Here is a 288,358-nt window from a genome sequence, read left to right on the forward strand (position 1 = left end):
GGTCTACCACGTGGGAAGCAGGGACCCAAGACTTGAGCCACCACCACCGTTATCAGGAAGCTGCGATCTGAAGTGGAGCCTGCACTGAAACCCAGGTACTTTAATACAGGATGAGGGGCATCCCAAGTGACATATTAACGGCTGCACCAACGGCTGCACCACAGCTTCCCTTATTTATTTTTAAAAATTTATTTGAAAGACAGAGATCTTTCATCTGCTGATTCACTTCCCAAAACACTGCAACAGCTAGGCTGGGCCATATCCAAGCCAGGAGCCCAGAACAAACTCTGTGTCTTCCACATTGGTGGCTGAGACTCCAGCACTTTCAGATGTTATCACCAGCCCAGGGTGTGCATTCCTAAGAAGCGGGACCCCAAGCACTCTGATCTACGAAGCAGGCTTCCCAATGGGTGCCTCAACCACTGCACCAAGACTGCCCTAGGCTGCACTTCCTACCGCTCTTTCTGTATTCTTTCCCCCCACAGCAATTACCACTGTCCAATGTCCTACCATAAATTTGTTTATTGGCTCCTCCACCTCTCCCTTTAAGCACCGCAACTACTTGGCACAGGTATTTTTGTCTTCCGTTCTTGTATCCTCAGCCTAACAAGCGTCATGCGCTGAGGAAACACTTGAGGAAGAAGTCGATTCATCTGTGCTCTGAAAATAAACGAAAACTGAGTAATCAGGCGACCTATCCAAGATCACAGAAGGCGACAATTTGCAACGCTGAGCTTCCAGTCCAAGTCTGCATCCCACACAGGACATAGATTTTCTTTTCATTCCTTCCCTGGGGCTGCATTCGGTGGCACAGGTGGCATCCAGGATACACAAGCAGTCAGTGTGTTTGGCTTCTGTCTCCAACATTCTTGAAATGGGATTCCACGTGGGATTCGACCACTGATAATACTGCGTGGCACTGGCGGAGTTATTCAACTTCTGGGTTTACTTTGCTCCAATGTAAAATCGGCGTTTGGACCCATTTCTCTCAAATCCTTTAACTCGAACACTTCTAGCTTTCGGGCAGTTCTCCCACTCCGTGCCGCTCCCTTGGGCGACACCCAAGGGGCAGTGCTGTCCTCAAGCATTTACAAGCCGGAACCCGGAAGCAAGCAGGGAAATACAGGCTTCTCCACGGCGTCCGAACGCTCCGGGTCAGAGCCCCAGCGTTAACCTGGAGGCAGCCCGGCCCCCCAGCGTCTTCGGCGCAGCTTCTCCACACAGCCTCTAGGAACCCGTTCGCCCACCACCGCCCCAGGGCACTAACTAGTCTCCTCCCCTCCAGGGCCCAAAGCCCCGGAAGTGACGCCGCGGACGTGCGTGACGTGCGTGCGCTCCCGGCGCCGGGGCGGGGCGTGAGAGGGAGGGCGGGTGTGAGGGCGGGGAGTGGACTGGCCGAGTCAGGACCCACTTGAGCTACGCGGGGAGAGCGGCGGTCCCGACGCCGGTGGAGCCGCCGACGAGGTGGGGATCAGAGGGACGGGGTACGAGGGTGGCGCCGTTCGGAGCTCCGGGAGTGGGCAGAGACGTCGTCCCGCGCGGGACGAGGGCTGCTGGGTCATTCGTCCGTGCCGTCCGGCCGGCGGGAGCCGGTTCGCGTCGGTGTCTCCGGCCGCGCTTCGTCCCACACCCGGGCCCCGGGCAGCGCGGCCCTGCTGGGCGCTAGGCCGTCGCGGTCTCTTCATCTTCTTAGTGCTCGCCCTCCCCTGTTTCAGGCAGTGGTTGCCAAGTTCTGCACGGCCCGGCCGAACTCGGACGGACCGACTGCCTCCTGCCACCAGTGCACCCTCCCGGGGGTGGCTCGCTCCTCATCCCGCGGAGTCCGAAGGGACACCTGTGGTGGTGGCCGGTCGGGTGGTGCCCGGACTCCTGCAGAACGCGTCTGGGTCCGGAGGCTCGGACCCAGAGCTAAGCCCGGCCAAGACGGGGGCGCCGGGACAGAACCGCCCGGGTGCTGGGCGGGGTGCTGTCTTGTCGCGGCCCCGGGATTTCAAGTCTGTGGTCCTGACTTCATCCCGCGCGCGAGGGCGGAGTGGTGGGGCCGGGTCGGAAGTCCCTGCTTTCGGACCGTCTGGGTGGAGAGCTCGCTGCCCATCGCGGAAGTTCGGCGGGGAGACAGGGAAGGACTGAGCCGTCGGGAGACCGGGTCATCGGCAGCTGGCGGTGTCTCAGCGCGGCTGACCAGTTCCTGCGGTTGGAAATGTGGCCGAGGGGCGCGGTGGGCTCGGCTCACCTTGGAGATGCCATGGGAAATTTTGCCAGGACGAGTTTGCAGCATCACCTGGTTTTTGGCTGAAAAGATTTTTTGGGAGAGCTTATAAGAATAGTTGCGCTTTTCCCTTTGTAAAACTAAAATTGTTTAACACACACACACACACCACAAAAACTTAAAATGGTTGTACCAAGAAAGCTTGCGGGAGGTGCCAGAAGATTTGATTATGTTGTTAATCCAATTAATGATAAGTCAGACTTAAGAGCTGCTGGTTCTTAGGCGGAGGATTAACACGTGTTCTGGGTTTGAATTTTTACTTCCCATCCAAGCAGGTCCATTTCTCTCCAGAAGTTAGCCAATGTAGGAGAGGGATGCATGGTGAAGATAATTTTAATACAGCGTGGCAAGGGTGTGTGCTAAGTGCTGAGCAGCTGCGGCCATGGCCACGCAGTTGGGTGTGGAGGGCGGAGGAAGGGAATACTTTTCTGAAGTGTCCTAGAGCTTGAGTAACATTCAGACTAACTAGGTGGGATGGGAATTTTGGAAGTAGGTGAGAATATGGGGGAGGGAGGAACTAAAGAAGCGGCCACTAACTACAAGGAGGTGCTTGTGGGATTGTTATGTGGTTAAAATGGAATTTTACCTAACTCTTCCACACTGGTCTGCCCTGTGGCTGATGAGTCGGATATGGTGCTTGGTTATGTCTTGTATTTCAATCTTTTCTGCTCATTAAATGTTCGAATTGAATTATGTGTTCATTTACTGTTGGTTTCTTTGTGTAAGGAAGGGTTTTTGATCAGCTAAGTTGTAGATGTCTGTAAACAAGAATTCTGCCTTTGTCTCTTTGCGTTTGCCATCTAAATTGGGCATTCACAAGTAGTTGGCTTGATGAGGATAATTCATTGAATTCTGGTGTTTATTGAGAAAACATTTTGGTCAGTACTCTCCCATTGTAATGTCTACATATGGAACTAAGATCTTGTTTCTTTTACTGGTGTCAGTTTTTGGCTGGAGTCAGGATTTCACACTTGATTGCATGAGTTTAATTTCTGGCACGTGTGTTTCTATTGGCTGTGAAGTAAATCCTTTTAGTAGAGTTGATCTGCCCCTAAAATATAGGAGATACCTATGTAACCTAACACCTGGAACTCAGACTAGACATGGTGCCAACTGACCATCGCCAGTTATACCATGCACACTAAAAACATAGTTTCACAGTTAAGGCCCAACGTTTTCTTTCCTTTACTTTTTTTTTTTTTTTTAAGTTTATTTATTTGAAAAGCTCAGTTACAGGAAGAGGAGGAGAGAGAGAGAGAGACAGAGACAGACAGACAGGCCTTCCATCTACTGATTCATTCCCCAAATGGCCCAATAACCGGGGCTGGGTCAGGCTGAAGCCAGGAGCCAGGAGCTTCATCCAGGTCTCCCATGTGGGTGTAGGGGCCCAAGGACTTGGGCCATTTTCAGCTGCTTTCCCAGGCACATTAAGCGGAGAGCTGCATTGGGAGTAGGGCAGCCGCAACCATATGGGGTGCTGGTGCTGCAAATCATGGCTTAAAGTGCTGTGCCACAGCACTGGCCCCAAGGCACAACATTTCCAAAGTTTTTGTAAATGCTTACCTCTATCATAAATCACGGTAGAAATGTTGTGTATGTTATTTTGTACAGCTGAATTGCCTCAGGTAATCTATACTATTGATAAACATGGGAAACAACAGCTGACTTCTCTTTATCCCACTAAATATTACTTATTTGTTAGATGTTTAGATAAAGCTTTTTTTTTTTTTTTTGACAGAATGGACAGTGAGAGAGAGACAGAGAGAAAGGTCTTCCTTTGCCGTTGGTTCACCCTCCAATGGCCGACGCACCGTGCTGATCTGAAGCCAGGAGCCAGGTGCTTCTCCTGGTCTCCCTTGGGGTGCAGGACCCAAGCACTTGGGCCATCCTCCACTGCACTCCCTGGCCACAGCAGAGAGCTGGCCTGGAAGAGGGGCAATTGGAACAGAATCCGGCGCCCCGACCGGGACTAGAACCCGGTGTGCTGGCGCCGCAGGCGGAGGATTAGCCTAGTGAGCCGTGGTGCTGGCTAGATAAAGCTTCTAAAATGCTTTAATAAAAGGTAGTACTTTCATGGTGCTGTTTTCAAGTTCCCTGTAAAATTTCTGTTTTTGATGAAGTTGCTGTCAGTGGAGTAGGACGTATAATTTTTATTGTAAGGTGGAAAGCTTTTATTTGTTTTTGGTAGCAAAGCTCACTTGTTTGTGGTCAGTAGGAGGGCCAAAAACCTTGATTGTGATCAATTAATTAAATGTAGTTAAAATTAAGGTTCAGATCAGAATGATAAGTGTGTGTTCATGAGTGGGTGAACTATTCCAAAGTGAGGTTCTTAAGCTTTTTATTTTCCCAACCACAGCAAGAAGATTGCTGAAATTCTGGCAGCAGGAATGTAGCAAGAACCTTTGCTGCTCTAAATTCTGTGCTGTGTCAACTTAAGGAGAGGGAGTGATTGGCAACATTCTCTGTGTTAGGCCTAAGACAATTCAAATTGTACAAAAATTTTTTTAAAAAGGTTTTATTTATTTGAGAGACAGTTACAGACAGTGACAGGGAGAGAAAGAGAGAAAGGTCTTCCATCCACTGGTTCACCCCCCAAATGGCTGCACCACCAGAGCTGTGCCAATCCAAAGATCTGAAGTCAGGAGCCAGGAGCTTCTTCCAGGTCTCCCACGTGGGTGCAGGGGCCCAAGGATGGGCCATCTTCTACTGCTTTCCCAGGCCATAGCAGAGAGCTGGATTGGAAGAGGAGCAGCTGGGACTAGAACTGGTGCCCATATGGGATGCTGGCACTGCAGGCAGAGGATTAACCTACTGTGCCACAGCACTGGCTCCCACAAAAATCTTTTTTTTTTTTTTAAAGATTTATTTATTTGAAAGTCAGAGTTACACAGAAAGAAGGAGAGAGAGAGAGGTCTTCTATCCACTGGTTTACTCCCCAGATAGCCCCAACGGCCTGAGCCGCGCTGATCTGAAGCCAGGAGTCAGGAGCTTCCTCGGGGTCTCCCATGTGGGTACAGGGGCCCAAGGACTTAGGCCATCTTCCACTACTTTCCCAGGCCACAGCAAAAAGCTGGATCAGAAGTGGAGCAGCTGGGACTCGAACTGGCGCCCACATGGGATGCTGGCACTTCAGGCAGCAGCTTTACCCGCCATGCCACTGCCCCAGCCCCGGCACAAAAATCTTATGAACTACTTTTGAAGTTGGCCTGTTCAGTTTCCACTCAAAATAAGTACTACATTGTAATTGCATTTTACAATGATTTGGTCTCTAATTTAAAATTAAAATCGGCTTTTGGGGTATTTTCACATAGGAGTATGTTTATAATTTTCTTTGTGATCTAAAGTTAAAACTGTATAATGAAAATGTTTTATTTTTGTGGTTCCTCTGCTAATTTTAGATGTAATATTTGTTAAAGCACTTTTTTCTTTCCTTTAGAAACCACTTTGGAGCATGTAAAAGAAAATAACTTTAGAAATTCACTCATAAAAATGTTTTATTAATGGAAGAAAATGTCTTCATACTGTGCTATACTTTTTGAAGGTGAATAGTATCATTTACTTGTCGCACATCTTGTTCCAGAAAGGATTTGTAATGATTTTTAAAGATACAATACATACATACAGAAATAAGTGATTAATCAACTCTGAACTGAGGTAGAAGGTTACTGTATTCAGAGTATTGTTGGGCTGAAGTATTAGAGGGCCACAGATTTGGCTTTGCTTGTTAGTAGCAAATATTGCCAGTATTAGAATTTAGTAGAAATGCAATCAGTTACTTGGGTGAGTGACCATAATAAGATCACTGATATCAGTTTCTCCTTTGGATCCCCCAAACCTGCTTGTATTAAAAAAAAACTCCTCAATTCCATCCTTAAGTAAATAACTCTTAGGTTTCAAAGTGCTGTTGTGTTTTGCTTTATGTTTTAGTAGAACTCCTCCTTGCCTCTTTGTGTAGATTGTTGATATAAAATAAAAATATAATTCAGTAAAAAGCAGTTCTGGTTCCAGCAAAATAATGTGATCTAGGTACTTAGATCTCCAGACTCATTTAAGGATCTGTTTTAGATGATCTAGCCAAGTAGGTGGACTTTTCAGGCCATCTTCCCTAAGTATTTTCCTTCTCAGTGGAGCTTCTGTAATGTATTTGTGGTGGGATTTGAGTTTGTGTTTCCTCTTTCTTGAGCACATCTATTTTATGTTGTTGGTTAATCACAGAGCTTTGTGTTTTAATAGAACTGTGTTACACATCGTGGGGGGTATGACAATCATATTTGAATGAAAGCCACTCACCTCCACACAGACATGGGCTAAGGAAACATCAAACCATAGACCTAAGATTCATTTGGAAGTAGGTTTTCAGATGTGAGCTCCAGCATGGAGAGCATTGGCTTGAAATCTTCAGGTGTATGATTTATTTTTCAGATAGGAACAGATCCAGTCATCTTAGGTGAAGGGTGTAGTAAGTTGTTAATTCTGTATTTCCCTCAAATTGAAGAAGTTACCTTTTCAAGTTCAAATTTATAGAGTGCTAGCATGGGCAAGGCCCTATGCTAATAGACCATCCATATTCATCCTTACTCAGTAAACAGTGAGTGAAACTCCTTGCCTAAATATAGTTGCGTAATGTTTTATTTCCTTAATTGCATTTCCATATAGCTTTTGACATTGTTTATTAAGCATGTTCCTGAAAAATGAGTTGGGCTAGTGACCAAAATTTTGAATAAGATATTTTAAGAAGAACACAAATAAAAAGTGTAAACACAGAGGCAGTTGTTTAGCCTAGCAGTTAAGATGCTGACATCCCATATTTTAGTATCTGGGTTCCAGTCAAGTTCAGGATCCTGATTCCAACTTCTTGCTAATGCAGACCCTGAGAGAGGGCAGTCGATGTTACAAATACTTGGGTTCTGGCTGTCCCTGTGGGAGACTTGGATTGATTTCTGGGCTCCCAGCTTTTGCCTTGCCTAACCTCTGCCCTTATGAGCATTTGGGGCATTTGAAGAGTCATCCAGGGGGTAGGGTCTGTCTGTCTCTTACTCTCTGCCTCTCACATAACAAAAGAAAACAAGTGTAAAAACTGTAGGCTACTGAAATAGAATATCTAAAAATTCATCATAATCCATATCTAAAGATAATATGCGTGGCTCCTACTTAGCAAATTAGATATATAATTTTATTATTTATATTTATTGGCCATTGCAGTTGAGGTTTCAAGTGGATAAGCATATTGCTTTTATTTGCCTAGTGTTTTTTTTTTTAAAGATTTTATTTTTTTATTTGAGAGATAGTTACAGACAGTGAGAGGGAGAGACAGAGAAAGGTTTTCTGTCCGTTGAATTACTCTCCAGATGGCTGCAATGGTCGGAGCTGTGCCGATACGAAGCCAGGAGCCAGGTGCTTCCTCTTGGTCTCCCATGTGGGTGGGTGCAGGGGCCCAAGGACTTGGGCCATCCTCACCTGCTTTCCGGGCCACAGCAGAGAGCTAGATGGGAAAAAGAGCAGCTGGAACTAGAACCAGCACCCATATGGGATGCCAGCACCGCAGGTGGAGGATTAATCCACTGTGCCGTGGCACAGGCCCCTGCCTAGTGTTTCAAATGTTGTATAGTCATGAATGGGGCACATAGACCTTTTTTTTTTTTTTTAATATTTGTTTATTTATTTGAAAGAGTTACACAGAGAGAGAAGGAGAGGCAAAGAGAGGTCTTCCATCTGCTGGTTCACTCCCCAGTTGGCTGCAACGGTTAGAGCCTGGAGCTTCCTCCTGGTCTCCTATGTGGGTGCAGGGGCCCAAGGACTTGGGCCATCTTCTACTGCTTTCCCAGGCCATAGCACAGACCTGGATTGGAAGTGGAGCAGCCAGGACTCGAACTGGTGCCCATATGGTATGGCGGCACTGCTACTTGCTATGCCACAATGCTGGCCCTGGCACATAGATCTTACTAACATTTATTAGAAATAATCAGATGGAAAATGCTTTCATACCCATGTGCTAACTGTTGAAACCTCTATGAAACCTTGCCCTGATGTTACCTGCTCCAGCAAATAGAATGTCTATGACAATGACAATTGAGATTTAGTATTTAAGCCTTTTAAATGTCAGCTGTAGTAGACATCACTTTCTCCCCAAAGCCTACTTTTGTTCTTGGATGTATTGGGGAACAAATTGCAGTTTTTTGTTAAAAGAGCATTTGTAGAGTGTGAGCTATAGAAAAATTTTGCCTTTTCAGTACTTCAGTCTAGTAACTGAACAGATTTAAAATATAATTCTCAAACATTATTTTCTGTATGAGTGTATATACATTATATGGTGGTTGAGAAATAAGTTGAGATTCTTTGGAAGTTGAGATTCTTAGATTCTGACAGAAAAATTATTCGATAGGTTGTATTACAGGTCCAACCAGTTCCAGCCCCAAACATAACCAATAACGGATATAACAATAATTCTACCATTTTAGGTCAGTGGACCATAGATTTTTTTCTTTTAATTTTTATTTTATTTAAGTGACAGAGTTGCTATCCAATAGCTTACTCCTCAAATGCCTATAATAGTCTGTCCAGGCTGAAGCTGCATTGGGAACTCAATCCAGGTCTTCTACATGTGCAGCAGGGAGCCATCACCTGCTGACTCCCAGGGTTCACATTAGCAGGAGGCTGGAATAAGAAGCAGAGCTGAGGGGCTGATATTGTGGCATAGTGGATAAAACTGCTGCTTGTGATGCTGGCATCACATATAGTTGCCAGTTTATGTCCCAGGTACTGCACATCTGATCCAGCTCCCTGCTAATGGCCTGGAAAAAGCAGTAGAAGATAGCCCAAGTTCTTGGATCCCTGTCACCCATGTGGGAGACCTGGATGAAGCTCCTGTCTTTGGCCTGGCTCAGCCCTGGCCTCTGTGGCCACTTGGGGGAGTGAATCAGTGAGCAGAAGACCTCTCTCTCCCTCCTTTTCTCTCTGTAAATTTGACTTTCAAATAAATAAATAAATAAAAATTTTTTAAAGCAGAGCTTGGAATTAAACCCAGACACTCCAATATGGGATCCAGCATCCCAACCAGTGTCTTAACCATTAGGCTAACCACCTGCTTTGGAATAGATTTCAGTTTCTTCTGTAAATGGTTTAGCTGTATTTGGAGAAGATTCTCAGTACTAGAAAATATTTAAAAAATTTTTAAAAATAATTTTTAAAAATTTATTTGAAAGAGCTACAGAGAGGAGGCTGGCGCTGCAGCATAGCGGGTAAAGCTGCTGCCTGCAGTGCTGGCATCCCATATGGGTGCCAGTTCGAGTCCCAGCTGCTCCTCTTGCAATCCAGCTCTCTGCTATGGCCTGGGAAAGCAGTGGAAGATGGCCCAAGTCCTTGGGCCCCTGCACCCACATGGGAGACCTGGAGGAAGCTCCAGGCTCCAGCCATTGCGGTCAGTTGGGGAGTGAACCAGCGGAATGGAAGACCTTTCTCTCTCCTCCTCTCTCTGTAACTCTTTCAAATAAATAAATCTTAAAACAAAACAAAAAACAAGCTACAGAGAGAGAATCTCTTCCATCTGTTGGTTCACTCTGCAAATGGCTGCAACCGCGAGGGCTGGGCCAGGCTGAATCCAGGAGCCAGGAGCTTCTTCCAGGTTTTCCACATTGGTGGCAGGGGCCCAATCACTTGGGCCATCCTCCACTGCTTTTCCTAGGCCATTAGCAGGGAGCTGGATTCAAAATGGAACAACTGGGACTTGAAATGGCCCCATATGGGATGCCGGCTTCACAGGCAGTGTCTTTACCTGGTGTGCCACAACACCGGCCCTGAAAATATTTTTAAAAGATTTTATTTCCTTCTTTCTGTGAGTTTAATAACAAGGAATTAGGTTTAATGATCAGGAATTTTAGTAGCTTTCAAAACTTCACAGTCTAGCACCACAGACTATCTTCTGATCATTATGTTTCTTTTGTCCAAAACATGTTTGCCCTTTATTTTGTGTTTTGAAAAAAAAATTGAGTTTCCAAGCATTTCAGAACTTATAAAATATGTGTCTGTGTGTGAATTTTACAGTATTTTAAAGAAGTCTAATGCTTAAGCTCTAAGTTATTTGATACTTGTAGATTTGTTCTTCTCTGAGTTAGCATGAGTTCTGTAATCACAATTGGTTACAGCCAGTGTTTAAGGCTTTTGATAAAAGATTTTTCTTAGCTGTCAGTGATGAAGGGCTAATTTCCAACCACCTGGCTCACATTTTAATTTTTCTGTCTTTCTGATGGATTACCACTACTACCCTTCAAAATTCTAGTAGTGCTTTTTGTCTTAAAGTCTACTTTTTTTTTTAAAAAAAAAAGATTTATTTATTTGAAAGGCAAAGTTACAGAGAAATAGAGATTGTCCATCCACTGGTTCATTCTCTAAATGGCTGCAATGACCAGAGCTGGGCTGGGTTGAAGCCAGGAGCTTCATCTGGGTCTCTGAAGTGGGTAGTGGGGCCCAAGCACTTGGGTCAGCTTCTGCTGCTTTCCCACATCTGACCCAGCACATTAGCAGAGAGCTGGGACAGAAGTGGAGCAGCTAGGACTCGAACCAGCACCAATATGGTGCTGGCATTGCAGACATGGGTTAACCTGCTGTACCACAGCGCTGGCCTCATAGTCTACTTTTTATGACTTCAGTATAGCTCTTACTAGCTTTCTCTTTGTATATGTTGCATGCTTTATATCTTTTCTACCTTATAATTTAAAACTGTATTTGTCCTGAACAGAATTATGGAGTTGGATTTACCTTTTAGTTTGACAATTGAAGTCTTTAAAAAAAAAAAGATTTATTTATTTGAAAGGAAGAGTTACAGAGAGAGAGGGAGAGACAGAGATCTTCCATCCACTGGGTCACTCCCCAAATGGCCGCGATGGCTGGGGCTGAACCAAGCTGAAGCCAAGAGCCAGGAGCTTCATCTGGGTCTCCCACATGGGTGCTAATGCCGTCCCAGGTGCATTAGCAGGGAGTTAGATCAGAAGTGGAGCAGCTGGGACTCGAACCTGTGACCATACGTGATGCTGGTGTGGCAGGCAGTGGCCTAATCTGCTGTGCCACAACACTGGCCCCGATTTAAGTCTTTATAGTAGAATATTTAATTCACTTGTATTTATTGTTGCTATGTTTTCTTTTTCTATTTTTTTTTTTGTTAAGATTTATTTATTTGAAAGGCAGAGAAGGAGGGAGGGAGGGAGAGGTCTTCCATCCACTGGTTTACTCCCTAGATGGCCACAATGGCCGGAGCTGCGCCAATCTGAAGCCAGGAGCATCTTCCTGGTCTCTCATGTGGGTGCAGGGACCCAAGGCCTTGGGACATCTTGTACTGGTTTCCCAGGCTGTAGCAGAGAACTGGATTGGAAGTAGAGCCGCCGGGGCTCAAACTGGCACCTATATGTGATGCCAGCGCTGCAGGTGGCAGCTTTATCTGCTGCACCACAGCAGTGGCCCTACTGTTTCATTAAGAATGATTTAGATTTATTTATTTGAAAAGCAGAGAGACAGAGGTCTTCTTTCTGTCCTCTGGTTTACTCCTCAAATGGCCACAATAGCCAGATCTGGGCCATGCTGAAACCAGGGGCCAGGAACTCCAACCTGGTCTGTCATGTGGTGACAAGGGCCTAAGTACTTGGGCCATCTTCTGCTGCTTTCCCAGGCACATTAGCAAGAAGCTGGATTGGAAGTGGAGCAGCCTGGATCAAACTGGCATTCGGATATGCCAGTATTGAGTTAACTTGATGTGCACAAGCCCCTTCCATATAGAATAAATAATAATAATAGTATACATTTATCAAATTCAACATAATGTTTGGTACGTGTATACATTGTGGAATAATTAAGTCAAGCTAGTTAACATACTCATTAGCTCACATTTTTTTTTTCTTTTTAAAGATTAATTTATTTGAAAGCGTTACACAGAGAGAAGGAGTGGCAGAGAGGGAGAGGGAGAGGGAGAGGAAGGGAGAGAGGGAGGGAGGGAGGGAGGGAGGGAGAGGTCTTCCATCCACTGGTTCACTCCCCAGTTGGCTGCAATGGCTGGAGCTATGCCGATCTGAAGCCAGGAGCTGGAAGCATCGTCCAGGGGCCTAAGGGCTTGGGCCATCTTCTACTGCTTTCCCAGGCCATAGCAGAGAGCTGGATCAGAAGTGGAGCAGCCGGCTCTTGAACCGGCACCCATATGGGGTGCCGGCACTGCAGGTGCCGGCTTTACCCGCTACGCCACAGCGCAGGCCTCTAGCTCACATATTTTGTTTGTGTATTTTTAAGCCCTATAAGAAATTGTTTTGAGGGCAGGCATTTGGCCTTAAGAGTTAAGATGCTGAGTTCAGATGCTTACATCCCATGACTGAGTGCCTGGGTTTGAGTCTCAGCTTCACTCTTGATTCCAGCTTCCAGTTAATTTGCACTCTGTGAGGCAACAGGTGATAGTTTAGGTAGTTGAGTATCTTTGGGAGACCTGGATTGAGTTCCTGGCTCTTGACTATCCCCTATTTCCATAGCCCTGCTGTTATAGGCATTTGGGAACTGAACCAGCTGATAGAATCTCTTACTCTGCCTCCATCTCCTGCCCCATGTGTGTGTCTCTCTCTGCCTCTTAAATAAAAAGTTGAAAAAATTATTTTATATAATCACTATCCATATATGCATAGGTATATGCTGGCATCACAGGTGGCAGCTTTACTTGCTATGCCACAATACTGGCCCCAATAATTTACCTTTTTAAGAGTTCCCAGTGGTATTTTTTCCAATGCAAACATTTTTATTTTGAAAGGCAAAGACAGGGAAAGACAGAAAAAGAGCTGCTGGTTACTCCCCAAATGCTCACAATGGCCAGGGCTGGGCCTGGGTCAAGTGAGGAGCCAGGAATACAATCCAGTTATCCCACATGAATGGCAGGAAATCAATTGCTTCCACTCAGGGTCTGTATTAGGAGGAAGCTGGAGTCAGAAGCCAGAACTGGGAATTAAACACAGGTACTCTGATGGGGGATGCGGGTATCTTAACCACCAGGCTGAACACCAGCCCAGTACTCTCATTTTTTTGTTCAACTGAAAGTGTCTCTATTTTGCCTTCATCTTTTTAAAGAAAAAATTTAGGTATTTGAAAGGCAAAGTAACTTGGAGAGAGATAAGGAGATCTTCCATCTGCTGATTCATTTTCCAGTGACTACAGTAGCCCAGAATGGGCCAGGCTGAAGCCAGGAGCTTCATCTGGGTTTCATATGTGAGTGGCAGGGGCCCAGGATCTTGGACCATCTTGTACTGCCTTCCCAGGCACGTTGGCAGGGAGTTGGATCAGAAGACAAACAGGCCGGCGCCGCGGCTCACTAGGCTAATCCTCTGCCTTACGGCGCCGGCACACCGGGTTCTAGTCCCGGTCGGGGCGCTGGATTCTTTCCCGGTTGCCCCTCTTCCAGGCCAGCTCTCTGCTGTGGCCTGAGAAGGCAGTGGAGGATGGCCCAAGTACTTGGGCCCTGCACCGCATGGGAGACCAGGATAAGTACCTGACTCCTGCCATTGGATCAGCACGGTATGGCGGCCGCAGCACACCGGCCGCGGTGGCCATTGGAGGGTGAACCAACGGCAAAAGGAAGACCTTTCTCTCTGTCTCTCTCTCTCACTGTCCACTCTGCCTGTCAAAAACAAACAAACAAACAAAAAAAAAAACAAAAAAACCAACAACAGCTGGGACTTTAATTGGTACCCATATGGGATGCTGGTTTTTGAACTAGCAGCTTAACATGCTGCGCCACCATGCTGGCCCCCAGTTTAATTCTCAGTTGAAATATTTACTCTTTTTATATTTTTCTTATTTTTGAATCATCATTATTTATAAGTCTTAACATCAATGCCTAGATCATCTAAGCGTCTGTTTCTATTGTCCGCTTTTTTTTTTTTTTTTTTTTTGATTTTTAGTTATGTGAATGCTAGGTTTCATGAATAAAATAAGGTTCTGGTGATGCTATTCTTTTTCAGAGAGGAAACTGACCTTTTGCTAGGCAGAGAGAATGGATACTGATCCCATAATGCTGTTAGGGACAGAATTGACAGTTGAGAGTGCTTTGCAAGTTTCCTAAGGCTTTTTTTCCTCTGGTTTGGCCTTACCACTAGCAAATACTCATGCACAGCTTCTGACTGATCTTTTGGTGAGTTCACAGGAATCCCTGCACCCAGGGGATTTTAGACTGTAATCTTTGTCACCTGAGGATGGTTGAGATGGTTGAAAATTTCACTTTTGACTTTCAGAGACTTTCCATTTTGTTTTGAAGCCCTCTGTGTATAGTTGCTGAATTTGTTAAGCATTTTTGGGAGAAAACTAGCCTTTTGTCAGGTCCTGGCCTTTGACTTGTCTTTCAGTGGAATCTTGGGCTTATAAAGGTCTCATGATTCTTCTGCCTCAGCAAAATTTGGATTCTGAGCCTTTTGCCCTAGAATCAGCAAATGTACTTGGGAAAAAGCTGCTGCAGAATGTTACCTCATTTCTCTACAGTTTCTTTTTTCCAGAATATAAACTCCTCTAATTTTAGGTGCTTGGGCAGCTTTCTGATGCCTTCAGACTTTTACTTCTAAAATGTGTCTCGTTTCCCTACTTCGCAGTAGGAATGTTGGTCTGCCACTGGCTACTCTTTATCAGATTCAGAAAAGGGAGTCAGTCTCCCACTTGAAATGAGGTCATGAGAAGTCATAATTGTAGTGTTTTCTTTTTAACAGTGGTTCTCAGAGGTGGTTCCCAGCCGCATTACCTAAGGACTTGTTAAATTCAAATTCTCAGACTCTACCCAAGACATAATGAATCTGAAACTCTGAGGTGGGACTCAGTACTGTTTTAATAAGTCCTCCGGTGGCATTGATGCATTCCAGTGCTCTGTAAGTTAGTTGCTTTGCTGTTTAATTCTTCTTCCCTACCGTCCCTGGACTCTGGAGAGTGTATAAGGGACAGAAGTGAAAGAGCAGTGTGTGTCTTTGAAGGCACTTCAAAGATTCAGAGGATTAATTTTCTGAACAGGTCGTTTTATACATTTAGAAAGTGGAGTACCCACTCTGTTCCTGACACTGTGCTTTAGTGCCTAGGAACATGGGATGGCATGTAGTGAGTAACTGTGATAGTTAAATGTTATAATAGCTGTATTTATAGAATGTTGTGGGAACCAGAGAGAATTAGTTTGTCAATGGGGGAATGTGGAGTTAGTGGAGTAACTAACTAGCAGCTCTTTTTCTGTCTAATGTTATTTGAAGGTGGACAAGCGTTGTGCTCCTGTGTGCTCATAAACAAAGTGGCCGTTTATTAGTTTATTATCTAAGGGAGTTCACTTTTAAGGATCAAAGGATGTGCTCTTATGCCAGGACAAGAGGCATAAACTAGGACTGTTACTGTGCTATTTGTAAAAAATAAGCAATATTGTGAACCCGCAGTTCTAAGTCAACTTGTGGAAAATTTGCTTCTTTTTATTATTTATAGAGTTTACAATTCTTTTTGGGTGGTACATTTTCCTGAGGTGCTGTAACAATCACAAACTGGGTGGCTTAAAACAACTGAAATTTGTTCTTAATTCTAGAGGCTGAGTCCTCAAATTTAGGGCTCAGCAGGGCCATGCTTCCTGTGAAGGCTCTGTAGGAGATGGCTGCTGGCAATTCTTGGAATTTCTTGGCTTGCAGCAGTATCACTCCCATCTCTGCCTTGATGGGCGCAGAGCCTTCTTCCCTCCGTGTGTCTCCTGTCCTTATTTGAGAGGCAGAGTTATAGACAGAGAAAGGGAATGTAGAGAGAAAGGTCTTTCATCTGCTGGTTCACTCCCCAAATGGCTGCAAGTTGATCCTAAGCAAGGAGTCAGGAGCTTCTTTTGGGTCTCCCACGTAGGACCATCTTCTGCTTTTCCAAGACCATAAGCAGAGAGCTGGACATGAACCATATGGGATGCTGGCGCTGCAAGCAGAGGGTTAGTCTACTACACCACAGTGCTGGCTGTCATCCTGACCTTCTGATAAGGACACCAGTTACTAGATTTAGGTCCCACTCTAACTCATCATAACTGCACCTGCAAAGACCATTTCTAAGTAAGCTCTCCTTCACAGGTATTAGGACTTCAGCCCATCTTTTCGGAGAGACACAATTCAACTCCTAACAGATGGGATAGTTTTCCCACCCTTTGAAAGTTTCTGCATTTTAGTTAGCTTAAGTTTTCATCTGTAACATTTAAGGAATATTAATTTTGTTGAAACTGCTGGTTCATAGAGTGATTTATCTCATTTTGGGGATATATTTAATATACAGAAAAGGGAAAAAGACCTTTAATTGTAGAAACCATGTTATATATTACAATTTATTGCTATTTTAGGTGGAATTAAAAGAAATAATTTTTCGTCAGTTACTTACAGAATACAGTGGCCATTTAGGGAATTGGCTGCCTCCTTGGAAGAGAGCGCAGAGAATGGTAGAAAGTAGACATTGGCCTGGGGAATGGCATGCTCAGATTAGAGTCATAGTTTTGGTTAACAGAAGAGGGTATGATTTAGGACAATAGGACATTGTTGTCTAGAACTCATTTCTTAAGAATGCTGCTTGCCTGGCTGTGCTCATTCCAGCAACAATAAACTGCATTATATTCCCGGGGTTGATTATCATTAGGAGTTATTTGGGCAGGCTGGTGTTTACTTTGTTGTTCTAATATTGAAACTTTGACATTGATTCTCTGTGACATTCACATTGCTGTTAAAAGAAATGTATTTAATGATATGAAAGTTGGAGAAATTTGCATATAGATTTGATGTGCTGTATTTGGCTAAAATTATGGTATCTTTATACATGTAAAGTGAAGATGAAAAGACATATAAAAAGAGCACTGATAAATCACAAGAAATAATATTAATGATGGAGAAATGAGCAAAGAATATAAGACATTAATTTCTTTTATTTTTTTAAAGATTTATTTATTTATTTGAAAGTCAGAGTTACACAGAGAAGGAAAGGCAGAGAGAGAGAGGTCTTCCATCTGCTGTTTCACTCCCCAGTTGGCTGGAGCTGAGCCAATCTGAAGCCAGGAGCCTCTTACAGGTCTCCTATGTGGGTGTAGGGGCCTGAGGACTTGGGCCATCTTCTACTGCTTTCCCAGGCCATAGCAGAGAGCTGGATTGGAAGTGGAGCAGCTGGGACTCGAACCAGTGCCTATATGGGATGCCAGCACTGCAGGTGGTGGCTTTATCCACTAAGCCACAGTGCTGGCCCCAAGACATTTCTTTTCTTTTTCTTTTTTTTTTTCTTTTTCTTTTTCTTTTTCTTTTTCTTTCCTTTTCCTTTTCCTTTTCCTTTTTCTTTTTCTTTTCTTTTCGAGGCAGAGTTAGAGACAGAAAGGTAGGTCTTCCTTTTCCATTGGTTCACCCCGCAAAGGGCCGCCACGGCTGGCACACACTGCGCTGATCAGAAGCCAGAAACCAGGTGCTTCCTCCTGGTCTCCCATGCGGGTACAGGGCCCAAGCACTTGGGCCATCCTCCACTGCCCTCCCGGGCCACAGCAGAGAGCTGGACTGAAGAGGAGCAACCGGGACAGAATCCGGCGCCCCGACCAGGACTAGAACCCGGGGTGCCGGCGCCGCAGGCGGAGGATTAGCCAAGTGAGCTGAAGCACCAGCCGAGACATTAATTTCTTTAAAGAAAACATTATCCCCAATAATACTAATAGATTATTAATGTCATTAGGAAAATACATGTTAAAACAAATGATTTATTGTTGGCCAGATTGACAGAAATTGAAGTTCATTAATGCTGTTTATGAGGTTGTGGGAAAGTAGATATATTGTTTATAATTATAATAAAATATCTTGTGCTGTTTACTTAAATTTTTTTTTCATTTTATTTGCCTTCCTAATTTGGTTATAGGAGGGACTTTTTTCTTATTCTTTCTCTCTCTTTTTTTTTTTTTTTTTGTAGATTTAAATGTCTCATTTATTTGAAAGGTGGGGAGAGGAAGATATATCTGCTGATTTGATTTCCAAATGCAAAAGCCAAGGCCAAATGCAGGCATTGGAAACATAATCTAGGTCTTCCACATGGATGACAAGAATCCAGTTACTTGAACCATCACCACTGCTGCACATGGGGCATTTTAAAAACTAGATAGACTGTTCCAGTTTTTGTGTTCCTCTTTGGTTTCCTTCCTGATTTTTCCATCTGTTCATAAGCTTAGATAACTTTCACATCTTTACAAGTTTCATAAATAGTTAATTGTAGTTCTTTTTCCTGTTTATCTTTTAAAAACTTTAACTCTTTGGGGTGGTGTTATGGCTTAGTGGGTACAGCCCATAGGAGTCCTGGGTGCTCCACTTATGATCCATTTCCCTGCTAATGGCCTGGGAAAAGCAGTGGAAGATGACCCAAGTGTTGGTGCTCCTGCCAACCAAGTGGGAAACCTGGAAGAAGCTCCTGACTTCTGGCTTTTGCCTGACCATCTGATGAGCAAACCAGTGGATGGGATATCTCTCTCTCTGTCTCTCCCTCTCTGTCTCTAATTCTGACTTTCAAATAAATCAATAAATCTTAAAAAAAAAAAAACCTTTTAATAGCCCTGTAATTAATTTTAGGATTTTTGGGGTATTGGCTTGCTGACCAAATAGTTTAAAACTTTATTGAGAAACTTCCCATCTTCTTTTTCTAATATTAAATTAGGTTATGTACTATGGTATATTAATGATTCATTTTTGGGGAGTCTATCCTATAATGATAATTGAAAATTTAACTTAGAAAATGGAAATTCTAGCCTGTTATTGCTGGTGAAAAATGAAGTCATTTTGTCCAGTTCTAAAAAGTTTTGATGGATTTTTATTGTCATTTTTATTAAACTTACATTTTTCTTTAGAACACTTGCTATTTAATCTTTAATATTTTCATACTGTTGCATGGTATGTCTTACCTCTCATTCAAGCCTTATTTATATCTATTTTTATGTAGATACATAAATATTTCCTAAATATTTTTACATATGCATACTGTTGTGGATGAGATTTCTTTTTATATTTTCTAATTTGTTATTCAACTGTTATAAGTTTCATATATTTTATGTATGTATATTTACCAAGCCTTTTTTTTTTTTAACTCCTGTAACTGGCAAAAAAAAAACAAATTTAAGGAGAGAAAAACCACCTGCTAATTTTGTGTCATAACTAAGGTCAAGGGATAGTTTTTCATTTTGTTAGAATGTTTCCTATAAATCCTAGGAGAGTTTCTTAGAGAATGTCCTATGAAGATATGACCTTGAACCCAAAAATAGGAGGCAGGACCCTCAAGAGAGATAATGAGGAGTACTCAGATTTACAACTTGGTTTTTTTGGTTTTTCTGAGATGAGTCTGGTTTGCATGCAGGGCCCTAAGGAAGAACAAAAATAGCTATATGGGCTTTGTACTTCTGTGGCTTTGGTTAGGGTACCTGAGCAATATTAAATACATTCCACAAAACTCCTCCATCATTTAAGAGAGCAGTCCAGACTTGGTTACATTTCCAACACTCCAAGTAAGAGGCTGTAATCCAGTTTTGCTAGATGTACACACCTCTGGTTCAGTGAGTTGTGACTAAAGTGTGGAACCAGTCATCTCATGACTAGCTACAGTCAACCCATGGCTGCTGGCAGCATATCTTTGTGGATTAGGAGAACTGTTTCTTGATAAAAGGGAGTTTGTTGGCATATGTGCTAGGCAGAGCCCCCCAGATGCATCCATTTTAGTAACACAGACCTATACTATAGTATTGATAGCACAAAATTGATAAAAGGAAAAAATGCTTATTTATTTTTTCCCTTTGCTTAAAGAAACAAAGGGGAACCACAGGATGATAATGGTGAGAAAAAATAGCTCAGACTCTAAAATAGGTTGATGGAACCAAGTACTTAATGTACTAAATATAGGCTTAGTGATGCCTCTGCCACTTGGTACCATTTTGATCAAGTAAGTCATAACTTCTCAGTCTCTGTTTCTTCAACTGTAATATAATAGAATAAAATGGGTGCTTTTTAATGTTTCTTCAGCTTAATGTTATCAGACTCCCACTTTTCTGACTTCCTAATCTTATTTTTCCTGTTTTTCTTAAATAAACATCTTTTCTTTTTTTAAAAGATTTATTCATTTATTTGAAAGTCAGAGTTTCGTCTTCCAGTTCACTCCCCAGATGCTGCAATGGCTGGGCCTAGCCAGGCTGAAGCCAGGAGCCAGGAGCTGCTTCTGGTCTCCTGCATGGGTTCAGGGGCCCAAACACTTGGGCCATCTTCTGCTTTTCTCAGGCCATTAGCAGGGAACTGGATTGGAAGTGGATAAACCAGGACTCAAACTGGTGTCCATATAGGATACTGGCTTTGCAGGTGGTGGCTTTACCTTCTACGCTACAGTGCCTGCCCTTCTCTTAAATTTTTTTTTAATTATTTATTTGAAAGAGTTAGAGAAGGAGAGAGATAGAGATCTATTTGGTTCACTCCCCAAAGAGAGAGCGTGATCTATTTGGTTCACTCCCCCAGTGGCTGCAACAGCCAGGGCTGGGCCAACCCATAGCCAGGAGCTTCATCTGGGTCTCCCATGTGCCTACAGGAGCTCAAAGACTTGGGCCATCTTCTTCTCTTTCCCAGGCACATTAGCAGGGAGCTGGATCAGAAGTGGAGCATCTAGGACTGAAGCTGGTACCCATATGGGATGTGGACGTTGCATGCAGTAGCTTAACCCACTGCACCGGAATGTCAGCCCCTTAGTTTTCTTTGTACCCTAACCTCATTAACTGTTTATTATGTGCCCAGTATGTTAGAAACATCCTGTCCCTCCCTACCCAAATGGCATTCCAATATATGGATGCATCTCAGTTTCTTTATTAATGTATCTAGTGAAGGACATTTTGGTTGTTTCTTGTTTGGTGATCATGAATAATGCTGCTATAAACATTTGTACAGAGAATTTTGAGTAAACATCAGTTTTTATTTCCCTAGAGGAAACACCCAGAAGTGTGCTTCTTGGGTCATATGAAAAATACATGTTTAGTGACTGGCATTGTGGCTCAGTAGGCTAATCCTTTGCCTGTGGCACTGGCATCCCATATGGGTGCTGGTTCTAGTCCCAGTTGCTCCTTTTCCAATCCAGCTCCCTGCTGTGGTCTGGAAGATGGCCTAGATGCTTGGGCCCCTGCACCTACATGGGAGACTTCGGATTTGGGGAGTGAACCAGTGGATGGAAGACCTTTCTCTGTCTCTCCCTCTCACTGTCTGTAACTCTCTCTCTCAAATAAATAAATAAAATCTTTTTTTAAAAGTACATTTAATTTCCTAAGAAGCTGTTATGTTTCTGTAGCAACTATATACTATTTTGCATTGCACTAAAATTGAGATTTCTAGCTGTTCTGCATCCTTGCCACCACTTAGCATCATCATCTTTTTGTTTTTCAGCCATTTTAATGGGTGTGAGTGATATTTTGTGGTGGTTTTTATTTGTGTTTCTTTAATGACTAATGATTTTAAACAAGTTTTCATGTGCTTATTTGTCACACATATTGCCAAGAACCGTGAAAGAGCTGAGTTTTTGTGTTTTTTTGTTTGTTTGTTTTTTTTTTAGATTTTATTTATTTATTTGAAAGGCAGAATTACAGAGAGAGAGACAGAGAGGAAGATCTTCATCTGCTGGTTCACTCCCCAAATGGCTGCAATGGCTGGAGCTGGGCCAATCTGAAGCCAGGAGACAGGAGCTTTTGGTACTTGGGCTATTCACTGCTGCATTTCCAGGCACATCAGCAGGGACATGGATCAGAAATGGAGCAACTGGGATTTAAACTGGCAACTATATGGGATGTCAGTGCTGTAGGCGGCCTTACCTGCTGTGCCACAGCACTGGTCCCAGGATCTGAGTTTTTACACAACTTAGAAGCAGGAAGTTTTCTTGCCAGTTTCTTGGATGATGGCAGAAGACGGATTCCTAAATTGGAGACAAAAGCTTTACTCTGCAACATCATAGGGACAGTGTCACAGCTAAGGAATTCAAACTTCAGGAACCTAAATCTCATAATGGATGCCAGACAAAGCTGCCAGACCTTTGATGTGGAGGGAGACATTATATTTATTGCACTAGATATCAAACTGTTCCCTTCTCTGGAAGGGGATGCCATCTTCATCATATAGGGATGTTTGATATGCAAGCATCCTTGAAGAAACAATTGGTAGTGATGATTTCTCTTACAGAAATGTGAGACACCAGTGTGTGTGTGTGTGTGTATTTAAAGATTTTATTTATTTGAGAGGCGGAGCCACAGACAGATACTGGTGAGACAGAGAGAGAGGTCTTCCATTGGCTGGTTCAGTCCCCAAATGGCTACAGTCGCAGGAACTAGGCTGATCAGAACCTGGAAACCAGGAGCTTCCTCCTGGTCTCCCATGAAGGTGTAGGGGTCCAAGCACTTGGGCCATCTGCCACTGCTTTCCCAGGCCATAAGCAGTGAGCTGGATCAGAAGAAGAGCAGCCAGGACTTGAACTGGCATATAGATGCCGGCACCACAGGTAGAGGCTTAGCCTACTACGCCATAGTGCCATCTGCTCCTCCCCTCCCCCCTTTAAAATATGTATTTGAAAGGCAGAGGGAAAGACAGAGAGGGACATTTTCTATCCATTGGTTTACTCTTCCAAATACCTGCAACAACCAGGGCTGGGCCGGTCTGAAGCCAAGAGCTGAGAACTCCATCTAGATCTCCCATATGGGTGGCAGCAACCCAGATACTTGGGCCATCATCTGCTGCCTCCTAGGCACATTAGCAGAAAGGTGAAGCAGAAGCAGGACTCAATCCCAGGCATTCTGATATAGGATGTGGGTGTCCCAAGCTGCACTCTATCACCCACCCTCAATATGTATATCTGCTTTGGTAAAGTGTCTATTCAAGTCTTTTGCCCATTGTTTTTAGAAAACTTGTATTTAATAAATATAAATTTCAAAAGTACAATTTTTGGATTATAGTGGCTTCCCCCCCATAACCACCCTCCCACCCACAAACCATCCCATCTTTGACTCCCTCTCCCAGCCCATTCTTCATTAAGATTTATTTTTAATTATACACAGAAGATCAACTAAGTACATACTAAGTAAAGATTTCAACAGTTGCACCCACACAGACACACAAAGTATAAAGTACTGTTTGAAGACTATTTTTACCCTTAATTCTCATAGAACAGACGTCCTACATGGGGAGTAAGTGCACAGTGACTCCCGTTGTTGATTTAATAATTGACACTCTTATTTATGACATTAGTAATCACCTGAGGCTCTTGTCATGCACTGCCAAGGCTATGCAAGCCTCTTGAGTTCACAAACTCTGACCTTATTTGGACAAGGCCCTAATCAAAGTGGAAGTTCTCTCCACCCTTCAGAGAAAGGTACCTCCTTCTTTGATGGCCCATTCTTTCCACTGGGATCTCACAGAAATCTTTCATTTAGGTCATTTTTTACCACAATATCTTGGCTTTCCATGCCTTAAATGCTTTCATGAGCTTTTTAGCCGGATCTGAATGCCTTAAATTTTGCCCATTTTTTAATTGAGTTGTTGTTTTTTTTTTTAAACCATTAAATCTTTAGTACCGAAAAGCATCAGATCCATGCATGCACAGCCTAAGGTTAAGCCCAGAAATTGCTTTCTTGATTTCTCCTTAATTTTATGTTCCCCAGAGGTCAACTTTTCTTTCTGTAATCAAAAAACAGATTTAATTACCCAACTCTGCCATGAATGCGCATTTGGGGCCAAGCTGTGGGAACGTAGACAGAACAATAGTGCTTTCCTCTGAATTTAGCTCCTGAAGTCTCTTTCCAGCCATGGCTACAGATGCATTGCACATACTGCTAGGCCTCTGAGAAAAAGACAGTAAAATGGAAGGATCTTTGTATTCTGAATATTAGGAGTTCCCTTTATCAGGCCTTCAGCCAGAACCAGGACAGCTGTTTCTGTGTCCCTGTGCCCATTTATGGGTTGGCCTGGTGGTGATAGAGGGTTTGATGATACTTAAAATTCTTCTTCCACCCAGGCCACTACCACCAAAGATGGCAGGCCTGAAGGTGGTGGTTGTGTACTGTAAGGACATCAACATTTCTAGCAATTTCTACAGAAATAAACTGAAGTACTTGGCCTTCCTGTACAAGCAGATGAACACCAAGCACCATCATGACCACTTCCAGCCCTCAGCTGCATTTTTTGACTATGTCAGGTTTGTTGCCCCACAAGAAAGACGAAGCACAGCCGGGCTGCTGGGGACTGCTTCAAGGCGTTGGATGGGATCCTGCTACCCTCTGACAAGGAAAAGTAGTTGTTGGTTCCTGGGGTGCTCAAGGTTGTGCATCTGAAGCCTATGAGAAAGTTTGCCTGGAGCCAGTGCTATGACATAGTAGGTTAAGCCTCCACTGGCACCCCATATGGGCGCTTGTCCCTATCCTGGCTGCTCCTCTTCTGATCCAGCCCTCTGCTTATGGCCTGGGAAAGTAGTGGAGGATGGCCCGAGTGCTTGGACCCCTGTACCCACATGGGAGACCCCGAGGAAGCCCCTGGCTCAGATCGGCCCAGCTGCGGCCATTTGGGAAGTGAACCAGTGAATAGAAGACCTCTCTCAGCTGTGTCTCTCCCTCTCTTTGTAACTCTGCCTCTCAAGTAAATTAATAATATCTTTAATAAAAATTGCCTACTTGAGATGCCTGGCTCATGAGGTTGGCTGGAAGTATCAGGCAGTGACAGCCACGCTGGGGGAAAAGAGGAAGGAGAAGGTCAAGGTCCGTTACCGGAAGAAAAAGCAGTTCATGAGGCCACAGAAATAGGCTGAAAAGAATGTGGAGAGGGCCGGCGCCGTGGCTCAATAGGCTAATCCTCCACCTTGCGGCGCCGGCACACCGGGTTCTAGTCCCGGTTGGGGCGCCGGATTCTGTCCCGGTTGCCCCTCTTCCAGGCCAGCTCTCTGCTATGGCCAGGGAGTGCAGTGGAGGATGGCCCAGGTGCTTGGGCCCTGCACCCCATGGGAGACCAGGAAAAGCACCTGGCTCCTGGCTCCTGCCATCGGATCAGCGCGGTGCGCCGGCTGCAGCGGCGGCCATTGGAGGGTGAACCAACGGCAAAGGAAGACCTTTCTCTCTCTGTCTCTCTCTCTCACTGTCCACTCTGCCTGTCAAAAAAAAAAAAAAAAAAAAAAAAGAATGTGGAGAAGAACATTAACAAGTTCACAGAGGTCCTCAAAAACCATGGACTCATGGTCTGAGCCCGATAAAGACTGTATTTCTCTAAAAGAAAAAAAAGTATTCTCCAATTCTCCCTTTTGCTTTTGAGAATTCTCAAAAGTAGTGGTTGATGCATGTTGTCCGTTTATAGCTGGATGAAGTCTATCTAAGTGCAGCTGCTGATGTCTCTGCTCAGTTTTTTCCCTTTGTTTTATTTTGTGCTCTGCTCAGTTTTTTCCCTTTGTTTTATTTTGTGCTCTGCTCAGTTTTTTCCCTTTGTTTTATTTTGTGCCCGGCTTCCTTCTAGGGGTCACCCTTGAATCTGCATACCTTCCTGCTGGGAGATTGAGGCTGTGCTCAAACCTCTCTAGCTAGTTAGGCTCCACTCTCATTAGCTGAGACTGCACAGAGGTGACTTGAGAGAGCTGTGCCAAAACAAAGACCTTGGGTCCTGAAGTGTGAATGCATTCCTTGGACCACACATGGATCCATCAGCAGAGAGTGAAAGTTTGTCCGTCTTTATAGCTGCTTTTGTAGCAGAGGAGTTATTGTCCTCACTTTATCGAGCTGGAAAACAAAATGCTGTATGAAATCCTGACTTAAAATAGTGATCTTACTGTGATTTCCCCTTTTTAGGAGCTTTCAGTGCTGCTTCAAACCCAGACTCTATAGTTTGAAGTTTTAAAAAGCTATAGTAATAACTTCACACTTATTTATACCACATCATTCAAGTTCTACATTTGCTTTCCTGTCTCTGAGCTTTTGTAAAAGATGTTCTTCCTGTCCTGAATGTTTTCTCTGTTATTTTTCCAAGATGCTTTATGGTTGATTTAACTCCATGTTGTTTTTAAAGAAGTATTATGAGAGGCAGGGAGGAAAGAGAGAAATAGAGAGTTGGAATTGGCACTCTTTGGTTCACAGTGCAAATGCTCATGAGAGGGCTGGGCTAAATCCGAAGCCAAGAAATAGGAATGTAATTCAGGTATCCCACATGAAGTGGCAAGAATTCAATTACATGAGCCCATCACTGCTGCCTCTCAGGGTCTGCAGTAATGGAAAACTGGAGTCAGGAGCCAGAGCTGGACATGGAATCCAAGTACTCTGATGTTGGATACACACATCTTAATTCCTAGGCCAAACTCCTACCCTCAAGGGGCATTTAATTAACGGTCTACCACCTCTTCCAAGTGGTCTTTCCATGCTCTCCAAATTAGAATCACATTTTCTCCTCCCCCACAGTTTAGCACTTCTCTTTTTCTGCATTTTTCAGTCTTCCTGTGCTTCTGGTTATGAGCTTCCTGAAGGCAAGGACATGCTGTATAAGTTGCATCACCAGTGACGTCTAGTTCAATTCTGTGCACACGATTGGCTCTTAGTGAAATGTTTGAGTTGAATTAATGGTGGGGATCTGCATGATGTGGGCTTAATTTTGTTCTTACCTATGAGTTTCTTGAGTGTACGCTGTAGAGTGCCACTTTTTTTCTGTGTTTATTTGGCAGTTTATGTGAAGAAGAATGGGTACTGCGGCTGGTGCTGTGGCATAGTAGGCTTAGCCTCTGCCTGCAGCTCTGGCATCCCATATGGGTGCCAGTTTGTGTCCCAGCTCCTCCTCTTCCCATCCAGCTCTCTGCTAATGGCCTGAGAAAGCAGTAGCAGATGGCCCAAGTGCTTGGATTCCTGTGCCTTAATGGGAAACCTGGAGGGGGCTCCTGGCTCCTGGCTTTGGATCGACCTGGCTCTGGCTGTTGTGGCCATTTGGGAAGTGAATGAGTGGACGGAGACCTTTCTCTCTGTCTCTTCTTCTCTCTGTTTATAACTCTACCTCTCAAATAAAATCATTAAAAAAAATAGAATGGGTACCATGTGATTTCAATTTGAATGGAAATTGGTAGCTATTTACCACATGACCATTTGTTATGAATAAGCAAATTTAAATATGATATAGTAGACAAGAAAGGTTATTTTGGAATTTGTTAAGATATTATTTCTAATTTTAAGTCTAATGCATGTAGCCCCAGATAAGTACCTGACATCGTCAAGCCTTGTTTACTTGTTAGATATGAATTCCTTTGTTTTGATGAGTAGATTTTATATTTTGTAAATACTTGACACAAGCTGGTTTTCTATAATTGTCTATCTGTGTATGTCAAAATCAATTTTATCTATTTCTGTGTATCAGCAGAGGGAAAGAGCACCCCCTTTTAAAGGAAACACCTGTCACATGGTAGCAGCAAGAATAAAATATATTGATCAAGAAAATCAGCTTAACATTAGTAAGAGCCAATTGATTGCCACAGAGGAAGACTAATTTGTCACATTTACCTGAAATGTAGAGTTAGCTTTGCAGAAAATCCAAATATTTCTCTGATGGTCTAATAAGGACAGTTACAGATAAAAATTTCTAATTTCATAGTCAACTCTCAAGACACATATTTGGTTTTTCCTTATCCAAACAACTTTCTAACTCTATAACCTTGCAGAAGCCCTTAAATTGATATCAAATCTTAAAGGGAAGATTATTCACTGTCTAGATGGAGGCTGAGTACAAATCAGCACACTCTCCATCTGCAGCCCTGAGCACATAGCGAGTTCAGTGAATCTATCACTGTACTTCTAATGTAAGCAGGAGGAACACAAACACAGAAGCAGTTTGAAGAGATGGGTCTTAGAGTGAGCTTTGAAGAGAATCATCTTTAAAAAAGCAGAAGGAAAAAATTCTAATTCTAAGCCTAAGCATGTACGTGATTGGTTTGTTTGGCTTTAAGATGCAATGACTTCGAACAGCCGTTGTCTTGACTGTTGAGGAACAGTTTTTTTTTTTTTTTTAATACTATTTGTTGAACTCTTTATTTAGTATAGGTTAGTCATATGTGTATAATGTTAACTGAAAATAGATCTTAGTAAAACGTAAGAATGAGAGTAGGAGAGGGAGGAAGAGGGGTGGGAGTGTGGGTGAGAGGGTGGGTATGGTAGGAAGAATCACTATGTTCTTAAAGTTGTACTTATGAAATGCAGGAAAATTTGTATACCTTAAATAAAAGGTTTCTGAGGGGTGGGGGAAAGGAAGATTATGGTATGATTGAAATTTGTGTTCAGGAATGTGAGTTTGGGCAGGAAGGATGGAGACAATGAAATATAAAAATTTTGGAATTTTTTTAAAGATTTATTTATTTTATTTGAAAGTCAGTTATACAGAGAGAAAGAGAGGCAGAAAGAGAGAAAGAGGTCTTCCATCGACTGGTTCACTCCTCAATTGGCTGCAATGGCTGGAGCTGCGCCAATCTGAAGCCAGGAGCCCAGGAGCTTCTTCCGGGTCTTCCACGTGGGTGCAGGGGCCCAAGGACTTGGGCCATCTTCTACTGCTTTCCCAGGCCATAGCAGAGAGCTGGATCAGGAGCGGAGCAGCCAGGACTCGAACCAGCGCCCATATGGGATGCCGGCACTGCAGGCGGCTTTAACTGATATGCCACAGTGCCAGCCTCAAATTTTGCAATCTTAACCTAGCTTTGAATCTCTTTTCTGATATTTGTTTTTAGTAAAGTTTACATACTTTTGGAAATTCCTCTGAACTTGTTTTCTCATCTAATAAAGTGGGGAATAACACCTACCTTGTTTCTGTGAGAATTAAAGTAGCTGTCACAATATTGGGCCTGTAATGAGTGGTTGCAGAATGTAGGCTTCATTAATTTGCCTTAAATTGCTGAGAGCCTTGAATGCCTTGCCAAGCAGTTAATATTCTGTTCTGAAGCTTTAATTATACTCATTTTCATAGTAAATGTTGAATTATTTTAGTGGATGCAGTGTGTTCACTTTCATATCATTGAAATGTTGTCTTTTTGTACAAACTATACTAAGAATACTGTGAAGATTGTAACAAGATTGTACTTTGTTCCTCAGAATAAAAAGGTAGACATACTTTTGGGAGCAGCCAAGAAGGACATTAGTCATTTCTTTTAAAACAAAAATAATTGAAATGTTTTGTTTTTGTTGTAAAAAACCACACAATTAAAAGTTTACTTTTTATCCATATTTCAGTGTATAGTATAGTAGTTTTAATATGGTGCAACTGAGCTCTATAACTTTTTTATCTAGCAAAACTGAAACTCAGTACCTACTGAACAATGAATCCCCTCTGCCTCTCACCCCAGTCCCTGGTACCCATCATTCTACTACTTTAGATTTCGTAAAAGTGGGATCACGAAATACTTTTTTTTTTTTAACAGCTTCTTAAATTTATTTTATTTAAAAGGCAGAGAAATACTAATTCACTCTGAAAAGACAGCAACAGTCAAAGCTGGGCCAGGCCAAAGCCAGGAGCTGAGAACTCAGTTTGGGTCTCCCATGAGGTGACAAGAACCCAAGTTCTTAAACTATCACCTGCCTCCCAAGGTACCCACTGGCAGTGGAAACAGAGCTGGGACTGAAACCCCAACACTTGCATAAGGGATGTTGTGGGGAGCAGCCCGGACTGGACTGAGTTACTGGAATTAAGACTTATTCTATGCATCTGCTCTCCCACAATATGGCGCTGGGAGAGAAGTAAACAGCTTCCGCACAGCTGCCTCCAGTTCAACCAATAAACTGTAGGACTTGCTCCTGATTGGAGAGCAGCGTACTCGGCGTGTGGGCAGCTGAGTTGGGATTGGCGGAGGAGGACTATAAAGGAGGAGAGAGACGGCATGCACCAGGGTAACATCTAAGGGGAACATCTAGCTGAAGGAACACCTGTGCAGCCCCCGAGAAGAGCCGGCCGGCGGTGTGCCGCTCCCCTGCGGAAGTGGGGAATGTGGCCAGGGGGAACTGCCCTTCCACGGAGGTGGAAGGGATAGTAGCCAACCCGGGAAGAACCAGCAGCAAACCCGGGGAGGGCCGAGCAGACAGAAAGAACAGCGCAGGGTCTTGTGTCGTTCCTCCACGAAGAGGGGGAGCGACATAATGGTGCCGTGACTCGGATATGAAGCCTAGGCAGGGTTTAGTGTCGTTCCTCCACGAAGAGGGGGAGCGACATAATGGTGCCGTGACTCGGATAGGAAACCTAGGACGGATATGAAACTTAGGAGGGAAGAAACGGGAAGAACTGGGAAAATACCGGAGAGAGAGACTAGGAAATAGCCTAGGGAAAAGCCGGACGAAAAAGGTGCTGGAAGAAGCTATTGAAAGCCTAGGCATAGACTCGGATACGGACTACGGGGGGAAGCTGGGAGAAATCTCTAAGGTCGAAAGCGAAAGTGAAAGCTAGAACAAACAGGCTCCGATGCGGACTGTGGGGAGAGGCCAGGAGAAATGATGGAGGAATATTGTTGGAAGAAAACTTAGGGAAACATACCGGGTAGAGAAAAGTGTTAGGGAAATTGAAGCCGTGGGGGGCAGGCCGAGGCTGAAACGAAAGCCACTTTGGGATTCTCAAGTTAGCCCGGGAATAGGGGGCGAAAAGTTGAAACCAGAAGCTGAAACGTAAGCCTGGTTGGGATCCGTCTGATTAGCCCGGGGAGCAAAGGACGGGAAGCCAAACCGTGGGGCGGAGACGTAAGCTGGGTTGAATTCGCCAGGCTAGCCCGGGGAACTTAGATTGAATGCTAGTGGCGGACACGTAAGCTACGCTGTGTGACTCGTGGAGGCTGCCGCGCGCAGACAGAGCGTGTGGGGCTCAAGTACATAGGGAATGCGGGGCTGGCGCGAGGCCGTGGTTCAGACGCGAAAGGGTTAAGTGCGAGACCGCGGAGTGTGCGCGCAAAGCCGAGCCGCGCAGATGAGAGAGGCGCGGGCTGAAGCGGCGCAGAGCCGGGAACCCGCCGGCAGGGCGAGGCGCCGGAAAGCCGCAGGGATAAGAGAAACAGAAGTTTAGAAGTAAAATGAGAGAAATAGGAATGTTGGCAGACAGAAGTAAAATGGGAGAGATAGGAATGCCCGGAGATAGAGAAATAGAGAAAGAGAAAGGCCTCCCCACAACACAGCAATGTGAGAGCTTGGATTCGGTCTGCCTGATTAAGTGAGGCGATGAGCACCTGCGGCGGCTAGCAGCTTATGCGCCGCAGGTCACCGAAGACAGGCACGAATTAACATCAGTAAGGCTTCCCCACAATACAACAATTAGGAGGCTTGGATTCGGTCTGCCTGATTAAGGCGGTAAGCACCAGCAAGCAGCTCGACCAGAGTATGAGCTGCAGGTCACCGAAGATAGGCACGAATCAACACTAATAAGTCTCCCCCACAATACGGCAATGAGAAAGCTTGGATTCGGTCTGCCTGATTAAGGCGGTAAGCGCCAGCAGGCGGCTCGACCAAAGTATGAGCCGCAGGTCACCGAACACAGGCACGCATCAGCGCCTAAAAACCTCCTCACAACATGGCGAAGAGAGGACCCGGATTCGGTTTGCCTGATTGATAGGACTTGTAAGAACCTGTGGCAACTCTAGCAAGTAGAGCAGAGTGTGTGCCGCGGGACACCGAAGACAGGCGCGTATCAACGCCAAAAAATAAAAAGAAAGGGTATCTGTGGGGAGCAGCCCGGACTGGACTGAGTTACTGGAATTAAGACTTATTCTATGCATCTGCTCTCCCACAATATGGCGCTGGGAGAGAAGTAAACAGCTTCCGCACAGCTGCCTCCAGTTCAACCAATAAACTGTAGGACTTGCTCCTGATTGGAGAGCAGCGTACTCGGCGTGTGGGCAGCCGAGTTGGGATTGGCGGAGGAGGACTATAAAGGAGGAGAGAGACGGCATGCACCAGGGTAACATCTAAGGGGAACATCTAGCTGAAGGAACACCTGTGCAGCCCCCGAGAAGAGCCGGCCGGCGGTGTGCCGCTCCCCTGCAGAAGTGGGGAATGTGGCCAGGGGGAACTGCCCTTCCACGGAGGTGGAAGGGGTAGTAGCCAACCCGGGAAGAACCAGCAGCAAACCCGGGGAGGGCCGAGCAGACAGAAAGAACAGCGCAGGGTCTTGTGTTGCTCCTCCACGAAGAGGGGGAGCGACAGGATGTGAGCATCCCAACCTGTTACTTAATTGAGAAGCTGGACATCTGCCACAGTGTTCATCTTTTTGTGACTTGATTTGCTTTACTCAAAAATTGATCTTTTCACTTTTGTTAGCCCTTTGTATGTCTTTGGGGAATTGTCTATTCCAGTTCTTTGTCCGTTTTTTAATCTGATATTTTGGTTTTTGTTGTGGCAGTATAGTTGTAGAAGTTTCTTATGTGTTATAAATATTAAGTCCTAATAAGATATCTGGTTTGCAAATATTCCCTTTCATTCCCTGGGTTGCATTTCACTCTGTTGGTTATCTCTTTTGCTGTGCAGGAGTTTTTAGTTTGATGTGGTTCCTTTGTTTTCTTTTGTTGCCTATGCTTTTGATTTCATATTCAAATTCAATGCCCAGAAGCTTTTCCCTTATGTTTTCTTCTAGGAGGTTTTTGTTGTTTGTTTTTGGTCTTATGTTTAGATTTTTAATCTGGTATTATTTTTTTGTAAGACGTTCTATGTTTTTTGAGCAGTGATTAAGAAGTCTTTATTAAAGAGAGTCTGTCAGGAATTTGCTATGTTTAACCCTTTTACCCCCTCCTTTCTTCCCTCTTGTCCTCCCTTCTCTTCTTCCTTCCTTTCCTCCCTTGTTCTTTCCTTCATTGCTTCCTTCCTTCCCTTATAACTGAAGATAATGGACTCACTCTTTTGTTGTTGTTAATAATTGTGATGTTTTGTTAGTAGAATTATGGTGAATTCATTGTCAACAACAATTTGTTTTCTCCTTGGTTAGCAAGAAGATGAGCCTTAAGTCTGAACGCCGAGGAATTCATGTGGATCAGTCGGAGCTCTTATGCAAGAAAGGATGTGGTTACTATGGCAACCCTGCTTGGCAGGGCTTCTGCTCCAAGTGCTGGAGAGAGGAGTACCATAAAGCCAGGCAGAAGCAGATTCAGGAGGACTGGGAACTGGCAGAGCGGTAAAGGGACTTTAATTTGGGGTGGATTAACTGGATATGTACTCTGTCGTTATCCAAATACATGTTTCTCCTATCTTTTTGAGCTATTAAGTCAACTTAGAAGAGATTTTTTTTTCCTGTTCTCAGTCAGCATTTAAGGAACAGCTTTTAATGATTGCTTCATTTTGTATTTTTCCTAACTTCTGATAATGTCTTGTTTTGGATGCGTTAGTCTTAGTTCTGTCATTCAGACTGTAAACTCCCTGGAATAGAAGAATGGAGATTTGCATACCCTGTGTTGAAGATTAAGTGAGATTATACATACAAGGGGAGTCTTCAAAAAGTAATGGAAAATGCATGCAAGAAACTATAGATGGATTTCAAAGTTTTTTGCACCAGAATAAATTTTTTATTCAATTTTTCCACAAACTTTTTGAAGTGCCTTTGTGTGGTATACTCAGCACAGGGTTTAGCATACAATTGTCATCAATCATTTCACTCACTCTGAGGGTTATCATTCAGTTATAGATATTGCAGATGCAGCTGATTCAAAGAGTTTTTGCTTTCATTTACATCTCCCTACTCCCAGCATTTTCCTGCTAATTCTCCCCTTGTGTCCTTAGTGGCCTCACTGATTATCCAACTAACTGAAAAATTGATTAATTTGAAAGTCAGAGTTACAGAGAGGCAGAGACAAAGAGAGACGTCTTCCATCCGCTGGTTCACTTTCCAAATGACCACAACAGCTGAGGCTGGGCCAAGGTAAAGCTAGGAGCCTGTAACTCCATCTGGGTCTCCCGTGTAGGTGAAAGGTTCCACTGCTTTCCCAGGCACATTAACAGGGAGCTGGAGTGGAACTGGAGTGACCAGGATCTGAACTGGCACCAGTACGGGATGCCAGCTTTGCAAGTTGTGACTTGGAGTCATTTTTAACTTCCCCTTCACCTAGCTTATTATCTACAGCTACTTGAGTAAATTCTACTTATTTCAGCTCAGAAAAGCTTGTTGAGTTTTATCTTCTTATTTTCCAGGTCTGTATTTTCTCCCCACTTAACCTTTGTAATATACTCTTAATTATTGTCTATATCTCTAGTCTTTCTACTCCTCAAGTTATTCACAGAGCTACCTGCATTATCTCTAAAGCACAGATCTAAGTTATTCACAAAGCTACCTGCATTATCTCTAAAGCACAGATCTAGCAATGATACCTTCTTGAGTTTATAATCTTTGTCCCCTGCCACATGAAGAAATCCAGGATAACAGTGGGCTTAGCAATCAAGGTTCCTTACCATCTGATACTTTCTTGTATGTCCAGCGCTGGAGTTCATCACATTGTCAACGCTATGGCTACACTGTACCTGTTCTGAAACAAACCACTTGCTTTCACATTTGTAGTTTATCTTCCTGGCATGTTCTTTCACTTTGTAGAGTCCTGTTCACCTTTTTTTTTTTTTTTTTAAAGATTTATTTATTTACTTGAAAGGCAGAGTTACAGAGAGGCAAAGGCAGAAAGAGATCTTCCATCCGCTGGTTCACTCCAACAGCTGGAGCTGTGCCAATCTGAAGCCAGGAGCCAGGAGCTTCTTCCTGGTCTATCACACAAGTGCAGGGGCCCAAGGACTTAAGCCATCTTCTACTGCTTTCCCAGGCCATAGAAGAGAGCTGGATCAGAAGTGGAGCAGCCAGGACTCAAACCAGCACCCATATGGGATGCCGGCACTTCAGGTGGTGGCTTTACCTGCTATGCCACAGCACCGGCCCCCCATTCACCTTTTAAGACCCAGTCCACATTTCATCATTGTAGAGCTTTCCTGTATTCTCATACCACCTGATTTCTGCTCTCTACTAGGGGAACATTCCCTTTCTATAATAATTATTGGCTTATCTGTTCTCCATTCCAGCCTTGTATAGGTAAAAGGACTAGGCTTTTCTTCCATGTAACCCATGTGTGACTGCTGCATGAGCATGATCCATTGGACAGTGATGATCTCTCTCTCTTTTTTTTTTTTTTTGACAGGCAGAGTTAGAGAGAAAGGTCTTCCTTCCTTTGGTTCACCCCCCAAATGGCTGCCACGGCCAGCACATTGCGCCGATCCAAAGCCAGGAGCCAGGTACTTCCTCCTGGTCTCCCATATGGATGCAGGGCCCAAGCACTTGGGCCATCTTCCACTGCCCTCCCGGGCCACAGCAGAGAGCTGGACTGGAAGAGGAGCAGCCGGGACAGAACTGGCGCCCCAACCGGGACTAGAACCCGGGGTGCTGGCTCTGCAGGTGGAGGATTAGCCTAGTGAACCATGGCGACAGCCATGGGCAGTGATGATCTCTTGTCAGAGACCTCAGACCTATTTGATAGCTTTAGCCTCTAGTTCTAAAAAGTTTCCGATTCTCTTCAATTCACTGAATAATAACCTACTGCAGGGAACACTTAGAGAATATCTAGATCATTCTTAATTGTCTCTTGAATTACAGACTTCAACGGGAGGAGGAAGAGGCCTTTGCCAGCAGTCAGAGCAGCCAAGGGGCCCAATCTCTCACATTTTCCAAGTTTGAAGAAAAGAAAACCAATGAGAAGACCCGAAAAGTTACCACAGTGAAGAAATTCTTCAGTGCTTCTTCCAGGGTTGGATCAAAGAAGGGTAATTTTCTGATACTCATTTTTTTTCCCTTTTGACTAGATCTGGGAAGCTTTTTAATTTTTGTAAGCTTTTAGAGAACAGCCTAGTTTAAGACTGAAATTGAGTTTGAAGGTCAGTGTAGGAAACCAGTACTTTCTTTGGTTGGAGGGCATTGTGTCTTAGAGAAGCTGTTGTTTGTTCTATAGGAGGAATAAAATGAAATAGCAGGATACAGTTGCTTATAACATGAATTCCTCTCCAGATGTCTGTCTCTCTATGCCTTTATATTATTTGGACCTGCTTTGTTCTTTTTATGCCTCTCACTGTCTAGCTGATCAGAAATGGCTGATTCTGGGGTGAAAATCTGGGAGAGAAATTTTGTGAGAGCTTACTTGAGAGGTTGTGTCTTGAGGAAATATACAGAGAACATATAAGAAAAAGTTCACTTAGGACTCTTAGCACAGATGAAAGTAAGCCATAGTATTTTCTAGTGCATGGATTTGTATGTAGATGATTTTATTTATCCTACAGTTTTTTTTGTGTGTGTGTGTGGTTTTTTTTTTTTTTTTTTTTTTTTTTGACAGGCAGAGTGGACAGTGAGAGAGAGAGACAGAGAGAAAGGTCTTCCTTTACTGTTGATTCACCCTCCAGTGGCCGCCGCGGCTGGCACACCACGCTGACCCGAAGGCAGGAGCCGGGTACTTATCCTGGTCTCCCATGGGGTGCAGGGCCCAAGCACTTGGGCCATCCTCCACTGCACTCCCTGGCCACAGCAGAGAGCTGGCCTGGAAGAGGGGCAACCGGGACAGAATCCGGCACCCCGACCGGGACTAGAACCCGGTGTGCCGGTGCCGCAAGGCAGAGGATTAGCCTATTGAGCCACGGCGCCGGCCTATCCTACAGTTTTAAAAAATGTATTTAAGAGACAGAGAGCAAGCTCCTATCTACTGGTTCATGCCTCAAATGTGCATAAAAGCCAGGGTGAGGCCAGGCTGAAGGTGGGAACCAGGAACTTAATCCAGGCCTCCCACTTGGTTGACAGTTATTTAGCCATCACCTGCTGCCCCTGCCCTCTGCCTCTCCCCAAACTCCCCCCCCCCCCCACACCATGGTCTACATCAGCAGGAAACTAGATTTGGGAACAGAAGGTGGGAAATGAGCCTGGACATGCTGACATGAGATAGAGGCATCTTAACTGCTAGGGTAAATGCCTGCCCTAGCCTACTTCTTAAAAATACTATGTAACCGGCAGGAGGATTATCATTGAAGTCACACTTATTCTGCCATTGAGCAAATGAACTAGTTGCAGTGACCTTGCATGAATAGTAAGAAAGAAGTTCTGTTATTAGGGCTCAGTTTCTTTCTTTTGATATTCAGTGAGGTAAATTTGAAACATTAGTGAGACTGGGACCCAATATTGATGCTGTCAGAAGAGCTTTTCTCTTGGAACTCTCTCTAGGTCCACAGTCCCCACCCCAGAGTAATTTTCTTTGCCTAAAGGCAACAAAATAAATAATAATGTCACCTCTTAATATCCTTGCTGATCTACCAGATATGGTGACTACTGTTTTCTGTATTACAAAGAAAGATTGCTTATGACTAAAACCACAATACTTCTGTTTAAGAAATGTACACTTTTAATAATCTTTATGTTCAAATTATTGATTTGGAGTTGTTTCTTTATTGGCAATTAGTTGTAGCAATTTTCTCTTTATTGCATAAGAAGGGAATAATCAGTACCTGCAGAGATTAAATAAGAATATATTTGGCTCATAATTTATTAGGAGGTTGTATAATAAGGTGGTTAAAAGCATAGGCTTTGGAGTCTGGGTTTGAGTGCCAGCTTTGCCATTCACTAGCTGTGTGACCTTGGGAAAGCTAATCTGAGCCCTGTGTACTTGGAGGAACGATAATACCTACTGCAATGAGGCTGTGAAGAGGATTAAATGAGTTGATGCAAGTACGTAAAGTGATTAGCACAGTGCCTGACAAACAAAGTAAGAGAAGTAAGTGTTAGCTCCAGTGTTAGATATTTTAAAGGCAGATTGCTTTTCTGATAGAATAATTTCTGCTGGTCAGAAGCTGAGGGGCATTCATCAAAGCCGTTTATTGCTGCTTCGCTTAAATTCTGTTTCCTGCTTTGTGAAAGGCTTGTTAACCTTACATAGAGAATTTGTGATAGTGAAATAGTATGTATTTATGACAACAGATGAAATAGTAAATAATTATAAAGCTATCTGTTCTAACAACCTTGTTTTACAAATGACTATATGCAGTCCATGAAGGTTAACTAGCTTACTGAAGGTTATGTAATGAGTTGGAGCGTTGGGACTCAGGTCTTCTAATCCTGGTTCAACCTTTTCTCCTTATATACCATTACCTCAAATATGTATAGCTGATTGATTAATATAAATATATGTTGGATAAGGCTTCTCTTATTTAAGTACATGATAGTCGTGCACATTCTCTCACTGTCCTTGCTGGCATAAAAAAAATCTCTGTACAATGTGGGTCATATCCTGGAAAGATTCATAATCCGATGCAGATCCTGAATTTGAAAAAAAAGATTATTTATTTGAAAGGCAGAATGGCAGAGGAAGACAGAGAGATCTTCCATCTGCTAGTTCACTCCCCAAATGGCCACAATAACCAAGATTGGGCCAGGCCAAAACTGAGAGCCTAGAGCTCTATCCCATTCTTGCACATGGGTGGCAGGGGCCCAAGTATGTAGACCATTTTTTGCCATTTTGCCAGGCACATTAGCAGAGAGCTGATCAGTAGTAGAACAGCCAGAATTCAAACCGGCACCCTAATATGGGATGTAGGGGTAGTAAGCAGTGTCTTAATTCACTGTTCCACAACATTGGCCCCAGAGCCTGTGTTTTAAAAATGAATGATCACAATTGATTTTTATTTTAAAAAACATGTATACAGAATAGTTTTTTACCTTTTTTCTTTTGGATAATAGTTATGTATTTCAGATTTTTTTCCATTTAGTTGTTTTGTTTTTGTAGAAAGTTTCTGATGGGAAAGTCCTTAAAGTTTGTTTGTTTTTAAAGATTTCTTTGCAAAGCAGAGTTACCAGGGCGGGAGGGGAGGGAGAGATAGAGAGAGAGATCTTCCATCCTTTGGTTCACTCCCTAAATGGCTGCAACAACTGGATCTGGGTTGATCTGAAGCCAGGAATCAAGATCTTCTTCTGAGTCTCCCATGTGGGTGCAGGGGCCCAAGGACTTGGGCCATCTTCTGCTGTTTTCTCAGGTGCATTAGTGGGGAGCTGGATGGGAAGGGGAGCAGCTGGGACTCAAACAAGCACCCATATGGGATGCTGGCATGGCAGGCAGTGGCTTTTACCTGCTATGCCACAGCACTGCCCCAGACCTTAAACTATTTATAAAAATGCATGCTAGGGAAGAGGATGCTATTGGATCTTTGTTTCACTGATTTTTTTATATAACTTTGCTAGGTAAACTCTGCTTTTCAGACTGATTATTTGGTCATTGTATGTGGATAAGGTTAACCTATACTAAATATACGTCTAATTTATTGAGTCTAGACTAGAAATTAGACTTTTTGTATTTTTTATTCCTTATTTAACTTCCTTAATACATGATGCCCTTGCTCTTGATATTTTACATCTGTTTATTATTGGTAGCACACATGTGCACACACACACAAAGAGCTTTTAAATCAGAGCAGCTTGGAAGTACGTAAGACATAACCTTCTAAGGGATTTGAATAATATCTTAGTTAGGCATCAGAGAGGGTAAATGAGAGTTTGCTTTCAGTTCTCTTAGTCTCTAAAGGAAGTAGGCTGTAGCTTATAAAGTAAATCCTGGAGGGTTGGCCAGGTTGAGACACTTGTCTGTATGTTCCACATGCCCTTTTCTTTTAGAGTTCATATGAATGTGCCTGAGTAGAATTTTGTTTACCTTTTTTATGGGTTGAAAAAAGTGTCCTAGGAGCAACATATTTTCTTTTTTTAGAATTCAGTTATCAATCTCTTCTCCTAGGCCATAAACCCTACATTTATTCCTCACTAAAATGAATGAGGGCTTTTTGAGAGAAATGACCAATTTTGAGGTTGCAGCAGGAAAGGAAAGTCCCTTCAAAATTTTAGGGACATGTCAAAAGACCCAGTAGCCAGCTTGAAGGGTCTCCTATTGCCTGCTGGCCAAATCGGAGACATGTCTAAATAAGGACAATAAATGGAGTGTAAGTAATGGAATAAAATCATAATCCCTCGTCCATTCAACTAATGTAATAGGTAATGAAGGGGCCAGTGCTGTGATGTAGCAGGTAAAGCTGCCGCCTGCAGTGCCCGGTTTGAGTTCCAGCTGCTCCACTTCCGATCTAGCTCACTGTTGTGGTCTGGCAAAGCAGTAGAAGATGGCTCAGTCCTTGCACTCCTGCACCTGTGTGGGAAAGCTCCCGGCTCCTGGCTTTGGATCGGTGCAGCTCCAGCCGTTCAGCCATCTGAGAAGTGAACTATCGGATGGAAGACCTCTCTACCTCTGCTTCTCTGTAACTGACTTTCAAATAAATAAATAAATCTTTAAAAAAATAGGTAGTGAAGAGAGATAACAGTCAATATAATAAGAGTTGATTCAGGCATTTCAGCAATGGGTACTGAATCTGGGAACAGAGAAGGGAGTTTCCTGAAGAATAAGTTCTTAACATGATTTCAGGTTAACTCCCAGAAATCATTAAAAGTGGAGAAATGGTGCCGGCGTAGTGGGTTAAGTCACCGCCTGCAGCGCTGGCATCCCACGTGGGCACCGATTCAAGTCCTAGCTGCCTGACTTCTGATCCAGCTCCCTGTTAATGAGCCTGGGAAAGCAGCACAAGATCACCCAAGTGCCTGGACCCCTGCACCCACATGTGAGACCTGGAAGAAGCTCCTGGCTTCAGCCTGGCCCAGCCCTGGTCTTCGTGGCTATTTGGGGAATGAACCAGCAAATGGAAGACCTCTGTCTGTCTGTCTCTCTGTAACTGTCAAATAAATCTTAAAAAAAAGAAATTGAAAATGTAAAATGGTTGTGGGGGGCAATGGATAGACATGTGCCTATAGATACAATACTTTGAAAAAAACACCATATCACTTAGGAAGTGTTTAAGGTGAGAATTTATAACCTAAATCCAATCATTAGGAAATGAATGGGTAAACTAAAATTGAGGGTCATTCAATCATTTATTGTCCTGTATTCATCAAAAATATCATGTTATGAAAAAGAAGGATTGGGAAAGGTTTCCAGTTTAAGGCAGTCTAAAGTTATCTACCCTTGCATGTCTACTGCAGTGTACGGCCCTGAATTGAATCCTGTATCAGAAAAAAACATACACAGCTTTTTGGGAACAATGGAAAAAGTTGTAAAAGGGATTTTAAATTAAGTAAAAGTATTGTATCAATGTAAATTTTCTGAATTTCATAACTACACTGTATTATATAGAGGGACATCTTGTTATTAGGAAATACTAACATTAAAAGGTAAAGAATATGCTATATATAAACTACCCTGAAAAAGTTTAGGAAAATAATACATTTAGTAAAATGTATAAGTTTTGTGAATTTGAATTCAAGATATAAAGAAACTCTTTGTAGCAATCTTGCAGCTTTTTTGTAAATTTGCAGTTACTTCAAAATTATAACTATAATCCTCCTGTATTCAATGTTTTCCCAAGACCAGATGTTAATTAAGTGGAAGCATGGTATTTTTTTTTATTTTTTTTTATTTTTGACAGGCAGAGTGGACAGTGAGAGAGAGAGAGACAGAGAGAAAGGTCTTCCTTTGCCGTTGGTTCACCCTCCAATGGCCGCCGCGGCCGGTGCACCGCACTGATCCGAAGGCAGGAACCAGGTGCTTCTCCTGGTCTCCCATGGGGTGCAGGGCCCAAACACTTGGGCCACCCTCCACTGCACTCCCTGGCCACAGCAGAGAGCTGGCCTGGAAGAGGGGCAACCGGGACAGAATCTGGCGCCCCGACCGGGACTAGAACCCGGTGTGCCGGCGCAGCTAGGCGGAGGATTAGCCTAGTGAGCCGCGGCGCCGGCCTGTAGCTATACTTTTAAAATTTAAAGAAATTGACACACTGTCCACAGTGGTTGGGTCATCTTACATTTCCACCAGCAGCTTATGAGAGTTCCAGTTGGTCCATACCTTCACCGACCATCAGTATGGTTATTTTATTTTTATGTGCTGGCCGGAAGCATGGTATTAATTGTATCATTTGAAGAATTATTAATGAATTGCTGCATTAATCCTGAGGCCCTCTGATGCTGAGATGAAACAGATGTAGCTAATAGTCTCCCAAGCTGATTTTGGACACATTTTAATTTGTGCCTGTTAGAATTGCTTCTGCAGTAAAATGCCTGCTTTCATTTTCTTTTTCACTTTGAACAGTTTGTCTACTAGGTTTATCTTGTAAAATAACCTTTTAAGGCATCCAATAGAATATATTTGGAACATGATCAGTTCTGTCCTTTGCCTAGGAGTCTGAGAAATTTTTCCTGACACCAAATATGTTGTGGGGAGCAACCCGGACTAGACTGAGTTACTGGAATTAAGACTTATTCTATGCATCTGCTCTCCCACAATATGGCGCTGGGAGAGAAGAAAGAGGCTTCTACACAGCTGCCTCCAGTTCAGCCAATAAACTGTAGGACTTGCTCCTGATTGGAGGAGAGCGGCGTGCTCGGCGTGTGGGCAGCCGAGTTGGGATTGGTGGAGGAGGACTATAAAGGAGGAGAGAGACGGCATGCACCAGGAACATCTAAGGGGAACATCTAGCTGAAGGAACACCTGTGCAGCCCCCGAGAGAGCCGGCCGGCGGTGTGCCGCTCCCCTGCGGAAGTGGGGAATGTGGCAGGGGGAACTGCCCTTCCACGGAGGTGGAAGGGACAGCAGCCAACCCGGGAAGAACCAGCAGCAAACCCGGGGAGGGCCGAGCAGACGAAAGAACAGCGCAGGGTCCTGTGTCGTTCCTCCACGAAGACGGGGAGCGACAATATGTGATATCTTTTATTATTCTCTGACATCAACTGGATGTCCAACAATTCAGGCCTGTTCTGACACTTAGCTACCTGGAGTTAGCATAGACCCCAAAGGTTAACGGGTCAGTCTCACAAGACTGCCCTCTTTTCCAGCACCATCAGTAGCCTGAGGGAGGGCACAGGTACTTCTCACCCACCAGCTGTTAACCAGGGATTCCCATAACTCCCCTCTTCAAATGCAATGATTTGTTACAGTGACTCACAGAACTTAGGAAAATACTAATATTTACCAGTTTATTACAAAGGATACAACTCAGGAACAGCCAAATGAGGAAATGCATTGGGCAAGGATTGAGAGGAGACCTGCTGCAGAGCTTCCGTAGCTTCTCTGGGCAAGCCACTTTCCAACACTTCCTTGTGGTTTAGGGGTTTTTATGGATGTTCAGTTAGACACTGTTGATTAATTCATTGGCCATTGGTGATGAAAAATCTTTAGCTTCTCTCATGTGGGGTGTGAGTGGAAGTTCCAACTCTGATCATGTAGTTGGTTCCTCTGGTAACCAACCCCATGAGCCCCCTTATTAGCAGAAACTTAGATATAATTGAAAGGGACTTAATAGGAAAAACAAAAGGTGCTCCTATCACTCAGAATTACAAGGGAATTCTGAGGGCAAAGACCAAATACTTATTTGTTATACTACAGATTACCATTTAGTCCATATTAGATGGTCATGTTCTACATAATGGTGCTTCTGTCAACAATACCCAGTGATGGCACAATAACATCGTATCACCTAGTGATGGTGTGGCCTTCTTAGTTGTAAGCACATTCTGTGATGTTGACTGATGAAGTTTTCGGACATATTTCTCAGAAAGGATCCTTGGTGTTACATCCTTATGACAGTTTTAACAGTGTCCTTCATTCAGAAGAACTGAAAATCAGAAGTACAGTTTAGCTGATTTGAGAAATGTGTGAGGGTTTTAGTAAATTTTTAGAGATTGAGATATAAAATGTATTTTTACTGGATTAGAAATAGTCTTTACTATGTGATCGTGTTCTTTTTAGGGACTGTTCATGCTCTTTTGACTCTTTCACAACCATTCTTTGAATAAACATATTAGTGAGGGTTTTGCTTTCACAAGTTTACTTTGTATGTTAAATATTTAATGAATTATTATGTAATCTACCTTTTAGACAGCCTCTCCTAGTAGGTGCAGATGTAACGCTAAGAGGACATTGTGCTGTGGTCATGAAAAACTTGGGCTTGGGAATCAAACAGATCTCTAATAAAGTCCTAGCTCTTCCTCTTACCGTGGTGTGACTTTGGCATATAAATGACTAAAGATTTTTAACTTCAGTTTGTGCACATGTAAAATGATATCACCTGTCTAGTCACATCGTTAAAGATTAACACGAATGTGTAATACCTTTAGCATAGTGTTTGACATACAGAAAACTCTCATTGAATGGCAGCTATAAATATTATCATTATAATTAAAGTGTGTGTTCTGATGAGAAGACATTTTAAACTGAGTGTTTAGATTGGGAATTGGAAAGTCTGATAATCCTGGTCAACTGGCTATACTTGAAATAGAGGCTTTGTTTCTGTGTTAAAAACAGGAGTTGATTTTTAACTTGAAGAGCAAGCAGTTGCCATTTGGGCCCTAGGCAGAACTGTAACTGTAAGGTTGGTGAAGTTGTTTTTCATCTCTCTGCTCACTTCTTTCATCTTATGCACTGAACACCTGTTACTGTTCAAAACTACCTCACCTCCTTCTAAGGACCAAACACCTGAACTGTGTCTTTCACTTTCTACTTTTTAATCCAAGCTTCTGTTCTCTTTGCAAGAGCTGAATTTTAGTTTGGTTGAAGAGAAGAAAACCAAGTGCTAATTTTTAGTAGTTTATGCTAGTTTATAAGTAGCTAATAAAGTTAATTTTCATTTATATTTCAAGAGTTTAAAAAATGATAAGCATCTGTCTTTGGAAACATATTTCTGGGAGGGAAGTGTGCACAAGGAAACAACAGAGGCATGGTTACAGTTTCCCTGCTTTTGACCGACTTTCTAACCTCCGACCTCATGTAGAGGTCTCGGGGTTGTCCTCTCTATTCTTTGAACTCAGTTTTGGGCAGCTGTTTCTCTAATCTTAGGTAGTCTTCTCACACGCTTGGGCAGGACTCAAGGGAAGCACTCTGCAGATACCTGAAGCCTTTTCTGTTTAGCCCCTGCCTCTCTAGTATTTGGCCTTGTGAATTCTAGCCAGCACGGTGGTCTCCCTGACTCTAAACACTGCCTTCTCAGTTCAGCAAGTCTGTGGGACTATGCCCTACCCTGGGGTACAATCAGCAGTACCCAGCAGTACCAGGAGAGCTGGGGCAGGACTTCTGTACTTCTTTCCCTTCCTGCAAGGGTTAATCTGTCTCCCTTCTAATGTCTGAAAACCATTATTTCATGGATGTTATCTGACTTTATGCTTGTGAAGGTGGTAAGGTAAACCTGCTCCCTGGATTCCATTATGACTAGAAGTGGAATTATCAGATTACGTGAAGGATTGAATTCCAAGTATTAAAGAGTTTTCTCTAAGCATATAGAAGTTAACACAATTTGGCCAGTGCTGCAGCTCACTTGGCTAATCCTCTGCCTGCGGCACCAGCACCCCAGGTTCTAGTCCTGGTTGGGGCACTGGTTCTGTCCCAGTTGCTCCTCTTCCAGTCCAGCTCTCTGCTGTGGCCCAGGAGGGCAGTAGAGGATGGCCCAAGTGCTTGGGCCCTGCACCCGCATGGGAGACCAGGAGGAAGCACCTGGCTCCCAGCTTCGGATTGGTGCAGCGCCAGCCGTGGCAGCCATTTGGGGGATAAACCAATGGTAGGAAGACCTTTCTCTCTGTCTTTCTCTCTCACTATCTAGCTCTGCCTGTCAAAAAAAAAAAAGTTAACACAATTTTTGGTTTTCTTTTTTATGGAAAAAATGTTTCAGGAAGAAAATGCCTGGTTTTGAGTTAGACTGTACCTGATTTATGTATTTTAAAAAAGAAAAAGGTAATATATTTAGATGACTCAAAAATAAAACTTTGTAGTCCAGTTTCCTTTCCACTATGTGTCTGTATCCCTTGCCCATCTAGTCCCTAAATACCACCACTCCACTTCCCTCACACTTATAGAGCTTTTGTTGTTTCTTGTGTATCCTTCTCTGTTTTTGTTCATTTACAAGCTCATATATTCTTATCCCAGTTTACTGTTTTATATAAGAGTGCACAGCATATACCCTGTTTTTTTTTAAGTGATTTTTTCTATATTAGTGTACAAAAAGCATCCTTTCTTCAAAACCTGTGTAATATTTTAATTTATGGGTTATACCATAATTTATTTAGTCCCTGGGTGCTGACCAATTATTTCCCATCTATTGGTATTACAAGGAGTGTGAGAATGAGTAGCTTCATACATGCTTCATTTTGTACTTGTGCAGTTATATCAGTTGAAAATTTATGATAGATGCGTGTTTAATTTCAGTGAATATTGCCAAATTGCTCTTCATTATGTTGTATCATTTTACATTCCCCTTGCATAGTACATAGTACAAGACTGCCTGTTTCTCCATATCCTCAACAGCATCAAACTTTATTTTTGTGTTATGTTTTAAATATTTGTGTGTTATTTGTGTTAATTTTTTAAATAGCATCTCATAGTTGTTTGTACATTTGTCACCATGAGTGAAGTTGAATATCTTCCCTATGTTAAGTTCCATCTGTATTTCTTCTCTGTTTGCTGTTAGTATTCTGTGTTTGTTTCTCTATTGGACCTTTGGATTGTTTTTTTTCTCTATTTATAGGAATCCTTAGAATGGCTCTTAGTGATATCACATGCAAATATGTTTTTTCAAGTTTATTGTCTGACTTAAAATTTTTATTATTTTTTTAAAATTTATTTATTTGAAATGGAAAGTGACAGAGGGAGAGACAGAGATCTTCCATCTGCTAATTCACCCCCAAATAGCCATAGCTCCTGGGGCTGGCCAAGGCCAGGAGCAAGGAACTCCACCTAGGTCTCTCATGTGGGTGGCAGGGGCCCAAGTATTGGACCATAATCTGCTGCCTTCCCAGGTGTATTAGCAAGAAACTAGGTCAGAGACAGAGCAGCTGGGACTCAAACTGGCACTCCAGTATAGGATGCCAACATTGCAAGTGATGGCTTAACTTGTGGAGATACAACACTGGCCCCTATTTTTGGCTTATTTGAAAGACACAGAGAGAGTCCATCTACTGGTTCACTCCCCAAATGTCCTCAACAGCCAGGACTGTGTAGGCCAAAACCAGGCTTCGAGAACTCCATCCAAGTTGCCCCCAGGGTCAGACTTTCTAAAGCACTTACTCTTTGGTACTGCACCTTTGTCTCCATTCTCCAAAGGTCCTATTTTCCTTTCAGTTATATTTGAAGAAGGGAAAGAGTTGTGTGCCAGGTGATCAGATGGTGGGTTTTTTGCTGTGTGCCCTGTCATGTTCATTATACTATTGGATGCATTCTTTGACTTTGAGCAGTGTGACTTATAAATTAAATGTTGAGTGAATAATTTTGTGCTTCTGCATGCACAAATTAGTTGTTTGTTTTTGGCAAATAAAATGGAACTTAAAGGTTGTCTAACATTTTGTATGTCACCTAACATTTTTGTAATTCCGTTACTTGTTGACTAGTTATATAAACTCAAACAATCTTCCAGAAGGTTGTATAAGATAGTGGTGCCATTTCTGTATTAATGACTAAATGTATAGATCTCAGCATGATATATTTTGACTAAGAAGATACTAACAGAGCAACTTGTATTTCAAGGAATATCTTTTAGATTGTATGTATAGTTTTGTCTATACATCCTACTTATAAAACAGATTTAGCTTACTCTAAGGAAGGTTATCCAAACATTTGAACATAAAATGATTTAAGTTCAAGTTTAACTTTGATTAATGTAATTTAAATAACCTTAAGTTAGGTACTTAAAGTAATTCCATACATGGATCTTCTATATAATAAAACTTACTATGTTTAATTTTCCCAGCAGAAATTCAGGAAGCAAAAGCTCCCAGTCCTTCCATAAACCGGCAAACCAGCATTGAAACGGATAGAGTGTCTAAGGAGTTCATAGAATTTCTCAAGACCTTCCACAAGACAGGCCAAGAAATCTATAAACAGACCAAGCTGTTTTTGGAAGGAATGCATTACAAAAGGGTAGGTTGAGAATAACCACTTAGAAGCATAGAGTTTTGCTTTTAGGAAAGGTTTTAGAGATGATATAGTAAACCTTGTCATTGTATACTGGAGAAAATCAATACCCAAAGATGTTAAGTTACTTACCTAAGGAAAGCATCTGAATTAAGTTAAAACCTGACTCTCAGGCTAGTGCTTTTCCACTGTGATTCAGTGGTGTTAGGATCCTCCTTGTATGGAAATTCTGACACTGAAGCTACTTGAATCATGTGTTTTAGTAATAGACCTTCCTCTCTTGTACCTTGTCAGTAGTGTAAACTGCCACAGGAGACCTTTAAGTAACAGTTTGTTAGACCAGTAGCAAAAATATTGGGTTTTTGTGTTGTTTGGTTTTTGTGTTTTGATTTTTAGGTTTCTTCTATCTGTTCCGTTAGAGAAGTGAAAGTTAGAATTTAGGCATTGAAAGGTACCTTAGCAACTGTGTGATTCCAGTCTTCTTACTTTATAGATGAGGAAGTAGAGAGCCAAAGAGGATAAGTGACTTGTCCAAGGCTACACAGTGAGAATTTGCCAGTGTCAGAACCAGAACTAGTGACTTCCATGCTCTTGCCTGTAACCTAGTGTTTTGGTTCTAATCCATAATTTCAGTTGCAATAATGAATAAGAATGCCTGTACAGGGTATTGTTTTGTAAGTAGGGACTAATTCTGTTGTCACATTCTACAGCCACTGAACTCAGAATTAGCTCTAATATTCCCTTCGTAAAGTGAGGAAGTCTGAAACTATACCATGTTTAACTGATTAGCCATAGTCTAACTGGTCAGACATCAGCAGGCAAATAAGGATCAGACTTTTCTTAAAATATTTTTTATGTATCAAATTCAGTTCATAAAGGAGAAAAAGGAATAACCCAGCCTTCTTTTCCTCCAGGTATCTGTGCACAAATTATGATATTTAGACATAAAGCAAGCAAGTTATCATTGATTTTTTGAGTTAAAAGCAATGATTTTCTAGTCATTGTATTTTAAGGACCTATTTAACATGAAAAATCATTCTAATGTGTTTGACACTGATCCATTGACATCGCCAGAAATTGATAATCCTTCCTACTACACCCCACAGTATTCTTCCCCAAATTGCTGAGGTCTAGAACAATAAACCACTCTTGCCCACGTCATTTCCTGCATCATTCTTTTCTGCTTCAATCTTAGATTTAGCTTACTCTAAGGAAAGTTGTCTTTTCCTTTATTAAAAAGGTTTATTTATTTCTTTATTTGAAAGGCAAAATTATGGGATGAGAGAATCTTCCATCCCCTGGTTCACTCCCTAAATGGCCATGACAGCCAAGACAGGGCCACGCCAAAGCCAAGAGTCTAAATATCTGTCTGGGTCTCCCACATGGATGCATCTTCCACTGCTTTCCTAGGAAAGCAGGAAGGTGGATTGGAAGTGGAGCAGCAGGAGCGCAAACCAGAGCCCATATGAGATGCCAACATTGTAGGCGGCAACTTAACCTGCTGCACCACAACGCTGACCCCACCTGCCCCCAGTGTGCCCTGTTTTTAAAGTGAATAACCCTCTCCTTCATCAAGATACAGGTACTTTAATGTTTTGGCAATTACAGTAAAGCTTTCTACTCACTTAATTTTTTGGATTTCTCAGTTGAGTTTTCAAAATGATGAACTCTTTTCCCTTACTAAGGAAGCAGTTATGCACAACATAAGACCTTTTGCTGGTTTCATAGTTCTTTTCCCTGCCATTCTGTAGCAGTATGGTATTTAATATATTATATAGACTTCAATCCGCCTCCCTGCTTTGTGTCAATGCTCATGAAGAAACTATCTTTCTATACCTGAATTAGGAAGAAATAATATTACAGTTTAAGCTGTGGTGAGATCCTCACTTACCTTCTGTTCCTGGAATAAGTAGAAAGACAACTGCCTTCAATACCTTTTTTTTGACAGGCAGAGTGGATGGTGAGAGAGAGAGACAGAGAGAAAGGTCTTCCTTTTGCCATTGGTTCATCCTCCAATGGACGCCACGGCTAGCGTGCTGCGGCCAGCATATCGCTCTGATCTGAAGCCAGGAGCCAGGTGCTTCTCCTGGTCTCCCATGCGGGTGCAGGGCCCAAGCACTTGGGCCATCCTCCACTGCCTTCCCGGGCCACAGCAGAGAGCTGGCCTGGAAGAGGGGCAACCGGGAAAGAATCTGGCACCCCAATTGGGACTAGAACCCGGTGTGCCGGTGCCACAGGAGGAGGATTAGCCTATTGAGCCGCGGCGCTGGCCATGAAATCATTTTAAGGTATTGGAAGGTGGCCAGCGCCGCGGCTCAATAGGCTAATCCTCCGCCTAGTGGCACGGGCACACCGGGTTCTAGTCCCGGTCGGGGCGCCGGATTCTGTCCCGGTTGCCCCTCTTCCAGGCCAGCTCTCTGCTGTGGCCAGGGAGTGCAGTGGAGGATGGCCCAAGTGCTTGGGCCCTGCACCCGCATGGGAGACCAGGAGAAGCACCTGGCTCCTGCCTTCGGATCAGTGCAGTGTGCCGGCTGCAGCACACCGACCGCGGCGGCCATTGGAGGGTGAACCAACGGCAAAGGAAGACCTTTCTCTCTCTCTCTCTCTCTCTCTCTCTCTCTCTCACTGTCCACTCTGCTTGTCCAAAAAAAAAAAAAAAAAAAAAAAAAAAAAGACTTCATCTTCATTATTCTAAACCATGTGGTTATACAAAGAGTAGAGACCACCAGAATAACAGAAGCATGCACCCAAAACAAAGAAAATTTAATCAACCAAATGGACTTTTAAAAAAACTTGTATTTGAAAAGAAGAGAGACACGAATCCCATCCTGTTGGTTTATTCCTCACGTGTCTTCAATGCCTAGGGCTGAGCCAGGCCCATGTCAGGAGCCAGGAACTCAATCAGAATCTTCCACTTTGTGGCACATACCTGAGTACTAGAACCATTACTTGCTGCCTCTCAGATTGTGCATTAGCAGGAAATTAGAATCTGGAAACTGAGCCTGGATTTGAACCCAGGCACCCTGAAATGGAATGCAGGCATCCCACCCTGCATCTTAACCACTAGGCTAAGCACTTGCCCCCAAGTAGACTTTTTGTTTTATGGCGAGAAAATAAGGGGGAAGAAAGTGACCTGGGACCCAGTTTTAAAATCAGAGTAGCAAAAGTGAGAAGTCAAGCATTAAGACAATGGGAAAGCATCTCAGCTGGGGGAATAAGAAACAAAGGTAGATAAATGAACCTGTAACTATGCTGAAAGTGGTGAATGAATAAAAACCATGCCAGAGAAGAATACAGTGATATGTGAGAGGAAGCTTCAGACATTGATGGGCAGCCACGGTAGCTCAGTGTGTGACAGGTTAGAAGAGCAGGTAAAAGAGACTATGGAAATACACATGCAAGCTTTGACAGGGACTGAGAGTTTGCGTCAGTGGACCAAAACTTGGTGGAGAGACAAATTTATATGGCATCCAGGGCTTCTACAAGGACTTGTTTGAGGTTGCAGGCATTTGGGAGAAGGCAGTGCATTTTTTGTTTTAAGAAACATTTATTTATTTGAAAGGGAGAGTCACAGAGAGGGAGGGAGAAACAGAGAGAAAGAGAGATCTTCATCTGCTGCTTCATTTCCCAGATGGCTGCAATAGCCAGCAATGGGCCAGGTGAAGCTAGCAGGTAGGAGATTCATCTGGGTCTACTGTATGGGTGCAGGGGCCCAATCACTTGGATTGTGTTCTGCTGCTTTCCCAGGCCATTTGCAGGAAAATGGATCAGAAGTGGAGCAGCCCATACTCAAACTGGCATCCATCTGGGATGCTGGCGTCACTGGAGGCAGCTTAACCTGCCGCACTACAGCAGAAGCCTCAATACATTGCATTTTAAAAGAAGAAATTACTCAATACCCTCTTCCTGAAGAACCTCGATGAAGCTCTCATGATAAGTACCATCCAGACTGAAGCACAACTGGCCCTAGCTGAACCCTGTCAGTGCCAACTTGAGCATTTAGGAGCATGTTGCTTGGAGGGAAGGAGTCAGTCACAGTGGTTCCAGTTAACCAAATGGGGTGCAAGCTATGTGGGTGCCCCTGAGACCTACCATAGTGTGTGTGTTGGAGGGACTGGGAAAGGAAGCTCAGCTGCCTTGTACAGAATTTTTTTTTAATTACTTATTGTAACTTATGAAAGTCTGGTTCATCTTTTTTCATCTGTGAGTAATTTGACCTTTCCCCAAACTTTGTTGGGAAGCTTAAGTAATCAGTGACTAAATCTTAAGCTGGTTGCACAATTGCATTAATGAACTCTTATTTGGGTCACTGAGTTTTAGTACCACATGTTTAATAGTTCCATATAGGTAGGGGACCTCTAATAGTATCAGGAATGATGCTGTATCTGCTCAGACTCCCATGAGTGACATCAGAGTATTTTAAATGAATGAAATGTCATAGGGAATTTTTACTGTTTGAATACCTGTATGCTGTGCAACTCATTGTACCTCGTTGGAAATTACTAGAATACTTGGCCTGCTACAAGTTTCATTCAGCAAAGGAAAGACATTTATCTTGGTGAAAAAAAATCTGTGGCCTAGATGAAGAATGTCTGTGGGTTCATTTATAATTAGTCACTATCAGGCTGCTAAAAGTGATCATTATCTGGCATTTCCCTGGAGATATGAAGTGAACATATATAACTTACCAGTTCTCACCAACTATGCCGGTAATTGAATTTGGCAAAATGAATGACTGTCGGCTCACTAGGCTAATCCTCCGCCTGCGGCGCTAGCACACCAGGTTCTAGTCCCGGTTGGGGTGCCGGATTCTGTCCCAGTTGCCCCTCTTCCAGGCCAGCTCTCTGCTGTGGCCTAGGAGTGCAGTGGAGGATGGCCCAAGTGCTTGGGCCCTGCACCTGCATGGGAGACCAGGAGAAGCTCCTGGCTCCTGGCTGCGGATCAGTGCGGTGTGCCAGCTGAACGTGCTGGCCACAGCGGCCATTGTGGGGTGAACCAACAGTAAAGGAAGACCTTTCTTTCTGTCTCTCTCACTGTCCACTCTGCCTATCAAAAAAAAAAAAAAAATTGTCACCTTCTTTTATTCAACTAAGTATATAAATGTTTAAATTTATATTCAGCACTTTTTTGACAGGCAGAGTGGACAGTGAGAGAGAGAGAGAGACAGAGAGAAAGGTCTTCCTTTTGCCTTTGGTTCACCCTCCAATGGCCTGCGCGCTGTGGCCGCCACACCGCGCTGATCTGATGGCAGGAGCCAGGTACTTATCCTGGTCTCCCATGCGGGTGCAGGGCCTAAGCACTTGGGCCATCCTCCACTGCACTCCCTGGCCACAGCAGAGAGCTGGCCTGGAAGAGGGGCAACCGGGACAGAATCTGGCGCCCCGACCAGGACTAGAACCCGGGGTGCCGGTGCCGCAAGATGGAGGATTAGCTTAGTGAGCCGCAGCGCCGGCCTCACCACTTTTTTAATGGTGTCAAGAAACATTCTCTGGACTTATTAAAGTATGTGAACATGCATGGTCTACTTAATGTTTAGCTTTTAAATTTTAAGAGGAATAAAGCCCTAATGGGTTACCTTCCTTAAAAATTAGCAAAAGCAGCAGAAATTAGCAATACAAAAGATTTGGACACCAAAGCTAAAACCCAAATAGATTAAGTAGCTAACCAAAAGAAACTAAATGAGCCTGGTAAATGTATCATGGAAATCCAAATTTCAATGAAGAATATTCCAGATAAAATACACACAAATCATATTTAAGGAAATCATCAATGTTTTTCGAAACTGGAGGTGGAAAATAACTTGCTAAACAGCTTAAGCCGTCAATTTGGTTTATTTTTTTAAAGATTTATGTATTTATTTATTTGAAAGTCAGAGTTACACAGAAGGAGGAGAAGAGGCAGAGAGAGGTCTTCCATCTGCTGGTTCACTCCCCAATTGGCCACAACAGCTCAAGCTGCACTAATCCAAAGCCAGGATCCAAGAGCTTCTTGCAAGTCTCCCACACGGGTGTAGGGGCCCAAGGACTTGGGCCATCTTCTACTGGTTTCCCAGGCCATAGCAGAGTTGGATTGGAAGTGGAGCAGCCAGGACTTGAATCGGTACCCATATGGAATGCTGGCACTGCAGGCGGCAGCTTTATCCCCCACGCCATAGCACTGGCCCTCAACCATCAGTTTTAATATTCAAAGGAAGACATCTATTTGTCAATGTTTTAAAATAGAAAGAAAAAGTTTTAGGAAGAAAATAATAAAAAGGCTGTGCTTTGCTCAGACATGGAAAAGATGATCCCAGACAATGGTTTGAGAGTACTTGAGGAAAAGCATAGAGCTTTCTTTCTTGGAAAACTATGAAAAACCTTTTAGAATTTATATAGCCAACACAACTAACTGACACAAACCTATTATCACTTCCTTCCTTTGTGAAGAGTTGAAATTTTTCTTACTTGCAAGCTAGCAAGTTAGCCTGCCATGATTTCATAGATACTGGCAGAAGACATGAGGCTCTTGGGTCATGGACAAATGCAGATTTATTACAGCAATAGCAGTAGCCAAAGTGTCAACATTTGTACTAATTTCCCAAGTATTAATTCCTTTAAGGCAAAACAAGATCAGGGAAATGCATGCAGTAAATTTTATTAGAGGAGAGGAACACTAAACTTAGGGATCCTGAATCTTTTTTAGTGGGCAGTGAGTCAGTCTGACCTTTGCCCCTGAAGGAAACATACTACACAGTAAACAGTCTTCCCTTTTTTCTTAGAGAGGCACTATTCTTCCATAGCAATTGCTATACAGGTGTCTTTGAAAAGATAAAGCAAAACAAAAGCAATCATTGCCTCTACTCATAAGATGTATAAAGCTTTGTGGAAAATTGTCTCCTGACATGTTCATGATATTGCAAAGGGAACAGTATTAATGAGTAACTTCATTTATTCCTTCTTCCATTCAACTAGATTGAACACGAACTGTATGCCTGGGTGTTACAGGCATGAGGATATGGTTGTGAATCATTGCTTCTTGGAGCTAACATTTCAGTGGCAGGAATAGACAATAAATAGATCTTTAACATAGTGGTGAATCCTATCAGAATTTAAAACAAGAGGGCAGCATGATAGGGGAGCTATTTCACATTATAAAATAAACACTACTGGAGTGTAAACTGCGATAGAAACAAAAAAGGAATTCTCCAAACCAGTAACCTAATATTGCGGTTATTGTGTAGAGTTGAGGGAAGGGGTGATGCAGTCATTGTAACCACCAAAACAGGCCACTCAAGGGTTTGAGAGGTGGTCGCTGTGTTTCTAATTAGAAGTGAGTACTAGTGGTCCTAAGAATGGATATAGTTTAAACTGAGTGTTAAAATTTGGTGCAAATGGGGTCCAGTGCTGTGGTGTAGCAGGTAAAGTCACCACCTGCAGTGCCAGCATCCCATATGGGTGCCGGTTCGAGATCCAGCTGCTCCACTTCGGATCCAGCTCTCTGCTATGGCCTAGGAAAGCAGTAGAAGATGACCCAAGTCCTTGGGCCCCTGCACCCATGTAGAAGACCTGGAAGAAGCTCCTGGCTCCTAGCTTCAGATTGGCTCAGCTCTGGCCGTCACAGCCGTCTGGGGAGTGGACAAGTGAATGGATGATCTCTCTCTGCCTCAGTCTCTGTAACTCTGTCTTTCAAATAAATAAATCTTTTTTAAAAATTTGGTGCTAATGAAAGGTAACCATGTGTAAACTACCTAGTTAGATTAAATGAATAGTCTTTGGTAGAGAGTACATAAACTAAAAGAATAACAAATTATAGTATCATAAATCACAGTTAAAAATGTTAAGTCCCAGCATTTTGGACTTAACCACTGGGTTAAGCCAATACTTGCAGTGCTGGCATCCCATATGGGCACTGGTTCAAGTCTCTGCCATTCTACTTCTGATCCAACTCCCTGCTAATGTGCTTGGGAAAGCAGCAGGGGACGGGCCAAGTACTTGGGCCCCTGCACCCACAAGGGAGACCTGGAAGAATCGCCTGGCTTTTGACTGGCACAGCGCTGTCCACCACAGCCATTTGGGGAGTGAACCAGCTGATAGAAGATCCCTCTGTCTCTCTTTGCAACTCTGCCTTTCAAATAAATAATAAATCTATTTTTAAAAAAGTTCTCATGCACTCTCTAAAAAGTGTTTAAGTCCCTCATTAAAAATGAAATTATACTTGCAGATTTAATAGTGAAATTTCATAAATTCAATAATTTTTCTATTTAATTTAATCCATTCTGCTTATTGAAAGGATTTGAGGAGACCTACAAATGATTTAAAATAGATGGCTAACACTTTTTTTATTATTTAACAATTTGTTTGTTTATTCATTTGAGAGGCAACATTACAGGGGCATAGGGATAGACAGGACTCTTCCATTCACTGGTTCACTCCCCAAGCGGCCCCAACGACTGGAGCTGGGCCACTCCAAAAAAAGGAGCCCGGAGCTTCTTCCAGGTCTCCTACGTGGGTGCAACCATTTTCTGCTGCTTTCTCAGAAGCATTGACAGGAAGCCGGATCAGTGGTACAGCAGCTGAAACTTGACTGGTACCCATATGAGATGCTGGCACTGTAGGCTGTTCTTTACCCACTAGGCCACAGCACCAGCCTCTAACATATTTTTTTTTTCAAATAGAATTTGAAAGTATATAAAGTACATTATATGTTAAGGATTTAATCTGATATAGAAAATTTGAAGTTCATTCAAAGATTGAAAGACAGGATTATACCTTAGATCTAGCTAAAAAACATAAAAAGATAAATACTTTTCAGGTTAGCACAAACACTTAAAATAATTTAAATTATAATGTACATTGTTTCAGGAAAAACATGGAAGCAAATATATAATTTTCGTGTGAGGAGGTAGAAACAAGAATTTGTGGAGACTTATAAGTACAGCAGACTTCAAGATATATTCTAAAATGAAAATCATCACAACTAGATGAGACTTTGGGAAAAATAAAATGTAGAATGTGAAATAGATATCCCCAAATAAATTCAATTTCTTAGAGACAAATTATGTGATAACTGGGTAAACGAGAGGATCCAGGGTTGCTCTGTCCTAATGGCTGCTGAAAAAGAGAGATAAGCTTGTGTGCACACTATCATAGTGTTGCATTTCTTACTGTTCACCCAACATTCCAGCCAATTTAAAGGGCTCAACATGAAAAATTTAGAAGTAGGTCAGTGTATTCAAGTGATGAAAGAACCTAAAATTGAAATATTAATGGTATTAACTTTTAAAAAGATCTGTGCAAAGAAAAAACTTAAGTGGAAGGCAACAGTGACACATTGTAAGAGTTTAGGTTTTTGAAATATGGAAGATTTACTAAGGGTGGGAGGGATGTAAGTTTTTTAGATTAGAGGTCATTTTTAATTCCAGATGGCACAGCGTCAGCCCTCTACATCCATGAATGCCACATTCTTGAATTCAACCAATCACAAATTGAAAATATTTGAAGGGAGGGGGATTGCAATTGTATTGACCGTGTACAAACTTTTTTCCTTTTTATTTTTAAAAAATATGGTTATACTACTTAAATAACATTCATATTAGAAGTAACCTGTAGATGATTTAGAGTTTGTGGAAGGATCTGCATTGGTCACATGCAAATACATTTCATGTGAGGGACTTGAACATCTGTGCCTTTGGAATCCATGGTGGGGCAGTGTTGGGGGTCCTGCAGTTACTGAGGGATGGCTAAAACAGTAACTGAGACAGGAGTAAGGGTGAGCTGTCAAGGCGATCACAGTACTGTAAGTGCTTGGTTATTTTGACTTCCCAGAGGGTGTAAGATGGGAACTGAGCCTCCAGGGATATTCTATGGGGACTTTCCTGACAGTTGTTGCAGGGTTAGAGAGGAATAAAAAGTGAGAAAAATCAAAGGTTGAGAGAGTAACTGAATTGATGGGGAAGACATCATACAGGGAGATAGGCATGGCTGAGTGACTGTCCTGCCGCTGAGTACTCTACCATCTTTCCAGAATTAAGCCAGCACATCAGCCGGCTGACAGTCAGCCCTTGGTGTGTGAGATCACTGGCCTGTGTAGATGAAGGCTGTGAGAAACAGCTGTCGAATTTGTCTTCGGTCTTGGGCATGCCCCTCTGTAGCAACATTTTTATGAGAACCCCTCGGAGAAAATTTTTGCTGTGGTATCAGATTTTCACCTGAAATATTCATTTACTTTTATCCTCTGAACACTGAATTATGTAACTGTTTGCATCCTACTGACAGTTACTAGAAAGATTAGTTAGATGACAACTTATAGACTCTTTTAAAAAAAAAAGATTTATTTTATTTACTTGAAAGAGTTACACAGAGAAGGAGAGGCAGAGAGAGAGAGAGAGAGAGCAGTCTTCCATCTGCTGGTTCACTCCCAAGTTGGCCACAATGGCCGGAGCTGTGTCAATTTTTTTTTAAAGCCAGGGACCAGGAGCTTCCTCCAGGTCTTCCATGCGGGTGCAGGGGCCCAAAGACTTGAGCCATCTTCTACTGCTTTCCCAGGTCATAGCAGAGAGCTTGATCATAAGTGGAGCAGCCAGGACATGAACAGGTGCCCATATGGGGTGCTGGCACTATAGGTGGCAGCTTTACTCGCTACACCACAGCGCCAGCCCCATGGACTAACTCTTGACTTACCACATCTTCAAGAATACATTTTTATTTCGTCATTCCTGGCTCTACATTTTTTTTCTGTGTTTTGTTTTTCTTTTTAAATATTTACATCTCTATGTGAGAAGTATAGAGGCAGAAAATCCTGTTCGCTGGTACGATCCCCAAATTCCTGCAAGAGCTGGGGCTAGGCCAAGCTGAATCCAGGAGCCAGGAACTCAATTCAGGTTTCCCACATGGGTGGCAAGGACCCAGGTACTTGAGCATCACCTGCTGTCTCCCATGGTACACATTAGCAGGAAGCTGGAATCTGGAGTGGATCTGAGCTTGTCACTCAAACACAGGCACTCTGATATGGGATGCAGGCATTCCAAACAGCACCTGAGCTGCAAGACCAAACACCTGCCCCTGTTTTACTTTTTCTTTTCTTTTTCATTTTTATTTATTTGTTTTTACTTTATTTGAAAAGCAAAGAGATACAGAGAGAGATCTTCTATCTGCTGATTCACTCCCAAAATGTCTAAAACAGCCAGAGCTGGATCGGCTGAAGCCAGGAGCCTGGAATTCCTTCCCGATACCCTAAGTGTGTGGCAAGAATCTAGGTACTTGAGCCATCATCTGCTGCCTCCCAGGATGCACATTATCAGGAAGCTGGATCAGAAGTAAAAGTTACCAGGACTCCAATTAGGCACTCAGTACAGGATGCAAGCATCCCAAGTGGCGCTTAATGCTCTGCCAAATGCCTTCCCTTCTTTTTATTTGTTATTGTTTTTGTTTTCTAGTTTATTTTGCTGACTTATATTATCTTTTGTATGGACTTTAAACATTCTTTGGGGAAAATATGTGGAGTGCTTACATTATACCTATACAGTTAGTAAATAAAAGTTATAAAGTCCAGTGTTTAGAGGCCATGGAGTAAAAGGATGCATACATGGCTAATGACAGCATACACTGGAGTTCCTGAGGATTGACTGTAGCAATAGATACTCAGGGCTGTAAAGTTGTTCATACTTATTAAGCTGTTATTGCCACTTTTGGAAATATATCACAGAAATAAAAAACCCAAAAGAAAATAGTCGTTACAAAATTATTTGTAAGTGCAATACATAATAGTGAAAAAAGGGAGGCAGCTCAGATGCATAGCAGTGGAAGGTCGTTAGATAAGTTGGTTAACCTAGCAGAATATTAAAAAAAAAATTAACAAATAAGGTGACTGTAAATACACATAAAATATAAGTTACCACAAACAAGCATTATAGCCATGTAAGATATCTACAGTGAAAAGAATGAAAACGCCATGATATGTTATAAACAATACTGGACAGATGACTAAAAAAAAGAACTGTATAAAAAACAGGAGACGTTGCTGGCAAGCTCCAAACATGGAGGAAGGGTGATGTGGCGGGAATGTTCCTTGCCTGATGGGATCCACTGGTGCTTTGGGGTTGTGTTGAAATATTGCACTGTGCTGAATAAAGAGTGTTGCACAAGTATGGCATGTTAATCAAAAAGTTTTGAAAACATATTAGTGGATAGGTCTTTCTTCCCTGTAGATTTAATGTAATTTGTAATTTGTAACTCTTAGGATTAGCACTAGTACAAGAATTGGGTTTTGGAAACTTTAAAATTTAAAGCTGTAGTCATGAACTTTCTTCAGCTCTTACGTAGCTTCTTTGTACCTTTATTTCAGGATTTAAGCATTGAGGAACAGTCAGAGTGTACTCAGGATTTTTACCAGAATGTGGCTGAGAGAATGCAGACGCGTGGAAAAGGTAATGCTTTGTCAGCCAGCCAGTGAGAGAATGCTGGGAATTGCACGTAGCCCGGCCACCTAGTGTCTTAGCAGTTTTCCACTTCTCTGAGGGCCTGGTTGGTTTGCTTGCTCCCTCCTGCAAACTGTTCCCATGACTTTCTGATACCTGGTCAGTATACTTAGCAGTGCCTTTGAGTGCTGCCATGTGTATTCTGAGATAAGCAGAACAGTGGGATAATTTTTCGAGTACTGTTTTAGGACTCCACTGGGGTAAAGGTGGAGTGGATTGAAGCCTTTTGAGAATCTTTTCTAAGTGAATCCAACATTTTAGAATTGCTGTCTAGGTGACGCATTATTTATTATGATGTTTTCCTCAAGGGAGTTTGGGTGGGGAGAAAAAAAAGGAGAATCAATGATTTAGAGTTTTAGAGATTCCTCTGGAATTTGCCCTCCATTGATACTGGACTTTAAGACACTTATCTGAGAAATCTGTCCCAGATGTATACCTCACAGAGTTCTCTGGTCTTAATGGTAAACCTTGGAAAAATAAAAGGGTAAGTCTCGCTAGCATTCATCACTCTTGGTAATTTCAAGTGCTTTCCTCTGTGGCCACAGAGTGACCCCTGGCAGAGTTTTCCATGTGCAGGGCTTATACCAGTTGGGGGCGCCCCACACAGCTTAAGTTAGGAGTGTGGATTCTGGAAAGGCAGTCCCAAAAGTTGGGATAATTTTTAAAGAAGTCTTTTTAAATGTGGCATCTTATATTTTTGTTTTTAGGTATGTTTAGTGTATTTCTAGTAAATCAGTTTTTCTTGCTTTGTAGAAAGTACTTTGAAAACATAGTGTTAACTGAAAATGGCCATCCTTCCCCTGAGTTTTTATACCTATCTTGGTGTTTTAGTGCCCCCTGAGAGAGTTGAGAAGATAATGGACCAGATTGAAAAGTATATCATGACTCGTCTCTATAAATATGTGTTCTGTCCAGAAACTACTGATGATGAGAAGAAAGACCTCACTATTCAAAAGAGGATCCGGTAACTGTTTGTTTTCCATTGTTTAAATTTACTACCTGTAATGGAAGACTGCATTGTGTGAAAATAAAGTGATTAAATTTCAAACCTTTAGAGAAAATAAATAATAGCTTAAGCACCTGCCATTCTTGCCATCTAAGCTTTCTGTGTTATCAGAAAGAACAAGAATGGGCTGATCTTGCTTAGCCATCTGACTCGAGACTGCTCTAGAAAAGAACCATGTTTGGTGTTTTAGATTGTTTGAAATCCCAAAAATTACCAAGACACGAGAAGACTTTTCTTGTTTGGTTATACTATCTTGTCAGGTAGGAAGCTGTGAGTATCCACACCAAAGTATCCCTGACATTAGTCAGCCATTCCTTAGCTCATTTCTCTCACTAGCACTGCTTCATAACACTTCCCAGAGCACCCAGTCTTCTGGAACTAGTAGTGGGGACACTTAAGTGTAGGCCACCCAAGTATGAAGGCAGGTCCAAGGCTGAGCATGCTGAGGTTGTTTCTAGAGGAGAGGGGCCTAGGATGCACAAATCCATTCCCAGGCAAGGAGCTGGTGAGCGATAGATCTGTACTTGGGAGTTTCACACCAGAAGTGAGGAGTTGTTACTGGCTAGGTGGAAGAGAGCCCAACACCAGCAGCCAGATGGCACTAGCCTGAGGGACAAGGCGAGAGCATTAACTACACAACCTGGTGATGTCAGGAGCAGTCTCTGGAGTGAAGTTAGGGTGTGACCAGGAATCACATGATGATTCAGGCTGGTGGGACACATGCTTGTTGACTTCTTCCATGGGCTCCAGTTTGCTTCAGATGTTGAAGGCAGGGTGTGAAGAGACATTAATGAGGGTGGACAGTGAGGATGGTAAGCAACAGATTTTTCTCAAATCTTTGTTCTTGTATTAGATGCTGTTCAGTCTGTGCAGTGCATTCTCCTTTCAGCTAGTGAACTTGTCTTCTATTCTTCCTGTGAGAAGTACGGAAGAGAAACCTCATTTTAGGACACACACTAGTGACTTGGTCCCGTCAGTTGAGCTTCTGATATGGGCAGGGCTGATGTTCTTGTGCCTGGGATTCCCTGATTAGTCAGTGGCGCTTAATGATTTTCCCTTAACTGCAGGAAATGACAGGATGAGTGACTAGAGTCTGTTTTTGGAACTCCTCTTTACCAGTCATCTCTCTCTCTCTGTAGAGCCCTGCACTGGGTTACACCTCAGATGCTTTGTGTTCCTGTTAATGAAGAAATTCCAGAAGTGTCTGATATGGTGGTGAAAGCAATTACAGGTCAGTAAAACTGAGAACTTTTCTATTTCTGTGTTTATGCCCCATGTTAGTCCATACTTTTTTCAGTAAAATATTTCCATAATGCAGGCTGCCAGACATATGTGTGAATGTCAAAAATGACTTGTAAGAAGTTAGTTTTAAGGATTTAATTCATCACAACAGCAGAAACTCCTTTTCTCTCTCCTCTTCAGTGATCAAGCTTTCATTCCTTAGACTTCGAACTAAATTATTGTCAGATACAGCTAGAGTAAATTTTCTAAGAATCTGTTGCATTTATATGTTCAAAAACGATTGTGGATAGAACAAGAGAATTTGTGGGGCTGCTGTTGTGGCATAGCAGGTTAAGCTGCTGCCTGCCACGCCAGCATCCCAAATGGGTGCTGCTTTGAGTCCTTACTGCTCCAATTCTGATCCAGCTCCCTGCTAATGTGCCTGGGATAGCAATGGAAGATGGCCCAAATGTTTGGGCCCCTGCACCCATGTGGGAGACCTGGAGGAAGCTCCTGGCTCCCAGCTTCTGCCTGGCCCAACCCTGGTTGTTGTAGCTGTTTGGGGAGACCAATCAATCTGTCTCTCTCTCCCTTTCTGCTTCTCTCTCTTTGCCACCCCCTTTTCTCTCTGTAACTTTCAAATAAATGCTTTTTAAAAAAAAAAAGAACACGAGAACTAGTGAACAAGGCAATCCCAGAACAGAGTAGCTTTTTTTTTTTAATATTTATTTATTTGAGAGAGAAAGAAAGATCTTTGATCCACTGGTTCACTCACCAAATGCCCTCAGCAGTCAGGGTTAGGCCAAGCCAAAACCAGGAGCTCACAACTCTGTTTGTGTCTCCCACATGAGTGGCAGGGACCCAAGCACTTGAGCCATTATCTGCTGCCTCACAGGGTACAAATTAAAAGGAAGTTATATCAGAAGCAGAGGTGGGACTCTATATGGAATGCCAGTGTCTCAAGCAGTGGCTTAGGGGCCTGCGCGGTGGCTCACTTGGTTAATCCTCCGCCTGTGGCGCCGGCATCCCATATGGACACCGGGTTCTAACCCGATTGCTCCTCTTCCAGTCCAGCTCTCTACTGTGGCCAGGGAGGGCAGTGGAGGATGGCCCAAGTGCTTGGGCTCCTGCACCCGCATGGGAGACCAGGAGAAGCACCTGGCTCCTGACTTCGGGTCGGCATAGCTCTGGCCATAGCGGCCATTTTGGGGGTGAACCAATGGAAGGAAGACCTTTCTCTTTCTCTCTCTCTCTCTCTCTCTGTCTAACTTGGTCAAATAAAAAAAAAAAATCAGTGGCTTAACCCACTACACCACAGCTTCTGCCTCTAGAGTCCCATATTAAAATAATGTCTCTGGGGGCTGGTGCTGTCGTATAGTGGGTAAAAGCCACCTCCTGTAGTGCTGGCATCCCATATGGGAGCCACCCGGCTGCTCCACTTTTGATCCAGCTCTCTGTTATGGCCTCAGAAGGTAGTAGAAGATGGCCCAAGTACTTGGGCCCTGCACCCCATGGGAGACCAAGATAAGTACCTGGCTCCTGCCATTGGGTCAGCGCGGTACGGTGGTGCAGCGCGCCAGCCGCGGCGGCCATTGGAGGGTGAACCAACGGCAAAAGGAAGACCTTTCTCTCTGTCTCTCTTTCTCACTGTCCACTCCACCTGTCAAAAAAAAAAAAAAAATTATCACTTCCATTGTGGGAAGCCTACAATGATGAAAGCTTTTGAGCCATTCAGACTGACACTGTGCTAGAGGAGATGGCCGTAGGGATTAATGCACATGATGTATAGTATTTGCAGAGTGGAATCCAAGCCTGAAGGAGCCAATTCCCACTGGAGGAGGAATGGAACCTCTAGAACACCAGAGAAGATCATTTGGACACGCTTGAATGTTAGACTTATTGGGGTGCCACTGGAATTCAGCATGTCCAACATAGCTTTTTTTTTTTTTTTTTTTAAGGTTTATTTATTTTATTTGAAAGAGTTACAGAAAGAGAGAGATCTTTCATCTGTTGGTTCACTCCCAAATGGCTGCAATAGCTGGAGCTGGGCCAGAATGAAGCCAAGAGCCAGGAGCTTCTAGGTCTCCCATGTGGGTACAGGTGCCCATGCACTTGAACCATCTTCTGCTGCTTTCTTAAGCACATTAGCAGGGAGCTGGATCAGAAGTGGAGAATGCAGAGACTTGGACCAGTGCCCATATGAAACGCTAGTGCTGCAGGCGGTGGCTGAACCTGCTACACCATAGTTCTGGCCCCACCACAAAGCTTTATCCAGCCCAGTTGTCAGTATTGTCGATGTTGAGAAACCCTGAACTGGGAATAGCCTATTTTGCTTTCAAAACTCCATTTAAGATAAGCCTAGAATCTGGATCTTCACACACTGCGCCCTGGCTTGGCCTTGGGCAGAAGTCCTGCAGAGTTATCTGAAGACTCTGAAAAGTAAATACCAAGCAAATTCGAGAGGGAAATCATTATTCAAAGAACAAATAACTAGCAGTGAGTTTCCTGTCTTTTTGTTTTTTTTCCCTCCCATATCTTCTTGTTTAGACCTTAGGGCAGTGCTAGTCATGAAATTGCTGAAGCAAGTTCTGTGTAAGTAGAAAATTAAATAGGGTGAGCGATAATAGTTGTAACCCAGAGTCAACAGATGAAAGGAGCCACACAGGACAACAAGCAGAAGTTGTATAATCTGCACAACAGACTTGTCAGTGAGAGAATGAATGCAGAATAATTAAATAGGCTGCATTGCCCCACACACATGCTTTCACCGCTGGTGGAACCATCTGGGCTGCGTCTGACACTTTCTTCCTGCCAGTAGCAAGGATTTACCATTACATGAAGCTGCCTCAGCTACTTGGTTCACTGCTACCCCACGAGGCAAGCAGCTGTGTATGTTCTGAGGCACGTCACCTCCTCTTGTGCTGTTTGTACTTCACTGTTCTTTACGCTCTCCTAGTCTTTGCACATAGAAGATCCTACAATACTTGGACTTGGTGGTAGTCAAAGGCAGAGAAATAATTTTTCTCAAAACGTTATTTTGAGATGAAGTAAGTGTACAGCCCGGCTTTATCACGTTCTAGCCAAAAGGTGCCAGGTGTCCTAGTTCTGTAGATGTCTGTAGCTGGTAGGGATTAACATGCCATGAGGGTTAGCCACTTTAGACATAATATGTTGGATTTGGGGATATATTGTGATGTCAGATACAAAGATGGTTTGTGTAGTAGCCACATTTCTAAAAAGTTGTGTGCAAAGTGAGATTCTCTAAAGCGGGTTTCAAAATGTGTTAGAGCATGATTGGGGAATGTCCAGGCCACACGCCATATAAGGCCCTTGAAATCATTCGGCATCTGGCCCTGCCAAAGCAACTGCAAGGCAGGACTCAAAATTCAAGACATCTATAGCAGGCTGATTTTTAAGTTGATGATTTTGTATGGCTCACAAGAGATGTTATAAATATTCAAATGGCCCTTGGCAGAAAAATGGTTCCCCACCCCTGTATTAGCAAAACAGAAGCAATAAGGATTCCTCTTTTTAAAAGGGTTCTTGCTTCTGTGTGGGGCTCCGAGGCAGTTTCCCATTGTGATTAGAAGCATGGATTTTAGGGTCAGAAATACTTGGTTTTAGGGTGCTGGCATTTTGGCACAATGGGTTAAGCCACTGCTTGAGACACCAGCGTCCCATATCAGAGTGCTGGCTCAAGTTTTGGCAACTCCAAGCTTCTGATCCAGCTTCCCCTTAACACTCCTGGGGAGCAGCAGAAGATGACTCACATGCTTGCATCCCTGCCACTCATGTGGGAGACCCAGGTAGAGTTCATGGCTCCTGGCTTCCACCTGGCCCAGACCTGGCTGTTACAGGTATATGACATGTAAACTAGTAGATGAAAGATCCCTCCCTGTGTTCTCCCTCTCTTTCTTTGGCTCTGCCTTTCAAACAAACAAAAGAGAGAGAAAGAGACTTAGTTCTAACATCCTACTCTGTTACTTGCGATCTGTCTGGTCTTGGGCAATCCAGTTAACCTCTCTGAACCTCAATTCCATCATCTGTAAAGTAAGCAGTGGTAATATCCATTACATAATCTGAGGATTTAAAAAAAAAAATAGACTGGGCCGGCTCTGTGGTGTAGCGGGTAGAACCACTGCCTGCAGTGCCAGCATCCCACATGGGTGCAGGTTCAAGTCCCAGCTGCTCCACTTCGATCCAACTCTCTACTACCTGGCTACTACCTGGGAAAGCAGTACAAGATGGCTCAAGTGCTTGGACCCCTGCACTCACGTGGCAGACCCAGAAGAAGCTCCTGGCTCCTGGCTTCAGATCGGCACACCTCTGGATGTTGCAGCCATCTGGGAAGTGAACCAGAGATGGAAGACCTTTTTCCCTGCCTGCCTCTGCCTCTGTCTCTAACTCTGCCTTTCAAATAAATAAATAAAACCTTTAAAAGACGAAACAAAACATAGGCTTACAGAGCATACTGACCAGTGCCCAGCTTATGGTTGTGTGTCCTATGAGTATGAGCTTGGATTCACTGTTTTAGGAGTCTGGGTTTTTCACACACAAGGTTAACTGCTGGGAAGGGGTTAGTGATGTTCCCTGTAAAACCTAACAGATAAAACGATCCTCCTGTTAGTTTCTTTTTTTTTTTTATTTTTTTATTTTTTTTTTAATTTTTTTTGACAGGCAGAGTGGACAGTGAGAGAGAGAGACAGAGAGAAAGGTCTTCCTTTGCCGTTGGTTCACCCTCCAATGGCCGCCGCGGCCAGCGCGCTGCAGCCGGCGCACTGTGCTGATCCGATGGCAGGAGCCAGGAGCCAGGTGCTTTTCCTGGTCTCCCATGGGGTGCAGGGCCCAAGCACCTGGGCCATCCTCCACTGCACTCCCTGGCCACAGCAGAGGGCTGGCCTGGAAGAGGGGCAACCGGGACAGAATCCGGCGCCCCGACCGGGACTAGAACCCGGTGTGCCGGCGCCGCTAGGTGGAGGATTAGCCTAGTGAGCCGCGGCGCCGGCCTCCTGTTAGTTTCATGTGATTATTTCCTCATAGGAAGCACTGTCTTTCCTCCCTTACAGATATCATTGAAATGGATTCAAAGCGTGTGCCCCGGGACAAGTTGGCTTGTATCACCAGGTGCAGCAAGCACATCTTCAATGCTATCAAGATCACCAAGAATGAGCCTGCGTCAGCTGATGACTTCTTGCCCACACTCATCTACATTGTTCTGAAGGGCAACCCACCACGCCTTCAGTCCAACATCCAGTATATCACCCGCTTCTGTAACCCAAGCCGACTGATGACGGGAGAGGACGGCTACTATTTCACCAATCTGGTAAGAGCTAGAGTCCTTGGTGTTCTGCAGGAGAACCAGGGAAGTGTTTGTGTAGGACCGTGATGGGCCAGTTACAGGCCAAGTACAGGTTAATGCCTACGTGAGCAGCTGGTATGGCTGAGGGCACCAGCCTTGTCCCAGAGCACGTGTGTGTAGGCCGTGCAGGGGCTCTGGCTCCTGGGACCTGACCTGCGTTTGTGTGGCTCCTGGAGTTGGGCATCACTCCCCAGCACCCTGGGTGTAAGGTGTTCACTTGACTGCTTCAACCAAAAATGAGTCAGTTCTTGGACTTTGGTTCATCTTGAAAAGAATTACAAGTTGTTTTCTATTTGATTTCTGCAAGTTGCTTCTTGAAACTGAGATATTAAGAAAGTTCAGAAGGTGCACAATATTCTCCACTATTTTTTCATTAGTGGTAATCTCTTCTAGCCAACTACTGTTTAATTGAATATATTCAAGGTAATATGGCCAATACTTGCTTTTTCTGACTGCTACACTTCGGCTTGTTTGCTTTAAACCAGATGTACTGTGAAGTTATGAATTTGAGCATTAGGGCACATATGTGCTGGGCTTTTTGTGCTGGGAGTTATAGGAAGCAAGAAGTGGGGAAGGAGACCAGCACACATAAGAAGCATTTCTGGTAAATTGCAAAAAAGGTGGCTGCAGCAGCCAGGGCTGGGCCAGGCCAGGGTCAGGAGCTCAATCTGAATCTCCTGTGTGTAGTGGCAGGGACCCAAGCACTTGGGCTGTCTTCTGCTGCCTTCCCAGATGCATTAGCGGGGAGCTGGATTGGAAGTGGAGCAGCTGGGACTTGATGCTGGCATTGCAAGCTGTGGCTTAACCCACCATGCCACAATGTCAACCCCAGGTTATCTGATTTTAAAGCTTTTCTTGTAACTATTTGATAAGATAGCATTTTGAGGGGCTGGTGTTGTGGTGTAGTGGGTTAAGCTACCGCCTGTGATACTAGCATCCCATATGGGACCAGTTCGGGTCACAGCTGCTCTACTTCCCATCCAGCCACCTGCTAATGGCCTGGGAAAAGCCTTGGAAGATGGCCCAAGGACTTGGCCCCTGCACCCATGTAGGAGACCCAGATGAAGCTCCTGGCTCCGGCCTGACACACCCTGACCTTTGCAGCCATTTGGGGAATGAACCAGCAGATAGAAGATCTCTCTGTCTCTCCTTCTCTCTGTAAACAACAATAACAAAATGTCATTTTGAGGACCAGAGGTCTGTGTACCACCCCAGTACCTTGAAGACCTGCTCCCTCTGGCTGCCTGAGCTGTGGGTGGGGGTCCTGGGATGGGCAAGACCTCTGAAGTGAATGGCTTTGCAATGCATGTGAAGAGACTGCCCTAGACTCTTGGCCCAGGAGCTCCTGGAATTGTAAAAGAAATAATTGCCTATGACTTGGGGACTTTTGAAGCTGAAGTACATGGAGATTCAGTAGTCTGTTTTGTCAGACTTCTACTTCTGGTCTAAATTCTCCATAATAAAAAAGAACTTTAAAATCTATTGGAAGATTTGTGGCCTTCCTAATATAACTGTACCATTCTCTTCTTTTTTATAGTGCTGTGCTGTGGCTTTCATTGAGAAGTTAGATGCCCAGTCTTTGAATTTAAGTCAGGAGGATTTTGATCGTTACATGTCTGGCCAGACTTCTCCAAGGAAGCAAGAATCTGAGACTTGGTCTCCTGACGCTTGCTTAGGTGTTAAACAGATGTACAAGAACCTGGATCTCCTGTCTCAGTTGAATGAACGACAGGAAAGGATCATGAATGAAGCCAAGAAACTTGAAAAAGACCTAATAGATTGGACGGATGGAATTGCAAAAGAGGTTCAAGACATTGTTGAGAAGTATCCACTTGAAATTAAGCCCCCAAATCCACCATTAGCAGCTATTGACTCTGAAAATGTCGAAAATGATAAACTTCCTCCACCGTTGCAACCTCAAGTGTATGCAGGATGACAGAAATGCACATGGATAGTATTTATTTCAGCCTAAATTGTAGGTAGCCCTTACTGCAGTCCACCGATTGGGATCTAGGATATAACTTAATTGCTTATAAATGCCAGGGCATTTTTAAAGGTACAGTTTGTGGAGATTGTTTTCTTTTTATTTTTCCTGGCAAGGAAAGCTTAGTAAATAATAAAATACTATTTATTTGAGTTACTGAAATAGGTTCATTTAAGACTTGTATGAAAATTTGGTCTAAATCTTTTCTCCTACCTGATTTTCCTATGTGCTTCCTCTGTGGCATTTACTGTGGTTTGGTTTTGGGTAAATAATTGCCTTTTAAAGGATTAAAAAAAAATATGAATGCTACATACAAAATGTATGTAAGGGAATTCAGTGTTACCACTGTTTCACAGTTTGAAATAATTTTATAATTGTAAAGATAGAAAATATATTGATAAGTAAATATGTAAAATTGTAAATATGTAAAAAAAGAATGGTGTCTGCTGTGCATGGCATTTCCTATGTTGATTTTTGGAGTTTAAAATGAAGTCTGTTGAATGTTTACCTGTATTTGGTTTGCCCCACTAAAATAACCCTGAAAGTGTTTAGATGCCCTCCCCTTAAATTGGGACTCCATCTTCAGCAGTGTGAGCCCTAACTATGGAGTCCTGTGTAGACAGAGATTATGACATCATTATGGCTCACAACAATTTGTAGGTCGTATAATGTTGCTGTTCAGCATAATCGATTGAGGCCTTTGAACTGTGCTTTCCCCTCACGCTCATTCAGCAGATTTTTTGGAATTTTTTTATATAAAGGAGCAGACTCTCGGTCTGGGATGGAAGGCAGGAGAGTGAATGGGCCTTCGATGGTGAGTGCTGCTGGGGAATCCCTCTGCTGTGTGGTACAGGGATGCCTGGTGGCCTCCACGTGTACCTCTGAATTTGTAGCCCACTCAGACATGTGACATAGCAGCCTCTGGGGGTTTTCAACCTCAGAACTGTTGCTGTCTGTGGCCCGAGAATGTTTTGTTGGGTGGGGGGCTGCCCTGTGCATTGTGCTATCCTGGTAGCACCCCCATAGCTGTAAAATGCTGTCTCCAGACATTGCCAGATGTTTCCAGGAGGCAGAATCACCCCCAGTGAAGAACCACTGGTCTCTTTGGTCACTAGGGAATTATCCTCCTGGTGGTTCATACGATGTAACCAAAGAACAACGCGTGTTCAGTGCACACTGTAATGTTAACTGGTGTCCCATTCAGTGAGGCTCCGTAGCTACCTGAAGTCCGGAACCTTTTCAAATCTGAGTGGACCCTTTCCTGACCCAGACAGACCCTTGATACTGCTGCTTCCAGTCGGTGATCAGCGTCCTGCTGAAGTTGTGATTCCCCAAGACACCACCCTTGAACAGTGGCACATCACATAAGCAGCTGAGAGAAGTCCCCTTGTTTTCCCAGTGTCTTCCTCAGTGCACCACAGGTCAGTGTAGCAATTTTGGAACAGAACTCTTTATTTAAATTTCCAAGCTTGACACTTGTATCATTAAGCACGATTGTCAGCTGGTCACCAAGTTCACGTGGAAGGTCATGAGTTCCCACAGATGCCAGAGTAGGCCGGGCCCAAAGGATTTCAGTAGAAAGCTTTCCCTCTCTCCCCTCCCCCTTTTTTCTTTTCCTATGTACTTTCTAGGTGCTAATCCCAGGTATACATTGTCTTAATTCCCCCTGGAAATACACAGTTTTTTCAGTTGCACATTATGTCTATTAAATAAAATATGCATATCAGCTTTCCACAAAGGCTGACTTCTTTGGGTTTCTTGTGTATCTTTAAAAATAGTTTGTTGAATTGATTTTTTTGTAGGTATCTCCTATTGGTTGAATTCCTACGTTTCAGACTCTTACTTGCCTTATGTAGAGGCTTATATTTCTCTTAAGTCGGCATCAATACAATGGTCAGAGTTTTTCTCAACAAGAAAGTGTGATATTTTATGTACTGCAAATGTGATTGGAATAAACCTTTGCAACAGATGCCCCTACCAATAAAGTTTAATGATCCATTCCTCTTCCAAACAGATTGGTTTTTGGCTGTTTATCAGGAGACTATATATTATCAAGAACATTTTCATACTGCTGAGGTTTCCTTTTTCAGCTGAAACCAGCATTGACATACTTTGAGGTAAAAAATTAGAAACGTTTTCCAGTTAAAATTAAGAACAAGACAGGGATATCGTTATTGCCACAGTTAATGTGTTCTGGAAGCTCTGCCCAAGGTTCTGTCTTTCGGCAAAGGCAGAGAGAAGGGAGTTGAACTGATCAAGGTAGAGATATTGCAGCCTGGGGTAAGGACATGAGCTGTGGACATAAAAGGTTTAGGGTTGGTTTTAAATTTTAAGCCTGCTTCTTTTTTAGCTCTTGATCCTTGGACAAATCTTGTGTGAAATTCAGCTGTGAAGTGGGGATAAAAATTGTCCCTGATTCTAGCGGTGGTCAGAATTAAATGACTTAGAACAAGGGGTAGCCATTATTTATAGGTGGTTTGTCTATGTAGGAAATCCAGGAGAATTGATACTGAGACTGTTAGATTTCACAAAAATCGTGATAGGAAATGCTAACATAGCCATAAAAAATAACTTTCTTGTATCTTGTTATTAACCAGGTAGCAAACATAGTAGGGAAGAAATATATTCACAACAGGAACAAATATCACCTAGAAAAAGAGCTTTTGGGATCTACATGAAAAAAATGCAGAATTGAAGTTCCCTATATTTGGAACTTTTTAAAAAAGATTTATTATTTATTTGAAAGAGTTACACAGAGAAAGGAGAGGCAGAGAAAGAGGTTTTCCATCTGCTGGTTCACTCCCCGATTGGCTGCAACGGCTGGAGCTGTGCTGATCCAAAGCCAGGAGCCAGGAGCTTCTTCTGGGTCTCCCACGCGGGTGCAGGGGCCCAAAGACGTGGGCCATCTTCTGCTTTCCCAGACCATAGCAGGGACCTGGATCAGAAATGGAGCAGCCAGGACTCGAACCGGCACCCATAAGGGATGCTGGCACTGTAGGCGGCAGCTTTACCTGCTATGCCACAGCGCTGGCCCCTGTATTTGAAATTTTAATACTCCATAATTGCCATCTTAGCATTTTTATCTGATGGGACAGTGCCTGTGGTGTCTTGGTGCAGGGCAGGATGCTGACCAGCCCTGCTCTTGGCAGACAGCCCCATGACACAGCTGGCTGGGAGCCACCTGTCCAGTGGGTCCGGATTAGTCCTGAAAGTTCCAACCCTCTAATCACTGTTTCTTTTTCATGACCAGCCCCATCCTGAGGCTAACTAGGGCCGCACGCAAAAACTAGAGAGTTACCCATGTCTTGTGCAGTGTTGGGAGTGTGAAACTAGTCACTAGGGAAAACAGTATGGCTGTTCCTCAAACAAATATGATTAGCATTTGGTGCAGCAGTTCCACTTGTGGGTGTACTAGACAGAACTAAAAGCAAGGTCTTGGGCTTCGCATACCCATGTTCCTAGTAGCACTGTTCACATTAGCCAAGAGGTAGCAACAACCCCAATGCCTATCAGTGGACTAACGCATAAGCAAGATATGGTACATTTATACAACAGAATAGTCTTAAGATGAAGGGGCTCCTGGCACATACTACAGTGTGGAAGAACCAAGCATGAGGAGAACGTTATGCGACATGAGTAAACCAGTCACAAGAAGACAAACACTGGCTGGTTTCCCTCGAGAGGTACCTAGAATAGTGAAATCTACAGAGCCTTAAAGTAGAATGATGGGTGCTGGGGCATGAGGAAGTGGAGAACAAAGAGTTACTGTTTGGTATTGTGGACCAGCATAAAAGAGCTCTGTAAAGAGTTAATATAAAGTTTATTCAGGGCCTGGGAGACACAGCCTAATGGTGTTTAATGACTGGGGCTTGGGAAGTGTTCCAAAGTGGTCAAATTGAGTCAGTGTGTACGTTTTTGTACATCATTACATAGTGAACATATTTTGGCTTGGCCTGGGTTTTAGGTAAGGTGGAGGTGAATTTCTCACAGGTTGGAGATTGCCACATTTTATTTTTCAAGACGTACATATCTATTTGAAAGAGTTAAGAGAGAGGGAGGGGCAGAAATCTTCCATCCACTGGTTTACTCCTTAAATGGCTGCAACAGCCTGGAGTGGACAAGGCCAAAGTCAGCAGCCTTGAATTCCATCTGGAGCTCCCATGTGTGTGGCGGGGGCCCAAGTACTTGGGTCATCTTACGCGGCTTTCCCAGGCCATTAGCTGAGCTGGATTGGAAGCGGAGCAGCAGGGACTCAAACTGGCACTCCTATGTGATGCCGGCATTGCAGGCAGCAGCTTAAACCACTGTACCACAATCTTGCCCTGCAAGATTACTATTTTTAGAACACGATGTAACCGAAACGATGTTACCGAAAGCTCAGAGGTTCCTGTCTTCCCATAAGAAAGGAATTTCAGACATGAGACACAGATGGACAGTGAGCAAGTGTAAAAACACCCCTGACCAAGCCAGGTGGGCAGCTCAGCAAAGAACCAAGAGGCCCGATCTGGATTCAGGTATCGGGTGCACGTTTTCCTGCTGCTGCTTCTGCTCCCTCTTCTGGGATAGCTCTGGGCACAGAGCTTTCCAGAGCCTTGGCAGCAGTGTTAACAGGTGGAAGAGCCCCCTTGGTGGCTGGAAAGACTTCCCTGGGAAGTCCCCAGGACTGGGACCCTCACCACATGACATGGGCAAGGCTTTGATGTGTAGATGCTGGGCTGCTTTCCAGGCCTGCTTCTAAGGGTTTCTATGTTCCTCCCCTAATGAGCTCAAATGTAACCATGAGAACTTCCTGTTTTCCCCCTCACTTTGGTCCTTCTGGAACACACACAGGCTAGTGTCTACCCTCTGACCAAACAGTTACAAACATCTTCAGAGACAGCTTGTGCTGAAAAGAAGACCACTGGATAATTTTAGGAAGGAATAGACAAAGAATGTGTAGATAAAGAACAAGGGGTTGAACAAGTTTCCTCCAGGTGGCCAGACCCTGTGTGCACCTTGCCCAAGTCAGATGGACCCGGTGGACAGTCATAGCTCCATCCAGTGGTGCTCCTCAGGTCTCGGTAGATGTTTCTGTATTCATGAATAGGGGAATTTTTAGGGGACAGTTTGTTCTCATTGAGTACAGAGGTTTCTGTTTGTTTTAAGATTGATTTATCTGAAAGGCAGTTACAGAAAGGCACAGAGAGAGAAAAGTCTTCCATCTGCTGGTTCACTCCCCAAATGGCCACGACAGCCGGAGCTGGGCTGATCCGAAGCCAGGAGCAGGAGCTGCTTCTGGGTCTCCCATGTGGGTACAGGAACCCAACTGCTTGGGCCATCTTCTACTGCTTTCCCAGGCACATTAGCAGGGAGCTGGATGGGAAGTGGAGCAGCCGGGACTCGAACTGGCACCCATATGGGATGCCGACACTGCAGATAGTGGCTTTACCCACTATGCCACAGCACCGGCCCCATGGGTACAGAGTCTCAGTGTGGGAAGATTAAAAAAAGAGTCTTGGTCATGGATGTGGTGATGGATGGCCTTCATACTACTGAGCTGTTATACTTATGAGTACTTAAGTTAGTACATTTATGTCATGTGCATTTTACTACAATAAAAGTTATGGTTTTGCAACCTTCAGTCAAAGTAATTTGAGTGAAGATGATCAAGAGATGCTAAGATGCGATATCGATGCAGAACACAGTGTTTATATCGTGCTAAAGTGTTCCCCACTCGTCACAAGATGGACTTACTGAGAAAAACCTGTATTCCTAATGGAGCACTGTTGGTCACCTCTCTCACTCTGATCAAACTTAGTATTGGGAACAGTGAGGTCTCTCACGCCTCCTGATGTGATGTGACAGGAATACACAGTAAAACAAAAATGTTTTACTAAAATCTAATCAAGTCTGTTTACGCAATGTCGAGTTTACAGTGCTAAATAAAGTTAGTGGAGGCCATTATTTGGTCTAGATCCTCCACCAGGCCCCAACAGACCAGACTAAAAAGAAAAAGAGAGCCATTCATGTCATGCATAGAGAAAGAGCCACAGTAAATATGTCACTGCACCCTTCCCCAGGGCTGCCTCTAAAAACTCCTCCCTTGGCCTGCAACCGAAAATTACTATTGTGGCAAAGCCACCACCTGGAACCAGGTCGACTGACTGCATCTCCACGATGACCTAGGGTCTATCATAATATTGTGCAGGATTCCCATGGCTGACACTCCTCCCATCATGCACCTGATACCATGACCCTTCTGAGGCTTCCTAGAAGAAAATGAGGGCAGTCCCCAAATTCCTGGAAATCCCTACCTTTTCCCAGAAAACTCCACCCAAAGCAATATCCCCTATGGTTCGGGATCACATGAAGGGATGGCCCCAAACCTCATGGGTCACAGCTCACACCCAGGCATACCTGCCCTCCCTTTTGGTTCTTACTTTTGCTTTGCTAACAAATCCTGTTCCTTTGCTTCTGCTATCCTTTATCTACTTCTTGTCCTGAAATTCTATCCCATGTTAGAGGCAAGGACCTGGACCCCCTGGCCCTCTCGACACTCATGCTGAAGTTCTGCATCACCAAAATGAAAAGTGAGTTTTCTGACCTCTGTGCAATCAAGAGCATGAGAGGCAGCCAGATTGCCCAACATGACAATGAACTTCTGTCTGCTTTCAGCCCTCCAAGAGGTGACCTGAGCTAACCTTTCAATCACTTATTTTTTTCTTTTAAATAATATAAAAATGTATTGTATTTATTTAAAAGGCAAAGAGAAACAGAGACAGACACAGAAACACGGGCACATACATTGATCTGCTAATTCACGCTCCAAATGCCTGCAACAGTTGCGTCTGGAACAAGCTTTGGAAGTCAGCAGCCAGGAGCTCCACCTGGGTGCCCTATGTGTGTGTCAGGGGCCCAACTACTTGACCCATCACCTGTTTCCTCTAAGGGTGTACATTAGCAGGAAACCAGCATGGAGAGCAGGACTGGGACTTGAACCCTGGTCCTTTGATATAGGATGCAGATGTTCCAGGTGGCACAGTGAGCTTTCTATTGATCCCCTTTCCCCACATTACAAGGGAAGCAACTTTGAATAACATCCACCTTTCAGTTCATTTGACTTATTTTACTAACAGAGGTGGAGTAATGAGACATCCAGCCAGGAGGGGAAATGATAGCACCCAGCCTGCAGCTTACAGCTCATCCCAGGCCTTGGCTTGGGGGCTGTGGCTGCAGAAGAGACAGCTGACCAGGCTAGGAAAACCACTGCAGGAACCCGAGCAGCACCGTGCCCAGACAGATGCGAGGCTGGACCTGGGCCTGGAGCAGGCAACCAGGGCAGAGAGTGTCTTCACGGCCCCTCCCACAACGGCATCCACTACTGCAGCCCTGCAGCCCACCTGGACCACGCCCTGGACCTGTCCTGGACCGCCCTGGGCTGAGCTGTGTTTTACAGCAGAAAGCAGTGTTGGAAAATCCTCCTTGATAAAAGGTTTTATTTAACTGGTCTCCGAAGCTGAAGTCAGAATCTCAGTAAATACACAAGTCAAATCAAGTCAAATCAAGTATCCTTTTGTAAACTGGGGACACTAAGAAAGTGAATTTTTCAAGTTGGAAAATGTTTTACATTGGAGGATATGCCAGGCGATGGTCCAGTGCACCTGAAGATTTTGTTGATGGGTTAGAGACCTACCTAAAAGAGCAAAGGAATTTAAGAGAACCTTTTTATTTTTCCCCCAAATAAACGTTTTATTTAAGGAATACAAACTTCATGCATTTCATAAGTACAACTTTAAGAATATAGTGATTCTTCCCATCATACCCGCCCTGCCACCCACACTCCCACCCCTCCTCCTCCTCCCTCTCCCATTCCCAGTCCCATTTTCCACCAAGATCCATTTTCAATTAACTTTCTACACAGAAGACCAACTCTGTACTAAATAAAGAATTAAAGAGAACCTTTTAAATTAGTGGGTGGTATGGTTGGGATTGTGAAAATAGACTATACAAACATAGAAATGTGTGAAGAATTTGCATTACTTCGTGGGATGGGACACACTTTTTTTTTAAGATTTATTTGAAAGGTAGTAGAGAGAGAGAGAAAGAGAGAGGGAGGGAGAGAGGTCTTCCACTTGCTAGTCACATACTAAATGGGTACAATGGTCAGGGCTAGATCAGGGCAAATCCAGGAGCCTGGGACTTTACCCCTGTTGCCTGCATAGGTGCAGGTGCCCAGGCACTTGGACCATCTGCTGCTTTCTCTGGTGCATTAGCAGGGATCTAGAAAGAAAGCAGATCAGCCAGGACTCCAACTGGTGCTCATATGGGACGCTGTCATCACAGGCAGTGGCTTAACCCTTGGTGCCACAACACCAGCTCCTCGCACACATTTTTTTAAAACAAGTATTTCAGGTTTAGACATTGATTCACTTGCAAACCCAAGAATGTTTTCCCCAGTTGTTTCCTTAGTGCTGTGACCTGTTCCAGAGTTCATCTGTGGAGATGCTTAATAGCAAATACAACTGGAAGTCTTGCCTAAGGGTTCCCAGCTTAGCTGAAGATTCAAAAATCCTTATGCCAGCTGGAGTTAAACACCAGAAGAATCAACATTGTTTTTTTAATTGTGATCTGTAACATGCGTGAGGGTCACTTCAGCTCTAAATCCTGCAACTTTCCAAAGCAAAATGAAGTTGTACTGGGGATGGGGTTAGGTTTACAAATAACTGAATTATGCTGTTCATTAGCAAAGATACTAGCTAATTTTCCTATTTTATTATAATTTTTAAAGGATTTTTTAAAAAGATTTATTTGAAAGACAGAGTTATATAGAGAGAGGTAGAGGAGGTAGTGTCTCCCATCTGCTGGTTCACTCCCCAAATGACCACAATGGCCGGAGCTGAGCTGATCCAAAGCCAGGGGCCAGGAGCCTATTCCAGGTCTCCCACATGGGTGCAGGGGCCCAAAGACCTGGGCCATCCTCCACTACTTTCCCAGGCCATAGCAGAGAGCTGGATCGGAAGTGGAACAGCTGGGACACGAACCGGAGCCCACATGGGATGTCAGCACCGCAGGCAGCAACTTTACCTGCAATGCCACAGCACCAGCCCCAGTATCTTAATCTTTATTCCAAGTTCTTGCTCCCATGGAGATAAAAATTTCAGAGACATAAATACAGTGCACAAGTGAGAGCAAGATTTATTTAAAAGAGTGGGAGTGACTATATCATCATACATGAAGGTGGGCTGCCCCACGCGGAGTGACACCTGTCTTGAATGTACCAGAGACTTACCTATGTGGGAGAAGGCCAGAGAAGGCCCCATAAGTGTGGTCTAGAAGCCAAGAGCAAAAGAACGGCTGCTCCTGTGTTATCAGTCTCTTATGACTTTTAGGGTGGTGGCGCCCTGAGTATACAAATGGGATGGAGTTTAGTGTGTGTTAGGCTTTCTGGGAGTTTCATGGTGCCTCCAGGTGAAACCTAACTTACATGTGGCTGTCATGGCGTCTCCTTCTTCCTGACCCCGGATGAGACCAGGTGCATCATGGGAAAATGGAGGTAGAGTTACAGTGAAGGGTTAATCAGAAATTATGAAAAAATTTTCCAGCTTCATTTATTCCTATCTAACTCCCTGCCTGGTTCTCCCATCCCACTTTTATACAGAACATTTCAAATTTAGTAAATACTTCTCTTTTTCAACAGAATTCATTTCAATCTGCTCCCAGGAACTACTTTTCATTTTTTTAATTCATGGTGGATAAGCAGTGGCCCCAATTATGAAAATGTAGGCTAACATTTTATGCCCATGAATGTACAGAGAAATGAATTTCATTGATGAAGTAGAAATTGTAACATTTCTGAGAGCAAATCAGTACACTGAGTCAGGAGACTTAAAATCTTATTTTTATTTATTTATTTTTTTGATAGGCAGAGTGGACAGTGAGAGAGAGAGAGAGAGAGAAAGGTCTTCCTTTGCCGTTGGTTCACCCTCCAATGGCCGCCGCGGCTGGCGTGCTGCGGCTGGCGTGCTGCGGCCGGCGTATCACACTGATCCGAAGACAGGAGCCAGGTGCTTCTCCTGGTCTCCCATGCGGGTGCAGGGCCCAAGCACTTGGGCCATCCTCCACTGCCTTCCCCGGGCCATAGCAGAGAGCTGGCCTGGAAGAGGGGCAACCGGGACAGACTCCGGCACCCTGACCGGGACTAGAACCTGGTGTGCCGGCGCCACAAGGCGGAGGATTAGGCTATTGAGCCATGGCACCGGCCTTTAAAATTTTATTTTTTAACATGTCAATCTTATTTCTTAAAAAAAAAAAAAAAAAAAACAACCTACCCTAAGAAAGTAATCAGAAACACAATTTAAAATGTATATAAAAATACTCAGAAGTGAAAAATAAAGTTTAAAAAATTTAAAAGGTTTTTTAAAGATTTATTTTATTTATTTGAAAGGCAGAGAGACAGATTGAAAGAGATCTTCTGAGGCTGGTGCTGTGGTGTAGTGGGTAAAGCTGCCGCCTGCAGTGCCAGCATCCCATATGGGTGCCAGTTCGAGTCCTGGCTGCTCCACTTCCAATCCAACTCTCTGCTATGGCCTGTGAAAGCAGTGGAAGATGGTCCAAGTGCTTGGGCTCCTGCACCTATGTGGTAGACCCAGAAGAAGCTCCTGGCTCCTTGCTTTGGATCGGCCCATTTCCAGCTGTTACAGCCATTTGGCTAGTGAACCAGCGGATGGAAGTTCTTTCTCTCTCTCTGCCTCTGCCTCTCTGTAACTCTGCCTTTCAAATAAATAAATAAATCTTAAAAACAATAAAAAAAAAAGATATTCCCTCTGCTGGTTGGCACAGGGTTGCCAGCCAGGGCTGGCACAGACCAAAGCCAGAAGTCAGAAGCTCCATCTGGGTCTCCCACATGGATGGCAGGAACCCAGTTAGCAGGATCCTCACATGTTGCCTCCAAGGTGCTTTAGCGGGGAGCTGGATCAGAAACAGGGTAGTTGAGACTTGAGCTGGTGCTCTGTATGGGGTGCTGGCAGCAGCAGTGGCTTAACCTGCTGTGTTCCAATGCCAACCCCTGAAAGTTTCAATAATTAAGTTGTTGTATAGGGGAATGCTTTAGTTATGCTTTTAGTTACGGTACACCAATTAAAGTTATTAATTTTTGGAATTTAAAAATATTTAATTTATTTCAAAAGCATAAAGAAAGAGAGGGAGAGAGATTGATTTTCCACACACTGGTTCACTCACCAGATGTCCTCAGCGGCTGGGGCTGGGCCTGGCCTGGAGCCAGGAGCTGGAAATTCATTTAGGTGGCAAGGACCAAATTCTTGAGCCATCACCTGCTCCCTCCCAGACTATGCATGATCAGGAAGCGGGAATCAGGACTTGCTGGACTTGAACCCAGCACTGCAATACGGGACCCGAGGGATCCCAAGAAGCATCTTCACTGCTGCATCAAATGCCTGCTCCGTTCTCGAAGTTTTACAAGAGAAATTAGGTGAAAACTACCCTAGTGCAATGTCAGCCCTGAGTTTTCAAAAAAGATGTATTCATTTATTTTGAAAGAGTTACAGAGAAAGAAGGAGAGCGAGCGAGAGAGATCCTCCACCTGCCAGTTCACTCCCCACGTGGCTGGGACTGGTCCAGCCTGGAGCCAGGAGACTGGGACTCCACTTGGGTTCCCCACACAGGTGCAGGAGCCCACGCACTTGGGCCATCTGCTTGTTCCTTTTCCGGGCCCATCAGCAGCAAGCTGAATCTGAAGTGGAGCAGTCCAAACTGGAACCCGCGCCCATGTGGGATGCCGCATTGCAGGCTGGAGCTTAACCCACCAAGTCACAATGGCAGTCCTAACCTTGATTTTTTTTAAAGAATTATCCCATGCAAAACCTATGAAAAGAAAAAGGGAAAGGAAAATCTTAGCAGGCTTTACCAATGGGTTTGCAGATTAGAGTTGGTTTTAATTTTCCTTCTTAGCATTTTGTAAGTTTCCCTAACTTTATATAATACCATGGTTGTTTTATAATCAGCAATCGGAATTTTTTTTAAGATTTATTTTATTTATTTGAAAGACAGAGTTACAGATAGAGTTAGAGGCAGAGAGAGAGAGAGAGAGAGGTCTTCCATCTGCTGGTTCACTCCCCAATTGGCCGCAACAGGCGGAGCTGAGCTGATCTGAAGCCAGAAGCCAGGAGCCAGGAGCTTCTTCCAGGTCTCCCACATGGGTGCAGGGGCCCAAGCATGTGGGCCATCTTCCACTGCTTTCCCAGGCCATAGCAGAGAGCTGGATAGGAAATGGAGCAGCCCAGTCTTGAGCCAGCACCCATATGGGATGCCAGCATTGCAGGCTGGGGCTTTAACCTGCTGTGCCACAGTGCTGGCCCCAGCAATTGAAAAATTTTATCCAAAATTTATAAAAACTGAAGCTATCCAAACCACACAGCCTTGTAATGATACATGTCTCTAAAATAGGGTCTCCAGGCAACCCCTGGGTCGTTGCCAATACAGAATGCTGCCTCTCTGGGAGAATCCCCTCTGGGAAGGTTCGGGGGTTGCCTCTCTTTAAAAGAATAGTGAGGCATCCACTGGGGTAAGTGTCTGGTTCAAGTTTCTTCTACTGGGTTACTCAACTGCTGCTTGGTTGCGCTGCTAGAACAAAACTGATTGGTCTTTCGTGAAAAGGCAATAACGCTGAAAGACACTTGGGGTGGCAGCAGAAGGCTGGGAAGCATTTGTAAGTATGGAGGTAACTCACCTGAGCACCCCTAGGGGATCAGTTGTCAGAAGGATCCTGCAATTCTGAGGGCACCTGCTAAGGGGCATGGTTAACGGGATCTGGGCATTGTCTGCTGATTTGAAAATCAGAAGGGTGATTGGTTGCCACCAACCACTATTCCAAGTGGAACTTTTATTTTATTGTTGTTGTTGTTTTAAACTATTTATTTTATTCATTTGAAAGAGTGGCAGAGAGAGAAAGGGAGAGACAGAGGGAGATCTTCCATCCACTGGTCACTCCCCAAATGGCTGGGACTGGTCCAGCCTGAAGCCAGGAGACTGGAACTCCATTTGGGTCTCCCACATGGATGCAGGGGCCCAAGCACTTGGGCCACCTTCCACTGCTTTTCCAGGGCACTAGCAGGGAGCTGGATTGGAAGTAGAGCAGCAGGGACTGGAACTGGTGCCCATATGGGATGCCAGCACTGCAGGTGGCAGCTTAACCCACTATGCTACAATGTCTTCCCCCCTTATGGTATAATTCTGTTGACTGTGTTGAAGCCATAATTAATCTCTCATTCATTATTTTGTCCTTTCCAAATTAAGTCTATTGTTTTGTTTTTTTATGATTTATTTATTTTTTGAGAGGCAGAGTTACAGACAGAGAGAGGGCAAGACAGAAAGAGAAGTCTTCCATCCTCTGGTTCACTCTCCAAATGGCTACAATTGCTGTAGCTGGGCTGATCCAAAGCCAGGAACCAGGAGGTTCTTCTGGGTCTCCCACACAGGTGCAGGGACCCAGGCACTTGGACCATCTTCCACTGTCTGTGCAGGTGCATTAGCACGGAGCTGGAGTGGAAGTGAAGTAGCTGGGACAGTAACCAGTGCTCCTATAGGATGCTGGCACGGCAAGCAGAGGCTTAACTCACTGTGCCACACCGCTGGCCCTCCTGGAAGCTTTCCAAGAGACCCACATAGATATGTAAGCTCCTTATCTCTTTTTAAAAAATTTATTTGAGAGGCAGAAAGACAGGCAGATAGTTCCTATCCACTGATTCAGTCCCAGATGCTTGCAATGGCTGTGACTGCATGCCTGGATCAGGCCAAAGCCAGAAGCCAAGAACATAATCCAGGTCTCCCATGTGGGTGGCAGGGACCCAACTACTTGAGCCATCACTTCTGCCTCCCAAGATGTGCATTAGCAGGAAACTAGAATTGGGATCGGAGCTGGGACTCAAATCCAAGCTCTCCACTATGGATGTGGTCTTCCGGCAGCATCCCTGCCGCTAAGTATTGTGATGTTCTACACTGCTTTGGGACCCTGCCAGTAAGGCCACCGTCAGGGCTAAAACCAATATTGGCCTGTGACTCTCCAGTACCGTGACCTTTGCTAGATCACCTGCTTTGATAGGTCTTGGTTCCCAGTGCTTGGGACAACAGATCCCGCAACAGGGTCCCTTGGTCCCATTTTAAATCTATCCATTACCCATGAGTTGCACTCAGCCATGACACCAAAACTTCTAAAAGAACTTCAATAGATTGTATTTTTAAAAAATTTATTTATTTATTTAAAAGGCAGACTTACAGAGCGGCAGAGGCAGAGAGAGAGAAAAGTGTTCCATCCTCTGCTTCACTCCTCAGATGGCTGCAATGACCAGAGCTGTGTCAATCCGAGGCAAGGAGCCAGGAGCTTCTTCCAGGTCTCCCACATGGGTTCAGGAGCCCTGCTTCTCAGTCCACAGCAAAGAGCTGGATGGGAAGTGGAGAAGCTGGGACTCGAACCTGCTCCCATATGGGATGCTGATACTATAGATGGCGGCTTTACCGGCTATGCCACAGTGCCAGCCCAGATAGATTGTATTTTTCAATAAAATAAAATCCTGCAACCTGGGCTACATCTCCCAGGAGTGCAGATGCTGAGCTTCTGCTGTGGGGATTTCCCACCACTGCGCCTGGGACCTCCCCAGATCCCTGGCCCAGCTGTGTTCACCCAGCTGCTCCCCCTGCTGGCTGTGGCCATGTTGGCATCGTGTCTGCCCTGTTAGGATCCCAGGCAGCTTGTGTCCCCTTTCCTTTCCTCCCGGAATAGGATGACTTCAAGAAAATACTTCTCGCACTAGGGAGATTTTTCCATCAATCCAGTGGCTCCTCAGTGTCTGTGAGGGTTTAGTTCCAGGATCCCTGAAGATACTATGGATGCTCAAGTCCCTTATATACAATGGCCTAGTGTTTACACAGAACCTACACACGACCTCCCAAATCACCTCTAGATGACTTGTGATGTCTAATGCAATGTAAATCCTAGGGAAATAGCTTGTTGTATTGGATAATTTAGGGAATAATGACAAGAATAAAAGTCTGGCATCGTGGCACAGTGGGTTAAGCTGCTGCCGGCATTCCATATTGGTTTACCAGTTCAAATTCCCACTTCTCTGCCTCCCAGAGACTGCTTTAGCAGGAAACTGGTATCAGGCACTGGAGCTGGGTATCAAACCCAGGTACTTTGATCTGGGATGAGGGTGTCTTAACCACTAGGCCAAATGCCTGATCCGCAGTTTTATTAAAAATATTTTTGATCGGTGATTGGTCGCTTCTTTGGATGCAAAACCCTCTCCATGAAGGACCAACTCTGCATTTCCTTATGGCAAGGCTGTTTCACACCTCTCCTATAAAATCCTCTTGTTTGGAGCGGGCTAATGCTGTTTGATCCACTAGACATGCAACAGCCACTGAGTTCCGGCTTCTTTAGTACACTTCAGAAACAAATTTCAGGAGCCAACACTGTGGCATTGTGGGTTAAGCCTCAGCCTGCGCTGGTATCCTATATGGATACCCAGTTCAAGTCCTGGCTGCTCTACTTCCAACCCAGCTCTCAGCTGATGGGCCTGGGAAAGCAACGGAGGATGCCCCAAAGCCATGTGTCCTTTGCACCCATATGGGAGACCTGGAAGAATTTCCTGGATCCTGGCTTTGTCATGGCTGATCCCCCCCGCTGTTGTGGCCATTTGGGGAGTGAACCAGTGGATGGAAGGTCTTGCTTTCGCTTTCTAACTCTGCCTTTCCAAATAAATAAATAAATAAATAAACCTTTGAAAAATAATTTTCAACTCCCCAAATACTGAGACTCCTCTGCCCAAGTGATTGTAGTAGCAGAACTGTGGCACTGACTTGCTCGGGGCTTCTAGCCATGAACATTGCATTTCTGCCTTCTCCTCAGGAATGGGGACTCAGCAGGTTCTACCTAACAGTTTTCCTTTGTCAGTGATTCAAGCATCTCAACTGCTCATCCACTGCCTTCTGACTTCCCACCCACAGTAAGAGAGAAAATAGCAAATTTTACACATGACAGCATAACAGATGTGACCTGCATTGTCTCCTGTCCCTTTCTTAAATATTCATCATCACAATTAATAGCCAATGTTATTCTTTATTGTTTTCTGTTTTAGAACAATTTTAAGAGTTACTACATACTTCAGGCTAATTTTTTAAAATTAAAGATTGATCTATTTATTTGAAAGGCAAAGTGACAGAGACAGAGAGAAAAGATCTTCCATCTGCTGTTTTTCTCCCTAAATGGCAGCGCCGGTCAGGTCTGGGCCAGACCAAAGCTAGGAGCCAGGAATTCCAGCCAATCTTCCAAGTGGATGTGGGGCTAAGTATTTGTGCCATCTTTTGCTGCTTTCGCAGGTGCATTAGCAGGGAGCTGGACCAGAAGTGGAGCAGCCAGTACTCAAACTGGTAGTACTAACCCTCCAATATGGGATGCTGATGTTGTAATTAGGGGGCTAACCTGCTGCACCACAACGCCAACCATTCACATTGTTATTAATGGATAGGCTGTGAATTTTAGCAGGAAAATATTCCTGCAGGTTGCTTCCCAATACAGAACCTCTATATTAGATCTGTTCTATGTAATGCGAACCAAAGACAGAGCCACACGAGTATTGATCCCCAGGGCCATAGCAAAACCTTGCACCTGTTCATCCATATGAGGCCCATGCCCAGGGATGTGTTAATTAGTCTAGATTCTGTCCATTTATTTCGGTTTATAAACAACTGTGGTAAGGGGCCAATGCTGTGACGTAGCTGATTAAGCCATTGCCTACAGCACCAGCATCCCATGTGGGCACCAGTTCAATTCCAGGCTGCTTCAGTTCTGATCCAGCTCCCTGATGATGTCCCTGGGAAAGCAGCAGAAGATGGCCCAAGTGTTTGGACCCCTGCACCAACATGGGAGTCTTGGAAGAAGCTCCCCGCTCCTGGCTTCTGGCTTTGGTTTGGTCCAGCGCTGGCCATTGTAGCCATTTGGGGAGTGAATCAGCGGACAGAGGACCTCTCTCCTTCTCCTCCCCCACCCCCGTAACTCTGCCTTTCAAGTAAAATAAATAAAACTTTCAAAAAAAAAACATTGTGGTGGCCGGCACAGTGGCATAGTGGGTAAAGCCACTGCCCGCAGTGCCAGCATTCCATATAGATGCCGGTTCAAGTCCCAACTGCTCCACTTCTGATCCAGCTGCCTGCTAATGTACCTGGGAAGGCAGTGGAGTGTGGCCCAAGTTCTGGGTCCCCTGCGCCCATGTGGGAGAACTGGAGGAAGCTCCTGGCTCCTGGCTTTGGATCAGCCTAGCTCTGGCTGTTGCAGAGTTATGGCCATTTGGGGAGTGAACTAACAGATGGAAGATCTCTCTCTCTCTCTGCCTCTCTGTAACTCTTTCAAATGAATAAATAAATCTTTAAAAAAAACACATTGTGGTGAGATAGATTATGATTTACTATTTTCAGTGCACAATTCAGCAGCATTGAGTTCATGTACATGTCATACAAGCACCATCATCACCAGGCTCTGTGTCCATCATCCCACAGAAACTCTGTGCCATTGAACAATGACTCCTCATGCCCCATCCTCTCCAGCCCCAATAATTTTTTCTTCTATTTTCTATCTCTATGAACTTGCCTATTGTAGGAGCCTTCTGTGAAGTGCAATCATACAGTATATGTCCTTTTGTGTCTGGCTTATTTCACTTAGCATAATTGTTCTCAAGGTTCATCCATGTTGAAGCATATAAGAGCCAGACATCACAACAACAAGGACATGTTCAGATAAAAACATAACATCATTGGGTGATTTTATCATTCTGTGAACACCATAGAGTATTTTTTTTTAAAAAAAGATTTATTTATTTACTTGAGAGACAGAGTTACAGAGACAAAGAGAGACAGAGAGAGAGAAGTCTTCCATTTGCTGGTTCACTCCCCAGATGGCCACAATGGTTGGAGCTGGACCGATCCAAAGCCAGGAGTTAGGAGCTTCTTGCCGAACTCCCATGCAGGTGCAGGGATACAAGCACTTGGGCCATTTTTACTGCTTTCTCAGGCTATCAGCAGGGTGCTGGGTCGGAAGTGGAGCAGCTGGGACTTGAACCAGAGTCCATATGGGATGCCGGCACTGCAAGCGGATGCTTAATTTACTATGCTAAGGCACTGGCCCCCACAGAGTGTTCTTACACAAATTAAGATAGGTACAGTGTCACCAGGCCATGTAACCTTATGGGACCACTGACTTACTTATGGGCTGCATTGAGCAAAGCTTCATTACATGACACATAACTATATGGAAGTTTATTTATTTTTGTTTAAAAAATTTTTTAGTTATTTATTTGAGAGGCTGAGAGACAGAGAGTTGTCCCATCTACTGGTTCACCCTAAATGGCCACAACAGCCAGCTCTGGGCCTGGCAGAAACCTCTCTCCCATGTGGGTGGCAGGGGCCCATGCACTTGGGCTGATTTCCGCTGCTTTCCCAGGTGTATTAGCAAAGATTTGGATCAGAAGCAGAGCAGCCAACACTCAATCAGCTTCTCTAATATGGGATGCTGGAGTCGCAAGAGGAGGCTTAACCCACTGTGCCACAACATTGGCCCCTGAAATTTGTTCCTTTAAAAGGCTGAATAATATCCCATTGTACATAAGAGGGGCTTTAAAAAGTTTGTGGAAAGTGGAATTAAGAGATAAGTTTATTTTGTTGCAAAAAGTTGAAATCCTTGCCTATGAGGGATCTTCAGAAGAGTTTATGGAAAATGTGTATTATGGAAAATGCCATGCATGGGAGCAGGCATTTAGCCTAGCAGTTAAGACATGTGCATTCCACATCATCGTACCTGGATTCCACTCCTGACCCTGGTGCCTGGTTCCTGCATTTTGTCATTACAGTCCCTGGAGGCAGCACTGATGGCTCAAGGGATTGGGTTCCTGCTGCCCACATGGGAGACCTGCATTGAGTTCTTGGCTCTTGGCTTTAATCCAGGCATTTGGGGAGTAAACTAAGCAAATGGGAGCCCTCTCTCTCTCTCCTCAACCTCACTGCCAAAAATGCTATGCATAGATTTCAAAAACCTTTGCCCTAAAGCCAACTTATTTTTTCATTCAGTTTCCAAAACCTTTTGAAGTACCCTCATATATCATGATTCATCTATTTGTCTGTTTGGGCTGTGTTCACCTACTGCCTACTGTGAACACTGTTGTTATTAACACTGGTGTACAAACATCTATTTTAGTTCCTGCTTTTAGTTGTTTTTTTTTTTTGGGGGGGGGTGGGGGTGGGGGTGGGGGATGGGGACAGCCTATAACCCAGAAGTGGAATCGCTGGATCCTGTGCGTGACCTGTCGAGGGTCTGCCATACGTTTTCCTCTGTGGTTCACTCACTCTGGGCTCTTCAAAGAGAAGGAAGGTCTGGCAAGAAGAGTCAGCTGGCCCACACACTTTCTGAGGCAGAACTAAAACAGCCCATGATTCCCTTGCCAAAGCCTCTCACAGTGCATCACGGTGATGTCAGATTTCCCATTTCCCCTTCCTTGGGCAGCCATCTCACCGTCTTCCTTGTCTCATTAATTTTAATCCAATTCTTTCCCACTAATGTAGGCCCCTCTGGTCCCGCCCCTGGAATAGTCTGTACTGCTGGCTGCAAGGTGAGACGTGGGAGGGCTTCTCCTCCAGTCCAGCGTGAGGATTTGATTGGGTGAATGCAGAGAAACACAATCACCCCTTCTGCTCTGCGATGAAACATTTTCAATAGGCGACTCCCACTTGGCACGATGCAGGGAAGGGCCAATCCGTTCCGTCCATCCCTTTGGAATTCTTGCAGTTAGGATCAAATGAACAGACCTAGTATCCTGTGGAATGTCACCAGGCTCAGGAGCGCTTAACTGTAGTTTCAGTGCCAACATTACCTGGGTCAGTATTGAAAAAACTGTGATGCTGGTGTTATGGCACAGTGGGGTTAAGCCACTGTTTGAGACACAGGTATTCCATATTGCAGTGCTGGTGGAGTCCCAGCTGCTCTACTTCTAATACAACTCATTGCTAATGTTCCTGGGAAAGCAGTGGGTGATGGCCCAAGTGCATGGACCCCTGTCTTGGCCATGTGGGAGACCCAGTTGGGGAAATGAGGCTCCTGGCTTCAGCCTGGACCATTACCAGCTACTGTAGCCATTTGGGGAGTAAACCAGCAGACGGAAGCAGATGGAAGATCTCTCTCTCTCTCTCTCCCTCCCCACCTCATCATTCTACCTTTTAAATCAATTTTAAAAGAAATAATATTTTTAAAAAGATTTGTTTATTTATTTGAGAGGCAGAGTGACCGCAACGGCTGGAGCTGGGCTGATCCAACACCAGGAGCTTCTTCCGGGTCTCCCATGTGGATGTCTGCAGGGGTCCAAGGACTTGGCCATCTTCTACTGCTTTCCCAGACCATCAGCAGAAAGCTGGATTGGAAGTGGGGCAGCCAGGCCTTGAACCGGTACCCATATGGGATGCTGATGCCACAGGCAGAGGCTTAACCTACTACACCACAGTGCCAGCCCCAGAAATACTACTTTTAAAAAAGAAAAAAATTCTGGTAATGCAAGGAAGACTCTGAGTCCTGTACCATGGCCCTCTTCTCTCCTACAATTCTACAACAAAAGCCGGAAAATTTTCCAATGGGGGCTGGTGCTGTGGTGAAGTGGGTTAAGCCATTGCTTGGAACATCAGCATCCCATATCAGGGTGCCTGGCTCCGATCCCAGGTACTCAGTGCATCTGATCCAGCTTTGTCCTAATGCCCCTGGAGGCAGCAGATGATGGCCCAAGTACTTGGGTTCCTGCCACCCACACAGAAGACCCTGGTTTCTGGCTTTCAACCTGGCCTGGACCTGGCTATTGTGGGCATTTGGACTGAATTGCAGATGGAAGAAATCTCTCTCCCTCTCTCTCTCTCTCTCTCTCTCTGTCCCTCCTTCTTTGTCACTCTGCCTTTCAAATAAACACATACATCTTAAAAAAAAATACGAGTTTATTCAATAGAGACATCCCATTGCTCCTTTTTATGTTAACTTGCAATGTTAGACCCTCTGAGTGAGGATGCTAACACATCGAGAGGCACACCCCAAAGACTCAGAGTCCAGACCGGCTGATGCAAAAGCAAGAGGATTTATTCGGCGTCTGCGCAGACGGGCCTCCTGAACTCGGGAGTCCAGAGAGTGCCCGCAGCACAGAGCCACACGGTTTATATACCCGCAGCGACCAATCCGTGAGCTGATCATGTGAAAGGCATGCGCCTTCTGTCCAATCCGTGAGCTGATCATGTGAAAGGCATGCGCCTTCTGTCCAATCAGCTACGGGGTCACATGGGAGGCATGCACCTCGTCGCCATTTTGTTGTTTACTTCTTCAGCAGTTCCTTTCCCTGTCAGCGTCATCTTGTTCACCCTGAGGGGGACGACGTCTCGCTCCCTTTGTTCCCCTGGAGGGAGAGCAGCGTCCCGCTTCCCACACCGTTATCTGAGTATTAGGAGGCATACAAAATGGGTTAGGTCTTAGCACAGCCAGGCGCAAGTGTCTCAGCTAGCTAAGCATAGGGTCCCTTATTTTTATAGCTGCACCTAATTTTAGCTCTGGGGGAAAAAGTTTAGGGCTATAATTTTTAAACTTTAATTTTATTTGGGGCAAAGGTGACTTCTTGTTTTTAATAGCGTTAGCTTAAGTCACTCCATCTTGGTTTGATTTTAAGGTTCTTCAGCAAAACTCAATGCTGGACAGTTGTGGTCCAGGCACAATGCTTTGTCACACAAATTCTCATCTTCCAAAGCCGGTGTTTTAATCATCCATTCCAATGCTCCATCACCTGATACCTGAGGGTGACTGGAATGTGATGAACCCATGGTTCTTTGCTGGTTGTATGGCATGGGCCGTGGAGTGAGTGTCTTCTGTTCTGAGGACATGGCACTGAGGGGACAAACTGGCCCAATATTTGTGTTCCATATTTTGATGGCTGCTTCAGCAGCATGGGCTTCAGCCATTGGGTAGGCAGGGTCAAACGTGGAATGTGCATCAAGCCACAGTGTTTCTGAGACTCAGGCAAAGGGCCAGTTGCAAGCTCCTTGCCCCTGTGGTCTGGCCCTTCCAGCCAGGAAGTATCTCCCACAGCTAACTGCAAATGTTGCCTTTTTTCTGGTATAGAGGGTAATTGATCTCAATAGTTTGAGTGCCAGGAGGGCCAGTTTCCCCTGCTGCTGTTTGGCTCATTGCTGCATGGCTGGAGTTGCCCTGTGTGCGCTCAGTCCATACTTCCAAACAGCCACTCCATGAGCTCAAACCAGGGCATCAACTTGCTGAATCTGGACACCTTCAGCTCAATCCCAGCATAAGCTTTTTTTTGGTGAGTGTCAGTGTATACTTCTTTGATTGTCTCTTTTCAAAAAAAAAAAAAAAGTCTTTTTTTTCAAACATTTTATTTTTGATTTATTTGAAAGACAGAGAGAGACAGAGATCTTCCATCTACTACAGGATTGGGGAATGTCCAGCCCTTGGGCCCTATCAGATCTGTGAAATTGTTTGGACTGACCGTGCCACGGCAATCACAGGCAGGACTGGAAATTCAATAAATCAATGACTGGCTAATTTGTAACTTGATAATTTTGCATGACTTGCAAATGATGTTATAAATGTCCAAATGGCCCTTGGCAGAAAAAGGTTCCCCACCCTGGATCTATTGGTTTATTCCCCCAAGTATCTGCAACAGGCAAGGTTAGCCCCGGCTGACATGAGGAAGCTGTAACTCAATCCGGGTCACCACATGGACAGTAGGGACCCAAGTACTTTAGCTGTCACCTGCTGCCTCACAAGGTGTGTATTAGGAGGAAATTGGAATTGCAAGTAGAGCTAGGACTCCCTCTAGGTACTCCCATAAGGGATGTGGGGGTCACAGCAATATTTTAACTGCTGTATCAAACACCCACCCCTGATTTGTCTTTTGAGTTCCCAGAGAGATTTCTCATGCGTAGTAGTCCACATGGGATCCCTTTAATTGTCCAGTTATCTAAGAACTCACTTAAACCAAGTTGCAAGTCCATTGGCAAGAGTTGACATGCAGCCCAGTAGTGGGGCTTCTCCAGTTCTTCTGTTACTGTCAAGAATGCAACCTGTGGCCGGCGCTGTGGCTCAATAGGCTAATCCTCTGCCTGCGGCGCCGGCACACCAGGTTCTAGTCCTGATTGGGGCGCCGGATTCTGTCCCGGTTGCTCCTCTTCCAGTCCAGCTCTCTGCTTTGGCCCGGGAGTGCAGTGGAGGATGGCCCAAGTGCTTGGGCCCTGCACCTGCATGGGAGACCAGGGGAAGCACCTGGCTCCTGGCTTCAGATCAGCGCAGTGCAGCGCACCGGCCACAACGCACTGGCCGTGGCGGCCACTTACGGAAAAAGGAAGACCTTTCTCTCTCTCTCTCTCTCTCTCTCTCTCTCTCTCACTGTGTATCTCTGCCTGTCAAAAAAAAAAAAAATGCAACCTGCAACATGAGCTTGATCTTCTTTGCTTCCCTAAGAGTTTCGCCATTTGCTGGACACGAGGTAATAGTTTTATATATATTTTTAAAAATTATTTATTTAGTTGTTTTCACTTTATTTAAAGAAAGAGCAAGCATGAGAGAGAGAGAGAGAGAGAGAGAAGGGGGGGGGGGAGAGAGAGAGAATCTTCCATGCACTGGTTCACTCCCCAAATGCCTGTAACAGCCAGGGCTGAGCCAGGCCAAAGCCAGGAGCCAGGAACTCAATCTAAGTCTCCCATGTGAATGGCAGGAACCCAAGCTCTTGAATCAGTACGTGCTGCCTCCCAGAGCGCATGTCAGCAGGAAGCTGGATCAGAAGTGGGGTAGCCAGGGCTTCAACTAGGCACTCCGATATGGGATATGGGTGTTGCAAGTCATGAATTAACCACTGCACCCACTGTCAGGTTTGTACATGTTCACTCTGTGTGCACAGCGGCAGTTAGCCACCTCTGTGAGTTTATTTTCCCTTGAATATATTCGTTTTGGCTGTGAGTTTGTATCCTGTCTCCTCTCTGTCTGCCCCCTTTCCTTACATTTGGTGGCCTATAGGGGGAAGGGTGTGGGAGACCAGCCTCTTACCCACTGTGGTCCCTTGGAAACTGGCTGCTCCTTCATCCCCTGGATAAGAGCAGTGGCCATCACTCCCCACCCCCACCCTGGCCCCTGCTCCTGAGATTTCTTCTCTTTTCTGTGGCAAACTACTTGGGTCACTCATCTCACTCACTGCTTGTACTTTCTCATCTCTCATTACAGCCAGAGACCTTCTGTCAGGTCTCTCCTGCATGTGAAACACCAGACCTGATTTTCAGCCCATCGGATTGGTAAGAAGTCCACCCTGACCAATCCACTGTCTCCTCACAGTGTGCTGAGGCAGACCAGCTGTTGTTTCCCACCTCTGGGAGGTCTAGGGTAGACTTGGGTTTTTAATCTGGGAATAAGAGGAGACCTCCAGGTGGTCTAACATAAGGGAGGGGAGGCTTGTCCCACTTTTGGGTAAAGACACTTGTCTTAAAGTTGGGGCCACTCTTATTCTTCCCTGGGAGACAAGTCCTGGTGCATGAAGCTCCCTGGGGGATGCCCTAAGTGAGTGAATCTCCAACCTCCAGGCCCATTCTACCAGATCCATGTGTTGAGGGCCAGGTTGGGTCTAAATTTCTATTCCAGAGAAGAATTCTAAGTACAGGCACAAACATGACCTGCATCATGATAAGGTTTATTTGCAGAGTGAAAATGATACACAGGAACATGAGGGTTCTATTTAGGGAGAATGGGACAGGAAGGATAAAGAGGGACTTTCGGGGCCGGCGCTGTAGTGTAGCAGGTAAAGCCGCCACCTGCAGTGCCGGCATCTCCACTTCAAGACCCGGCTGCTCCACTTCTGATCCAGCTCTCTGCTGTGGCCTGGGAAAGCCACAGTAGGAGATGGCCCAAGTCTTTGGTACCCTGCACCCATACAGGAGACCCGGAAGAAACTCCTGGCTTTCAAATAAATAAATAGATCTTTAAAAAAAAAAAAAAAAGAGGGACTTCCACAACCTGTGTTCCTTGAGTCCACGAGGGGTAGGGGAGAGAAAGCCCCCCGCCCTTTAGCAGGATTCTTATGAGCTTTGAAAAGGGGAGTGGTTACATGGTACTGTCCCCAGATCCCAGGAAAGGTGAGGTACATCCTGGGGAAGGGGTATTTGATTGACAGGTGGGTTGCTAAGGTTACATGGGTTGGGGAGGTGTGGCCTCCAGCTCAGGAACTTTATCTGTCTCCTTGACTTTTCCCACATCCCATGGGCTCTGAAATTTTTCACATTTCCCCTGACTCCCTTCTGGCGTGGCTCTTAAAAACTTGTGTTAAGTTGGGACTAGAGGGGGAGATAAAGCCAAAGCAATTAATTTTCTTCCGGATTAAAGTTTGGCCTCAATATGAATTGATCAATGACTCTAAATGGTCCAGAATTTGGCACTTCTCTCAAAATTCTCTACGGTCTTAATAACTTTATACAGAGAAATGACAAATGGTCCGAGGTTCCCTACACCCAAGCCTTTGTCCTCCTCCGAGATTCCAATTCTTCCCAGCAGGAGAGAGGTCAGGAGCTTCCTCTCTAACCCTCGACTTTCCCTTCTTCTACTTTTCTTCTTCCCTCAGGGATGCTGCCACCTCAGGAACATGACCCTCTATTTGCCCTGACTCCCTTTCTGGCTCTCCCCCTCCTTTCTCTCTGTCTCTCTCACTAACTCTGCCTGTCAAAAAAAATTATTTATTTATTTATTTGAAAGTCAGAGTTACACAGAGAGAGAGAGGTGCTCCATGAGGTGGTGTTGGGAAGTGGGACCGAGTGGAAGGTGTTTGGGCCATGAGAGTGGAAACTTCACAAAGGGATTAATGGTGGTGAGCGGTTCCTGCTTGCTCTCATGGGACTGGTTTAGTTACTATTAGAAGGATTGTTACAGAACAGGTCCACCCTTGGTGTTTTCCACATGCGCCCACTCAAACCTCCACTTCTCACTGTGAGCTGAAGCACCACGAGGCCCTCACCAGAAGCTGGGCAGATGCCAGTGCCGCACCCTTGGACCTCCCAGCCACCAGAATCATGAGCTAAAACAGACTTGTTTTCTTTATGAATTAACCAGTCTCAGGGGCTGAGTTATAGTACAGAAAATGGACTAAGACAGGATCCATACAGCAACAGTCATAGCCAAGTCCCAAGGCAGCTCTGTAATAGGCTTCTTTTTCCTGAATATGAGCAATACCCCTGGTAGCATGCTTCTGTATATACCACTTTATTTTTTAAAAAAATATTTATTTATTCGAAAGGCAGAGAGAGAGAGAGAGAGAGAGAGAGAGAGAGAAGTGTGTGTGTGTGTTTGAGAGAGAGAGAGAGAGAGAAAGAGAGAGAGAGAGAGAATCTTTCCATCTGTTGGTTCTCTCCCCAGATGTCCCGCCATGGCTGGGGCTAGGCCAGGCCTAAGCCAGGAGCCAGGAATTCCATCCAGGTCTCCCAGGTGGGTTGTAGGGGCCCAAGGACATGGGCCATCTTTTGCTGCCTTTCTCAGGGAAATAAGCAAGGAGCTGGAATGGAAGTGGAACAGCCGGGATTTGAGCTGTGCTCAGATGTGGAATTCATTTGGTGGCCTAGGTGGATCCCATATCCCACTGCACCCCCTGCACCATGTCTCCATTCCTGTACTGTATCTCTCGAAAGTTATTTGAACTCTCTTATGCATTGTCACCATCTGGTAAGGTGTGCCCTAGAGCTAATACAACTGGATGTTATAATACGCTCTATTGATGATATTATGATTATCTGTGTAACTGGAGGTTAAGCTAAAAGCATCCTGATTAAGGTCAAAAGTCATATCATTGAGCAGGTATGGTGCATTTACTGCAACAACCAAGGATCCATTCAGACCGTAATTTTGGGAGAATTATATGCATTGGAATGAAGTACAACACACCACATGCAGGACTAAATTGTATTGCCCCAGCCCTCATACTAAACAAGAGGCTCAACACCTTGCAGGCCTGTTTGGCTTTTGAAGAAATCATATCCCTCCCTGTGGAATTTTACTGGCTTCCGTAAAGAAAATCATCTGGGGAGGGGTGGGGGTGGGTAGGGGGAAGACCCCTCTTAGTCCAAACAATAATACACCCTTTCAGGCTCTCAGAAGGCTGTAGCCCAAGCTGTTCCATCAGGAACAGGTGATTCTAGCACTGAATGTGCATTCAAGTGTTGGCCACTGCTAGCAGAAGCCTATAGCCACTGCTTGGGGGCAGCCTTCCAGCTCTTGCACTAGTAAGTTGCTGGACTGCTTCTCTTAGTTATGTTATTTTTGAAAAGGTTACTGACTTGTTACTGGACATAGACCCACAATTATATAAAGACTTGAACTATCCATTGTGTCATGGGTCATGTCAGAAAGACACCCGGCTAAGGAGAGAAAAGCCCCAAGGAGTTCCATTGTAAAATGGAAATGAGAGGGCTGGCACTGTGGCACAGTGGGTAAAGCAGTGCCGGCATCCCATGTGTGCGCCGGCTTGAGTCCCTGCTGTTCCACTTCCGATCCAGCTCTCTGCTCTGGCCTGGGAAAGTAGAAGATGGCCCAAGTCCTTGGGCCCCTGCACCTATGTGGGAGATTCGGAAGGGGCTCTTGGCTCCTGGCTTCGGATCGGCGCAACTCCGGTGGTTGTGGCCAATTGGGGAGTGAACCAGCGGATGGAAGACCTTTCTCTTTCTCTCTCTTCCTCTCCTTCTCTCTCTGTGTAACTCTGACTTTCAAATAAATAAATAAATCTTAAAAAAAATGAAAATGAGGGGCAGTCATTTGTCTCTGCTTCCATTCCAGCTCCCTGCTTATGTACTGGGGAAGGCAGCAGAAGATGACCCGAGTACACAGACCCCTGCCACCCACATGGGAGACCCGGATGGAATTCCTGGCTCCTGGCTTTGGCCTAGCCCAGCCCCAACTGTCACAACCATTTGGGAATGAACCAGCAGACGATGATCTCTTTTTGTGTGTCTGTTCCTCTTTCTCTTTCAAATAAATACATCTTTTTTTTTTTTTTTAAAAAAAGAGATACAGTTCATTTATTTTAGACTATTCTATATAGATGCAAACTATGATTGGCTCTCCTTAGCAACTGATATCAAGAAAAATTGATTAGCCAGATCAGTTGCAGAACAAGAGTCACTTTAGTTTGCAATATGGTTCATACCATATTCAGGATTTCCGTGGCTACTGGAGGTGCTGTTTTTTGGGGGCCCTATAGTCTACTGTGAGTCCCCATGATCTATCATCCTTCTCTGTTGACCGTAATGGGGTAACCTACTGTGAGTACCCCATGATGAGTACTAATACATGTATGTCTAGTGTTTCCTTAAAAAGGCCATCCTTTTATTCTTGTTCTCCAAGTATCTGATACTGTCCCAAATTTGCTATTGGAATTAGCTTGGGTATCTACAGTCTCCCATTTTGCACATCCAATTGGGCCAATGTATGCATGGCTCCCCTTGTTTCCTTTCACCTTAGCTGGGGGAGGAATTTCCACTGAGACATCAAATCCAGCTCCTTATGCCTTCAGGTAAGGGAGACACCATCACAGGATACATATGTTGTTGAAAATCACATTTTAAAACTCTTAACCAGACTTTAATTAGGGTCCCTTTCCCAGTAGCATTTCAGTATCCTCCTGAATTAATTCTGTTGCCCTCAGGAGCTAATTAGCAGGATGTACTCCACACTGTGTTGCTGTCCCCAACAAACTTAAGAGTTCTCTTCCTTGATTATATGTATATAAAGATTTATGTATTTATTTGAAAGTCAGAGTTTCACAGAGAGAGAAGGAGGGGCAGAGAGAGAGATAGAGAGAGAGAGATTCTATCCCCTGGTTCACTTCCCAATTGGCTGCAATGGCCGGAGCTGAGCTGATCTGAAGTCAGGAGCCGGGAGCTTCTTCTGGGTCTCCCACGTGGGTGCAGGAGCCCAAGCACTTGGATCATCTTCCACTCCTCTCCCAGGCCATAGCAGAGAGCTGGATCGAAGGTGGAGCAGCCAGGACTCAAACCAGTGCCCGTATGGGATACCGGCACTGCAGGTGGCGGCTTTACCACAGAGCTGGTCCCACCCACCTTAATATTTAAAGTGGGTATTTTGGCATCTGATGTGGAGGGGCTCACTAGAACCTTCTTTCCGAAATTTCTCCTAAGCTTTGGGATTTCACATTCCATGGAGTTCGAGGAGATTGAGTTGTGGGAGCCCTGGATTTCTCTTTAAGTCTTCCAGCCCTCTGTCAATTTCTTCCTTTTTCATGTCATTTTCAAATGAACCATGTACAGATTTCCATGTGGTCAAAATCTGAATTTTTACCTTCTGTCTTATTTTCATTTTCTTTCTCTTATAGAGCTCTAAACTTTAATAAAAAAAAAAAAAACGATTTATGGGTCCTGCTCTGTGGCATGGCAGATTCGGCTGCCGAATGTGGTGCCAGCCTCCCATGTGGGCGCTGATTCAAGTCCTGGCTGCTCCACTTCCAAACTAGCTCCCTGCTGATGTGCCTGGGAAAGCAAGGGGATGGCCCATGTATTTGGACCCCTGTACCCACATGGGAGACCCAGAGGATGCTCTTGGCTTCTGGCTTCAGTCTGTCCCTGCTCCAGACGTTGTGGTCATTTGGGGAGTGAACCAGCAGATGCAAAATCTCTCTTAAAAAAGTTTGTTCAGACATAATTCACATGCCATACAAATCACTCAATTTTAGTACATTCACAGAATTGTACAATACTCATTACAAGCAGTTTTGGAACATTTTCATCAACTCCCAAAAAAACTCTGCTCCCCTTAAGTTATCGCCTTCCAATTGCCTCCTAGTATAGGCGACCACTAAATCACTTCCTGTCTGTATGGATTTGTGCATTCTGGACCTTTCACAGAAATGCTGTCACACAATCTTCTATCACATAGCATTTTCTTTTTTAAAAAGATCTATTTATTTGAAAGAGTTACACAGAGAGAGAAGAAGAGGCAGAGAGAGAGAGAGAGAGAGAGAGAGAGAGAGAGAGAGAGATGTCTTCTATCCGCTGGCTCACTCCCCAGTTGGCCACAATGGCCAGAGCTGTGTCAATCAGAAGCCAGGAGCCAGGAGCTTCTTCTGGGTCTCCCATGTGGGGGCAGGGGCCCAAGGACTTGGGCCATCTTCTTCATGTAGAATTTTCAACACTCATCCATGGTGTAGCACATATCAGTTCTCCATCCTACCCCCCCACCTTGTTTTTTTTTTTTTTCTTTTTAAGATTTTATTTATTTATTTGAGAGGTAAAGTCACAGACAGTGAGAGGGAGAGACAGAGAGAAAGGTCTTCCCTCCACTGGTTCACTCCCCAAACGGCCACAATGACCAGAGCTGCACTGATCCGAATCTAGGGGCCAGGTGCAGGTCTACCATGGGGGTGCAGGGGCCCAAGGACCTGGGTAACCCTCTACTGCTTTCCCAGGCCATAACAGAGAGCTGGATTGGAAGAGAAGCAACTGGGACTAGAACTGGTGCCCATATGGGATGCCGGTGCTGCAGGCGGAGGATTAACCTCCTGCGCCACAGCGCCGGCCCCTCCACCCCCTTTATAACTGAAAAATAGTCCATTTAAGGATTCACCATATTTTTTAAGAAAAAAAGATTTATTTATTTATTTATTTATTTGGAAGGCATAAAGGCAGAGTTAGACAGAGGGAGGGAGAGGCAGAGAGAGGTATCTTCCATTTGCTGGTTCACCACTCCCCAAATGGCCACAAAGGCTGCAGTCAGGAGCCAGGAACTTCTTCTGGGTTTCCAACGTGGGTGCAGGGGCTCAAGCACTTGGGTCATCTTCCGGTGCTTTCCCAGGCTATTGGCAGGGAGCTGGATTGGAAATGGAGCAGCTGGGACTTGAACCCACACCCATATGGGATGCCAACACCACAGACAGTGGCTTTACCTGCTGTGCCACAGTACTGGCCCTGGATTTACCACATTTTGCTTATCTATTCATAAATTAGTGAGCATTTGGGTTTCTACTTTTAGCCTATTACAATGCTTTTGTGGGCATTTGTGTACACGTTTTTGTTTGGACATATGTGTCCTTTTCTCTTAGGTCTCTAGCAGTACAAGTGCTGGATGAAATGGTGACTGTTTAACTTTTTTAGGAACTGTTAGGCTGCACCATGTAACTTAAAAAAAAAAAAAAGTATTCTGAAACCCCATACCTGGTAGCTAGGATAAAAGAGTTGAGGATGCCTCTCTGACATTCTTCCAAGGTCTCCATAGCAACGTCACACATGGGGACAATGCCAGCGACACTCCTTTAAATTTCTGGTATCAGTCACAGCATGGGTGAGAGACATCCCACTGGGGAGCTTGGTTCCATCATTTTGCAGACAGTTCAATATGTAGTCTGTGCACGCAGTGTTTCTGATTTCAGTTGATCATTTATATGGCAAGAGAGAGGCAGGGAAGTTGTCTTTCTCTGGGTGTAAGCCATGGATGCTTCTGCTAGTCCACTCTAGTAATCCAGGGGTGAATCGTTCCCACAGAGGTAGCAGCCAAGAGAGGACACAGGATGGCACAGATAGTCTCCCTTTTCCCAGCAGTGGTCAAGGGCAAAGTTCCTTGCTCTCAAATTCTCAGGACCCATTTTTAACAGAAGTTGATCAGGGTGATGCCTGTAATCATCTATGGAATCACTCAGCTCCTTCACTGAAGGACCTTTTACTTCCAGGCTCTTTTGCCCTCTAGTTTCATCTTGTCCCACTTAAATAATCCTCTTTAGGGGCCAGTGCTGTGGCATAGCGGGTAAAGCCGCTGCCTGCGGTGCCGGCATCCCATATGGGCACTGGTTCGAGTCCCCGCTGCTCCACTTCTGATCCAGCTCTCTGCTATGGCCTGGGAAAGCAGTGGAAGATGGCCCAAGTCCTTGGGCCCCTGCACCTGCGTGGGAGACTTGGAAGGAGCTCCTGGCTCCTGGCTTTGGATCAGCGCAGCTACAGTCGTTGTGGCCAGTTGGGGAGTGAACCAGCAGATGGAAGCCCTCTCTCTCTCTGCCTCTCCTTCTCTCTCTGTAACTCTTTCAAATAAGTAAATAAATCTTTAAAAAAAAAATCCTCTTTGTTGCTGACTCATTGAAAATTATAACAAAAGCCAGATAAGGCATAGCTCCACCAAAGGAGCTTCTGAATGTCAGTTTGATGTAGGCAGGCACACAGGTTAAAATTGAAGTAGGTTTGTGACCGGTGCTGTGGCTCACTAGGCTAATCTTCCACCTTGCGGCGCCGGCACACTGGGTTCTAGTCCCGGTCGGGGCATCGGATTCTGTCCCGGTTGCCCCTCTTCCAGGCCAGCTCTCTGCTGTGGCCTGAGAAGGCAGTGGAGGATGGCCCAAGTGCTTGGGCCCTGCACCCCATGGGAGACCAGGATAAGCACCTGACTCCTGCCATTGGATCAGCGCGGTGCGCCGGCCTCGGCGGCCATTGGAGGGTGAACCAACAGCAAAAGGAAGACCTTTCTCTCTGTCTCTCTCTCACTGTCCACTCTGCCTGTAAAAAAAAAAAAAAAAAAAAAAAAATTGAAGTAGGTTTGTGAGCTGGAAGACCACACCTTCACCACGCCCCTGTGTGACCTCATTCCCCAACCTGGCCACACCTGAACATTCTCTGGCCAATCAGGTTAATTAACCATGCCCCTTTGGAAGTGGATTAAAAGCCTGGAACACAGTGTGCCCGCCCCTTCCTTTCTTTGGCCTTTTGCCAGTACAGGGCTTGAAATGGGTGGCCCTGTGCCTCCAGGGTGCTTGGCCTTTGGGCCACCAGCCCCATGCGTCCTGGGCTAGACGGTCCTCCACGTAGCTGGTTCCTGGTACTCAGTATGAACCTAGATTTACCTCTCTCCTATAGATAGGGCCTTCACTCTCCTATGCATCTTTTGCACTGAATAAAAGCTTAAAAATGTACAATGCTGCCTTGGTCATTTATAGTGGTATTCAGAATTATCTGAATATTAGGCAAGAACCCACCCGGGCTTATTAATACTGGGAATTTATTAATAAGCACACGGTGATATCCTATGGCACCTCAAATTCTGGTTTCATGTTCACTTTGCTAGTGCTGAAAGCAGCAACCATGGAGCTGAAATTTTAGTGGGCCTGAGATTGCTTTGCTGTTCCTTTCAGATCCATTTTTCTAGTTCTTGAGGCTCAGACTCATTTGCTTCCAGATTTTGCCGGAAAGTTTAATTACTAGTATCTGATGTCAGTCTAACCTATTTCAAACCAACGGTAGCTTGTTAATTTCGATGCCTTTTATTAGAATCATTCCTTTTTCCTTCTAAATATAAGAGATTTGCAAGAAGTTCATGGAAAATTCACATTATGAAAAAACTAGGCCTGTATTTCAAAACTTTTTATACCAGAATGAAATTATCTTTTAATTCCACTTCCTTTTTTTTAAAAAAATGTTTTATTTACTTGAAAGGCAGAGTTACAGGGAGAGGGAGGGAGGAAGAGAGAGAGAGAGAGAGTCTTCTATCCATTGGTTCATTCCCCAAATGGCCTCAATGGCTGGAACTGGGTTGATGGAAAGCCAGGAGCTTCCTCTAGGTCTCCAACATGGGTGCAGGAGCCCAAGCACTTGGGCCATCCTCTGCTGCTCTCCCAGGCTCACTAGTAGGCAGCTGGTTCAGAAGTGGAACAGTTGGGACTTGAACTTGCATCCAGTTAGGATGCTGGCACTGCAACCCACTGTGCCACAGCACCACCCTTCCTCTGCCCCCCAATTCCACTTTCTACAAACCTTTTGAAGTATCCTTATAATGCCTTAGCCACTTTTCAGTGAAGAATGAGTCACAAGTCTTACACTAAATCCTACTTGTAACACCAACTCACTACTGGTGGCTGTTAAATAGGATTTTATGGGGTTCCGTAACTAAAAAAGACTCACAGGACCTCAATATGCCAATGTAAATAAATCTAGTTTATTATAGTACAAACAACAACAACATAGCTTCAACATTAAAGTACAAACATATGAGTAAATCAGAGCCACAGGCTGTTTCATGGTGAGAGTTCCAGAGAGGTCAAGTGCAAATGCCTTTCAACCTCCTTCTATAAGAGACAAGACAAAGCCCAGTCCTCTTTTGGATCAGGAATCACCAGGATGCACAGGGAGCACCTTGGAACAGAGAGTTCCAAATGGATTCTCTGTTGGGGGTTTTTCTATCATGCTGGTCACAGACACATTCCTGCTACATATATAGTCTCAACCAGAAAACCCTCCAGGGGTCTCCCTGAAGCCAGGTGTAACCCATCATTCTCATTATTATTCATAAATAGTACTGAGAGGCTGGCACCAACTGCGCCCAAACCAAAGCACAGCGGTTTCTCTTTATGGTATCTGGAGGATTTTTCACTGAGTCCAGTTAGCTGGTCCCACTGAACTTATGGTAAAGATTGAAGGATGTGAGGTATAGGGTGCTTTGCAACATACAGAGGGAGCAGCAGAGCTAGGACTGGACCCCAAGTCCCACCTCCAGCCAAAGCCTCCTGCTCTCCGAGGAGGGGGAGGAGAAGGAGAGAGAGAGGGAGAGAGAGAAATCTTCTATCCACTGGTTCAGTCCCCAGATGGCTGCAATGGCTGAAGCTGGACCAGGTTGAAGCCAAGAGCTTGAAATTCCATCCAAGTCTCCCAGATGGGTAGCAGGAGCCCAAACACTTGGGCTACCATCTGCTGCTTTCCTAGACACATTACCAGGGAGCTGGAATAGAAGTGTGCCTCCTGTTGTGGCGTAGTGGATGGGGCCACCGCCTGCAGTGCCGGCATCCCATATGGGCACCGGTTCAAGGCCCAGCTGCTCCACTTCCGATCCACCTTCTGCTATGGCCTGGGAAAGCAGTAGAAGATGGCCCAAGTCCTTGGGCCCCTGCACCAACGTGGGAGACCTGGAAGAAGCTCCTGGCTCCTGGCTTCGGATCAGTGCAGCCCTGGCTATTGCGGCCAATCGGGGAATGAACTAGCGAATGGAAGACCTCTCTCTCTCTACCTCTCCTCTCTCTGTGTAACTCTGACTTTCAAATAAATAAACAAATCTTTTTTAAAAAAGGTGTGCTTCTATAGAGATGCGTGCATCTCAGGCAGCAGCTTAACCTGCTGTGTGCCAACAATGGCCCTGACAAAACTTATTTTTATTAACTTCTGACAGTGTTATGGTTTTGATATGGCTTGAACATGTCTACCAGGGCATTCATATGATCAGGCATGGTCCTCAATGTGGTGCTAGGAAATGGTGTTGAATGTTGAAGAGGTGCAGCCTACCAGGAGTTGCCCTCAGCAGGGATTAATGTAGCTCTCGTGGGACCCCTATGCTCTCTCAAGGGCCAGTGGTTATCAGAGTGAGCCTGAGCTTGGATTGCTCTCTGGCTTCCTGTCTGGTGATGAGATCTTACCCTCTTGCACAAGTTCTTCCCATCTGCCATGAGGTCCTCCACCAGAGCCAGGCTGATGCCAGAGTCATGTCCTTGCACCTCCAGAACTGTGAGTTGACTAGACTTTTAATTTATAAGGTTAGCTTGCCCATGTGTTTGCTACAGTCATCAAAATGGGCCAAAATACACACAACACTCACACAACACTCCTCATACAACACTCTTCCACTTTTACAAACCACGTTTACTTCATATTCACCAAACTGTAAATAGGCATCTAAATGACCACTTGGCCACTGCACTTGTTCAAGGGTTGGATGGACATTCTTGCCAAACTCTCTGTGTTGAGTTGAAGGCCGTCAGCAGCTTTAAGCTTGAAGGTGTGATTTTGGAGATAGAAGTTTCATCGGGTGGATTACTTTCTACTGGAAGCTAAGCAGAGTCTTCTGAAGGCTGTCTGAAAGCGACTGATAGATATCCTTGCCGAAAGACAGAAGGGGGCTGGCGCTGTGTCGTAGTGGATAAAGCCAACACCTGCAGTGCTGGCATCCCATATGGGTGCCAATTCAAATCCCAGCTGCTCTACTTCTGATCCAGCTCTCTGCTATGGCCTGGGAAAGCAGTAGAAGATGGCCCAAGTTCTTGGGCCCCTGCACCCTTGTCGGGGACCTGGAGGAAGCTCCTGACTTCTGGCTCCTGGCTTCGGATCAGGACAGCTCCATTGTGGCCATTTAGGGAGTGAGCCAGAGGATGGAAGACCTCTCTTTCTGCCTCTGCCTCTGTGTAACTCTAGCTTTCAAATAAATAAATAAATCTTAAAAAAAAAAAAGATATGTTTGGGGCCTACTGTCAATCTTGTGAAGGACTCCTTCATGACTGAATAAGTCACATCGTAGCAGTATCTCCTAGATGTGAACTATTTTAAGATAGTTCAGCAACTTAGTACTGCCTCCAACTTGTATGTGATAGGCCATTTTCTGCACACCTAACAACTTCATAGTTCACTGGTGAATAGGTATGTATTTTTTGTTTTGAGTAAATATACAGTATTTATAACAATTCAGTAAATAACTGTGAACTCCTAAGAAAAAGACCACTTTTTCCATTGTCTTTGAAGTACTTGTGTCTGCCTCCCCACCCCATCCCCTAAAAACAAACCTTGTGCATCTTTATTTACATTTTTGATAGGAGAGAGGGAGAGAGGGAGAGAAAGAGGGGGGGGGGGGAGAGAGAGAGAGAGAGAGAGAGAGAGAGAGAGAGAGAGAGAAAGGCAGCCTAGCTCCTTGCTAGACTGAAGCCAGGAGATGGAAATTGAATCCAGGTCTCCTGGGGGGGGGGGGGAGTGTGAGGGTGCCAGGAACCCAATTAGTTGAGCCATCACTTCCCTCTGCCTCCCAAGATCTTTATCTGCAGAAACTGAAGTTGGGAGCCAATGGGTAGGGAACCCAGGCACTCCATTGCAGAATGTGGGCATGTTCGCCCCAGTCTTAACCACTAGGCCAAGTCTGTGCATCTTCTTATTACGGCTGATGCATCTCTAAACAATATGCTGGTTAGATTCCTGTGTGTTGGAATTCTATAGAATGGAATCATGCTGTGATGTATCATTTTGTGATTTGCTCCCTCCCAATGTTACATCTTGAGATTGAGACCCATAATCATTTGAACTGTATTCAGTAATTCCACTGCTGTCTTGTATCTGGTGATACACGAATATACTAAAGACCATTTTCACAGCTGACTGTATACACGCCTGTTTTTTTTTTTTTTCTTTTTTACTCAATTTTTAGCGACCACAAATAGTACCGCTATAACATTATGTGTCCTGGGGGCAAACTTGCAAGCGTTTCTCCAGGATATTATAGTGTCAAGAGAAGCTAACTTTAATAAGTGTTCTGAATAACGCCAAATTAAGGTATAAAGCGGTTGTACAAAATTATATTATCTACACAGAGACAAAGCACACATATGAACACGCACAACTTTCTACGTCGAGTGCAGACACACTGCATACATGGAGTGCGCACGCACAAGCACACCATGAACATATATACTCAGGAACACACACCACACAGAACAACATACAGATACACATACACGCACCGCACACACTTCTGCAGACAAGGTAGATGATACGTACGGATCCACAGAGGGGAACGGGGTAGGGACGCACTCACCGAACTCACACCCAGAGCTACAAACGTACATCCAGCAGCCCACGCAGTCCGCACACACGTGACCTGGCGGGGAGGCGGGGTCTTCGCCGTTCGCTTCTGAAGAATTTTGTCCCGGCCGCGCCGCCGTCAAACGCCAGGTGTCAGAGGTCACGGCAGCGTTGGCGGTGGCTTCTCCCCTCCCCGCCCCCCGACCCGGAAACCGCGGCTACCGGAGTCCAAGCGGATCTTGTGTTGGCGGCGGCGGGAGCCGGGCTGGCCTCTGGTCCTCGCGTCGGCCCAGCGGAGCCGGACGCTGCCCCCGGCGCGCCGGGGAGGATGCTGCCGAGCAGCCCCGGGCCCGCCGCGCGCCGCCGCGAGTGAAGTCGGCGCGGTCGCGGGGCGTCTGCAGAGCAGCTGGCGCGGCTGGGCCCGGGGCGCGCCGCTGCCCGCCGGGGCGGGGTGAGCCGGGGCGGGCGGGGGTCGGGGTTCTGTCGGGACTGCGCGCGTGCCGAGTTCCCTCCTTGCCCCTCAGGGCTGCAGCCCCCGGCCTGGGAAGGGGTCGCCCCGCATTAGCGGGCCTCGGCCTGGTCACCCGCCGCTGGGGTTTGTTCGTCTGCATTCCCGGAGCGAGGGTTCCCTACCCGCTGTGGAACCGGCGGGACTGAGCACGGGTGGAACTGAGGCCTGGGTATCCGGATCTGGCACGCCGAGCGTATTGGTCGTTTGCCGTGTTTGACTTTGGGTAGTGTTTGCGTTTCTATCTCCTCTAGCTAATTAGACATCTGAGACAGAAGCTGGGAGGGAGACACGTTGTGTGCAGAACACTGGAATGGAATAGAGATACTCTGTGTGTGTGGCGGGCCTGTGAGGTCCACATCGGATGGATTCTTGCCTGTCTTCATGTCTAAGTGAAACGAGGAGTGAGTTCAAGGTAGTCTCCGTGCCCATGGTTCAGTTCCCTTGATGGGCACCGTGGAGAGTTAAACTAGGCCTCTTGTGCCGTGTTGAATTTCCTGAACGGCGTAAGCGCTGAACAGCTGGTGAGGGCGCCTTTGTTGGAGAATCTGGTATCTGAGTTGTCGGCTGGCAGAGCGCAGCCCGCCCTGGGCGATGAACAGTGCTCTGCTTTGGAATGATGGTGTCTTCCCCTGACCTGCCGCTTACCTGTCTCCAAGGTGCGCCACCCCTGGGAGGTCGTGGGAAGAATCCCACACGTGCTGAGGATTGGTTACATTGGTGTTGGCCCCGTAGCACCCTCGTGGTCAGTTTAAGGTCTGAGCGGTTAGCACTGATGTGACCTGTCAGTGCTTTAACTGGTTAAGAACGCCTTCCGAACTTGTTCATTTGAGGGTTCTGGAGGGAAATGGATCTGTCGTGCACCTTAGGTATACTTCGTGGAGGTGCCACGTCGACCGTGTAGGCAAGGGCCTGGAAGAATTTCTGTGGCGTGATTGAGGTGAACTGGTATTCGGTCCATCACCTGCGTCTGGGTACTGAGATCGCCAAATGCTGAGACCTGGGGGTGGGGGGGCTCTTAATTGCAGCTGCTGCGGGGTTGGGGGGCTGTGAGAGCTAAGTGCAAATATAATGTCTGCTGGTGAGGAATTTAGAGAAAGTAATAGGCTATAAAATGTGGCAGGACTCAGTTGCCATAGGGACGGACCAGCTGTTACGGATTTTGTTGTGGTTAGGGTCAGAAAAGTTTTGTAAAGGAAGTAACCTTTGAGGTGGACCAGGAGGATGGGGGACACTGAGAATTAGCTGCAGGGGAAGAACTGGGGCCAGTTGGTAAAAGAGCACCCCGACTGGGTAGCTGGGTAATTGGTGTCTAGCAGTGTTGGCAGAAGCAGCTGGGTGAGGATTACATGGTTTTCTAAGGAGGACAAAGAAACAAATGTCACCCGGTCTGGCTTCTGTTAGACTTCTGGCTAAAGAATTGGTTTTGTTTGACGAGTTTGTCCTTGTTCTGTTAAGCAGCTGGTGGAATGAAGCAGTGCTTAACTTACTTGAAGGACAGTGGGGAGGATGCTGATTGTCATTCCTGTCTGGGATTAACAGCCAGGAAATTAAATTTGGTGTCCGTGCCTGTGTTTCATTTGCAGGAGCATGACTCCAATATGGTCTCAGCAGCTGTGGTTATGGTCAAGTGCTAAGTGGCAAGCCCTTTACTTGTCTCCTGAGTGTTTTAAATGGCAGCTCATGCACTTCACAGACAGGCTGGCTGTTTCTCTTACCCAGATTGTGGAAGAACCTGTGAAGCCATTCAATCAGGGTGCTGTATAATCGCTCTGGAAAACGACTAATTTTGGCACTTCCCTGGCGGCGGTCTTAACCTTTCTTTAAAAATGCCGAAGCCTGTTTTAATGCTTCTTTCGACTCTTCTCCTCCTTCTACCCATTGCTCTATCTCCTCCTCTTTACAGACAAGCATCTGAAAGAGCCCTGACCAGGGACACAAGTATAATATAAATAGGGATGGCAGATCTGTGGAATGCTTTTGTTAGCACTGATGTGACGATAATTCCATGACCGCGTAAGAGGGCTTAAAAAAAAAAACTTTTTTTTTTTAAACTCTGAGATTCCAATTAAATTGAAAAGGGAAATGGAAGGAAGAGTTCTTAGCAAATTGATTTTCTATTTACAGATATTTTGATAAGCACAGGCATCTTTAAGATTTTTATATATATCTAGAGAGAGAGAGGGAGGGAGGGAGGGAGGGAGAGAGAGATCGCCCATCCTTTGGCTCACTCCCTGCATGGCGACAATGGCCCAGGCTGGTACAGCTAAAGACATGAGGCAGGAACTCCACTCTGGTCTCCTACATGGATGGCAGAGGCCCAAGTGTTTGGGCCAGCCTCTGCCGGTTTCCCAGGCCCATTAGCAGCGAACAGAATAGGAAGCAGAGCAGCCCAGACTTGAACTGGTGCTCTGATACAGGATCCTGGTGTCATAGGCAGCAGCTTAGCTTACTGCACAGTGCCAGCCCCAAACACGGGAATCTTTTAAGTTATTTTTCCTGGGTACAAAGCAAATCTGATAAGAGGTCTGTAGTGCTGTTTCTGCATATAGATTACATACCAAAGTTTAATAGTGGGCACTTCACAACATAGTTTTTGAAGCACTTCTCTTTTCCATTGGACTGTGGTGCTACTTTCAAAATATTTCCCGGTCTTTATACTGAATTTGGAAGTGATAACACTTAATATTCACTCTTTAGCTTTCATTTAACCCTGACATTTCATGACTTTTTTCTTAAATATCTGTTAGCTGAATCCCGCATCCTTTAATTTTAATGTGGGAGTACTTTAAATAAATTGTGCTTTTAAAAATGGCCAACAATTTGTCAAAAACTAAAGAACAAAGAAATGATTTTCAGTCTTGGGCAATTGTGAATTTATTTTTTGTTTTTCTTTTATTTATTTGAAAGGCAGGGAGAGAGAGCACAAACTCTCCAAATGCTTGCAATGGCTGGGAGCTGGGCCTTGCTGAACCCTGCAGGTTGGGAAACTCAATCCAGTCTCCCATGTGAGTGGCTTGGACCCAGCTACCTGAACCATCATTTCTGCCTCTCAAATTCTGCTTTAACAGGAAGCTGGGAGCAGGTATTGAACTTAGGCATTGGCGTCGTCTTTTTTTTTTTTTTCTTAAAGGAGCCCTCTTTTTTTTTTTTTTTTTTTAACACTTATGTATTTATTTATTTGAGAGGTTGAGTCAACAGAGGGAGAAAGAGAAAAATTTTCCATCTGCTGGTTCACTCCCCAGATGGTCGCAACTCTACAGTGGCCAGAGCTGGGCTGATCTGAAACCAAGAAGCAGGAGCTTCTTTCATGTATCCCACACGAGTGCAAGGGCCCAAGCACTTGGACCATCTTCTGCTTTCCCAGGCCTCGGCAGAGAGCTGGATTGGAAGAGGAGCAGCCGGGACTTGAACTGGCACCCATATGGGATGCAGGTGCCACAGGTGGAGGCTTAGCCCACCACACCACAGCGCTGGCCGCAGGCATTGGCATCTTAACTGCTAGGCCAAATACCTTCCCCATGTAAATTTATTTTATTTTTTTATTTTTTAAAGTTTTATTTATTTACTTTCATTGTATTTGAAAGAGAGAGAAAAATTTTCCATCTGCTTGTTCATTGTCTAAATTTCTGCAATGGCCAGGGCTGGGCCAGGTCGAAGCCAGGAGCTAAGAACTGTATCTGGGTCTTTCACCTTGGTGATAGGGACTTAGCACTTGAGTCATCATTTGCTGCCTCCCAGGATGTGCATTAGCAGGAAGCTGGAATTGAAAGTGGAGCCAGGACTCCAACTGAGGCACCCCATAGGAGATGTGTGTGTCCCAAGCTGTGTCTTAACTGCTGTGCCAAATGCCCATTTTCCTGCCTTGTGAATTTATTTTTTTAAAAAGAGGGGCATGTTGGAAGTTACCAGTTTTTTGTTATGATGTCAAAAATGGAACAATGCAGGGGCTGGCACTGTGTCATAGTGGGGTAAAGCAGTGCTGGGGTAAGTAGTGCTGACATCCATATGGGTACCGGTTCAAGTCTCGGCTGCTTCACTTCCGATCCAGCTCCCTGCTAATGGCCCTGGGAAAGCAGTGGAGGATGGCCCAAGTACTTGGGCCTCTGCACCCAGCTGGGAGGCCTGGAGGAAGCTCCTGGCTCCTGGCTTTGTATTGGCTCAGCCCTGGCTGTTGCGACCATTTGGGGAGTGAACCAGCGGATGGGAAATCTATCTCCTCTCTCTCTCTCTCTCTCTGTAACTCTTTCAAATAAATAAATAAATCTTTTTTAAAAAATGGAACAATGTGAGTACAAATATGGCTGAAGTCTGAATTTTAGAAAAATCTGTTTACAGACATGTAACTGTATCAGATGTATTGTTCCTTTATGGGAATACTGGTGTTGTCTAAGTTGCATATTTAGCAACCAAAATTTTATGATTTCAGTTGTAATTTCTCTTTTAATAATTTTCTGAGCTATATAAGAGTCTTCTGCACTGTGAATTGTAGCAGAGTCAGAAGCAAGCATCCATTTACAGAAGATTCTGCTAGCCTTTGCTCTGCATGCTGATGAAAGAGCGCTGTGACAAGAGTCCCTTTGCAATGAGATGAAGTAAGTCAAACATTTTAAGTTTCCAAAAACCATCTATTTATTTATTTTAAAGAGTTATACACAGAAGGAGAGGCAGAGAGAGAGAGAGAGAGAGAGAGAGAGAGGTCTTCCATCATCTGGTTCACTCCCCAGTTGGCTGCAAAGGATGGAGCTGTGCTGATTCCAAAGCCAAGAGCTTCTTCTGGGTCTCCCATGTGGGTGCAGGGGCCCAAGGACTTGGGCTGTCTTCTACTGCTTTCCCAGGTCATAGGCGAGAGCTGGGTCAGAAGTGGAGCAGCCAGGATTCGAACCGGCACCCATATGGGATGCTGGCACTGCAAGCAGCAGCTTTACTTGATACGCCCCAGTGCCCAGAAAACTGGCCCCAAAAACCTGATCTTAATTGTGCTTTTATTGAAGTTGGTGACTAAAACACACTTTATATATCTGTGCCAAGTGAAATTTTTTTTTTCAATTTGACATTTAGCAACCCTGGTGTTGTGATTGACGACATGTTTTTTGGGGTCAGGTGAATTATTCCATCTCTGCCATTTATATGCAGTGTGATTTGTACCAATTACTGAACCTCTTTGACTCACTTTCCTCTTTTGTAAAATGAGGGTGGTGTTATCTGCCTAGCAGTATTACAAGGATGAAAAATATGACATATGTATAGCACTTAGCATGGTGCCTGGGATTATAGCACGTATTAAGTTGTAGCTTTTAAGAATAGCCCTTGGAGTCTGGTATCTGCCTCTTATCACCCTAGGGAAAGGGGCTTCCTACTGTTGTCTTTTTTTTTTTTAAGATGTGTTTATTTATTTGTAAGTCAGTTACACAGAGAGAGGAGAGGGGGAGAGAGAGAGAGAGAGAGAGAGAGAGAGAGAGGTCTTCCATTGCTGGCTTACTCCCCAGATGGCTGCTACAGCTGGGGCTATGCTGATGTGAAGCCATGAGCCAGGAACTTCCTCTGGGTCTCCCATGCGGGTGCAGGGCCCCAAGCACTTGGGCCATCTTCTGCTGCTTTCCCAGGCCATAGCAGAGAACTGGATAGAAAGTGGAGCAGCCAGGACTCAAACAAGTGCCCATAGGGGATGCTGGCACTGCAGGCAGTAGCTTTACCTGCTATGCCACAGCACTGGTTCCCCTACTGCTGTCTTGATTGCAGGAGTATATGGATGTTCTCCAGTTTGTATCTCATTTGAGTGGATTGGCTGCTGTTTAAACCTGTAACATTTACTAGGTAGCAGTGGTAGTTAATGCATGGGCTCTGGAGGCCTACTGGATTTGAATCCATGTTCACTTCCTGTATGATCCTGGGCAAGTTAGCTGACTTCCTTGTGCCTTAATTTTCCATCTGTAAAATGCAGATGTTGTAGGGACCGCATCTACTGTGTGCAAAAACTTCTAAGAAAGCAAGTGATGGTGTTAGACAGTATTGCTAAGCACCCCCTGGGTGCAGGCACTGTCTGAGGTAGGAAGGCTACAGAAACAACATTGTAGATATGAGAACCCATCAGCAAGAGGCATTGTTCACTTTGACTGAGGCAGGCAGTGTCAGTGGGGATGGAGTGAGAGCTTCTTTTTTCTTTTAAAGGCAGAGTGACAGAGGGAGACACAAATCTTCATCTGCTGGTTCACTCGTCCAGTTTCCCCACAACAGCTGGAGCCAGGCCAGGCTGAAGCCAGGAGCCTAGAACTCTATCTGGGTCTCCCACATGGGTGGCAGGGAGCCAAGTACTTGGGACATCGTCTGCTGCCTCTCAGCTACATTAGCGGGAAGCTGGATTAGAAGCATGGAGTAGCGGGGACTTGAACTGGCTCTCCAGCATGGGATGTAGGTGCCTAACGATGCCTACCCTGAGAGCTGCTTTTGAGGTGGAAATGCCAGGACTTGGTAACTGGTAGGACAGCAGGAATGAATGGTGGGTAGGGGTCACTAAGTAGATGGCTGTTTGTTTCATTAAAAGGAGGGGCTGAGAAGTTGTGTTAAGTTGTGGTCCTGCTTGTTTGCGGTGCCTGTGAGTCATTTAGAAGAGAACACCAAGAGGTGGCTGTTTGGAGCTGGAGGAACAAAGTTGGCATGGAGCCATGAGTGAGTAGCTGCCCCTTGAACAGAGAGGACCAGACAGAGCTCAGAGGAACATCAGTTTTTGAAAGTGAGAAGGAAGGAGTGGCCTGGTGACAGATGAGGACTGCCTAGGGACTGGAAGAGGGTGCTAACTCCATGCCAGATACTGACAACCTAGACTCTGAATATAGCATCCCAGAGATTCCAGAGCTCTTGAAGTTTTCCTTTGTCTGCCTTGCCTCCCACTTGTCTCCCTGAAGGTCTCTCCCATCCATGCCTGCTGCTTTGTGATGGAGGAGGAAGGATGGTCCCTACTCAGTGCTTGGGAAGGGCCGGCTGAATGCTTGAACAGGCACATGGTTTCTTTCATGCCAGCGGGCATTCTCATCTCTGCCAAGGCTTAAATAATCTGTCACTGTGTTGTGTTCTGTTCTTAATTAGGCTCAGGATTTGCAATCCCTGGCCTTAACGTCCTTCAGATGTCTCCAACTTTGCAGAATATGTGAGAAGTGCTACTTTAAATTTTACACTAAAATGAGTCTCTCCTACAGCAAGGCAGGAATTCCTGCCATTCTCTCTTTAGCATAGAACTAGTTTGGGCGTGCTTTGCTCCCCCTCTTCCTCGCTGACCCCAGACTCTCTCAGCTCTGGCTTTATAGGAGACTTTTAAAGAATTTCCCATTTAGTGTAAACTGGAAAGTATAAAGCTGAATGGGGATTTTGTTCAGCCTGTGAGGTGCACTTTTTGGTCTGGGTCATAGGTAGTGGTTTAATATACTTTAAATGAAAATAAATTAGGTTACATAATGAAACTATTTAAGGGGGCTGGTGCTGTGTGTTGCAGTATGTTGAAACCCCAGCCTGCAGTGCTGGCATCCCATATAGGCGCCGGTTCTTGTCCCAGCTGCTCCTCTTCCGATCCTGCTCTCTGCTGTGGCCTGGGAAAGCTGTGGAAGATGGCCCAACTCCTCGGACCCCTGAACCCGCGTGGGAGACCTGGAAGAAGCTCCTGGCTCCTGGCTTCCGGTCAGCTCAGCTCTGGCTGTTGCCATTATTTGGGGAGTGAACCAGTGGAATGGAAGACCTCTCTCTCTCTCTGGCTCTACCTCTCTCTGTAACTCTGTCTTTCAAATAAATAAAAGAATTCCTTAAAAAAAAAAGTCAGTTGTGGAATCCCGCTCCAGTCCGAAGACCTTAGTTTAAAACTAGTTTAGAGTAAAGCTAGCTTGAAATGAGAATAAAATTAGTTTTAAACTTGGACAACTAGCCATGTAGTCTGCTTTAAAGTACGTGGACTGGGGCTGGTGCTGTGGCATAGCGAGTAAAGCTGCTGCCTGCAGTGCCGGCATCCCATATGGGTGCCAGTTCGAGTCCCACCTGCTCCACTTCTAATCCAGCTCTCTGCTATGGCCTGGGAAAGCAGTGGAGGATGGCCCAAGTCCTTGGGCCCTTGCACCCACATGTGAGACCTGGAAAAAGCTCCTGGCTTCGGATTGGCCCAGCTCCGGCCGTTGTGACCATTTTGGGAGTGTACCAGCAGATGGAAGACCTTTCTCTCTCTCTCTCACTCTCACTCTGCCTTCCAAATAAATAAATAAAGTACATGGACTTTGGAGACAGGGAGAGAAATTATGAAAGACCCCATGTACCCGGCATAGTGCATACTAATTTACTTCTTTTTCTTTTCTTTTTTTTTTCTTTATTTTTTTATTTTTTGACAGGCAGAGTGGACAGTGAGAGAGAGAGAGACAGAGAGAAAGGTCTTCCTTTGCCGTTGGTTCACCCTCCAATGGCCGCCGCGGCCGGCGCACTGCGGCCGGCGCACCGCGCTGATCCGATGGCAGGAGCCAGGAGCCAGGTGCTTCTCCTGGTCTCCCATGGGGTGCAGGGCCCAAGCACCTGGGCCATCCTCCACTGCACTCCCTGGCCACAGCAGAGAGCTGGCCTGGAAGAGGGGCAACCGGGACAGAATCCGGCGCCCCGACCGGGACTAGAACCCGGTGTGCCGGCGCCGCTAGGCGGAGGATTAGCCTAGTGAGCCGCGGCGCCGGCCTACTTCTTTTTCTAATAAAATAGTCAAGTTGTAAAATTATGTTGTTTTGCTTTTGTTGGTCCCTGGAGGGGGGTGTGTCCATTTTTGCTAGGGTCTTTCCTCCTGACAGCTGTGTCTTGTTTCCTCACATGGTAAGAAGTCAGCCTTTAAGCCCTTTTCCTTTTTTCTGGACTAGTGGTATTCACTGATGCCCCAGTGCCCTCCTCCTGTTCTTACTTCCTTATCGTATGATTTTTTTCCTGCAAGAGTACAGTTCAGGAGATACCTGTGATCTTACAGATGGAGGATGGTGCAGAGCTCAAGCTTCCCATGAATACTTTTAAAGAATTGTTTTATTTTATTTTATTTGAAAGGCAGGGGGTGGGGTGGAGAGTCAGGGATATCTTCCATCCTCTGTTTCACTCCTCAGATGTCCTCAAGAGCCAGGGCTGGGCCAGGTCAAAGCTAGGAGCCCAGAACTCTATCTGGGTCTCACACATGGGTGGCAGGGGACCTATGTACTTGAGTATTTGAGCCATTACTTGCTGCTTCCCAGGGAGTGCATTAGGAGGAAGCTGGACCAGAAGCAGAGGTGAGACTCAAGTCCCAAGCTGCAGCTGGACCCCCTGTGCCACAGTGCTACCCACCCTGAGTACTTTTAAAAGAACAGAGAGAGGCAGGAATCCTTTCTTCTCATACTCTTCATTTATTTGTCCGGAACTTCTCCCTGCCTTGCAAGACACCTTCCCATCCTGGGTGCCCTTTGAGTTCCACTGGCCTCTCTTCCTCCACCCAGTGGAAGAGGCCACACCTGCCTGAGAACACTGTGCACCTCCCGCCCTGGGAGCACCATGCCCAGCCATCTGGAGGAGCTCTAAATGTGCTTTCCCATTGTGCTGTTGGGTTTCTCACAGAGCTCCCTAAGTACAGATTGCTGCAAATTCAGGATTACCTTCCTTAGGTCCAGAACAGTTTGCAGGATGGGCCTCGTTTCTGTTTTCTTTTTCTGTACTTTGATTTAAGAAATCACTGTTAAGTCCTGTTTTTCCCTATGTAGCACCTCTGTTAATGGAGAAAATAAACAATTAAAATTTTATGAAGTTTTATTTTGACCACCAGACCGGTACTATAATTTGGGGATTATTTATATTTATATACTTTATTGTTAAAATTACTAGAAAGGAAGTACATATTCATTATAGAGATTTTAAAGAAAGAAGAAAAACTGGGCTGGTATTGTGGTGTAGCAGATTAAGCTACTGCCTGCAGTGCTGGCATCTCATGTTGGAGTTCCAGTTTGAGTCCTGGCTGCTCTGCTTCCAGTCCTGCTTCCTAGTATGTACCTTGGAAAGCAGTGGAAGATGACCCAAGTACCTGAGTCCCTGCCAGCTTAGTGGGAGACTAGGATGGAGTTCCAAGTTCCTGGCTTCAGCTTGGGCCATTTGGGGAATCTACCAGTGTATGGAAGATCTCTCTCCTCTCTCTTTCCTTCTGTTCCTCCCTCTCCTTTTCTCCCTCTCTCTGTGACTCCTTCAAATAAAATAATCTTAAAAAATATCTATCTGTCTATCTATAATCTCACCAGATAGAGATAGCCACTGTTTACATTTGACTATATATATATGTATATATATATATAGCTATGTAAGTACTTTCCCTCTCTCTCTCATACTTACCTTGAAATAGTTTAATTTTGTATAGAGTCACCTCTACATAGCTATAGGTCCTATAGTTGTATATTCAACCATCTGGGTCGAAAATATTTTTTAAGAACTTGGATCTGGGTGGGAATTGTGGTGCAGTTGGTTAAAATGCCACTTGGGACACCTGCATCCTGCTTGGGATCAAATCTTGGCTACTCTACTTCTGATCCAACTTCCTACTAAAGCTCCTGAGAGGCACAGATGATGACTCAAGTTCTTGGGTCCCTATCACCCACATGGGGGACCTGGATGGAGTTTCTGGCTTTGACCTTGCCTAGCCTTGATCATTGTGAACATTTGTAGAGTGACCCTGCAGATGGACTCTCTCTCTCTCTCTCTGTCACTCTGCCTTTCATATAAATAGATTAATTAAATCTTTATTAAAAAAAAAAAGCTTGGGTCTCTACAGAACATATACAGCCTTCCTTCCCCCTTCCTTAAAAATGTAGTATAACAACCATTTACATAGCATTTATATTGTATTAGGTATTATAAGTAATCTCAAGATGATTTAAAATATATGGGAGGATGTGTATAGGCCAGATGCCATTTTAAATAAGGGATTTGAGTATTTTTGGATTTTGATATCTTTAGGGATATGTGTGAGGAGTGTCCTGAAACCAGTCCCCTCTGGGTACCAAGAGAGGATTGTTAGTCAAAAAGCTGGGGGCAGGATTGGGGGGAATGATTATTTGACAGAAACAGAGAGCTCCTGTCTCCTAGTTCACTCCCCAAATGCCCATAGTGGCCAGGATTGGCTGGGCCAAAGCCAAGGGGCTGAATCTCAGTCTGGGTTTCCCGCCTAGGTGGCAGGGACCCCTTACTTGACCATCTCAGTGTCTGCATTGGCAGGATGAGGAAATTGAGAGCTGGGAGTAGAACCCAGGCACTCTAATGTGGGTCTTAACTGTTAGAGCAAACATCCACCTCTTACGTTATTTTAGATCCTGTTTTTAATGGCTGCATTTTGTTCCTACTGGGGAGGTGTCATTTTATTTGAACAGTGCCCTGCTTTTGTTTGACATCTAGTTTTCCATTTTTTCCTGCTCTGATCATGTCTGGTGTAACTGTTCGGGTAAATCTCTTTTCAGTGATGAGTGTTTCAGGTTAGTTTCTAAGAATAGTATTCTATTGATATGTATGGTCAATTTGGTTTTCAAAAAGTTTGTAACAACTCTTCCCTTAAAACATTTCTTTAAACTTTTTTTTTCTTAATTTATTTGATGGTAACAATGTTGTGACATAGTAGGTTAAGCTGCCTTCTATGATGCTGGCAGCCCATATGGGCCCCTGTTCCTGGCTGCTCCACTTCTGTTCCAGTTCCCTGCTTATGCACCCGAGAAAGCAGTGGAAGATGGCCCAAGTCCTTGGGCCCCTGCAGTTCCCTTGGGAGACAGGATGAAGCTCCTGGATTTGGTCTGGTTTGGCTCTGGCCACTGTGGGAATGAACCAGCCGATGGAGAATCAATCTCTCTCTCTCTCTCTCTCTCTCTCTCTCTCTCTCTCTCTCTCTAACTTTGCCTTTCAATAAAAAAATTTATTTGAAAGGCAGAGAGATAGAGAGAAATACTCCATCCTTCATCTCCCAAATGCTCACAATAGCTGGGGCTGGGCTAGGCTAAAGCCAGGAGCCCAGAACTTAGTCTGGATCTCCGATATGGGTGGTAGGGAGGCAAGTACTTGAGCCATCACCTGTGCCCTCCCCACCCTCCACCCAGCATTCGTTTAAGCAGTTGTGTTCTGATAAATTGTAGGTCTATTGAAACATCTTTGGGACCATCTTGGTTTTGCCTTTTGTGTACTTAAACCACTGCCGGATGTTTAGCATTGGCCCTGAACTGTGTTTATGGACTTTAATCCCATGCTTTCACATGCTTGTGAAATTGCCTTTTGGTCGTGGTCTGTGTACCTTGAATCCCTGGATTTTCCGAGGCAGCTTCTAGCCTGGTCATTTCTGTTTCCATGGTGGTGAATACCATAATTGGAGCTGGCATGAATGCTTTCTCCCTTTTTCTTTTTACCCCAAACAGAGCTTAATTTATTCTTTAATGAAACATAACAGTTTTATTGAAAAGATTATAGAAGCTTTCTCATAACTCTTTACAGAGGAAATAAATTCATTTAACTTTGATTAATTCCCTATATGAAAATACTTGGCATGTTAGAAAGGAAATTTCAAATTTGTGAAATATATGAACTCCTTTTTTTTAATTTCATTTTTTTAAAAGAAACTTAATTAACTTTAAAGAAGCACCCAAGAATGATATATCCTTTGGGAACATTTAGACATAATTATAATACAACTCTTTGAGGACAGAGGTCCTGCGTGGTAAGTTAGTGCACAGTGACTCTAGTTGTTAATTTAACAACACTCTGGTGTATGACATCAGTGATCACCTGAGGTGCTTGATTTGAGCTGCCTAGGCCATGGAAGCCTTTTGAATCCATAAAGTCCTTCAGTATTTAGACAAAGTCATAAGCAAAGTGGAAGTTCTCTTCTCCTTTCAGAGAAAGGTACACCCTTCTTTGATGACCACTTCTTTCCACTGGGGTCTCACCAGTTAGGTCTTAATATTTGAACTCTTAATAGTTGTATTTAAAATACTTTTATAGTGATTATAGTTGTTGGTCTACTCTGGACGTTTTCCTAAATTAAGTTGGTTTATGTTGACAGTATTTGCTAAATTGTGGGTATTTATTTTGATATAACTAGGCATTTATATTCTGATGTGATATGGTTTTATTTATTTTTTTAAAGATTTATTTATTTGAAAATCAGAGTTAAACAGAGAGAGAAGGAGAGGTAGAGAGAGAGAGAGAGAGGTCTTCCACCCAGTGGTTCACTCCCCAATTGGCTGCAATGGCTGGAGCTGGGCTGATCCGAAGCCAGGAGTTAGGAGCTTCTTCTGGTTTCCCACGTGGCTGCAGGGGTCCAAGGACTTAGACCATCTGCTGCTGCTTTCCCAGGCCATAGCAGAGAGCTGGATTGAAGTGGAGGAGCTGGGTCTCGAACTGGCGCCCATATTGGATGCTGGCACTACATATACTCCTATGCCACAGCGCCAGTCCTGTGACATGGTTTTAATGAATGATAGTTCTCTCTAGAAGTGAACTTTGATGCATATATCTTATCATTTTTCTGAATGGTTTATAATTGTAGTTCTAGGTGGTGACTGATCCAATTTATTTTTATAGACAAATTTTGTTGACAAGTTTTTAAAATTATTTTTAATTTTATTTGACAGGTAGAGTTAGTGAGACAGAGAGAAAGGTCTTCCTTCCATTGGTTCACCCCCCAAATGGCCGCTATGGCTGGCGCTGTGCTGATCCAAAGCCAGGAGCTAGGTGCTTCCTCCTGGTCTCCCATGCGGGTGCAGGGGCCCAAACACTTGGACCATCCTCCACTTCCCTCCTGGGCCACAGCAGAGAGCTGGACTGGAAGAGGAGCAGCTGGGGCTAGAACCTGGTGCCCATATGGGATGCTGGTGCCGCAGGCGGAGGGTTAACCAAGCAATCCACGGCACTGGCCCCCGACAATTTTTTTTTTTAATAATGATTTACTGTTGATGTTTTTGTTTCTGAATCTTATTAATCTCAACTGGAATCATTTCTAGATTGTTCTTTAGTTTATGATTTAAACTTGGACTCATTTGATTAATTTAATGAGCTTACATTTGAAAATCACATATTTTGTGTTTAGATATTGGAAATTAGAGGCAAGTTAGATGCAAGTATCTGCCCTTTAGAGTAGTTTATAGCTTGGTTGAGAAGGTCGACATAAGAGGGTACTTTAAAAGTTCATAGAAAAATAAAGTTGATTTTGTTTGTGTATGAACTTTTTGAAGTCTGTACATCTATAAAGGCAACTATAGTAGAATATTTCAGGCTCTGTGAGAACTTTGCAGAGACTATAATGAGGACTTTAATGTAAACCTGTTCACTTCTTCCCAAGGCACAGGAGGGAAGATCTGGGGAAGTTTCACAGAGGTGGTAACCCCTGAGCCAAATCTTGGAAGGTAGGAAGTGAGGTAGTGGGGTGTGGTTTGTAAAAGTCAGGAGGACCAGAGGACTCTGACTTGAGGCTGTGACATGTCTGTTACATTTGGGGCACTGCAAGTAGATGACGTAGGGGTGTAGGGGCAAGCCCTTTGAGAAGCAGATAGGCCCTAGCTCATGGTAGACTGCTATTCTAAGGAGCTTGGAGTTCTGAAAGAGTTAAGCAGAGCATGATCGGATTTGCATTCAGAAGTCAGCAGCATGGAAGATGAATGATTTAACTGATGGGAAGATCCAGTTGAGGCTTGGGGCAGTAGTCATAAGGGAGTGATGAGCAAGTAGCAGAGGGGTATGGAAGGCAGAGAGAAGTAAGAGGGTAAAGAAACAGTCTTTGGCACTTAGTACTTGCTTGGCTATGGTGAGCAAGGCAGAAGATGTTCAGAATGTTTCCCCCAAGTTCTGTATGGAGGTGGGGAAATACAGAGGGAAGAGTCAGGTGGAACTGATAGGAAAACTGGTGAGTTCAGTTTTGGATCTGAGGGTGTAGAGAGATGCAAGTGACTCTTGGATGTAGAGGTCTGAGCTGTAGAGGGCTGATACAGTGATTAATCTGTGTCATCTGAACCAGAAGCTGGGCAGAAGGTAGGTCTGAGATGTGCTTTAGAAAGAAAATTGGCGAGATTTGCTGATGAATTAGGGAAAAGAGCGCAACAAAAGGAGGAATATGTTGAGGGGAGTTTATATTCTAAATGTAAATGTTAAAACAGAAAATTAAAAACATGAGCTAAGTCAGATTCCAGCAGATGAAGATGATGTGTAGGAATTACTGAAATTAGAAAACAAAGGTGAATGTAGATAAAATCTGCAAAGCCAAATACTGGTTTTTTTTGAAACAATGAGTACAGTAGAGCTCTGGCAAGATTGATTAAAAAGACAAGGCAAACATACCCACATCTGTAATGAAAAAGAACACAAGTACAAGTGGATTAAAATGGGACAAATCACAAAATAATACCGTGTTCCCAGAGTTTAAAAACCAATGTAAAATGGACGATTTCCTAGAATAATACATCTTATCAAAACTGACTCAACAGAAATTAAAAACAGACTTGAAACTGTTAAAAAAAACATTGATAAGTAGCTAAGATTAACCCACCAAAATATAAAATCAAACAAAAACTTGGCATACCTAGATGGTTTTCTGGCCATGGTCTATCAGACTCCCAAGAAATAGATAAGCGTATCTTATTTACGTTGTTCTGGAAAGTGGAGACAAGTGAACACAAAATTTATGATACTAGGTAATGTGGGGGGCGGAGCCAAGATGGCGGAATAGTGAGGGCATGCACCGATAGTCCGGGAAAATTTAGTTTAATAAAAGTGGAGTTACGGTAGCCTCAGAAAAAGGATCAGGAAAAAAATTGCAGAGGAAACTCTTCCGGATCTAGTGGCTTTGACTCAGAGGACCTACTGGGAGAGCAAGGTCGCCCACTGCTTGGAAGCCGAGCTGTGGGAGCCGCAGGGTCTGCACGCCAGTGCAGGAAGGGGAGTGGATGTGACACAGACGACCAGCAGGGAGAGCAGGGACTCCCAGGGCTCTGAGTCTACACATTGGCGCTGGAAGGGGAGGTGAGCTCAGTAACCGGAGACATTGGCAGGGAAACGGCAGACAGAATTTTAGAGGGAAGCGGGTTTTGAGGCGGGAAAGTTCACCAGACTGACTACAGGAGAGAAGAAAAAAAAAAGGTGTAGGGGGGTACTGGTACAGACAAGTTTCTCTCTCCGCCAACCTTGCAAGAGTTTGCAAGAGACAAAGAGCAGGTCCCACTCGGGATATACATAACAAAAGGGGAGAGCTAAGGAACTGAGGCTTAACAATTCAGTAGCCTAGGCAACCCAGTGGGAGTCCACAGGAGAAACTGAGCCGGCACAGACTCTTTGGGTAGAAGCCAGAGATCAGAAGCTAAATACCATCAGTTCTGCTCAGCCATGCGGTATTACTTACCTCATGAATAAAAAAATAAAATAAAATAAAATAAAATAAAGAGAGAGAGAGAGAGACAGATATTTACCATGCATAAACTGAGGGTGTCACCTTTGCACACCCATAACCCGGAAGAACCAAGCAGAGCTCTCAGGCCACACCCATCTCAAGCCTCCAAGGCTCCTCCAACAGCAGGCAGTCCACTTAACACAGACATAGTATAAAAAAAAAAAAAAAACCTCACAGTGAGGGAAGAAGAATTAACAATGCCAAGCAACAAACACAAAAATCGAGGGAACAAGATCAACGATGACACTATGACGCCTCCAAGGAAACAAAACACCCCAAGCCAAGATTATGAAGATGATGAGATAGAAGAAATGCAAGATACGGATTTCAAAAAATTTATGATAAGAACATTTAGAAGTTTTCAAAAGCAAATCCTTGAACTACAGAAATCCTTATTGGACAGGATTGAAAATCTCTCTCGTGAAAATGAAATTTTAAGGAAGAATCAAAATGAAACGCACAAACTAGTAGAACAGGAAAGTGTGATAGTGAAGAGAAATCAAAATGAAATGAAGAGCTCAATAGATCAAATGACAAACACATTAGAAAGTGTAAAAAACAGAGTCAGTGAAACAGAAGAGAGAATATCGGACTTAGAAGACAGAGCACAGGAAAACATGCAGTCAAACCAAAGAAAAGAAGAGGAAATTAGAAATCTAAAAAATATTGTTGGGAATCTACAGGATAGTATTACAAAAACCAACATTCGAGTTCATGGAGTTCCTGAAGGCATGGAGAGAGAGAAAGCATTAGAAGGCCTTTTTAGTGAGATACTAGCAGAGAACTTTCTGGGTTTGGAGAAGGTCAGAGACATCCTAGTACAGGAAGCTTATAGAACCCCCAATACACATGACCAAAAGAGATCCTCACCACAACACATTGTAATTAAACTCACCACAGTGAAACATGCAATGTGCAAGAGAGAAACGTCAGATTACTCTCAGAGGATCTCCAATCAGCCTCACAGCAGACTTCTCATCAGAAACACTACAGGCTAGGAGGGAATGGCGAGACATAGCACAGGTGCTAAGAGAGAAAAATTGCCAGCCCAGAATATTATATCCTGCTAAGCTCTCATTTGTGAATGAAGGTGAAATAAAGACCTTTCATAGCAAACAGAAATTGAAAGACTTTGCTGCCACTCGTCCGGCCCTGCAAAAGATACTTAAAGATGTGCTACACTCAGAAACACAGAAACACGGCCATCAATATGAAAGAAGGTAGAGGAAGAAAACCGACCATTACAAGAGCATGGGAAGCTCAAAGCATATACTAGAAAATATCTCCGGGAAAATGCAGGGCAAAGTCACTATGTATCAATAGTCACATTAAATGTTAATAGACTTAAGTCTCCAGTTAAAAGACACCGAATGGCTGATTGGCTTAAGGAACAAAACCCAACTATTTGTTGCCTACAAGAAACACATCTCTCTAACAAAGATGCATGCAGACTGAAAGTGAAAGGTTGGAAAAAGATATTGCATGCCAAGAGAAACCAAAAAAAAGCAGGTGTAGCCGTATTAATGTCAGACAAAATAAACTTTAATACAAAAACTGTTAAGAGAGACAAAGAGGGGCACTATAAAATGATTAAGGGTTCAATTCAACATGAAGATGTAACTATTATAAATGTATATGCACCTAATTACAGGGCACCGGTCTATTTAAAAGATATGTTAAGGGAATTAAAGGGAGAGTTAGATTCCAATACAATATTACTGGGGGACTTCAATACTCCACTCTCAGGAATAGACAGATCACCCGGACAGAAGATCAACAAGGAAACAGCAGGTTTAATCGACACTATTGCCCAAATGGATCTAACAGAAATCTACAGAACTTTCAATCCTACATCTAAAGACTTTACATTCTTCTCAGCAGTGCATGGAACCTTCTCTAGGATTGACCACATACTAGGTCATAAAGCAAGGGAAATGCAAATCAAAACCACAATGAGGTTTCACCTCACCCTGGTTAGAATGGCTCACATACAGAAATCTACCAATAACACATGCTGGCGAGGATGTGGGGAAAAAGGGACACTAACCCACTGTTGGTGGGAATGCAAACTGGTCAAGCCACTATGGAAGTCAGTCTGGAGATTCCTCAGAAACCTGAAGACAACCCTACCATTTGACCCAGCCAGCCCACTCCTTGGAATTTACCCAAAGGAACTTAAATTGGCTAACAAAAAAGTGGTCTGCACCCTAATGTTTATTGCAGCACAATTTACAATAGCCAAGACCTGGAACCAACCTAAATGCCCATCAACGGTAGACTGGATAAAGAAATTATGGGATATGTACTCTTTAGAATACTATACCGCAGTAAAAAACAATGAAATCCAGTCATTTGCAACAAAATGGAGGAATCTGGAACACATCATGCTGAGTGAAATAAGCCAGTCCCAAAGGGACAAATACCATATGTTCTCCCTGATCGGTGACAACTGACTGAACACCAAAAAGGAAACCTGTTGAAGTGAAATGGACACTATGAGAAACGGTGACTTGATCAGCATAGCCCTGACTGTTAATGAACAACTTAATACATTATCCCTCTTAGTATTTTTTTTGTCTGTTCTACTTAATACCACTGGTTTAATTCTGTAATTAATACACAGTTATTCTTAAGTGTTGAAATTTAACTGAAATGTGATCCCTGTTAAACATAAGAGTGGGAATAAGAGAGGGAAGAGATGTATGATTTGGGACATGCTCAAGCTGACTTGCCCCAAATGGTAGAATTAGAAACATACCAGGGGATTCCAATTCAATCCCATCAAGGTGGCATGTACCAATGCCATCTCACTAGTCCCAGTGATAAATTTCAGTTCACAATTGATCATAATGAAAGGACTAAGAGTCAAAGGGATCACATAAATAAGTCTTTTGCCTGCTAATACTAACTGACAGAATAAATAAAGGGGAGAGCGATCCAACATGGGAAGCGAGATACACAGCAGACTCATAGAATGGCAGATGTCCTAAACAGCACTCTGGCCTCAGAATCAGCCCTAAAGGCATTCGGATCTGGCTGAAAAGCCCATGAGAGTATTTCAGGCACAGAAAGCCAAGACACTCTGGCAAAAAAACCAACCAACCAAACAAACAAAAAAAACCTAAATGAAAGATCTCTGTGAGTGAGATCCCAGTGGAAGAACAGGTCTTCAAAGAAGGAGGTACCTTTCTCTGAAGGGAGGAGAGAACTTCCACTTTGACTATGACCTTGTCTAAATAAGATAAGAGTTGGTGAACTCAAAAGGCTTCCATAGCCTTGGAAACTCATGACTGGAGCATAGGGAGATTACTGATGCCATAAACAGGAGTGTCAATTTGTAAAGTCAACAACAGGAGTCACTGTGCACTTACTCCTCATGTAGGATCTCTGTCCTTAATGTGCTGTACATTGAGATTTAATGCTATAACGAGTACTCAAACAGTATATTTCCTCTTCTTTTCTTTGGTTTTTCTGTATGTTTTCCTGTGCTCTGTCTTCTAAGTCCGATATTCTCTCTTCTGCTTTACTGACTCTGTTTTTAAGGCTCTCTAATGTGTTTGTCATTTGATCTATTGAGCTCTTCATTTCATTTTGATTTCTCTTCACTATCACACTTTCCTGTTCTACTACTAGTTTGTGCATTTCATTTTGATTCTTCCTTAAAATTTCATTTTCACGAGAGAGATTTTCAATCCTGTCCAATAAGGATTTCTGTAGTTCAAGGATTTGCTTTTGAAAACTTCTAAATGTTCTTATCATAAATTTTTTGAAATCCGTATCTTGCTTTTCTTCTATCTCATCATCTTCATAATCTTGGCTTGGGGTGTTTTGTTTATTTGGAGGCATCGTAGTGTCATCGTTGATCTTGTTCCCTCGATTTTTGTGTTTGTTGCTTGGCATCGTTAATTCTTCTTTCGTCACTGTGTGTTTTTTGTTTTTAATTTTTTTAATTTTATACTATGTCTGTGTTAAGTGGACTGCCTGCTGTTGGAGGAGCCTTGGAGGCTTGAGATGGGTGTGGCCTGAGAGCTCTGCTTGGTTCTTCCAGTTTATGGGTGTGCAAATGTGACACCCTCAGGTTATGCGTGGTAAATGTCTCTCTTTTTATTTATTTATTTTATTTTTTCAGGAGGTAAGTAGTACCGCACCGGATGGCTGTGCAGAATTGATGGTATTTAGCTTCCGATCTCTGGCTTCTACCCAAAGAGTCTGTGCAGGCTCTGTTTCTCCTCTGAACTCCCACTGGGTTGCCTAGGCTACTGAATTGTAGTGACTCAGTTCCTTAGCTCTCCCCTGTTGTTATGTAAATCCAGAGAGGGGGCCTGCTCTTTGTCTCTTGCAAACTTTTGCAAGCCTTGCAGCCTTGCAACCTTTGCAAGGTTGGCAGAGAGAGAAACCCCCCACCCTTTTTCCTTCTCTCCTGTAGTCAGTCTGGTGCACTTTCCCGCTCCCCTCTAGATTCTGACTGCCGTTTCCCCGCCAATGTCTCCGGTTACTAAGCTCACCTCCCCTTCCAATGCCGATGTGTGGACTCGGAGCCCTGGGCGTCCCAACTCTCCCCGCTGTTGTCTGTGTGACATCCACTCCCCTTCCTGCACTGGCGCGCAGACCCTGCCTAGTTTGTTTTAGGGTATCACCTGTTGCTTTGACTATTGGGACAGGGAGCAAGCCCATTCATTGCTGGGGAAAGGATGAACTGGTGCAGCCTTCTTAGATGATTGTGTGACAATACCATGACAAGTTGAAGATGTGTTCTGCTCTGTGGCTGTCCTCGAGCCACTCTTGTACCTATTGTTGTTCCCTTTGTGGGTGAAACAGTGGAAAGACCTTTTCTCAAGTAAGTCAACTGTAGGACACACTGAAGATATACAGCCCTTAAATTCAGTGTTAGATAAACATCGTTCAACAGATAACTCAGAAACAGAAGGTTCAATGAAAATAGTATGATAGAGTATATCATTTTCCCCAGCTTTTCAAATACAATATGAGTAATTATCTGTTTTTGCACACTCACACAGTAGAAGTACACAGCACATGCTGGATAATAGTACTTGCCAGTTCAAGGTCAGGATTTGTCTCTGGAGAGAGAAGAGATTATTTTGCATCTCAAGGCTGTTAAGAGTACATTGCCTGATTTACTGCAAGTGGTGGTTGTTCATAGGGACTACAGATACATTTCTTTGTCTCTCAAATTTAAAAGCTGGTGCAGACTTTTAAAAAAGTGCTTTTTGTTAATGTCATCTGTTCATAGTTAGAAGTGCTTGTTGTCCCCGGGGCCATGTCTGTAGCAGTGAAGAAGATGACAAGATCTTTTCTCATGGAGTGCACAACTGAGGAATGACAATTGACAAGTGGAAAAAATGATTGTACTCTTGACTGACACTAAACACTACAAACGAAATAAAGCTGAGTGCTGAGACCAGGAGTGGAGAGGGTTCAGGGAAGGGCTCCTGTAAGGACCTGACTGTTTACTATGAGGAGCAGTTTAAGAAGAGCAAGCAGGTGGGAATTTGGGGGCAAAGCAACCCAGGCAGAGATAAAAGCTTTCAGAAGGTTATGCTTAAAAATTGCAGTAGGATATGTAGGAATAAAATACTTAGGAACAGCTTAACAAAAGAAGTGGAAACTTACACTATAGTCAGAAAACATTTTTGAAATATGTTAAAGAAAACCTAAATAAATGGTTTGTAGACTACAGAACACTATTGGTAAGAGGCAGCATTTCCGAAATTGACCCAGTGATAGAATTCACTCTTTTTTCGTTACATTAAATTAGCTTGTTGCCACTTTAGAAAGCTATGAACTGGTTGGGCCCAGTCCTTATTGCTTCTGAGCTAACTTCCTGGCAGACACTGATGAGCTGATCCTATAAAACAGCAAGGCACACAGTGTGGCCCACGCACAGTAAAGGAGGAGGGGAAGTTGGTGGCAGTGTTGTTGGAGAGGTTGGCAGGGTTTCTGGATCATGAAACCATGCGCTGTGCTGGGGAACTGCCATATTGGCATGTATTTGTGTCATATCACTGATGGACCTAAACATTATCTTAATTAACACAGAAGTAGCAGTGCTTGTCATGGAATGTTTAGAAGATTCAAACTAGATTCAATCTATATTTTTCAAGATTGTACCACTTGAGGTAATGACAGTTAACATTTAATTTTTTCTTCTAGTCTTGAATGAGTTTACTTACAAATTTTTTTTTGAGATAGCATTTTTATTTTACTGTATAGTCAAAGGCTTAATGGCTCTGCTAAATAAAGAGTTCAACAGATAAAAAGTGCAACTGTCTAATCCAGTAGGAAAATCAGCAAGGCTGTAAACAATAATCATATGAAAAGATGTTGAATCTCACTCATATAAAATAAATTTTAAAATCAGGCATTTCTCAGATTTCATAATAAAACTTTTTTTTTTTAAAGATTTATTTATTTCTATGAAAGAGTTACACAGAGAGAGAAGGAGAGGCAGAGAGAGAGAGAGGTCTTCCATCCGCTGGTTCACTTCCCTAGGTGACCACAATGGCCAGAGCTGTGCTGATACAAAGCCAGGAGCCAGGAGCTCCTTCCAGGTTGCTCATGCGGGTGCAGGGGCCCAAGGAGTTGGGCCATCTTCTACTGCTTTCCTAGGCCATAGCAGAGAGCTGGATTGAAGTGGAGCAGCTGGGTCTCGAACCAGCGCCCATATGGGATGCCGGCAGTGCAGGTGGTGGCTTTACCCACCGTGCTGCCCCTGAACTTAAACTGCCCAATACTCCTAAGGGAAACAAAAGTGAGATTCATGGCTTTTCTTTTGGCAAGCCAATCCACACATCTTCTGATTAATTTCTTTCAGGTGGAACTGATCAGAATAATGTTCAACATCAACCCCTTGGAGAACCTGAAGCTGTACATCAGCAGCCGGCCCCCCCTGGTGGTCTTTATGATCAGTGTCAGCGCCATGGCAATAGCTTTCCTGACCTTGGGCTACTTCTTCAAAATCAAGGAGATTAAATCACCAGAAATGGCAGAGGTACAGTCTATTCTGACTTCTCTCAGGCTGACTTGACCTTGTAGAATGGGGAAACGCCTGTGGGCTCACCAGACATCTTTCCTTGGTTGTTTCTTTTGTCTCCTAGTGACAAAGGTCAGTATTTATTAGAAATTTTCTGTTTCCCATCTCCCTGTGACTAGTTTTGTTGATGAGAAACTTAGTTACTGTTTGATTTAAATACTAGTGCCAGTTTCAGTTAGCTTGTTTCAGCAGTGAAACATGCATTTATGTATATTATATATAAATAACTTATGTCATTGTTTTTATTCTGATTTTTAGTTCAGCTGAATATCATTTTTCAAAAGATTTGTTTGAAAGGCATAGGATTAAGGAGTGTCAGAGAGAGAGAGAGAGAGAGATTCAGTCTTGTATCTACAGATTCACTCCCCAAATGGCCACAACAGCCCAAGCTGGGCTAGGCTGAAGCCAGGAGCCAGAACCTCCATCCAGGTCTCCCACTTGGGTGACAAGGGCCCAAGTCTTTGGGGCCATCTTCTGCTATCTTCACAGGCGCATTAGCAGGAAGCTGGATGGGAAGCAGAGCTGCTGGGACGTGAACCAGCGCTATGATTTGGGATGCTGGTGTTGCAACGAGCAGCTTACCCTGTTGTACCACAATGCCAGTATATTTGAAGAGCATATTTGGAGACTATATTTTAAAAGTGATTTGTGTCAAGAAGTTAGAAAACATGCATCTATTCATATGAATTAGTTCACTCCAACTTTAGGAAACTTGATTTTTTTTTTTTTTCAAAAGGATTTATTTATTTGAAAGGCAGAGAGACAGAGGGAGGGAGAAACAGAGAAAGATCCATCTTCCTTCTGCTGATTCACTGTGCTGGTCCAGTTCAAGGCCAGGAGTCCCATAACTCAATCTGAGTCCTGACATCGGTGGCAGGGGCCTATTACTTTTGCATCCATCCAGTGCTTTCTCAGTTGCATTAGTGGGGAACTTGAACAGAAGCCCAGTAGTTGGGACTTGAACTCCAGTATAGGGTGTTGGTATCTGCTGGTATTGCACATGGGAGATTAACCTACTACTCTACAATGCTGGTCATTGAACATTGATATTTTAAAGCTATATATCATAGTTTTATCAGCTTTACTTATGATTTAAAAAAGTATTCATTTGTTTGAGAGACAAAGGGAGAGAGGGACAGACAGACTCATTCAGTGGTTCACTTTCCAGATGCTCACAATAGTCAGGACTGGGTTGGGTTGAAGCCAGGAGTTGGGAGCTCAGTCCAGGTCTCCCCCTGTGGGGACAGGAACCCAATCACTTGAGCCATCACTGCTGTTTTCCAGGGTCTGCATTAGCAGGAAGTTGGAGTCAGGAGCTAGAGCTGGGTATAAATCCAGATATTCTGATATGAGGTGCAGGTGTCTTAATCAGCATCTTTACTGCTAGGCCAAAGGCCAACCTCTGCTAATGGCTTTTTACATCATTTAATTTTTTTTTTTTAAATTTAAGAGGCAGAAAGAGGGAGAGAAAAAGAGAAATACAGAGCACTCCCATCTGCTAGTTTATTTCTCAGATGTCCATAACATTGAGGAAGCTGATGCTCAATCCAGGTCTCTCAAATGGGGCCCAGAAACCCAACTGTTGGGTAATTACTGCTGCCTCCTAGGATCTGCATTAGGAGGAAGTTGGACTCTGGGTCAGGAATTGAACCCAGCTGCTTGCGGTGTGGGATGTGGGCATCCTAGTGACTTAACCACTTGGGCAGATACCTGTTGCTTTCCCCCTTTTTAAAAATCATTTAAAAAATTATTTGAGGGGTAGAGAGACTGACACAATAATGACTGTTTCTTCTTTACTGGTCAGGAAGGGATCCTAAAGAAATTCAAATACAGGTATCTTTTTAACAGGAGAACTTCATTATCTATAATCATGCCATCTAGATTGTAGGGGATAGGCAAATGGATACATCCAGTTGCAATCCTACTAAAAATGTCATATGCGAGGATATTTCAGAAAGGTTATGGAAAAGGAAATTAAAGATTATTTTGGTGCACAATTTTTAGAAGAGTTTTTTCCATAATAATTTTCCACACGTTTTTTTGAACTGCTCTTGTTACTACTTATCATGATGTTAAAAAAGTAGAACATTTGACATCTTGGGGCTAGCCCAAATTGTGTTTTAAAATTAATCCTAGTGTTAGAGTAATGAGAAAGTGTAATTTGATTTGTCTTCACATTTGGCAACTTTTTATAAACCAATGTTGCTTGGTGGAGAGAAGTTGTAGTTAACAGCCTACTTCATCTTTGGATTTCTGCTAAAATTAACATAGACCCTGGTGTGTCATTCACAATGTTGGTATCTATGAACCATGACAGTAATAGCTGTATGTGTGTTTTTAAAAATAAATGTATTAATTTTATTTATTTGAAAGACAATTTCAATTTCTGGGTCATTCTCCAAATGCCTATGACAGTGGAGGCTGGGCTAGGCCAAAACTGGGTGCTGGAAACTCCATATACATCTTTCATGTGGGTGACAGGAACCCAAGTACTTGAGCCATCATATGCTGCTTCCTAGGGTGTGCATTAGCAGGGAGCTTAATTGACAGTGGGGCTAGGATTGGGACCCAGACACTCGAATATGGGTTACAGGCATCCCAAGCGGTGTCTTAACTGCTGTGCCAAACACTTGCCCTGGCAGCCTCATTTGAAAAAAAAAACAAAAAAAAACAAAAAACAAAAAACAACAACAACAACGAACTATAGTTATAATTTAGATTAATGTTTTTAATGTTTTGTTCAAGCTTTTTTAAAAAAATTATTTATTTGAAAGGTAGAGAGAGATAAACACATTTTCTTGAGTGAATTTGTTTAACCTCACAGCTTCTAATATCTTGTGCCAATGTAGAGTTCCTATTTTGCATTATGAGTATGAAAATGATTAAGAAACTCATGGTCTTCTGCCAGTACAAGAGGATGATGGCTGTCTTGCACTGTCATTGGTAATGCTGGACTCTGATTGTGGTTTTTATTGTGATGTGATGCCATCCCCAGGGCCGTGTCTGTGGTCCTGCGGCAGGAGACTCTGGTAGCTCATGTTTGTGTCTCTATTTCCTTCCGCTGAAGGACTGGAATACCTTTCTGCTGCGCTTTAATGATTTGGATTTCTGTGTGTCGGAGAATGAAACACTGAAGCATCCTACAAATGACACCACTACTCCAGAAAGCACAATGACCAGTGGGCAGGCCAGGGTATCTACCCAGTCCCCCCAGGCCCTGGAGGATTCAGGTCCAGTTAACATCTCAGTTGCAATCACTCTAACCCTGGACCCTCTGAAACCCTTTGGAGGGTACTCGCGCAACGTCACCCATCTGTATTCAACCATTTTGGGGCATCAAATTGGACTTTCAGGTATGAGATCGTTGGTGCCTTTCTTTTCAGACTTCTAGGAGGACAACTGTTAGAGTATTCTCTGTGTATGCTTTTACTTAACAGATTATTTCTTATTTCACACATATGTCTCTTTTTGTTGTGTTTGACCCATGTAAAGTCAAGAAGGAACCATTTCTAATACAGCTTCACTTATAAAGGACTCGGAATTTATTAGTCTCTTTGTAAAAGCCCATCAGGATGAGAAACTGACAAACTGTACCCTTTTCTGGCCTTGGCATTCACACACATATAATTTTTGTTTGGGCTTCTCCCATTGGAATTTTCAGTGCTTACTATACATGTGACATCACTGTTAGTCTACTTCTTGTCGAATGCCTACCATTAGCTCAGCTCTGGACTGGCTGCCAGGAAGAACTAGAAAAGCCCAGAGTTTGGTCTCTTCTCCTTGGACGATGGGATTATAGAAGAGACGAAGGAGTTAACATTTCTCAAACACTTCCGAGTGTAGTTCCTCACAAAAAACGAAGTGCTGTGTAACTGCTTGTTAAATCATTTTAAAAATAAACACGTGTAAAACATGGAGCCCAGCCCTTTGACCACTCCCAAACCTGTGAGTCTCTAAGTGACACAGGAGAGGGACGGGGAAGCAGTGGGACCTGGAATGATGAGCAAAGATGGCCCATGGCAGCCCTGGGCCTTGGATGAATGACCTTTGGTTCTTCAGTTTCCAAAAGCCATTTTAAGAAGTCCTTAAAGGGATTTTTGTTTAGAAGTGACTGTTCCCGTAACAGCTCTCTCCTAGTCGGGGTCCAGGTGACTTCTGGGTTTTGCATATAGCAGGTAGACCTTTTTCTTCTGCTGTGATTTTAGAACACTTAGGTTTTCATTTAGGCTTCATCACTATCCAGGTCCACGACCTTTCTTTTTCTTTTTTTAAGATTTATTTATTTTATTTGAAAGAGTTACACAGAGAGAGGAGAGGCAGAGAGAGGTCTTCCGTCCGATGGTTCACTCCCCCTGATGGCCGCAACGGCTGGAGCTGTGCTGATCCAAAGCCAGGAGCCAGGAGCCTCTTCCAGTCTCCCATGCGGGTGCAGGGTCCCAAGGACTTGGTCCATCTTCTACTGATTTCCCAGGCCAAAGCAGAGAACTGGATCGGCAGAGGAGTAGCTGGGACTAGAACCAGCGCCCATGTGGGATGCTGGCACTTCAGGCCAGGGCATTAACCCACTGCGCCACAGTGCCGGCCCCCAAGACCTTTCTTATTAAGACTCTCAGATCCTCTAATGCTCAGTTTGTTCCTCTCTAAAAGGGCAACGGTAATGCTTTTTCAGTTATATTTATTTCTTGGTAAATTTTAAGTGAATACATGTGAAAGCTGGTTGAAAATGGTTGGGAGTGCTGTATAATGCTGAAACAGTGGCCGTCATTCACCCAGCCCAAGCTTTGCAGTTCAATGCTGCCTATGCCCTTGCTTGGACTCTCCAGGTGCCGCTGAAAAGTGGCCCCTCTCCATTTGCCACTTGCTGGCTATGCTGGTTGAGCAGATGTCATAGTTGTGATCAGGTCTGTTGTTCGGGTGATAGGTGATTCCTATTTGAATCCCAGAGAATAATAAACAGATGAATCCTTACCTTTGCTAACCAAAACACTGATTTCTCTTTCCCAGGCAGGGAAGCGCATGAGGAGATAAACATCACCTTTACCCTGCCTACAGCTTGGAGCTCAGATGACTGTGCTCTTCATGGTCACTGTGAGCAAGTGGTGTTCATGGCCTGCATGACGCTCACGGCCACTCCTGGAGTGTTCCCCGTCACTGTGTAAGTGTTCCCTGCACCGGGTGGATGGGCTGTGAGTATTACTTGGGCTGCCCAGCAGTGAATGATCAGGATGACTCGCATTGTGTGATTTTGTAGAATTACCATTGCCTGAGCTTGGCCAAAAGGTGGTTTAAGTTTCATTTGAAATTCTGAAGGTAGAACTTCTGCATACAAATACCAGAAAGTTCATGCTTCTGCAGGGCAGGAGAAGTGCCTGGTTGCACTGGATATCTTTAGGCTGCCTTTCCTATGGGTAGAGAAGAGGCACATCTCAGGAAACAGAAATAAGAGCTGACCCGATGGCCAGAGCAATTTGTAGTTACAGCTCCCTAAAGTGTTGTCAAGAACATGTTAGTTCTTAAGTCAAGAGTATAAGTAGAACTTTATTTTCCACCTAACAAGTTAACTGTTTCTGAAACTTTTTTTTTTTAACATTTATTTAATGAATATAGATTTCCAAAGTACAGCTTATGGACTACATTGGTTTCCCCCCCACCCCCTGATGACTTCCCTCCCACCTGCAACCCTCCCCTTTCCCGCTCTCCCCTTCCATTCATATCAAGATTCATTTTCAATTTTCTATATATACAGAAGATCCGTTTAATATACATTAAGTAAAGATGTCAACAGTTTGCACCCACATAGAAACACAAAGTGAAAAATACTGTTTGAGTACTCGTTATAGCATTAAATCTCAATGTACAGCACATTAAGGACAGAGATCCTACATGAGGAGTAAGTGCACAGTGACTCCTGTTGTTGACTTTACAAATTGACACTCCTGTTTATGGCATCAGTAATCTCCCTTTGCTCCAGTCATGAGATTCCAAGGCTATGGAAGCCTTTTGAGTTCACCAACTCTTATCTTATTTAGACAAGGTCATAGTCAAAGTGGAAGTTCTCTCCTCCCTTCAGAGAAAGGTACAAGGCTGCAAGGCTAGAAGAATTCCCAAGAGACAAAGAGCAGGCCTGCTCTCTGGATTTACATATCAATGGGGGAGAGCTAAGGAACTGAGTCACTACAATTCAGTAGCCTAGGCAACCCAGTGGGAGTCCAGAGGAGCCAAAGACTGGAAGCTAAATACCATCAATTCTGCACAGCCATGCCCTGCGGTGTTACTTACCCCCTGAATAAATAAAATAAATAAATAAATAAAAAGAGAGAGATTTACCACGCATAACCTGAGGGTGTCACCTTTGCACACCCTTAACCTGGAAGAACCAGGCAGAGCTCTCAGGCCGCACCCATCTCAAGCCTCCAAGGCTCCTCCAACAGCAGGCAGTCCACTTAACACGGACACAGTATAAAAAAAAAAAAAAACAAAGAAAAAAAAAAAACGCAGTGACGCAAGAAGAATTAACTATGCCGAGTAACAAACACAGAAATAGAGGGAGCAAGATCAACGATGACACTATGATGGCTCCAAATAAGCAAAACACCCCAAGCCAAGAGTATGAAGATGATGAGATAGAAGAAATGCAAGATACGGATTTCAAAAAATTTATGATAAGAACATTTAGAAGTTTTCAAAAGCAAATCCTTGAACTACAGAAATCCTTAATGGACAAGATTGAAAATCTCTCTCGTGAAAACGAAATTTTAAGGAAGAGTCAAAATGAAACTCAGAAACTAGTAGAACAGGAAAGTGTGATAGTGAAGAGAAATCAAAATGAAATGAAGAGCTCAATAGATCAAATGACAAACACATTAGAAAGCCTTAAAAACAGAATGGGTGAAGCAGAAGAGAGAATATCGGACTTAGAAGATAGAGCACAGGAAAACATACAGTCAAACCAAAGAAAAGAAGAGGAAATTAGAAACCTAAAAAATATTGTTGGGAATCTACAGGATACTATTAAAAAAACCAACATTCGAGTTCTAGGAGTTCCTGAAGGCATGGAGAGAGAGAAAGGATTGGAAGGCCTTTTTAGTGAGATACTAGCAGAGAACTTTCCAGGTTTGGAGAAGGACAGAGATATCCTAGTACAGGAAGCTCATAGAACCCCCAATATTTTTAGATTTCTAATTTCCTCTTCTTTTCTTTGGTTTGACTGCATGTTTTCCTGTGCTCTGTCTTCTAAGTCCGATATTCTCTCTTCTGTTTTACTGACTCTGTTTTTTACACTTTCTAATGTGTTTGTCATTTGATCTATTGAGCTCTTCATTTCATTTTGATTTCTCTTCACTATCACACTTTCCTGTTCTACTACTAGTTTGTGCATTTCATTTTGATTCTTCCTTAAAATTTCATTTTCACGAGAGAGATTTTCAATCCTGTCCAATAAGGATTTCTGTAGTTCAAGGATTTGCTTTTGAAAACTTCTAAATGTTCTTATCATAAATTTTTTGAAATCCGTATCTTGCTTTTCTTCTATCTCATCATCTTCATAATCTTGGCTTGGGTGTTTTGTTTACTTAGAGGTGTCATAGTGTCATCATTGATCTTGTTCCCTCGATTTCTGTGTTTGTTGCTTGGCATTGTTAATTCTTCCTCTCTCACTGGGAGGTTTTTTTTTTTTTTCTCTTTTTTTTTAACTTTTATTTAATGAATATAAATTTCCAAAGTACGACTTATGGATTACAATGGCTTCCCCCCCCATACCGTCCCTCCCACCCACAACCCTCCCCTTTCCCACTCCCTCTCCCCTTCCATTCACATCAAGATTCATTTTCGATTATCTTAATATACAGAAGATCAGCTTAGTATACTTTAAGTAAGGATTTCAACAGTTTGCTCCCATGCAGAAACATAAAGTGAAAAATAATAGATGATTTTTTTTTAAATGATGATGAAATCAGAGCAGACCTATTCTCATGTTTAATCCCAGTGACAGTCAAGTTGGGAATTGATAATTTCTTTTTTTTTTTTTTTTTTTTTTTTTTACAGAGGATCAGTTTAGTATGCATTAAGTAAAGATTTCAACAGTTTGCACCCCCATAGAAACACAAAGTGAAATATATTGTTTGAGTACTCGTTACAGCATTAAATCTCAATGCACAGCACATTAAGGACAGAGATCCTACATGAGGAGTAAGTGCACAGTGACTCCTGTTGTTGACTTTACCAATTGACACTCCTGTCTATGGCATCAGTAATCTCCCTATGCTCCAGTCATGAGATTCCAAGGCTATGGAAGCCTTTTGAGTTCTCCGACTCTTATCTTGTTTAGACAAGGTCATAGTCAAAGTGGAGGTTCTCTCCTCCCTTCAGAGAAAGGCACCTCCTTCTTTGATGACCTGTTCTTTCCACTGGGATCTCACTCACAGAGATCTTTTGCCAGAGTGTCTTGGCTTTCCATGCCTGAAATACTCTCATGGGCTTTTCAGCCAGATCCGAATGCCTTTAGGGCTGATTCTGAGGCCAGAGTGCTATTTAGGACATCTGCCATTCTATGAGTCTGCTGAGTATCTCGCTTCCCATGTTGGATCGCTCTCCCCTTTATTTATTTTATCGGTTAGTGTTAGCAGGTACTAGACTTGTTTATGTGCTCCCTTTGACTCTTAGTCCTTTCATTTTGATCAATTGTGAACTGAAATTGATCACTGGGACTAGTGAGATGGCATTGGTACATGCCACCTTGATGGGATTGAATTGGAATCCCCTGGTACGTTTCTAATTCTACCATTTGGGGCAAGACAGCTTGAGCATGTCCCAAATTGTACATCCCTTCTCTCTCTTATTCCCACTCTTATGTTTAACAGGGATCACATTTCAGTTAAATTTCAACACTTAAGAATAACTGTGTATTCATTACAGAATTAAACCAGTCATATTAAGTAGAACAGATAAAAAAACTACTAGGAGGGATAATGTATTAAGTTGTTCATTAACAGTCAGGGCTATGCTGTTCAAGTCACCGTTTCTCATAGTGTCCATTTCACTTCAACAGGTTTCCTTTTTGGTGTTCAGTCAGTTGTCACCGATCAGGGAGAACATATGGTATTTGTCCCTTTGGGACTGGCTTATTTCACTCAGCATGATGTGTTCCAGATTCCTCCATTTTGTTGCAAATGACTGGATTTCATTGTTTCTTACTGCGGTATAGTATTCTAAAGAGTACATATCCCATAATTTCTTTATCCAGTCTACCGTTGATGGGCATTTAGGTTGGTTCCAGTTCTTAGCTATTGTGAATTGAGCTGCAATAAACATTAGGGTGCAGACCGCTTTTTTGTTTGCCAATTTAAATTCCTTTGGGTAAATTCCAAGGAGTGGGATGGCTGGGTCGGACGGTAGGGTTATCTTCAGGTTTCTGAGGAATCTCCAGACTGACTTCCATAGTGGCTTGACCAGTTTGCATTCCCACCAACAGTGGGTTAGTGTCCCTTTTTCCCCACATCCTCGCCAGCATGTGTTGTTGGTAGATTTCTGCATGTGAGCCATTCTAACCGGGGTGAGGTGAAACCTCATTGTGGTTTTGATTTGTATTTCCCTGATTGCTAGTGATCTTGAACATTTTTTCATGTGCCTGTTGGCCATTTGGATTTCCTCTTTTGAAAAATGTCTATTAAGGTCCTTGGCCCATCTCTTAAGTGGGTTGTTGGTTTTGTTGTTGTGGAGTTTCTTGATCTCTTTGTAGATTCTGGTTATTAACCCTTTATCTGTTGCATAGTTTGCAAATATTTTTTCCCATTCTCTTGGTTGTCTCTTCACTCTCCTGACTGTTTCTTTTGCAGTACAGAAACTTCTCAATTTGATGCAATCCCTATAGTTGATTTTGGCTTTGACTGCCTGTGCCTCCTGGGTCTTTCCAGAAACTCTTTGCCTGTGCCAATATCTTGAAGGGTTTCTCCAATGTTCTCTAATAACTTGATGGTGTCAGGTTGTAGATTTAGGTCTTTAATCCATGTTGAGTGGATTTTTGGTGTAAGGTGCAAGGTAGGGGTCTTGCTTCATGCTTCTGCATGTGGAAATCCAGTTTTCCCAGCGCCATTTATTGAATAGACTGTCCTTGCTCCAGGAATTGGTTTTAGATCCTTGATCAAATATAAGTTGGCTGTAGATGTTTGGGTTGATTTCTGGTGTTTCAATTCTGTTCCATTGGTCTATCCATCTGTTTCTGTACCAGTACCATGCTGTTTTGATTACTACTGCCCTGTAGTATGTCCTGAAATCTGGTATTGTGATGCCTCTGGCTTTGTTTTTGTTGTACAAGATTGCTTTAGCTATTCGAGGTCTCTTGTGCCGCCATATGAATTTCAGCACCATTTTTTCCAGATCTGAGAAGAATGTCTTTGGTATCTTGATTGGTATTGTATTGAATCTATGAATTGCTTTTGGGAGAATGGACATTTTGATGATGTTGATTCTTCCAATCCATGAGCATGGAAGATTTTTCCATTTTTTGGTATCCTCTTCTATTTCTTTCTTTAAGATTTTGTAATTCTCATCGTAGAGATCTTTAACGTCCTTGGTTAAGTTTATTCCAAGGTATTTGATTGTTTTTGTAGCTATTGTGAGGGGGATTGATCTTAGAAGTTCTTCCTCAGTCATGGCATTGCCTGTGTATACAAAGGCTGTTGATTTTTGTGCATTGATTTTATACCCTGTTACTTTGCCAAACTCTTCTATGAGTTCCAATAGTCTCTTAGTAGAGTTCTTTGGATCCTCTAAGTAAAGAATCCCATCGTCTGCAAAGAGGGATAGTTTGAGTTCTTCCTTCCCAATTTGTATCCCTTTAATTTCTTTTTCTTGCCTAATAGCTCTGGCTAGAACCTCCAGAACTATATTGAATAGCAGTGGTGAGAGTGGACATCCCTGTCTGGTACCAGATCTCAGTGGAAATGCTTCCAACTTTTCCCCATTCAATAGGATGTTGGCTGTGGGTTTTTCATAGATTGCTTTGATTGTATTGAGGAATGTTCCTTCCAAACCCAGTTTGCTTAGAGTTTTCATCATGAACGGGTGTTGTATTTTATCAAATGCTTTCTTGGCATCTATTGAGATAATCATATGGTTTTTGTTCTGCAGTCTGTTAATGTGGTGTATCACATTGATTGTCTTGCACACATTAAACCATCCCTGCATACCAGGGATAAATCCCACTTGGTCTGGGTGGATGATCTTTCTGATGTGTTGTTGCATTCTATTGGCGAGAATTTTATTAAGGATTTTTACATCTATGTTCATCAGGGATATTGGTCTGTAATTCCCTTTCAGTGCTGCATCTTTTTCCGGCTTAGGAATTAAGGTGATGCTGGCTATATAGAAAGAATTTGGGAGGATTCCCTCTTCTTCGATTGTTCTGAATAGTTTGAGAAGAATTGGAGTTAATTCTTCTTTAAATGTCTGGTAGAATTCAGCAGTGAATCCATGTGGTCCTGGGCTTTTCTTTGTTGGGAGGGCCTTTATTAGTGTTTCAATTTCTGTCTCATTTATGGGTCTGTTTAGGTTTTCTGTGTCTTCCTGGTTCAATTTAGGCAGTTTGCATGTGTCCAGGAATCTATCCATTTCTGATAGGTTTCCCTGTTTGCTGGCATACAAGTCCTTGTAGTAATTTCTGATGATTCTTTTTATTTCTGTGGTGTCTGTTGTTACATTTCCTTTTTCATCTCTGATTTTATTGATTTGGGTCTTTTCTCTTCTTTTTTTAGTTAGTTGGGCCAATGGGGTGTCAATTTTGTTTATTTTTTCAAAAAACCAGCTCCTCGTTTGGCTGATTTTTTGGAATGTTTTTCTTGATTCAATCCTGTTGATTTCTTCTCTGATTTTAATTATTTCTCTTCTCCTACTAGATTTGGGTCTGGTTTGCTGTAGGTATTCTAGATCCGTGAGGTGAATTGAAAGCTCATCTATTTGGTGCCTTTCCAATTTCTTGATGTAGGCACCTATTGATATAAACTTTCCTCTTAACACTGCTTTTGCTGCGTCCCATAAGTTTTGGTATGTTGTGTTGTTATCCTCATTTACTTCCAGAAAGTTTTTAATTTCTCTTTTGATTTCTTCTATGACCCATTGTTCATTCAGGAGCATGTTGTTCAATCTCAATGTGTTTGCGTATGCTCTAGGGATTCCTGAGTTGCTAATTTCCAACTTCATTCCTTTATGGTCTGAGAAGCTGCATGGTATGATTCTAATTCTTTTGAATTTGCTGAGACTTGCTTTATGGCCTAGTATGTGGTCAGTCCTAGAGAAGGTTCCATGTACTGCTGAGAAGAATGTAAAATCTTTAGCTGTAGGATTGAAAGTTCTGTATATATCTGTTAGATCCATTTGGGCTATAGTGTCGTTTAAATCTACTGTCTCCTTGTTGATCTTCTGTCCGGATGATCTGTCTATTTCTGAGAGTGGAGTATTGAAGTCCCCCAGTACTATTGTATTGGAATCTAAGTCTCCCTTTAAGTCCGTTAATAAATCTTTTAGATAAACTGGTGCCCTGTAGTTAGGTGCATATACATTGATAATTGTTATATCTTCTTGTTGTATTGATCCCTTAATCATGATATAGTGTCCCTCTTTGTCTCTCTTAACAGTTTTTGTGGTAAAGTTTATGTTTTCCGATATTAAGATGGCTACGCCCGCTCTTTTTTCATTTCTGTTGGCATGGTATATCTTTTTCCAGCCTTTCACTTTCAATCTGTATGGATCTTTGTTGGAAAGATGTGTTTCTTGTGAGCAGCAAATAGATGGGTTTTGTTCCTTAACCCAATCAGCCAATCGGTGTCTTTTAACTGGACAATTCAGGCCATTCACGTTCAATGTGACTAATGAAAAGAGGTAACTTTGCCCTGCCATTTGCCAAAGATAAGTTCTAATATATGCTTTGAATTCTCTGTGATCTTTTGCTGTGAGGTTTCCTTCCTTGGTTTCCTTCCTTTACCTTCTTTCATATTGATGGCTGTGTTTCTGTGTTTCTGTGTGTAACACATCTTTAAGCATGTTTTGCATGGCTGGACGAGTGGCAACAAATTCTTTCAATCTGTTTGCTATGAAAAGTCTTTATTTCACCTTCATTCACAAATGATAGCTTTGCAGGATATAATATTCTGGGCTGGCAGTTGTTCTCTCTTAGTACCTGGGCTATATCTCGCCATTCCCTCCTAGCTTGTAGGGTTTCTGATGAGAAGTCAGCTGTGAGTCTGATTGGAGATCCTCTGAGAGTAATCTGATGTTTCTCTCTTGCACATTTTAGGATCTTTTCTTTATGTTTCACTGTGGAGAGTTTAATTACAACGTGTCGTGGTGAGGATCTCTCTTGGTCGTGTTTATTAGGGGTTCTGTGAGCTTCCTGTACTAGGATTTCTCTGTCCTTCTCCAAACATGGGAAATTTTCTGCTAATATCTCACTACAAAGGCCTTCTAATCCTTTCTCTCCATGCCTTCAGGAACTCCTAGAACCCGAATGTTGGGTTTTTTAATAGTATCCTGAAGATTCCCAAAAATATGTTTTAGATTTCTAATTTCCTCTTCTTTTCTTTGGTCTGACTGTATCCTTTCCTGTTCTCTGTCTTCTAAGTCCGATATTCTGTCTTCTGCTTCACCCATTCTGTTTGTAAGGCTCTCTATTGTGTTTTTCATTTGATCTATTGAATTCTTCACTTCAGTCACTATCACAGTTTCCTGTTGTACTAGTTGTTTCGTTTCATTTTGATTCCTCCTTAATATTTCATTTTCACGAGAGAGATTTTCTATCTTGTCCATTAAGGATTTCTGTAGTTCAAGAATTTTTTTTGAGAACTTCTTAATGTTCTTATCAATTTTTTGAGATCTGCTTCTTGCATTTCTTCTATGTCATCATCTTCATAATCTTGAATTGGGGTGTCTTTTTCATTTGAGGGCGTCATGGTGACTTCCTTGTTTTTATTACCTCGGTTTTTGCGTTTGTTATTTGGCATATTGGAGATATTTGGTTTCTTCACTGTGGTGCTTTTTCTTGTTATACTATGACTCTAGATTAAGTGGACTATCTGTTTTTGATGGAGCCTTAGGGCTTGAGATGGGTGTGGCCTGAGAGCTCTGTTTGGTGTGCCAAAGGTGACACTCCCAGGTTAGGCGTGGTAAACCTCTCTCTCTCTCTCTCTTTTTTTTTTTTTTTTGATTCAAAAGGGAAGTAATTCTGCACAGCTGAACGAAGTTGGAGGTAGTTAGCAGGGAAATGATATACCCACAGGAGCCAGAGATCAGAAGCTCTTTCCCAAGAACCACACAGGGAATCTGTTCGGCCCTCAGAGTGGGCTCAAATTCTCCTTCAGTCTCCCACTGGGTTGCCAAAGTTACGGAATTGTAGCGTCTCTGGAGAGTGCTCACGTGAATTCCGTGAGTTCTCTCCCCCACCGTCTCTTTTTTCACAGTCTCTGTTCAGTAGCACCACAAATTTACTAGGTCCTAATCTCCTGTTAATTCACCCCGCCCAGAGTCAGGTTTTTCTGCTAGGCTCAGGGCCTGTGCAGACCTGAGGTCGCTCTGCTTATGACGTATGTCCAAGATGGCGCCTGCTCTTTGTCTTGCTCGCCCTTGAGAGGTGAGCGGAGAGAGAGAAACCCGTGTCCGTACCAGTCACCTTTTTTTTTTTCTCTCTCTCTCTCTTCCAGTCAGCCTGGTGAACTCCCCCCCCCCCCCGGGGGTCGTTCCCTCTAGTCTCCTCTCTCCGCTTGCCTGCCGGTGTCTCGGGCTATTGAGGTTCGGCTCACCTCGCGTTCCAGCGCTGGTGTGTTGAGTCTGCCGCTGGTGTCCCGAACTGTGGGCTCCCACGCTCTCCACGCAGGTCTGCTGTGAATCACGCGTTCCGGAAGAGTTTCTTCTGCTGTTTCCTCCCCTACTCTTCCTTGAACCTGCAGTATCTCCACTTTTATTAAACTATCTCTCCTCGGACTATCAGTGTGCTCCCTTCCTATTCCGCCATCTTGCCTCCTCCCTCTGAAGAGGTTTTTTATTTTTTTTAAACTATGTCTGTGTTAAGTGGACTGCCTGCTGTTGGAGGAGCTTTGGAGGCTTGAGATGGGTGTGGCCTGAGAGCTCTGCCTTGTTCTTCTGGGTTACAGGTGTGCAAAGGTGACACCCTCAGGTTATGCATGGTAAATCTCTATTTATTTATTCATTTATTTTATTTTTTATTCAGGTGGTAAGTAATACTGCACAGCTGAGCAGAATTGATGGTATTTAGCTTCTGATCTCTGGCTTCTACCCAAAGAGTCTGTGCTGGCTCAATTTCTCCTGGGGACTCCCACTGGGTTGCCTAGGCTACTGAATTGTTAAGCCTCAGTTCCTTAGCTCTCTCCTTTTGTTATGTATATCCCAAGTGGGGTCTGCTCTTTGTCTCTTGCTAGCCTTTGTAAGGTTGGCGGAGAAACTTGTCTGTAACAGTACCCCCCCCACCCTTTTTTTTTCCTTCTTCTCTCCTGTAGTCAGTCTGGTGAACTTTCCCGCCTCAAAGCCCGCTTCCCTCTAGATTCTGTCCGCCGTTTCCCTGCCATTGTCTCCCGTTACTGAGCTTATCTCCCTTTCCATCGCCGATGTGTGGACTCAGATCCCTTGGCGTCCCTGCTCTCCCTGCCGGTGTCTGTGTCACTTCCACTCCTCTTCCTGCACGGCGCGCAGACCCTGCGGCTCCCGAAGCTCGGCTTCTGTGCGGTGGACGACCTTGCTCTCCCAGTAGGTCCTCTGAGTCACAGCCACTAGATCCGGAAGAGTTTCCTCTGCAATTTTTTTCCTGATCCTTTTTCTGAGGCTACCGTAACTCCACTTTTATTAAACTAAATTTTCCCGGACTATCGGTGCGCGCCCTCACTATTCCGCCATCTTGGCTCCGCCCCTGTTTCTGAAACTTTAGCTTTAATTTTTTTTCGTTGAACAGTAGTCAGTATTATTGTTTTGCCCCTAAGGATTTATTTACTTTTTCTGTAAATGAAATAATGACCTATAGATAAGCAAAATACTCAAAGTTCAGCGTATTTAAAAGAATTCAATGCTTAATCCTTTGTAAGTAAGACTTAGTTATTCTGAGGTAAGACTTATTCTGAGGTTTATCTGCATTAGACATTTGCAAGTTTGTAGAGCAAGGTCAGGTAAGTTAGCCATGACTTGGTGTTCTGATAGCTGATGCAGAAGTTTGTATAGGAAGCTTCCAGTTGTAATGAAGAATTCACATCATTGGAGAAAATAGACTTCAATGGAGTAGGGCTCTCTTGGGCTGTGTCACATGTGAGAAGACTGTGGTTTGCATGGAAGATGCGGAATCCCAACACCCAACTCCTAAAGGTCAGATGCCTGTTTTTTTCCTGGTCTGTGTTTACCTCAGAAACAGAGAGAGACCCTACAAATGCAAATGGAATGGTGAAACAAGGTATTATCAGAAACACGTATGTGTTAGTTTCTGCTTTGCACACATGGTGCTCTGTTCAAGTGTTGTGCCCGCTGCTGGGGGGCGGGGGAGGAGAAACATGTGAGTGTCTCAGGCCACCAAGCATCTGTTTTCCCCTCTCTGCCCCCACAGGCAGCCACCACACTGTGTTCCTGACACTTACAGCAATGCCACGCTCTGGTACAAGATTTTCACGACTGCCAGAGATGCCAACACTAAATACGCTCAAGATTACAATCCTTTCTGGTGTTACAAGGGGGCCATTGGAAAAGTCTATCATGCTTTAAATCCGAAGCTTACAGTTATGGTTCCAGACGTAAGTGAGAAAAATCTGTGGCTGGCTGTTCTGGAACCGCTGGCCCAGGCTCTGTTTAGTTCTTGGATTAACTTAGTCTCTGCCACTCTAGACTTTCAGCTGGGTTGGGAACCTAGGCAGAGAGGGTAGACATGGGGAAACAGGTCACCCTTTGGGTTAAGAAACATCTTGTTCTTTCTTCTATTTTCTGCTGTGTTCAGCAGTAGTTACTTAAGCACTGTCGTGTGCTGACCCAAAAGGATTCCTTGAGATGCCTGTGTAGTGCTACTGATGCACACAAGCATGCTGGGAGAGTGTGTGCTTCATGTGGATCTGAGCAGTAGTAAGTAGCACTGTTTGGTATTCAAAAAGGTAGAGGTGAGTCATACAAGGAGATGAACCTTTGGGTAGTGTTTTTTTTGTTTTTGTTTTTTTTTGTTTTTGTTTTTTGACAGGCAGAGTGGACAGTGAGAGAGAGAGAGACAGAGACAAAGGTCTTCCTTTGCTGTTGGTTCACCCTCCAGTGGCCGCCGCCGCGGCTGGTGCACCACGCTGATCCGATGGCAGGAGCCAGGTACTTATCCTGGTCTCCCATGGGGTGCAGGGCCCAAGCATTTGGGCCATCCTCCACTGCACTCCCTGGCCACAGCAGAGAGCTGGCCTAGAAGAGGGCAACTGGGACAGAATCCGGCGCCCCGACCAGGACTAGAACCTGGTGTGCCGGCACCGCAAGGTGGAGGATTAGCCTAGTGAGCCGCAGCACCGGCCTAACCTTTGGGTAGATATTGAGGCCTGCATAGGTTTTCCATGGACAAAGAAGAAATGAGAAGAAAACATTTACTAATGTTGCAGGTGAAGAACTAATTTAGTGTCCTTTTCTAAGAGCTCTTCCCTGTCTTCCTGTCTGTGTGGGTGAATTTCTTTTTGTTTTTTTTTTTTTTTTTTTTTAAAGATTTTTATTTATTTATTTGAGAGGCAGAGCCACACACACACACACACACACACACAGAGAGAGAGAGAGAGAGAGAGAGAGAGAGAAAGAGAAAGGTCTTCCTTCCATTGGTTCACTCCCCAACTGGCTGCAATTGCCAGAGCTACACCAATCAGGAGCCAGGAGCTTCTTCCTGGTCTCCCATGCGGGCACAGGGGCCAAGGACTCGGGCCATTCTCCACTGCTTTCCCAGGCCACGGCAGAGAGCTGGATTGGAAGAGGAGCAACTGGGACTAGAACTGGCGCTCACATGGAATGCTGGTGCTGCAGGCAAAGGATCTACCCACTGTGCTACGGCGCTGGCACTGTGGGTGAATTTCTTATCCCTTGACCTTTTCCCTGCTTCTTTTCTGTAGTTCATTTCTATGCAGTTGTAGAAGTTCTTAGGCTGGAGGCCTGCATGAGGGAGCAGTGGAGAGTAGGCTGGAAGCCTTCTGGAGTTTCTCCCACTGGCTGGGCCTGGTGATTGATTACCTGTGGGTGGTGAAAGGTCATCCAGGATGTCCTAAGCATCTTCAGCCTGAGACTTAGGAGAGTGGGGGAAAAGCATAAAGAAGGGAGCTGCCTCCCCTGGGGAAAGGTTGTGTGCTGAGGCCTTGCAGGTCAGGGAGTCATGAGTTAGGAACACAGACATGGGCTGTGAGCTGAGAAACCTGAGGGCAGTTGCTGGAAGAGGCTGTATCCAGGGAAGAGAAGGGGGAAGACGAGGCTTGAGCCTTGGGAGAGGAGAGCTTGTGGGTGGGTGGGGGTTGGAGCATTGTGAGTGCAGAAGCCAGGACAGAGCAGAAACAAAAGAAAGAAGTGGGAGGTCCCCAACAGGGCTCGCCTGGGAACTCCAGGTCTTCATTTAGTGAGTACCAGCTTTTATAGCTTGGGAGCCCAAAGAGATAACTTCCTGTTTGGCTTAAGAATTAAAGTTGAGGGGGCCAGTGCTGTGGCTCAGTGAGTTAAAGCCACAGCCTGCAGTCAGGCATCCCATATGGGCACCAGTTCCAGTACTGGCCCCTCCACTTCCATACCAGCTCCCTACTACTGTGCCTGGGAACGCAGTAGAGGATGGGATGGCCCAAGTGGTTGGGCCCTTGCACCCATGTGGGGGACCTGGAAGCAGCTCCTGGCTCCTAGCTTCAGCCTGGCCGAGCCCTGGTCATTGTAGCCATTTGGAGAGTGAACCAGTGGATGGAAGATTTTTCTCCCTTCTCTCCTTCTCTCTGTCTGTAATTCTGCCTCTCAAATAAATAAGTAAACTTTTAAAAAAAGCTAATTAAAGTTGAGATGAGATTGGAGGCTGTGAATTCTGTCCCCAGAAACCTAAACTGGAAGTCTGTTGGTAACTCAGTGGTCACTTTTCTCTTCTTTCTCGTTTCCATTTAGGATGACCGCTCATTAATAAATTTGCATCTCATGCACACCAGTTACTTCCTCTTTGTGATGGTGATCACAATGTTTTGCTATGCTGTTATCAAAGGCAGACCCAGCAAATTGCGTCAGAGCAATCCTGAATTTTGTCCTGAGAAGGTGAGCAGCATTTCCTAGAGAGTTCTATACACCGAAACTCCTGGTTAGTGCTTATCCATTGATTGTGGGTGGCCCCTTTACTCCAGACTAATTCCTGTCTTTTCAGCCAAAATCACGGTGTTAGATTTTCAGCCATACTGACTTTGCAGAGGTATTGGCTGTGCCATCACAGTAACATCCCCATGAGACACTGGACACTGGACCTGGACAACTGGCCTTCCTTCTCCCCCTTCATCAGCCTGAGAAGTCATCTAATAGATGCCAATCAGGGCTTAAACCTGCAGACCAGGGAGCCAGCCCAGTGGTTCTGCAGATGGGCTTCTTCTAGGCAGTTTGCTCAGGAATTCAGTGGCATCCTTGTCTGTCAGCTGCCTGTAGTCAGGGCAGCCTGGATGCCTAAGCCCCCTTCCCCAACTCTCGGGTGCCACTGGGGCTGAGTCCCTCGGTTTGCCGTTTGTCTGGACTCCTTGTCTTGCTGTCTTCTAGGTGGCTTTGGCTGAAGCCTAATCCCACAGCTGCCTGTTTCCTGAGAGAGACTGAAAGAACCATAATCATTGCCTGCTGAACCCAGCCTGGGCCTGGCCACTCTGTGAATACATGATGATCTTGCAATGTTGGGTTATTCCAGCCAAAGACATTTCAAGTGCCTGTAACTGATTTGTACATATTTATAAAAACCTACTTTGAAATTGGTTCAATGATGCACGTGCTTTGCACTGGGTGCAGCCAGAGCCCTTCAGCCTCACCATGGGACTTGTGGACTGGGCAGGGTATTTTCCGCATAGTGCTAGAGAGGATGTGGGGGTCTAGCTGCCTGGGAGCAGGTGGTGAGCTTTCCACCAAGGTCACAGGCACGTTTCTTCACTGGTGGGGTCGAAGTTGGCTTTGGTTCTGTGTCAGCCCGGTATGTTCAGAATGTTTGAAACAAGTCTGCACCTTTGATATGATCTTGCATTTCCAAAGCCACCAATCCATTTTGTGGATTTTAATGTGTGTGTGGCTTAATTGTAGTAACAGCAGTAATACCTTTTCTCCATTTTGCTTGCAAGGAAACATACCTGTTTCAGTTTTGGGTTACTTTTGGAAGACACAATGAATAAAATAGTCACATTTTAATACCACTTTAGTTAGGAAAGAGTTGTGCTTTTATCCTGAGTAAAAAGTTAAATATTTCAGTGCCACCTACATGCTTCATTTTCTATCTGGACAGTGAGGAACCTGGTCTGCAGTTGCACAGAATGTTCTGCTCTCTTTCTGCCCTCTTGCCCCTTCCTGCTATGATAAAAGTCAAAGCAGCTCTCTCACTCAGAAGGGCTTAAAATCAAGTAAATGGCTCAGTGTAAATTAAAAAGGAGTTGTTCTATTTTCTGGGATGTAAATGACAGTATGAAAAGAGAGATGACTTGATAGAACAGCCATGAAAAGGTTTGTGTTTTTGTTTTTCCAAGAGGATGAATTTTTCCACTCTTGGCATTTATTTCTATGCAACCAACACATCTTCAGAAAGAAAATGGCAACTAGGGAGATCTGTAACATGAAAAGGGTGCCTGTGAAATTGGAGAGACTGTAAGTCCGAGTTGCCATTTATCAAAGAAAACCAAAAATATTTTTCTTGGAAGATTGTGATCATGTAGTTTCTGTGTCCTGTTTTCCTTCTGATTCTTCATTTTTAAAATTTCATTCTCTGCCTTACTGTTTTTCTTTTTCGTAATAACTCTTAACCTAAAGAACTCATTGTCATTTTGTTCTGTCAGGCAGTGTGAGAGCAGGAGGGCAGTGAAAACACTGGACATGGCTGTCAGTACTTCTTTCCTTTAGGTCTGTTGCCTGTTCTAAATTATGATTAGCTCCTGCAGTCTGAAATATATTGGCCTAGAACATTTTATCACAGGCAGTCTTGAATGGACCACACTGTGGGCTTTGATTTGTAAAATCACGAAATAATAAGTTAATATTCCTTTTTTCCCTTTGAGTACATTTGAAGTGCAGTAATCATACTTGTCTTTCCATTTTTTTTTTTTTTTTGTATGATACAAGTTGCTTACATAATGCATGGCTAACTTCTTAATTTAGTTTTCCCTTTGGAGACTCTGAGACCCTTTATGAGACAAGATTGAAAAAGAGCCCTTTGGCTTGGCCTTTAGAAACATCTACATCATTAGGCCCATCAGATTTTAGATTAAGCTGCTATGAGTTAATAAAATCCTAGTGAAGTGGAGTTACAGGAGTGGAGAAGTTGTAACTGGCAGAGTCATATTAAAGGAAAGAGATAAGTGATGAAAGTCCATTTCACTGGTCTCTTCTATCTAGCTTGTTACCCAGGAGAATGACTCTGTTCAAGTGATGGGGAATGGCTGGAATCCAGCCAGGGGAGGAAGGAGACTGTCAGGCATGAGGAGAGGAAGTGCCAAAAATGCCTGGACAGTGTGACTTGTCATGAGGCCAGAATGTGTGCTGTAAAATTCAGCATTCATACTAGCAGGTACTTCTCAAAGATCTAACAGAGATGCAGCAGTGTGTGAAGGTAGATGGAAGAAGGCTGGGGAGGAGAGGGGACCGGGGCCCTGGCTGAGGAGGCCTCATACCTGAAGAGGTTTCCACAGAATCTCAGATGCTGTGGGCTCTGTGACTACCTGGGCACCTAAGACAAGGCCTGTTCCTCAGCTGTACTTGCTGGTGGACTTGAGGATGAGAAGAGCATTCCAGCGGTGGCCTGGGCCGGGAGCACTGGCTCTTCCTCAGGCATCTTGCACTGGAGGTCCATTAGAAGGTGAGCACCTTCCTACTCAATGGTTGTTTCAGATCATATTGATCTCTTTCCTTTGTCTTTTTGTCCTTTCACTGTATGACTTGAATCAGTTTTGATTCTATTTGTAAGTTTTTCTCATTTTTAGGAACCTGTCATTTCTGTTGCGTTTTCTTGGGCAGTGTGTAGGGATTCAGCATCCTGGTTTTTCGACCCTCCTGCAGGCACTGTGGGGTGACGAGGGCCAGCAGATCCATTTCCCTTCTCTTGCTGCATGATGGTCAGTTGCTGATCTGTTAGGGCATTCACTCCCTGATTAATTTTCTGTGTTTGAAATATGTGCGTATGTGCTTTACAGAATAAAACATCTGAATTTATTTCTGTGTGTCCTTTTCCTCTAGTCTGGTGCTTTCTCAGGAAAGAAAAAAAATTAAAAACCATTGAGGGGTTTTGCAAGCTGCTCTTGGAGGTGTCACCAGCAGGAGAGGGTGGCATAGTGTTTCCTAATAAAGCGGCCACCAAAGCCCATGGTGTTCTCCCTGAGAGTATAAACCACTCCTAGTCAACTTGGCCAAAAGGTTCTCAGAGACCTGAACCAAATCCTGCCCTGAAGATGGGAGTAATAACAGGGAGAGAGGATGAGATATGGGAGTTTAAAGAACACTTCTTAAGACAGGCATTTGGCAGAGCAGCTAAGATGCTGTTTGGAAAACCCATGTCCCTTCCGGGAGAGCCAGGGGTGAGTCCTGGTTCTGCCTCCAATCCAGCCCCCTGCTACAGCACACCATGGGGAACAGCAGGCAAAGGCCGATACGTATTTAGTGAGACCCTACCATCAGCTTGACAACTGAGATTGGATTATGGCTCCTTGCTCCCTCTGCAATTCTCCCGCTTTCCACTGAGCAGAGGCTCTGTGTCCCCTCACTCCTCAACCAGAACCAACCCATGGGCCAGTCAGGAATCCTTGGTGTGACAGGAGCAGCCCTGAGCATGCTAAGACCTCAGGGAGCTGTTTCCACCTCCTTCACCTCCTCTTCCTTTCTGTCTAGAGCAGGTGGAACAGGAGGTTGGAATCAAATCTGTTGTTCACTACCACCTCTTCCTCATCTCTGTATGCTGGTTTATCTCCAACAGGCTCCCAGGAAATGTCCTGTAGTTATGTGACACCTGATTGGGGCCAGAGGGACAGTGCGTGTGGAACTTGCCAGCCCCATGGCAGTGGTATGGGCTGGCATGGCAGCATGGGTCCCAACATGGGATCCCACTACAAGAACACCCCAAGCCCAGTGACCCAAAGCCCACACCTCTAGAGTCATCAAATTCTGTGCACAGAGATGGAAATCTGCCTAGAACCTTTTGTAGACACACTGCATCACGGGTCTAACCCAATGTATATGAAAACAGGAAATAGAGTTTAAAATGCCTTGGCAATTGGGAGAGCATAATGTCCTTAGCTAAGATCTGAGGTCACATAGGCATTAGGGGCAAAGTTCATAATGCCATCTGTCAGTGTCCATGTCCCATTGTGGTCTGATCAATTTGTCATCGTTTTCTGCGGGGTAAAGCCCATGGCACTGACCTCTTACCCAGCCTGAGGAAGACCTACGAGCAGAGAAGGGGCAGCTCTGCTGTGATTGATTTGAAAGAATGTTGTACACTTACTCATCCCTGCTCTGGGGTTTAAAACTAGGTCACATTTGTCATGAGCCCTGTAAGAGCCCATCTACACCTGCCACCTCATGATGGGCTGGGAAGTGGACCAATGTGGAGAGAGTGGCCAGTGCACAAGAGCGAGTGGGCTCCACACGTGGCTCACAGTCCCACTGAGGGCGATGATGTCACCTGCACAGAATGTTGGCACAGGCCAGACCTCTGTGATGTCATCCTGCATGGCGGTTATTAGGCCTTGCTGCCAGCACAGTGGCACAGGGACAGGTGCCGAGGGCAGAGACAGAGCAGGGAGAGTGGTCTGTGGGGAGATGGCCCGGGGAGCAAAGGAGTGGTGGACACAGGTGAGGGAAGGGAGAAGGCAGGATGGGGGTATGGGCATGGGCAGGGTAACAGTGGGTGTGGACAAGCTGAGAGTGGGCCGAGGGATGGCATGGGTGGGCTGAGGGAGGGCTGAGCGTGGGTGAGAGGGTGAGAGAGGGCGAGGGAGGGTGAGGTGGGCTGAGCATGGAATGGGGAGGGAGAAGGGGAGCCTGGGGTGATGGCAGTGGCAGGCATGGAATGGGGCACTGGATCCAGGACAATGGGGAGAGCAGTGGAAGCAGAGACAGGGGGGCAATGGAGGAGCTCCCTGTGGCATTCCTGCTGTACCCCAGGTGTGTGGGGAGAGTGCTGGGTATTTCTCAGCCCAACCTGGCCTTCCCTCCCTCGTTATGTGGCAAGCGTTTGGATCGCTGGAGCCAGATCCAACTCATTGCCTGTGTTTATAAATAAAGTTTCCATATTTGTCCAAAAATTACCATGTGATGTGTAATTTTTAACAAAGATGTATGTATTTGAAAAACAAATGAGGGAAGGAGTGGGTGAGAGAGAGGTCTTCCTTCCTCTGGTACACTTCCCACAGGGACCCAACAGTCAGGTCTGGGCAAGGATGGAGCCCGGTGCCAGGAACTCCTACTGCTCTCCCTAGTGAGTGGTGTGGGCCTAAGTACTTGTGCCTGAATCTGCTATTTTCCTAGGTACATGAGCAGGAGATTGGATGGGAAGTGGAGCAGATTGGACATGAAATTGTGCTCCCATATGGAAGCTCAGCTTGAGCAGAAGTCCTACAAAGGCCAGCTCCCTTGTGAAATGTCATTTTGTATCACAGTTCCCACACCCTATGCATTGATGGTGGAGTTCCATCTGCTAGGTCATGTGTACACCATGCTGGGTTTTACTGCCTGAGATGGTGTTGCACAGCCATGCAGGCAAACCTAAATCTTTGGCACCTCCCCTTGCCAGCTGAGGGAGGCCTGGGTTTGAGTGGAGAGCTTCACTTAAGAGGGCCGATTCACTTCGTGGGACTAGAGATGGGAGGGGAGGTCCTGATCCCAGCTGGATCATAGGCTTTGTCCAGTGCTGAAGCAGGTGCTCATGTCTGGCTTTCCCTGGCAATGTGTCCGACAGCTATGAAACAAGACAAAATCAACAACCTTTACAGCCTCTGGGAATCAGAAAAAAAAAAAAATCAAAAAACAGCACTGATTGAGAAATGGTGACCACCCAGGAAAGACGAGTGGGAGAAGCTGGCGTGCTGGCCTGGAGCTGTGTCCCTTTCCTCCCCACCCTGAGCTTGTGGTGCTTCCAGGGTGGGTGAGCTTGTGAAAACCAGCAGCCCTGTTGGACCTGGTGTGGAGGGGAGGGTGAGGAACCCATGCTCAGGTCCTCACCAGTAAATAGAGGAAACGTAGGATAAAAATGGAGATAAGCAGCAGCTCTGCTGGCCTGAGGTTGAAGGTCCTCTTGGGATAGGGGTGCACCAGTGAACAAAATAATTTTTACTTTTATGATACATTTATTTATTTGAAAGTCCAAGGTAAGGGAGAGAGGAAGAGAAAGATCTATTCACTGGGTACTCCCCAGATGGCTGCCACAGTCAACACTGGCCAGGCTGATGCCAGGAGCAGGAGCTTCTTCCAGGTCTCCCATGAGGGTATCTGGGGCCCAAGCACTTGGGCCATCTTCTACTGATTTTCTCAGGCCACTAGTAGGGAGCTGGATCAGAGGTGGCACAGCCAGGAAACAAACCAGCACCCATATGGGACGCTGGCATCACAGGGAGCAGCTCTACCTTCTATGCTACAATGCCAGGCCTAAATTATTATTTATTGATCTGAAAGACAGGGACACACAATAGGCAGATTGGGAGAACTTTCACCCTTTGTTTAACTCTCTAAATAAGTACAACTCCCTTAGCTAGACCAAGCTGAAGCCAGGAGCCAGGAATTCAACTTGGGTCCATGTGGGTGGCAAGGACCCAACAACCTGAGCTGCTGCCTCCCAGGGTGTGTATTAGCAGGAAGCTGGAACTGGAATTAGAGCTGGGACTTGATCAGGCACTCTGATATGGGATGTGGGTGTCCCAGTGGTGTCAGTGCTGGGCCAAACACAACCACCCCCCAAAGAGAAGTTTATCAAGGAAACAGCCAGATACAGGCAGTAGCTGTTTTTATTTTAATTTACATTTAGTTTTAAGATTTAACTTTTTTTTGCATTTTACCTCATTCACCTTATATATAGATATGCACATTTTTTTTTATTTAATGTGAATTTACAAAGTGCAACTTTTGTATTGTTGTGGCTCCCCCCAACCTCCCTCCCTCCTGCGACCCTCCCCTTTCCCACTCCCTCTCCCATCCTGCCCTTCATCGAGTTTCATTTTCAATCACCTTCATATACAGAAGATCAACTTAGTATACACTAAGCAAGGATTTCAACAGGCTGCACTCACACAACCGCACAAGGTATAGGGCATTGTTTGACTAGTAGTGTTGTTTTTAAGTTTCATAGTAAAACACATTAAGGACAGAGACCTACGTGGGGAGCCTGTACTCAGTGACTCCCATTGTTGATTTAACAATTGGCACTCTCATTTATGACATCAGCAATCATCTGAGACCCTTGCTATGAGCTGTCTAGGCTATGGAAGCCCCTTGAGTTCACCAACTCTGAACTTGTTTAGTCAAGGCCATATCACAGTGGAGGTTCCTTCCTCCCTTCAGAGAAAGGTGCCTCCCTCCAGAGAAAGGCGCCTCCCTCTTTGATGGCCTGTTCCTTCTGCTTGGGTCTTGTTCACCAGGATCTTTCATTTAGATTGTTTTTTTGCCACTGTGTCAAGGCTTCCCATGCCTGTGAGACTCTCATGGACCTTTTAGCCAGATCCAAATGTCCCAAGGGTTGATTCTGAGGCAGGAGAGATATGCACATCTTTTCTTGAAATGAGGGCTATTAATATCACAAAATGGGGGATTCCTGACAATGGTCAATGTGTGGATAGGGTGTAATTCAGTGAAGCAATAGTTATACCTATATATCAAAAAATATGACATCTCTACAATTTTTCAAAAGGATTTTTTTCAAAGTGAGTTACTGATCAAGGGAGAGACACGGATGGAGGAATGGAGGGAGTGAAGGGGAGAGAGAGTGAGTGCTTTTATCTACTGGTTCACTACCCAGATGGCTGCAGTTGCTGTGGCTGTGCTACACCAACTAGGGACCAGGGGCTTCACTCCTATCTCCTACGTGGGTGGCAGGGCCTCAAGCACTTGGTCTATCTTCCACTGCTTTCCCAGGCCATTCCCAAAGAGTTTGATCAGTAGTGCAGCAGCCAGGACTGAAACTGGTGGCCATATGGAATGGGCTTTGGATGTGTTGGCTTTACTTATTATGTCACAATGCTGGCCCCATCCACACGATTTTAAATATTTTTATTTATTTGAAAGGCAGAGTGACAGTGAAGTGACAGATTCATACTGAGAGATACATCTTTGCTCTCTACTGGTTCAGTCCCCACATGGCCATACCAGCCAGGGCTGGGCCAAGCTGCAGCCAGGAGTCTGGAACTCCATCCAGGTCTCCCCCACATCCATTAGCAGGAAGCTGGGTCAGAAGTGGAGCAGCTGAAACTTGAACTGGGGCTGTGATATAGCATGCTGGTGTCACAGACAGTGGTTTAACATGCTGCACCAAAATGCCAGTCCCCCTCTGCTCATTTATTTTCCTCTCTGTATATTAACTTCCACCAGTAATACAAAGCCTGAGATATTTTTCTTTGTGGGTTTGGGTTAACTCACTTAGCAACTGAAATCTATTCCATCCATTTTGTTACAAATGTCAGGATTTCATTCCTTTTTAAATGGCTGACTTGAGTATTTGATTTGCTGATCTTTTGTATTTTTTTGGTTTCAATATTAGTATTTTTAAATTTTAATATTCCTTTCCTCCTACTCATTTTGGGTTTGATTTGTTGTTGCTTTAAGCTGGATTGATAGCTCATTTATTTGGTGCCTTCTGGATTTTTGATGTATGTTATAAACTTCCTTCTTAACACTGCTTATGCCATATCCTATAATTTTTGGGATGTTATATTGATGTCTTCATTTGTTTACTAAGTTTTTTGACTAGTTTTCTGTCTAGTTAATATGTCCACTGATGAAAGTGGGGTGTTGAAGTCCCTGTAACTATTGTATTGGAGTCTATGTCTCCCCTTAGATCCATACACATTTATTTTGAATAGCCTGTTGCCGTGGCATTGGGTGCATATACATTTATTATAGTCACATCTTGAATTGATCCCTTAATCATTACAGTTTCTTTCTTTGTCTCTCTTAACAGTTTTTATGTTAAAGTCAATTTGGTTTGATGTTAGGATGGTTATCCATGCTCGTTTTTGCTTTCTGTTAGTTTGGACATTTTTCTATCCTTTCATTTTCATCCATCTGTATCTTTGTTGGTGAGATGCGTTTTTTGTAAGCACCAAATGATGGGTCTTGCTTTTTAATCCATTCAACCACCCTGTATCTTTTAGTTGAAGCGTTTAGGTCATTTACATTCAAGGTGACTATTCGCGAGTAACTACTTGTCCCTGTCATTTTCCTATAAATATTCCTACTGTTTGCTTGCATTTTCTTTTTACTTTTACTGGGAGATTTTCTGCCTTCACATTATTTCACAATGATGGCTATCTTTCCATGCTTCTGTGTGTAGCACATCCTTAAGCATCATTGTAAGACTGAATGAGTGGTGACAAATTCTTTCAATTTTGATTTGTTATGGAAGGTCTTAAATTCACCTTTGTTTGTGAATCAGTTTCATAGGGTACAATATTCTAGGTTGACAGTTGTTTCTTCTCTACAATACTGTTTTTAATTTTTATCTTTTTATAATGTCTTCAATTTTTATTTTGGTCTGAGAAATTTCCAAAGATTTGTCTTCTAGTTCTTTCTTCTGCAACACCAAATCTGTTGTTATGGCTTTCTACTTTTGCAATATGTGAAAAACATATTATTCATTTATATTTTTATTTATTTATTTTTTTGACAGGCAGAATTAGACAATGATAGAAAGACAGAGAGAAAGGTCTTCCTTTTTCCGTTGGTTCACCCCCCAAGTGGCCACTATGGCTGGCGCGTTGAGGCTGGCGTGCTGCACTGATCCAAAGCCAGGAGCCAGGTGCTTTCTCCTGGTCTCCCATGCGGGTGCAGGGCCCAAGCACTTGGGCCATCCTCCACTGCACTCCCAGGCCACAGCAGAGAGCTGGTCTGGAAGAGGAGCAACTGGGACAGAACCGGCACCCCAACTGGGACTGGAACCTGTTGTGCCAGTGCCGCAGGCAGAGGATTAGCCTAATGAGCCACAGCACTGACCTTTTATTTTTAATATTACCATTTGATTGCTCCTCAAAATCTCAATTTCATGGAAGAATTTGTCATTCATGGCATGTATGGATCTCTTTAATTCATGAATATACTTCTCATTGCTTCTGAGTAATCCTATGATTAATCTTTTGAATTCCACTTGAGAAATTTCATCAATCTCTTCCATATTCACTTTCAAATATGGAAGTATTGTTGTGTCCATCTGGGGGAGTCCTGTTGTCTTCCTTTTTCTGTTTCTTGAATTTCTGCATTTATTTTTAAGCATTTGTGGAAATACTTGTTGGTTTTTGCTCTGATGGCTTTTATCTTTGAATTATGCCTCTGTGGCTTAGTGGGGGTATCTGCTCTTTCAGTGAATCCCCAGAGGTGTGTGCCAAGTGTGGCCAGGGAGCTCTGATCCCTGCTGCAGGATGGGGTCCATATTCAGGATGGTATCCAAGTTGGGCGAGGTAGATCTCTTTTTAGCAGAAAGGTGAGTATGGTCACCTCTGTTGATGTAATCACACCATCACCTCCTCTCTTCCAAATGAGCAATGTGAACTAAAGGTTTTAGTTCACAGTGGGTGTAAATTTCATCCACATTGCCATATGAGCCACACAAAGGATCTGTGCAGTTCTCATTATGAGCACAGATCCCATTGCAATCCCACCCCAGGCAATCAGGGAGCTCTGAGCATATGGAATCACACACAATGATTGTCCAGAGATTCAGCTACACTCTGAGCTCTCTTGTGCAGTCACAGAATTGCCACAGTCTCAGCACACTATTCCTGCCATCATGGGATCCAAAGGACCCACCCTTCCCTGGTAACCTGTCATGACTGCAGAAAGTCAAAGATGTTTCCAGAGCCAGCTTCCTGAGGGTATTCTGCCTAGTAGGCTTGAGCCCCAGAGCCTGTGATATGTTGAGCAAATGGGGGCCACTCATATTGCTGCTTGCATGCTCATCCCCCTATCAATCCTCCCAGCCAGACTTAAAGTCAGTGGGGAACTTGCTTCTTCCCTCTGCTATAATCTCTGGATCACAGCTGTGCACAAGAGTGTCAACCGACTGTTGCCTTCTCTCCACTGGTTGCTGATTGTGTGCACCTGAGTTGTTGCCATCGGTACTGCTGACATGATATTGTTGTCCCAGCTGGCTGCTGGCTGCTGGGCTCAAGTGCAAGAGCTTTCACAACTGCTGCTTTTGCCCAAAATGGCACTGCCCTCTCTCAGCTGGTTGCCTGGTGCCATTGTGGGTGAGATGAGGAGAGAAAAACATGCTCCTTTTTTTCCCTCACTGGGTTGGTGGGTACACTATCCACCCATCTCCAATCACAGAACAAAAATCAAGGTCATGGCAATGGTGAGCTTTCCTGCAGATATACTCTGACAAATCCAATGTCCTCCATGCCCTCTGTTCAGCTCCCAGCTGACAATCCCTTTCCAAGCCTGTGGTCAGACACAGGTGTGTGTCTCTACTGTGCAGACGGCAAATTGTGGTTCAGATGGATTAAGCGCCTGCCTGCAGTTACACAAAGAGATCTGGGAAGTGATCTCCACTCACCAAAGGTTGGCATTTGTGACTTCTATGTGCATTGATCTGATATCTCATACCTGAACCTAACAATGTTGTTTGACTCTCCCAATATGCTACGCATAACTGACAAAATTGTAAATGTGTCATTTGTGGGGCTTGCATTTGACATGGTCACATAGACACCAGTCAGGATTCTGGCATCCCAGATTGGAGTGTCTGCATTTGAGTCCTGAGTCTGCTCTTGATTCCATCTTCCCACTAATGCATACCCTGGGATGCAGCAGGTGATGGCTCAGTAGTTGTGTTTTTCTCACTCAGCAGGGTGACCTAGATTGTATTACTGGCTCCTGGCTTCAGTCCCTGGCCAACCCTTGGTTGTTTTAGGCATTTGAGTATGAACCAGTGGGTGGAGTATCTGCCTGTTTTTAGCTCTGTCTCTGTCTTCATGTCTCTCTGCCTCAGAAATAAAATAATTTAAAAACAAAGATCAGGAAGAATAAAACCCAGTGTGCCACATGACCTTTAGTCATGTCATCAAGTTCTCTCTGCAGGAACTCTTGAGAAAATGGTGGGAAAAACATCAAAGGACATTTGCAGTAAGCGCACAAGGAGGGCTGAGCACTGAGAAGAGTTGTCATGATGGAATGAAGGCAGCAGGCCTTGTTGGCAGGACAATGAGTGTGAGTGTGTGTGGGGATGGGGTCCTTCCTAGCCCAGATAGGTTCTGGACTCCAAAATGCCTTCTGTGGAGTACCTGCAGGGTCTGCCCCAGGCACTTCCATCCCCTTCTCACACCCACTTGTTGGTTGTCTGCTGCTACCTGAATGCACTTTAGCTGAACTGCAGGTTGTAGGCCCACGAGCCAACCAGGTCCATGTCCAAGTATCTACTAGGTTGTGCCCTGCCTGGCAGCTCCAAGGAGATTCCAGTTTTCAGCTGATGCTGAGTGTGGGCAAACTGTGTCCCATGTACCTACAGGACTGAGGCTCCTGTCCCCTTCCGCTGCCCCTCCTGCCACATCACTTCCAGGTGATAACAATGGGCCCACAAGCAGACCCCTGGAAAACCTCCTACTGTCACACCTGTGAAGTCTTTTGTCAACTGTCATGGAACCACCTAGAAGCCAGGGAGGGATTCAGGGCCTGGTCTTGGGGACAGGGATTTTCATACCCACTTGGCAGGGAGATATTCTCTAAATGAGTTGAATAGACTCTCTGGAAACATGACAGGCAGCTGAACTGGGCCCTGGACACAGCCCTCTGCAAGGGAAGCCATGACCTCAAAGTAGAAAGATAAGGACAAAATGGTGGGAATGATTGTCTGTAACTTAGGCATGTGTGTTTTCACTTCAAAAGGCACTTTTGTGTCCAGCCCAAAACTTGTGCTATAAACCAACGATTCAAATGTTTGGAAATTTCAGTGGAATGATAGGTCCTGAAAGCTCCCAGGACAGAACAAACTATCACCCACAGGGAAGAATCGAACCATCATGGGGTTTCTCATGGAATACAAAATGCTCAGCCTTAGAAGCTGGTTCCAAAGTTCTAGAAGGAATCAGCATTCATCCCAGAACTCCAGGCACAGCTGCTGCCAGCAGGCAAGGGAGTTTATCACCAAGATGATGGCATTTGTACACATTCCTACTCCAAATGACATGGAGAATGGTGACTGAGGGTCCCTGGTTGACCGAACTTCCTAGGACAGTCATAGTACTAGATTCTTGTGTGTTACCTGCTGGCCTGGGTACAAAGAGGATTACAACTGGGAGGAGACCAGGTATAGAAGGGTGCGGTGCCTTTTTGCTTTTCATTACTTCCTATTCACTGCCACCTACTTCCCAATCTAGCACACTGCAACAAGTAGGATTGTGATGTCCCTAGACAGATGTGCATTCAAATTACATCAATGACTTCCTGTGACTTTACCTTATGTCTTAAAATAAAAGTGAGTCTGCATGCTGTTTTAAGCTAGGGATCACTTTTGCAAAATCTAAATCATTTAAACCAATAAGGTCCAAGGTGGCAGAATAGTGAAACAAGAGTCCAAGTCACCATGGCAAAAATTAATATTTAAAAAGTGGTGATACATATGCCTAACATAAAGCCCATGGGCAATTTGCAGTGGGAAACACAGCGAAACAACAGAGACAGTCCAGGTTTTTGCCAAAAGAGCTAATAGGAAAAAAATAAAAAACAACGAAGGCTTGGATCCAGGGAGGAAAACACCGGCACCAGCAGATCAGGCTGGTGGCTGGCTCCCCTACCTCCCTTGCATTGCCTCACCCTCCACCAAACAGCGAGGGGCACAACAATTCAGAAAAATTCCTTCCCCTTCCATGTAAGCATATGGCAATGGGAAGCCCTGCATATGGAAAGCTTGTGCCCACCCACCACCATTGAGAAGTGAGCTGGGCTCCAGTAGGTGGGCATGCTGTGCACATGACCCACAGACTGATAGCACTGCCTAACAGAGGGAATTGTGCTCAATGGAAAGACTCCACAGATCAAAGATGCAGTTCATTTAGCAGTGTGAATAAGTTCTGAACATACCAAGGACTAACACTGGGGCATCCCACAGCTGAGTAGAAGGGTGGATCACACCAACAGAGGTGAACTCCTTCCTCTACCCTGATAACCAGAGGAAAGCTACAAAGCCCCCTGGGGGCCTTACCTTGGATACTTGCTCTACCCTGGAATACTGAACTGAGCACCCAGCATGCACCTCTTGGTACCCACTGAAAGTATAGACATCCCCATAAGTCACAAAGACACAAACAAACTAAAGATAACACCACAAAACAATAAAATGAAACAAAACAACACAAATGCCAAAAGGCAAAGGAAGAAATTTAAATAAATAAGGAACCTATTAAAAGACCCCTAAAGGAACACTACAGCATTTCAATAGTAGAAGGTGAAAATGAACAGATTAAGGACATACCAGAAATGGAATTCAGAAAATTAATCATCAGATTACTCAGAAGCAGTCAGAAGCAAAGTCATGAACTAAATGAAAAATTTTTCCATGAAATTGAGATATTAAAGAAAAATCAAAATGAAATCCTAGAAATAAAGAATTCAATAGAGCAAATATAGATGCTGGGGAAAGTCTCACCAACAGTAGGTGATGCAGAATAAATATTCAAACTAGAAGATAAATCTCTGGAAATTTTACATCACCATATGAAAGAACTATCTGTACCTCAATGTTTATTGGAGCTCAACTCACAATAGCTAAGACAGGAAATGAACCCAAATGGCTGTCAATTAAAGAATGGATAAATAATTATGGGATATGCACACCATGGAACACTACACAACCATACAAAAAATGAAGTCCTGTCATTTGCAACAAAGTTGATGAAACTGGAAAACATATACTTAGTGAAATAAGCCAGTCCCAAAGGGACAAATAACACATGTTCTCCCTGACCTGTGAAAACTAATAGAGCACCTCAAAGGCAACATGTAGAAATGAAATTGACAGCAATGATTTTGAACAGCCCTTCTCTTGACTGTTGAAGAATAGTTTTGTATTCTATGTTTATCTTTTCTTTTCCTTTATAGCATTTCCCTCATCTTTTTTTCTATGAGTCACTGAATTCTTTCTGAAGAGTTAACTATATATATTATATATATAATTTTAAAACTTTTTTATTTTTTTTTGCCAGACAGAATTAGACAGTGAGGGAAAGAGACAGAGTTATAGACAGTGAGAGAGAGACAGAGAGAAAGGTCTTCCTCCATTGGTTCACTCCCCAAATGGCCACTATGGCCAGCATGCTGCGCTGATCTGAAGCCAGAAGCCAGGTACTTCCTCCTGGTCTCCCATGGGGGTGCAGGGACCCAAGCACTTGGGCCATTCTCTGCTGCCTTCCTGGACCACAGCAGAGAGCTGGACTGGAAGAGGAGCAACAGGGACTAGTACCAGGTGCCCCAACCAGGACTAGAACTTGGGGTGCCAGCGCCACAGGTGGAGGATCAGCCAAGTGAGCCACAGTGCTGGTCTATCTATAATGTTAATTGATAATAGATCTTAGTAAAAAATAAAAGGGAAAATAAGAAAGGGAAGAGGAAGGGTGGTTGGAGGGCAGGCACAGTGGTAAGAATTACCAAGATCCTAAAGTTGTAATTGTTAAATGTATGAAGTTCATAACTGCATAGCAGTATAGTCCTGCATACACACCTACAGATTTACTTCTAAGGGTACAGCTTAACAACTTGCAACCAGACCCTAAATTCCCTTAAGCTGGCTGGTAGAAATAGCAGCTTAAGTGTTATAAAGATCAAATGGATAGGATTAGGAGGCAAGTGACCATATAGATAGGATCCAGTGCTAACAGATCATAAAATAAGTGTTTGGAAATGATAATAGAATTAAAAAAGAGTGAAGGCTCCAACATGGGAATCAGTCCATACAGCATACCCATAGAATGACAATCATTTAAGAAGCACTCCACATTTAGAATCAGCCCTCAATGCTTTCTAGTCTGGCTGAAAATCTGAGGGGGAGCATTTCCAGCATGGAAAGCCAAGATGCTCTGGCAAAAATGTCCTACTTAAAGAATCCCTGTGGCTGGACGCCAGTGGAAAGAATTGGCCCTCAAAGAAGGATGCACTTTCCTCTGAAAGGAGGAGAGCACTTTCACTCTGCCTTGTCAAACTAGTGGATCCAAAAGGCTTCCAAGGCCAAGGCAACTCATGTTAAGAGCTTTGGGTGATCACTGATATCATAGCTAAGAGTCCTATTTGTTAAATAAATAACAAGAGTCACTGTGCACTAACTTCTCATGCAGGACCTCTGTCCCCAAAGAGTTGTACCATGAGACTTAATAGTAAAACGTATTATCAAGAATCACTTCCTTTTAGTGTATTAAATGAAGGATATTTTTATGTCCTGTAAGTTATCGTTATGTCTAAGAGCTACCAAAAGACGAAACATTCTTAGGTTCTTCTTTAAAGACAATTAAATTACTAAATGGAGAAGGAGGATGAAGGGGGGAGAGTAGGAAGAATTACTATGTTCCTAGTGTTGGATTTATGATACACAGAAATAAAAAAAATCACAACAAAGTACATTAATATTAAAAAGAAAAACACGAAGTAATCTTTTTCTTTGTTTTTGATCTGTATTTCACAGTGAAGCTTAAAAGTCATTTGCCCTTATATTAAAATGGAGTTTTGTAAAAAAAAAAAAAATCCTGCTCAACCGGTGTGCAAAACACACACAAAACAAAAACTGTTGCCACTTTATCTGCATGAAAAAAGAAACACACTTCAGATGAGTAGGTATCCAACTAAAGCATATAACAAAGTAACTTCAGTTCACATTTTTTCCAGAAGTTGCCTGGGTAGAAGTTATTCCGAAGGTTACTCAAATATTCTTCCAGTGCTTAGTACCATGCTCAAGTATTGCCGTCAACACAGAGGACACCCGCACAATGACGTCAGCACAGCCGTGGTCACACTCTGGTACCTGCTCCATTAGGCCCTGTAGAGTGAGCGCTTTGCCAGCAGCCGCGTCACTTTCTATTTGTAGGCTGGCTGCCTGGTGCTGACGTTTACTTAGCGCCCCCAAGGATAATGAATGAAATTGAAATCGTTTTACCTTGACGGAGTGAAGCCGTCCTCCCTCCTGAGGTTTGGCCCGTATTGCATATTTTTTTCTAGGCGGCGCTCAAATAAGCCTCCAAAGTGGCTGCCACTGGACGCCATCTTGCCCGGAAGTAGGATAGATCAAGGCGTGCCAGGATTGGCTGGAGAATCGACAGCATCGGTCATCATTTCCTGAGAGCAGGGACTGAAGAGACGTGGTGCCGCCCCCTGGCAGCCCCGCAGAGAGGATGTGAGAGACTTGCTCCCGCCTCCCCACCACAGGGCACCTGGCGGGATGCAGGGCGGGGAGAGGGGGCGGGACCGCAGGGGGCGGGGCCGATCGCTCTCCGTTGAAGTCAAACAACCGCTAGGGCGGCCATTTCTCAAGCGGCGGGGCCACACTGCAGTGTGAGGCTGCGATCGCCGCGCGGGGCTGGGGAGGCGGCCCGGCCATTCACCCGTGCTTGAGACTGTGTCCTCCGCTTGCCGCGGCGCCTCGTGGCCCAGCTGCTGCGGGTGATGCGCCGGTCCCGGGAAACCTGGACGGCGGCCTGGGGTGGGATGTGGCAGAGTCCCTCCGGGGTCTTGTGTGCAGTTGGGCGCAGGGCCGTGCAGCGGCCAGGCCGCAGCTCCCAGGAGGGCAGGATGTTTCTCGGTGGTCTTTGCAGTCCTCGCCAGGTCTGGGTCGGCCCTGTCTTTACTGTCCCATACCATACCTTCCCACTCTGATAAGGAAGAAATAAATACGGAGTGGATATTGCATTTGGTTGACAGTTGAGAATCCTAAATCTATAGTCTTTAGAGCTCATGATATATGTTTCTAATCATGTTACTAAAATAATAAGTTTATATTTTACTTAACTATAATCTCGCTGTTGATAGACTTTAAGACAGCCTTAAGATTTCACTGTTAGAAATTCTGCAGAAAATCTTCTGGTGTGATCTTTCAGTCATGAATTTGGAATACCATGCTGACTTATTTACTTATCCAAGATTGTGCAAATTTATGGGCAACCTGTTACCATTTTGAATTCTGAGATGGTTGAATCAATTTGTATGCGGTCATAGGAATATGAGGGCATTGGTTTCATCTGTGTCATCACCAGCATTGACTGTTGGAAATGAAAATAAATTTCTAAACGTTATGGCAAATATGGATAAGAGAGATCTTCAATTCTGCAGAACTATACTTGTATGTGTAGAGTACAATAGTAGTTTTGAGTCTGTGTGGATCATAAAACAGGTTACAAACTTTTAGATCCTTTTTCCTCCCATTTTTACATGAATCGAATCAAGCTCTGGATTTGAGAGCTGGATGGAAGGCAGGCATTTTAGTGATCATGGTGAAAATGTGGCTGCAACTGACACAAGTTGATCTAAACTGGGACTCCCAAATAGAGGTCAGGAAGCACAAGGTATAATGGGAATGAATTTCTTCTGATGTCACAATATAGCAAAGAAAGTGAAAAGTTCAGATGTTTTTTAAATGAGGTGACATGACACCCAACTTAGATATTGTTACACCCAGACAAGGATATTCAAGTGATTAAGTCATTATCGTGTAGTTTACCATGCTTCTTGATTTATTTGTATTCTATTATTTTACTCACTGCTTAGGTTTACTAATTCTGTTTTTGTGAAATTCCTTTTCCTTTATGAATTACTGGGTTTTACTCTTATCGAACTTTATTTTCTAGCTTTCCATGGTCTTGACTAAAAATGCCAATTCCATAATGGGTTATTTTCCTACTTTAGTCTTGCCTATTAATGTTTTAAAAGGGTTATTTTATTTATTTGAAAGGAGGTGCTATGGAGTGAATGACAGACACAGAGAGAGAAATCTTCCATCTGCTGGTCACTTCTCAGATGGCTGCAACCAGAGCCAGGAGCTTCTTCTGGGTTACCAATCTGTGCAGGAACCTAAGGGCTTGTGCCAAATCTGCTGCTTTCCCAGGCAGATTAGCACAGAACTGGATTGGAAGTGGAGCATCGAGGACTCAAACTAGTGCACATATGGGATGCTGGCATTACAGGCGGTGGCTTTACCTTGTATGCCACAATACTGGTTCCTTGCCTAGGAATTTAATGGGCATGATTGCAAGCCTCAAAGCTAAGGAATTGTGTCTGTTTTTAATTTTTTTGCCAGTTGAATCCTTTAAAGATATTTTAAACTATAGGAGTAACATGCATTTGTTATATTTTACAATTGAAAGCAAAAACTGGGATTTTCCCCTATCCCCAGTCCTTGTCTTGGTGTGAATTTTTGCTGTTGTTTGGGGGGTCTCACTAGACCCTTTGGATTTTAAGAAGAGATCAGAAAGAATGTTCTCAATGTTTTACTATACAAAATATATCAAAGATGCCTTCTCAGGTATTATAAACAATTTGCATCGAACATCTCTCTAAGTATATAAGCTCCTCTTTTGTGGCAATGCCACTGGGATATCATTTCCCAAAGAGTCACTGTTAGGAACAGGAAGTGGACTGGCTAACCAAGGAGTCCTTTAATTCTTGCTGGGCAGAAGCTTTGTGCTTTGTGCTTCCTCAGATTCATCCCATTCACATATGGGGCAAAGGAGACAGCAAGCAGAAGTTTTGCTGCTCCAAGGCAGTTAGGAAAGGCTGATTGCCTGGAGCATGGCTTTTTTGTTTAAACTTTCATTTAATGAATGTAAATTTCCAAAGTACAGCTTATGGATTACATTGGCTCCCCCCCCCACAACTTACCTCCTACCTGCAACCCTCCCCTTTCCCGCTCCCTCTCCCCTTCCATTCACTTCAAGATTCATTTTCAATTCTTTTTATATACAGAAGATCAGTTTAGCATATATTAAGTGAAGATTTCAACAGTTTGCACCCACATAGAAACACAAAGTGAAAAATACTGTTTGAGTATTGGTTATAGCATTAAATCACAATGTACAGCACATTAAGGACAGAGATCCTACATGAGGAGTAAGTGCACAGTGACTCCTGTTGTTGACATAACAAATTGACACTCTTGTTTATGGCATCAGTAATCACCCTAGGCTCTTGTCATGAGCTGCCAAGGGTATGGAAGCCTTTTGAGATCACTGACTCTGATCATATTTAGACAAGGTCATAGTCAAAATGGAAGTTTTCTTCTCCCTTCAGAGAAAGGTACATCCTTCTTTGAAGACCTGTTCTTTCCACTGGGATCTCACTCACAGAGATCCTTCATTTAGGGTTTTTTTTTTTTTTTTTTTTTTTTTTTTTTGCAAGAGTGTCTTGGCTTTCCATGCCTGAAATACTCTCATGGGCTTTTCAGCCAGATCTGAATGCCTTTAGGGCTGATTCTGAGGCCAGAGTGCTGTTTAGGACATCTGCCATTCTATGAGTCTGCTGTGTATCTCGCTTCCCATGTTGGATCGCTCTCCCCTTTATTCTGTTGGTTAGTATTAGCAGGCACTAGACTTGTTCATGTGATTCCTTTGACTCTTAGTCCTTTCATTATGATCAATTGTGAACTGAAATTTATCACTGGGACTAGTGAGATGGCATTGGTACATGCCACCTTGATGGGATTGAATTGGAATCCCCTGTTATGTTTCTAACTCTACCGTTTGGGGCAAGTCAGCTTGAGCATGTCCTGAATTGCACATCTCTTCCCTCTCTTATTCCCACTCTTATATTCATATGGAGACACAAGAGACCTTGAATAGCTAAAGCAATCTTGTACAACAAAAACAAAGCTGGAGGCATCACAATACCAGATTTCAGGACATATTACAGGGCGGTTGTAATCAAAACAGCATGGTACTAGTACAGAAACAGATGGATAGACCAATGGAACAGAATTGAAACACCAGAAATCAACCAAAACATCTACAGCCAATGTATATTTGATCAAGGATCCAAAACCATTTCCTGGAGTAAGGACAGTCTATTCAATAAATGGTGCTCATGCTTCTGCACGTGGAAATCCAATTTTCCCAGCACCATTTATTGAACAGGAAATGGTATGCCCTGTAGTATGTCCTGAAATCTGGTATTGTGATGCCTCCGGCTTTGTTTTTGTTGTACAAGATTGCTTTAGCTATTTGAGGTCTCCTGCATCTGCATATGAATTTCAGCATCACTTTTTCCAGATCTGAGAAGAATGTCTTCGGTATCTTGATCGGGATTGCATTGAATCTATAAATTGCTTTTGGGAGAATGGACATTTTGATGATATTGATTCTTCCAATCCATGAGCATGGAAGATTTTTCCATTTTTTGGTATCCTCTTCTATTTCTTTCTTTAAGGTTTTGTAGTTTTCATCGTAGAGATCTTGAACGTCCTTGGTTAAGTTTATTCCAAGGTATTTGATTGTTTTTGTAGCTATTGTGAATGGGATTGATCTTAGACGTTCTTCTTCAGCCATGGCATTGTCTGTGTATACAAAGGCTGTTGATTTTTGGGCATTGATTTTATATCTTGCTACTTTGCAAAACTCTTCTATGAGTTTCAATAGTCTCTTAGTAGAGTTCTTTGGGTCCCCTAAAGAATCATGTCATCTGCAAAGAGGGATAGTTTGAGTTCTTCCTTCCCAATTTGTATCCCTTTAATTTCTTTTTCTTGCCTAATAGCTCTGGCTAGAACCTCCAGAACTATATTGAATAGCAGTGGTGAGAGTGGGCATCCCTGTCTGGTTCCAGATCTCAGTGGAAATGCTTCCAACTTTTCCCCATTCAATAGGATGTTGGCCCTGGGTTTTTCATAAATTGCTTTGATTATATTGAGGAATGTTCCTTCTATACCCAATTTGCTTAGAGTTTTCATCATGAAAAGGTTTTGTATTTTGTCAAATGCTTTCTCTGCATCTATTGAAATAATCATATGGTTTTTGTTCTGCAGTCTGTTAATGTGGTGTATCACATTGATTGTCTTGCACACATTAAACCATCCCTGCATACCAGGGATAAATTCCATTGGTTTGGGTGGATGATCTTTCTGATGTTTTGTTGCATTCTATTGGCGAGAATTTTATTGAGGATTTTTACATCTATGTTCATCAGGGATATTGGTCTGTAATTCTCTTTCAATACTGCATCTTTTTCCGGCTTAGGAATTAAGGTGATGCTGGCTTCATAGGAGGAATTTGGGAGGACTCCCTCTTCTTCGATTGTTCTGAATAGTTTGAGAAGAATTGGAGTTAGTTCTTCTTTAAATGTCTGGTAGAATTCAGCAGTGAATTCATCTGGTCCTGGGCTTTTCTTTGTTGGGAGGGCCTTTATTACTGTTTCAATTTCTGTCTCAGTTACGGGTCTATTTAGGTTTTCTATGTCTTCCTGGTTCAATTTAGGTAGGTTACATGTGTCCAGGAATCTATCCATTTCTGATAGGTTTCCCTGTTTGCTGGCATACAAGTCCTTGTAGTAATTTCTGATGATTCTTTTTATTTCTGTGGTGTCTGTTGTTACATTTCCTTTTTCATCTCTGATTTTATTGATTTGGGTCTTTTCTCTTCTTTTTTTAGTTAGTTGGGCCAATGGGGTGTCAATTTTGTTTATTTTTTCAAAAAAACAGCTCCTCATTTGGCTTTTTTGTAATGTTGTTTTTTGGATTTAATCCTGTTTATTTCTTCTCTGATTTTAATTATTTCTCTTCTCCTACTAGATTTGGGTCTGGTTTACTGCAGATTTTCTAGATCCTTGAGATGTGCTGAAAGCTCATTTATTTGGTACCTTTCCAATTTCTTGATATAGGCACCTATTGATATAAACTTTCCTCTTAACACTGATTTTGCTGTATCCCATAAGTTTTGGTATGTTGTGCTGTTATCCTCATTTACTTCCAGAAAATTTTTGATTTCTCTTTTAATTTCTTCTATGACCCATTGTTCATTCAGGAGAATATTGTTCAATCTCCATGTGTTTGCATATTCTCTAGGGATTCCTGAGTTGCTAATTTCCAACTTCATTGCACTGTGGTCTGAGAAGCTGCATGGTATGATTCTAATTCTTTTGAATTTGCTGAGACTTGCTTTATGGCCTAGTATGTGGTCAATCCTAGAGAAGGTTCCATGCACTGCTGAGAAGAATGTGAAGTCTGTAGATGTAGGATTGAAAGTTCTAAGATTTCTGTTAGATCCATTTGGGCAATAGTGTCAATTAAATCTGCTGTTTCCTTGTTGATCTTCTGTCCGGATGATCTGTCTATTTCTGAGAGTGGAGTATTGAAGTCCCCCAGTACTATTGTATTGGAATCTAAATCTCCCTTTAAGTCCCTTAACATATCTTTTAAATAGACCAGTGCCCTGTAATTAGGTGCATATACGTTTATAATAGTTACATCTTCCTGTTGAATTGAACCCTTAGTCATTATATAGTGTCCCTCTTTGTCTCTCTTAACAGTTTTTGTATTAAAGTTTATTTTGTCTGATATTAATATGGCTACACCTGCTTTTTTTTGGTTTCTGTTGGCATGGGATATCTTTTTCCAACCTTTCACTTTCAGTCTGCACGCCTCTGTGTTAGAGAGATGTGTTTCTTGTAGGCAACAAATAGTTGGGTTGTGTTCTTTGAGCCAGTCAGCCAAACGGTGTCTTTTAACTGGAGACTTAAGTCCATTACCATTTAATGTGACTATTGATACATAGTGACTTTGCCCTGCCATTTTCCCAGAAATATTTTCTAGTATATGCTTTGAGCTTCCCATGTTCTTTTACTGGTAGGTGTTCTTCCTTTCCCTTCTTTCATATTGATGGCCGTGTTTCTGTGTTTCTGAGTGTAGCACATCTTTAAGTATCTTTTGCAGGGCCGGACGAGTGGCCACAAAGTCTTTCAATTTCTGTTTGCTATGAAAGGTCTTTATTTCACCTTCATTCACAAATGAGAGCTTGGCAGGATATAATATTCTGGGCTGGCAATTTTTCTCTCTTAGCACCTGTGCTATGTCTCGCCATTCCCTCCTAGCCTGTAGTGTTTCTGATGAGAAGTCTGCTGTGAGGCTGATTGGAGATCCTCTGAGAGTAATCTGACGTTTCTCTCTTGCACATTGTAGGATCTTTTCTTTATGTTTCACTGTGGTGAGTTTAATTACCACGTGTCGTGGTGAGGATCTCTTTTGGTCATGTTTATTGGGGGTTCTATGAGCTTCCTGTACTAGGATGTCTGTCCTTCTCCAAACTGGGAAAGTTCTCTGCTAGTATCTCACTAAAAAGGCCTTCTAATGCTTTCTCTCTCTCCATGCCTTCAGGAACTCCTAGAACTCGAATGTTGGTTTTTTAATAGTATCCTGTAGATTCCCAACAATATTTTTTAGATTTCTAAATTCCTCTTCTTTTCTTTGGTTTGACTGTATGTTTTCCTGTGCTCTATCTTCTAAGTCCGATATTCTCTCTTCTGCTTCACCCATTCTGTTTTTAACGCTTTCTAATGTATTTGTCATTTGATCTATTGAGCTCTTCATTTCATTTTGATTTCTCTTCACTATCACACTTTCCTGTTCTACTAGTTTCTGAGTTTCTACTGATTCAATTTCAATACTGGTTATGGATCTGCCTAGTTTTTTTTTTTTTTGTTTTCATGGCTCAATTTAGGTAGTTTTTATATCTATAGGAATCTATCCTTTTCTTGTAGGTTTCCTGGTCTGTTGGCATAGAGCTCTTTGTAGTAATTTCTGATCATTTTTCTTACTTCTGTGGTGCCTGTTGTTACATTTCCTTTTTTGTCTTTAACTTTATTAATTTGATTCTTCTCCTTCCTTTTTTGAGTTAGTTGGGCCCATGGCTTGTCTATTTTGCTCATTTTTTCAAAGAATGATCTTTTCATTTTGCTGATCTTTTGTATTGTTTATTTGATTTCAATTTTGTTATTTCTTCTCCAATTTTAATCATTTTTTCCCCTACTAGTTTTGGGTTTGTTTTGCTGTTATTTTTCTGGGTCCTTGAGATGCGTTGATAGCTCATTTTATTTTGTACCTTTCTAAATTTTTGATGTAGGCACCAATGGCTATAAACTTTCCTCTTAACCCTGCTTTTCCTATATCCCATAGGTTTTGATATGTTGTGTTATCCTCATTTGTTTCCAGAAAATTTTTACTTCCCTTTTGAGTGTTTCACTGTTCACTGAGGAGCATGTTGTTCAATCTTCATGTGTTTGTATATGTTCTTGAGTTTGCCAAGTTGTTGATTTCCAACTTCATTTGATTGTGGTCAGAGAAGACACATGGTATGATTTTGATTTTTTTTAATTTGTTGAGACTTTCTTTATGGCTTAGCATGTGGCCAATTCCGGAGAAAGTTCCATGTACTGGTGAAAAGAATGTGTATTCTGTGGCTTTAGAGTGGAGTGTTCTATAGATACCTATTAAATCCATTTGTTCTAGAGTGTTAATTAACTCTGCTGTTTCCTTGCTGGTTTTCTTTCTGGTGGATCTCTCCATTGCTAAAAGTGGGTATTGAAGTCCCCCCCCCATTACTATTGTATTGGAGACTCTGTCTCCCTTTAGATCCATTAACATTTCTTTAGGTAGCTGGTACCCTGTAATTAGGTGCATATACAAGTAGTCACTTTTTCCTGTTGAATTGATCCTTTGATCATTATGTAGTATCCTCCTTTGTCTTTTTAACTGTTTTTATGTTAAAGTTTATTTTGTCTAATATTAGGATGGCCACACCATCCTAATACAGAAGTTTTCTGTTCTTATTTCACTAAAAAGGCTTTCTAATCTGTTTTCTTTTTCCATGCCATCAGGAATTCATACGTCCTGTATGATGGATCATTTGATGGTATCCTGGAGCTCTTCAACAGTAGTTTTTAGTTTTCTGATTTCTTCTTCTTGCTTTTGGTCTGACTATAAAATTTTCAGGGATTTGTCTTCTAGCTTAGATATTCTTTCTTCTGCCTCACCTACTCTGTTGTTAAGGCTTTTCACTAAAATTTTTATGTGAGCTATTGAATTCTTCATTTCTTGTATTTCATTTTGATTTCTCTTTAAAACCTCAATTTCATATGAAAAATTTTCATTCATATATATTTTTCTTTAGTTCATGAATTTGCTTCTGATTGCTTCTATGTAATCCAATGATTAATTTTTTGAATTCTGTTTCTGGCATTTCCTTAATCTCTTCATCATCATTTTCTAATATTGACATATTGTGATGTTCCTTTGGGGGTCTCATAGTGTCATCCTTATTTTTGATTTTTGCCTCTGTTCAAGGTATTTGTAGACTTCTTTTCTCTCTGGTTATATCTGTGGTTTGTAGGCATGCCAGATACTCAATTGCTTCAGCCCCACTTGCCACTCAATTGTACTGGCTTGTAAAAGGCTCCCTTATGCAGCTTTCCCCCTCTGCTCTCATTACCAGATAACCAGTTGTGTGCAACTGACAATAAAGCTTGTGCATCTACTCCCTGCCTGCGTCCAACACTGGTGTAGGCTCTCCCCCTGCTGGCCACAGGTCGCCACTGTAGCAGTGATGACAGAGGGAATAGAGATGCATGCCTCCCCTCCCCCCTTTTTTTCCTACCCATGTGAGATCTGCATGGAATTCGAGTAGAAGTTCATTAAGCTTTCCCTCCCAATGTTCTACCACTCTGAGGTCCCTAACGAGACTTCTCTGAGTTCCTGGGGGCTAGTGATGTGTGTAACATATTCCTGGTGAACTACAACTGAGAGATGAACTTGGTCTTTAGTCTTTGTCTCCTGCAGCATCTGGGCTGAGGTACATCTTGTGATTCAAGAGCCAAGGGAGCACATCAAAGAAAGCCTGTTTTGGGACAAGAATTAGACCAAGAAATAACAGGTAACATTATATCAAATGTCACTGAAAGAGGGTGAGAATAATATAACCTGAGTCAGAAACTTAAAGAGACTCTGACTTATGTTTGATCTACCATCCAACTCCTCAAGGGGCAACCTGAGCTGAGCAGTAAGGATTGGGAGAGGAACTTACTCCACAGTGACTTGTGTACTTGGCCAGGGAGCTTCCTTGATAGACCCAGATTAGGTTTATAGGGAGTGGATGCACCACTTCCTGCAGAATAAGAATATGACCATGAGGCTCTGGTCTGATGGAAGTAGTAGGACCTGAACACACTTCAGCAAGTTGGAGAAGAAGCTCTGCCTGCAGGACCAATCCAAGGTAATGAATTTGTTTGTGGGTGCAATAGGAAGAGACAGAGTGGAGTTCATAATATCCTAGAGATACTGGAGGAAATGATTTATTGTTCTGGGACAAGCTGATGAGCTGGCTAAGAGAAAAACCTTAGAAAAAAAACAATGAGAGAGTACAATTTGCCTCTGTAGACACTGACCATTTAGCCCACTTTCTACAGTCATCCTTTACAGATGATCCTCTTTTTGACTTGGGCCAGCAATGACTTCTGTAAGGGTGATAATGCATCAGCATAGCAGTGATACACCAGAAATGAAAGTGTGTTTATTCAAGAAAAGGTCACAAATAATGACTGAGTTTCTATTTCTCAAATTTTAGTTTCTGATCCAACCGAAGAAGTGTCTATTCTAAACTGTTACTGCTATAATGGTGTGCATAAAACATTTATTAATTTATTTGAAAGTCAGAGTTACAAAACAAGAGGGAGAGACAGAGAGATTTTTTCAACTGCTGGCTCATTCCCCAGATGAATTCAACAGGCAAGGCCGGATGAGGCAAAAGCCAGAAGCCAGGAGCTTCATCCAGGCCTTTCAAATGAGTTACAGGCATCCACATACTTGGGTCATCCTTTCCTGCTTTCCTGGGCCATTAAAAATGTGTTGGATTAAAAGTAAAGTAGCCAGTATATGAAACAATGTTCATATGGATGCAAACATCACAGGTGGCAGTCTGGACCTGCTATACCAAAAGAGTATCCACAGCATTAAGTGAATATAGCACTGTAATCCATAGATGCTAATAGATTTCACAGGTAGCATTACACCCTCTGAACATCCAACAGGATGCAGGTGAAAACAGACAGGAGACCTCATGTATAGAAATCTGTGTAAGTACATATACATGCTACAACCTGGATAACCTTGAAAATGTTACACAAAGTGAAAGAAGCCAGGTGCAAAGTGCCAAATGTATTATTCTATGCACCAGAAATATTCCAAATGGGATCTCCAGAGAGAACGTGGGGGAGTGGATGCCAGGAATTGTAAGATAGAAATGGAGAGTTTATCAAAATATTCTAGAATTGGGGATAATTGGAAATTCTTTGCTATATAGCAAATGTATGCCTAACAGTGGTAGATTTTATGGTAGCTGAATTTTACTTCAATAGTAATAGCAATAATGTGTCTTTTCATGTCATCATGCCTCAGTTTCTTATTTGTATAATAGCTACATATTTCTAATGATTAGAAAGGAAGAGGGGGAACCAGTGAGAGGGAGATTTCCCATCCCCTGTGTTACTATACTAATGCCTGCAACAGCTTGGCCTGGGCCAGCCTTACGAATGAAGAACAGACTTTAATTCAGGACCCCCACATTGGTAGCAGTATTTTCCAATCTTCCTCCCAGGAATCGGAAAAAGGAAGCTGAACTGTGATGTTTGCCCTGCCAGTGACATAGAGTATGTCTTTACAAGCAGTATCTTAATCCTAGTGCCAATTATCACCCTCACTCTGCTCTTGTTCCCTGCATCTTTATCCAATAGTGCATCTCCAATTAATAGAGTGGCCAGAATGTGGTGCTGACAATCCATTGTGACAAACCTCAGATGAAAATTTTGAATTTGTGAATGGCTTTTAGCAGAAATGAGGTAGAGGTAAGTGATGTACCTATGTGGAAAGACTTCTGTCAACTTAATTGGAAATGTTTAAAGGGATTTGTGGATAGAGGGATCTGTACCTGAGATCTGGCTCCAGTTCTCACATCAGGGGGACCTAGGCAATACTCACTCCACCTTGTTTTGTACATCAGCAGCAAGTGGAAATGCAGTGCTTTCCTCACAAGTTGAATGCATTTGAAATAATAATCATCCCACCACGTGTGAATTCAGTGACATCAGAGGGTTCCAACCTGATAACTCCATTGCTCTAATAAGTATGAGGAAGTATTACTTGTATACTTATTTAGTCTCTATAGAAATCAGAACAAATCTCAGTTCAGGGAAGAAAGCCTAAGCCACTGATTCCATCTTTCTAAGAGTAAAACATTCTCTATATGCATATATTGTGGGTCTAAAAGCCAAAAGTCTTCAGAGGAAATGCTAAGTATTAAAGAGTGGATTCCAGGAAAGCCATTCAAATGAAGACTCAAGTCTTGTACTTCTCTTGATATCCTAAAGGACCTGAGTATGTCTATGTCACCGGAATAGTTTCATGTCATATGGAAGAATGCTGCAGACGCCTGTGCACTTTGCTCCTGATGATCCAGGAGTGCAGTCCTCTGTACAGGCAAATGATGCTGCAATGAATACTTCTCTGGTTCACTGATCACTCTGCATGAACCAGTGAAACACAAACATTTAAACCTGGCTAAAAAGGTACTGCCTGTCCCTCTCCTGTAGGTGTGTTTGCTTACACTGCTATCTCAAGGATTGTAGTGAGAATGAAATGCCATCATGTGTAGAGTACTTAGCTAGAGGCCTGGCATATGCTACTCAAGTAGTTGTTACTGTTATAATGATCTTTTACTAGCACTGCCCAAGCTCTTCCCTGTGTGAGATTGAGATATGTGACTTTGTGCTCCCCATGATTGTCATTTTGACAAGGAAGGTCTTGATATATATTACTTTCTGCCACTGAATGTCAAGTCCACTGACATAAGAAAATAAATTTTAAAAGAAACCTTTCATTCATTTCACAAAATGATACCATTATACAGTGTCTTTGGGAGACAGTGTGGGGTGGGTAGAGAGGCTTTAGAAGGTATTCGATCCATTCCACTTCTTCCTCTACTTGAAGAGGAATATTCAGCATCCCAATGTCAGTCCCCTTGCCACCCCAAGTTAGATAAGTCCAGCAGCTGAACTGAAGAAACCTGGACTCCAGGAGAGTCCCCTAAGTCTGAAGTTCATGAAAGCTGGTTGGGAATGGAAGCCAAGAAAGTGAGAAGGTGAGTGTTCCCACCACAGTATCAGCTTGTACTGCACATGCACACAGTGGATCACCAGGCACCGCAAAAGCATGCTCAGTGTTAACAGTGATTTTTAGTGGAATTCAGCCATCATTCAATAGGGTTCAACCATATAAGAAAAAAAATCTATCAGTTAACATTGCATAAGAACTACCACTGGGCCCTGTTCAACTCTATATGTGTTGGAACCAAAGGAACACATCTGAAAAGTAGCATCAGCTTCATATCTATTCTAGACATAGATGGTGACTATGTGTATGCAGGAGAATATAGATAAACTATTGGAGTGCCTTGGTATCTTTAAAATGATCTCTTTTGGAGGGAGGTGCCTTTCTCTGAAGGGAGGAGAGAACCTCCACTTTGACTATGACCTTGTCTAAACAAGATAAGAGTCGGAGAACTCAAGGTGCTTCCATAGCCTTGGAAACTCATGACTGGTGCATAGGGAGATTACTGATGCCATAGACAGGAGTGTCAATTGGTAAAGTCAACAACAGGAGTCACTGTGCACTTACTCCTCATGTAGGATCTCTGTCCTTAATGTGCTGTACACTGAGGCTTAATGCTATAACGAGTACTCAAACAGTATATTTCACTTTGTGTTTCTATGGGGGTGCAAACGATTGAAATCTTTACTTAATGTACACTAAACTGATCTTCTGTTAAAAAAAAAAAAAAAGAAACTATCAATTCCCAACTTGACTCTCACTGGGATTAAACATGACAATAGGTCTGATCTGATTTCATCATCATTTAAAAAAAATCATCTATTATTTTTCACTTTATGTTTCTGTGTGGGAACAAACTGTTGAAATCCTTACTTAAGGTATACTAAGCTGATCTTCTGTATACTAAGATAATCGAAAATGAATCTTGATGTGAATGGAAGGGGAGAGGGAGTGGGAAAGGGGAGGGTGGTGGGTGGGAGGGACGGTATGGGGGGGAAAGCCATTGTAACCCATGAGACATACTTTGGAAATTTATATTCATTAAATAAAAGATAAAAAAAAATAAAATGATCTCTTTTGGGTTTAGAACAAAACATGCAAGTAACAAGTAGGAAATACTGTGTTTAGTGACACCAAAAACAAAACAATGCCCCTAAAGTCTGAGGAAGGACTTAGGATGTAGGGAAGTCTAACTGATTTTAGTAGTGTGAAATGGCAACATGCTGCCTGTGTGAGGGAAAAGAAGCCATTACAACACTGAGTACAGCCAAAAATATTTTGAGACAGGACGGGACACAAATTATTATTTTTTCATTCTGTACATGCTTTACTCTGCTTTCTGACCCCACACTATTTAATGGCTATAGAAAGGCTTGCAGAAACCCAGAGAAGAGCATCTTAGTAGTTTATCATGTGACATGTCTCCCTGGAGTAAAAGCCTGGAGACCCATTTTAACAGAAAGGCAGGGTGAGTGACTTCCTGAGAGCACTTTGAGAAAATAACACTTGTTTGGGAATGAATTCTTCCTTAGTGTTTTCCACCACAGGGAGGGAGGGAGAGTGGGAAATGTGCTTAGATTTTCCTAGTGGAAAATGCAGGTGTTTAAAATCAGCACTGGGCGCGCTGCTCCTGAGAATGAGGAATGAGTTGGTGGTGCCTTTAAGAAGGGACCAGGTATCCTTGGTGACAGGAAGTCAACAACTCCTAACATTCCAGTACCGGCCATCTTCTCATTCTGCTATTGCTACTTCCAACAGTTACTTGGCAAGCTGGCAAGCAGGGAGTTCGTTCTCTCACTTGTGATAGTGACTGAGTAATAAGAAGTCACTTAAAAGCTGAGTGTTGATCATTTAATAGTGACAGGATTTTGATTGAAGACTTTGAAGTTCTGTGGGGTGTTTCCCAATAGTAAGTTCAGAAATATGGCTGTTGTCATCCCCAGTCCTCATTAGAGCTATTGAATGTCATTTGTTGTAACTCATTCTGTTCTTGGGTATCTTCCACCTAGTCTCTGGAGCCCTCTGGTCTTCCAAAACCATCAGAATGGCAGTACCACTGAGCCCTTCATCCGATCCAGCCAATAAAAATAATATGATTGCGTGTAACCAGGCATTGCATTGCCGACTAGCAGAGAACCAGCAGGAAATACAAGATCTGAAAGAGATAGTTCGTCATTTCAGCTTCATCCTCCACCAAGAGGAAAACAGTGAGTTCCATAGGTCCTCTCACTAAAGTGGTAAATGATAATTTTGTCCCTCTGAGAAAATAAAGGCTTTCTAGGTTTGGTTCTTCTCTTTATCCTAAGAAAATCCATTGTTACAGTATTCTGAGAACCGTATAAGCTATTTACATGTCAATTTGGAATAACCAAACAACTTTTTTGTGTTTCATTTAAGTGTAGGGTGAGATGTCAGTTAATTAGCACCCTCTGTATCCTGTACCAGCTGGTGTGGGTTTCATGTGTGTGACTAATGAACTTCCACTCAATTCAAGCTTCTTTTTTGAGTTCCAGTTGGCAAATCCTTGTGCTGGTCACACAGAGAAATGTGAAGAGTCCACAAGATCTCTGTTATAGGTGCTAATGGAGTCTGTGCTGACATTGTGGTACTTGTAAATGACATTGTCTAGACCAAGGACTGCCCTGGTCAGGGGGAAACCCACTCATGGAACAAAAGCTCTTCTTGAAGAGGAAGAAGGCTCCTGAGTCTCTGTGGTAGCACAGAGCAGAATGTAGAGCAGGGAATCTGAGACCCTCCCTGGGCTTTTCTCCAACTTGCCAATCTCTGCATGCCTTAGACCCCTCCTCGGTTCCCACAAGTGCTGTCATAATTCCTACCTCTGTAAATTGTTGCCATGAAATATGGGATATATTTTTTGTACAATATGTAAGGCAATTCCTGGCCTGGAGTAGATTTATTCATTCCTTTTCATTTTTTTTTCTAATTTAACAGGAGCTGTATTAGTAGGTGTATATATTTCTTTCAGGGCCTTTGGATGTTTAGCACTCTGTTTTTACACAATTCTACTTAGCTGTGATTTTGTCTTTGGAAACTTCCCAAACATGAAAGTTGAACTTCTCAGCATAGAAGAACCACTATCCCCAGTGCTAGTATACTTTACCAACCATACTGGAGGTCACTGCTTCATGCTACAAGTTAGTGTTTGACTTAAAAACCTGTAAGGTGTGGTAACTACACTGCACATGATTCAGTCACAGCTTAGTGGAAGGGAATTCTGATTCTGTCAAATACCAGTTGAACTGCCTTGTCAGGTCACCATTCACCTTGGAACACTGTTCACTCTAAATGGGGGATTATCAGATATCCTGTTGTTGGGAGGTGAAGAGACAAAGATGAAGAAATGCTTACCTGGAGTGTGGTACTAGAGTGGCTCCTCCCTAGAGACAGTGGCCTCGGCAGTGTGTTCAGCTGTCCACTGAGGCACGTGTGTCTGTTTCAGATTATAGTGAGGGCCAAGAGGTGATTCAATCCAGGCTAAGGGCGAAGCCAGCACTTGGAACTCCACAGCTTGAGAAGCTGGCACCTGCAGAGTTCAAGTAAGTGGGGCTTCGGGCATTACAAGCAGGAGGAAGATATATGTGGTATCAGTGAAGTGGGCCAGCTCAGCTGGTGAGACAGACTTGCATCGGAAGAAGGGCAGGAATTTACATGTTGGGGACTTATCTCATAAATATTTATAAAACATATGCACAACAATGAAAATACTGCATGATGGGCTGTGGTGCTTATCAAAGCCTCCTTTTCTCTTTCAAAAAACAAGGAATTTCTTGAGTTCAAATTCTCATAACTAACCAAACAGAGGATAGTGAGCAACGCATGGCGTGGTATGCACATGATGTATTGTCATCACCGTGTCATTCTCTCTAGATCACCATCACCTCCTGATTGGGGATATTGACTAAGATTGACCCTGCCAGACTTTCATTTCTTTCTGAAGAACACCAGTAACAAGGGACATGCATCTGAGTGCACCTTGGTGTTGTCACTGCACATTGGGCTATGTGTTTTACTTGGAAATGCCTGTGGTTAAAGTGAGCAGCTAAAGGAGCTTCTGTATGTGGGGGATGAAGGAAGAGTCCTGGCAATGTGGACTGAACACAGGGTCACCCTCTAACACAGAGGAAGCTCTCGTTTTGTCTTCTTCACCACAAGCATTTACCCAAACCTGTCAGTGCTGCTGTTTGCAGGGCTCTGTGAGAGAATTCTCCATGAAATCTGTTGAAATACAGAGATGGTATCATGCACATATTTCTATCCTTACATTTTCTCTCCTGTCCTACCTTAGGAAATGCCATGTAAATAAGGCACACACCCGCAAGTGGCACCGGCTACGTAAGAAGTCAAGAAAACAGACACAGATTTGTCATCTCAGCCTACATCCCAGAGCCCTCCTCACCCAGCATGACCCTGACAGCCACTACACACGGGGCTTGCTGGAGCCACTGGTTGTTCACGTCAGGCTGGTAAAGCATCTTGTCTACAAATGTAGCCTGGGTAAGGGAGCCTCAGGCTCTGATTTCAGAAAGTCTCAAATTTACAGGAGACTCCACTTCCCTGCAGGAGACATTTTCCTGCTACCTTGTTTTCATTGAAATATCTGTGGCCATGACATGATCAGGAATTCTGGATGAGAACTAGAGTGAGAAATGCACAGGCTTGAAGTTCCTAGCATTTCAGAAGTCTCCATTTTCCCCAGTGCAGGTGGCCTTTGATCAAGATGCAGTATCCATCCAGTTTGAAAGGACAGGAAGGAGGCTGGGACAGGTGGTGGCTTGTAAGAGGGAGATTGAGCCCTGTGCTGAGAGTGAAAGGGCCCATCTGTGTCCTCAGCACTGTTTTCACTGACTGTAGAAAGATCATTGATTTATCTTTTCTGTATTTCTGTTTCCTCTTCTACGGAGTGGGCCCATTAAACATTTGCCTGGCAGTTGCGGCATTGCCATTAGGAACAATTACACATGTATTTTAAATAGGACACAGCCTTTGCCATGTGGCATCGTTAAATATACTTGAGGAAGTAGAATCTGTCTCTTGATGATCTATGCTTGCACACTGCCAGAGGCATCTTGTCTACATCTCTGTTGCAGACAAAACCCACATTTCTCCAAACATAGCCCATCCTCTGTATCTTTTAAGTTCTCTTCTTCCAGCTCATTATCCATCTAAACCTAGGACATAAAATTGAAGCCACTCCATACTTCCAAGATTTCCAGAGGCAACAATGACCACTGTAGCTCGTAGTGGTCATGAATGACAACTGTTTCTGTGAAGCATAGAAGACTAATCTTGAGAAGAAATTGAATACATCTCATCCTCAGTCTCACCCCAGTGCATAGATTCCTCTAAATCATCTACATTCTGGCATTCTAACAGGAGAAAAGTGAATAACTTTTAATTCTTTTAGGATGCAGATAGGGTAGTTTCCCAGAATTAGTGGGGAAAAGATGAGGTTCATTGTTTTCAAGACAAAGAGGTTTGGATATTGATTTTCATGCCAAGAAGGTTTTGCTCAAAGGGTTAGCACAGGAAATATTTCTCTCACAGTATGCCATTGTCAAATAGAGTTTATGGGTATTACTGTGTCATTGTCAGGAACTGGATTGCACATGTACCAGGACCTCCCTAATTTGACCATCCCTGTTGGAATTTATTTGCAGCAAAAGAAATGATGCAAATGAAGGGTGGTTGCTGGGACTTAATCTGCCCCAGGTAAGACTAAGGAATCATGGATATTTCATTGATATTGACATCTGGGGACTCACATTTTAGGGAGAAACTGAATATGCTGAATGGAAGGATTTCACACACCCTAGGCGATCACACTTTCTCTATGAAGAGTATTATTGTAATCATTTTGGTACCCATAGAGATTGCCATTTCTTCCTCAAACACCCATGTGGTCTCCATTAGCTTGCTTCAGATCAACTGGACTTTACAGGGTCTTATGCAGTTATTACTTCTGTTGTGCATAGATTAAAAGACAGGGTTCCTTATCTTCTTTTTTTTTCTTCTCATCTCTGTGTTTATGGAGATGGCTGATAGAAAGAAGTACAGGGGAAAATACCATACCAAAATGTTGAGAAAGCCATCAGGGTGGCCACAGAACTAGAAGCCCACTGTGCTGTAGCAGGTACATTACCACACCTGAGATTAGTAATATTCAACTGATTTTGTCGAATGTGACAAACACTATTTGTTCTGCTTGTATCTGGGTGTCATGAGGATTCCATTACTGAGATCACAGCTCTTTGTTCTTCAGCCGGAATCCTGGCCATCTTCCAACACCATCTCTCCATCCTTTTTCTGGTGCCTCCACCTGTAGCTCATGCTGTGCCTCCACGTCCTGCAGTTCCTCACTTTGCTCAGCAAGGGGAGGATCCTGCTCAGACAACTGTTAGCTGAAAGGCCCATTTTCATTGGTGGCAGAATCAACCTGCCTGTGATGCAGGCCTGATAGGGCCCTCTAGTACCTTAACTACCATGATAACTTCTCCACCCTTCCTAATCCAGCAGGATCAGTGGGTGCTTTCCACCTCAAGTAGAGCCTGAGTTGGTACCAGGGCTGGTCATGGGTGAATATTGTTGGTGCATCGTCATGAAAGCCACGCTGGTTATGCAGCAGCATTATCCTGGTGGTGGCTGGATGATAGTGCTGGAAGAGTACTCATGGTGCACAAGGTTTGGAGGTGAGTACACCAACTGGGGGGGTGCTTCCAGTGCCACTTAGGGTAAGGAGTAAACCCCAGCATACTTGCCCTGCTCTCACAAAGACCCTGGCGTGGTTGGGCAATGGATGGGCTGCTCTAGTTGGACTAGAAAGGAAAGCCTAAGAACCCCCAGAGGGAGCTTGAAGCAAAGATGTCATGTGGGTCTACACCTGTGTGTTCACCCAGTAGCTCTGCTTCCCCAAAGGGTGGTTTTCCTTAGCACACTGCTGTGCTGCAGCTCCTTTAGCAGGGGTGACAACATGGCAGCAGTCTGTGGATCCCAGCGTGGTGTGCACCAGCCCTGTGCACATGGCATGGTGTGTTCCAAGCCTACACTTGTACTAGTGGATCCTAAGTGGTCAGTGACAGTCTTCCTTGTGAGATCCTTGTCCCAGTCACATGCTATGACACACTGCCTGTAGGGGCCACTATCATCAAAGCTACCCTCTCCACTTGTGATCTCATGAAAGACCCAAAACCTCTAAACTGAGACAGCATGTCACTCTCCCACATTGAATTGATGTCACTCTTTCCTTATCTAGAGCCCTTGGCCATACCACTGATTGCCATGTGGAGGGAACCAGTCCGATCATTGTGACTCTCACAGGTCCCTAACATTTGGGGTGTGTTCATGACCCTAAAAACCCCCATGGGGGCCAGCGCCATGGCTCACTAGGCTAATCCTCCACCTTGTGGCACCGGCACATTGGGTTCTAGTTCCGGTCAGGGCGCTGGATTCTGTCCCGGTTGCCCCTCTTCCAGGCCAGCTCTCTGCTGTGGCCCAGGAGTGCAGTGGAGGATGGCCTGAGTACTTGGGCCCTGCACCCCATGGGAGACCAGGAGAAGTACCTGGCTCCTGCCATCGGATCAGCATGGTGTGCCGGCCTCAGCGCACCAGCCGCGGCGGCCATTGGAAGGTGAACCAACGGCAAAGGAAGACCTTTCTCTCTGTCTCTCTCTCTCTCACTGTCCACTCTGCCTGTCCAAAAAAAAAAAAAAAAACCCTATGGGAATAGGTTCCAGGGCTTTCCCCATCCAACCTATGGCACACTACAACATGAGAACCACAAAGGCCTGGCTGTTAGTTGTGGGGAGGCTCTTTAGGGCAGCTGTTGAGGAAGAAACCAGCTGGTCCACTTGCAGTGATCCCACAGGGCCAAACAGCAGCTGATCCCTTTTGGAGTTTGGGGATGCCTGATATGTAGGAGGCAGGCCAGACTGGAAGAGAGATGTGGTCCCCTGTTAATGGGCAAAGGCCACCAAGACAGCTGTCAGCAGGCATCTCCCTGGGCCTCTGGGGATGTTATGACCTATAATTGGGCTCTTTGTCTCACAGCAACTTACCTATCTAAATTTTATTGTAGTCTATGGGAATTCCCTTGAGGACAGAGTGCCACATGAAGCCAAACCTGCGTAAGTCTACAGATGGATGGAGGGTTCTTTGGTATGGACATTTGGAGGTAGAAGGCATGGGGAGGAGAGAATGGGCCCCACGGAGTAATTACCCCCTCAGAGCTCATTCTGAGGACTCTGGTAGCACCACTTTTCTCCATGTGCTGAGGTGGATCCCCACCTCCCACCTCCATTGGACATCTGCATGTGGTGGCCTGGGATCCAGTCATGTTTCCAGGCCATTGCTGCTTTCACAGCTTGTGTGGCCTCCATAAAAATTGGGGAGCCCTTCCCTAGGCCTCTCTGCTTCTCCTTCCTCAGTGTTCCCATGGGACTTTGATAAGGACGCAAGTGGCCAATGTCTTGGGTCATGCCCCAGTGCTGAAGGAAATGGGGCCAGGAGTCCTGCATTGAATCTGCATCCTATTGGGTCTGTCCATTCCCTGTGAAGGCTCACTTTGTCTCAGAATGGGAAGTTCACAGTCCAATGGCTCTTAGATGATGGCATGTTTTCAATGAATGACAGACCCTTTCTTCCTGCTAGGAAAGCCAGGTGGGACTGGGGTGGATAGGAATGCCTGTGTGTTAAACCCTCATCCTTTCCATCTCCCCTCTACATTTGCACTTCAGATTGTGTGAAAACCGATCTCTAGCTGAAGGGCATCGCATCACAGCATGCACACACCTTGCAGATGCACCTTACATGTGGCATGCCTCCTGGGGGGACAAGCTGGAAATACTGTCCCAGGCCTGGGCCAGGGTCCAGCAGCCCTTAGCCCAGCAGTCCATCCACTGGATAGAGGCCATTGAGGGTGAGTGTCCCACTGGGAATCTTGCTGCAGCCCTTCTGGAGTTCCTGCATTCACCATAACATCCTTGGCCCTCTGGTGAAAGGTGTGATGTGGTGGGAAATCCTAAGGGCACATGTGGATGGATGGAGGCAGGTGTGAGGATGGAGTTTGCAACATAATGATAGCATGGGTCTACACCTTAGTCTTAGCCTCATATCCCTGGGTCACAAACACCTTTGGCCTCAAAGTCCCTGTTGGGTCTCCTTGCCTGAGGCACCTGCAGTGGCCATGGAGCCTTTAAAATGCATGTGGCATGGTTTCTGCCAGGCCTCCACTTGGGATAATGGAATTGTTTTTGTGTGCAGTGGCAGTCTTTCTTGTGAGATCCCTGCTCTAGCCACATGCCATGACACTGCATGGCTGCCAGGGTAGCTGCCATCATGACCAGCTTTCAGCATGTGATCTTACCCAGGTCTCCCTGAACCAGTCCATACTCTGTCTTCCATGTTGACTTTACACCTCACTGATGTAGAACCCTTGGCCATGTCTTGAAGTTCCATCTTGAAGCATCCAGTGTAATTTTCATGCCTATCAGCCTACCCTGCATGACTGCAAGGACTCCCATGAATGGAAGACTCATGGGTTACACTTGTCCATCCCAAATACCCTAAGGTATTTGACCCTAAGAGCCCATAGCTCCCATTAGTTGATGTATAGGGGGGAGGCAGTTGGTATGAGCCTCCTATGTTGTATTTAATCTCTTAGAGCACACCTGATGCATAGCCAGGGACCCTTAGTGAGGAAAGTGGCTGACCACTTGTGGAACATCAGGATGCCTATTATGTGGGATAACATGCTATCCAGACAGGGAAGGAGGTCTCCATTTATTGACAGAGGACTTGCCACTGTAGGCGTGACCTCCTGAGAATGAGACAGTTGCTAACAGAGGCAGTGCCACAGGCAGACAGCATAGAAGTCCTCAGATGCTAATGGGACATTGCACAGTACTTGTACTTTACTTTGCTATAGCATTTGCATGTCATCTCATTTACCATTTCCTGCTCATTTTTCTCCATTGCAGGGTATGATACCTCCTCCCAAAAGGATGAAGTGGTATCTGCAGAAAGAGCTGAGCTTATCCCCAGGTAAATCTACAGATGGGTTGAGGGTATTTTTGTATGGACATGTGGAGGTGGCAGACACGGAGAGGAGAGAAGTGCCCTGAGAGCCATTTATACCACTCAAAGGTCCTCCCATGAAGACTCCGGGAGCACATCTTGGAAAATCCATGTGCTGAGTCAGGCCCCAAACACTGTGCCCTTAACCTCGCTGAACAACTGCATAAGTTCCCCTGGGAATGAACTGCTTCTGTGTGGCATTCACGAAGTGAGGAGCCACTCCCTCAGCCCCTCTACTTGTCCCTCATCCACATCCCTGCAGTACAATGACAAAGACAGGGAATGTCCAATGCCCTGACACACTCCACAGTGCTCACAGAAATGGGCACACAGTCCCAAGGTGGTCTGGGATATTAAAGTGCTTTAGCTTCATTGGGACATTGAGCGCCAAGGGGATTCTATTCCCTGAAACTAGACAACTGGCTTCTGGCAAGCTTGTTCTTTCCTGTCCCAAGGGTGCTGGAAGAGGGGCACCAGAGCCCTCTGCTCCTGATGTGCCTTCTGGCCTTTAGCTGACAGCATCCTCTGCTCCTGTGTTTCTGTCTAACCCTCTCTATGTCCTGCTTGGTCTGCCCTATCTTTGTGAAAACTCACATTGTCTGAACAAGGGGAAGATCTAGACTGGATGGTTTATAGAGGATGGTCCTATCCCTTTGATTAACAGACCCTTTCAGACTGCTAGGAAGGTTTGGTGGAACTGGGTTGGAACTGAATGACCTTGTGCTAAGCCCTCATCTTTTCCACCTCTTCTGTCCTCCCCTCTGCATTCACACCTCAGGGTGTGTGGAGATCCAACCCCACTGGAAGGGCCAGATACCTCAAGGAAGATGGATCCTACCTGCTCTGTGGATTTTGGGCTGATGAGCCTGAAGCACCAGCCCAGGCCTGGTCTGAGACTGTGAAATGTACAATCCAGCAGCCCGTCTGCTGTGCTGAGGCCAATGTGGGTAAGTCCTCTGATTTGACTCTTGCTGCAGACTTGCCAAATCTCCTGAGTGCACCCCAATGCACTGCTTGATCTAACCTGCCAAGGACAGGTGGTGATGTGAGAGGCTGTCCCCTGGCTACATCTGAGTGGACTATGGGAGAACCCTGGGTGGAGTTCAAAGCACAGATGTAGTGTCTTCAGGTGTTTCTTAACCTCAGAGCCCAGATTATGCTCTGTATTCCTGCACTGGACCCATCCATGTCTATGTAGCAGAGGCCAGAGTGATGGCATGGCTCCAGCTATGCAGCCTGTGCTAACTCATGCTTGTGAATAGGATGAGTAGGATGCCTTTGGGCAGTGGCAGGCTTCCCTGTGAGACCCCTGCCCCAACCATGTGACATAACACTGCATGCCTGATCGGAACTGTAATCATGGCTACTTTCTCGGCCTGAGATCCTTAACCTGATGCCCCTGAACTAGGCCATGCTGTCTCTCTCATTCCTGTTCTATTGTCATCACTCCTCATCTGGAACCCTGGGCCATGTGCAGAGGGTTCCACCCTGGGGTAGCCTCTGCTGACCTGTCAGGATCCACTAAGTGCCACAGTGCTACATGGAATCAAAACATTCCTGTGTGTGTGAACATCTATGGGCTTCACATGTTTATGTTGTGGCAGGGTGCTCATATGAGCCTGGGACTAGCCCCAAGTTGTGTGGTCAGTCTCTTAGAGCACATAGACCGAGGACCCAGATGGCTGATGGCTGCTTCCCCCTTGTGAAAGATCAGGATGCCTAATGTGTGGGATACCACACTCCCCAGATGGGGAGAGAGTTCTCCTTGGGTTGGCAGTAGACTTGCCACTTCAGGCATGTCCACATGGGTGTGAGGCTCTTATTAGCATAGGCACTGAAACAACCAGACAGCATGGGTGTCCTTGGAAGCTCCGTGACAGTGGGCAGCCCCTGAGCTTTATGATGCCATCTCATTTACATGTCATCTCATTTACCACATCCGGCCCCAATGGCCATTTTTACAGTGGAAGACCTTTCCTACAAAAGGAGGAAGGGGAGGTGGCAACTGCAGTCCAGGCTGAGCCTATCCCCAGGTAAGTCTACAGATGGGTTGAGAGTGTTTTATTATGGTCATCTGGATAAGGCAACACTGGAAGGAGGGAACGTGTCCTGTGAGCCATTTATACTATGGAAAGATCCTCCCACGAGACTCAGGGAGCAACTCTTGCAAGCTCCCTGTGCTGTAGTGGGCCTCAAACACTGTTCAGGTCAGCCACCTCTCTCCAACTTCCATTGGACAGCTGCATAAATTTCTCACAGAACCAGTCATCAGTCCGGTTTATTCCTAATGTACTGTTTTGTGCGGTCTCCATTAAAAGTGTCCCTCATCAACATTGATGCAGTATGTTGATAAAGACAGGGAATGTCCAATGCACCGACACACTCCACAGGGCTGACAGAAGTGAGACTCAATCCCGAGGTGGTTGAGGATACTAAAGTAGTTTAACTGGGTGGCAGAATTCCATAAAGGTGATTCTTTTCCCTGAAGCTAGAGAATTGGCTTCTGGCCAGCTTGTCCTTTTCTGTCCCCAGGGTCTGGGAATGGGTTCTAGAGCCCTCTTCTCCTCGGCATGGCTTCTGGCCTTCCTTCCATCTTTCTGTGCAGTCGTCCCTAAGTTCTACTGAATCTTCCCTATCCATGTGAAAACTCACTTTATCTGAACCTGGGGATGATCCAGATCAGATAGCTCTTAGAGGATGATCCTGTCCCTGTTGGGTAACAACCCTTTGAACTCCTTGCAAGATTTAGTGGGACTGGGTTGGAACTGAATGACTTTATGTTAAGCCCTCATCTTCTCCACCCTCCTTTCCTCTCTGCGCTCACACCTCAGGATGTGTGGAGATCCACCCCCACTGGAAAGGCCAGATGTCATCCTGCCTATCCTGAAGGATGACAGATCCTACATGCTCTGTGGATATTGGGCTGTTGAGTCTGGAACACCAGTGCAGGTTTCTGCTGAGCCTTGGCACCTTACAACCCAGCAGCCCATCTGCTGTGCTGAGGCCATTGTGGGTAAGTCCTTTGATTTGAATCTTGCTGTTGCCCTACCAAAGCTCCTGAGTGCACCCCAATAACCCTGGCCTGCTTGCTGTAACTCCCCCAGGGAAGGTGGTGATGTGACTGTCCCATGGCTACATATGAATGGACAGAGGCAGAACCCTGGATGAAGGGGAACACAAATAATTGTAGGCAGGTGTCTCTTAACCTTGGAGTCCCAGGTTATGTTCTCCTTTCTGGCACTGAAACCAGCCAAGATGCTGGACCAGAGTCAAGTGTGATGGCATAGCCCCAGCTTGAAGTCATACACATGACAGGTTTATTCTAGGCCTACCCATGGAAGAGTTGGATGCCTTTGGCCAGTGCCAGGATCTCCTGTGAGACATCTGTCCCAGCTATGTGTCATGACACTGCATGCCTGCCAGGACAATTATAGTCCTGGCAATGTTCTTGGCCTGAAACCTTAACCAGATGCCCGTGACCTGGGCCATTCCTTCCCTTGTTCCCTTTGTGGTGACTGCAGTCCTCATCTGGAATCCTGGGCATGTTCTGAGGGTTCCATCCTGGGGTAGCTGGTGCTGGCCTCGTGCCTCTCAGGATCCACCAAGAAGCACAGTGTCTGCATGGCACCAAAAGGTTCCTGTGTGTGTGAAGCTCGATGGCATTCATATGATCATATGGCAGCAGAGTGTATGAGCTAGGGAGCCCCACTCTAGTGGCTGTTGAATGGGACAAGTCTTCCATCATGTGGTTGGTCTCTTAAAACATTCAGACAAAAAGGCCATTGACTGACATGGTTGAAAGTGACTGACTATGCATGTAAGATCAGGATGAATATGTGTGGGGTGTCACACTCCCCAGACAGGGAGGGATTTCTTTTTGGTAAATGCCATTTCATTTACCATGTCCTGCCCCATTTGTTTTCCTTTGCAGTGGAAGATGCCTCAAACCAAAAGGAGGAAGGAGAGGTGGCATCTCCAGACCTGGCCGAGACAAACCCCAGGTGAATCTATAGATGGGTTGAGCGTGTTTAGTATGGACATGTGGAGATTGCAGACATGGGGAGGAGAGACTGTGCCTCATCAGTCATTTATACCATCAAAGCTCCTCCCATGAAATTTCTGGGAACACCTCTTGCAAGCTCCATGTGCTGAGGTGGGCCCCAAACACTGTCCAGTTCACCACTTAACCTCAGTTAGACACCTCCCTAAGTTTCCCTAGGAGCCATTTAACTGTCCAGGTCATTCCTCATGCCCCTGCTCCTGTGTGTCCTCAATAAAATGTCAGGCACCCCTCCTTCGGCCCTCTGCTTGTCCCTCATCAGCATCCCTGCAGTATAGTAGTTAAGATAGAGAATGTCGGCTGGCGCCACAGCTCACTAGGCTAATCCTCTGCCTTGCAGCGCCGGCACATCGGGTTCTAGTCCTGGTCGGGGCGCCAGATTCTGTCCCGGTTGCCCCTCTTCCAGGCCAGCTCTCTGCTGTGGCCAGGGAGTGCAGTGGAGAATGGCCCAAGTACTTGGGCCCTGCACCCCATGGGAGACCAGGAGAAGTACCTGGCTCCTGCCATCGGATTAGTGCGGTGCACCGGCTGCAGCGTGCCGGCTGTGGCAGCCATTGGAGGGTGAACCAATGGCAAAGGAAGACCTTTCTCTCTGTCTCTCTCTCTCACTGTCCACTCTGCCTGTCAAAAAAAAAAAAAAAAAAAAAAAAAAAAAAAAAAAAAAGAGAGAGAGAGAATGAGAGAATGTCCAGTGCACAGATACACTCCACAGTGCTACAGGAAATGGGACTCAATACTAAGGTGGTCTGGGGTGCCAAAGTGCTTTAGGAGGTTGGGAGCATTCCACACAAAGGGGCTTCTTTTCCCTGAAACTAGACAACTGCTTTTGGTCAGCGTGTGCTTTTCTGTCCCCAGGGAGCTTTAAGGGAGGGCACCAGAGCCCTCTGACCTCAGTGTGACTTCTGGCCTTCTGCTCCCAGCCTCCTCTCCTTCTATCTCCTGTCCTTTCCTCTCTACATTCTACTGGGTCTGCCCTATCTATGGGAAGGCTCTTTTTGAACATGAGGAATATCAAGATCACAAGGCTCTTAGAGGATGGCCCCATCCATATTGGATGAAAAATGCTTTCAGAATGCTAGGAAGGTTAGGTGGGACTGGGTTGGAACTGAGTGACTTTGTGTTAAGCTCTTATCTTTTTAACCCTTCCTTCCCCCATTCTGCATTCACACCTCAGGGTGTGTGAAGACCCACCCCCACTGAAAGGGCCAGATGTCATCATGCCTATCCTCAAGGATGATGGGTCCTACATGCTCTGTGGATTTTGGGCAGATGATGATGCTGAAGCTCCAATCTGGGCCTGTGTTGGGGCCTGGCATCCTACAATCCAGCAGCCCATCTGCTGTACTGAGGCCATTGTGGGTGAGTCCTTTGATGGGAATCTTGCTGAGACCTGCTGAACCTCCTGAGACCATCCCAATAACCCTGACCTGCTTGCTGTAACCCCCCAGGAAAGGAGGTGATGGGTAGGCAATCACATGGCTACATCTGTATGGACAAATGCTGAATACTGGGTGGGGCTACAGCACACATGTCATGTAGGCTTGTGTTTCTTAACCTGAGAGTTCCTGGGAGGGAGTTCTCCTTTGGTTGGCAAAGACTTGCCATTGGAAGCATGTGCTCCTGGGTGTGACACTCTTTTTAGCAAGGTAATGCCACAACTAGATGGCATGGATGTCTCTAAGTTGTGTGATGGTGGGCAGTACCTGAGCTTTACTGTGCCATCGCATTTGCATATCATCCCAGTTACCACATCCGGCCCCATTTTTACTCTCTGCAGTGGAAAACCCCTACCACCAAAAGGAGGAAGTGGAGTTGGCATCTACAGACCAGGCCAAGGCTATCCCCATGTAAACGTTCAGATGGGTTCAGGGTGTTTCAGCATGGCCATCTGGAGATTGCACACAGGAAGGAGAGAATGTGCCCCAAGGGCCATTTATACCATTCAAAACTTCTCCCACAGAGACTCTGAGAGCACCTCTCCAAACCTCCATGTGCTGTTGAGGTCCCCAAAGACTGTCCAGTCAACTCCCCCCAACATCCACTGAACACCTGCATAGTTACCTTGGGAACCAGTCAGCAGTCCAAGTCATTTCTAATACCGCTGCTTCTGTGTGGCCTCCATTAAAGTGAGAGGCCTCTCCCTCAGCCCCTCTGCTCGTCCCTAATCAGCATCCCTGTGTTACATTCATAAAGACAGGGATTCCAATGCCCGGATGCAAGCTACAGTGCTGATGTAATTAGGACACATCCTGAAGTGGTCTGGGGTGCTAAAGTGCTTTAGCTGGGTGGTAACATTCCACAACAAGGTGATTCTGTTTCCTGCAACTAGACAACTGGCTTCTGGCCAGCTTGTCCTTCTCTGTCCCCAGGGGGTTTTGAGAGTGGGTACCAGAGCCCTCTGCTCCTAAATGTGACTTCTGGCCTTTGGCTGCTAGCCTCCTCTCCTTCTGGCTTCCTTTCCCATCCTCTCTGCATTCTACTGGGTCTTCCCTATCCAATGAAGGCTCACTTTGCCTGGACCAGGGGAAGATCTAGATCAGATGGCTGGTGGTGGTTGGTCCTGTCCCTATTGGGTGACAGATCTCTCAGACTGCTAGGATGGTTTGGTGGAAATGGGTTGGAACTGAATGACCTTGTGTTAACCCTTCATGTTTTCTACCTCTTCCATCCTCCCCTCTGCATTCACACCTCAGGGTGTGTGGAGACCCACCCCCACTGGAAGGGCCAGATGCCATCGTGCCTGTCCTCAAGGATGACAGATCCTACCTGCTCTGTGGATACTGGGCTGATGAGCCTGAAGCACCAGCCCAGGCCTGGGCTAGGGTCTGGCACTTTACAACCCAGCAACCCCTCTGCTGTGCTGAGGCCATTGTGGGTGAGTCCTTTGATTTGATCTTGCTTCAGACCTGCCACACCTGATTGTACCTCAGTGACACTGGCCTGCTTGTTCTAACCCCCAGAGAAAATGTCCTGATTTGGTAAGATGTCCCTTAGCTCAATCTAGATGGTCTGAAGTAGAACTTTGGTGGAATTTGCAGCAAAGATGTATCATAGGCAGATGTCTCTTAACCTCAGAGCCCCAGGTTATGCTCCATTTTCTGGCACCAAAGCCGGTCATGTCGGCACCCAAGGCAGGTGTGGTGGCATGGATCCAGTGATATATACTGTGCTCATGCATGGGATGGGTTTTTTTCCTAGGCCTTACTTGGTAGAGTGGGATGCCCTTGGCCAGTTGTAGGCTTCCCTGTGAGACCTCTGCCCCAACTATGGCTAAGATACTGCATGCCTGCCAGGACAGCTGTAATCTTGGCTTACCTTCTCAGCCTGAGTTCTTAACCACACCCCCCTAAACAGGACCGCACTGTCTCTCTTATTTCCTTTGTGGTGACATCACCCCTTATCTGAAGCCCAGGACCATGTGCTGGCTTTGAGCCTCTCAGGATTCACTAGGGGTACAGTGTCTTCATGGCACCAAAAGACTTCAGTGGTGTGAGGCTCCTTGGGTTTCCCATGTTCATATTGCAGCAGAGTGTGTGAGCCTGGGAGTCTCCCACATTGGCTCTTTTTTTTTTTTTTTTTTTTTTTTTTTTTTTTTTTTGACAGGCAGAGTGGACAGTGAGAGAGAGACAGAGAGAAAGGTCTTCCTTTGCCGCTGGTTCACCCTCCAATGGCCGCCGCTGCAGCCGGCGCACCGCGCTGATCCTGGCAGGAGCCAGGAGCCAGGTGCTTTTTCCTGGTCTCCCATGGGGTGCAGGGCCCAAGCACCTGGGCCATCCTCCACTGCACTCCCTGGCCATAGCAGAGAGCTGGCCTGGAAGAGGGGCAACCGGGACAGAATCCAGCGCCCCGACCGGGACTAGGACCCGGTGTGCCGGCGCCGCAAGGTGGAGGATTAGCCTATTGAGCCACGGCGCCGGCTCACATTGGCTCTTGCATGGGATGGTCCTCTCATTGTGTGGTTGGTCTCTTAGAACATATCTGACTCACAGGCCAAGGACACAAAAGGTTGAAAATGGCTGACCAATTGGGAAGGTTAAGATTCCTGTTGTGTGTTATGAAACACTCCCCCAAAAGGGAGGTAGAGCAGCGTTGTTAGAGGATTTGAGCATTATCGGCATGTCCTCCTATGAGTTAGGCTGTCACTATCCAAGGCTGTGCCACAACCAGACAGTACAGATTTACTCAGAATATGGTGGGGGCCAGTGCTGCAGCTCAATAGGCTAATCCTCCATCTGCGGTGCCGGCACACCGAGTTCTAGTCCCAGTTGGGGCACCAGATTCTGTCCCGGTTTCCCACCTTCCTGGCCAGCTCTCTGCTGTGGCCCAGGAGTGCATGGAGGATGGCCCAAGTGCTTGGGCCCTGCACCCGCATGGGAGACCAGGAAAAGCACCTGGCTCCTGGCTTTGGATCAGTGTGGTGCGCTGCCCACAGTGCACTGGCCATGGTGGCCATTGGAGGGTGAACCAACGGCAAGGGAAGACCTTTCTCTCTGTCTCTCTCTCTCACTGTCTACTCTGCCTGTCAAAAATAAAAAGAATATGGTGGGACAATTGTGATACCTGTGCCTTACTAGCCTGTTGCATTTGCATGTCATCTCATTTACCATGCCCTGCCCCATTTGCACTCCCTTGCAGTGGAAGACTCCTCAAACAAAAAGGAGAAAGTCAAGGGGGCATCCTCAGATCAGGCTGAGGCTATGTCCAGGTAAGTTGACAGCTGGCTCCAGGGTTTTTAGTATGGTATGGCTATCTGGTGATGGCAGAAATGGGGTGAGAGAAAGTGCCCTGTGAGATTTTTAAAACATTCATTGCTCCTCCCAGGAAGACCTGGCACACCTCTTGAAATCCCCATGTGCTGAGTTACACTGTACTGCTGCCCAGGTCACTGCCCAGTTATCTTCCCCTGGACACCTGCATAAGTTTCCCTGGAAACCAGTCACCTATCTAGATCATTCCTAATACCACTGCTTCTGTGTGCTTTTCCTAAAAAGTGAAGGGCACTCCCTCAGCCCCACTGCTTGTCCCTCATCAGCATCCCTTGTCCTTTTCTGTCTCCAGGGGTTGACAAGAGGTGCCCCAGGGCCCTCTGCTCTTCAGCATGCCTTCTGACAATTGCCTACAGCCTCCTCTCCTTCTATCTTCCTGTCCCATCCTCCCCGTGTTCTGTTGGGTCTGCACTGTCCATGTGAAGGTTCACTTTGACTGCACCAGGGGAGGCTCTAGATCAGATGGCTCTTAAGGGACAATCCTGTCTCTGTTGGGTGACATACACTTTTAGACAGGGAGGAAGGATTGGTGGGATTGGATTGCAACTGAATGACTTTGTGTTAAGCCTTCCTCTTTTCCTCCCATCTTGTCCTGCCCTCTGCATTCACACCTCAGGGTGGGTGAAGATCCACCCCCACTGGAAGGGCCAGATGTCATCACACCTATCCTCAAGGATGATGGGTCCTACATGCTCTGTGGATTTTGGGCAGATGATCCTGAAGCACCAGTCCAGGCCTGTGCTGAGCCCTGGTACCTTACAACCCAGAAGCCCATTTGCTGTGCTGAAGCCATTGCGGGTGAGTCCTTTGTTGGGAATCTTGTTGCTGACCTCCAAACCTCCTGAGTGCACTTGGTGACCCTGTCTTGCTTTCTTGAACACTGCTGGAAAAGATTGTGATGGGGTAGGCTGAACCATGGAGCAGATCTAGATTGACAGAGGCAGAACCTGGGGTAGAGTTTGCTGCACTAATTTAGGCATGTGTTATTTAACCTGAGATCCCCATGTTATGCCCCATGCTCAGCAATGAATCTGACCATGTCACTGTCCCCAAAGCAGGTATGATGGCATGGCCTGGGCTTTGGAGCCTGTGCTCATTCAGATGACAGGGTTTTCTTCCAGGCCTCCACTTGAAGAGTGGGATGCCTTTGGTCAGTGCAGGCTTCCTTGTGAAACCTCTGCCCCATTTGGTTACCAAGACACTACATGCCTGCCAGGACAGCTATTCTGGCTACTTTCTCAGCCTGAGATCTCCACCAGATCCCGCTGAGTAGGGTCACACTCTCTCACATTCGCACTGTGGTGATGTCATTCCAAATCAGGAATCCTCAGCCATGTATTGAGGGTTCCATCCTGAAGTAGTCAGTGCTGGCCTTGTGTCTATCTGGATGCTCTAAGGGGCACAGTGTCTGCCTGGCACCGAAAGACTTCAGTGCTGTGAGCCCCTGTTGGATTCACATGTTCACATTGCAGCACAGTGTGTGTGCCTAGGAATTTCCCACTTTGGATGTTGCATGGGATGGTCCTCCCATTGTGTGTATGGTCTCTTAGAACATATCTGACTCACAGGCCAAGGACACATATGGTTGAAAATAGCTGACCACTTCTGGAAGGTCAGGATGCATGTTTTGTGTTATGAAAAACTTCCCAAGTAGGGAGGGAGGGCTACATTGTTAGACAGAGGACTTGCCATTCCAGGCTTGTCCTCCTGTGAGTGAGGCTGTGGCTAACACAGGCAGTTCCACAACCTGACAGCATAGGTGTCTTCAGAAGCTTGTGACAGTGGGTGGTGCCTTACTTTATGCCATCTCATGTACATGTCATCCCATTGACCACATCCTGTCCCATTTGCATTCTCTGCAGTGGAAGAGCCCTCCTGCAAAAAGGAGGAAGGGGACTCGGCATCTGCAGAGCAGGCCGAGGCTATACCCATGTAAGTTGGCAGATGGGGTGGAGGTTGTTTATTATGGACTCCTGGAGATGGCAGACATGGGGAGGAGAGAATGTGCCCCATAAGCAATATTTACCATTCAAAGCTCCGCCCAGGAAATCTCTGCTTGCACCTCTTCAAAGTTCCATGTGGTGAGGCTGGCCCCAAACACTGTCCAGGTCAGCCCAAACCTCCAACCTCCATTGGAAACCTGCAGAAGTTTGCCTGGGGAACATTCACCTGTCCAGGCCATTTGTAATGCCACTGCTTCTGTGTGGCCTCCATAAAAAGAAAGGGGCCACTCCCTTGGCCCTTCTGCTTATCCCTCATCAGCATCCCTGCAGTACGATGATTGAGACAGAGAATGCCCAAGCACTGGTGTACTAAACAGCACTGAGAAAAATGGGACCCAATCCCATTTCTGTCTGTGGTAGTAAAGTGCTTAGCTGGGTTGGAACATTCTACACCATGGGGATTCTTTTCCCTGAAACTAGACAACTGGCTTCTGGCCAGCTTGTCCTTTTCTGTCCCCAGGGGTCTGGGAGAGAGCTACCAGAGCCCTCTGCTCCTAGAATGCTTTCTGGCCTTCTATTGACAGCGACCTCTCCTTCTTTCTTCCTGTCCCATCCTCTCTGCATCCTGCTGTGTCTGCCTTATCCCTGTGAAGGGTCTCTTTGAACAAGGGGAGGATCTAGATCAGACAGCTCTTAGAGAGTGCTCCTGTCCCTATTGGGGAAAGACACTTTCTGAGAGCTAGGAAGGGTTAGTGGGGCTGGGCTGCAACTGAATGACTTTGTGTTAAGCCCTCATCTTTTCCTCCTCTCTTGTCCTGCCCTCTGCATTCACACCTCAGGGTGTGTGGAGACCCACCCCCACTGGAAGGGCCAGATGCCATCGTGCCTGTCCTCAAGGATGACGGATCCTACCTGCTCTGTGGATACTGGGCTGATGAGCCTGAAGCACCAGTCCAGGCCTGGGCTGGAGCCTGGCACTTTACAACCCAGCAGCCCATCTTCTGTGCTGAGGACACTTTGGGTGAGGCCATTGATATGATTCTTGTTGCAGATATGATAAGCCTATGAGCATCCCAATGACCCTAGTTGCTTGCTCTAAGCCCCTGGGGAAGGGTGGTGATGTGGTAGGCTTTCCTCAGGGCTACATCTGGATGGACTAAGGCAGAACCCTGGGTGGAGTTTGCAGCATGGATGTAGTCTAGGCAGGTGTTTCTTGCCCCAGCCCTGTGCCATGACCCTGCATTTCTCCCAGGAAATCTGTACTCCCAGCTACCTTCTCAGCCCAAAATCTTAACTGGATGCTCTTGAACTGGGCTGTTTGTTCTCTTGTTCCCATGGTGGAGACTGCACTTCCCCTCTGGAACACTTAGCCATGTACTGGGGGTTCCATCCTGAGGTTGTCAATGCTGGCCCCGTGCATCTCGGGATCCACTAGGACCACAGTGTCTGCATGGCACCAAAAGGTGCCTGTGTGTGGGAAGCTCTATGGGTTTCCCATGTTCATTTTATGGCAGGGGATAGTAACCAGGGAGTCCCCACATTGCCTGCAGGATCAGATGAGCCTCTAATTGTGCAGTTGAACACTGAGACACCTAAGAGAGCCAGGGGATTGAATGTGGCTGACCCCTTGTGGGAGATCAGAATGCCCGATGAGTGAGTTGACACACTCTCAGACAGGGAGGGAGATTTCCATTGTTGGGCAGAGGACTTGTCAAAACAGCCATGTCCTTATGGTTTGGTTCTGTCGCTAACCAAGATAGTACCACAACCAGACAGCATAGATATCCTTGGAATCTGGTGTGACAGTAGGCGGTACCTGTGCTTTAGCATGCTCTCACATTTGCTTATCATCTCATTTGCCATGTCCTGCCCCATTTGCACATCTTTGCAGTGGAAGAGCCCTCATTTCAAGAGGAGGAAGGTGTGGTGGCACCTGCAGACCAGGCCGAGGCTAATCAGAGGTAAACCTAGAGATGGGTTGAGGGGGCTTTACTAGGGACCCCTAGAGATGGAAGACGTGGGAGAAGAGAAATTGCCCCACTCAAATCTCTTCCTACAAATGCTCTGGAGCACCTCTTGAAGGCTCCATGTGCTGAGGTGGACCCCAAATCCTGCCAGATACCATCACTTATCCTCCTTTGGACACCTGCACAAATATTCCTGGGCCCAGTCTCCTGTTGAGGTCATTCCTCGTGCCACTGCTTCTGTGTGGCCTCTCTAAAAACTGAGGGCAACTCCCTCAGCCCCTCTGCTTTTCCTTCATTAGCAACCCTGCAATACGATGATAAAGACAGGGATGCACTGCACAGTTCTGACAGAAATGGGACCCATCCTGGGGTTGTCTGGGCTGTTAAATACATTCCCTGGGTTGGAGCATTTCACATTAATGAGAATCTTTTCCCTGAAACTAGACAACTTGCTTCTGGCCAGCTTGTGCTTCATTGCCCTCAGGGGGCTGTGAGAGTGGGCAGCAGAGCCCTGTGCTCCTCCTTCAAGCCTTCTACTGACAGCTTCCTCTCCTCCTATCTTCCTGTCCCAGCCCCTCTGCATTCTAATGTGTCTGCCCTGTCCATGTGAAGGCTCATGTTGTCTGAACCAGAGGATGAGTTAGATCAGATCGATCTTAGAGGATAATCCTGTCTCTCTTGGGTGACAACCCTTTCAGACTGCTAGGAGGGATTGGTGGGACTGGGTTGGAACTGAATGACCTTGTGTTAAGCCCTCATCTTTTCCACCCCTCCCAGCCTCTGCTCTGCATCACACCTCAGGGTGTGTGAAGATCCACCCCCACTGGAAGGGCCAGATGTCATTGTGCCTATTCTCAAGGATGATGGATCCTACATGCTCTGTGCAGTTTGGATGGATGATCCTGAAGTGCCGGTCCAGGCCTGGGCTAGGGCCTGGCACCCTACAACCCAGCAACCCATCTGCTGTGCTGAGGCCATTGTGGGTGAGTTCTTTGATGTGAAACTTGGTGCAGGGCAGCCAAACCACAGGAGTACACCCATAAACCCTTGGCCTGCTTTCTGCAACACTCTGGAAAAGGTCTGAAATCTTAGGCTATCCACTAGACTTCATTGAGGTGGACTGAGGCAGAACCTTGTGTGGAGTTTGCAGCAACTGTTTAGTGTAGGCAGGTGTTTCTTAACCTCAGAGCCCAGGTTATTCTCCACTTTCTGGCACCAAAGCCAGCTGTGTCACTATGCCCAAAGCAGATGTTGTGGCATCGATCCACCATGAGCCTGTGCTCATGCATGCGACAAGGTATTTTTCTAAGGCTCCTCTTGGAAGAGTGGGATGCCTTTTGCCAGTGGCAGGCTTCTCTGTCAGACCTCTGCCCCAGCAATTTGCAAAGACAATGTCTGCCCGCTAGGCCAGCTATACTTCTGGTCACCTTGCTGAACTGAGATCTTAATCACATCCCTTTGAACAGGGCCATACTGTCTCTCTTATTCCTACTGTGGTGATGTCATACCTCATCTGGAACCCTGGGCCATGTCCTGAGGGCTCCATCCTGTGGTAGCCAGTGCTGGCCTATTGCCTCTCAGGGTTCACTAAGGGACACAGTGTCTGCATAGCACCAAAAGTCTTAGTAGTGTGAAGCTCTGAGAGTTTCACATATTCATATTGCAGCAGAGTGTGTGAGCCTGGGAGTTCCCACCATGGCTGTAGGATGGGATGAGCCTCTCATTGTGTGGTTGGTCTCTTAGAACATACCTAATTCATAGGCCAAGGGCCCATATGATTGAAAACAGCTGACCACTTGTGGAAGATCATGATGCCTGTTGTGTGTGATGAAACACTCCCAAGAAAGGGAGGGCTGCATTGTCAGGCAGAGGACTTGCCATTGCAGGCCTGCCCTCCTGGGAGTGAGGCAGTGGCTGACCAAGGTCATGCGACCACACCTTTCTTAGGAAGATGCTAGAATATGGTGTGGTACCTGTTCTTTACTAGGCCATCGCATTTGCATGGCATCTCATTTCACATGTCCTGCCTCATTTGCATTTCTTTGCAGTGAAAGATGCCACCTACCGAAAAGAGAAAGTCATGTTGGCAACTGCTGATTGGGCTGAGGCTACCTCCAGGTAAATCGACAGATGTGTTCAGGGTGTTTTAGTATGGACATGTGGAGATATCAGACATGAGGTGAGAGAATGTGCCCTTTGCATGATTTATATCATTCAGTTTTCCTCCCACAATGACTGGATGCACCTCTTGAAAGCTTCATGTGCTGAGTTGCACTGTAACACTGTCCTGCTCACTGCCCATTTACCCTCAATGGGTCCCTGTATAAATTTCCCTGGAAATCCGTCACCTGTCTAGGTCACTCCTAATGCCACTACTTCTGTGTGGCCTCTCTAAAAAGTGAGGGCCTCTCCCTTGGTCCCTCTGCTTGTCCTTCATCAGCATCCCTGTGGTGCAATGGTGAGACAGGGAGTGTGCAGGGCATGATGACACCACAGTGCTGATGGAAATGGGACCCATCCCGAGGCTGTCTAGAGTACTGAAGAGCTTTAGCTGGGTGGGAACATTGCACCCCAAGGGGATTCTTTCCCTGGAACTAGACAACTGGCTTCTGGCCAGCTTGTTCTTCTCTGTCCCAGGATGCTGTAAGAGGGCCCTCTGGCCTTGGGCTGACAGACTCCTCTCCTATTACCTTCTCTGCATCCTGCTGGGTCTGCCCTGTCCCTGTGAGGCTCACTTTGAATCAAGGGAGGATCCATTTTGATGGCTGTTAGTGGATGGTCCTGTCCCTATTGTGTGACAGACCTTAAGGACTGCTAGGAAGGTTTGGTGGAACTGGGTTGGAGCTCAATGATTTTGGTTTAAGCCCTCATCTTTCCCAATCCTCTCATCCTCCCCTCTGCTTTCACACCTCAGGGTGGGTGGAGATCCACCACCACTGGAAAGGCCAGATGCCATTGTGCCCATCCTCAAGGATGATGGATCCTACATGCTCTGTGCATATTGGGCTGATGAGCCTGAAGCCCCAGTCCAGGCCTGGGCTGGGGCCCTGCACCCTACAGCCCAGCAGCCCATCTGCTGTGCGGAGGCCATTGTGGGTGAGTCTTTTGGTGGGAATCTTGCTCTAGACCTGCCAAACCAGCTGAGTGCACCCTAGTGACAGAGGTCTGCTTGCTCTATACCCCTGGGGAAAGGTGTGATGTGGCAGGAACTCTGCGCTACTTCTGGGTGGACTAAGCAGAGCCCTGGGTGGAGTTTGCAGCAGGGATGTAGTGTAGGCAGGTATTTCATGACCTCAGAGTCCCAGGTTATGCTCTGTTTTCTGACAAGCAAGCCGACCATGTTGCTGCATAAGAGGCAAGTGTGATGGCAGGGCCCCAGCCTGTGCCCCTGCATGTGTCAAGGATTTCTTCTAGCCTACACATGGAAGAGTGGGGCACCTTTGGCCTTGCCCTAGATGCCATTACACTGCATGTCTGCTACCACAGCTCTACTCGGGTTACCTTCTCAGCCTGATATCTTTCTCAGATCCTGATGAACTGGGCATGCTGTCTCTCTCATTCCAATTGTGTTGATGTCACTCTTCATCTAGAACCCTGAGCCATGTCCTGAGGGTTCCATGCTGAGGTTGCCAGTGCTGGCCTCGTGCCTCTCAGGATCCACTAAGGGCCACTGTGTGAATGACACCAAAAGGCTCCTGTGTGTGTGAAGCTCTGTGGGTTTCATATGTTCATACTGTGGCAGGGTGTACATGCCCAGGAGTCCCCCACCAATGACTGCTGTGGGGATGAGCCCCCTGTTGTGACACATCAGACATAGACCAAGGAGCCACGTGGTGAAAGCGGCTGGCCCCTCATGGAAGATCAGGATGCCTGATCTGTGGCTATCACACTCCAGACAGGCAGGGAGCTCTCCATTGGTAGGCAGAGGACTTGCCATTGTAGGCATGTCCCCTGGGAGTGAGGCTGTTGCTAACACCTGTTCACTAAGTGAGCAGCATAGGTGTCCTCAGAAGCTGGTGGGGCATTTGTGATACCTGGGCTTTACTATGAGAATGTGTTTGCATGCCATCTCATTGACCATGTTCTACCCCAGTTTCCCTCCTTGCAGTGGAAGATGCCTCCAGCCAGAAGGAGAAAATAGAGGTGGCATCTGCAGAGCAGACTGCAGGTGGGGTGGTTCTTTGTGTGATTGGTCACTTAAAACACATCTGGGTGCTGGCGCTGTGGTGCAGTAGGTTAATCCTCTGCCTGCAGCGCCAGCATCCCATATGGCCACCTGTTCTAGTCCCGGCTGCTCCACTTCCAGTATAGCTCTCTGCTATGGCCTGGGATAGCAATATAAGATTGCCCAAGTCCTTGGGCCCCTGCACCCACATAGGAGAACAGGAAGAAGTGCCTGGCTCCTGGCTTCAGATTGGCGCAGCTCTGGCCATTGTGGCCATCTGGGGAGTGAACCAATGTAAGGAAGACCTTTCTCTCTGTCTCTCCCTCTCACTGTCTGTAACCCTAACTCTCAAAATAAATAAAATCTTTAAAAAAGTAACCCACACCTGGAACTTACAACATATAGCCATGGGATTGAGAGCAGCTGATCACTTTTGGAAGATCAGGATGCCAAATGAGTGAGAGGACACACGCCCAGCAGGGAGGGAGATTTCCACTATTGGGCAGAGGACCTGTCTAAACAGGCATGTCCTCCTGTTTGGGAGCTGTTGCTAAGCAAGGTAGTGCCACAGCTGGACAACATAGATATCCCTATGTGACTGTGGGTGGTACCTGAGCTTTAATATACCATCGCTTTTGTTCGTCATCTCATTTACCATGGCCTGCCCCATTTGCACGTCTTTGCAGTGGAAGAGCCCTCATCACAAGAGGAGGAAGGGAAGGTGGCACGTGCAGACCAGGCTGAGGCTAATCAGAGGTAAATCTACAGATGGGTTGAGGGTGTTTTACTCTGGACATCTGGCATGCCAGACACAGGAGGAGAGAAAGGGACCCATGAGCCATTTTTCCCATTCAAATCTCATCCTACAGACTGTGGACCATGTCTTGAAAGCCCCATGTGCTGAGGCAGGTCACAAACACTGTGCAGGTCACCAACTACATATCCTCTTTGGAACCTACATAAGTTTTCCTGGGGTCCAGTCATGCCGAGGTCATTCCTCATGCCACACTTTTATGTCACCTCCATAAAAAGTGTTTGGCAGCTCCCTCAGCCCCTCTGCTTGTGCTTCATCCACATCCCTGCAGTACAACAATAAAGACAGGGATGTCCAATGCACCAATGCTCTCCGCAGTGCTTAGTGAAATGGGATCAATGCCAAGTTCGTATTGGTTTCGTTGGTTGGGAGCATTCCAGACCAAGGGGATTCTTCTCCCTGAAACTAAACAGGCTTCTGGTCAGCTTGTCCTTTCCTGTCCCAGGGGGCTGGGAGAGGGACACCTCAGCACCTTCTGCCCTTCAGCTGCCATCCTTCTCTCCTCTGTCTTCCTGTCCCATCCTTCTCTGCACCCTGCTGGGTCTTACCTATCTGTGTGAAGGCTCACTTTGTCTGCACCAGGGGAGGATCTAGATCAGATGGCTCATAGAGAATGATCCTTTCCCTGTTGGCTGACAGACCCTTTCAGACTGCTAGGAAGGTTTGGTGGAACTGGGTTGGAACTCAATGACTTTGTGCTAAGCCCTCATCTTTTCCACCTCTTCCGTCCTCCCCTCTGCATTCACACCTCAGGGTGTGTGGAGATCCACCCCCACTGGAAGGGCCAGATGCCATTGTGCCTATCCTCAAGGATGACGGATCCTACCTGCTCTGTGGATACTGGGCTGATGAGCCTGAAGCACCAGCCCAGGTCTGGGCTGAGGCCTGGCATGCAAAAACCCAGCAGCCCATCTGCTGTGCTGAGGCTTTTTGGGTGAGTCCTTAGATGTGAATCTTGCTGCAGACCTGTCAAAGTGCCCGAGTGGACTCCTATGACCCAGGCCTGCTTGCTGTTACTCCCCAGGGAAAGGTGGTGATGTGGCAGGCTGTCCCCTGGGCTATATCTGGATGGACAGAGGCAGAACCCATGGTGGAGTTTGCAGCACAGTTGTAGTGTGGCTGGTGTGTCTTAGCCTCATAGTCCCAGGATATGCCCCCCTTTCTGACACTGACACTGGCCTTGTTGTGCCTGAAGCACATGATGGGGTATGGCCCCAGCTTTTGTTACTAAACTTTTGTTGCTGAACAAATTATTTCCTCTTAAGTATTTATATCTCATTTGAGGGTTTTGGGAAAAAAATCTGTATTCTTTCTGTTGGACTATTAAGTCAAATGGTTTGCAGAATGTCTGACTTAGAATTGTTTTGTAGATTCTAGGTTTTCTTAGTAACTCATGCCCTGCAGATGAGCTGAGTTTGGTCCTAGTCTCTGTCACTGCTGAGCAGTCCCTCCAGACTCAGCTGGCAGCAGGCCCTGACCAAGACTCTCATTTGATTTCTGTCTCCCTCTCAGGTGCTAAGAACTTCCTCTGGTGGATACCATGAAACCTGACTCTGTTCATTCCAGGACCCCATTTATATTTTTTTTTTTTTTGAGTTTGGTTGTAACACTTTTATTTATTTATTTTTTTTTTATCTTTTATTTAATGAATATAAATTTCCAAAGTACGTCTCATGGGTTACAATGGCTTTCCCCCCCATACCGTCCCTCCCACCCACCACCCTCCCCTTTCCCACTCCCTCTCCCCTTCCATTCACATCAAGATTCATTTTCGATTATCTTAGTATACAGAAGATCAGCTTAGTATACCTTAAGTAAGGATTTCAACAGTTTGTTCCCACACAGAAACATAAAGTGAAAAATAATAGATGATTTTTTTTTAAATGATGATGAAATCAGATCAGACCTATTGTCATGTTTAATCCCAGTGAGAGTCAAGTTGGGAATTGATAGTTTCTTTTCTTTTCTTTTTTTTTTTTTTTAACAGAAGATCAGTTTAGTGTACATTAAGTAAAGATTTCAACAGTTTGCACCCCCATAGAAACACAAAGTGAAATATACTGTTTGAGTACTCGTTATAGCATTAAGCCTCAGTGTACAGCACATTAAGGACAGAGATCCTACATGAGGAGTAAGTGCACAGTGACTCCTGTTGTTGACTTTACAAATTGACACTCCTGTTTATGGCATCAGTAATCTCCCTATGCACCAGTCATGAGTTTCCAAGGCTATGGAAGCCCCTTGAGTTCTCCGACTCTTATCTTGTTTAGACACGGTCATAGTCAAAGTGGAGGTTCTCTCCTCCCGTCAGAGAAAGGTACCTCCCTCTTTGAAGACCTGTTCTTTCCACTGGGATCTCACTCACAGAGATCTTTTTGCCAGAGTGTCTTGGCTTTCCATGCCTGAAATACTCTCATGGGCTTTTCAGCCAGATCCGAGTGCCTTTAGGGCTGATTCTGAGGCCAGAGTGCTATTTAGGACATCTGCCATTCTATGAGTCTGCTGAGTATCTCACTTCCCATGTTGGATCACTCTCCCCTTTATTTATTCTATCGGTTAGTGTTAGCAGATACTAGACTTGTTTATGTGCTCCCTTTGACTCTTAGTCCTTTCATTATGATCAATTGTGAACTGAAATTGATCACTTGGAATAGTGAGATGGCATTGGCACATGCCACCTTGATGGGATTGAATTGGAATCCCCTAGTATGTTTCCAACTCTACCAATTGGGGCAAGTCAGCCCGAGCATGCCCCAAATTATACATCTCTTCCCTCTCTTATTCCCACTTTTATGTTTAACAGGGATCACATTTCAGTTAATTTTCAACACTTAAGAATAACTGTGTGATAATTACAGAATTAAACCAGTCATATTAAGTAGAACAGACAAAAAAAAAATACTATGAGGGATAATGTATTAAGTTGCCCATTAGCAGTCAGGGCTATGCTGATCAAGTCACCATTTCTCATAGTGTCCATTTCACTTCAGGAGGTTTCCTTTTTGGTGTTCAGTCAGTTGTCACCGATCAGGGAGAACATATGGTATTTGTCCCTTTGGGACTGGCTTACTTCACTCAGCATGATGTGTTCCAGATTCCTCCATTTTGTTGCAAATGACTGGATTTCGTTGTTTCTTACTGCGGTATAGTATTCTAAAGAATACATATCCCATAATTTCTTTATCCAGTCTACCATTGATGGGCATTTAGGTTGGTTCCAGGTCTTGGCTATTGTGAATTGTGCTGCAATAAACATTAGGGTGCAGACCGCTTTTTTCTTTATCAATTTAAACTCCTTTGGGTAAATTCCAAGGAGTGGGATGGCTGGGTCGAACGGTAGGGTTATATTCAGGTTTCTGAGGAATCTCCAGACTGATTTCCATAGTGGCTTAACCAGTTTGCATTCCCACCAACAGTGGGTTAGTGTCCCTTTTTCCCCACATCCTCGCCAGCATCTGTTGTTGGTAGATTTCTGAATGTGAGCCATTCTAACCGGGGTGAGGTGAAACCTCATTGTGCTTTTGATTTGCATTTCCCTGATTGCTAGTGACCTTGAACATTTTTTCATGTGCCTGTTGGCCATTTGGATTTCCTCTTTTGAAAAATGTCTATTGAAGTCCTTGGCCCATCTCTTAAGTGGGTTGTTGGTTTTGTTTTTGTGGAGTTTCTTGATCTCTTTGTAGATTCTGGTTATTAACCCTTTATCTGTTGCATAGTTTGCAAATATTTTTTCCCATTCTGTCGGTTGTCTCTTCACTCTCCTGACTGTTTCTTTTGCAGTAAAGAAACTTCTCAATTTGATGCAATCCCAATAGTTGATTTTGGCTTTGACTGTCTGTGCCTCCCGGGTCTTTTCCAGAAATTCTTTGCCTGTGCCAATATCTTGAAGGGTTTCTCCAATGTTCTCTAATAACTTAATGGTGTCAGGACGTAGATTTAGGTCTTTAATCCACGTTGAGTGGATTTTTGTGTAAGGTGTAAGGTAGGGGTCTTGCTTCATGCTTCTGCACGTGGAAATCCAGTTTTCCCAGCACCATTTATTGAATAGACTGTCCTTGCTCCAGGAATTGGTTTTAGATCCTTGGTCAAATATAAGTTTGGCTTTGTTAATTATTTGGGTTGAATATTTTGCTCCATAATCTTTTTTTTTTTTTAAACTTTTATTTAATGCATATAAATTTCCAAAGTACGACTTATGGATTACAATGGCTTTCCCCCCATACCGTCCCTCCCACCCACAACCCTCCCCTTTCCCACTCCCTCTTCCCTTCCATTCACATCAAGATTCATTTTCGATTATCTTAATATACAGAAGATCAGCTTAGTATACATTAAGTATGGATTTCAACAGTTTGCTCCCACACAGAAACATAAAGTGAAAAATAATAGATGATTTTTAAAAATGATGATGAAATCAGAGCAGACCTATTGTCATGTTTAATCCCAGTGAGAGTCAAGTTGGGAATTGATAATTTCTTTTTTTTTTTTTTTTTTTTTTTACAGAGGATCAGTTTAGTATGCATTAAGTAAGGATTTCAACAGTTTGCACCCCCATAGAAACACAAAGTGAAATATATTGTTTGAGTACTCGTTATAGCATTAAATCTCAATGTACAGCACATTAAGGATAGAGATCCTACATGAGGAGTAAGTGCACAGTGACTCCTGTTGTTGACTTTACCAATTGACACTCCTGTCTATGGCATCAGTAATCTCCCTATGCTCCAGTCATGAGTTTCCAAGGCTATGGAAGCCCTCTGAGTTCTCCGATTCTTATCTTGTTTAGACAAGGTCCTAGTCAAAGTGGAGGTTCTCTCCTCCCTTCAGAGAAAGGTACCTCCTTCTTTGATGGCCTGTTCTTTCCACTGGGATCTCACTCACAGAGATCTTTTGCCAGAGTGTCCTGGCTTTCCATGCCTGAAATACTCTCATGAGCTTTTCAGCCAGCTCTGAATGCCTTTAGGGCTGATTCTGAGGCCAGAGTGCTGTTTAGGACATCCGCCATTCTATGAGTGTGCTGAGTATCTCACTTCCCATGTTGGATCACTCTCCCCTGTATTTACTCCATCAGTTAGCGTTAGCAGGTACTAGACTTGTCTATGTGCTCCCTTTGACTCCCAGTCCCTTCACCATGACCAACTGTGAACTGAAACTGATCACCTGGAACAGTGAGATGGCATTGGTACATGCCACCTCGATGGGATTGAATTGGAATCCCCTGGTATGCTTCCAACTCCACCACTTGGGGCAAGTCAGCCTGAGCATGTCCCAAATTATACATCTCTTCCCTCTCCCATTCCCACCACCATGTTCAACAGGGATCACATTTCAGTTAATTTTCAACACTTAAGAATAACTGTGCATCAATTACAGATCTAAACCAGTCATATTAAGTAGAACAGATAAAAAAAACTACTAAGAGGGATAATGTATTTAGTTGTTCATTAACAGTCAGGGCTATGCTGATCAAGCCACCATTTCCCATAGTGTCCACCTCACTCCAACAGGTTTCCCTCTTGGTGTTCAGTCAGTCGTCACCGATCAGGGAGAACATATGGTATTTGTCCCTTTGGGACTGGCTTATTTCACTCAGCATGATGTGTTCCAGATTCCTCCATTTTGTTGCAAATGACTGGATTTCGTTGTTTCTTACTGCGGTATAGTATTCTAAAGAGTACATATCCCATAATTTCTTTATCCAGTCTATCGTTGATGGGCATTTAGGTTGGTTCCAGGTCTTAGCTATTGTGAATTGAGCTGCAATAAACATTAGGGTGCAGACCGCTTTTTTGTTTGCCAATTTAAATTCCTTTGGGTAAATTCCAAGGAGTGGGATGGCTGGGTCGGACGGTAGGGTTATCTTCAGGTTTCTGAGGAATCTCCAGACTGACTTCCATAGTGGCTTGACCAGTTTGCATTCCCACCAACAGTGGGTTAGTGTCCCTTTTTCCCCACATCCTCGCCAGCATCTGTTGTTGGTAGATTTCTGCATGTGAGCCATTCTAACCGGGGTGAGGTGAAACCTCATTGTGGTTTTGATTTGCATTTCCCTGATTGCTAATGACCTTGAACATTTTTTCATGTGCCTGTTGGCCATTTGGATTTCCTCTTTTGAAAAATGTCTATTGAGGTCCTTGGCCCATCTCTTAAGTGGGTTGTTGGTTTTGTTGTTGTGGAGTTTCTTGATCTCTTTGTAGATTCTGGTTATTAACCTTTTGTCTGTTGCATAGTTTGCAAATATTTTTTCCCATTCTGTCGGTTGTCTTTTCACTCTCCTCACTGTTTCTTTTGCAGTACAGAAACTTCTCAATTTGATGCAATCCCAATAGTTGATTTTGGCTTTGACTGCCTGTGCCTCCCGGGTCTTTTCCAGAAATTCTTTGCCTGTGCCAATATCTTGAAGGGTTTCTCCAATGTTCTCTAGTAACTTGATGGTGTCAGGTCGTAGATTTAGGTCTTTAATCCATGTGGAGTGGATTTTTGTGTAAGGTGTAAGGTAGGGGTCTTGCTTCATGATTCTGCACGTGGAAATCCAATTTTCCCAGCACCATTTATTGAATAGACTGTCCTTGCTCCAGGAATTAGTTTTAGATCCTTGATCAAATATAAGTTGGCTGTAGATGTTTGGGTTGATTTCTGGTGTTTCAATTCTGTTCCATTGGTCTATCCATCTGTTTCTGTACCAGTACCATGCTGTTTTAATTACAACTGCCCTGTAGTATGTCCTGAAATCTGGTATTGTGATGCCTCCGGCTTTGTTTTTGTTGTACAAGATTGCTTTAGCTATTCGAGGTCTCTTGTGCCTCCATATAAATTTCAGCACCATTTTTTCCAGATCTGAGAAGAAGGTCTTTGGTATCTTGATTGGTATTGCATTGAAAGTATAAATTGCTTTTGGGAGAATGGACATTTTGATGATATTGATTCTTCCAATCCATGAGCATGGAAGATTTTTCCATTTTTTGGTATCCTCTTCTATTTCTTTCTTTAAGGTTTTGTAATTTTCATCGTAGAGATCTTTAACGTCTTTGGTTAAGTTTATTCCAAGGTATTTGATTGTTTTTGTAGCTATTGTGAATGGGATTGATCTTAGAAGTTCTTCCTCAGCCATGGCATTGTCTGTGTATACAAAGGCTGTTGATTTTTGTGCATTGATTTTATACCCTGCTACTTTGCCAAACTCTTCTATGAGTTCCAATAGTCTCTTAGTAGAGTTCTTTGGGTCCTCTAAATAAAGAATCATATCATCTGCAAAGAGGGATAGTTTGAGCTCTTCCTTCCCAATTTGTATCCCTTTAATTTCTTTTTCTTGCCTAATAGCTCTGGCTAGAACCTCCAGAACTATATTGAATAGCAGTGGTGAGAGTGGGCATCCCTGTCTGGTTCCAGATCTCAGTGGAAATGCTTCCAACTTTTCCCCATTCAATAGGATGTTGGCTGTGGGTTTTTCATAGATTGCTTTGATTGTATTGAGGAATGTTCCTTCCAAACCCAGTTTGCTTAGAGTTTTCATCATGAACGGGTGTTGTATTTTATCAAATGCTTTCTCGGCATCTATTGAGATAATCATATGGTTTTTCTTCTGCAGTCTGTTAATGTGGTGTATCACATTGATTGTCTTGCGCACATTAAACCATCCCTGCATACCAGGGATAAATCCCACTTGGTCTGGGTGGATGATCTTTCTGATGTGTTGTTGCATTCTATTGGCGAGAATTTTATTGAGGATTTTTGCATCTATGTTCATCAGGGATATTGGTCTGTAATTCTCTTTCAGTGCTGCATCTTTTTCCGGCTTAGGAATTAAGGTGATGCTGGCTTCATAGAAAGAATTTGGGAGGACTCCCTCTTCTTCGATTGTTCTGAATAGTTTGAGAAGAATTGGAGTTAGTTCTTCTTTAAACGTCTGGTAGAATTCAGCAGTGAATCCATCTGGTCCTGGGCTTTTCTTTGTTGGGAGGGCCTTTATTACTGTTTCAATTTCTGTCTCGGTTATGGGTCTGTTTAGGTTTTCGATGTCTTCCTGGTTCAATTTAGGCAGGTTGCATGTGTCCAGGAATCTATCCATTTCTGATAGGTTTCCCTGTTTGCTGGCATACAAGTCCTTGTAGTAATTTCTGATGATTCTTTTTATTTCTGTGGTGTCTGTTGTTACATTTCCTTTTTCATCTCTGATTTTATTGATTTGGGTCTTTTCTCTTCTTTTTTTAGTTAGTTGGGCCAATGGGGTGTCAATTTTGTTTATTTTTTCAAAAAACCAGCTCTTCGTTTGGCTGATTTTTTGTAATGTTTTTCTTGATTCAATCCTGTTGATTTCTTCTCTGATTTTAATTATTTCTCTTCTCCTACTAGATTTGGGTCTGATTTGCTGTAGGTTTTCTAGATCCTTGAGGTGAATTGAAAGCTCATATATTTGGTGTCTTTCCAATTTCTTGATGTAGGCACCTATTGATATAAACTTTCCTCTTAACACTGCTTTTTTTTTTTTTTATTACTTAGCTGGGGGTATTTTTTTTTCTTTTATTTAATGAATATAAATTTCCAAAGTACGACTCATGGGTTACAATGGCTTCCCCCCCCATACCGTCCCTCCCACCAACAACCCTCCCCTTTCCCACTCCCTCTCCCCTTCCATTCACATCAAGATTCATTTTCGATTATCTTAATATACAGAAGATCAGCTTAGTATACCTTAAGTAAGTATTTCAACAGTTTGCTCCCACACAGAAACATAAAGTGAAAAATAATAGATGATTTTTTTAAAATGATGATGAAATCAGATCAGACCTATTGTCATGTTTAATCCCAGTGAGAGTCAAGTTGGGAATTGAAAATTTCTTTCTTTCTTTTTTTTTTTTTTTTTTTTTTTTTTTTTTTTTTTTACAGAAGATCAGTTTAGTGTACATTAAGTAAAGATTTCAGTCGTTTGCACCCCCATAGAAACACAAAGTGAAATATACTGTTTGGGTACTTGTTATAGCATTAAGCCTCAGTGTACAGCACGTTAAGGACCGAGATCCTACATGAGGAGTAAGTGCACAGTGACTCCTGTTGTTGACTTTACCAATTGACACTCCTGTTTATGGCATCAGTAATCTCCCTATGCACCAGTTATGAGTTTCCAAGGCTATGGAAGCCCCTTGAGTTCTCCGACTCTTATCTTGTTTAGACACGGTCCTAGTCAAAGTGGAGGTTCTCTCCTCCCTTCAGAGAAAGGCACCTCCCTCTTTGAAGACCTGTTCTTTCCACTGGGATCTCACTCACAGAGATCTTTTTGCCAGAGTGTCTTGGCTTTCCATGCCTGAAATACTCTCATGGGCTTTTCAGCCAGATCCGAGTGCCTTTAGGGCTGATTCTGAGGCCAGAGTGCTATTTAGGACATCCGCCATTCTATGAGTCTGCTGAGTATCTCACTTCCCATGTTGGATCACTCTCCCCTTTATTTATTCTATCGGTTGGTGTTAGCAGATACTAGACTTGATTTTGTGCTCCCTTTGAGTCTTAGTCCTTTCATTATGATCAATTGTGAACTGAAATTGATCACTTGGAGTAGTGAGATGGCATTGGCACATGCCACCTTGATGGGATTGAATTGGAATCCCCTGGTATTGGATTGTTTTCACTTACCTCCAGTTCCACACTGCTTTTGCTGTGTCCCATAAGTTTTGGTATGTTGTGCTGTTATCCTCATTTACTTCCAGAAAGTTTTTGATTTCTCTTTTGATTTCTTCTATGACCCATTGTTCATTCAGGAGCATGTTGTTCAATCTCCATGTGTTTGCGTATGCTCTAGGGATTCCTGAGTTGGTAATTTCCAACTTCATTCCTTTATGGTCTGAGAAGCTGCATGGTATGATTCTAATTCTTTTGAATTTGCTGAGACTTGCTTTATGGCCTAGTATGTGGTCAATCCTAGAGAAGCTTCCATGTACTGCTGAGAAGAATGTAAAATCTTTAGCTGTAGGATTGAAAGTTCTGTATATATCTGTTAGATCCATTTGGGCTATAGTGTCGTTTAAATCTACTGTATCCTTGTTGATCTTCTGACCGGATGATCTGTCTATTTCTGAGAGTGGAGTATTGAAGTCCCCCAGTACTACTGTATTGGGGTCTAAGTCTCCCTTTAAGTCCGTTAATAAATCTTTTAGATAAACTGGTGCCCTGTAGTTAGGTGCATATACATTGATAATTGTTATATCTTCCTGTTGAATTGATCCCTTAATCATGATATAGTGTCCCTCTTTGTCTCTCTTAACAGTTTTTGTGGTAAAGTTTATGTTGTCCGATATTAAGATGGCTACGCCCGCTCTTTTTTCATTTCTGTTGGCATGGTATATCTTTTTCCAGCCTTTCACTTTCAGTCTGTATGGATCTTTGTTGGAAAGATGTGTTTCTTGTAAGCAGCAAATAGATGGGTTTTGTTCCTTAAACCAATCAGCCAATCGGTGTCTTTTAACTGGACAGTTCAGGCCATTCACGTTCAAAGTGACTAATGATAAGTGGTAACTTTGCCCTGCCATTTGCCAAAGATAAGTTCTAATATATGCTTTGAATTCCCTGTGATCTTTTGCTGTGAGGTTTCCTTCCTTGGTTTCCTTCCTTTACCTTCTTTCATATTGATGACCGTGTTTCTGTGTTTCTGTGTGTAACACATCTTTAAGCATCTTTTGCAGGGCTGGACGAGTGGCAACAAATTCTTTCAATTTCTGTTTGCAATGAAAAGTCTTTATTTCACCTTCATTCACAAATGATAGCTTTGCAGGATATAATATTCTGGGCTGGCAGTTGTTCTCTCTTAGTACCTGGGCTATATCTCGCCATTCCCTCCTAGCTTGTAGGGTTTCTGATGAGAAGTCAGCTGTGAGTCTGATTGGAGATCCTCTGAGAGTAATCTGATGTTTCTCTCTTGCACATTTTAGGATCTTTTCTTTATGTTTCACTGTGGAGAGTTTAATTACAACATGTCGTGGTGAGGATCTCTTTTGGTCATGTTTATTAGGGGTTCTGTGGGCTTCCTGTACTAGGATTTCTCTGTCCTTCTCCAAACCTGGGAAATTTTCTGCAAGTATCTCACTAAAAAGGCCTTCTAATCCTTTCTCCCTCTCCATGCCTTCAGGAACTCCTAGAACCCGAATGTTGGGTTTTTTAATAGTATCCTGAAGATTCCCGACAATATGTTTCAGATTTCTAATTTCCTCTTCTTTTCTTTGGTCTGACTGTATCCTTTCCTGTTCTCTGTCTTCTAAGTCCGATATTCTCTCTTCTGCTTCACCCATTCTGTTTGTAAGGCTCTCTATTGTGTTTTTCATTTGATCTATTGAATTCTTCACTTCAGTCACTATCACAGTTTCCTGTTGTACTAGTTGTTTCGTTTCATTTTGATTCCTCCTTAATATTTCATTTTCACGAGAGAGATTTTCTATCTTGTCCATTAAGGATTTGTGTAGTTCCAGAATTTGTTTTTGAGAACTTCTTAATGTTCTTATCAATTTTTTGAGATCTGCTTCTTGCATTTCTTCTATGTCATCATCTTCATAATCTTGAATTGGGGTGTCTTTTTCATTTGAGGGCGTCATGGTGACTTCCTTGTTTTTATTACCTCGGTTTTTGCATTTGTTATTTGGCATATTGGAGATATTTGGTTTCTTCACTGTGGTGCTTTTTCTTGTTATACTATGACTCTAGATTAAGTGGACTATCTGTTTTTGATGGAGCCTTAGGGCTTGAGATGGGTGTGGCCTGAGAGCTCTGTTTGGTGTGCCAAAGGTGACACTCCCAGGTTAGGCGTGGTAAACCTCTCTCTCTCTCTCTTTTTTTTTTTTTTTGATTCAAAAGGGAAGTAATTCCGCACAGCTGAACGAAGTTGGAGGTAGTTAGCAGGCAAATGATATACCCACAGGAGCCAGAGATCGGAAGCTCTTTCCCAAGATCCCCACAGGGAATCTGTTCGGCCCTCGGAGTGGGCTCAAATTCTCCTTCAGCCTCCCACTGGGTTGCCAAAGTTACGGAATTGTAGTGTCTCTGGAGAGTGCTCAGTGAATTCCGTGAGTTCTCTCCCCCACCGTCTCTTTTTTCACAGTCTCAGTTCAGTAGCACCACAAATTTACTAGCTCCTAATCTCCTGTTAATTCGCCCCGCCCAGAGTCAGGTTTTTCTGCTAGGCTCAGGGCCGGTGCAGACCTGAGGTCGCTCTGCTTATGACGTATGTCCAAGATGGCGCCTGCTCTTTGTCTTGCTCGCCCTTGAGAGGTGAGCGGAGAGAGAGAAACCCGTGTCCGTACTAGTCACCCTTTTTTCTCTCTCTCTCTCTCTTCCAGTTAGCCTTGTGAACTTCCCCCCCCCCCCGGGGGTCGTTCCCTCTAGTCTCCTCTCTCCGCTTGCCTGCCGGTGTCTCGGGCTATTGAGGTTCGGCTCACCTCGCGTTCCAGCGCTGGTGTGTTGAGTCTGCCGCTGATGTCCCGAACTGTGGGCTCCCACGCTCTCCACGCAGGTCCACTGTGAGTCACGCGTTCCGGAAGAGTTTCTTCTGCTGTTTCCTCCCCTACTCTTCCTTGAACCTGCAGTATCTCCACTTTTATTAAACTATCTCTCCCCAGACTATCAGTGTGCTCCCTTCCTATTCCGCCATCTTGCCAGCTATATCCGCTCCATAATCTTTAAACCTCACAAATACATGGATTAGTATAACACTGAAACCTGGAATTCTAGGTGTCTTCTGATAATTGTAGTCAAGATTGCTCCTATGCCACAGGACGTGTCTACATGCGTCAAGTCTAGTGAAAAAAACCAGACATAGTCCAATACCATGTGAGTACAGGTTAAAGCAGACCTGCTAGGAGTGCACAGTAAGGAGGCAGTTCTAAGGTGAACGCAAGAATGCATATACTCAAGGTGAGCATGAGAATCTCTCAAGACAGTGAGGGAGTGTCATTAGAAAGGCATGTGGGAGAACATATGGTATTTGTCCCTTTGGGACTGGCTTATTTCACTCAGCATGATGTGTTCCAGATTCCTCCATTTTGTTGCAAATGACTGGATTTCATTGTTTCTTACTGCGGTATAGTATTCTAAAGAGTACATATCCCATAAGCCAGTCCCAAAGGGACAAATACCATATGTTCTCCCTGATCGGTGACAACTGACTGAACACCAAAAAGGAAACCTCCTGAAGTGAAATGGACACTATGGGAAACATAGCCCTGACTGTTAATGAACAACTTAATACATTATCCCTCTTAGTAGTTTTTTTTGTCTGTTCTACTTAATATGACTGGTTTAATTCTGTAATTAATACACAGTTATTCTTAAGTGTTGAAATTTAACCGAAATGTGATCCCTGTTAAACATAAGAGTAGGAATAAGAGAGGGAAGAGATGTACAATTTGGGACATGCTCAAGCTGACTTGCCCCAAATGGTAGAGTTAGAAACATACCAGGGGACTCCAATTTAATCCCATCAAGGTGGCATGTACCAATACCATCTCACTAGTCCAAGTAATCAATTTCAGTTCACAGTTGATCATAATGAAAGGACTAAGAGTCAAAGAAAGCACATAAATAAGTCTAGTACCTGCTAATACTAACTGATAGAATAAATAAAGGGAGAGTGATCCAACATGGGAAGTGAGATACTCAGCAGACTCATAGAATGGCGGATGTCCTAAACAGCACTCTGGCCTCAGAATCAGCCCTAAAGGCATTCGGAGCTGGCTGAAAAGCCCATGAGAGTATTTCAGGCATGGAAAGCCAAGACACTCTGGCAAAAAAACAAAACAAAAACAAAAACAAAACAAAACAAAACAAAAAAAAACCAAAAAACAAACAAGCAAACAAAAAAAAACCTAAATGAAAGATCTCTGTGAGTGAGATCCCAATGGAAAGAACAGGTCTTCAAAGAAGGAGGTACCTTTCTCTGAAGGGAGGAGAGAACCTCCACTTTGAATATGACCTTGTCTAAACAAGATAAGAGTCGGTGAACTCAAAAGGCTTCCATAGCCTTGGAAACTCATGACTTGTGCATAGGGAGATTACTGATGCCATAAACAGGAGTGTCAATTGGTAAAGTCAACAACAGGAGTCACTGTGCACTTACTCCTCATGTAGGATCTCTGTCCTTAATGTGCTGTACATTGAGACTTAATGCTATAATGAGTACTCAAACATTATATTTCACTTTGTGTTTCTATGGGGGTGCAAACTGTTGAAATCTTTACTTAATGTATACTAAACTGATCTTCTGTAAAAAAAAAAAAAGAAGAAATGATCAATTCCCAACTTGACTCTCACTGGGATTAAACATGACAATAGGTCTCATCTGATTTCATCATCATTTAAAAAATCATCTATTATTTTTCACGTTATGTTTGTGTGGGAGCAAACTGTTGAAATCTTTACTTAATGTATGCTAAACTGATCTTCTGTATATAAAGAGAATCGAAAATGAATCCTCATGTGAATGGAAGGGGAGAGGGAGTGGAAAAGGGGAGGGATGCGGGTGGGAGAGACGATATGGGGGGGAAGCCATTGTAATCCATAAGCTGTACTTTGGAAATTTATATTCATTAAATAAAAGTTAAAAAAAAATTAAAAAGAAAACAAAAAAAACAACAGAAAAAAATATCCTGTGGCTGCCGTGTAACATTAGAATAGCCAATCAAATGTATGCAGGTAACCACATAAGGGAAACAAAGAGGCTAAAACCATATATAAGAAAAAACGCTTCTTTGTTCAGGCCTCAGGTTTTTTGGACAAAAAATTCCACCTGGGCCTTATGCCGGCATAATAAGAGTACTTTCTGTTAAAAAAAAAAAAAAAAAGAAAGGCATGTGGGACTCTTCTGGAATCTTAGTGGGGATATTCACTTTCAACAACATATGAATGTGTCCCCTTGAATTTCATGGGTCTTTCTCCATACTGGTTTACAAAACAAAGGAAAGTGATCATTTCCTGTCAGCACATCATCACAGGAAGCACACAGGGAACTACAAAATTTGGCTGTTTCTCTTCTGCACAGTGCAGTGAGCCTTGGGCCCCTTGCTGCCTGACTGTTAAGCAAAGGGTAGGAGGTGGCCCACATGCCAGCCAGGCCCCAGTGATGGTGTACAACTGGTGGAGGCCTACCTCCAAGGAGAGTGTTGGCAACTGTAGAACCAAACTTATGTCCCTGGACTGACTCAGTGTCTCTGAGAAGCTGAGAAAGAGACAAAGAGAAACAGAAAGAGAGAGAGGGAGAGGGAGAGAGAAAGAGAGAGATATCTTCCATCCACTGGTATGCCAGTGACAAGTGCAATGCTACGACCACCAGGCAATAGGCCGGTGGACCCGTTAAATAGAAGAGACAGAAACCCTGGAAAGGAAAGGACCCAACAACTGGAGCCACTGCCTGCTGCCTCCAAGTGTGTGTTAGCAGAAATCTACACCTGGACGTGGAGCCGGGACTTGAACTCAGGCACTCTGATACAGGATGTTGCTGTCCCAAGGGGTGTAGTCCCTGCTGTGTCAAACAGCAGAAGTTAACCAGGGGAATCCTGGAAAGGGAAATGCAGAGATGACCAGTAAGGTTCTTAAAAAGATATTACATCTTGGGCCAGGAACTCCGTCTGCCTCATGAGCATCTGAGCCACTGTGGCTCAGGGTCTGTATTTCTTATGACAGAGACAGCTGAGAAATGGTTCCTGAGCACTCTCAAGGGAGGAAAGTGAGAACATTTCAGGAGTGCATCCTTCCCTTGCCAGGTGAAACTAATTAGGATCTCATAACATGGAGCCGAATCTTTAGTGCAGAGGTTAAGATGCCCATGTCCCACCTTAGAGTTCACCTGGGTTCACTTTGCAACCGTGCTCCTATGAACCCTGTAATGCAGACCCTGGGAGGCAGCAGATGTCTCAAGTAATTATTGGATTCCTGTCACACACAGGATGGAGTTGGCTTGGGACCCCACCTCCTGGCTTTGGCCCCAACCAGGGACTACTTTGAACATTTGTGGGAGGAATCAGTGGATGAGAGGTCTGTCTGTTGTTCCTCTGTCTCTCTCTCTGCCTCTCTAGTGTATGCAAAAGAGGATTTTTAAAAAACACCTCGTACATCAGGTGGCTATGTGGCCATTTCATGTTGTTGTTTGGGCAGTGCTGGGAAGCATGTGCCAGAGATCAGTCACCTTTGTACAATGGGAAACAGTCATGTCTGCTTCTCTTCAAAGTCCCAAAGCATTCAGTAATCACAGAGAAAGGGGCCAGGACCTCCATTTGGGTCTCTCACTTGGGTGGCCCTAACTGGCTCATTAAGAGGAAGCTGGATTGGAATTAAAGTAGTCAGGACAGGAACCTGTGCTCCACATGGGATGCCAGTGTTTCAAGTAGTGGCTTAGCTGCCTATGCCACAATGCTCGCACCCATAAAAGGCATTTTTGAGACAACTGCAAAGCCTAGAAGTGTCCTGAGGCTCCAGTAGTAGTAACATGTTCAAATTGCCTGACTTCAGTCATTACCATTTGTATATACCAGAGACTGTCCCTGCTTTGGGAAATACACACTGATACACTTCGTGAGAACACATGGAGTGTCAATGTACTCTGAAATGCCTTGGGAAAGATTGTTGGGAATAAAAATTTTCTATATATCTTAATTAAAAATACAAAAACAATTTATATCATTGGAAAAAGAATGAAAACAAAAAATAGTTTCCACTAATAAAATACTAATAGATGTTCAATAAATCAAAAAAGGAACATTTAAGACATACTTCAAAAATAATGAAAATACTTTTATAATTATTTGTTTCAACAAATATAAGAAAATCAATTGGTAAATACATCATAAAAATATCATCACACTGATGGTTACAGACTGGTACAAAATATATTTCATGTGGAAGTCATGAATATTTTATATTCAAAATTCTGAACAGAATTAGGAAATCAGGAATTTAAGCAGTCTAAATCAGTCGTAATTCTCAAGAGGAGGCTGGAAATACATTATTTAAATCTTGTTATGTATATACATTAAATTTATTGTAAATATAACAACAATGAAAAAAAAAAAACCCTGTGGATCTTTTCGGTGCAACAGATATATATTAAGCTGAAGCTCACCAATGGATTGCAAGATTTTAATGAATACCCAAGAAAAAGTCTAAAATATATGTACTATTATATCTGCATTTTGGCATAACAGTGTCCAATAATTTATGAAATTTCAAAGGAATCCATTGCAGTTCCCTTAGTACAAACTGCTATCACACTAAGCTGTATGAGCATCACTATTGATTTGATTCTTCCTCTTCCACTATCATTTAACTTTTGAAAATTTTATTTAGTTGAGAGAGTGTGTAGGAGAGAGAGAGCATGTACATGTGATTTTATCTGATGGTTTACGATTTAAATGCCTGCGATGTTCAGGTCTCAGCCAGGACTGTAGTCTGGAGCCGGGATCTCAATCCAAGTACCTCCTTGGCTAATGGCCATTATTGTGTAACCCTGCATAGAAAGAGCCTTGTGGGATGCTGCTGTTCTGCTAGGTCACCTGTGCTGCTGGTGCTGCTCCTGGCTGAATAAAGACTCTGCATCTGCTTACAGCTCTGGGAGTGTTCTTTCAGAATCTGGCCCAGAGTGCCTCAGCATCCCTGATGACTGTGCATGGGTTTGACATCTCTCACAGTCCACAGTATTTGGATTTCCTGCCAGGGAACATGTGGCCTCTTATAGGACCATAATACCTTGTGGCAGAGGTCCTAATGTCTTGGACTCCTCTTCAGGAGTGGAAACAGGTAAAATGGGCTTTGCATGTCCTGGAAGTTATAATGCTGGAAGGAGATCAGACCAGTGCTGTGTGGACAGGATGGATGTCGCTCACCATGTTAGGGTGGCAGAATGAAGGCTTCCTCACTGTGTTAAGGTGTCAGTGTAAAGACACCCATATCAGTGATGCCCAGGTAAAGGAGCTATGTGCTGGGGAGATGCAGCTGAATATCTGGGCACAGGCTTTGGAGCAGGACTGGCTGTGTCTGTAGAGGGCAGAGTATGAATGGGAAGAGAGCAGCCCAGTGAGGAAGGACCCAGTGAAGAGCTGGGCCCCTGCCACCTCTGCATGCCCACCATGGGAGAAAGTGTCAGCTGGAGCTCAACCAGCATATAGCCCCAGGATGTGGGCCACAAGGCCTCCCTCAGGAAGTGAATTTGCTAATAGTGCTTACACCCCAACCAAGCAGAGGGAGTTGGGGAAGCAAGCAGACAGAGGCCAGGAGAACCAAGAAAAGTATGGCTTTTGTGCTTGTGGAGTGATGGAGTTGATAGCCTCCAGTTGTCCCCATTAGAAATGAAGAAATTAACTTCCATTACATTTCACCCATTACTATGACAATGTCTGCAAATCAGCCATTGCCTTGGAGACTTTCAAGGGGATCATTCCCTGATGGAGTGCTTAAGGGCTACTGTGTGAGTAAATGGACCATGTATGTGGACTTGGCTCACGTTATTAGATAAATGCCCATGTGGCAGGGTATGTTTAATGTGAATACTAGGGGCACTGGTGTTGAGCACTTAACCACTCAAATGAAAAATTTGGCCTCTTTACCTCCTCTCGCCTTTGGGTCTTTGCAGCCATAATAACCACCTGTATTGACCGCCATGTTTGTGAGGTGACCGATGTTATGGAAAGATGTAGATGATGTAGAGATAAAGCAGCAGGATCACAGGGTGGTACAACTGCTAGGAAAAAAGTAAAGGCAAACAAATGAAAATTCTGCCTCGGGGAGAGGGACAAACAAGAAAATGGGTCATTAAAATGTCCCAGATGTAAATTTGGATCGACCTGCCAATGGCAGGAATAAGAAGGGATAAAATCAATCACCAGCCAATGATGTGCTGTTAATGTTAGGTGACAGCTGCCCACTGGACAGCACTATTGGAAAATACCCACGAGAGAAAAGAACTCAATTCACCCAATATGCCTCCAAGATTTCATGGGGGCTCCAAGAGAAGAGTTTTCCCTATTAGACTACTGGAAAGGCTGAGGAACTGAGTTGTGGGGGACCCAGGTGAATGGGAGGCCACATGTGGAATTAACAACCTATTGTCCCTCCTAATGTTCAGCATGTGCTGATACTGGTTGACACTGGAGCTGACTGCAGCCTTCTGTATAAGAATCCTGATTGCTCCAGTGTTTCTGTGGCATCCATTGATGGCTACAGAGACCACACAATCTGGTGTGACAGGCAACAATGACTTTAGGCATAGGCCATCTTCTGCCCAGGCATACACAATTTATGTCTCCTCAGTACCAGAGTATATTTTAAAATAGATGTGCTCAAAGGATTGACTGTGCTCACCACACAGAGTGAATTCCCATTGTGGGTGTGAATTATAAAGCCATGGTCAGGGGACATCTGCTGCATGTGGTAGTGACTTTGGAAGCACCCTAATTAGTAGTCTGGGTGTGACAATATTGATTGCTTAGAGGAAGTGAAGAAATTGGACAGACTATCCTCAAATTGGAGAAAGCTGACATTGTGTATCTTGCACACAGTCCCCACAACTAATATGGCTGGTGTGGAAGCAAGATGGTACCTGGTGAATGAATATAGATTATTGAGAGTTAAACAAGGTGACACCACCTCTGCATCCTGCTGTTCCCTTGATTACCAACCTCCGGATCATTTGACTCTGGTTTTGGGATGGTACTGCTATATAGTGGACCTAGCTAATGCCTTCTTCTCCATCAATGTAGTTCCTGAGAGTGAAGAGCAGTTTGCATTTACAAGTGAAGGGAGACATTGGGCCTTTGTTGTTCTTTCCCAAGGCTATCTACACAGTCCAACCATCTATCATGGACTGGAAGCCAAGGACCTCATAGTGGGCGATCCCAGCAGTGAACCTGAGCCCAGACACATTTCTCCCCACCCCCACCTTCTGCCAGTCAGGCAAACTGCTCCTGGGCATGGCCCAGGCCCACATGGAAACCTACCCTCAAGCTGATTGGAGAGGCATATGGGCGCCAGTGTCAGTTCTGTCCTATAGTTAGTGTTCCCCAGAGTTAGTTGCACCCCTTCTCTTTCTCCCTGCCCTTTAAAAAGTGTACATGCTGCAAATAAAGTTGGACATGGTCACTGCAACTTGTCTCTGGTGCTTCTTTTGGGAAGTACACTGTTTCCATACTCTCCAATAATGTGGCTTTGCAGAACAAGCCACACCTGGTTACCTGGGAAAGGCCTTCCACTGTTGTATTCTTTCCTTCTGCAGACCCCAGGGCACAATCTGTGTGCTGCACTGCCAGTGTATGGAGGGCGTCTGCACTCATTGGCATGTGGCCCTGGCCTCACATGCTTCTTCCTCTGCTTCTGGGCCCTGCTGTCCTTTTAGAAGGGATCCAAGCTTACAGGGGACTAACCAGGCAAATGTGCCATCTCGGTGTCCCCAATCATAATGTATGGCAAACCCCTTTTTCTGGGTAGGAAGTATATTCATAGGTGTAGGGATTGGGGTGTGGGCATCTTTGGGGTCACCATTCAGCAGCCCTCACACCGGTATCCATGTTATATCAACAAGACAGGTGAGTCTCACATACACCCAGTCTTAGAGGAACCTGGTGGTGAGATGATAATGCAGAATCCCTGGCCCCAAAACAACCCTGAGCTGCAGATATTTTGGGAGATGGAGTGATCCTGCCATTCAGACCACAGGACAGGGTGTACAGGTCAAGGATAACAGAGGAAACAATGCTTCTGTTCCACTTTGGTCACTGGAAGTCACACATCAAACTTGCTCTTCCAGTTTGCTTTTCTGTGTTGAGGAAGACCTACTCACAGCATTCTGAAAATGCATTGCAAATGGAAAGAGAGCAAATATGTATGCACTGAGGTGAGTACCGGCCATGGGTGCCTGCACATGATGCTGGTGTGACACAGTGGCTGCAAGGACCCCCAGAGTGGCTTCTTCAAGTGAAACCCATGCAATGCCCATGACATTTCTACCATGCATTTATTGTAAGCAAGTAAAATATTGTGTAAAAATATCACTGGGTCTGGAATCTGGACATTGGGGGCTGCTGTGAGTGAAGGAACCACAACATAGGGGTTACTTCTATGGCATTGTTACAATAAAGTGGTGACTCTGTGAAGCTTTGCTCATCAAATTTAAGCTCCATCCATTGGAATAACTCAATTATAAGTAGTCATTATCTCTTTACCAGGATTCTAACAGAATCCCAGAAACATGCATTTTCTGGTTGATTTTTTTACAATAAATGCTTTTTATTGTATGCTCATTTCAATGAGTAACATTTAGAAATTATAATCCCACATAACAGTGACAATCTTATTTTATAGCATGTGCATCCTTTACAGCCACATAACACACAAATTTAGCTGATTTTCCAAAATTAATATTTTGAAGTTAAGAAAGATAAAAATTTATTCTTTAGAAACTGATTCTTATCTGGTGCCAAAACAGAAAAGTGAACATTATTTAAAACACAAAGCCACAATATATAGCATGAATTAAAATACATTTAAAGTATGTTGAACTGCTGAATGTAAACATGAAGCAACTAGGCATCCGCACTGCGGTCTTGAAGTTGTAAAGTTCCCAGCAGACATGGACAAGTCCTTATGTGTGCTGCCCTGAGTGGACTCAGATTACAACTCCACGCTTGCCTCCAGGTGTCTGAAATTATTTCCCCAATATTTTAAAAACATCCCTTTCTTCCTGAGGCTCCATATCCTAACAAGAAGCAGCAGACAAAAGCAGGCCAGGGTGGCACACACATGTGTAGGAGATGCAACGGGACCACCACTACCTCCAGAGGAGGGGTGCAGAGAATACAGGAACCCCAGATACTGAACAGGGGCTACTCCAGTTCTCTTCTGGACTTGGACAGAATGGGTGTTATCTCAGCCCTTACGAGCAAAGATTCAGAAGATGAGTTACACACACGCAGCACGCTTCAGCCGGCCCCATGTCGCCTATGTTGGTGCAATTCCTCTTCCCCCATGAGGCAAACACTGGACATAGAGGTCCTCACCAGGCTGTGATCCAGTTACCCTGTCACACAGTGAAAGAGCAGAACTGGAAGATGTGTGTGGAGGTGGGGGTGGAGACACTTGCTCAGCCCACCAGAGAAGAGGGGCTTGTGTGAAATTTGATATGGGGCTGGAAAGAGCCTGATAATTCTGAAGTGGGCAGTGTCTTTGATACTAACAGAATAGCATTCTTTCTTAGAGTTAGAGAATCAGAGCGAGAGTGAGAGTGAGCAAGAGAGAGAGAGAGAGAGAGAGAGAGAGAGAGATTTCATCCACTGACTCACTCCCCAAGTGGCTTCAATGGCCAGAGCTGGGTCCGTCTGAAGCCAGGAGCCAGGAGCTTCACCTGATTCTCCCACATGGGCACAGGGGCCCTAGGACTTGGGCCATCATCCAGTTTTCCCAGGAGCAGGGAGCTGGAGCAAAAGTGGAACACCCAGGACATGAACAAGCACCCATATAGGATGCCATTTACCTGCTATGCCACAGTGCTGGCCCTTAAGTCCTATTTCTCCAAATAGAAAGTTTTTTTAAATGTTTACTAGGATTTGTATATGTGGTTACTATTCTGGTCTTGCTCTGCCTCTCTACACTTACACCAGTAAAATTTGTTCTAAAAATTGATTAAGGTGACCATATAATTTTGCAAGCAACAAGTGAGCTATATATGGGTGATGAAAATTGATGCAACTGCACCTATAATTGTGTTCTTAGTGTCTCTAAGCCACAATTCTAATGTATTGTACTTGAGAAATGAATATATTTACTGTAATCATAGTTTTATTTAAATACCTAAATAATATCTGTAGGATTTTTATGTGTTTGTGGTTTGTAGTATTGATGGGGGATATTCTTGAACCTCAGGAGTTATTACCAATGTGTTATTTTTGTTTTCATAGAATAATTTAAAACAAGATACTAATTTTATAGGTAATATTTAGAGATTTTATAATTGTATATTTCACAACCTATTAAAATATTTTTATATTGGAGCTTTTTTTACATTGTTGTAACATGCAACAGACACTTGTTTGTTTCAAAATAATTCATTCATTCAATAAATGCTTCATGTTATGGACCAGAAACCACAAGACTCTTTATGGATTCACAGAAAATACACAGTGTTTGTTGAAAGACACCTAAACATTAGAAATGGAAAAATGTGAATTATCTTCTATAAATATTTCTTCTTTTAATTATTTGAACAAAATCTTTGGATTCAACCTAGAGCAGAGAAACAAAATGACTAAGAATAACTACTATATATACTATAATTTAACAACTGAAGAAGTAGACCAGTGGGTGATGGAGACAACTGGTGAGTTCATGGACATGAAGAGTCTTCTTGGGATAAGGATGCTGGTGGCCTGTCCTGAGCAGACACTGTGGAAGTGCAGTCCTTGGAGACACTGGACACTGTGGGCTCAGTTCCTGGGCAAGCTGTGAGCTCACAGGAGGTCAGCACAAGGAGGACCATGAGGGGATGATGGAGAATTGTCAGGGAGGAGTGTAGCAGCCTAAGAGTGGGTGGGGTCCAAGACTAAGCACAGGTTAGGTGAGGCCTGAATGACTGTCCTGGCAGGAGCAGGGCTGGGAGGCTTCAGGCTCCTTTGTGTGGGAGGAACTGTGTCATTTCCTTAACCCTGATGGTCACATGCCCTGGCCAGGCCAGCAATGGGTGAGGGGGTTATCACAGCAAGAGTCAGGGTTAAGGAGCAGGGAGTGGGACCCTGTGGGGCATCAGGAGGGTAGGACAGGCTACAAGGACATGTTCATCATTACTCCCTCCTGTTTAGTCTCCAGTATTTGGGTGGATGGCAGAGGAGTGTATGACAGATGGGAGGTGCCCCCATATGACCCTCTGAGTGACAGAAGCAATGTCCCTGAGGTGAGTTCTCCCAGTTCTCATCTTGTATTACTCAACCCATGGCCTGGTCAGCAGCGCCTGGTAACCCAGCTGCCTGAGACCTTGGGAAGTGGTTCATCTTTGGAGCCCCTGAATGTGGTGATGTCTGGGGTGGGGTGCGGATCCCTGCTCTGCAGAACACACCCAGCACCACACCACACTCACCTCCATGAGCCAGGGCCCAGCTTCCTCACAGGACCCCCCAGGACAGGGAGAGTAGTGACAAGCTTGGCCACAGCAGGACCCAGGAGGCTCCACAAATCCTGCAAGGCATTCACTGCCCCTGCAGGAGCCAGAAGTAACCATGCCCAACCAAGGAGCTGGAAGGGGCCTAATGGTGCTGACGTGAAGGTGTCCCTGAGACATAGATGTCCCTCATCTGGGAGCCCTGGAGATTGTGGGTGCTCCTGCCCCACATGCTTATTGACACCATCAGCCTCTGTGTGGTCAGCACCAGTGTCAGGGGCTGGTGGTGAAGTCACAGTGACTCAATACTTCACTCTTGCCTGTGTCCAGAACAGAGTTCTTGTTCCTTCTGCAGTCTGGTCCCTGCTGGCTCACGGTCCCAGGCAGGAGGCAGGCAGCCTGCCTCACCACTCACCCTAGTCCCTGGATTCTTTGACACCCAAAAGCAACAGCAGCAGCAAGGAAAGGCCAGAGGAGGGCAGGAGGCACAGCCTGGATCAGCAGTGCTGGAGTAAGCCTGTCTTGTGGCAGGAGTTTGTGCCACTTGGAGTCCCCAATTCTGGTCATTTGCAAGGGTGGGGAAAGTAGGGAGACCTCAGGTAGTTGTATACCAATTGTGAGGGCACTCATTGCACTCATATTAATCCAAAATGCAAATGCTCAAAAGTCAATACAAAATATAATTGTAGAGGAGGAAAAGGAGGATGGAGGGTGGCATGGGCCTGGGACTTTGTCCAGTGGGCGACAGAAGGCACCAGGACATCTGAGCCCATGACATACCTCCCACACATCTGTCCTTTTCTCTTGATCCCAGAAGAGATCACAGGCCCCCTGCTAGGGGATTCTTATTCCTCAGGGGGTTGGGAACCCTGACCCTGAGACCTGCTGATCTAGGAGGGTGCCATTGTGACTGCGCTCCATGATGTCATCATTGCCAAGCACTGCTCCTTCCATATTCTACAGCAGTTAGAGGCCACTCGTGTGTCAAGTGACCGGCTGAGCTGGAGTTTGTTTTCTAGGCAGCAAGCAAGTTCAGGACATGGGGATGGATTCAGGTCCAGGTGAGTGGGACTTGCTCTCTTCATGTCATGATGACTTGGGGACAGGTTGTCCCAGCTGTGTGGGCCTGGCCTCTCCTGGCTACTGCAAAGGGCCATGCTGCCTGAGTCTCTCTCTCTCTCTCTCTCTCTCTCTCTCTCTCTCGCAAGTTTTCCAGCTACAAAACATGAAAAATTTGATTCTCTCTCTGAATACTCACAATGGAGATGTAGAACCTGAGATTAACTATGCCACTTTCAACTAATTTGAGAAAATGAAATGCTTATGTATAGTATTAACAAAATATGTATAATATTGTACACTATAAATAACAAAATACTGATTTAAAAAAGGCAAAGTACATCTAAAGAACTAGAAACCATACTGTGCCTGTGGATTACAGGATAAATGTAATAAAGGCACTGGTTTCCCCAAATTAGTAAATAACTCTAATGCAATTCCATCATTATCCCAGCAAGATTTTTGTAGGTCTAGGTGAACTTATTCTAAAATTCATATGGATAGTTAAGACAGTCTTGGAAGAGTGGGAAGAACAAAGTGGGAAGATTCACTGTAGTAAATGTCAAGTCTCACTATGTAGATGCAGTAATCAAGAATTTGTGACACTGGGAAAAGGACAGACTTAGACAAACAGAACAGAGAACCCAAATAGACCACACAAATATACTCAATTGAATTTTTTTACTCAGTACCAGAGGGAATTCAAAAAAAGAAAGGATAACTTATTCAAAAAGTGGAGTTTCCCTGCCTCTGTTACACATCAGAGTGCCTGTGTTTGATGCCCGGCTCTGCTCCTGACTCCAGCTTCCTGCTACTGCAGACCCTGGGAGGCAACGCCAAGGGCTCAAGTAATTGGATTCCTGCCCCCCACATGGGAGGCCTGGAATGAGGCCCTGGCTCACTGCTCTAGCCTGGCCCTCCCCCATCTGTTGCAAGGATTTCAGGAGTCTATCCATGGATGGAACATATCTCTGTCTCTCCCTCCTGTGCTGTCACTCTGCCTTTCAAATAAATATGTAGATCTTTTAAATATCTTTTAAAGGAAAAATACAGGACTCCAAGATGAATTTTCTCAACAGTTGACCAATGCATAATTTGTGAGTTTATTCAATATTTTATGCAATATTTAGATTCATTTGCATTTCTGATCAACCCAGATCAATTCACATGCCAGATGAATGGAAAAAACATAACAAATATATTTCATTTCATGGAACATTTGGGATATGATTACACTAAGGGGTCTTTCAATGTTTATGTAACATGCAAATGGAACTGGCAATTTGGGTGTTATTGTTTCAGGTATTTCTGTTTTTTTCTTAGCTAAATCTGGCAGCCTGATCAGGCTAAACTTGGATGTAGGGCCTTTTCTATACCAATTTCACCTATGACAATTGTCAGACTGTCTTTTTTCCCTCTCTGTAAAATGGGGGTGACGACTTTTATTTTGCAAGGCTACAAGCTTGCCAAATCACACAGCTCTGCTAGCTGTTGTTGGTGGTGAATGCTTAGCAATCAACATGCATGTCTGGGGATGATGGTTGGATCACTGAATCTTTCTTTAAAAAGATTATTTAAAATATAGAGAGAGGATGAAAGAGGGAGATAGGGAGGGAGAGAGAGAGACAGAGAGAGAGAGATCTTCCATTTGTTGGTTCACTTCTCAAATGGCTAAAACAGGGCTGTACTAGGCCTGGAGCCAGGAACTCCACTGGGGTTTCCCATGTGGGTGGTAGGGAGCCAAGCAGTCAGGCCATACTCCACTGCTCTCCTAGATACAACAGCTGGATCAGACACGGAGCATCAGAGCTTGAACCAGTGCTCTGACATGGGATGCTGGCATCACAGGTGGTGCTTTAACCTGCTGCTTCACAATACAAGTCCCTAATTAAACACATCTTGCTTCTTACTGTATCCCTGGGCTGAAGCAAGTGCCTACTAGCAATATTATGGGCAAATTTATTTTTCACTTAAATTTTGCATGTAGGCATTTATTTGAACAGCAGAGAGGCAGCAAGCTTTCATCTGATGGTTCATTCTCCAAATACCCACCACGACCAGGGCTTGGCTAGGCCAAAGCCAGGAGCCAACAACTCTGTTCAGGGATCCAATCACTTGAGCCATCACTGTGGTTCCCAGGCTGTGTATTGGCAGCAAGCTGGAGTCAAGAGCCAATTGCAGGACTTTACTCAAGCACTCCAGAGTGGGACATGGGCTTCTTAAATTCCAATTAAACACCTGCCCCATAGGTAAACCTAAATGGCATGTGGAGTTGGCAGGGTCAGTGTGATCACACCATGTGTGACATGACAAGTGATAGAAGTAGAGGAGGCAGCTCCAACATCCTGGCTTTGCCTTCACTTTAACCACCCAGCTGGCTTTTCTGGGATCAACTGGGGCTCATTTCCTCCACTAACTGAGCTGGGATGTTTCCCAGATGCCTCCAGGCTGGTTTTAGAAGAGATGACAATGTAAGCATAGGTGTCATTGCCTGTATCTGTGGTAATCTGTGGTAACTGTTTGCTGAAATTCTAGGAATGAACTTTTGCCAACACCTGCTTAGTGTCAGGGTTTAGGCTTTTTATTATGCTATTCATTTATTATTACTATAATAATAATTATTATTATAAGAAAGAGAGACATAGATATCTTCCAACTGCTAGCTCAATCTTCAATGCCTATAAGAGCCAGGCCACGGCAGGCAACACCCAGGAGCCTGGAACTCCAGCTGGGTCTCCCACATTGTTGAGCCATCAACTGCTGCTTGCCGGGGTATGCATTAGCTGGAACCTAGGGTTGGAGGCAGAACCAGGCTTCAAACCAAGGACTCTGATATAGGATGTGCATGTCCCAAGGAGCATCTTAACCTCTAAGCCAAATGCCCACCCCCAAGTGTGTATCTTACAACACTCTAATGAGAATCAGAGAAGGGAAGTGCAAAGAAAAAAGCCTGTGTTTAGAGTGAGTTGGGCCCAGGTTCTCAATTTTGCTTCACTGGTAGCAGCATCTTACTTTGTCAACTCTCTTCACTACTGAGCCTCAATATTCCCATTAAATTAAGTAGAAAACCTATTGGAGGCACCTTGTTCATAGAGTTTGTTCCTGCTTGTATGGTTTACACATTTCAGGTGCCACACAGAACATTCTAGGTTCATTCATGGCCTGAATTGTGTGGGCAGGCTCTTAGATAGCCACTGTTGATCCCCACCTCCTGGTACAATCTGTTTTTTAAAAAATATTTGTTGTTATTTATATGAAAGGCAGAGTCTCTCTCTCTCTCTCTCTCTCTCTCTCTCTCACACACACACACACACACACATTTTCCATTCACTGGTTCACTCCCCACACGGACACAATGGCTGAAGCTTGGCCAAGATGAAGCTAAGATCCCAGAATTCCATCTGTCTTTTTCACATGGTAGGGCCCAAGCTCTTTGGCCATCACCTGCTACCTTCCCAGAGTGTGCTTAAATAGAGAACTGCATAGGAAGTGGAGCAGCCAGGACTTGAACTGGCCCTCTGATATGGGATCCTTCTGTTGCAAACAGAACCTTAACCCTGAAGTGGGGTCTAATTTTATTCCAGGTCTTTGCCTTCTACCTAGAGAAGCATTTGAAGCACAGAAACATGTACAGTACACAAAACGATAACATTTATTTAAGGGGTGATAAAGGAAACATGAGCATGGGTGGGGAGTGGGCCAGGGAAAATGGAGGTAAGAGGAAAAGTGCAGAGAGAGCACCTCAGCATCCATCTCCCAAGAGCAGGACACACTTCTTCCAGTGCGGGCTGCTTTTGAGGTAGAAGTGTGGTGGAAATTCACATGGCACGTGCCCCACCCAGAAGGAAACATGCCCCAGTAAGGGGCAGTTTATTGGACAAGTAGGATAGAATTACATGGGGGTGAGGGCTTGTGACTTGGGACTTCCAGCTCTGTGGCCCTAAGCTAGCTACCTGCCTTATCCCATCTCATCCCCCCGCAGAGATTTCTGACCCTTAATCTTAATGGGGTGCTGAAGGATGATGATCCATCTTCTGTAGCTACTTCCTGCTGGCCAGGGGCATTGTCCCTACTTACCCAGGGTTCAGAAACCTCTTATCTCATCTAATCAATCCATTTCATGAGCTGGGAAATTTTCATCTGTCACAGCCAATCGCTGTTGCCCCTGCATGGTCATCATCATTTTGAGAAACTGTTGAATTGTGAAACAGAAAAGTTTGTCAATCAGGATGAGCATAATTGGAAAAAAGATAAATTGCAAGTTGAATCCCCTTCAAGATAGGAGGAGTATATTCCACTGTTTCCCAAAACATGGGCATTGATAGATTGTCTTTGCCCAGATTATAAAACCATCTAACATATCCATAAAGACTGGTAGTATCCTTTTCAGTGAATATACAGCTGTTAGAGTAGATGCCGCAGATTCCATTAATCACTGCACACTCTCCTGGTTTTGCCAGTATGCATTTTATGGCCAGTTAGTTGTCCATGACTGTCTTAGAACACCCATGGCTTCAAGCAATTACTGTGAAATCTGGCCTGAAGTGTAGGCTCTAGTATGGCTGACACAATAAACAGATTTGTAAATGGTTTTCTATGGCCTAGCAGGATCTCCTACTATCATACTACAAGAACTATGGAGTTTTCCTCACAAAAGCAGCCCCCTGAGAGAATAAAATAAAGGCAAACCATGTGTGCCACTAAGTGTAGCAGGTTCAATATGATAAAAGCAAAGATTTTACTCACCCTTTTGCCCTTTGAAGATGTATTCGAGATCTTGGATGCATTCACAAGAGTGAGCAGACTTGTTCTCTGTGTGCCCCTGTGAAGACTAAAGAGGTAGAACTGAGATCCTTGACAAATGTACCCAGCTTGGGATGCCCTGAATTTGACTTCAGTAGGAGTGCTGAATAGCACCTGGTAGGATCCCTTTCATCTAAGCTGCAATGGATCAGAGGAAGAGTGTTTGCTCCACGTGTCTCTTAAGCCTTGGTCTCCTGGGGACAGGCTGTTTGTGACTTGGGACCTGGCACTGTGAGAATTTTATTACCACAGTCCATTAGCCTCTTGTATAGGAAAAAGATTAATAATAAACTTTTATCTGATCCTGTATCCCTGAGTGAAAGAGGGTATCAGAGGTGAAGAAGACCTTTTTACATAGCATTTTAGACAGGCAGTTTTAAAGCAGCCTTAGGTGCCACTTTGATCCTGAGGGCAATAGGTAAGAATTTAAGCCATGTTTCTGAGGTCTCTTGGCAAAGCTTCGCCAGGACTTTCTTAAGAATATGATTAGCTTTTTGACTTTGATGACTAAGGTCTCCAAGGGGTATGGAGATAAGAAAAACCTAAAGCAGTCACCACATGCTGAGGTACTTTCTTTATGACAGTATGCAGCCTTTACCCTCCAAATACCCAAGGAACTCCTGGCATTAAACCTTCTCTTCCAAAAGAGTGAGAGTCATATATTAATAACCCCCCATTCAGTGCATGGACTTATGACTGAACGCCCTCCTCCACTGGCATCCTTCATGTAGCCTGGTTGAGAACATTCTATGACAGGGTTTGTGTAGTGAGGATATTTAGTGACCAAATAGCTCAGGTAGCAAAGCTATTTCTAGAACCTGCCCTGCAGCAGCGACTTTTGCTGCCTTATCTGCTAGCACATTTCCCTGAATAGCATGGCTATCTGTCTTCTTGTGTCCACTGCAGTGACTGATAACCACTTTCTAAAGACTCCAGTGCTCCTCAAGGAGAGCTAACATCTCTTCTCCTTATTTAATGGGAGAGCTCTTTGAAGTCAGGAGGGCTCTTCCTTTCCATATTGCTACATGTGCATGGAACTCAAGGAAAATAAACTGGAGTCTGGACATAATAACTCATTAGCTCTTCCCCATTGCAAGGCTCTAGTTAAAGCAGTAAGTTTGGGCTTTTGCAATCAAGTGCTATTTGGCAATATCTGAGATTCTATCACCTGAGTAAGACCCACCATGGCATAACCTGCCTTTTAAACTCCGTACTTCATGCAACTACTGCTGTCAGTAAACCACTCGGTATCTGGATTTTCTAGAGTTTTTTAAACTGTACCCTTAGGAGTCAGTCCACAGGGATGAATGAGGAGTCATATACAGCTGAAGTTTCTGTAGAACCTGAAAAGACAAAAGTGATATGGCTCCCCACAAACCCTGTTATGCTATACATGTGATTCAGATCCCTTGTATTAGGTGTACTGATACATTACAAAGTTTTTATACCACCATTTGAGGTCCTCGGTTTTAAGCAACCTGCCTCCAGGGTTCCCCGTGGGTTGATCTATATCTAAGGGCATCTTCATTACCCAATGCCCCTATTAAAATGTCTTAATGAACATGCCTTACATAATATGGCCATTTGAAGAGTGCTGCTGCTTTTGCAAAGGTGCCAACAACTTGGGAGCCAATGCACCTATAATTGGGGCATTTTCCTAGCATCCAACATGAGCTTATGGGATGTCATCTTTGCAAGAAATGATCTCTAGAGGGGCACTGTTCCTCATACCAGGAGGAAAAGCTCCTGGGTTGTAAAAATAACACAGCCTATGCCTGAAGACCAGCTGCTAGAGTTTGTAAACCCTGAAACTTCTGTGCCCTGAACATTCTCTGAGGCTAGGACCAGCATATCTAGAGCTTGTGACCTCAGGTAGCATTGAAACCCATACCTGGGTGTGTATTCCAGGGCAGCAGAAACCAGCATAAAGCTAAGAAAAATGGTAGTGCTGCTGACTAGGTACATGGCTTGCACTAGCTATGGGGTCCACCATGGTCAGGTGGGGTCCATTTTCATTATCCACTGAAAAGCTGAAGTCACACTTGAGGCTTCCATGGTTGGGCAAACTCCCTCCCTCAGCTCCTGTTGAGGAACTCCTGCCATGTTAGGAAGTACCACCTGCTGATAGGGGGTGTGGCACATATACCCTGCACACCTGTTTTGAGGACCACTCCAGTCAGATGAAGAGAAGTTTGCTAGCAAAAGGCGAGTGCTTGGCCCACCTGCCCATCTTATTAAGGAAAACACCTCAATTCAAAATCTCAAGACAGAACTTTTTAGCCAGGTGTATTGCATCCAGTAGAAACTAAATGCCAAGTTCCAGGTTTTTCAGCAGCAAGAATGAATTTAGAAAACACACTACAAACTAGAAACAAAGATTTTGGGCACAAGGCCACAAACTGTCCAACTCTCTTCCCATTCCTCTGTCCAGATCTTCCTTACGAAGACATCTCATTGTCACCTCTCCTCCCCTATAGCTATAACTTAGGAACAAGGTCCCCACAACTGCATCTTAACAGATCTGCCTGAGATCAAGAGCAGTGAGACTGGGGGAGACACTTTTGAATTTTCACAAGGAGGTAAAAGCTTAATGCAGCTGAGACAGAGACCAATTGAATTCCACTTACCACTGTTGCTTTTTTGGTTCACTGTTGGACTTTCTCAGACACCTGGCTGGCTCACCCATAAGACGTGAAGTAAGTGGGGTGGCTGAATGTGTATTCCAGGTCTGTGCCTTCTACTTAGGGAGACAGTCTAAGTACAGGCACATATACACTGTCCAGAATGATGAAATTTATTAAAAAGGTGAAAGGACACACATGCATGGGCATAGGTGGGGAGTGGCCAGCAGCATAAACAGCTGGGGGAGGGGAATAGGAGAGGCAGAACCTCCTTCTGTCCTGGTCTCCAGCTGAAGAGCTTGCTTTTCCTGGACTCTAGACTAAGTTAAGGTCCCCATTCCATCTTTCTGCTCATGTGCACCTTGGCAGGCAGCAGGTGATGGCTCAAATACTTGAGTTCTTTCCACTCCCTTGGGAGACCAGGATAGAGCACCAAGTTCTGGGCTTCAGGATGGCCCAGCCATGGCTGTTGTGAGCATTTGGGGAGTGAAGACAAAGATGGAAGATACCTCCCTCTCTCTCTCACTCTCTCTGTCTCTCTTTCACTCTTTGCTTCTGCCTCTGTAAATTTGCCTTTCAAATTAATAAATACTTTTTAAAATTAAAAATAAATATAAAGCTATTTCCTTATAACCAAAAAAAGTTTTATTGATTTGAAAGACAAAGTCTGTGGCAGGGAGTGGGAGGAGAGAGACAGAGAGAGACTCCTCCATCTACTGCTTCACCTCCCAAATGACCAGAACAGACAAGCTGGGCCAGGCCAGAGGCAGGAACTTCTTCTGGGTTTCCCATGTAGGTGGCAGGGGCCCAAGTACTTGAGCGAACCTTCATGTCTTTCCCAGATGCATTAGCGGGCAGCTGGATTGGAAGTAGAGCAGCTGGAACATGAACTGACTCCAATATGGAGTGTGGGTGTTCCAAGTGGTCGCTTAACCTGCTGCACCACAAAATAGAACTGCCACCCAAATTTTTAAACATTGGATCGTCAAGTAGTCCATCTAGGTATATATACATCTAGGTGTATATATATCTAAGTATATGACTCCAAGAATTGGAAACGGGGGTGGGTGTTGTGGTGCAGCCAATTAAACTGCCACTTGGGAGGTCCACATTCCATACTGGAGTGTCTGATTCCAGTCTTGGTTAATTTGCCTTCAATTCAGCTTCCTGCTAATACTCATGAGAAGGCAACAGATTATGGCTCCAATTCTTGGGCCTCTATCAACTGTGTGGGAGACCTAGATGGAGTGCAGGGCTCCTGGCTTTATCCTGGCCTGCCTTCACTGTAGTGGCCATCTGGGGAGTGAGGCAGAGCTCTCTCTCAGTCACTGTGTCTTTCAAATACATAAATACATACATAATAAAAGAATTGAAGACAGGGTCTCAAGGAGTAATTTGTATCCATGATCACAGTAGCACATTACCCCTATATGCAAACAACCCATGGGACCATCAAAAGAAAATGAGTGTGGGAAAACAATGTGGTCCAACTGAACCACGGAGTATTATTCAGCCTTTCAAAGGAAGGATATTCCGACACTTGCTACTGCAGGCATGAATCCTGAGGACTGGATAATACAAGCCAGCCACAGAAAGACAAACACCAAGGGCAGGCAGTTAAGATGCCTGCGTACCATGTTAGAGTTACTGGGTTTCATCTCTGCTCTGGCTCCTGACTCCAACTTTCTTCTGTTGCAGACAGGGAGGAAGCAGCTGATGGCTCTTGTGATTGGGTTCATTTCATGCACACGAGAGGCCTGAATTGAGTTCCTAGCTCCTGGTTTCAGCCCAGTCCAGTACTTGCCACTACAGGCCTGCAAGGAGTGAACCAGCTGATGGAAGCTCTGCCTGTCTCTCTGCCTCTCAAAGAGCAAACACAATGAAATTTGAAAGAGAGAGCAAATACTGCATAATACTTGAGATAGGATTGTCCCATTCATTAAGACAGGAGTAGACCTGGGGGTTCCAGAGGCTGGGGATGGGGAGTGTTTCATGGGGAAGAAAGGAGTGGTGGTGATGTGGTAAACATGACATGGGATGCATTTGCTGATAAGAAAGATTGTGCTTTTCTCCAAAACCACATGGACATTGGATTTTTTTTTAAATTCACCCGAAAACCACAACAATTTCTCAAGATACTCCTGGATGAAAACAAAAATATCTGGTGTGTTGTGGCTATCTCAATCCCAGATCTTGCTACAGCCTCCATGTTTGTTTGTGTTTTGTGGATATTCTCTACGGACTTTACGGTTTTGAATGCATTTTAGCATGTAAGTTTTTGTTTTCTGCCGGCAAATGCTAACTGGTTCCACATGGAGTCAAATCCTTCACACATTCGAGTGTTCTAGGCAGAAAGCTTCAGATCCTCAGAAAACATGATATTTGTGTTCGTAAATATGACATTGGATAAACTTGCCGATCAGAAAGATTGTGCTTTTCTCCAAAAGCACTTAGATGGTGATTTTTTGGTTAAATTTCATGTGAAAACCACAGCAAAATTTCAGGATTTTCTGGGATGAAACCAGAAATATCTGGTGTGTTGTGGCTATCTCAATCCCTGATCTTGCAACAGCCTCTGTGTTTGTTTGTGTTTTCTGGACATTCTCTACGGACTTTACGGTTTTGAATGCATTTTACCATGACACTTTTTGTTTTCTGCCGGCAAACGCTAATTGGTTCCACATGGAGTCAAATCTTTCACACATTCGAGTTTTCTACACAGAAAGCTTCAGAAACCCGAGAAAACATGATATTTGTGTTTGTAAACATGACATGGGATGCATTTGCCGAACAGAAAGTTTGTGCTTTTCTCCAAAACCACTTTCACGGTGAATTTTTGGTTAAATCTCACGCAAAAACCAAAACAATTTGTCCACATCTTCCTGAATGAAATCAAAAATATCTGGTGTGTTGTGGCTATCTCAATCCCAGATCTTGCTACAACCTCTGTGTTTGCTTGTGTTTTCTGGACATTCTCTATGGACTTTATGGTTTTGAATGCATTTTAGCATATAGCTTTTTGTTTTCAGCTCACAGATGCTAATTGATTCCACCTGAAGTCAAATCGTCCACACATTCCAGTTTTCTAGGCAGAAAGCTTCAGAACCTGAGAAAACATGATATTTGAGTTTGTAAATATGACATTGGATGCATTTGCCGAACAGAAAGATTGTGCTTTTCTCGAAAACCACTTTGACGGTGATTTTTTGGTTAAATTTCACCCGAATTCCACAACAATTTGTCCAGATACTCCTGGATGAAAACAAAAATATCTGGTAAGTTGTGGCTATCTCAGTCCCAGATCTTGCTACAGCCTCTGTGTTTGTTTGTGTTTTTGGACCTTCTCAATGGACTTTATGGTTTTGAATGCATTTTAGCATGTAACTTTTTGTTTTCTGCGGGGAAACGCTAATTGGTACCACATGGAGTCAAATCCTCCACACATTCGATTTTTCTAGGCAGAAAGCTTCAGAAACCCGAGAAAACATGCTATTTGTGTTTGTAAATATGACATTGGATGCACTTCCAAACAGAAAGATTGTGCTTTTCTCGAAAACCACTTTTTCGGTGCTTTTTTGGTTAAATTTCACCAAAAAACCACAACAATTTGTCCAGATACTCCTGGATGAAAAGAAAAATATCTGGTGTGTTGTGGCTGTCTCAATCCAAAGATCTTGCTACAGCCTTTTGTGTTTGTTTGTGTTTTCTGGACATTCTCTACGGACTTTACGGTTTTGAATGCATTTTACCATGACACTTTCTGTTTTCTGCCGGCAAACGATAATTGGTTCCACATGGAGTCAAATCCTCCAGACATTCGAGTTTTCTAGGCTGAAAGCTTTAGGAACCCTGAAAACATCATATTTGTGTTTGTAAACATGACATGGGATGCATTTGCAGAGCAGAAAGATTGTGCTTTTCTCTAAAACCACTTTGACGGTGATTTTTTGGTTAAATTTCACCCGAAAACCAAAACAATTTTTCCAGATACTCCTGGATGAAAAGAAAAATATCTGGTGATTTTTAGCTATCTCAATCCCAGATCTTGCTACAGCCTCTGTGTTTGTTTGTGTTTTCTGGATATTCACTACGGACTTTATGGTTTTGAATGCATTTTAGCATGACACTTTTTGTTTTCTGCTCACAGACGCTAACTCGTTCCACCTGGAGTCAAATCCTTCACACATTCGAGTGTTCTAGGCAGAAAGCTTCAGAAACCTGAGAAAACATGCTATTTGTGTTTGTAAACATGACATGGGATGCATTTGCTGAACAGAAAGATTGTGCTTTTCTTCTAAACCACTTTGACGGTGATTTTTTGGTTAAATTTCACCCGAATTCCACAACAATTTTTCCAGATACTCCTGGATGAAAACAAAAATATCTGGTGCATTGTGGCTATCTCAATTCCAGCTCATGCTACAGCCTCTGTGTTTGTTTGTGTTTTCTGGGCTTTATTACGGACTTTACAGTTTTGAATGCATTTTAGCATGTAGCTTTTTGGTTTTTGCTAACAGACGCTAAATGGTTCCACCTGGAGTCAAATCCTCCACACATTCGAGTTTTCTAGTTAGAAACCTTCAGAAACCTGAGAAAACATGACAGTTGTGTTTGTAATGATGACATTGGATGGATTTGCAGAACAGAAAGATTGTGCTTTTCTCCAAAACCATTTTGACGTTGTCTTTTTTTTCTTTTTAAATTTCACCTGAATTATACAACCATTTGTCAAGATACTCCTGGATGAAAACAAAAATATCTGGTGTGTTGTGGCTATCTCAATCACAGATCTTGCTACAGCCTCTGTGTTTGTTTGTGTTTTCTGGACATTCTCTAAGGACTTTACGGTTTTGATGCATTTTAGAATTTAAGCTTTTTATTTTCTGCTGTCAAACGCTAATCAGTTCCACATGGAGTCAAATCCTCCACACATTCGAGTTTTTTAGGCAGAAAGCTTCAGAACCTGAGAAAACATGCTATTTGTGTTTGTAAATATGACATTGGACGCACTTGCCGAACAGAAAGATTGTGCTTATCTCCAAAACCAATTTGACGGTGTTTTCTTTTTTTTTTTTCTTTTTGTAATTTCACCCGAATTCCACAACAATTTGTCCAGATACTCCTGGATGAAAAGAAAACTATCTGGTGTGTTGTGGCTATCTCAATCCCAGATCTTGCTACAACCTCTGTGTTTGTTTGTGTTTTTGGACATTCTCTACAGACTTTATGGTTTTGAATGCATTTTAGCATGTAACATTTTGTTTTCTCCTGGGAAATGCTAATTGGTAGCACATGGAGTAAAATCCACCACACATTTGATTTTTCTAGGCAGAAAGCTTCAGAAACCCGAGAAAACATGCTATTTGTGTTTGTAAACATGACATTGGATGCATTTGCCAAACAGAAAGATTGTGCTTTTCTCCAAAACCAACATGACGGTTTTTTTTTTTTTTATTTCACCCGAATTCCACAACCATTTGTCAAGATACTCCTGGATGAAAACAAAATATCTGGTGTGTTGTGGCTATCTCAATCCCCAGATCTTGCTACAGCCTCTGTGTTTGTTTGTGTTTTCTGAACCTTCTCTATGGACTTTATGGTTTTGAATGCATTTTAGCATGTAAGTTTTTTTTTTCCTGCGGTCAAACCCTAATCGGTTCCACATGGAGACAAATCCTCCACACATTCAAGTTTTCTAGGCAGAAAGATTCAGAAACCCGAGAATACATGATATTTGTGTTTGTAAACATGACATGGGATGCATTTGCCAAACAGAAAGATTGTGCTTTTATCCAAAACCACTTTGACGTTGGTTTTTTGGTTAAATTTCACCCGAATTCCACAACTATTTGTCAAGATACTCCTGGATGAAAAGAAAAATATCTGGTAAGTTGTGGCTATCTCAATCCCAGATCTTGCTACAGCCTCTGTGTGTGTTTGTGTTTTCTTGACATTCTCTATGGACTTTACAGTTTTGAATGCATTTTAGCATGTAACGTTTTGTTTTCTGCTGGGAAACGCTGATTGGTACCACATGGAGTCAAATCCTCCACACATTTGAGTTTTCTCGGTAGAAACTTTAGAAACCCAAGAAAACATGATATTTGTGTTTGTAAATATGACATTGGATGCACTTGCCGAATAGAAAGATTGTGCTTTTCTCCAAAACCACTTTGATGGTGGTTTTTTTTTTTTTTTTTAAATTTCACCCGAATTCCACAACAATTTGTCCAGATACTCCTGGATGAAAAGAAAAATATCTGCTATGTTGCGGCTATCACCATCCCAGATCTTCCTACAGCCTCTGTGTTTGTTGGTGTTTTTGGACATTCTCTACGGACCTTAAGGTTTTGAATGCATTTTAGCATGTAACTTTTTGTTTTCTGTCGGCAAATGCTAACTAGTTCCACATGGAGTCAAATCATCCTCATTCGATTTTTCTAGGCAGAAAGCTTCAGAAACCCGAGAAAACATGCTATTTGTGTTTGTAAATATGACATTGGATGCACTTGCCGAACAGAAAGACTGTGCTTTTCTCAAAAACCACTTTTTCGGTGCTTTTTTGGTTAAATTTCACCCAAATTCCACAACAATTTGTTCAGATACTCCTGGATGAAAACAAAAATATCTGGTGTGTTGTGGCTATCTCAATCCCAGATCTTGCTACAGCCTTTGTGTTTGTTTGTGTTTTCTGGACATTCTCCATGGACTTTATGGTTCTGAATGCATTTTAGCATGTAAGTTTTTGTTTTCTGCCGGAAAATGCTAACTAGTTCCACATGGAGTCAAATCCTCCACACATTCGAGTTTTCTAGGGAAAAAGCTTCAGAATCCCGAGAAAACATGCTATTTGTGTTTGTAAACATGACATGGGATGCATTTGCAGAGCTGAAAGATTGTGCTTTTCTCCAAAACCACTTTGACGGTGATTTTTTGGTTAAATTTCACCCAAAAACCACAACAATTTTTCCAGATACTCTTGGATGAAAACAAAAATATCTGGTGTTTTGTCTCTATCTCAATCCCACATCTTGCTACAGCCTCTGTGTTTGTTTCTGTTTTCTGGACATTCTCTACGGACTTTATTGTTTTGAATGCATTTTAGCAGGACACTTGTTGTTTTCTGCTCACAGATGCTAATTGGATCCACCTGGAGTCAAAACCTTCATGCATTTGAGTGTTCTAGGAGGAAAGCTTCAGAATCCCAAGAAAACATGATATTTGTGTTTGTAAACATGACATGGGATGCATTTGCCAAACAGAAAGATTGTGCTTTTCTCCAAACCACGTTGATGGTGTTTTTTTTTTTTTTTTTTTTTTTTTTTTAATTTCACCCGAATTCCACAACAATTTCTCCAGATACTCCTGGATGAAAACAAAAATATCTGTTGTGTTGTGGCTATCTCAATCCCAGATCTTGCTACAGCTTCTGTGTTTGTTTGTGTTTTCTGGACATTCGCTATGGACTTTACAGTTTTGAATGCATTTTAGCATGACACTTTTTGTTTTCTGCTCACAGACGTTTACTGGTTCCACCTGGAATCAACTCCTTCACACATTCGAGTGTTCTGGGCAGAAAGCTTCAGGAACCCGAGAAAACATTCTATTTGTGTTTGTAAACATTACATGGGATGCATTTGCCGAACAGAAAGATTGTGCTTTTCTTCTAAACCACTATGACGGTGATTTTTTTGTTAAATTTCACCCGAATTCCACTAGAATTTCTCCAGATACTCCTGGATGAAAAGAAAAATATCTGGTGTGTTGTGGCTATCTCAATCCCAGATGTTGCTACAGCCTTTCTGTTTGTTTGTGTTTTCTGGACATTATGTATGGACTATACAGTTTTGAATGCATTTTAGCATGTAAGTTTTTTTTTCCTGCGGTCAAACCCTAATCGGTTCCACATGGAGACAAATCCTCCACACATTCGAGTTTTCTAGGCAGAAAGCCTCAGAAACCCGAGAATACATGATATTTGTGTTTGTAAACATGACATGGGATGCATTTGCAGAGCAGAAAGATTGTGCTTTTTTCCAAAACCAACTGACGGTGATTTTTTTTTTTTAAGTTTCACCCGAATTCCACAACCATTTGTGAAGATACTCCTGGATGAAAAGAAAAATATCTGGTGTGTTGTGGCTATCTCAATCCCAGATCTTGCTACTGCCTCTGTGTTTGTTTGTGTTTTCTGGACATTCTCCACGGACTTTATTGTTTTGAATGCATTTTAGCATGTAACGTTTTGTTTTCTGCTGGCAAACGCTAATTGGTACCACATGGAGTCAAATCCTCCACACATTCGAGTATTCTAGGCAGAAACCTTCAGAACCTGAGAAAACATGATATTTGTGTTTGTAAACATGACATGGGATGCATTTGCTGAACAGAAAGATTGTGCTTTTCTCCAAAATCACTTTGACTGTGGTTTTTTTTTTTTTTAATTTGACCCAAATTCACAACAGTTTTTCCAGATATTCCTGGATGAAAACAAAAATATTTGGTACGTTGTGGCTATCTCAATCCCAGATCTTGCTACAGCCTCTGTGTTTGTTTGTGTTTTCTGGACATTCTCTATGGACTATATGATTTTGAAAGGATTTTAGCACGTAACTTTTTGTTTTCTGCTGGTAAACGCTAATTGTTCCACATGGAGTCAAATCCTCCACACATTCGAGTTTTCTCGGTAGAAACTTTAGAAACCCAAGAAAACATGATATTTCTTTCTGTAAACATGACATTGGATGCACTTCTGAACAGGAAGATTGTGCTTTTCTCAAAAACCACTTTGACGGTGTTTTTTTTTTTTTTAATTTCACCTGAATTCCACAACAATTTGTCCAGATACTCCTGGATAAAAAAAAAATATCTGGTGTGTTGTGGCTATGTCCATCCCAGATCTTCCTACAGCCTCTGTGTTTGTTGGTGTTTTAGGACATTCTCTACGGACCTTACTGTTTTGAATGCATTTTAGCATGTAACTTTTTGTTTTCTGCTGGCAAACCCTAATTGGTTCCACCTGGAGTCAAATCCTCCAGACATTCGATTTTTCTAGGCAGAAAGCTTCAGAAACCCGAGAATACATGATATTTGTGTTTGTCAATATGACATGGGATGCATTTAGAATAGAAAGTTTGTGCTTTTCTCCAAAACCACTTTGACGGTGATTTTTTGGTTAAATTTCACCCGAATTCCACAACTATTTGTCCAGATACTCCTGGATGAAAACAAAACTATCTGGTGTGTTGTGGCCATCTCAGTTGGAGATCTTGCTACATCCTCTGTGTTTGTTTGTGTTTTCTGGACATTCGCTATGGACTTTACGGTTTTGAATGCATTTTAGCATGTTACTTTTTGTTTTCTGCTGGCAAACGCTAATTGGTACCACATGGAGTCAAATCCTCCACACATTCGAGTTTTCTAGGCAGAAACCTTCAGAAACCCGAGAAAACATATTTGTGTTTTTCAATAATACATTGGATGCACTTGCCAAACAGAAAGATTGTGCTTTTCTCCAAAACCACATACGGTGATTTTTTGGTTAAATTTCACCCGAATTCCACAACCATTTGTCCAGATACTCCTGATGAAAACAAAAATATCTGGTGTGTTGTGGCTATCTCAATCTGAGATCTTGCTACGGCCTCTGTGTTTGTTTGTTTTTCTGGATCTTCTCTATGGATTTTATGGTTTTGAATGCATTTTAGCATGACACTTTTTGTTTTCTGCTCACACACGCTAACTGGTTCCACCTGGAGTCAAATCCTTCACGCATTCGAGTGTTCTGGGCAGAAAGCTTCAGAATCCCAAGAAAACATGATATTTGTGTTTGTAAACATGACATGGCATGCATTTGCCGAACAGAAAGATTGTGCTTTTATCCAAAAACACATACGGTGAATTTTGGTTAAATTTCACCCGAATTCCACAACCATTTGTCCAGATACTCCTGGATGAAAACAAAAATATCTGGTGTTGTGTCTCTATCTCAATCCCAGATCTTGCTACAGCCTCTGTGTTTGTTTGTGTTTTCTGCACATTCTCTAAGGACTTTGCAGTTTTGAATGCATTTTTGCCTGTAAGTTTTTGTTTTCTGCCGGCAAACGCTAATTGGTTCCACCTGGAGTCAAATCCTCCACACATTCGAGTGTTCTAGGCAGAAAGTTTCAGAAACCTGCGAAAACATGATATTTGTGTTTGTAAACATGACATGGGATGCATTTGCCAATCAGAAAGATTGTGCTTTTCTGCAAAACCAGTTTGTCGGTGCTTTTTGGTTAAATTTCAACTGAATTCCATAACAATTTTTCCAGATACTCCTGGATGAAAACTAAAGTATCTGGTGTTTAGTCTCTATCTGAAGCGCAGATCTTGCTACAGCCTCTGTGTTTGTTTCTGTTTTCTGGACCTTCTGTATGCACTTTACGGTTTTGAATGCATTTTAGCATGACACTTTTTGTTTTCTGCTCACACACGCTAACTGGTTCCACCTGGAGTCAAATCCTTCACACATTCGAGTGTTCTAGGAAGAAAGCTTCAGAATCCCGAGAAAACATGATATTTGTGTTTGTAAACATGACATGGCATGCATTCGCCAAACAGAAAGATTGTGCTTTTATCCAAAACCACAAACGGTGATTTTTTTGTGTAATATTCACCCGAATTCCACAACAATTTCTCCAGATATTCCTGGATGAAAACAAAAATATCTGGTGTGTTGTGGCTATCTCAATCACAGATCTTGCTACAGCCTCTGTGTTTGTTTGTGTTTTCTGGACATTCGCTATGGACTTTACGGTTTTGAATGCATTTTAGCATGACACTTTTTGTTTTCTGCTCACAGACGATAACTAGTTCCACCTGGAGTCAACTCCTTCACACATTCGAGTCTTCTGGGCAGAAAGCTTCAGATACTCGAGAGAACATGATATTTGTATTTTAAACATGACATGGGATGTATTTGCCAATCAGAATGATTGTGCTTTTCTCCAAAACCATTTGGCGGTGATTTTTTGGTTAAATTTCACCCGAATTCCACAACAATTTGTCCAGATATGCTGGGATGAAAGCAGAAATATCTGGTTTGTTGTGGCTTTCTCAATCACAGATCTTGCTACAGCCTCTGTGTTTGTTTCTATTTTCTGGACATTATGTAAGGACTTTACGATTTTGAATGCTAATTGTGTTTTCTGGACATTCTCTACGGACTTTGCAGTTTTGAATGCATTTTAGCCTTTAAATTTTTATTTTCTGCTGAGAAACTCTAATTGGTTCCACCTGGAATCAAATCCTCCAGACATCCTTGTTTTCTAGGCAGAAAGCTTCAGAAACCCGAGAAAACATGATATTTGTGGTTGTAAACATGACATTGGATGCATTTGCCAATCAGAAAGATTGTGCTTTTCTCCAAAACCACTTTGTCAGTGCTTTTTTGGTTAAATTTCATGCGAATTCCACAACAATTTGTCCAGATACTCCTGGATGAAAACAAAAATATGTGGTAATATCTGGTGTGTTGTGGCTATCTCAATCCCAGATCTTGCTACAGCCTCTGTGTTTGTTTCTGTTTTCTGGACATTCTCCTCAGACTTTATAGTTTTGAATGGATTTTAGCAGGTAAGTTTTTGTTTTCTGCCATCAAATGCTAATTGGTTCTCATGAGTCAATCTTCCACACATTCGAATTTTCTACACGGAAAGCTTCAGAAAACCAAGAAAATATGATATTTGTGGTTGTAAAGATGACAATGGATGCATTTGTAGATCAGAAATATTGTGCTTTTCTCCAAAACCACATACGGTGATTTTTTGGTTAAATTTCATCTGAATTTTACAACAATTTCTCCAGATAATCCTGGATGAAAACAAAAATATCTGGTGGTTTGGCTCTATCTCAATCCCAGATCTTGCTACAGCCTCTGTGTTTGTTTGTGTTTTCTGGAAGTTCTCTACAGACTTTGTGGTTTTGAATGCATTTTAGCATGACACCTTTTGTTTTCTGCTCACAGACACTAACTGGTTCCACTTGGAGCCAAATCCTTCACACATTCGAGTGTTCTGGGCAGAAAGCTTCAGAAACCTGAGAAAACATGCTATTTGTGTTTGTAAACATGACATGGGATGCAATTGCCGAACAGAATGATTGTGCTTTTCTTCTAAACCACTTTGACGTTGATTTTTTTTTAAATTTCTCTCGAATTCCACAACAATTTGTCCGGATATGCTGGGATGAAAGCAGAAATATCTGGTGTGTTGTGGCTATGTCAATCCCAGATCTTGCTACAGCCTCTGTGTTTGTTTGTGTTCTGGACATTCTCTAAGGACTTTGCGGTTTTGAATGCATTTTAGCCTTTTAGTTTTTCTTTTCTACCGACAAACTCTAATTGGTTCCACCTGGAGTCAAATCCTCCAGACAATTGTGTTTTCTAGGCAGAAAGCTTCAGAAACCCAAGGAAACATGATATTTGTGGTTGTAAACATGACATTGGATGCATTTGCCAGTCAGAAAGATTGTGCTTTTCTCCAAAACCACTCTGTCAGTGCTTTTTTGGTTAAATTTCACGCGAATTCCACAAAAATTTGTCCAGATACTCCTGGATGAAAACAAAAATATGTGGTAATATCTGGTGTGTTGTGGCTATCTCAATCCCAGATCTTGCTACAGCCTCTGTGTTTGTTTCTGTTTTCTGGACATTCTCTACGGACTTTGCTGTTTTGAATGCATTTTAGGATGTAAGTTTTTGTTTTCTACCGGCAAACGCTAATTGGTTCCACATGGAGTCAATTCCTCCACACATTCGATATTTCTACGCAGAAAGCTTTAGAAACCCGAGAAAACATGCTATTTGTGTTTGTAAACATGACATTGGATGCACTTCTGAACAGAAAGATTGTGCTTTTCTCGAAAACTACTTTGTCGTTGCTTTTTTGGTTAAATTTCACCCAAATTCCACAACAATTGGTTCAGATACTCCTGGATGAAAACAAAAATATCTGGTGTGTTGTGGCTATCTCAATCCTAGATCGTGCTACAGCCTCTGTGTGTGTTTGTGTTTTCTGGACATTCTCTATGAACTCTACAGTTTTGAATGTATTTTAGCATGTAAGTTTTTGTTTTCTGCCGGCAAATGCTAATTGGTTCCACCTGGAGTCAAATCCTCCACACATTCGAGTTTTCTAGGAAAAAAGCTTCAGAAACCCAAGAAAACATGATATTTGTGTTTGTAAAGATGACATGGGATGCATTTGCAGAACAGAAAGTTTGTGCTTTTCTCCAAAACCACTTTGACGGTGATTTTTTGGTTAAATTTCACCCAAAAACCACAACAATTTTTCCAGATACTCTTGGATGAAACCAAAAATATCTGGTGTGTTGTGGCTATCTGAATCCCAGATCTTGCTACATCCTCTGTGTTTGTTTGTGTTTTCTGGACATTATCTATGGAGTTTATGGTAATAACCGGAATCTACAAACAGATCAAGAATTTGTAAATAAATGGTGCTGAAATTTATATGGAGACACAGGAGACCTCGAATAGCTAAAGCAATCTTGTACAACAAAAACAAAACTGGAGGCATCACAATACCAGATTTCAGGACATACTACATTGCAGTTGTTATCAAAACAGCATGGTACTGGTACAGAATTAGATGGATAGACCAATGGAATAGAATTGAAACACCAGAAATCAATTGAAACATCTCCAGCCAACTCATATTTGTTCAAGGATCCAAAACCAATCCCTGGAGTAAGGACAGTCTATTCAATAAATCGTTCTGGGAAAATTAAATTTCCACATGCAGAATCATGAAGCAAGACCCCTACCTTTCACCTTACACAAAAATCCACTCAACATGGATTAAAGAGTTAAATCTATGACCTGACACCATCAAATTATTAGACAGCATTGGAAAAACTACAAGATATAGTTCCGGCAATTACTTCTTGGAAAACACCCCAGAAGCACAGGCAGTTAAAGCCAAAATTAACATTTGGGATTGCATCAAATTGAGATGTTTCTGTACTGCAAAAGAAACAGTCAGGAAAGTGAAGAGACAACCGACAGAATGGGAAAATATATTTGCAAACTATGAAACTGATAAAGTGTTGATAACCAGAATCTACAAAGAAATCAAGAAACTCCACAAGATCAAAACAAACAACCCACTTAAGAGATGGGCCAAGGACCTCAATAGACATTTTTCAAAAGAGGAAATCCAAATGGCCAACAGGCACATGAAAAAACGTTCAAGATCACTAGCAATCAGGGAAATGCAAATCAAAACCACCATGAGGTTTCACCTCACCCCGGTTAGAATGGCTCACATTCAGAAATCTACCAACAATAGATGCTGGTGAGGATGTGGGGAAAAAGGGACACTAACCCACTGTTGGTGGGAATGCAAACTGGTGAAGCCACTATGGAAGTCAGTCTGGAGATTCCTCAGAAACCTGAAAATAACCCTACCATTCGACCCAGCCATCCCACTCATTGGAATTTACTCAAAGGATGTTAAATTGGCAAACAAAAAAGCAGTCTTCACATTAATGTTTATTGCAGTTCAATTCACAGTAGCTAATACCTGGAACCAACCCAAATGCCCATCAACAGTAGACTGGATAAAGAAATTATGGGACATGTACTCTGTAGAATACTATACAGCAGTCAAAAACAATGAAATCCAGTCATTTGCAACAAGATGGAGGAATTTGGAAAACATCATGCTGAGTTAATTAAGCCTGTCCCAAAGGGACAAATATCACAGGTTCTCCCTGATCAGTGACAACAAACTGAGCACCAAAGGGGAAACTTGTTGAAGTGAAATGGACACTATGAGAAACATTGACTTGATCAGCTGTTGTCCTGACGGTTGATGTACAATGTAATATTTTATCCATGTTAGTATTTTTTTGGTTCTAGTACCATTGGTGGAGCTCTGTAATTAACACACAATTGTTCTTAAGTGTTTAAATTTCAACTGAAAAATGATCCCTGTTAGGAATTTAGAAAACATCATGTTGAGTGAAATAAGCCAATCCCAAAGGGACAAATACCACTTGTTCTCCTTGATAGGTGACAACTAACTGAACACCAAAAAGGAAACCTGTTAAAGTGAAGTCAAAACTATGAGAAATGGTGACTTGATCAGCCCTCACCCTGACTGTTGATGAGCAGCTTAATATGTTATCCCTCTTAGAATTTTTTTTGTTTGTTCTACTTAATACTTTTGGTTGAATACTGTAGTCAATACACAATTCTTCTTAAGTGCTGAAACTTAACTGAAAAGTGATCACTGTGAAATATAAGAGTGGGAATAAGAGAGGGAAGTGATGTGCAATTCGGGACATGCTCAAGCTGACATACCTCAAACGGTCGAGTTAGAAACATACCAGGGGATTCCAATTCAATCCCATCAAGGTGGCATGTGCCAATGCCATCTGACTAGTCCCAGTGATCCATTTCTGTTCACAATTGATCATAATGATGGGGCTAAGAGCCAAAGGGATCACATAAACAAGACTAGTGTCTGAGAATAGTAGCTGATAGAATCAAAAAGGGAGAGAATGATCCAACATGGGAAGTGAGATAAACAGCAGACTCATAGAATGGCAGATGTCCTAAACAGCACTCTGGCCTCATAAGCAGCCCTTAAGGCATGTGGATCTGGATGAAATGCCCATGAGAGTATTTCAGGCATGGAAAGCCAAGACACTCTGGGGAAAAAAAAATTAAATGAAAAATCTCCATGGGTGAGATCCCAATGGAAAGAACAGGTCTTCAAAGAAGGAGGTACCTTTCTCTGAAGGGAGGAGAGAACTTCCATTTTACCATGGCCTTGTCTAAATATGATCAGAGTCAGTGAACTCAACGAGCTTCCATAGCCTTGGCAGCTCATGACAAGAGCCTAGGGTGATTACTGATGCCATAAACAAGAGTGTCAATTTGTTAAGTCAACAACAGGAGTCACTGTGCACTTACTCCTCATGTAGGATCTTTGTCCTTAGTGTACTGTACATTGAGATTTAATGCTATAACTAGTACTCAAACAGTATTTTTCACTTTATGTTTCTGCGTGGGAGCAAACTATAGAAATCTTTACTTAATGTATGCTAAACTGATCTTCTGTATATAAAGAGAATCGAAAATGAATCTTGATGTGAATGGAAGGGGAGAGGGAGTGGATAAGGGGAGGGTTGCAGGTTGGAGGAACATTATGTGGTGAAGGCATTGTAATCAATATTCTGTACTTTGGAAATTTATATTCATTAAATAAAAGTTAAAAAAAAAGAAAAAAAAAAGAAACTCCACAAAAACAAAACAAGGAACCCACTTAAGAGATGGGCCAAGGACCTCAATAGACATTTTTCAAAAGAGGAAATCCAAATGGCCAACAGACACATGAAAAAACGTTCAAGATCACTAGCAATCAGGGAAATGCAAATCAAAACCACAATGAGGTTTCACCTCACCCCGGTTGGAATGGCTCATATTCAGAAATCCACCAACAATAGATGCTGGTGAGGATGTGGGGAAAAAGGGACACTAACCCACTGTTGGTGGGAATGCAAACTGGTGAAGCCACTATGGAAGTCAGTCTGGAGATTCCTCAGAAACCTGAAAATAACCCTACCGTTCGACCCAGCCATCCCACTCCTTGAAAGTTACCCAAAGTAATTTAAATTGGCAAACAAACAAGCAGTCTGCACCCTAATGTTTATTGCAGCACAATTCACAATAGCCAAGACCTGGAACCAACCTAAATGCCCATCAATGGCAGACTGGATAAAGAAATTATGGGACATGTACTCTGTAGAATACTATACAGCAGTAAAAAAACAATGAAATCCAGTCATTTGCAACAAGATGGAGGAGTCTGAACACCATTACGCTGAGTGAACTAAGCCAGTCCCAAAGGGACTAATATTATATGGTATCCCTGATCGGTGACAACTAACTGAACACCAAAGCGGAAACCTGTTGAAGTAAAATGGACACTAGGAGAAACTGTGACTTGATCAGCTCTTGTCATGACTGTTGATGTACAATGTAATACTTTATCCATGTTAGTATTTTTTGTTCTAGTACTATTGGTTGAACTCTTTAATTAACACAATTATTCTTAGGTGTTTAAATTTCAACTGAAAAGTGACCCCTGTGAGGAATTTGGAAAACATTATGCTGAGTGAAATAAGCCAGTCCCAAAGGGACAAATATCATATGTTCTCCCTGATTGGTGACAACTAACTGAGCACCCAAAAGGAAACCTGTTAAAGAGAAATGAACACTATGAGAAATGGTGTCTCGATCAGCCCTTGCCCTGACTGTTGGTGAACAACTTAATACGTTATCCCTCTTAGTAATTGTTTTGTTTGTTCTACTTAATACTTTTGGTTGAATACTGTAATCAATACACAGTTATTCTTAAGTGTTGAAACTTAACTGAAAAGTGATCACTGTGAAATATAAGAGTAGGAATAAGAGAGGGAAGTGATGTGCAATTCGGGACATGCTCAAGCTGACATACCTCAAACGGTCGAGTTAGAAACATACCAGGGGATTCCAATTCAATCCCATCAAGGTGGCATGTGCCAATGCCATCTCACTAGTCCCAGTGATCAATTTCTGTTTACAATTGTTCATAATGATGGGGCTAAGAGCTAAAGGGATCACATAAACAAGACTAGTGTCTGCAAATAGTAGCTGATAGAATCAAAAAGGGAGAGAATGATCCAACATGGGAAGCGAGATACACAGCAGACCCATAGAATGGCAGATGTCCTAAACAGCACTCTGGCCTCAGAATCAGCCCTTAAAGCACGCGGATCTGGCTGAAAAGCCCTTGAGAGTATTTCAGGCATGGAAAGCCAAGACACTCTGGCAAAAAAAAAAAAAAACAAAACAAAACAAAACAAAAAACGACCTAAATGAAACATCTCCGCGAGTGAGATCCCAGTGGAAAGAACGGGTCATCAAAGAAGGAGGTACCTTTCTCTGAAGGGAGGAGGGAACTTCCTTTCTGACTACAACCTTGCCTAAATATGATCAGAGTCAGTGAACTCAAAAGGCTTCCATAGCCTTGGGAACTCATGACAAGAGCCCAAGGTGATTACTGATGCCATAAACAAGATTGTTAATTTGTTAAGTGAACAACAGGAATCACTATGCACTTACTCCTCATGTAGGATCTCTGTCCTTAATGTGCTGTACAGTGTGATTTAATGCTATAACTAGTACTCAAACAGTATTTTTCACTTTGTGTTTCTATGTGGGTGCCTACTGTTGAAACCTTTACTTAATATTTGCTAAACTGATCTTCTGTATAGAAGGAGATTTAAAAATGAATTTTGTTGTGAATGGAAGGGGAGAGGGAGTGGTTAAGGGGAGGGTTGCAGGTGGGAGGGAAGTTATGGGGAAGCCATTGTACTCCATCAGCTCTACTTTGTAAATTTATATTCATTAAATAAAAGTTAAAAGAAGACTAATGTCTGCTAATACTAACTGATAGAATAAAAAAGGGAGAGAACGATCCAACATGGGAAGCAGGATACACCACAGACTCAAAGAATGGCAGGTGTCCTAAACAACACTCTAGCCTCAGAATCAGCCCGTAAAGCATTTGGATCTGGCTGAAGAGCCCATGAGAGTATTTTAGGCATGGAAAGCCAAGACACTCTAGCAAAAAAAGGACCTAAATGAAAGATCTCTGTGAGTGAGATCCCAGTAGAAAAACAGGCCATCAAAGAAGAGGTGCCTTTCTCTGAAGGGAGGAGTGAACTTCCACTTTGACTATGACCTTGTCTAAATAAGATCAGAGGTGATGAACTCAAAAGGCTTCCATAGCCATGTCAACTCATGACAAGAGCCTAGGGAGATTACTGATGCCATAAACAAGAGCGTCAATTTGTTACGTCAACAACAGGAATCACTGTGCACTTACTCCTCATGTAGGATCTCTGTCCTTAATGTGCTGTACATTGTGATTTAATGCTATAACTAGCACTCAAAAAGTATTTTTCACTTTGTGTTTCTATGTGGGTGCAAACTGTTGAAATCTTTACTTAATATATACTAAATTGATCTCCTGTATATAAAGAGAATTGAAAATGAATCTTGATGTGAATGGAAGGGGAGAGGGAGTGGGAGATGGGAGGGTTGAGGGTGGGTGGGAATTTATGGGGGGAAAAGCCCTTTTAATCCATAAGCTGTACTTTTTAACTAAATAAAAGTTTTAAAAAAACAAACAACAACAAAAAAAGAAGTGGAACAGCCGGGTCTCTAACCGGCATCCATTTAATGCCAGCATTTCAGGCCAGGGCATTAACCCACTGTGCCACAGTGCTGGCCCTAACTTTTAACTAGTTCAGTGTGTATTACTAATTTGGCACTAAACCACCTCTACTATATCATTGAAAAGACCAATAAATACAAATTCAGGCTTTATATTTTACAATAATTTAGGAGATCCTATGTTCCAATTTGAATAACATGATAAACATGTTACCATTATAGCATCACAGAGACTAGAAACAAATTTGATATCAGGTTTGATATTTCTAATGCTTTATAATCATGACAATTTTATGTTGTCAAATATTTATTTCCCGATTTTAATGAAATATACTCATAAATCTGCTATATCACAATATAATGCAAACAAAAATAAACAACTTACTGGTGGTGTGTTCATTTTCTTTGGCCTTGGAAACATGTAGTGGGAATTAGGACTGTACCTGGATGAGAAGAAAAATGGAAATGTGAGAGAACTGGTGTGATTTGCTCCTAGACTCAGAGCAATATCATGATAGAAGTGAATACAAAAAACCAAATACATTAGCTGTAAAAAAAACCAATCAGCTTCCCCCAGTAGTAACAGTGCTTTACACATGACAAGGACCAAAGAAGACCTCCTTGAAGGGGCACCAACAGTGACTTGATCAGCTCTTGTCCTGACTGTTGATGTACAATGTAATACTTTATCCATGTTAGTATTTTTTGTTCTAGTACTATTGGTTGAACTCTTTAATTAACACAATTATTCTTAGGTGTTTAAATTTCAACTGAAAAGTGACCCCTGTGAGGAATTTGGAAAACATTATGCTGAGTGAAATAAGCCAGTCCCAAAGGGACAAATATCATATGTTCTCCCTGATTGGTGACAACTAACTGAGCACCCAAAAGGAAACCTGTTAAAGAGAAATGAACACTATGAGAAATGGTGTCTTGATCAGCCCTTGCCCTGACTGTTGGTGAACAACTTAATACGTTATCCCTCTTAGTAATCAAGCCCAATATCACTAAGGACTCTTGGATTTATTTGCCTTTTTCCACATTTTTCTTATTTCTCATGGTTTGTAATGAACTTTCTGATGTGAGCTTTGGTTTTGATGCTGGAATATGGAGTTCAGGACACTGGAGATATGGTCTTTTTCAATCAGGGCACAGCTGTTGGTTTGCTCCAATTCTGGCTTTCTGTCATGGTTTTGGGTGCCTCAGCCGATTTTTGGTTTCTTGAGTGGCAATTTCCTGAATTGTTTCTGGCTCTGAGTTTGTTTTGCCTTCTTCCTTACCAAATTTGATATTCTGACACAATACAAACAAGAATTTAGACAGAGTATCCATTATGAAATAAAAAACACAACAAATTGATGTTTCATGCTTGAAATCTACAGGCAACACAACCAACATGAATTTTTGTGTTTTGGAAAAAGAAATGGAACCCTTCTAATGAGGGGACAGATGTTAATTCCCTCCCAATTGAGTGTGAGTTCAATGTTCAGGTTAATTCTATCAGAATTCCACAGCCAGTCAGCTGGGAGAGGTGGATGAATCCGGAAGTATCCGGTTTCCTTTTGACTAAATCAAGCCCAATATCACTAAGGACTCTTGGATTTCTTTGTCTTTTTTCACATTTTTTTCTCATTTATCATGGTTTGTAATGAATTTTCTGATGTGTGCTTTGGATTTGAGGCTAAAATATGGAGTTCAGGGCACAGGAGGAATGGTCTTTTTCTATCAGGGCACAGCTGTTGTCTTGCTCCAGTTCGGGCTTTCTGTCATTGTTTTGAGTGCCTCAGCCGATTTTTCATTTCTGGAGCGGCAATTTCCTATACTTTTTCTGGGTCTGAGTTTGTTTTGCCTTCTTCCTTCCCAAATTTTGTATTCTGACACAATACAAACAAGAGTTTAGACAAAGTAGCCATTAGGAAATAAAAAAATACAACAAATTGGCGTTTCATGCTTAGAAATCTACAGGCAACACGACCAACATGAATTTTTGTGTTTTGGAAAAAGAAATGGAACCCTTCTACTGAGGGGACAGATATTAATTCCCTCCAAATCGAGTGTGAGTGTGATTTTCAGGTTAATTCAATCAGAAAAACTTACAGGATACAGCAAAAGCAGTGGTAAGAGGAAAGTTTATATCAATAGATGCCTACATCAAGAAATTGGAAATGCACTAAATAGATGAGCTTTCAATTCATATCAAGGATCTAGAAAAACTGCAGCAAACCAGACCCAAATCTAGTAGGAGAAATGAAAAAATTAAAATCAGAGAAGAAATCAACAGGATTGAATCCAAAAAAAATTACAAAAAATCAGCCAAACGAGATGCTGGTTTTTTGAAAAAATAAAGAAAATTGACACCTCATTGGCCCAAATAAATAAAAAAAGAAGAGAAAGACCCAAATCAATAAAATCACAGATCATAAGGAAATGTAACAACAGACACCACAGAAATAAAAAGAATCATCAAAATTACTACAAGGACTTGTATGCCAGCAAATATGGAAACCTATCAGAAATGGATAGATTCCTGGACACATGCAACCTACCTAAATTGAACCAGGAAGACATAGAAAACCTAAACAGACCCATAACTGAGACAGAAATTGAAATGGTCATAAAGGCCCTCCTACCCCCAACAACAAAAAAAAAAGCCCAGGACCAGATGGATTCACTGCTGAATTCTACCAGACATTTAAAGAAGAACTGACTCCAATTCTTCCCAAACTATTCAGAACAATCAAAAAAGAGGGAATCCTCCCAAATTCTTTCTATGAAGCCAGCATCACCTTAATTCCTAAGCCAGAAAAAGATGCAGCATTGAAAGAGAATTACAGGCCGGCGCTTCAGCTCACTAGGCTAATCCTCCGCCTTGCAGTGCCAGCACACCAGATTCTAGTCCTGGTCAGGGCTCCAGATTCTGTCCCAGTTGCCCCTCTTCCATGCCAGCTCTCTGCTGTGGCCAGGGAGTGCAGTGGAGGTTGGCCCAAGTGCTTGGGCCCTGCAACCCATGGGAGACCAGGATAAGACCTGGCTCCTGCCTTCAGATCAGTGCGGTGTGCCAGCTGCAGTGTGCCGGCTGTGGCGGCCTTTGGAGGGTGAACCAATGGCAAATGTAAGACCTTTCTCTCTGTCTCTCTCTCTATCTCACTGTCCACTATGCCTGTCAAAAAAAAGAAAAAGAAGAAAGAGAATTACAGACCAATATCCCTGATGAACATAGATGCAAAAATCCTCAATAAAATTCTGGCCAATAGAATGCAACAACACATCAGAAAGATCATCCACCCAGACCAAGTGGGATTTATCCCTGGCATGCAGGGATGGTTTAATGTGTGCAAAACATTCAACATGATACACCACATTAACAGACTGCAGAAGAAAAACCGTATGATTACCTCAATAGATGCAGAGAAAACATTTGATAAAATACAACACCCTTTCATGATGAAAACTGTAAGCAAACTGGGTATGGGAGGAACATTCCTTAATACAATCAAAACAATTTATGAAAAACCCACGGCCAACATCCTATGAATGGGGAAAAGTTGGAACCATTTCCACTGAGATCTGGTACCAGACATGGATGCCCACTCTCACCACTGCTATTCAATAATTCTGGAAGTTTTAGCCAGAGCTATTAGGCAAGGAAAAGAGATTAAAGGGATACGAATTGGGAAGGAAGAAGTCAAACTATCCCTCTTTGCAGATGATATGATTCTTTATTTAGGGGACCCAAAGAACTCTACTAAGAGACTATTGGAACTCACAGAAGATTTTGGCAAAGTAGCAGGGTATAAAATCAATGCACAAAAATCAACAGCCTTTGTATACACAGACAATGCCATGGCTGAGGAAGAACTTCTAAGATCAATCCCATTCACAATAGCTACAAAAACAATCAAATACCTTGGAAGAAACTTAACCAAGGACGTTAGGATCTCTACGATGAAAATTACAAAACCTTAAAGAAAGAAATAGAAGAGGCTACCAAAAAATGGAGAAATATTCCATGCTCATGGATTGGAAGAATCAATATCATCAAAATGTCCATTCTCCCAAAAGCAATTTATACTTTCAATGCAATTCCAATCAAGATACCGAAGACCTTCTTCTCAGATCTGGAAAAATGATGCTGAAATTCATATGGAGACTCAGGAGACCTCGAATAGCTAAAGCAATCTTCTACAACAAAAACAAAGCCAGAGGCATCACAATAGCAGATTTCAGGACATACTACAGGGCAGTTGTTATCAAAACAGCATAGTACTGGTACAGAACAGACGGATAGACCAATGGAACAGAATAGAAACACCAGAAATCAATCCAAACTTCTACAGTCACCTTATATTTATCAAGGATCCAAAACCAATCCCTGGAGTAAGGACAGTATAGTCAATAAATTGTGCTGGGAAAATTGGATTTCCACGTGCAGAATCATGAAGCAAGACCCCTACCTTTCACCTTACACAAAAATTCACTCAACATGGATTAAAGAATTAAATCTATGACCCAACACCCTCAAATTATTAGAGGGCATTGGAGAAACCCTGCAAGATATAGGTACTGCCAAAGACTTCTTGGAAAATACCCCAGAAGCACAGGCAGTCAATTTGGGATTGCATCAAATTGAGAAGTTTCTGTACTGCAAAAGAAACAGTCAGGAGAGTGAAGAGGCAACCGACAGAATGGGAAAAAATATTTGCAAACTATGCAACAGATAAAGGGTTGATCACAAGAATCTACAAAGAAATCAAGAAACTCCACAACATCAAAACAAAAAACCCACTTAAGAGATTGGCCAAGGACCTCAATAGACATTTTTCAAAAGAGGAAATCCAAATGGCCAACAGGCACATGAAAAAATGTTCAAGATCACTAGCAATCAGGGAAATGCAAATCAAAACCACAATGAGGTTCCACCTCACCCCGGTTAGAATGGCTCACATTCAGAAATCTACCAACAATAGATGCTGGAGAGGAGGTAGGGAAAAAGGGACACTAACCCACTGTTGGTGGGAATGCAAACTGGTGAAGCCACTATGGAAGTCAGTCTGGAGATTCCTCAGAAACCTGAAAATAACCCTACTGTTCAACCCAGCCATCCCACTCCTTGGAATTTACCCAAAGGAAATGAAATTGGCAAACAAACAAGCTGTCTGCATATTAATGTTTATTGCAGCACAAATCACAATAGCCAAGACCTGGAACCAACCCAAATGCCCATCAACAGTAGCCTGGATAAAGAAATTATGGGACATGTACTCTATCAAATACTATCCAGAGGTCAAAAACAACAAAATCTGGTCATTTGCAACAAGAATGAGCAATCTGGAAAAATTATGCTGAGTGAATTAAGCCAGGCCCAAAGGGAAAATTTTCATATGTTCTTCCTGATCAGCTACAACTAACTGAGCACCAAAGGGGAAACCTGTTGAAGTAAAATGGACACTATGAGAAACAGTGACTTGATAAGCTCTTGTCCTGACTGTTGATGTACAATGTAATACTTTATCCATTTTAGTATTTTCTCATTGTTTTGTTCTAGTACTATTGGTTGAACTCTGTGATTAACACACTATTCTTAGGTGTTTAAATTTTAACTGAAAAGTGATCCCTGTTAAATATAAGAGTGGGAATAAGAGAGGGAGGAGATGTACAATTTGGGACATGCTCAATTGGACTTGTCCCAAATGGTGGAGTTAGAATCATGCCAGGGGACCCCAATACAATCCCATCAAGGTGGCATGTACCAATGCCATCTCACTAGTTCAAGTGGTCAACTTCAGTTCACAATTGATCACACTGATAGGTCTAAGAGTCAAAGGGATCACATAAACAAGACGAGTGTCTGCTAATACTAGCTGACAGAATCAAAAAGGGAGAGAACGATCCAACATGAGAAGTGGGATACACAGCAGACTCATAGAATGGCAGATGTCCTAAATAGCACTCTGGCCTCAGAATCAGCCCTTAAGGCATTCAGATATGGCTGAAGAGCCTATGAGGGTATTTTAGGCATGGAAAGCCAAGACACCCTGGAAAAAAAGACCTAAATGGAAGATCTCTGTGAGTGAGATCCCAGTGGAAAGAACGGGGCCATCAAAGAAGGAGGTACCTTTCTCTGAAGGGAGGAGAGAACTTCCACTTTGACTATGACCCTGTCGGAATAAGATCAAAATTGGTGAACTCAAAATGCTTCCATAGCCTTGGCAACTCATGACTAGAGCCTAGGGAGATTACTGACGCCATAAACAAGAGTGTCAAATTGTTAAGTCAACAACAGGAGTCACTGTGCACTTACTCCTCATGTAGGATCTGTGCTTAGTGTGTTGTCCAATGTGAAGTAATGCTATAACTAGTATTGAAACTGTATTTTTACACTTTGTGGTTCTGTGTGGGTGCAAACTGATGAAACCTTTACTTAATATATACTGAATTGATCTTCTGTATATAAAGATAATTGAAGATGAATCTTGATGTGAATGCAATTTGAGAGGGAGGAGGAGATGGGAGGGGTGTCAGTGGGAGGGAAATTATGGGGGGAGGAAGCCATTGTAATCCATTAACTGTACTTTGGAAATCTATATTTACTAAATAAAAATAAATTAAAAATAACAAGTGCCCATAATATCAGAGAAATGAAATTATCATGCAGTACTGGTGCAAATGTAAAGTGATGCAGATAATATGGCCCACAGTACTGAAGACCTGCTGATGGTGTTCACTTTCTCACTCAGAAAGTTCAGAAGCAGTGCAGTACATCAGAAAGAAAGAGTGTGGGATTGTTTTGATGGCCTCAATCTTCTTTTAAAAATGTCCATATCCAAGCAATTCTGAGACCTAACAGGATTACCCCCAATTAATCCTTACTCATCTAGGTAAGGTTCTAACTCTTAACACTATTGTAAGATTAAAATTCCACCTTCTTCATGTCTCAAGTTGGATTTATTCACAGTAAATCATATTCAAACCATTTCAGCATACAGTGAAGTATAATATGGTACAATATAGTATAGTATGGACTGACTGAAAAGGCATACCGGTACATGAAATAAGCCATTACAAAATGATAATTTTGTGATTCACCTTCTATGAGGTAACTAGAGGAGACAAATTCATAGATATATAAAGTAGAGAATTGACTTCCATGGTCTGTGGTGGAGGGGCATAGCGATTTAGTTTCTGAGGCACAAAGTTTTACCTGGGGAGATTAAAGAAAGATAGATGCATGGTGTTGATTATTGCAGAAGAATGTGTATAGGCTTACTGACATAGACATTCACACTTTAAAATGCCAAATGATAGGTTATACTTTTATCATATATAATACTTGATTTTAACAAACTAATAACCAAGTCCTCTTCCATAATCATTTGCAATTATACATACATACATCTATTTTAATGCTAATTTAGATGTAAATTTAGATGTAACCAATGAAATATGATGATATAACATTTAACAGTACTTGAAAACATGACAAGCTATTTTATCAGCAGAGGGTAGATATATACAATTTTGTATTATATCAAATTACAGAAAGAATCATATATATACATGTGTGTATGCAAAATGTACAAAGCATATCTGAAAGTGTAGCCTTATTCATTTACTTTTATTTGAAACACACACATGCACAGAGAGAGATAGAGAGAGAGAGAGGGAGAGAAAGAGAGAGAAAGGGGGAGGGAGAGATAAAGAAAGAGAAAGAGAAGAGAGAGAGAGAGAGAGAAATAGACACAGAAGCATAGAAATCCCATAATCTTCTTTACTCCACAAACGCCTAAACAATGAAGGCTGTGTCAAGCTGGGTATCTTCGGGTGATGACAGAGACTCACCTGCAGTCTCCTAACATCTGTATTAGCAGGAAGCTGGAATTAGGAGCAGATTCAGGACATAAACACACAATCTATATGGAATTCAGGTGATGACAGAGGTATATTTTCTAAAATTTTATTGATTTGTTTTCATTTTGATTCAAATGGAGAGAGAGATGAGGGAGAGTGGGAATATTTCATTTTCCAATTAATTCCCCCCAAAATCACTTCATCCAAATATATACCAGGATACTGAAATTTAATTTGGTCACCCATTTGGGAGGTAGGGAGTCAAATATTTTAGCCATCAACTACTGCCTCCCAGGACACATATTCACAAGAAATGGAGAAAGAGGAGAGTAGTGAGACTCGAAATCAAGCAGTCTGATAGGGTATGTGAGTATTCAAAATGGCAACTTAAGCTAGTGACAAACACTCACCATCTTAGTAACCAGGAAATTGTTCATGTTCTATGTATCCTTTATTTTACATTCTTGATTTTGAGTCTGTCACTCGCATGTCCTAACTACTGATTGCATTCCCCTCCTGACTCCTAAGCCTGTCATCCCATCTGAGGAGAGATAAAAGCTCAGCACTGAGCTAATACATTCTTCAGGATGTTTGCCAAATTAATAATTCTCAATTTTTAAACTGAAAGCAGTAGTTATTATTTATATTCTATTTTACAAATATCAAGAGAATAGATTTACTGTAATTCAAAAACAATTCTAAGAATATAAGGATATATATATGATTACTTCCATTTTTAGAGAGTATATTCAGATATAAAATAAATATTTCAAAACTAAAAAGCAAAAGTACTAGGATTTTAAACCAGATGACTTTAAAAATGAGAAAGTGGGAGGATTTTAGAAAAAAAAAACATTTTGATGTTTTGGCCAAGGCTGGCTCATAGTAATACCTTATACAAGTAAATGGAGAAATGAATAACGAGGCTTTCATTTTAGATATGTTCAGCATAAATTCACATTGGATAGCTACAAATAAGTATTCAATGGGGAATAGCAACTATGTTCTGAAACCTGTGGGAGAGGCTACCCTGGGAAGGAAGCAGGAATGTCATATCCAAGAGGGTCAAATCTGTAAAGAACTACAAGGTGTTGTGAATGGGAGAGTGTATGGAATACTTGGATGTGTAATACTGAGAAGAAAGTAGAATTATATTAGCAAGGAACTGGTTTGGAAACAAAGCAGAAAGAACTTGAACCAGCCTAAATATGGAGTGTCCACATTGTAGGCAGTGGTATAACACATTATACCACAGTTTTGTCCCCACTATTGTCTTTCTTAGCTTACTTCACTCACTTTGTCTTTCTACCTGCCAAATACATAATTTACTTTATTGCATAAAAAATTCAAGTACAGGGGCCAGCACTGAGGCTCACTTGGTTAATCCTCCACCTGCAGCACTGGCATCCCATATGGGCACTGGGTTCTAATCCCAGTTGCTCCTCTTCCAGTTCAGCTCCCTGCTCTGGCCCAGGAGGGCAGTGGAGGGTTAACCAAATGCTTTGGCCCCTGCACCTGCATGGGAGACCAGGAGGAAGTACCTGGCCCCTGGCTTCAGATGGGTGCAGTGTCAGCCGTGGCAGCCATGTGGGGAGTGAACCAAGGGAAGGAAGACCTTTCTCTCTGTCTCTCTCTCTCTCACTGTCTAACTCTATCTGTCAAATAAATAATAAAACAAAACAAAAGAAATTCAACTACAGAAAACACTTTCAGTAGCATAAAGTAATAATGAAGAAAGGAATGATTTGCCTTAAGATATTATTTTGGAAAGGCAGCAATGCAACATGAATCTATAGACAGGCTGGGAGAATTGTATGGAGAGCTTTTTAAGGACTTGCCATGGGAGCTGGCATTGAGAAATAACAGGCTTAGCTACCACCCGCAAGGGTTGGCATCTCATATCGATGGAGCTTTCAGTCCTAGCAACTCAACTTACAATCCAAGCCTTTGAAAATGTGCCAGGGAAAGCATTGGGAGATGGGCCATTGCATTGGGTGGGAGACCCAGATGAATCTCTTGCTTCCTGGCTTTAATATTGCTTAACCTTCACCATTGTGATTCTTAGGGGAGTGAACCACCAGATGTAAGATTCTAAGATTCTCAGATTCATTCTCCCCTTCTTTTGTTTTTGTAACTCTGCCCCCTTGAAAATAAAGCAATAAATTCTAAAAAAAAAAACCTAAATGCTGCAGATTCTGTTCCCTACACATTCCTATTCCTGCCCATGAATTCCATTCAGCCTCCAAGAAACTATTAGGAACCACACTATTCAAGAAATTCAACCACAAAAAATAATATTCAGTAATTTGTTTTCTTAACACTAGGTAAGTTATTCCTAGTTTTTTTTTAACTTTTAAAAAGATTTATTTATTTGAAAGTCAGAGTTATACAGAGTGAGGAGAGGTAGAGAGAGAGAGAGAAAGGTCTTCCATCCGATGGTTCACTTCCCAATTGGCCACAATGGCTGGAGCTGTGCCAATACCCAGCCAAGAGCCAGGAGATTTTTCGAGGTCTCCCACGCAGGTGCAGGGGCCCTAAAACTTGGGCCATACTCTACTGATTTCCCAGCACAAAGTAGAGAACTGGATCAGAAGTGGAACAGCCAAGGCTGGTGCCACAACTCTAGGCTAATCCTCTGCCTGCGGCGCTGGCACCCTGTGTTCTAGTCCTGGTCAGGGTGCCAGATTTTGTCCAGCTCTCTGCTCATCAAAATGTCCATTCTCCTAAAAGCAATTTATAGATTCAATGCAATTCCAATCAAGATACCAAAGACATTCTTCGCAGATCTAGAAAAAATTATGCTGAAATTCATATGGAGGCACAAGAGACCTCGAATAGCTAAAGCAATCTTCTACAACAAAAACAAAACCGGAGGCATCTCAATACCAGATTTCTGGACATACTACAGGGCAGTTGTAATCAAAACAGCATGGTACTGGTACAGAAACAGATGGATAGACCAATGGAACAGAACAGAAACACCAGAAATCAACCCAAACATCTACAGCCAACTCATATTTGATCAAGGATCTAAAACCAATTCCTGGAGCAAGGACAGTCTATTCAATAAATGGTGCTGGGAAAACTGGATTTCCACGTGCAGAATCATGAAGCAAGACCCCTACCTTACACCTTACACAAAAACCCACTCAACATGGATTAAAGACCTAAATCTACGACCTGACACCATCAAGTTATTAGAGAACATTGGAGAAACCCTTCAAGATATTGGCACAGGCAAAGAATTTCTGGAAAAGACCCAGGAGGCACAGGCAGTCAAAGCCAAAATCAACTATTGGGATTTCATCAAATTGAGAAGTAGCTGTACTGCAAAAGAAACAGTCAGGAGAGTGAAGAGACAACCAAGAGAATGGGAACAAATATTTGCAAACTATGCAACAGATAAAGGGTTAATACCAGAATCTACAAAGAGATCAAGAAACTCCACACAAATCAAAACAAAAACCCACTTAAGAGATTGGCCAAGGACCTCAATAGACATTTTTCAAAAGAGGAAATCCAAATGGCCAACAGGCACATGAAAAAATGTTCAAGATCACTAGCAATCAGGGAAATGCAAATCAAAACCACAATGAGGTTTGACCTCACCCCGGTTAGAATGGCTCACATTCAGAAATCTACCAACAATAGATGCTGGAGAGGAGATAGGGAAAAAGGGACACTAACCCACTGTTGGTGGGAATGCAAACTGGTCAAGCCACTATGGAAGTCAGTCTGGAGATTCCTCAGAAACCTGAAAATAACCCTACCATTCAACCCAGCCATCCCACTACTTGGAATTTACCCAAAGGAAATTAAATTGGCAAACAAAAAAGCGGTCTGCACCCTAATGTTTATTGCAGCACAAATCACAATAGCCAAGACCTGGAACCAACCTCAATGCCCATCAGTGGTAGGATGGATAAAGAAATTATGGGATATGTACTCTTTAGAATACTATACCGCAGTCAAAAACAATCAAATCCAGTCATTTGCAACAAAATGGAGGAATCTCGAACAAATCATGCTGAGTGAAATAAGCCAGTCCCAAAGGGACTAATATTATATGGTATCCCTGAACGGCGACAAATAACTGAATGCCAAATGAGAAACCTGTTGAAGTGAAATGGACACTATGAGAAACAGTGACTTGATCAGCTCTTGTCCTGACTGTTGATGAACAATGTAATACTTTATCCATGTTAGTATTTTTTTTGTTCTTGTACTATTGGTCGAACTCTATAATCAACACAATTATTCTTAGGTGTTTAAATTTCAACTGAAAAGTGACCCCTGTTAGGAATTTGGAAAACATTATGCTGAGTGAAATAAGCCAGTCCCAATGGGACAAATATCATATGTTCTCCCTGATCAGTGACAACTAACTGAGCACCAAAAATGAAATTTGTTAAAGTGAAATGAACACTATGAGAAATGGTGACTTGATCAGCCCTTGCCCTGACTGTTGATCAGCAACTTAATACGTTATCCCTCTTAGTAATTGTTTTGTTTGTTTTACTTAATACTTTTGGTTGAATACTGTAATCAATACACAGTTATTCTTAAGTGTTGAAACTTAACTGAAAAGCGATTGCTGTTAAATATAAGAGTGGGAATAAGAGAGGGAAGAGATGTGTAATTCGGGACATGCTCAAGCTGACATACCTCAAACGGTCGAGTTAGAAACATACCAGGGGATTCCAATTCAATCCCATCAAGGTGGCATGTGCCAATGCCATCTCACTAGTCCCAGTGATCAATGTCTGTTCACAGTTTAGCATAATGATGGGACTAAGAGCCAAAGAGATCACATATACAAGACTAGTGTCTGCAAATACTAGCTGATAGAATCAAAAAGGGAGAGAATCATCCAACATGGGAAGCGAGATACACAGCAGACCCATAGAATGGCAGATGTCCTAAACAGCACTCTGGCCTCAGAATCAGCCCTTAAAGCACGCGGATCTGGCTGAAAAGCCCTTGAGAGTATTTCAGGCATGGAAAGCCAAGACACTCTGGCAAAAAAAAAAAATGACCTAAATGAAAGATCTCCGTGAGTGAGATCCCAGTGGAAAGAACAGGTCATCAAAGAAGGAGGTACCTTTCTCTGAAGGGAGGAGAGAACTTCCACTTTGAATATGACCTTGCCTAAATATGATCAGAGTCAGTGAACTCAAAAGGCTTCCATAGCCTTGGGAACTCATGACAAGAGCCTAACGTGATTACTGATGTCATAAATAAGAGTGTCAATTTGTTACGTCAACAACAGGAGTTACTGTGCACTTACTCCTCATGTAGGATCTCTGTCCTTAATGTGCTGTACAGTGTGAATTAATGCTATAACTAGTACTCAAACAGTATTTTTCACTTTGTGTTTCTATGTGGGTGCAAACTGTTGAAACATTTACTTAATATATGCTAAACTGACCTTCTGTGTATAAAGAGAATTGAAAGTGAATCTTGTTGTGAATGGAAGGGGAGAGGGAGCGGGAGATGGGAGGGTTATGGGTGGGAGGGAAGTTATGAGGGGAAGCCATTGTACTCCATAAGCTGTAGTTTGGAAATTTATATTCATTAAATAAAAGTTAAAAAAAGACTAATGTGGCTAATACAAACTGGCAGAATAAAAAAGGGAGAGAACAATCCAACATGGGAAGTTGGATACACTGCAGACTCATAGAATGGCACATATCCCAAACAGCACTCTGGCCTCAGAATCAGCCCATAAGGCATTTGGATCTGGCTGAAGATCCCTTGAGAGTATTTTAGGCATGGAAAGCCAAGACACTCTAACAAAAAAAAAAAGGACCTAAATGAGAGATCTCTGTGAGTGAGATCCCAGTAGAAAGAACAGGCCATCAAAGAAGAGGTGCCTTTCTCTGAAGGGAGGAGAGAACTTCCACTTTGACTATGACCTAGTCTAAATAAGATCGGAGTTGACGAACTCAAAAGGCATCCATAGCCTTGGCAACTCATGACAAGAGCCTAGGGAGATTACTGATGCCATAAACAAGAGTGTCAATTTTTTAAGTCAACAACAGGAATCACTGTGCACTTACTCCCCATGTAGGATCTCTGTCCTAAATGTGCTGTACATTGAGATTTAATGCTATAACTAGTACTCAAAAAGTATTTTTCACTTTGTGTTTCTATGTGGGTGCAAACTGTTGAAATCTTTACTTAATATATACTAAATTGATCTCCTGTATATAAAGAGAATTGAAAATGAATCTTGATGTGAATGGAATGGGAGAGGGAGCGGGAGATGGGAGGGTAGTGGGTGGGAGGGAAATTATGGGGGGAAAAAGCCCTTTTAATCCATAAGCTGTACTTTTTTACTAAATAAAAGTTTAAACAAACAAAAAGTGGAACAGCCGGGTCTCAAACCGGTACCCATTGATGCCAGCACTTCAGGCCAGAGCATTAACCCACTGTGCCACAGTGCTGGCCCCAACTTTTTACTAGTTCAGTGTAACCACCTCTACTATATCATTGATAAGACTGATAAATACAAATTCAGGCTTTATATTTTACAATAATTTAGGAGATCCTATGTTCCAATTTGAATAACATGATAAACATGTTACCATTATAGCATCACAGAGACTAGAAACAAATTTGATATCAGGTTTGATATTTCTAATGCTTTATAATCATGACAATTCTATGTTGTCAAATATTTATTTCACGATTTTAATAAAATATACTCATAAATCTGCTATATCACAATATAATGCAAACAAAAATAAACAACTTACTGGTGGTGTGTTCATTTTCTATGGCCTTGGAAACATGTAGTGGGAATTAGGACTGTACCTGGATGAGAAGAAAAATGGAAATGTGAGAGAACTGGTGTGATTTGCTCCTAGACTCAGAGCAATATCATGATAGAAGTGAATACAAAAAACCAAATACATTAGCTGTAGAAAAAAAGACCAATCAGCTTCCCTCAGTAGTAACAGTGCTTTCCACATGAAAAGGGTCAAGGAAGACCTCCTTGAAAGAGCACCAACAGTGACTTGATCAGCTCTTGTCCTGACTGTTGATGAACAATGTAATACTTTACCCACGTTAGTATTTTTTTGTTCTTGTACTATTGTTCGAACTCTGTAATCAACACAATTATTCTTAGGTGTTTAAATTTCAACTGAAAAGTGACCCCTGTTAGGAATTTGGAAAACATTATGCTGAGTGAAATAAGCCAGTCCCAATGGGACAAATATCATATGTTCTCCCTGATCAGTGACAACTAACTGAGCACCAAAAATGAAATTTGTTAAAGTGAAATGAACACTATGAGAAATGGTGACTTGATCAGCCCTTGCCCTGACTGTTGATCAGCAACTTAATACGTTATCCCTCTTAGTAATTGTTTTGTTTGTTTTACTTAATACTTTTGGTTGAATACTGTAATCAATACACAGTTATTCTTAAGTGTTGAAACTTAACTGAAAAGCGATCGCTGTTAAATATAAGAGTGGGAATAAGAGAGGGAAGAGATGTGCAATTCGGGACATGCTCAAGCTGACATACCTCAAACGGTCGAGTTAGAAACATACCAGGGGATTCCAATTCAATCCCATCAAGGTGGCATGTGCCAATGCCATCTCACTAGTCCCAGTGATCAATGTCTGTTCACAATTGATCATAATGATGGGACTAAGAGCCAAAGGGATCACATAAACAAGACTAGTGTCTGCAAATACTAGCTGATAGAATAAAAAAGGGAGAGAATCATCCAACATGGGAAGCGAGATACACAGCAGACCCATAGAATGGCAGATGTCCTAAACAGCACTATGACCTCAGAATCAGCCCTTAAAGCATGCGGATCTGGCTAAAAAGCCCTTGAGAGTATTTCAGGCATGGAAAGCCAAGACACTCTGGCAAAAAAAAAGACATAAATGAAAGATCTCCGTGAGTGAGATCCCAGTGGAAAGAAGTACCTTTCTCTGAAGGAAAGAGTACCTTTCTCTGAAGGGAGAAGAGAACTTCCACTTTCAATATGACCTTGTCTAAATATGATCAGAGCCGGTGAACTCAAAGGACTTCCATAGCCTTGGCAGCTCATGACAAGAGCCTAGGGTGATTACTGATGCCATACACAAGAGTGTTAATTTGTTAAGTGAATAACAGGAGTCACTGCGCACTTACCTTCATGTAGGATCTCTGTACTTAATGTGCTGTACATTGTAATTTAATGCTATAACTAGTACTCAAACAGTGCTTTTCACTTTGTGTTTCTGTGTGGGTGCAAATTGTTGAAATCTTTACTTAATATATGCTAAACTGATCTTCTGTATATAAAGAGAATTGAAAATGAATCTTGATGTGAATGGAAGGGGAGAGGGAGTAGGAAAGGGGAGGGTTGCAGGTGGGAGGGAAGTTATGGGCGAAAGCCATTGTACTCCATCAGCTCTACTTTGGAAATTTATATTCATTAAATAAAAGTTAAAATAAAGAAAGATCACCAACAATTATACTGATTGGCAGTGATAAGGCACACATAATCTTTATGTTAAAAGAAACATGTACTTGCTACTTAATTTGTTTAAAATGTTACTGCCAAGAAGCAATTTTTTTATTTTAAGAATGCTTGTGAGTCAAGTTGCAAAATACCACAGAAAGAAACAAATGCTGCCACTAAAATCTACCCTATAGAAAAATACTTGGGTGATGTTAACTATTGTTCTGTTGCTACAAATATACTTCATGGTACTTCATATTGTTAGTTTCACTAGAACATATTTTGATGTTATACACTGAAAATTCTATAGAATATATTCTGCTTGTAACCAGGGTATTTTTGTCCACAGCTGTGTAGAAAAATGAATATAATACACATTTATTATGCTATATCTTTATAGCAATTATTGCAAAAGACACCTCCCAGTTTCCAAATATTCATGTAGTTCTTCCCTAAAATGTTTCTTGGCATTCAGTGACTATAACAGCAACATGATTTGAAAAGTTATATTATGAAGAAGCCTCAGAACTTCCTGTTGGAGATACAGGACCCAGGCAAAATTTCATAGCAAACCATCAGACTTGGGAATGTTAAATGTTGCGATGCAAGTTCGTCTGCTGCTTGGGAAATACCATATCTAATACCAACATGCCCAGTTGCATGATTGATATTCTGCATATTCAAGGCAGCATCCTGCTAAGATGTCTATGAGGCAGTAGTTGGTGCAGAAGCACTTGGATTCCTACCACCCACACCTTAATAAAGGATGGAGTCCTGTACCTGAACATATATGTTAATTTCTTCTGATTTAACTTTGCATGGAATTAAATTCTTCCCTTCTCATCAAGGTTATTAATACTTGATGTTGAACAAATCCAGATATGTGTAAGCTCTCCTCCACTAGAAAACAATAAGAGGGATCAGGGGCAAGATTGCAGAGTAGGGAGGGAGCTTGCTGCTCTATTCTTGGGGAAGATAGTTTTTAAAAAATGGAAAGAGTGCAGATTCAGGCAAGAGTTTTGGGTAAAAAAGCAGAGGAGGCTCTACACATTGGAGGGACAAAGTGGACCTACATGGAGGGATTCACAACTCAGAACTCCAGCAGCCAAGAGCCTCCACATCAGAGAGGAGAGTGTGGTGAGACCAGACTGCATAAGCCAAATACATGGGTGAAAAAGCTGCAGGAAGAGCCTAGAGAGAATCTGACTTGGAGCCAATTGGGGGATGATGTACCTGCCAAACTAGAGGAGAAAAAAAAGAGGGGGCACATTTTCTCTGTCCATAGCACCCTGCAACTGCAACATGTAAGAAAGTGATATAGAACAAGTGCCATTTTGACACATATGACAGCTGTGCTAGCTTGTGTCAGCATCTTGAAAGCAGCCAAGCAGAGAATCCTGATCTGGTGGGGAGATCTGGCAGGGGGGGTATGCTGCTTGAGACTGTGTGAGGCTTCTGTGCTAGGACTGTGTAAATACTGAGGTTGTGTGGGAGCACAAAGGGAGTCACCGAGACTTTGAGCAGTCAGTGTGGGAGGCTCCACACAATCAGCATTCCCTGGTTACCAGGCAAGGGTCATTGCTGGAGAATCCAAACTTATACTGAAAACTGCACAGATCCTTTGTGTGGTCCTTGTGGCAGTGCCAATAAATAATACACCCTCTGGGGCTAGCACCCTGGCACTGGTCTCATTTGAGGAGAGGAGCTCAGATGAATCTACACCAACAGACAAGAAGAAACCTCCCTTCTAATAAAAAAAAGAGATTTAAGATGCCAAAATTGGTGTGTCACTTCAGACACACCCTTCACTCTGAAGCAATGAACAGAGCTCCCTGGCTACAATCACCACATGCCTTTAGGTATTTCCTGAAAGCAGACAATCTGATAATGAACACAGACATAGTCCACAGAAAAAAGCTGCAACAGCAAAAATAAAATGACTATGTCCACAAATACTAAATAACAAATGCACCAAACAAGAATACGGAAGACAAAATGATGCCCCCCCAAAGAACACAACACTACAATAATAGATTGTGAAGATGATGAGATTAAAAAATATCCAGAAGTAGAATTCAAAATATTGATCACAGGATTGCTTAAAAGTAATCAGAAGAAAATGCATGAACTAATAAAATCTATACATGACATGAAAGAAATTTTCTCCCATGAAATTGAGAACTTAAGGAGAAATCAAAATGAAATCTTGGAAATGAAGAAGTCAATAGAGCAAATTAGAAAATGCAGTGGAAAGCCTTAACAAAATAATCTGTGAATCAAAAGAAAGAATATCTGACTTAGAAGACAGAAAAAGGAAATCATTCAGAGAGATCAAACATAAGAAGAAATTAGAAAGTTAAAATACACTGTTGGTAAATTATAGATACTATCAAATGACCCAACATAAAAGTTCTAGGAATTTCTGAAGTTTTAGAAAGATGGGATGGATGAAAAGGCCTTTTTAGTGAAATAATACCAGAAAATATCCCTAATTTGGAGAAATAAAAGGACATTTAAGTACGAGCAGCACATAGAACTCCTAAAAGATATGACCAGAAAATATATTGACCATGATAGATTATAATCAAACTTTCCACAGTAAAACATAAAGAAAAGATTCTAAAATCTTCACAAGAGAAACACTAGATTTATTTCAGGGATTTCCAGTTGGACTCAGAGTGGACTTCTCATCAGAAATCCTACACACTAGGAGGGTATATCACTATTATAAATGCATATGCACCTAATTACAGGGCACCTGACTATTTAAAACAAACATTAAAGGAAGAAAAGGGAGACATAAATTCAAACATAATAGTAATGGGGGGCTTCAATACCCCACATTCAGGAATGGACAGATCCACCAGACAGAAATTCAGCAATGAAACAGCAGCGGTAATCAACACTACAGACCAAATGGATCTAATAAATATCCACAGAAATTTTCATCTTACAGTTCCAGAATACATATTATTCTCAGGAGTGTATGGAACTTTTTCTAGGATTGACCACATACTAGACCATAAAGCAAACATCAGCAAATTCCAAAACAAAAGAAAATCAAAATCATACTATGCTTCTTCTCACACCACAATGGAATGATGCTGGAAATCAGCAACTTAACAATCTCTGAAACATATGCAAACATATGGAGACTGAACAATATGCTCCAGAATAAAGAGTGGGTCATAGAAGAAATTAAAATTGAAATAAAAAATTTTGGGAAACAAATGAAGCAGCAACAAAATATCAAAACTTATGCTGTACAGCAAAAGCAATGTTAAGAGGAAAGTTTGTAACAATTGGTGCCTATATCAAGAAACTGGAAATACACCAAATAAATGAGCTATCAATGCATCTCAAGGATCTAGAAAATGAGCAAACCAAACCCCAAACTAATAGGAGAAAAGAAATATCAAAATTAGAGAGGAAATTTAAAAAATGAATCCAAAAAACAATATAAAAGATCAGCAAAATAAAGAGCTGTGGCCGGCGCCGTGGCTCAATAGGCTAATCCTCCACCTGGTGGTGCCAGCACACCGGGTTCTAGTCCCAGCTGGGGTGCTGGATTCTGTCCCGGTTACCCCTCTTCCAGGGCAGCTCTCTGCTGTGGCCAGGGAGTGCAGTGGAGGATGGCTCAAGTGCTTGGGTCCTGCACCCCATGGGAGACCAGGATAAGCACCGGGCTCCTGCCTTCAGATCAGCGTGGTGCGCCGGCTGCAGTGTGCCGGCCATGGCAGCCATTGGAGGGTGAACCAATGGCAAAGGAAGACCTTTCTCTCTGTCTCTCTCTCTCTCTCTCTCTCACTGTCCACTCTGCCTGTAAAAAAAAGAGATTTTTTTTTTAAAAAAATTGATACATAATTGGGCAACTAACCAAAAAAAAAAGATGCAAATGAATAAAACTAGAGATGAAAAAGAAAATGTAACAACAGACACCATAAAGTGAATTACAAGAAATTAATACAAAGAGCTGCATGTCAACAAGCTGGAAACATAAATGAAATGGACAGGTTCCTGGAAACAAACAATCTAGCTACATGGAGCAATGAATACATAGAAAACCTAAACAGACAAATTTCCAAGATGAAAATTGAATCAGTAATAAAGACCCTCTCAATAAAGAAAAGCTGAGGTCCCGATGGCTTCACTGCTGAATTTTAACAGAAATTTAAAAGAGAACTAATATCAATTCTTCTCAAGTTATTCAAAACAATTGAAAGAGAGGGAATTTTCACAAAATCTTTCCCTGAAGCCAGCATCACCTTAATTTCTAAACACGCAAAAAGACACCATAGAGAAAGAGCACTACACACCAATTCCCCTAAATCAAATAGAGGCAAAAATCCTTAATAAAATTCTAGTCAAGGGAATCCAACAACACATCTAAAGATCAGTCACCCAGACCAAGTGGAATTTATCCTTGGTATGCATGGATGGTTCAATACTTGCAAATCAATCAATGTGATACATCACTTTAACAAATTTAAGAGCAAAATCAAATGATTATCTCTATATTCAGAGAAAGCATTTGATAAAATACAACACCCTTTCATGATGAAAACTGAGCAAATTGAGTATAGAGGAAAATCTCTTGACACAATCAAGGAAATTTATGACAAAAATATAGTCAGCATCCCATTGAATGAGGAAAAGTTAGATGCATTCTCACTGAGATCTGGAACTAGACAAGGATGCCCATGCTCAACATTGCTATTCAGTATAATCCTGGAAGATTTAACCAGAGCCATTAGCCAGAAAAAGAAATCAAGGGACACAAATTGGTAAAGAGAAAGTCAAACTATCTCTATTTGCAGATGACATCTCTATTTGCAGATGGATCCAAAAGACTCCTCCAAGAGATTATGTGAACTCATGGAAGAGTTTGGTAATGTAGGAGGATATACAACCAATACACAGACATTAAAACAGCCTTTGTATACACAGATTGTATACACAATGGCATGTTTCAGAAAGAATTTCTCAGATCATTCCCATTCACAATAGCATGGAGTAAATTTAACCAACAATGCCAAAGATCTTTATGATGTGAATTATAAAACATTAAAAAAGAAATAGAAGATAAAAAATGGAAAAAAATCCATGTTCATGAATTATAAGAAGCAATATCATCAAAATGTCCATTATTCTAAAAGCAATTTACAAATTCAATGTGATACCAATCAAAATAGCAAAGACATCCTTCTAAGATCTAGAAAAATGATGAAGAAACACAGGAGACCTTGCATATCTAAAGCAATATTATAGAACAAAAACAAAGCCAGAGGCATCACAATACAAGGTCTCAAGACATGCTTCAAGGCAGTTATAATAAAAGCAGCCTAGTAATGGTGAAAAAAAAGATGGATGGACAAAGTGAACAAACAAACAAACAAACAAAAAAACCACCAGAAGTCAATCCAAGCATCTTTAACCAACTTATATTCAACCAAAGAGCATAAACGCACCCCTGGAGTAAGGACAGTCTCTTCAGCAAGTGGTGCTGGGAAAACTGGATTTCCACATGCAAAAATATGAAGCAAAACACCTACTTTACATCATACACAAAAATTCATTCAAAATGATCAAAGACATAAATCTATGAGCTGATAACACGATATTATTAAAGAACATTGGGGAAAACCAGCAAGATAATTGGCTCAGGCAAAGAGTTCTTCAAAAAGAAACCAGAGGCACTGGCAATCAAAGCCATAATTAACAAATGGGATTACACTCAGAAAGTGAAGAGGCTACTGATAGAATGGGAGAAATTATTTGTAAACTATGCGGCTGAAGAAAGATTTATAACCAGGATATATAAAGAGATCAAGAAACTCCACAACAATGAAACAAACAACCCAGTGAAGAAATGGGCCAAGCATTTAAATAGATATTTTTCAAAATAGGGAATCCAGATGGCAAAGAGACAAATAAAAAATGTCTAGAATCACTAGCCATCAAGGAAATGCAAATTAAAACCACAGTGATGTGGCTGGCACTGTGGTGCAGTGGGTTAAATTCCTGGCCTGAAGTGCAGGCATCCCATATGGGTGCCGGTTCTAGTCCCAGCTGCTCCTCTTCCTATACAGCTCTCTGCTATGGCCTGGGAAAAAATAGAATATGGCCTAAGTCCTTGGGAACCTGCACCCATGTGGGAGACCCTGGAGAAGTTCCTGGCTTCGGATCAGCACCGCTGTAGGCATTGCAGCCATCTGGGGAGTGAACCATCAGGTGGAAGACCTCTATCTCTGTCTCTACCTCTCTCTGTAACTCTGTCTTTCAAATAAATTAAATAAATCTTTAAAAAGAACACAGTGAGGTTTCACCTCATTCCAGTTAGAATTGCTTTCATACAGAAATCAACAAGAAGCAAATGCTGATGAGAATGTGAGGCAAAAGGTACCCCAACCCATTGCTGGTGGGAATGTAAACTTGTAAAGCCACTATGAAAGACCGTTTGGATATACCTCAGAAATCTGAATATAGACCTACCATAGGACCCAGCCCTTTCACTCCTGGGAATTTACCCAATGGAAATGAAATCAGCAAATGAAAAATGTTATCTGTACCTCGATGTTTATGAAAGCTGCATTCACAATAGCTAAGACATGGAATTGACCTAAATGCCCTTCAACTAAAGACTGGATAAGGAAATTATGGGATATATAATCTATTGTATACTACACAATGGATAAAAACAATGAAATCCATTCATTTGCAACAAAATGAATGAATCTGGAAAAACATACTGAGTGAAATAAGACAGTCCCAATATACTAATACCATAATAGTTAGTGATAACTAACAGAGCACCTAAAAGAAAATCCATAAAACAATGACAGAAAGCCAGAATTGGAGGAAGCCAACAGCTGTGCCCTGATTGAAAAAGACCATACCTCCTTACCTTGAAATCCATGTTCCGGCCTCCAAACCAAAGCTCACATGAGAAAGTTCATTGCAAACAATGAGAAAGAAGAAAAATTTGAAAAAAAAAAACAAAAAACAAAAAACAAGGAAATCCAAGAGTCCTTAGTGATATTGGGTTTGATTTAGTCACAAGGAAACCGACTGCTTCTGGATCAATCACCACTGCCAGCTGACTGGCTGTGGAATTCTGATCAAATAACATGAAAACTTAATTCAAACTCGATTTTGTGGGAATTACTATCTGTCCCCTCAGCAACAGGGTTCCATTTCATTTTCCACAACACAAAAACTCCTCTAAGTCATGCTGCTTGTAGATTTCTAATCATGAAATGCCAATTTGTTGTGTTTTTATTTCAAAATGGATACTCTGTCTAAACTCTTGTTTGTATTGCATCAGAACACAAAATTTGGGAAGGAAGAAGGCAAAACAAACTCAGACCCAGAAAAAATTTAGGCAATTTCCACTCAAGAAACCAAAAATCGGCTGAGGCACCCAAAACCATGACAGAAAGCCAGAATTGGAGCAAGCCAACAGTTGTGTTCTGATTGAAAATGGCCATTTCTCCCGTGCCCTGAACTACATATTCCAGTCTCAAATTCAAAGCTTATCAGAAAATTCATAACAAATCATGATCAATAAGAAAAATATGAAAAATGCCCTAGAAGTCCATGAGTCCTTAGTGATATTGGGTTTGATTTAGTCACAAGGAAACTGGCTGTTCCTGGATTCATCCACCCCTCCCAGCTGACTGGCTGTGGAATTCTGATTGAATTAACCTGAAAACCACACTCACACTCGATTTGGAGGCAATTAATATCTGTCCCCTCAGCAAACGGCTTCCATTCTGGTGGAATAAGAAAACAGTATGCCCTGGGAATGAGAAACCCACAAGCAGAGTCCTACACTTGGAACAGAAGAAAATTTTCTAGTCCTTGTCCCATGTTCCCATGTAAAAAATGAAGAGGTTAGTTAATTGCCGTAGTTTCTCCCAGCTCATATACACTATTGTTTGATAGTCTGTCTCTCTTTCATGTTCCAGGAATCCTATATGAGAAAAGCAGCACTAAATTAGGATAATTTCCACTTCCAAATAGGAGCTCAAGTAATGAAATTCTTTTCTTTTTTGATAAAACATGAGCGCACATTGTTTTATTGTTTCCCAAACTTATCATCTGCTGGCACCAGGAAGAACATAGCCACAATCTCTTTACTGTCAAGGGAGAACTTCTGCTGGAAGCCTGGGACATTATGACAAGAGACAGAATTTTAAACCATCTTAGTCACAGAATGCATTGGCCCTCCTGAAGTTCAACTAAGGGAATAAGGACAGAATTGCCACCCAGCACTAGAGATGATTAGAACTCCAAATGTCACATTTGGCAACCTGCACCAAGATCTTTGTGTCATGCAAGGAATTTCTATCCCTGAGCCAATTGGAATGACAGAGAGGGGGTGCTAGAATTTTCTACACTATTCAGCTACAGAACTTTCTTTTTTAAAAAGGTTTGTTTATTTGAAAGGCAGAGTTTCAAAGAGGCAGAGGCAGAGGAAGAGAACTTCCATCCATTGGTTCACTCCCCAAATGGCCACAACAGCTCAAGCTGGGCAGATCTCCCACATGGGTACATGTTTGCAAGCACTTGGGCCATCTTCTACTGCTTTCCCAGGCCATAGAAAGAGCTGGGTCAGAAGTAGAGCACCTGGGTCTCAAATGGGCACTCATAATGTATACCAGCACTGCAGGCATTGGCATTAACCACTACACCACAGCACCATCCCTAGAACTTTCTTTAAAATAATGAATGTAAGCAAAGGAAAAGCCATTTTTGGTCCATATGGTCCTATACTACCCTGAGGCTTCAAAAAGTTCATAGAAAAAAACTAGATGGACTTATTTTGGTGCAAAAATGTTGAAATCCATACATAGCTTGTACTTCATTCTGTTTGAGCGCTACTGCTAGGTAAAATGATGCTGTTTCTGGTCAAAAGCCAAGAGATGCTTCCAGGTATCCCATGTGGGTGCAGCGACCCAAGCACTTGGGCAATGCTCTGCAACTTTCCCAGGCACATTAGCAGGGGGACAAATCAGAAGTGGAATAACTGGGACCCAAATGGGGCACCCATATGAAATGTCAGCAATACAGATGTCTTTACCCGCTACACCAAAATGTCAGCCCCCATTCTTTATATGTTTTATATTTCATCTCTAAATTGTTCATTATAAGTTTAAGCATGGGGTGGCACTGTGGTGTGGCAGGTAAAGCTGTTGCCTGCAGTGCTGGCATCCCATATGGGCACCAGTTTGAGTCCTAGCTGCTCCACTTACAATCCAGTTTACAGCTATAGCCTGGAAAATCAGTAGAGGATAGCCCAAATTCTTGGGCCCCTGTATCTATGTGAGAGACCTGGAAGAAGCTCCTGGCTCCTGGCCTTCGATAAGCACAGCTCCAGCTGTTGCAGCCAATTGGGAAGTGAACCAGCAGATGGAAGACACCCCGCCTCTGCCTCTGCTTCTCTCTCTGTGTAACTCTGACTTCCATATAAATGAATAAATCTTTTTTTTAAAAAAAACTAAGTTTAACCAAATGCAAAGTTCATAATTTCTAGTAAAGTAAGATTTAAATTATAAAAGTGGCTTACTACTCATAAATGCATCCTGCATGATATAAGTACCCTTGTGATTTGGTGCTTACTAATGTAAGAGGAATTTTTTTCCACTTTGACTAGAAGTTTTCAAACTGGCTATATTGTCTATTGAGTTGAATTATTATACACTTTTTGTCATTAATTGAAGACTTGCAAAGCTGTCAATGCTCTTATTGTCCACAACATGTTCCACCACCAGGGATCCACTGAGATACATCCATAGCTTGATGCTTCATTACTCTTTAACAGAGCATTGAGTTCTCCATTCTAGTGATGTTTATGATTGGAACATGTTAATTACAGCTTGTTTTATCATTTAAGATGATTTCTGTTTTAAGCAGAAGCACTTTGCCACCAGCTATCAATTAAAAATAGTGTATTTGGGGGAAAAAGTAATAAGTTTGGAGTGGAGGTTTCTTAGGAAGTTTAACACTGTTAGCACAAGTCCAGCAGAGTATGTAAGCAGCCTAGGACTTGTTCTCTTCTGAATGAGATGAATTGCTAGAATTATATAGCATAACCCAGAATCTTGAAATTCAGATAGACATCTACACCAATGAATACTGACTTATAGTTTAAGGTATATGTTAAGCACTTTCAGCTATAATTTATATATATATATATATATATATAGAGAGAGAGAGAGAGAGAGAGAGCACACATTTTTAGGATCATCCTGATTCTAGGACATAAAACACTTGATACACATTGCTATATGCAATAAAGACAACACTGTATATTAAACTTAATTTTTGGTTTTAAAAATTTGTTCTAAAAGTGCAGAAAGCTTCCAAGTGATTCAACTAGCTACAATTATGATAATTTACACCCATGAAAATTAGTTTCCATCTCTGATTAATCTAGAATTAATAACTGTGGCTATAAAGCATTTTAACATAACTATCATTTTAATGCTGATAATATTAACCAAACAGGTGGTTATGGGGGTAAAACAAGAAAGGCTATACAAAAAGTCTAAATTATGATAGTACTCCAATGAAGCCTTATAATATACTTACATAATTTTGATGATAGTATAATCTGCTATGTCCCGTTCTCTTGAGAAAAATGATCTTTGGCTAGTAGATTTATCTATACTCTCTTGCCAAACTAGTCCCCAGACAATGGACTTTCTAAAATCACTCAAATTGTGGCCACTCTGACTTCATCAACTTATGTCAATATAATATTATCGTATCACATATGCCTTAGAGAACGAGGAGTTTGCCACCCAGAAATAGATTTCACTTTGGGATTTCACTGCATCTACTCTTCCTAACAGTAGCTTTCAAGGCTAAATAACCTTTTCATGCTAATGGCCCTAGCTACAGAAGTATAATCTTTTAAGTGAGAAAAATTGCTGTGTCCAAAAAGAAACAGTTGCAAGGCCTAGCCAATATGTATTATCAGGAGTGGCAGAGTGTGCATGAGACTGAGTCCTGAGGGTGGAGGGAAAATTTAGAAAAGGGAGGGTTTCTCAATG

General features: G+C 43.5%; 4 protein-coding genes across 18 annotated transcripts; all 4 read left to right on the plus strand.

The window, feature by feature from the left end:
- The first annotated feature begins 1,316 nt into the window (after positions 1 to 1,316).
- RABGEF1 (RAB guanine nucleotide exchange factor 1) lies at positions 1,317 to 72,234 on the plus strand. 6 transcript variants are annotated; one of them, XM_002722278.5, is made up of 9 exons: positions 1,317 to 1,464; positions 33,217 to 33,402; positions 35,851 to 36,017; positions 48,039 to 48,205; positions 60,521 to 60,602; positions 61,485 to 61,617; positions 62,799 to 62,890; positions 67,947 to 68,203; positions 69,777 to 72,234. In XM_002722278.5, exons 2-9 carry the CDS (start codon positions 33,224 to 33,226, stop codon positions 70,173 to 70,175), a joined length of 1,476 nt encoding a protein of 491 aa, XP_002722324.1. In that variant the 5' UTR covers positions 1,317 to 1,464; positions 33,217 to 33,223; the 3' UTR covers positions 70,176 to 72,234. The 6 variants fall into 6 exon arrangements, with proteins under 6 accessions (XP_002722324.1, XP_008247872.1, XP_069920856.1 ...); XM_008249650.4 differs by having other exon boundaries at positions 1,325 to 1,464; positions 48,036 to 48,205; XM_070064755.1 differs by lacking the exon at positions 48,039 to 48,205 and having other exon boundaries at positions 1,351 to 1,464.
- Positions 72,235 to 108,038: 35,804 nt separating this feature from the next.
- TMEM248 (transmembrane protein 248) lies at positions 108,039 to 154,226 on the plus strand. 3 transcript variants are annotated; one of them, XM_017338226.3, is made up of 7 exons: positions 108,039 to 108,306; positions 131,625 to 131,801; positions 134,911 to 135,196; positions 136,848 to 136,998; positions 148,432 to 148,615; positions 150,960 to 151,103; positions 151,590 to 154,226. In XM_017338226.3, exons 2-7 carry the CDS (start codon positions 131,643 to 131,645, stop codon positions 151,608 to 151,610), a joined length of 945 nt encoding a protein of 314 aa, XP_017193715.1. In that variant the 5' UTR covers positions 108,039 to 108,306; positions 131,625 to 131,642; the 3' UTR covers positions 151,611 to 154,226. The 3 variants fall into 3 exon arrangements, with proteins under 3 accessions (XP_017193715.1, XP_069920860.1, XP_051692304.1); XM_070064759.1 differs by lacking the exon at positions 108,039 to 108,306 and adding an exon at positions 111,508 to 112,958; XM_051836344.1 differs by lacking the exons at positions 108,039 to 108,306; positions 131,625 to 131,801 and adding an exon at positions 131,832 to 131,915.
- A 370-nt stretch (positions 154,227 to 154,596) lies between these two features.
- Positions 154,597 to 194,294, plus strand: LOC103345442 (uncharacterized). 8 transcript variants are annotated; one of them, XR_011384685.1, is made up of 14 exons: positions 154,597 to 168,579; positions 177,972 to 180,047; positions 180,570 to 180,767; positions 183,318 to 183,515; positions 184,769 to 184,865; positions 185,615 to 185,823; positions 186,987 to 187,038; positions 187,840 to 188,015; positions 189,401 to 189,449; positions 190,059 to 190,240; positions 191,301 to 191,364; positions 192,176 to 192,344; positions 193,362 to 193,430; positions 194,229 to 194,294. XR_011384685.1 is itself a non-coding variant. In XM_070064758.1 (11 exons), exons 3-11 carry the CDS (start codon positions 183,353 to 183,355, stop codon positions 192,297 to 192,299), a joined length of 1,116 nt encoding a protein of 371 aa, XP_069920859.1. In that variant the 5' UTR covers positions 171,544 to 180,047; positions 180,570 to 180,767; positions 183,318 to 183,352; the 3' UTR covers positions 192,300 to 193,348. The 8 variants fall into 8 exon arrangements, 1 of the variants encoding a protein (XP_069920859.1); XR_011384690.1 differs by lacking the exon at positions 180,570 to 180,767 and having other exon boundaries at positions 177,972 to 178,081; positions 179,937 to 180,047; XR_011384687.1 differs by lacking the exon at positions 154,597 to 168,579 and having other exon boundaries at positions 171,544 to 178,420; positions 179,937 to 180,047.
- On the plus strand, positions 194,230 to 210,705 carry LOC127488206 (uncharacterized). Its single transcript, XM_070063921.1, has 17 exons — positions 194,230 to 194,410; positions 195,329 to 195,398; positions 196,632 to 196,816; positions 197,235 to 197,304; positions 198,151 to 198,332; positions 200,093 to 200,162; positions 200,840 to 201,021; positions 202,086 to 202,155; positions 203,006 to 203,187; positions 204,058 to 204,127; positions 204,911 to 205,116; positions 206,182 to 206,251; positions 207,048 to 207,229; positions 208,242 to 208,301; positions 208,985 to 209,054; positions 209,866 to 210,046; positions 210,625 to 210,705. Exons 1-17 carry the CDS (start codon positions 194,230 to 194,232, stop codon positions 210,661 to 210,663), a joined length of 2,070 nt encoding a protein of 689 aa, XP_069920022.1. The 3' UTR covers positions 210,664 to 210,705.
- Positions 210,706 to 288,358: the final 77,653 nt, after the last annotated feature.

This window comes from Oryctolagus cuniculus, chromosome 19, assembly GCF_964237555.1.
Source record: "Oryctolagus cuniculus chromosome 19, mOryCun1.1, whole genome shotgun sequence".
Lineage (NCBI taxonomy): Eukaryota > Metazoa > Chordata > Mammalia > Lagomorpha > Leporidae > Oryctolagus > Oryctolagus cuniculus.

Bases quoted from the DNA above. Each gene is read 5' to 3' on its own strand.
- LOC127488206 (XM_070063921.1), top strand. From the start codon at position 194,230: ATGTGTGGAGATCCACCCCCACTGGAAAGGCCAGATGTCATCCTGCCT. The intron at 196,817-197,234 runs GTGAGTCCTTTG...TACTCTCTGCAG, and splicing joins CTGTACTGAGGCCATTGTGG to TGGAAAACCCCTACCACCAA. The intron at 204,128-204,910 runs GTAAACCTAGAG...CACCCCTCCCAG, and splicing joins CAGGCCGAGGCTAATCAGAG to CCTCTGCTCTGCATCACACC.
- LOC103345442 (XM_070064758.1), top strand. From the start codon at position 183,353: ATGGCAGTACCACTGAGCCCTTCATCCGATCCAGCCAATAAAAATAAT. The intron at 184,866-185,614 runs GTAAGTGGGGCT...GTCCTACCTTAG, and splicing joins CTGGCACCTGCAGAGTTCAA to GAAATGCCATGTAAATAAGG. The intron at 185,824-186,986 runs GTAAGGGAGCCT...ATTTATTTGCAG, and splicing joins TGTCTACAAATGTAGCCTGG to CAAAAGAAATGATGCAAATG.
- RABGEF1 (XM_008249650.4), top strand. From the start codon at position 33,224: ATGAGCCTTAAGTCTGAACGCCGAGGAATTCATGTGGATCAGTCGGAG. The intron at 36,018-48,035 runs GTAATTTTCTGA...TAATTTTCCCAG, and splicing joins CAGGGTTGGATCAAAGAAGG to CAGAAATTCAGGAAGCAAAA. The intron at 48,206-60,520 runs GTAGGTTGAGAA...CCTTTATTTCAG, and splicing joins AAGGAATGCATTACAAAAGG to GATTTAAGCATTGAGGAACA.
- TMEM248 (XM_017338226.3), top strand. From the start codon at position 131,643: ATGTTCAACATCAACCCCTTGGAGAACCTGAAGCTGTACATCAGCAGC. The intron at 131,802-134,910 runs GTACAGTCTATT...CTTCCGCTGAAG, and splicing joins AATCACCAGAAATGGCAGAG to GACTGGAATACCTTTCTGCT. The intron at 135,197-136,847 runs GTATGAGATCGT...TCTCTTTCCCAG, and splicing joins GCATCAAATTGGACTTTCAG to GCAGGGAAGCGCATGAGGAG.